Source organism: Cydia amplana, chromosome 18 (assembly GCF_948474715.1).
Source record: "Cydia amplana chromosome 18, ilCydAmpl1.1, whole genome shotgun sequence".
NCBI lineage: Eukaryota > Metazoa > Arthropoda > Insecta > Lepidoptera > Tortricidae > Cydia > Cydia amplana.
Genome location: NC_086086.1, coordinates 13864282 through 14152639, shown reverse-complemented (window position 1 = coordinate 14152639; position 288358 = coordinate 13864282). Strand labels below are relative to the sequence as shown.

The following is a 288358-nucleotide window of genomic DNA, read 5'->3' as shown; positions in this document are numbered from 1 at the left end:
ACATTATGAGTGTTATTGGATAACAACTGACATCCGGCAAGATGCTACATTTTACACTCAAGTCTAGTTGAGTCATACAAACTCATAATGTGCTGGTTGTAAAGTAAGTACCTAGTGTGCAATATAATAGCAGCAAAGAGAATAGATAGTATAGAGGGTCACTGTCATAGTATAAATGTTGTACTCACAGTAAATTTACTGCCATCTATCGACACAGGATTAAAACTAAAAATGAAAATGTATAAAAATATAAAAAAATGTATCTACTTATATAATATACCTATATGGAAAATTTGTATTTATTTATTTATTATTTTTATATGATTTTCTTTCACTGATATGTGTTAAAATTGTTGAATATCAAACGGTGTCGTCAACACCATCTAGCCTCGGAGGAATAATCCAATATGGAGTGGTGACACGCACTAATTTCTATGTGAAAAATTCTGCCGTTTTCGGCGCGGGGGGCGAGGAACGCACACAAATAATGTAAACACTAATGCATTTTTTGCATGCGTCGCTACACACGCACACGACAAAATTATCAAACACTAGCATAAACTATATTCACACAAATACAAGAACAAACACAGACAACCCTGTCCATGAACGAGATGATGTCAGTTCTAAGTAAACGTAGAAGTGCGAGGGACTTGTCGATAATATTGTCGATATTTTATTGACTGAATTTTAACTGTCTGCTTTAGTCAATTATAACCATCAAAAACATTACATGTAAAAAGGTGCAAGTCTCGCAACGCTTCTACTACAAAAAAGTTTTGAGATGTAACGCTAATGTGAAACCAAGTCGGTTATTTTAATCAGTGCCAGGGGGTGTTAAAACCGTATCAATAAGATATCTTTAATTTGTAATACGTATAATGACTTAAATATGTAATACGTAATACGTATAATAACTTAATAATGACATACTCACATCGTACATACATCATAGTGTACCTTTACTTTACCTACTATTTGTAGGAACTGCAACAGTAACTTTGTAATAGCATATATTTATATGGAATTACAAACCAAACTTACTTATGCAGTTCTTAGATCTTTAAAACGTGACTGATATTGCAATATTTTTAGGTTTTCGATGGCTTGATAAGCTGAAAACTACTTATGTTTAAAATTTATTGCATCTTTTAGAAATCTAAAAAAATAAATCAAAATAACAATATATTTATAATGTTCATATAGATTTTATCGATATTGGTTTTTATGGTGTCCCATCGCTAACTATGGTAGAGTGATACCAGAGTAATAAATTAAAAGTGCCTATTTATGGAAAATGACGGCAGTAAATACCTTAAAATAAATAAAATACAATACAAATATTGGACATGTCAAATAAAAAATATACGATAGAAACTAAGAGAAAAATGAATTTTCAAACAGTAGTAGGGTAGGTGCGTTAGTTTTCGTCCACTTGACGAAATTGAATATAACTGAATTGCTGCACAAATTTGGACTTAATGCAATCCTTAATGTCGAGACAATATACGAGTATCTATCTACATAAAAAATGTATTTGGCAAGTACCGTAAAACGGGGAAAATAGGAATCGCGGGGTAAATTGGAATAAAAGTCTGCTTTTCTAAACTGGTCTGTTAGTTCCATTACAACCAGACAGGAGGTCAACTTATTAATTTCTGAACGAACATGGTATTTTTTGCTACTGGCTACACTGAGCATTTAAATCAGCCAATGGCGTTTCAGTAAGAAAAACACATTTAAAGTCAGGGTACCGTAAAACGGGGAAAATAGGAATCGCGGGGTAAATTGGAATAAAAGTCTGCTTTTCTAAACTGGTCTGTTAGTTCCATTACAACCAGACAGGAGGTCAACTTATTAATTTCTGAACGAACATGGTATTTTTTGCTACTGGCTACACTGAGCATTTAAATCAGCCAATGGCGTTTCAGTAAGAAAAACACATTTAAAGTCAGGGTAGTCGTCAACACGTGTGCATGGTGCGTTTTAACTTCAAGTTTTAGGTAAGTAATATTGTGAAAAGTGTTGAAATTTGTGTAATATCGATCATAATAGTGTATTGTGGTTTATATAAATCAAAAAGTAAGTAAATAATTGTAATATTTCATTATAAATCTTAGTTTTTCGATAACCACTCGTTTTTAGGTTATTTTTGAGATAATAGGAACGGTGAAGGGGGAAATTGGCACGTCAACAGGTCTAATTGGAACAACGTGGGGGTTATTTGGTTTGTTAATGGGGAAAATTGGCATTGCCTAATAGGGTTGTCAAAAATTAAAATCTTAGTAAATTTAAGGAAATTTTATTTAGGTACCTACTAGGTAGGTACCTACCTACTACTGTGCCCCTACCTAGAGACCTAGGTATTATATGTCTAATGCAATGTTAATTTAGTGCCTATTGTAAAGATTTTCCGAGACTAGTTTTGAAGGTATCTGATGATGATGATGATGATGGTAGGTACCTATCTAGCTTTGAATAGATTGAGTGACAACCCTAGTGAAAATTCCAATTAACCTCACTTTCGAACCTATTTACCCCGTCAGGGGTAAATTGGAATCCGATAGGGTTTTTGTAAAATATATCAAAATATGGCAATAAGTCGGGAATTTAAGGCTACTCAGCATCTAAAAGAGCTTACCATACATGTTTATGTAGTACTATAAAATACTCTATGACTTACGGAAGATGGTTAAAATTCCAGTTGAATGTGAATATTGGACCTATTTACCCCGTTTTACGGTAGTCGTCAACACGTGTGCATGGTGCGTTTTAACTTCAAGTTTTAGGTAAGTAATATTGTGAAAAGTGTTGAAATTTGTGTAATATCGATCATAATAGTGTATTGTGGTTTATATAAATCAAAAAGTAAGTAAATAATTGTAATATTTCATTATAAATCTTAGTTTTTCGATAACCACTCGTTTTTAGGTTATTTTTGAGATAATAGGAACGGTGAAGGGGGAAATTGGCACGTCAACAGGTCTAATTGGAACAACGTGGGGGTTATTTGGTTTGTTAATGGGGAAAATTGGCATTGCCTAATAGGGTTGTCAAAAATTAAAATCTTAGTAAATTTAAGGAAATTTTATTTAGGTACCTACTAGGTAGGTACCTACCTACTACTGTGCCCCTACCTAGAGACCTAGGTATTATATGTCTAATGCAATGTTAATTTAGTGCCTATTGTAAAGATTTTCCGAGACTAGTTTTGAAGGTATCTGATGATGATGATGATGATGGTAGGTACCTATCTAGCTTTGAATAGATTGAGTGACAACCCTAGTGAAAATTCCAATTAACCTCACTTTCGAACCTATTTACCCCGTCAGGGGTAAATTGGAATCCGATAGGGTTTTTGTAAAATATATCAAAATATGGCAATAAGTCGGGAATTTAAGGCTACTCAGCATCTAAAAGAGCTTACCATACATGTTTATGTAGTACTATAAAATACTCTATGACTTACGGAAGATGGTTAAAATTCCAGTTGAATGTGAATATTGGACCTATTTACCCCGTTTTACGGTAGCAAATTAAATATCAAATAAGTTATTTGCTAATCTGTCATGTTGACGAAAACTAGAGACTAGAGCATGGACGGAAACTAGCACAATGACCCTATATCGGTAATAATATCACGATATTTATGATTTATACTATTTATTTCATTGAATGGATTATGTTGATATAAAAATAAGGTGTTATAGAAAAATAATGTGTAATATAAATTATATAATAATAAGCAACGCAAATTAGAAGTTAGGTATACCTAATGAATATTTAGAAAGTCTTCTTTAAATATTACCCTAAATTAGATCTAGTACCATGAAGTGGTATCACTTTCAGATTGACAATGTTTTTTAGTTTTTTGCTAAATTAGTGTACTATTTGATAATATTTACATGTAATAGTACTTACATATGAAAAGAAACATGTTCTTTAAGTACGCTAGATGTGTCCGATCGGTTTTTACAGGAGAAAACGCTACAATTCGGCATTTTCTGCTCCTAAGATTCCGCTTAGACTGACGTTTGCTGAATGGCTTATGACGTATGGCAACTAGTTTTATATAACCTCCTTGACCGGCGGCCGCCGACTTTTGGCAGAGGGGAACGCCTGTTAATGGCGGTTCCTGTTGGTTTATTATTCCGAGCATCTAGCCGAGCATAGGCCAAAGGTATTAATGAGAATGACTTTTTCTTGATTTCCGAGGCACGTTTCTTCCTTAGACTTCATTCATTTTATACGGAGTTAAATAATATATGTTTTTGATAAGTATATTACTTACTTTAGGTTTGAAATTCGACGTAGGTTTTTTGGAACCAAATACCCGATTTTTCCTAAGTCCTAACCCGCCAATTCCATATGTCCCTTGCAAAAATGCTAATGTGTCCCCACGCCACTTTGTCACGGGGATTTGTCCCGGACAGCGTAATCCGGGTCCGGCGATAAATCAGAGGTGAACTCCGACCCGCCCGCTTTATGTTTATTTAATTTTGTGGGATTATTGGTAAACTGTATCAATTTAGAAGTGGTCATCTAGCTGTAAGCGCACGTATTTATTTTTGCATTTTTACGAGGTGTTTTAATTAAATTATTAACCATAAAAACAGACAGTAAGTATTACCTGTGTGAACTTTATAATGTTAACTACTTTCCTATCATTATAATAATATCAGGGTTCATGTACGTAACATATACCTGTCAGGCAATAAAGATCTTAATATCTCTATCTCAGATATCTTGAAGTATGATTTTGTGATAATGTATGATAGTTTTAGGATCCATCTTCGATATTTCGTTAAACTAGAATAGGTATTTAAAGATATTACTTACTATAAATACTTAGGTATAACCTTTCTTGCTGAAACCATTAACATCTTCAATTTCTAATACTACCTATGGGCTAACTTTTAGGTAATAATAGGCGTGCGTTTATTTCACTCAATAAAAATAAATAGTTAGCTTACTACCCCAGAATTATATGATTATCGTAACTGAATCGAGCAACACATTCCACCATCACGATCATTTACCACAAATCGCACAGACAATATAACACGACAGTTAAGCACTGCCTCTTACTACCAATTACTTATGGGGCATCACTAATAGCGCAGGCCGCCATAAATACTGTCCAGGAATATCGTTCCCATTGCAACGCGAGCTATAGTCCGTCTAAGGGCCACTTGCAACACTCACTGACCGGTTAAACCTGGAGTTTGGTACCATGGTTACAGTACAATTTGACACTGGGTTAACGGTTTAACATGTTAACCCCAGATAAGTGGGATCGGATGGTGCAGTGGCGCTAAGCTAACCTTGCAGTCTTTGCACCGACTTGAACAAAACAAAGTGAGGATGTATCATTATAAACGTCATATTTTAATAGAAATTTAACGTTTTCATTTAGTGAGCTGATTTTTATATTATTTGATATTGGTTCATTATCGAAATTATAATTTTCTTACTTGTGTCATAGATGTACCTATTAAATAAAAACCGTCCAAGTGCGAGTCGGAGTTGCGTTCCAAGGGTTGCATTCATTAAGCCCGACTCACGCTTGACTGCACATTTCTAATAGGTTTTCCTGTCATCTATTGGTAAAAAACTATTTTGTGATTTGTTTTTCAAAATTTTAGACCCAGTTTCCAGTTTCGTTTCGGAGATTAGGGAATGGTCGGACAGACAGACAGACAGACTCACGAGTGATCCTATAAGGGTTCCGTGTTTTCCTTTTGATATCTGCCTGTAGAGATACAGGCAGATATCAAAAGGAAAACACGAACTGAACTGAGGAAGTGAGAACTGAGTTTTTGTTAGGGATGTAACGATACCGATACCGATACGATATATCGGCCGATATAATCGGCAGGCCGATATATCGGCATCGCCGATTTAAATACACCCGATATCATAACAAAATGTAAACAACCCCCAGTAAGATATATTATTGGGCAAGAAATTTTTTACCTCCATTTTAACTTGATGTGTCAAACTTACGTAAGGTTTACTACGATATATTACTTACTCAACGTGACAGTGAAGCTACTATAATCGTGCTATTTTGCTAATTAGAATTGTATATTTATCCTTATTTTTATTTTTCAGTTTTACACACTTCTTAAAATCGAGTGTCTATTAACCATAAGTATGTTTCAAGCATAAAAAGGATATAATTATTTATTTATTTGATTTATTAACTAACTACCGGGCTATCGATATCGGTATCGGTATCGGTATCGCCGATTATTTACTTTAAATATCGGTAACGGTATCGTATCGGCAAAATCATGTATCGTTACATCCCTAAATTAGAGATCTCTGAGAGTTAAACTTAAACTGGCAAACTCCAACCAAATGCTTTGCAAACGTTGTAATGGTGGGTTAGAATGGGCCAATGTTGTGGGATTACGCGCGATTGTGGCGCTAATGCCCGATCGACACGGGATTATCGGACAAATCGGGACGGTCCTTAATTTACGGACGCCATGGACACCCTACTCGTAATTGTTCGCGTCTGGCCGAATTGGGTGCAGATTAATTGTTAAGTACCCATTGCATTGAATAAAGTGAATTCGATATTATACCTACTTGTGTAGCTATTTCAGATTTTACGGAGATTCAGATAAGATAATTCTCGTTAAGTGAAATGTAAAATTTCTTACGAGAATAATAAAAAATCTTTAACCCGATAAGCTTCCAACTGCATCATTAGCAAATCAGCTCCATTTTTACATACTACAGTAAGTATACAGGGTGCTTCCTGTAACAGGAGCAATAAATTAAACTGTAGGAGTACAGACTCCTCAAACTGACCAACATTTGCTCAGCAACTTTTGAAAATAACTCATGTTTTGATTTTTATTACACTTTAAAGTTTATTCTAAGACGCAATGTATTGCATATTTTGTTATGTTTAAAGTTTAAAGCGTGACAAGCAACGTCAAACACACTGATGTCAGCGTCATATTTATTTTGTATGAAAAAGAGGAAGTCTAGGATTCATAATTTTTAATAGTTGCTGAACAAATGTTTGTCAGTTTGAGGAGTACAGTAGAGGAGTACCTGTCACACTTGGTCACATTTGGCAAACCCCTCCCCCCTAGTGTGACGTCACATTTTTTCTACGAAATCGCCAAATCGAATTAAGTAAGTACCTAAGTATTATTTATATTTTATCAAAATATTTTTGACGATATAAATATTAGTAATTTTATAACCCAAAACTGCCTGGGAAAGAAAATTAAACGAATAAAAACGATTATCGTTTTAAAAACTTGTTATTTAAATGTACAGCGAATAAAATAATTTAAATAAATTTTCGGTTACTGATGAAGTTAAAGTGACGTCACAAAGTTTGTGTCTCCCCCCTCCCCCATGTCACAATATGTCACATTTTCTTGACCCCCTCCCTCCCCCTAAACGTGTGATGTAATTAATCGATGACCCCCTTACCAAGATTTTAAGTAAGTACAACAGTACGACGAACGCCGCAAAAACATTGCGACACGCTCTTATGGCTCAAATAAGCTCGTGTTAGATATTTTTGCGGCCTTCGTTGTGTAACATATTATTGCAGGTGACTACACATTATATATGCATAAATATTAGGAAGCGAAACCGTAGAAAAGTGTGGAAAAACCGGAAAAAATTAACACCATTTAAAAATTCGCGCGCCCATAATGACTACCCCACGATATTTATCACTGTACGTACCTCTTATCCAGTTATTATTTATTCATGTCCGGGTCCAATCTGCTAAGTGGTATAATGACAGATTACGCCGTCAGGCACCTGCCCCGGAATATGCTATAACCAGGCCTCGGAGTTTTTTTAGCACGGTAAGACTAAGGAGAGCTATGGAGTCTTTGTTAACATTAAAATTAAGTTCATACTCATACTCATCCTCATTAATTAAGTACAAGTAAATTATGTACAGCTCTAGACCTAATAAATATCAGCGATCATCACAATAACGAAATACGTAACTATATATTCATGACATAATGTGACATCTGATTTACTCATACACATATTTAGAACTTTCACACACAGTGCAGTATATAACTGCTTGATCGGTATTATACTCTAACTCTTCATAGGGTTCTATCCAGCGCTGTATAAACGAAGAACGTTGGCGAGATTTTGTATTGTGTAGAATGCTGTTGACATGCTTTAATATAAAAGTGTGTCTTAATTGCGTGAGATGTACGTCACAAGACACACAAATTACTACACATTTTTCGTGATCGTATATAAGATCTTTGTACGGTTCAATCCAGTGCAAAATTTCAGATATTTGTGGATCCGTCATAATGAAATCAGCAATTTATTCCGAAATTTGCCTTAAATGAATATATTGAAGTAACAAATCATACGTCTTAATATGTTGATACATGACATATGATGTCATTAAGTGCATTATCTAAAGCGGCCAGTGACAACGTATAGTTCCTTATCTTAACAGTAATTATAGTATGTAGGTACGTTAAGTACTTAAATAAAATATTGGAGCGATGACACTGCAATATGGGTAATATAATAATATTAACATACACATATACATATTATTACTTTTTTATAATATAACATTTAATTAAATATATGTAAACAGAATTAATTACATATAAGTAGTCTAAGTATTTATAAAACGATTCGGACGAACTTAATTAATGAGGATGAGTATGAGTATGAATTTAATTTTAATGTTAACAAAGACTCCATAGCTCTCCTTAGTCTTACCGTGCTAAAAATACTCCGAGGCCTGGCTATAACTCACTGCCCGTGCCCGGTGGGTTCACCAATAAATTCATTAGTGATTAGGACCAGGGATTTTGTGGCCAGTTTATCAACACGGAAATACGAGTATTGAATCGGCAGAACAAAGTTTTGGAACTTACGTCAATGTGGCTATTTCCGTCATAGGGACTATTCCGTCCGATTAGCGTTTTTCTCTAACAACGAACAAAATTGATAAATTCATCGACAAATTAAATTAAATTAAAATCACAAAACAGCGATTGCTTTTAGTTTCAGCAATCAAAAGCAAATAGGTTTTTTTCCTACGATTGAAAATCAAAGAAATATACGCTCGTATATGGACGGAATAGCCTCTATGAAGGAATTACCCACATTGAAATTAGTTTAAAGAGGAAAGGGGACGGCCGTTTCTCCATACAAACGTAGTCCCCATTTTCCTCTCTGGATATTGACACTATGGAAATTATTTTTACATAATTTGATGTATATTATCAACCATAGTTATACCCCTACATTGACTTTTTATAATTTATTTATTATTGTAAAAATTGGGAGATTTCATAAAAAAAATTAATGGTCCTAACTCTTATTACTTAATATTTAAAAAACATCAAACGTAGAGGCATAGCGGTGGTTGATATACAACAATTTGTGTCAAAATCTTTTCAATAATGTTAATATCCAAAGGAAAATGAGGACTAAGTTTGTATGAAAAGGCGATATCGGGTCCTCCACTTTCGTCTTAAAACACTAATAACTTTACGTGAACGAGGGACAGCCGGCCTAGCCAAGGTGATATTCGCTATCGCTACGACAACGAAACGCTTTGTGTCTCTCTATCACTCTTCCATATTAGTGCGACAGTGACAGTTGCATTTCGATCGCTACGAAGCCACAGAATAAGTAATAGATTATCATACAGAACGGACACGCACCGCCCTCCCGACTCGGATTACCTCGCCCCGTGACTGGCCGCGACATGAATCTGACGGACTTCTGGCATGCTCTCAGTAGTCTCAGTAGAGCGACTTACGCACACATACACTATTACGCGTGTACAGACGTGCCGCGCACACATATAAACGTAAATCATTTTTAGGGTTCCGTAGCCAAATGGCAAAAAACGGAACCCTTATAGATTCGTCATGTCTGTCTGTCCGTCTGTCTGTCCGTCTGTCTGTCCGTCTGTCTGTCCGTCTGTCTGTCCGTCCGTATGTCACAGCCACTTTTCTCCGAAACTATAAGAACTATACTGTTGAAACTTGGTAAGTAGATGTACTCTGTGAACCGCATTAAGATTTTCACACAAAAATAGAAAAAAAAACAATAAATTTTTGGGGTTCCCCATACTTCGAACTGAAACTCAAAATTTTTTTTTTCATCAAACCCATACGTGTGGGGTATCTATGGATAGGTCTTAAATGATATTGAGGTTTCTAATATCATTTTTTTCTAAACTGAATAGTTTGCGCGAGAGACACTTCCAAAGTGGTAAAATGTGTGTCCCCCCCCCCTAACTTCTAAAATAAGAGAATGATAAAACTAAAAAAAATATATAATGTACATTACCATGTAAACTTCCACCGAAAATTGGTTTGAACGAGATCTAGCAAGTAGTTTTTTTTAATATGTCATAAATCGCCTAAATACGGAACCCTTCATGGGCGAGTCCGACTCGCACTTGGCCGCTTTTGATGTATGGCGTGTCCGGCGTGTTCGCCCTGTGATGAAGCGTAAGCGATTAGCACGTTGGCTACGCGGCCAGGTTCTCAAAAACATTCTCAAAAACATTCTAAAAAGCAGTAAGCAAGTATATCTATCATAAGAATACAGTAAATTACAGAGTAACATTCAACTTCTCTTCTCTGGGGCTGCTGCTGGCGAGCGCACTGTCGTCTAGCGTGCGCTTTGCGATGCTCTGGCGCGCTTTCGGGATCATACTCCTACGACCACTCACCGGTTCTTGTTTTATAACCCTGAAACAAGTGAGTAATCATTGACGTATAATATCCCAGGACTGGCCTTACGTTACGGGCAATAAGAATGGGGCATGAATGGGGCCAGTACAGCGGTGTGACACCGCTACAACGCGATTGGTTGATGAGTTCGCATCACGCGCGCGATTGGTCGCAACTATATAGTTGCGTTAGACTGCACGATTGGCTCGAATTCGTGAGTGACACCGCTGAACTACGAGTAGTACCATTTTTAGTGCCTGTAAGGCCCGTCCTGAGATATACTATACGTCAATATGAGCAATTCATTCATAATATATATGACAGTTTTTCGCAAGACAAAGGTCCATTCACAGTATTCACACCGAAGTTGACTTTTGGAGAGCTACTGTGGAAAAACACTGTGCAACAGTAAGTACTTTTAAAGAATTGTAAGTTACCTAATGTCATAATGTTACCGTGTTGCACCTATCCAAAGCAATTGCAACTCAATGGCTTTCAAAATTCAACAACCCTTTACCAGGCTGAGGTACCTGAGAGATATATCTCACACTTACGGCACTTTCAAAACTTGTGTTCTACATATATTCAATAAGTATAACTGACCCAATTGTCATTTTTAGGGTTCCGCACCCAAAGGGTAAAAACGGGACCCTATTACTAAGACTCCGCTGTCCGTCCGTCCGTCCGTCCGTCTGTCACCAGGCTGTATCTCACGAACCGTGATAGCTAGACAGTTGAAATTTTCACAGATGATGTATTTCTGTTGCCGCTATAACAACAAATACTAAAAACAGAATAAAATAAAGATTTAAGTGGGGCTCCCATACGTGATTTTTGACCGAAGTTAAGCAACGTCGGGCGGGGTCAGTACTTGGATGGGTGACCGTTTTTTTGCTTGTTTTGCTCTATTTTTTGTTGATGGTGCGGAACCCTCCGTGCGCGAGTCCGACTCGCACTTGGCCGGTTTTATTGAACTGTCAGCCTGGTAAATGGTTTAACTCACCTTGGTGCAGATACTAAATTCCTCGGGGAAATAATTATCTTCGGAATCTTGCTTGCCTTTGTTTTATCCAACTTTAATATTCCTTTTCTCTGTGACATCACTTCAGTATTCTTAAGTGTTTTTTGTCTCGATTTCTCACCCCGCAATCGACTAGCTCTATTCTCTCTTTCTTGGCTCTTTTCTTTCATTGATCGATTGATATTAATTTCGCTATTTTTAGTGTGAGTTCTGCTAGCGTGAGATGACACGAAATCCACAGTTTTATCACTGTTATATGCCATCAGAGGTAAAACATCCATTCTATCATCGAATAATTCTAATTTGAGCTCATTAACAGTGGAAATATCGTTTTCCTGATTTGCCTCGATGTTTTCTGGGGAATAATGGCGACTGTGAGTATGAGGGCTGAGTGATGATACAACGTGTCTTGGTTTGAAGCGCTTTGATTTTCTTAATACCTTGGAAGTGCTCTTATCCTGTGGAAGCACCGCTGATAAAGTAATCGTTACACCGGTATCATCGGTATGTTTTACAGTACTGGTTGAACTTCTAGGTAGCGAAGCTTTAGACACCTGAGTTTGGCCTTGAGCAACGTCAATCTCATCAGTTTCAGTAATCTTGTATCGGAGAGATTGTTTGCTTGATGATATAATCTTTGGATGGGAAGATTTTTGTATAGGAAGGGCTTCGTCTGCCGTGGATGCGTCAGGTATTGAGGAATATGAGCGCCGAGAACCAGAAAAATTAGAGGAGCTAACCTTGTTCTTCATAAACTTCTCGTTATTACTAGAATGTATCCTCGAGCTAGTCTTAGTTTCACTATGGAATGATGAACTAGGTGAACTGAGCTCATAAAACACAGTTTTGTTATTATGACTTTTCCTATTATGTATATGAACAGATGACGCCTTAGGCGTCGAGGTCGACTTCGTTACTGCATTAATTTTATTTTTCTTTTTCTTTACGCAATACCGGAGAGTCAGGATAAAACATATTAATTCTAAAATCAATATGGCTGTTATTATCATCGTCTTCTGTGATATGTTATGGAAAAAAGAGCTGTGCTGTTTATTATATTCACTGCAGGGCTTTGTTATTACGTTAGTGTCATCTATTAATGATAAAATGCCTTTGAAACCCGTATACAAGTCATCATCGCTGAGATGCGGTACTACGGCCTGGCTCACCCATTCTTCGAACGAGTCTTGAAAGTACTTTTGGTCGGGGGTGATGGAACGCTCGCAGGCTGTCGCCACCTGATGGAACTGCTCCAAGACTGAGCTGATGAGCGGAGATTTTAAATCAACTATCTGCTGGTTCATTAACGGCACAAACATCATGCGCGTCCTCCAGTCTATTGATGGCATCGGCATAGTCACATTTTGTTGATTGTTGTTCAAGTACAACAGCCGTTCGCAAGGATTCTTAATTTTCGGCGTCGGCGTGTTTGATCGGACGCCACGAACGTATTGAGGCTTAGGAATATTTTTAAGCGGCTCCGACCAGCCTTTGCCGTTCGTATGCAGCTGGTCTTTTATATCATTGTAGTATTGAAACAGCTTCATCGCTTCTTTTGTGGGTATATCGCCGTTGTAGTAAGCTAGCTTCGTCACTGGTAAAGCGACCATTTTTAGATAACCTCCGAATGCATCGGACACTGCAACTGTCAGGATTGTCCCCGATTCCGCATCGCGAGCAGCTTCATTCACGGCAGAGTAGCAGTTCTCTATATAACGGATTAAATAACTTATATAATCAGGGCTTTGCGAGATCTCTATTGGAGGTAAAATACCCTGAAAGTACATGCGTGCCCGAAGAAGAGCTACGTCTCTTTTATTCCACCCTTTCTTAGCTAGGTCTGCTGGCGTGAATAACGTGGTTCGAACATTGACAGCCAAAGACCCCGTCACAATCAAAGTGTGAACTAGAAGCGTCGTTATAAAAATGTAGAACATTACAAATCTAGTATAAAATATTATAAAACACAGGGTGCATTATGACATTAAGACATTATTCTTGAGACGTCATAACGTCAGTCAATTTCGTAGCTAAGTCATAGACAAGAAATAGAGTAAAAAGAGATTGAATATGCCAAAATGTAGAAATAAAAGTGAAGAAGATCTTGCAGTAGCTTGCAGTAGGGTAGACTTATCTTTTTAGGGTTCCGTATCCAAAGGGTAAAAAACGGGACCCTATTAATAATAAAAATTAATTACTAAGACTTAATTCGCTGTCCGTCCGTCACCAGGCTGTATCTCATGAACCGCGATAGCTAGACAGTTGAAATTTTCACAAATGATGTATCTCTGTTGCCGCTATAACAACAAATACTAAAAACAAAATAAAATAAATATATAAGGGGGCTCCCATACAACAAACACGATTTTTTTGCTCTATTTTTTGTTGATGGTGCGGAACCCTCCGTGCGCGAGTCCGACTCGCACTTGGCCGGTTTTTTTTATATAAATAAAATATGCGTGAATCTCGCGACCTAAACGCGTACCGCGTACGAAAGCGCAATGAATTTCACGGATGTTTACGATGTTTTGGTCGCGTGACTCGCGTGGTAGACCAGCGGGCTCAGCACGGATCCATTTTTATCCACTATCACTATGCCCGTCACTTTCGCACTTACCTACTTGTTAGAACGTGACAGGCATGGTGATAAATGATAAAAATGCGACCGTGCTACTAGGGCTGGTAGGTGTACAGTCGCCGTCAAATATATCGGAGCGGTTAAGGCGCTCACAAATATCTCAACACGCCTCTATTCTCTATTGTCAGGGCGTTAGAGTGCGTGTTTAGATATTGTGAACACCTTGGCCGCTCCGATATATCTGATGGCGATTGTAGTTACAGGTTGCGATTGCAACAATTTCAGTGTTAGGTATGACTTCTCTAGGTAGGTAGGTGATATGCAGTAATAATAAGTATAATAACTCAATGCTATCTTCTTGTCTTTCTTATATAAAGTGACCTCTTTAACCCTGTCGTGCAACTCAGAAACTGGGCTTCCAATTAAGCCGTACAAGCATATTGCGTTTCACACGTCATTATTCTCATTATACTAATGAAACTAATGAAAGGCAAGGATCTCGATCGCTTATTGATCATTACTGTTTGTGATATCGATAGTAATTCATTAACACACACGTCATAATAATAGTAGTAGACCAAACTGGATAGCTTTAAAGCGATTTATGCGATACTATATTTGGTAGGTAAGGTAAAAAGTATAGATACCACGAATATTCGGCAATTATTTGGTATTCGGCCTATTCCGGATACCTGTTGCATTATCATCATCATTATCATAGCAAAGGCCACCAAGCCAAGTGGCTAGTACGCCACTTGTCCCGGTCGTGAGCTAATCTCATCCAGAACTTCCAGAAGTGATCCACAATTTTCCGAATACCGTCCACCCAACGAGCCAACAGACGCCAAGCGCTTCTTTCATCTGAAAGCGGCCACCATTCTGTTAAGATTTTAGTCCACCTGCCATCACTCTGCCTAGCAACATGTCCCGCCCAATTTCATTTTTGTTTGGTAATACCTGTTGCACCTACCTAAAAAGAAAAAATACACAATAAAAACAACCAAAAACTAGGTGATCCTATAGGTACGTTCTGTTTTTTCCTTTTGAGGTACGGAACCTAATTATCCAAATTAGCTGAACGCACGTACCATTGCATCCTTATTCTAGTTCTCTTTCCTATTTAGGCCTATTATGTAGTAAATAATAGCCAGAATTAAGGTAAGTGTGCGAGTAATAACTAATAAGGAAGTATATTACACTAATTGCCGGGGGTTTGAGTTAGTGCTGCGGAGATTTATCGCCTTTTACCCAATCTGCCTTATGATTGGAACGCAAGGAGCTATGGGTGACTGGAAGAGATTCCTAGAAGATAACAGCACACTCCAGGAGGAACTGGTAGGTATACTAAAAATACATTATTATTATATTCCAATTAAAAGACACGTCAAGATCGCGTAGTATTTTTCTAATACTAAAAAAATATAAGTAGTGAAAAGTATAGAGTCATTCGTATTCCTTAGAAATATTAGACAGTATTTTGTTTAATAGAATATAATAGAAAATATTTATTCAGCGTAAAAAGCATACATTAGGTACAACAGAAAATTGAATAAAAAAGGTACACTAAATAGGATGCCGCTCAGCATAAGTATAGTGTCTCTAAAGGGCCCCACTGATTAACAGTCCGCCGGACGATATCGGCCTGTCAGTTAGAACTAAAAGGTGACAGTTCCGAACAACTGACAGGCCGATACCGTCCGGCGGACTGGTAATCAGTGGGCCCCTAGACACTGCGGTGGTTTTCGGGGCATCCAAAATTAAAAGCTACAACTTAAAACTAATGGATGGCTTAAGACTAATGGAATGTTTCACTGAATGCTACTTCCAGTATTCTAATTCTACCTCTAGTCCGTGTAAAAAGCTTTCGACTAATGGGGATGCACATTAATATTCAACGTGAGATAACAGACGCCATATTTACAAGCGTTTTATCTTCAGAACTCACCGATTTAATACCTTGTCGCTGTAACTAAGTACACCATAACGGTCATAACTGCTTCACATTGGTAATACGACAAAGTACTAAATCGGACTGCATACATCAATAATATTTGATCACTTTCTTAACATTGGCTCGTGCTGCATTTGAATAAATATAATATGTACCTAACTTATTTTAAAGTTAACGTAATAGTCTAATGACTATGTGTGTTTTGGTTTGTTAAATTTTTTCTAACGAGTTGTTTCGACATTATCGGATTAACGTGAGTTATAAGATAAATTGTTAAACAACCGTTTATTAGGGTTCCGTAGGTAGTCAATTAGGAACCCTCGTAGTTCCATCTGTCTGTCTGTCTGTCCGTCTGCCGCCTAGCTCAGTGGACTATAAATGTGCCCCCTCTCATACTTTTGGACCATGGATCCAAAAAATATTAAAATAACTTGAATATAAACGTTCAGTCTTTCAATGAAAACTATTTCGAACTTAATCTCGATCTAGTTTTCACAAAACTCAATTTTCTGAAGTACTTACACACACATATTCAAAACTATTCCGCCCAAATTAAGTAACCATTTCACGCCAAATTAACTTGCATCGGCAACCAACCGAGTATTTACAGCGCTTCGGATTAAAATCGTAATAAATTAACAATATTTTCACTAGTTAATTAAAAGGGGAAACTGACAAAACATTACAGAGTTAAAATCATATCAAATCCGGGGTCTACAGTTTCATAAGCCATTGTAAAATCAACTTTATTTCTATAGCTTTACAATACATATTGGACATTTAAGATTGGTTAAGATACGAGGTTCAGAAAATAACTGGAAGGAATGAGTTTGGTTATCGCAAAGCGCGTTGTTACAAAGGGCAATCACAGTATTATGTTTAACGCCATCTAGCGAGCGTCAGTTGCAACTTTTGAGTTATAGCTCGCTATAAGAAACAAGGGCGAGTGTTTAACGAAGTTAGACTTTATTCATGTATAAATAAGAGACAGTGTTCGTTTATTTGAAAACAATTATTTTTTGTTTAATTATTATTTATTCCTGTAGTTAAGTGAGGAAATAAAAGTAATAACAATAATTACTTACATACTTTTGGCAAAAGATTTCCAAACGTCGGTTAAAATAGATTCAAGTTTACCGAGGTACGGCGGTGACGTCATAACTCGTGCCAAATGACCGTAAATTCTGTCACATACTTCAAGCGGGGATGTAACTCAGTGGTAGAGTGTCTGCTTCGCATGCTGAAAGTCCTGGGTTCAAATCCCAGCATCTCCAACGATGTCTTTTTGGTTTTTTTTTTACTTTACCGTCTACGACTTTAACATTTTTTTGAAAACTAAATCTATAGAAGAAATACCTACGCGAATAGGTATCCTAAGTTTACATGAACCACGTACGTTGCAAAGTTATTTTTAACAGGAATATAAAACAACAAATCAGCTTGATTGATTAAAAACCGCTACAAATAATTATTTCTATAAGGATGATTATCAGTGAGTGAATGAATGATTTTTCGAGTCAATAGAGCGCGGACACGTGGCGATGTGAACGAATGAGCAAATTGCGGACGACATTAAAATTTAATGAATGATTGACACACAGCTGCCGTGATTGTTATTGTAGGATTTTTGCTATTACTTTTTTAGTAGGCAACTTTATATTTATATGGACAGTATGGCACAATGCATATTTTTTTTAGAATTATAATTTATTTATAATAAGAACCTTATGAAAAATATAGTGATAAATATTACAATATCATTACTAAAATTGTAAACCTACAATATTCTAAGAAATAAAAAAAACATCTGAACTACAACTAAGTTTTTGTTTGAAGAAATTTCACTTTTGACACCGATCCATATCGTATCTAGATTCTAGAGCTAATTTTTGACACATTAACCACATTAAAGTTCGAATCAGGCTGTTTAGATATATGCGAATATTGCGATACCATTTATTATAAGTTGAAAACGTTAAAAAAAGGGAACCGCCTTCAAAAAACCAACCCACTGAAAAGCACAAAATAATTTTTATATGGCACCCCTATACGTCTCTAGTCCCTATCCCGTCGTAAAGCAAATTTCTGCGAAAAAGTAATTAATACCTAATAATAAGAAAATTAATAATCATCCGGGTAATTACTTAGTTTTTGCAGTCGGTGCCAAACCAAAATTTTTGAGAACCGATATTTTAGACAACGAAGAACTGCACTTACTTGCATTATAAAGACATACTTAGTTTACTCATTAATTTAGTTCTTGTAGGTACTACTTACTCGTATTCGTTTGCTGATTGGTAGTAAAGAATATTTTTGTTGGTTTGGCACCGCCTTCAAAAACTAAGTAATTACCCGGATGATTATTAATTTTCTTATTATTAGGTATTAATTACTTTTTCGCAGAAATTTGCTTTACGACGGGATAGGGACTAGAGACGTATAGGGGTGCCATATAAAAATTATTTTGTGCTTTTCAGTGGGTTGGTTTTTTGAAGGCGGTTCCCTTTTAAAAAAAAAAAGATAGTATATTAAGTTATTTTATTTTGGTTTTATTTTTGTTTATTTTTAATTTTTTAATTCTTTTTTTATTTTATTTTATTTTTTACTTTTTAGTGATAGGTAGGTACTTCATTTATTTTAGGTTTTAGGCTAAAATATACTAGTTTGTTAGGCTCTCCATTTAGTTTTAGTGTAATTTAGTATTAAGTTAATTTGTTTTGGTTTTCTAGATGTGACGGATGACCTAAATAGCGTGGGCCTATGTTGTACCAACCCTGAGTTCCATTAGGTGAGCCAGGGTTCAACATCAGCTCTGTCTTGGGTACTGCTCTCCCAAGTGCTCATTAAGATGTGACGGATGACCATAATAGCGTGGGCCTATGTTGCACCAAACCTGAGTTCCACTAGGTACAGCCAGGGTTCAGCATCAGCTCTATCTTGGGTACTGCTCTCCCAAGTGCTCATCAAGATGTGACGGATAACCAAAATAGCGTGGGCCTATGTTGCACCAAACCTGAGTTCCACTAGGCACATCCTGAGTTCCACTAGGTACATCCAGGGTTCAGCATCAGCTCTATCTTGGGTACTGCTCTCCCAAGTGCTGATCAAGATGTGACGGATGACCAAAATAGCGTGGGTCTATGTTGCACCAAACCTGAGTTCCACTAGGTACAGCCAGGGTTCAGCATCAGCTCTATCTTGGGTACTGCTCTCCCAAGTGCTCATCAAGATGTGACGGATGACCAAAATAGCGTGGGCCTATGTTGCACCAAACCTGAGTTCCACTAGGTACAGCCAGGGTTCAGCATCAGCTCTATCTTGGGTACTGCTCTCCCAAGTGCTGATCAAGATGTGACGGATAACCAAAATAGCGTGGGCCTATGTTGCACCAAACCTGAGTTCCACTAGGTACAGCCAGGGTTCAGCATCAGCTCTATCTTGGGTACTGCTCTCCTAAGTGCTCATTAAGATGTGACGGATAACCAAAATAGCGTGGGCCTATGTTGCACCAAACCTGAGTTCCACTAGGTACATCCAGGGTTCAGCATCAGCTCTATCTTGGGCACTGCTCTCCCAAGTGCTCATCAAGATGTGACGGATGACCAAAATAGCGTGGGCCTATGTTGCACCAAACCTGAGTTCCACTAGGCACATCCTGAGTTCCACTAGGTACATCCAGGGTTCAGCATCAGCTCTATCTTGGGTACTGCTCTCCCAAGTGCTCATCAAGGCGTGTCGGATGACCAAAACAGCGTCTACCTATGTTGCACCAAACCTGAGTTCCACTAGGTACAGCCAGGGTTCAGCATCAGCTCAGATCTATGTATACTAAAACCTTCTCCAGAATGTAACAAACACTTTTCTGAAAACCGCATCAAAATCGGTTCAGCCAAACGCGAGATAATCGCGAACAAATATACATACATACATACATACATACATACATACATACGGGTCAAACTGAGAACCTCCTTTTTTTTGAAGGCGGTTAAAAAAGAAATTTTCTTTTAATCTGCATTGGTTTTTAAAAGCTCCAGGTACCCCGGCAGCCAGGAAATTGAGTCGCGGCTCGATTTCCACCGATCCGCCGGAAATCTAACTCCTATCTACCCCCTTTGCCTTTTTGTTGAACATGGCGGCTGCTCATGTATATTATCAAGTACTTATATGAGTATCTCTCACGGTGAGTCTCAGTCTCACCATATGTATTTGTTTTAAGATATACTTTTATAATAACGTAGGTATGCTAGTTTTAAGATAGTTCTATGGGGCACTAATAGTTGCCTGAAATACAGATTTCCATTCATTTCATTCATTCAAACAAAGAATGAGTTCGTGGAAAGAATGAGTGAAAGAAGGTTGACAAAGATAGTGTATATGACACCGTAAGATTGTGAACCCCTTTATAATCTAACGTAGGTTAGGTTAGGTTAGATTATAATATGGCGCTCTACGGAGCGCCAATATGGGCGGGCACCCTGGGAACTCGAAGTGCGGCCCTATTGCGTCGGCCGCAGCGGGCCATAGCTCTCAGGGTGGCTAGAGCGTATCGCGATAACTCGCACGCAGCAGCTGGCCTGCTAGCCGGCAGCCCGCCTTGGGACCTTGAAGCCAAGGTTCAGTCCGCGGTCTATTGGCGGGTGCTAGCAGCAAGGAGGGAGGAAAACTGGCCCGCCCCTCAAGAAGTTCGCAAGTGGCGGGAAGAAGCACGAGAAGTGCTCTATGAAAAATGGTCGGAGCGTCTGGAGATCCCGGGAGCTAGCCGGGACCTGGTGGCCGCTGTTCGGCCTGTTCTGAAAGAATGGGTCGAACGCAAGCACGGTGCACCCTCCTTCCACCTCACACAGCTCCTGACGGGGCACGGCTGCTTCGGCTGGTACCTGTGTGAGAGGGTGGGAAGAGAGCCGACGACAGCGTGCCACCATTGTGATGGAAGAGCCGTGGACACGGCACAACACACACGCGAGATATGCCCTGCGTGGGCGGAGCCTCGCGCTGCCCTATCCGCGGCTGTAGGAGGAGACCTCTCACTGCCGGCGCTAATACGCCGAATGATTAGCAGTGAAGAGGCATGGGCGGCAGTGGCTTCCTTTAGCGTCACCGTTCTGACACAAAAGGAAGCCGCAGAACGATCGCGCGAGGACGACGCGAACTCGCTCCCTCAGCGCCGAAGGAGGCCAGGTAGGCGGAGAAGAGCCTTCGCAGCAAGGCTAATGCCGCCTTAACGGGAACCTGCGGGTGATGGGTCGGGAGTTCCATCACTCGCCTGAAGAGGTTTCGAGCTGGAAGACCCTCAAGTGTTCCGAGGTGTCTTCAGCGGAGTAAGCTGCTAGAGCAGCCCCATATGGTGAGCTCGCAAGAGCATCGCCGACGGGGTATCGGAGGTCTACAATAGAGTTCCCGAAACCCCGCCTACAAAGCGCGCGGCGGAACACCCCAGGGGGTTTAGTCCGTGGAAGTCGGACATACCCACAGGGCTTCTCCCGGGCCAGTGGGATCCATAAGGGATTCCCCCTGGGTCATCAAAAAAAAAAAAAAAAAAAAAAAAAAAAAAAAAAAAGGTTAGATTATAATCTCCCTACCGTCAGTTTATAATGTAACTAGCGAGATTATAATATGACGAGTGTTTACAATTTTACGGTGACATATATAAGGGAGAAGTAGAAGAGGGAGTTGGAAGGGGCAGACCTTGGCGGACTTTCTCTGGTCTGATCGGGGAAATCCTGAAGAAAGGGCAGGTCAAGAGTACCCTAAACCGGCGAGCGTGTATGAGGAATGTTATGAAAGTTACGGAAGCGAAAGAGGTATGTCAGGATCGTAGCAGATGGGAATCCGTGGTCTCTGCCTACCCCTCCGGGAAATAGGCGTGATTATATGTATGTATGTGTATGTTCATTCATTCATTTATTCATATATAATACAGTCGCCATCAGGATATGGGAGCGGCCAAGGTCCAGAAAAGAGCGGCAGAGATCTTAAATGCCGGAAACGCACTTGCAATCTCTCTGATTTTGCAGGTGTCCATTGACGACAGTAATTGCCTATCATCGGGCGATTCATCTGCCCGTTTGCCTCCAAATTATAAAAGACTAGCGACCCGCCCCGGCTTCGCACGGGTTACACAAAACCTCAGCATGTTATACACCTAAACCTTCCTCAAGAATCACTCTATTGATAAGTGCATGAAAACCGTGTGAAAATCTGTAATAGTTTTGTGTTTTGAGTTTATCGCAAACATAGATACAGACATGCGGCGGGGGCCTTTGTTTTATTTTATACTAGCGACCCGCCCCGGCTTCGCACGGGTTAACTAATTTTACACCTAAACCTTCCTCAAGAATTACTCTATTCATAGGTGAAAACCGCGTGAAAATCCGTTTTGTAGTTTTTGAGTTTATTGCGAACATCAACAAACACACCCACAGACAGACGCGGCGCGGCGGGGGACTATGTTTTATATAAGGTGTAGTGGTATAGACTTTTCATACTAAATACATAATGCGTCACACCACCAAAATAACCTGAAATCTATAAAAACGAACGCTCCAAAAAACATGAAGTATGCACGACACGGCCAAATGCCACCGTCTGAAGGCGGAGCCCATTAGTACTGCTGATAATACCTGATGGCAGCATTCACATTGCTTTACTTACCAACCAGCAACAGCCAACAACCAACCGGCAACCAGCAACCAGTATTTTTTGACCTTATCTGCATTTGCTTTATCCGTGACATGTGGTTACAGATGTAGTGCATAATCTTTTAGGTAAGTACCATCGTATTTTCACGGAAACTCACGAGTCAGTCTCAGTACAAAAAGTACAGGTTGACTGAAGTAGCATGACAAATACGATCGTTTCCGATAAAGTACGATGGAAAACGATTATGCACTACCTATGCCCGAAGGTTTATCTTAATTAGTCGTAGTAGGGTGACCATTATTGAAGAAAAGTAAACATTTACATAACAAAAATATTATAAACAGAAAAAAAGTTTGGTTGATTACTTAATTAAGATAACGTACGACTCATAAACATATTGAGTGTGTAGGGTTGACATTAGGGTTTGCTCCCGGGAAATACCGGTACCGAAAGTACCGGGAATTCCCGGGATTTAGAGCATAGCAAAGAACCGGGATTTCAAAATTAAAATCCCGGTACTCCCGGGATTTTCGGGACTAAAATTTCCGGTACAATATTTGACTGCTTTCTGTTACTTAGCATGAAATATAATGTTTTATAAAGAAAATAAATATATTTTAACAATCTAAGGCTGATGGTAATACTTTTACGGCTGACCACTAGATTAATATAAATTAAAAAAAAAGTCAATGGGTTTGACAATGCCGACAATATAAAATTGCGTAATTTGATATTTTAAGGGCATAAATGTTTGTACGATAAATAATTTTATATATATTTTTTTTAATTTTTTTTTGTAGTTATTTCATATTTGTATACTAACTAGAAGCAAAAATAGAGACAATTTTGTAATTAATAAAATTCTACTTTTAATTCAAATTCAAACACGGTATAAGAAACTCACATATGATAATGATATTTTAAATGAATTAATAATTCTGGCTGAATAATTTCTTGATTTGTCGTAGGTATTGATAGTTCTGTTATTATATGTTCGAAGGTCCACAGCCCATTTTGAACGCATGCGAAAATTATCATTTAAGTATCCTTTTTCACAAAACGTCTTACATATTTAAAAAAAATGATGATATTACTGAGCCACAATTAAGTTTTTGCCAAATGCCAATCAACAAAGATAGTAAAAATATCATGTATTTTAGGAAAAAAAGAACAAATTATATTAATGATTGTGTGACTTAAGACACATATTATGGTACAAAAGAAGTGTGTACCTTCACTGTGCTACTTTTTTATTGTTTTAAGAAAGATTCGTGGTCGTTTTACGTTTTTTTTTACTGAAAATTGATGTGAAAACTGATTTTTGAAGGCAGTCCCGAAAGTACCGAAAATACCGGGAAATCCCGGTTCTATTTTTGCCCGGTACCGAAAATCCCGGTTCTTTTAAACAGTACCGGTTCTGCAATCCCTAGTTGACATTCACGTCTCATAATATTGACGACTCGAAAGATTCTAATTGTACTAAGGACCACCTCACACTATAGCGTCTTTTGAGCGTCGGCGTCTAGTCAACGCTATGGAAAATGGCGTCGCTGCGCAGTTGCGCGACGGTTGCGTTGAGCAGCATCCATAGAATTGATTAGATGCTGACGCTCAGGAGACGCTAGTGTGGGTTGGCTCTAACACTTAAATTCTCGAGAACATTTTACACTGGTCTACTCAAATCCCTTTCGACCTCGCGCCGCGCTGTCATCGCGAATAGTTGATCAGGGCTTGATGAATACTTGATCGGCCCAAATGTCAGGCCAAATGGAATATCTGATGAGTATAGCTTCATCAGACCAACTGGCCGAAAATACGCTTAATATTGTATGGGAGCTCGTTTTGTCTTTCTTGCACGCAGTGATAAATACGTATGACATACCGACTAACTAATATACCCAACTGTAGTCCAGCAGCTCACTGTGGTCCAAAATTAACACTATTCGAGTTAATTTGTGTATATTAGATTAGGTAATTAAATTCCGTAGTTCTTGGGCAAAATAAGATTATCAATCGAAGAAAAAACTCAGAAAAATCCAAAAAACATTGATATACCTACTTGTATACCTATGTACAAACTTAACGTGTTGATCTTGTGGACCATGTTTGTAGTACTGGACTGTACTTCGGTGGTTTTACGGTACTAACGCCGAATGCACCGACTTTGGAACAACAAATGTGGCATTGCCACTATAATGATGATATTTTCATTCGAATTTGACTTCTTTATATGGAACGCTGTCTATTTTTTTTAAAAGGTAGCTTATTATCGACGTTTTTTACCTTTTTCCTTTCATGGACATGGACTAGCTACCTATATGTATATTTATAGCGTAAGAAATTAAACGTAGGCATAGGTTGGTAGGTACTATAGGTAGGCTAGGTACGTTTCTTAAGTATATATCCACACGTTCCAAATATACTCCACGATAGTTATTACTAGCGCCTCAAAAAATCACAGCTCAATAGGGTGTGTATGATTGACAGCTAATAACCGCAGATTTCCCCCGGGACTCCGCAATTTGTCCCGCCGACAACCCCAGCGGAGGCACCCTAGTGAACACGGGTGACTATTGAACATGATTTGCTGTGACTTTTCTAATGCCGTCAAACTCGCGAACTTTGCAGCTTTTTTGAACCCTATGTGGCTACCACCTGTTTAGCACTGACATAAACGCTATCCAGAACGTAACTTTTACTTTCTATGCATCTGCACTGCATGCAAGTGTTAATTAATTTCATAGAAATTTGACGTTTAAATCACATTTGCACGACGTGTGCTATCAAAATCGTTGCAGCCTTATTTTGGTCTAATTCTATTATGATTTTTTCTTGTCTGTGTAGGTAAGTATAACCCATAAAACAACCCTCATTTAAACGTCCCTCTAAACGCATCGTAGCGTGTAAAATCACTGCGTATCCGAATCGGAACCTTTTGTTGACCCTACACTGTTTTACTGACTTTCAAATCGGAACTCTTTTGTTGACCCTACTGTCACTCAAAAGTGTGTCACTAAAAAGTGACGTCTAGTTGATGTGTGATTATTATTCGGATGTGTGGTCACTGTGTGGGCATTGTTTTTGATTTAGGTATGCATATTTTAAACATGTAACCGTCAAAAATATTTTTTGATACCTACACTACACACTTTTATTGCCGACTGTACTTTGCATGTCTATCAAGTACATCTCAAGACCTTTCAAATGAGCCTAAACTCAATGTGTTATTTCTTCATCATCAGATATTATTGCATTGTCATCGCAAATTATACGGTAGTAAGTATGCGAAATTTCAGTTCAATAAGACACCTGGCGGTCCAGCATGACTCGTGCTAGACGGTCTGGAAGTGGTTCAAATTTAAGTTAGGTACAAGCACCATATACAAAGGGAATATATACGCAGTGTAGCTAAATAAAAGTGTGTAAAATACAAATTCCAATAGTGTTGTCAAATGTTACAATTTGAGCCTTCAATAAGGGCTACAGAAAAATATTGAAACTAACTGGGGCCCCCACACTAGCGTCTTTTGAGCGTCGGTGTCTAGTCAGCGCTATGAACAATGGCGTCGCTGCGCAGTTGCGCCAACGTTGCGTCAAGCAGCAGCCATATAGTTAACTAGACGCCGACGCTCGGGAGACGCTAGTGGGGGGTGGTACTAATGGCCATTATGCGGCTTTTTTTTTAAATCTATACCTCTCTACAGTCGGATAAAAATATCACACAGTTAGGTAATTATAATTATTTCAAGTTTTACAAATGTAAGGAAAGTGGTAGGTAACTATCAAAATCGTTGCAGACTTATCTTGGTCTAACTCTAGACGTTTACTAACACCTCGTAATCTCTGTTGTTAATGTGCTAGTGCTAGATAGAATGCGGTGAGATATCGTGTGCACATACATACCTAAGATATGTGTATACATATAGTATAACTTTGGCGCATGGTATAGTGCAGGTAGTGCATCTTCCTACAGCGCCACGCGGTACACGAAATGCGGCTACCTTTCGATTATTATTCCAGGTATGAAACAAATGAATGGCTGTGCCGAACGGCAAAGGCACCTGCCGCGTTAGCAGAGTACGCTGGTTCGATTCCAGCCAGGCCTTGGTCACTTTTTCTTAGTATATAATATGACATTTATTTCAGTTTATCACTATACATAGTATAAAACTAAGTCGCTTGCCGCTGTCTGTCTGTCCCTATGTATGCTTAGATTTTTAAAACTACGTTACGGATTTTGATGCGGCTTTTAATAGATAGAGTAATCCAAGAGGAAGGTTTGTGTATAATTTGTTAACCCGTGCGAAGCCGGGGCGGGTCGCTAGTAATTAATATAGTAGTGTTTCTACTTGAAATAAAAACAAATTAAAATAATTTCTCAAAATAATTTAATTTGTTCTAATAAGAATTCTAAGGATTAGGAGGAAGGACTAGGATTTTCAAGTACATGCAAAAAATAAATACGTATAAAATAGAAACAACCTTTTCCACTTCACTTAAAAAAATATGGTTCCCCAATTTTTGTACCCACTTCCGAGATTCCCTGCAATTCAGAGGACGCGCGGATCCAAACGGGCCTCGATCGAACCTCAGCGGTCGACGACAGAGACAGCCTTATGCCACCAGCCCCTCGTGCGAGCGAGACGGCCGTCGTCGAGATGACCGGGGTCAGAGGTGAACGCTCTCAGGTGAGATGCACCAACAGCTTGTGACTGAGTAAAGGTAGACCTTAAAGCCTTGTGATAAGGTATATATTATGTCAGTGAATAGTTTGTGATGGTACTGGTTTCCGGGTGTGGTTGACTTTGCCCGGGGCTTGGTTTCAACCAGTCCTAACGGTTGCATAGTTCGGTTTTTGATTTTAAGGATGTTCCGCTATCTAGTGGGCAAGATTTTGGGATGGTGGAATCAGGGCGCCGATTTTTGAAATTCGACCGCTCGATTTCGTGTATTTCGTTCAGTAACATCTCCTGTACTGGACATTTAAATTCTACTAATAGAATTGAAAACTATTAGATACCCAATCTCTATCGCTCGTATTTTAAAAATTAGCATTTCGCCGTTTTCCACCGATTTTCGAGTGACGAAAACGGAGCGATCGGAATTCAAAAATCGCCCCCCTGGTGGAAATAAATGAAAATATAGTTAGAAGTCTGCAGCGATTTTGATAGGACACGCAGTGCAAGTGTTATTTTAAACGTCATACTTCTATGAAATTATGACATAATAAAGTATAAATAACACTTGCACTGCGCGTATGCTATCGTTGCAGACTTTTCTTGGTCTAACTCTACATAGTTACGACATTAGTCATGACCTCATGACTACCGTATAGTTGGCAGCGATTTTGATAGCCTTTTTTTTTGATATTGAACTTTTAAGGCGAACCGCGCAATACGGTTACCATCAGTTTGTCACTGACATATAAACGCCGTCGAGAACGTAATTTACTTTCTATACATCCCGTTTGCACTAATATGCGAGTGCGAGCGAGATGTATAGAAAGTAAATTACGTTCTCGACGGCGTTTATGTCAGTGACAAACTGATGGTAACCGTACAGGGCTCTTATGCTTAAGATCGGAATAGTATCTGCAAAATTATATTAAGCTTAGTCATAAAACTAGGTCTTAAAAGCTAAGCAGTGGCGAAACTAAGGGTTCCTAGTGTTGACACGGAACCCTAAAAATCATTAGATTTACAGGGTGGTCCAAAAATTGCAATGCGCGTGTGGTGCGACACTTCTAGAATTTTAATCGCCTAAAGCAGCCGCTCTATTTCCTTTAGATCGGTATTTCAACAACGAAGGTGCAAAATCTAATGTGAATTTGACATGGGATCTTATTGGAATTCAAATCTGACAACTTAAAGTTTAACCATTTCCCGGTGAAATACCTAACATGTTACTAATATACAATGATAAGTTTATTTTCACCACACCAACTGGTAAAGGCTCTCTTGATTGTTCAAAAACTGATAGCAAAGTTGCATTTTATTCACATGTGAGGCAAAGTAATCAAATGCAAATTTTGAGTTGTTTGTTTGATTTCTTACAGTTAATATTTTCGATATTAAACTCGTGAGACATATTTTAAACTGTACGGTTACCATCAGTTTTTCACTGACATAAACGCCGTCGAGAACGTAATTTACTTTCTATACATCCCGTTTGCACTAATATGCGAGTGCGAGCGAGATGTATAGAAAGTAAATTACGTTCTCGACGGCGTTTACGTCAGTGACAAACTGATGGTAACCGTACTGTTTAGATGAGAACGGTTTCACTCACTTGAATTTTTTTTCTTGAAACATGTCGCCAATAGCGACTAAAAATTCAAGTGAGTGAAACCGTGGTCGTCTAAACAGTTAATATTTTCTTCGAGTTTATGTGCTGAAAAGTTTTGTGTTTCACTCGGGGGCAAATGTTTAAGCCTCGTGCTTTGAAACCCTCGCAGAGCTCTTGATTCCATTTTTTGAACAACTCGCTATGCTTGTGGTTCTATTTTGGAATCTTTCGCTTGCTTTGTGAAATTGAGAAACTCTAACTTGTTCTCATAAAATGTCATTCGAGTTGAAGACTGATATCCATCTTCCATTCCCGAATGGTATTTCGATGCCAAACCCGAAACCTTGTAAAACCGATCCGCGAACGCAATTTCGGATGCATTAAGAATGGCGGCCGAGCGTGAAATTTGTTGCAACTTACAAGATTAGAGTAGTGATTTATGACCGGGTTCGATTCCTGGCCCCGTTTATGGGCCCGTAAACGGTAGGTGTTGGTTTCGAAAATCATGCGCGGTAAGAATTTCGGCGTATGTTGTATTTTAGACAATATAATACCTATTTATTACACTGGTATGACTGGTAAATATATTTAATTTAGGTTAAAGCAATACTCCGTAAAATAATACAATAATAGAACTAACAACTATAGCTCGTTTTTTAGCATTAGAAAAAGTCTACGCGATCTTGACTTGTCTTTTAATTGAAAAACGCTTTTAAAAAATCAATTACTATTATTTATGAGAGCAGAAGAATGTAAATAATCGTATATAATTCATAATTGTTACATATTTGCCGTGACTTATTTTTGAAAAGTGTTTTTCAATAAAAATACACCTCAAGATTGTTTACCTTTATTCTAATGCAAAAAAAACTAACTATAACAAGATACATACGACAGGGACCATGTAGCTTACCTACTACTAGTAAGAAAGTGTTGTCGATTATTATGATTTAAAATTTCCAGTTAGAATGAACTTAACTATATTCTAACAATATCTAACTACACCTTAGCATATAAAGTTAATCAACGTATTATACTCTTGCAAGACAGCTTCGTAAGAAGAAAACGGTGTCCATTTTGAAAAATGTAGGAGTGGAAGATCGACCTCCCACAACTTGATTTTCACGCCTTTTTCTACTTTACTAGTATAAAGAATAGAATAGAATAGTTTTTTATTCGTAAACACACAGACGATACACATAATTTTACACAAAAAAAACATAATGAAAATAAAGTGTCACGAAATGGCCCCATATCAGCATGTTGCTGGCGACTTGCATCGCTGATCTTCCGATGAGATCATCAAGTGAGAAATAATATCAATGATTAAGGCATCATCCAAATCAAGTATTTTTTAAACCAATTAAAGAACTAGACCATCGAAAATGCTTATGAAATTTACGATCAAATTAGGATTCGAACCCCCTACCCTAACACTTCGACACCCACTGGGCCAAGGGCGCACGACCTATGCAAATGGCATCATCCGGGATTGAATCGATAGCCCTCCACATCTGTCAAGTGACTGCGTTTAGGCTTGGGGACAATGGAAGATGAGCTGTAAAATAGTTTTTTAAACAGCAGATCCCAAAGGTTTTCTTTAATCTTCAAAAACTGAGAATATTGCATTTTATCCATAAGAGTGGCAAAGTCACACAGATGCAAATTATGAGTTCTTTCTACGCTTTGGCTGATAAAATGACGTGGCCTGTGACGTGGTAGAAATTACTTTAAAATTATCATTTAGAAACTCTAGAATGTTAAATATTTACCTAATAGAGGTAATTTGGTGACAATTTTTGTTTGTCAGTTGGTAGGTGAATTTAACCATCTTGTTTTGAAACCGTCGTAATGCTCTAAAGTTTTCTGGGTATTTTAACGATTCACATGCGTATGATTGTCTTAATAATAGGTTAAGAATTAGATCTAACCTGTTATAAAAATCAGAATACGCCTGTTATGTGAGTGGGGCAGAAGTGAGTAAATATTATTTAATATTTTATAATATTGTCTTTCACTGGATGACCAGCCTAAATCATCATGCAAACAACATAATGAGTCAATAGCGGCAGTGGATTGATTCCTGTTGCCCCTTTTTAATTTGTGGTGTACAGACAACGTGTACACTTTGAACTTTATACCGTCGTAATAAGGTGCATATTGTATAGGTACATAATGTTGGCGTTAATAGCATCGTTCGCAGACGTTTCTGCTTGTTAAAAATTAAAATTAGTATGGCTAGCACATCGTAACTGGTGAATTTTCAATATGACTTGGAACTCCGGTAGCCGTTTAAGAAGTGTAACACTCTTACGGTAGATGTCGCTACGGTCCCCTTGACCCATAATATGGTGGAAAGATTTGCTGGATATGGATGAGGTCTTGGTGGCTCAGATGGCAGAGCGCTGGAGTATCTATCCAGAGGCCGTGAGTTCAAGACTCTCCCAAGACAGTAATTTTTCCACTTTAAAATTTATTCTAAGCTTAACTTACACCACGTTTTGGTCTCGATCTCGATCGGGTAAAAAGTAAAAATACAATAACTTACAATTCGCGGATTCTCCTTCAAAAGCAAGACCGAATATATCATTTATTCCACAACTCCTCCCCAATGATATTCGCATGCCACTAGAAAACTAAAACTATGCGAGGGGACGATAAAAAAATTGATATTTTATTGCATCCGGGGTCCACTTTTCCGCCATATTTTATATTCGTTGTCTGTGGTTTGTCTCTGCAAACTTACATTTACCATTACTAAACACAACCTCCACCAAAACCCACCCTTATTACGCGCTTAATAAGACTTGCAACGGAAAATGAAAGAGTTATTCAAATGTAAATATAAGTTTGTCTTTTCATGCGTTCCGTCGCACGCACGAATGAGTAGTATATCATTTCTTTGAACAAATGTGTTCGTCTATCTCTCTCAACAGCCTAATCTAGTAAGAAAATAAACAATGGCTGCAAAGTTGACTATTGTGCGGTTGAAAAGGGGATATTTGCATTGGAGATAAAATTGCGGGGTTTTCGTATTGCGGGTGTAGGTGGAGTGGAATATAAGAATAATACTGTTGGTATATAAATGATGAGTGATTTGCGTATTCTTCTTAACACGTTTTTAGTTCATTGTACTGATATAGTTTGTCAAAGGACTGTCTCATTTCAAACATAGACAGAGTGAATCATAATAAATTAATACCATCGATCATAATAATTCACAGTTAACTTTAGTCCATGACTAGGGTCACCGAAAACTGTCAACTGTCATAATTTAACTTAGCCTTAAGTAGGTCTTTTGTAAAATCTTCACATTTCCAGTTTCTCACGATATTTAAAGTTAAACGATCTGTAAATAAGTAGCAATACAAAAGCAATACAATCCCAATACAACCCACACGCTGATGCATTGCTGTGACAATAATATTTGACCCTAAACATTTAAAATAATGCAGAAACATCAAATCTCGACCGCGGACTTACAAACTTACTTTTACATTTGCGAAACCAAAATTTGAATTGAATTTGAACTCTTCGCAATCGTATTAAAGGCCACCCACGCTTTTTTGAATGGCATTGTGAAATTGGTGCACAAATATAAAGTTTGCATTTGATAAAATAGAACGCAAGCAGATTTGATCCCTGTCACCTGACAATAAAAGCTATAGATTTTTTTTTGGACTTTGGAATATTGTCGCGTTTTTGCGACATTTTGGATTGTTTTGAACACAATGTCGTGGGAATGTGTTGTCTTGGCCGTTTTGAAAAGAATATTGACCGCTGGCCATTGTCGGTCAGTTCATAACATGGTATTTAACTATTTAGTACTTACATCTTGGTTGTAGTGCGATGGAAAGTTCTTGATCTTTTTACATTGCTGGTATTTTTATTCTTTCCTAGTTTAGTATGTCGCAATGCCCTTTTAGGGATTTAGAAGTCTTGGTTACGAAATAATTAATTTTTATACGGGATTGTATTTGGTCCTTGTCTCTACATTAATGTTACACAGTATGTACAAAAACAGAAAAACCGAGTTCAAAAAGGATAAAATAAAATCCGCGTGAAATATGCGTCGTTGAAGAGTTCTGTTCGGATCTTCACCAGCTGTTCTACTTCAGCAAATGGCACTCTTTGAATTCTTGTTTTTGTTGATAAAAATACAAAAATCGCTATACATATATGCCTGTAAGATTTGAGGAGTTCCCTCAATTCCTCATGAACCCCATCATCAGAACTGAATACGACAAAAATGAGACAAACTTGGAACTAGGTAGGTACTTCTATACTTTTAGTAAAAATAACCCACATGGCTAAGTTAACAAATATACATGATTTACGGTTAGTTTCACTAGACTTATATCGACCGGGAGATGAAACGTGATTATCTTTTGTATTGTTTTCGAGCTCCCGCTATTTCGACGAAGTAACATGCATCTGGTTCATATCCCGGTCATATAAACTGGTATAAGTCTAGCAAAAAAGGAAACGGTCGTCATTGACAACCTCCTTTTTTTAAGTCGGTTAAAAACAGGTATCAAAAATATCAAAACCTCTGCGTAGACGCAGATGTTTCATTGTCGCGGTGATGTATCGCCACCAACGCCGCTTTGTGCGTGTGCGCATCTATTCTATTGTTTACTTGTAAGCAAACTCAAGATCAGAGGGGCTACCGCGAAAACCGAAATTCGCAAATTGTGGGGATCTTTCTCTTTTACTCCAATGAAGGAGTAATTAGAGTGACAGAGAAAAATGCCCGCAATTTGTGAAATTCGATTTTCGCGGTTATAGCCCAGAATACAAGCCGAATGAGAAATGAGACAGTTGTTTTGATGTTAGTCCTTCAATTTGATAACCGGTCTGGCCTAGTTTGTAGTGACCCTGCCTATGACGCCGATGGTCATGGGTTCGAATCCCGTTAAGGCCATTTATTGGTGTGATGTGAAAACTAAATCCGAATATAGTAGTAGTAGTAGTAGCTACTCCGGGTTTTTCCTGACGCAAAGGCTGTCCATCGCAATCCAACGCGGCAACGCAGCGAGCGTGATGGGCACCTTTGCGTCGGGGGCAACCAGGGACGGGTTTTAGTAGGTAGTTATTTTTTACATATTTAGTTTGTATTTATATTAAGTTTCTACAATATTTTTTTTTAAATATAGCTACTTGCTAAAGTTGCTTACTATAAATAAGGCTAAACACTATTGTATAGTTTTAATTTGAAATATTTTAACTCGTCATATTTCATCATAAACATCACTTCAACACTTCCAATCGATTTCCATTTTCCAATTTACCCCTCAAATTAAAACGAGCGAACAAAAAGTCAATCTACTGAACACAAAACACTCCAAACAAAAAGTCAAATCGCAGGTCTACGATATATCATAACCAAAAACCAACCAAATTACAAAGGGACAGAGTTCAGAATCGGAGGAACGAATTTAGGTATTTTAAGGTAGGAAATTGTGCGGTTATTATATAGAATGGCAGGAGAACGCACGATATTAAAGAACCCATCACGCCACAATGCCTCAATGACAAAACTCTTACTTTGAACTCGTTCTAATCGTAGGGAAAACTTTATTTTCTGGCAGCGCTGGAATCTCGTTGCGGTTGGAAGAATAGGCACAATGGGCACAAATCTTAATAATATTAGGCGATAAACAACAACAACAATACACAACACAATATTATTGTTAAATTCTAATGCCGCCTCTGGTTTTAGGTCCAACACTGTTTTTTAATCTGGTTATGGATATAACTGGGATGTAGAGCATTCAGAGCTAAAGTGCGTTTATGCTCTACAATTCTCATTGGAGTTGACCTTGATATTCGCGAAAAACCGATTTCTGTGACCTAGCTTTTACGTACACGAGATTTTCTGTGACTTTTAGGGCAACTTTTAGAACGCCTTAATTAGGGGTGTAAAGGAATTTCCAGCTTATTAAGTTATTATCTCTCATTACGAGGTGAAACCCTTAAAATTTACTCACGCTAGAACGGTCCGGGTCCGGGCCGTGGCTTCCCACCATTCTGACATTTCGATGTTGATCACGTTATGCTTTCCATAGAAACTAAAGTATAGGACGCATCGGCACGGACCCAGGCCGTTCTAGCGTGAGTCATCATTTAATTTGACTGGGTCAATATATTTTAAATTCTGAGCGGGTACCAATCTTTACCATGCAACAAAGATACAGGAAAATACCCAGTTTCTAATCGAGAGCCATCAACGCGAGTGCCCCGGCGTGGTTAAAGACAAAGGGCGCGGCCCTTGTGCAGTCTGTGCACACGTTAATGAAAATGCCCTCGCCTCATCAGTTCCTGACTTCTGTTGTGCTTTAAAAGGTGTTCAAGTGTTGCGTAATTAATGTCTGTCTCTTTGCAGTATAAAGGATGACTCACGCTAGACCGGGTCGGGGCGGGCCGGAGCTTCCGGCGCTTCGTTTTCTATGGAAAGCACCACGTAATCACCGATCAGCAGCCATAGAAAATGACACGTCGGATGCCTCGGCCCCGTCTAGCGTGAGTCATCCTTTACTTACTCGTCTCATGCAAAAAAGATATACAAGAAAATACCCAGTTTCTAAACGAGAGCCATCAACGCGAGTGCCCCGGCGTGGTTAAAGACAAAGGGCGCGGCCCTTGTGCAGTCTGTGCACACGTTAATGAAAATGCCCTCGCCTCATCAGTTCCTGACTTCTGTTGTGCTTTAAAAGGTGTTCAAGTGTTGCGTAATGTCTGTCTCTTTGGAGTACGCTGCAGTCAGGGTTGGGCAAAATACTGGCTACATTGTATTTCAAATACAAACTACTAAATACATATTAAAATGTATTTGAAATATAAAATACAAATTACTTTGGTGACAGGTATTTGAAATACAAAATACCTACTGTGTTTCCAAATATGTAATGTATTTTAAATACCAAATACTAAGTACATTTTACGAAATCCATTTAAACTGCCAATATAAAATATTGCAATAGGTTCTTCATAAAACTTAATTCCTATAAGTACATATTAGCTAGATATGTACGGTATGTCCGAGATCTGTGTAGCAGATATCTGCACTGCAGCCTGCAGTAAACGTTAGCCCATTTAAAACGCGGTTTCGCAAAACATTAATTACTAATAGGTATGTATTAGTTTATTTTTAAATTAGTGTTAGTTGGGTGGTTTTACAGTAAGTATTGTGAGTGGTCCGACATGCACCTGTACGGCTACCATCAGTTTGGCACTGACATAAACGCCGTCGAGAACGTAATTTACTTTCTATACATCTCGCTCGTACTCGCATATTAGTGCAAACTCATGGTACGGGCTCTGACCGGTTTATACGTACAGATGTACCTAAGTGCCTAATTGTTTTCCATCGTATTTTCTCGGAAACGTTGGTATTTGTCATGCTACTTCAGTCAACCTCAGTACTTTTTGTACCGAGACTGACTGAAACAGCAAGACACGTTCGTATGTTTCCGTGAAAATACGATGGACAACAATTAGGTAGGTATTAGGTATGCATTATGTATATCTGTAAGAACCTAAATATAATGAAAACTGACATCACAAACTACAAAACGAAACCGTATTCAAAAGGTACAAGTTAACAGAAGTATTCATGTCCACAAATACAAAGAATTATATACCTAATAACGTAGCTCAAAAGGTTGAAAGTTACACTCCCCATCTTCACAAAGGACCTAAACTGAAAGAGAAAGAAGCCCATATTAAAATTTTCCTTCAGAATAATCCGAACACAACACAATATCAAAATTTAATATCATTTTAATCTTAATTCTACTTATTAATGTCGCCTAAGGAACCCTCTTGTGGTAAATCTGAAGGCCTACCGCGTAGACAGAAGATCGCAAATTGCGGGCATATTACTCTGTTACTCTAATTACATCTTCATTGGAGTAAAAGAGAAAGATGCCCGCAATTTGTGAGCTACGGTGTTTGCGGTAGATCCTCTGCTCCTTATCTGAATGTCAAACTAAATTAAACTCTATGTCAAATGTGTTAAAGTCCAATTTTGATTAGTATAAAGCGTAGGTAGAAAAGGTTTGGAAAATCTTCGTCGTGCGGTTAAAAGAAAAGGAACTTTGCGCAGTTGTATTAAGGTATAAATTAGTAAGTATGTTTTGGTTTGTTATGGAAAATGTAAGGACAGAAGAAAATCCGGGCAGGTGAGTTCAAAGACAACTTTGTCCTCATTGAAGTTTGAGGTAAGGTTATTAGCATTTCGGTTGAAATTGAGGGAGATTTGTTAAATGGAGTCCTATTTGTAATCATATTCGGGGATTCATTAAAATTGTGGATAAACCAAGAAATATTTCAATTAGCTTGGGCAATGCAGTGAAGTATAATTTTACGTATGTCTGCCTATGTTTGTTGTATATTACTTAATAAAAAACAGTTTGTTTATTTTTTAACGTTAGCATCACAATATGTATATTGTAAATTGAAAATAAGTAGGTTAATTAAAACAAAAAATATTTATTTGGAATTCCCTAAGTAATTATTTAGGTTTTATAAACATATAACGTGTTTATAACCATTACTACCAGATAATTACATTCGATTCGACATTACATTATTACCCATATACATACTTTCTGATCGCAGGTTTCCATAAGTTACAATCGATATATGTACTTAAATCTGAAAAAGAGAAGTCAAGTATTAGTAGGTACATATGAACGAAATGTAGGTCACAAAAAAATTGGAAACGCGTTGACGTAGTTAACACGACGTTTGTAGAACAAGTTGCTATAAAATGCTCTATGAAGTCTATGACATCAAATCCTATCATATAAGTAGATGGTCAATACAATTTGTCAGTAAATAGGAACAAGAAAAACTATACTCAGCTTTTTCTTTTGGGTTCTAGTACTAGTGTAAGACAAAGATAGTATGACTCTCTCTATCTATGTTTGAAATAAGATAGTCCTTTGACACACTATATTTTCCTTTTTTTTTTAAAGTTCATTTCTAGAGTCTTACGGTACTAGACCAGTCTAGACGGATAATAAAGTGCTTACCTGAAACTTCTAGAATCTAGACGAAACACGCAATAAACTGTATAATAGAACCAGTTACACATTTAACAAAGTCCCCCCTCAGTTTCGAATCTCCAGAATATTCCATTTCATTCACCGTCAGGAGACATTTTATTTCATCTACAAATACTTTCAGCACACATTTCCCTTTTGGGTCTATTTTGACGCTGTTTAGATTTGACTCGCGTTCCATTATTGGGTCTACTTCGGTTTCCACCATTGGGTCTACCTTGCGTTCCATTTTTGGGTCTTTGTCCATCATTGGGACTACTTTGCTGTCCATAATTGGGTCTAGCTTCCTGCCTATCACCATCGCGATGGACAGGAAGATGACGACGATACACGTATTCATTTTCGTTTTTTAAATACTGAATTATTACTTATGAAGAATTTATAGTGTACATAGCTATATATACCTGTCGTCTTAGGGTTACGTACACAGGTCTAAAATTACACTTACGCTTAAATATAATTGAAGCTTGCTAAAGGGAAGCCATCAGGATTTGAACATTTCAGTGCAAAAGAGGCAGACTGTAAATAAAATAAAGTAACATACATTAAAAAAACGTAGGTACCACCGAATTGAGAACCTCTTCCTTTTGAAATCTTGAAGTCGGGGAAAAAACGAGGTCACTTTTACGAGGTGATGGTACGGAACTCCTCATTTTATTTGGCCCGACGCACTGAATTGTTTTTTTATGGTTAATTTTAAGAATTTAGTTTTTATAGCGAAATAATCGGCGCTGGTCATTTGTACAAATAGCTGATTTATCGTTATTGACGCATGTGTTGGCATTATCTAGATTTATGAGTCTAAATACTTTAATGCACATGTTTTGACATTAATACATATTTGCCATAATTAACCATCACTAGGCCAATCTATATTTAGGCTGAAATTACATAATTATTACCTACTAATGAACAAACTAGCAAAAAGTCCATATAATTATGTATAATTATCGAATAGCATTATATAGCATTTTTATTATTATGCTGAAACGTAGAGATGCTCTTTGGATTGTATGGGGGCGGCTTTTTGGTGGCGGGTGACGTATGTTGGGTTCCGCGGCAGGTACGCCGCGCGTCCATTGACATGCGTTAATTAAGCGAGTAAAAAGCCGCGTGATGGATCGCGGCCCTAATTGATGGGCTGCAACCGTCCATTCATTAACACGTACTTTTTGTCCTATGACATGATATTGAGTGTGGTATTCGTTTTATTAAAAATGTCGGGGAGAAAACGTATAAAAACTCAAAAATGCGCATTTTCCCAGAGGTAGGACCTAGCTAGATCGATTTTTCGCCCCCGAAAACCCTCATATAGCAAATTTCGACGAAATCGTTAGACCCGTTTCCGAGATCCCCGAAGTTTGTATATAAATAAATAAACAAGAATTGCTCGTTTAAAGGTATTTGATACATCTCGCTCGCACTAATATGCGAGTACGAGCAAGATGCATAGAAACATAGAAAATAAGTTACGCTGCCGATAACGTTTATGTCAGTGCCAAACTGGTGGTAGCCACACAGGCAAATTATTTTATTTCTAAAAACTATTACTTACTTACTTATTAATAGTGGAACTATAAACCTAATTAATATTATCAACCAAGATATATACAGTGTATTACTAAAAGAAATTAAAAACTAGCTTAAATCTAAAATAGGCCCTTGAGGCATTGTACCAAGGATGCTGGCGACATTTCCTCGCTGTATCGCAATGCTGATACGTTGTGCGAGGTAGCCGCCAGCTCTTGTCTTCGGTCACCAGTTACGTCAACCAGACGCTTCGCGATTTCTGCGAACAACTTATGCGCGCTGGGACCCCATGGACCTAGAGTTTCAACTCCAAATAATAATAAAATATTATTAAAATATGACCTCTCATCGCCCCATCAATCCCTAAAATATTAAAACCAGCACCACAGGCGGTCTATATTCAAAATATTCATCTCTAAGGGCCACTTCCACCATTCACTAACCCGGGGTTATACAGTTAAACCTGCAGTTACCATGGTTACCAGTACAATTTGACACTGGGTGAGTTTAACCGGTTAACCCCGGGTTAGTGGGATGGTGCATCTGGCGCTTAGTAAACCACAAACAATGACCCATAACTAGCGTCTTGAAAACTCCAAGTTTTCCGAGTCCGGCGACATACTTTGAATAATTAATTGTGGAAGGGTCACTCTCCCCTCCGTTCAATCATCGCTAATCAAGCCCTATTGAGTGGCCTTTTTAAAAGGCCTCGGTTTGGTGCACTCTAAACTCTTGATAAAATATTTAGGCTGACAAAGAGAGTGTAAAAGGGAGAAGTAGAAGAGGGAGTTAGAAGGGGCAGACCTCGGCGGACTTTCTCCGATCAGATCGGGGAAATCCTGAAGAAAGGGCAGTGGCCTATTTTATAAAGCTACAAGTTACAATTTACAAGCGGAAGTCTCTTTCTAAACCTATGTGCTAGAACGAGACTTCCGCTTGTAAATTGTAACTTGTAGCTTTATAAAATAGGCCACAGGTCAAGAGCACCCTAAAATGGCGAGCGTGTATGAGGAATGTTATGAAAGTAACGGAAGCGAAAGAGGTATGTCAGGATCGTAGAAAGTGGAAATCCGTGGTCTCTGCCTAGTGCCTACCCCTCCGGGAAATAGGCGTGATTATATGTATATTTAGGGATCAAGTTTGATTCCTTGTTAATTCTTACTAATCCTACTTATACAGGGTGCTTCCTGTAACAGGAGCAATAAATTAAACTAAAGGCTGTACTCCTCAAACTGACCAACATTTGTTCAGCAACTTTTGAAAATTATGAATCCTTTAGACTTCCTCTTTTTCATATAAAATAAATATTGCCTTCAATGTACGCTGACATCAGTGTGTTTGACGTTGCTTGTCACGCTTTAAACATAACAAAATTTGCAATACATATCTTAGAATAAACTTTAAAGTGTAATAAAAATCAAAACATTAGTTATTTTTAATAGTTGCTGAACAAATGTTGGTCAGTTTGAGGAGTACAGCCTACAGTTTAATTTATTGCTCCTGTTACAGGAAGCACCCTGTATTCATTACTCATATTATAAAAACTGCAATGCAATACATGCATGCAAGCTGTAAGATCAAGAAATAATATTTAAAAATTCAGAGTAAAATCACCACCAAAAAAAAACACGAAAACATGTCTAATTTGAATTTGTAAATAAATTATTTCCATTTTACCATAGCAACTGTTATTTGCATTTATTTTCAATTGTATACTTTAGCCGTATAAATCTATCTATCTAATCTATCGAATACCCTTAAACGAGCAGTTCTTGTACATATTATATTATATTTATTTATATCTATATTTCGGGGATCTCGGAAACGGCTCTAACGATTTCATCGAAATTTGCTATATGAGGATTTTCGGGGATCGATCTAGCTAGGTCTTATCTCTGAGAAAACGCGCATTTTTGAGTGTTTATATGTTTTTCGAGCAAAGCTCGTTCTCCCAGATATTTACTAGCTGTTCACTAGTAAGATAGCTAGTGAACAGCTGAGGGATCGGATTATTTTTAGAGTTATTGAGAAACTTTTGCTAAATACTAACGGCTTTAAACAGTAAACATGTGATCGCGTGTCGCGAGTTACTTTATCAGTGCGACACTTATACAAATACTACGATACTAATACTTGATCACCCCTTATCAGTCCATCTGTCAAACTATACGCGACCACACTCAACGATACCCTGCACCCTGTATAACTCACACCTCTCATATATCCAATAATGGTTCTATCGCACTGTTCTATAACCATTGCTGGGTTTGGTTATAAATGTTTGGTAGCTTGATATTTTAAAGCAGCAGTGGATGTGGAATTAAGTGAAAATGAATGATAGTAAGGTAAAGTGACGTGTTGACTACACTATTAATCTGTTACACTTAGATTTATTTCGTCCTAAACAGAGACCGGTAGATAGTAAGGACTGCTAGTCGCGTTTCGCGGTGGATGGCGTGACATTAGGGAATTCTGCTTAGAAAATGTTTTGTAAGGCGTTTTGATATATGGCATATAAGTTGCAGTATTTCACTCCACCAGCCAAGAAGTTCACCTGATAATTAGCTCTACTATAACACCATTCGGTTCAATGCATTTTAATAGTCTCAGATAGATCACAAGACATTCTGATTCAAGCGGAGCGTATAGCATCGCTTCGTTACCGCTCTTGTATTAAATTTCAAGATGTACTTGATTTTTGAAAACCTAATGCCCTGAAAATTATACATAAGGTTTGACATATCTCATAGTAGATTTTACAAGCAATATTTTGTTGACGGCGCGCAACGTGTCTAAAATGTGTTTTATTTGTGGGCCAAATTTTCATATTATTTGCAAAATGGAAATAACCACAACAAAACGTATTTATTTTATAGTGTCTTTTTCATTATGTAAAGTGTTAAATAATGTAGATGCCACCGGGAAGATTGACAATCTGTACTATATAGTGGTCTCTCTTTACACTCAGATTTATTTGGTCCTTATAGTATAGGCACTTTGCATATTAGGTACCGGTTTCCTTTTTGTTTTATGCCAGTATTAATGTTGCATTTTGTAATTATAATTCCTGTTTCTAGTAACAACTCGGTTTATCGGAGATATTAATAATATTGTACCTACCGGTAGTGTTAGGTATTTGATTCCTTGTAACGTATTAGCATTTGTAAATAAGTAAGGATAGGTAGTCGTTGATAGCCTACGGGTGAGGCGTGTGACTTTTCAACCAAGGGTTGCAGGTTCGAATCAGGATCATACAGTCGACGTAAAAGATATGTAAGCTTTTACACTTTACTCCTTATGTGCATAACATCAATTGATATTTGTGAGTGGCAGGTTAAGGAAATCATCATGAAGAAATCGGAATAACTAGAGCCTTAGATTAGTGCCTGCGCCAATTCTTGAGATTAGGCTGCCGAGTGAACCACAAGCTAGGCCCTAGTGAGTCGTGGAAAAATAAGATGGATGCATGTTGCTGAATTTGCGTAAAAATATCCAATTTTTCCACGTAGTGACAACAATATTCTATTTTTTTAAAGAAATTGGACACCCTGCTACATGAAATTTGTATTCAATAAACAACTCTACCTATTCACCAATTTTTATCCAAATATAAATAGTAAAAGTCAAATTAGAATCTTAATTTTTTTTGCGCACCTGCCTCCTTTTCGAAATAATTTTCTACGAAATATTTCAATAAAGAAACCAATTTCACCGCTGCCCGTATCTGCAAGCCCCACGCCATATATGACGAAGGTCGGAAAACAATAGCAAACAACCACCAGGGCCAGAAGATGAAAAACTCGAATTTGTCGCAGCATCCATCTCAATCAATCCCTACGTCCCTGAGGGCCGACTAGTGATGGGACATTAATCATTTTAGAGAATATTAAAGACTACGACGATGAGTGTCGCGGATTATAATACTTCGTTCCTTGAGAAACATAGTCTGCCGTATTCGAACTTCAAGATATTCACAAGAGACGACACGTACTAGATCCATTCTAGATACGTTATAGTTTAGATTTCAACTAGTTCTCTTTTGCAGCGCAATTCGGGCAACCAATGTCACTTTTACGTTAGATAGAGTTAGATATCTATTAGATGTGAATTGGATCTCTAAGTCATATCTTGTGGAAATCGTTCAAGAGTATCTCCAGAATCGCGCAAATGTCAAATTTGACGGGTTAGATCTTAAACAAATAGTTATCGTATCTTGGTGATGTCTAAATGATATCTAATAGATGTCTATTTTAAAATCAGAATCGGGCCCAGTGTCACTATACAAAATGATTAGTCCTTGAAAATTAAACTTTTGAAAAATGGAACAACGTCACTATTCGAATGGTTCCTAATTTTGTATAGTGACACTATGTTTCTCAAGGTACGATTATTGTATCTAATCGGGTTTTATTTATTTATTCAAGCAACACGAATAAATACTATAAGTAAATACGGATTGTCAAACAAAGGGATCCGTATTTACTTAATAAATGATGACGTATGTATTTAATTATTAAAAGTCATAATGTAATGTAGGTAATGATTGTCAGATTATCATTACTTATAATTCTGAAACCGTTAACTTTTCAGGTTTTTCGTAAGGTTATCCTATAGATAGGTTAGGTTAGGTTTGTTTTATGGCATTCCTGAAAAGTTGCGCGTTTCTGAGAAAAATCAAATTATGACGAAAATGCGGACAAACAATACATTACGACTTTATTAAACTTTATGGGAAACAATAGAGACCCAAGGAAGATTAAAATTGTTTCAAATCGACACGAAGTCGTTTCGAATTACCTGTTCACACCTACAGCCGATAAAAAAAAAAACAATAAATGATCGTATCGTATCGTATCGATAAAAGGAGTGTATATGCACTCTATACAGTCCCATCCCTAGCAGCAACCCTTTGCTCTCCGCCCAATTAAACCGGGGGTAGTGTTACCAGCCGCAAAAAGTGTAAATTGAAAATGTTAAATTGGAAAGATCAATGACCTGATGACAGTTGGTAATTGAATTACGTAATTTTGGAGTGATGAATGATGATTGGATTAAGTAGTGGTGTTGCCTGCATACGGTCAAAGTAAAAAATATTATCTTTGGTTACTGTGATTAAAAAATAAAACTATGTAGTCTGTTCGCGATGGGCGGGGCACGTGATACGAATGGACGAGGCCAGAGTACCCAAATGCCTTCTAGAAGGCCGACCAGAGGGCCGCAGAGGTAAAGGCAAGCCTAAGCTCAGATGGTTGGACGGCGCGGCGTATACCAGGACATCAGGACCTTAGGAGTGAAAAGTTGGAGAAGGAGGGACACAAATAGATCGGACTGGAGAGACTTGCTTGACCAGGCTTAGTCCCACCCGCGGCTGTAATGCCTCAGATGATGATGATGATAGTGTGTTCAGAAAGAGATGAGTCGTGGAATGTATTCGACCCCATACATTTCACGACTCTTCTCTTTCCGCACAGACTATATTGATTATATCGCGTATAATCAATTTAAAACACATCATTACAGCGTTCGTGGTCAACAGGTCATCATCTTCTTCATAAATATCAATGTTCATACAAATATTTATGACGATAAAATTTACAAAATAAAGTCTGCCTTTTTTGGTTACGGGTGAGGTCTTTTTTGTAATTTAAAAAGGGTGATCTTGATAAGTTAACTAAGGGAGTTAATTGTTTGCAACTTGTTGAAAGCTTTTTAATGACTAATTATTACTTGTCTTTGTTTTGAGTTCTTTTATTCACGTTCCCGGTAGGCAGTATTAGAGGGATGAGCGGGAATGAAAAGTTGTAATATGAAAACATTGAAACTTTTACTAAAACATTTTAAGGTGCTCGTGCACACACGAAAAAAAGTGTTAATAACACACACACACACTTGGCAAAAACATTTAAAGAGTTTAAATTTTTGCTTACCTACAATATAATCTTGTATATATCTTATACCTTTAAATGAGCAATTCTTGTATACCTATTTATTTATATATAATTATATTTCGAGGATCTCGAAAACGCAGCTCAGCTGAGTATCAATAGAAAACATTAAGCTTAATAGTGGTGATAATTATTATTGACCTCTGTACTCTATGAAAATGAAAAAAATAAGATAAAAAATTGTGTTTCGATCCGCGTCTGAAGATCCACTCCGAATTTCATTGATAGTTGATAGTTAATGATACGTTGCCGATATGCATCTCATGCATCTCATACAATACGCATGACGCATAAACGCGTCATTAGGCTAGACGACGGTGACAGGTGACGCCTGTCATTTGTCACGTCACGTGACGTCGCGATCGCCATGATCAAATGTGTGGTCGTGGAAGCTATTTCTTTAAAATACTAGCTTATTATATGATAAGCTTTTTAGTAAAATAGAATCCAAAATTTGAGCCACATCGACAAATTTCTCTCAAGGTTCAATTTGCTCACTGTGTAGGTGTATAAAATAATGGCAGATTTAAAGTAATTACTGATGTAGGTAACCAACCGTTATCCTCATTTTAAATCTCATTTAAATATGCACCTATTTACTTTCTACTCACCTCCCCAAGGCTTGTATTTTACATACTCCATAAACTCTATAGTTTACCGATTTTGCATCTGTCCAGTCAGATCGGAGATAAAATTGTTAAATGCAATCTTATGATCTTTTCTGGACACCTGGGTGCATCTCAAGTATCAAGTTATCCAACTTTTTTCGGTTTTTGTGAACATCATCTGTCTTTACGTTAGGTACAGTCACCAGCAATAGTATGTACACAACGAGGGATGCAAAAATATCTGACACGTTCTTATTTATAGCGTAATAAGAGCGCGTCATATACAGTGTGGAAAGATAAGTCGGGCCCTGGAGGGAATCTACCTTAAATCCTTAAGCTGGCTCATTTTACTTAATGGAGACATTTCTTTATTTTTAAAAAGAAACAAAACTGCATTCAAAGTATTTTTCTTTTTTTCTTCAATTTGGCTTGTCTAAAAAAATCTTGAGTACTAAATATTACATTTTATGGATATTTTGTACGACAGACGAGTTTAAGACCTAATGCTTCTCGGAGAAATGTTATCATTAACATTAACTGTATCGACTAGTAGAATAAAATCGCGAGTTTTTATTTTTTTGAATTTTTAGTCGGTTCGATTCCCGGGCGAGGCAAGCGAATTTTAGAAAATCTTTGAATGCAGTTTTGTTTCTTTTTAAAAACAAAGCAATGTCTCCTTTATGTAAAATGAGCCAGCTTAAGGATTTAAGGTAGTTTCCCTCCACGGCCCGACTTATCTTTCCACACTCTACTGTACCTTACTGTTACTTACTGTTACTGTATATTTGCGGGCGTCGTTGTGTAACATACTATTGCTGGGGACTGTACTAGATTTTGCCCGTAACTGTATCTTATTTACGGTGCAAAAAGTATTTTTAAACTTACACAAACGCTCAGTATAGGGATAAAATAGTCAAAGTTCTAATTTCTTTTGAATCTACTTTACCTTATATAGGAGGCAACTTGTTTTATTAGAATATTTTACAAACATAACAGTGAACATAAAATAAATTGCTTGATACCAATTCAGTTTGTACTTCTCATGAAGTATACTTTAGGTCCCATAGTTAAAGTTGCTCAGTATGACCTGTACAACGTGTACCCTACCCACTTTGTGGCTGGTGTAACACCTTAAATGTATAAACCTTCTGACTATTAATTAGCATAGGCCCTAACATATTTTGATGTGTCGCATGATTCTACCTCTTATATAATAAGGCTATAAACATGATTTTTGATCAGAAAAATAGCCGAGCACATAGTTTTTCATACCCAGATTCGGCCTGCGTTAATTTTTTTATCGATTTTGTCGCTTAGTTCGTTATTTCATAACGCCGTCCATTTTACGTATACTCGACGTTATGTGTTATGTGTATACTTTAAATGTTCTGTTCTGTTCCCATTTCTTCTAGAAGTTCTCTATCAGTCGTGTGAGAAAAGATCTCGATGAAACTGTACCGGTTTGAAAACGGGACAGTTATAGAATTGATCTTCGTCAGTCTTAAAATTTGTAAATAGTAAAATTACTCGATTAGGTATTATAAAAAGTTTTAAGGAAATAGTCTAACCCTAATTATAAAAATTCTTTAACTATCCCAATCCTTATAAAACAAAGTCCCCGCCGCGTCTGTTTGTGTGTTGTTCGCGATAAACTCAAAAACTACTGAACGGTTTTTTATGCGGTTTTCACCTATCAATAGAGGAATTCTTGATGAAGGTTTAGGTGTATAACTTCTTAAGGTTTTGTGTAACCCGTGCGAAGCCGAGGCGGGTCGCTAGGCTTAAAAAATATTAATAATCGATATATTATCGATATTTTTTATCTTTACAAAGCGACATCTCTAAAAGAGCTACCATTATCAAGAGGTCCATTCCATATTTATATCATTTTAATATTTAACCTTACCGAACCTTACGATCATAATTTCCGTATTTGGATACATTCTTAATCTCACAATGATTAAAATTGAATATTTATAACAAATTCCATTCTTAACACTTAACGGTAATCCGAGACAACAAATAACAAATGGAAGACCGTTGGTCGTCGGACCATTAATATCCTGGTCTAGGGGACTTTTCACTGACCTTTTTTGAACCCTAAGTCTTTTGTAATAAGGATTACTAAATGTCAGTAGCAGTGTGGACGGTACATGTGAACTAGGAGGTTAAATTGGAATGATTAATGAAAAGCTGTGCTTTAATATAACATTGTTGAGGGACATTACAGAACTTGCTGACATTATTGTAAGTGTTGGTGTCTACGATTAGTATATTACATTGCGACGTATTCGTTCATGTTGAAATACCGTAATACCACCATTACCATTCAACTATAGTCCAAAACTCCCAACTATGGTCTAAATTTAACTCGAATATCTTTGTTCAGGCGTTACAATTATTTGAATATCGTATGAAAGAATAGCTTTATTAATAGATGAACGGATCACCTATCAATAAAGCTATTCTTGAGGAAGGTTTAGGTGTATAATTTGCTAACCCGTGCGAAGCCGCGGGTCGCTAGTATTTTTATAAATGGAAGAAAAGCTCAAACAAGAACAAAAAATACTTTGGTATTAATACTTAGTTATGTATTGAACTTGGTAACAACATAGCACCAAATAGCACTACCTTATTTGGTTTACACCAGTGGTATCCTCACCTAATGCTACAAAAAAAGTATACCTACCCTAAATACACAGAAGTACTATTGGATCAGTATTTATTTAAGTATATGAAGCGTTCACTCATTTAAATGTGTTAAAAATCCTGTCAATAAGCGATATGTACTTAATATTCACACCTCCAATGACTACTAAAGTAATAAACCATGAATCATACCTAACACGTGCAGCATTTAATCTCAAACACCCTTTTAAAAGTTATAAAACCACCTGACACACGTTATCCACGTGGCCATTCAAAATCTCCCTACATCGAAATCTCAAAAAACTACTTTATTAAAAATCATCCCCAAATTTTCTCTTTTTATGGAGTATAAAGAAAGCGTGTTAGACTCGTGGCGATGCTGTGTGGTCATCTCATTGTGATTGAGAATTGAGATGAAGTTGATGTGGTCAACAGGTTTGGTTATGGGTTCACGCGTGGATATTATTATGGAAAACAGTTACCTATTAAACTGATGATTTATTTATTTAATAATATGTATAGATCATCAAATTTACCCTGTTTAATAATAAGTACTATTATTTAAAGAGTTTATAAGCAATTTGTTGAAATTTAATATCTTACACTATTGTGCCACTCAGCTGTTGTTCGAGTTGAAAAGAGTTTACTAAGGTCCTACTTGTATTCTGTTTAGTTCTACGAGAGAATGATGTTGATCATAATTTTTGTCACTTATTAACTCTATTTCGTCACTTATTAAGTCTCTATTTCGTGACTTATTAACTCGCTATTTCGTATAATTAAATTTAAACATATAAATGAACGGATGAGCATAACAAAGCTTAACCATACGTAACGGGTAAAAGTAAAAACGAGCACCGGAAGTTTCAAAGATGTCTGTCTAGGTAATATTTACATTCGCATAATAAATTACTGGTTCAAAATAAACGGTAGGCCAAACTATTATCTACAGAACTGGAAACCAACCCCACACATGGGAACGAGTGTCCGAATCGGACAATCGGTCGTATTTCATAAAATTCGGACATCGGACAAAATCAAACCCGTTGGGTCATTACTGGCCACCGACAAAGGGGCCCAGGGGCCACGTCTTTACATGGCTAAGAATAGTTCTTGTTTAAGAATGATAAATTACCTAAATAGAGTCGGTATGTCCATTCCCACAGATATTAAAGTGGGTAACAAAGGGACCCTCGCGGACCCATGCTGCGGTATTGAAAATATTGCGGAATACGAGTCTTTTGTTGACATGCAAATCCTTTTGAGGGTTTTGGCAGAAATTGGAAAAGTTCTGCTTTGATGTAGGTACTTACATTGAGATCCTAGATCCCAGAGGTCTTTGGTTTTAATCAGGGGTGTAACGTGGATTGATTGAAGTACTGCTGATGAATTGAGCTTGGATAATACGGAATTAGGTACACAGATACCTATACGCAAAAGCCGACTTATAACTTGAAGTATTTTATCATTTTTTGTACAAAATCATTTGTTGATTTGGTAAAAATAATCGGCCAAGACTGTTATGTAATACAGTAGGTATATTCAATGAGATATAATTGGTAGAATAAAATACTTACATTATGCAGACACTTTATTAGTTAATAGTATGCTTCCTTGAACGATTTTTGTCAAAATCTTATAATTTCAATGGCTTTGAGTTTTCGCAATTATTTGTATAATTTTGTTATTAAATAAAATACCTACCGTTAATTCGTACTTTTTCTGTCCGAATCCGAACTGAAGTCGTTAAATATACGTCAGTCATGCTCATGTTGTGATGTTTTATTAAGATTTGTATTTAGATAATAGGATTTCTTCGTTATGCAAACTTATATCTAGTTATTAGTTTTATATTTTAGGTATAGTTTTCCTTACTTTATATTTTTACATAAAGTCATGTTTTTTTTAATGACTGCTAGTTTATTAGCTTAACGTAACCTAAGCCCGAATGCCACTTAAGATACCTATTGTGTTTTCAAAATTTTCAGCTGTCAAATTTCAAATGAAGAAATTGTGTAGTGAAATAACATTCGGTTAAAATAGTAATTATCCCGGTATTGTATAATGGACAACCACCATGCGAATATAAAAGAGTTGGACATTTTTAATAGCAGCTCATAAAATTTGCTTGATTGGACACGTAAAAAACCCATTGTAATTAAAAAAGCTACCCTCTTCCAAACTATAGAGGTTTAGTTCATTATAGCAACCGTATAATATAACACCTGAGCGACTACGATTACGCATAATGACTACAAAGACTATTGTTGCTATTCAGCCACTGATATTAATAAAAAAGGGATGACTGGTCCTTTGTAAGGACTTGTTTACTTGACGGACTGACGTGAATGTTTAGATGTAAAAAAAGGCTAGTAAGGGAGACGTAGCAGAGAAAAAACCAACTTAGTGATACCGCTTGGTCATGTTAAATTTTAAAATAACGTTAGAACGTAAGGGCTAGTTTTGCCTGATTGTGAATTTGGCTAGGAGTTTAGGAATGTGGTTTTTCTCATGGTAGATGATCGGTGACCTTTGGCTCGAGTTGTGTGGCTCGCTTGATTGACGTTTGTTTGACACGCGCAGCGAGAGAAATTTTAGGAATTTTGGAGACGGAAGGATTCGTAGCTAGTTAACCCTCCATTCAGGAGTTGTTTTGTTATTTTCTTATTTTGCCTTGGAAACGGTTATCTCAAAATCGGAAAGTATTTTATGATATACCTAGTACTACAGTTATTGATAGGTAATACTACTTCCTCAATGTATGCTCCTCTTGTATCTTGTAAAGCTCGTATAATTTTCCCGACTACGAACACTCCAAATTTATACCAAAAAATTGTTGGTACAGTCGAAGTTAAAGATATGTTTACATTTTTCGCCTTATTACAAAGGAGTAAGGTGCCAAAGTGTAAAAATATCATTGACGTCGACGGTACAATCATTTAAGAACAATTATTATAACACTAATGCACAATAGTACCAATAGAAAGTAAACGTTAACCTCCGATCGAACTGATAAATCGTGACAGGTGCCTGTCAAACGCAACGCATGTTGTTCTAATAGCAACACATTTAGCTGACTCAAACTAAACCTTATATGGTCGTAATAAGGTATAGGAGTGGTTAGTCGTGTGTGTTGGCGGTTGTTCGTGAGCGATCGTCGCAATTTGCTAACTGTTCATTTGTAGATAGTCCGATAGTGTTGATGAACTTACAATGTCAGGAATGGCAGTTCATGTTTAGCTATTAATATCAATATCATGTCCATGAACGTTAAATTAGTAGGTAAATCTAACTGGATAGCTTGCATAATCTTAATCAAAAATTTCCTGCCCAAGTAAAACTTCAATATCTTTACCTAAATCCGTGTAGGTCTTGCTTGAAGTAACCTAACCGTTAAATTTGATACCCATTTCTTTTTCAATACTGTTATTTATTAAACAGACGTACTTTTTGAGCTTTCAGTGGCAATACAACTTTGATAACTAGATCTAATTAAACAATAGAATGTACGTTTATATTGTGTAGTCGTATCACAAATATTCACAACAAAAACCCCAGTGGCTTAAATCAAAAGAAAGTAAAATCTTCTGAAGAAAACTATAATAAAGAGCAACCATTGAAAAGTAGGACAGCATATCGAAATGTTTCTAACCAAGAAGAATATCCTGACGATTTAATAAGCCATAAATTAGTATTAAAACCGCACATTCATTCATACCTAAAAAACGCTAGACCAACTGTTGCCTAATACCATTGTGAAGACGCAAAAAACCTCATTCACGTCTTCAAAGGTGACAATAATGACAAAAGAAGACTAAACACAATGGGGTCCTTTATTCAAATATTGTTTGTTTAATACAGAGGTGACGGCAAAACAAATAGCTTCTCTTACCGTGCAACTGGCAACCCCATCGTCCAAAAAACCAAGCTAAAATGATCCTTCCCGCTCCAAGTAAAAACTCTGTAACATTATTTGGAAGCATTGGAGTAAAGAGGGGTGAAGGTCTTTATATCTGGTCATAGGTACCAGGTTAATAAGACCTGTAATCCTTTAAAAAGTTTCTCAAAGTTCTTGGAAAGAGTAAAGGCATTGATAGGTCTTTATAAAGTGGCTCTGCTGTTGTATTTCACAGTTCTAATTGCCTATTATAACGATACTCGATACGTCTGCTGTCTGCGTGTACTGTGGCTGGGTTTCGTAGGTATTATTTTAACCGAAAATAACGGCTTACAGTAAACGAATACTGGTGGAAACTGGAGTAAATATTAAAATATATTATGCGCGAATATGGAAATGTTTAATGCAACTGTTGAAACAGTAGCGACGTTAAATGTGCATTATATGTTAAATACTTACCCATTGAGAGTGTTCTAAAACGTGTCACATGTGTTTTACGGAAGATTTTTGAAATGCAATCGCATCTTAATACACAAACGTACTTTAGAATATCTTTTGCGACATTAAAAACAAGTTTATAAAGAATTTCGATTATTTTTAGGAAAATCGAGAGTCTAAAATAATGTTATTGCTAACCAGTCACGTTTTACCTGATACATTTTTTTGAATTGCAGAGCTCTGCTTGTATTTACATTCGAAATTATCGTATTAAGATTCTTAGTATGCATTATTTTCTGTACAGTTTGTAAAATATACAATTAAGTGACATTCTCGTTTTTGTAGGTAAAAGTAAGTAGGAAAGTCAAGGTAAAAAAGTAAGTCAAAGACAAGAAAAAAGAAGTAAGTCCTGTACGTTATTGCTGATCTCGGCAATGAGGTACAGGACTTACATGTAGGTACAGGAGGAATGAGGAAACGAGAAATTTTAAAATATTTCAAACGAACGCAAAGAAGCAGACGCCAAATCGTGGAATAATACCCGCAGAGCAAAACGACATGCGTCCCTTATTGTGAAAGCCGCAAAACGACGAAAGTTGTCATCAAATACGCATCCTTGGGGCGGGAATCAGTTTTAAAAGCCATTAGAGAGGGGTGGGGGGTTGTAATTAGACTGCTTTAATATTTAACAAGTGCTGCCGCCGATTAGCGCCCATCTGGGACACCTTCCGCCTTAAAAAAACCATTATATGCCCTCAATCCATACTAATATTATAAATACGAAAGTGTGTCTGTCTGTCTGTTTGTTTGTTACCTCTTCACGCTTAAACCACTAAACCGATATAGTTGAAATTTGGTATAGAGATAGTTTGAGTCCCGGGGAAGGAAATAGGGTAGTTTTTATCCCAGAAATCATCCTTTAAGGGGGTGAAAAGGGGGGTGGAAGTTTGTACGGGGAATCGATAAAAAGCAGATTGGATCAAAAATAAGCTACCCAAATTCTAACTCCACGCAGACGAAGTCGCGGGAAAAAGGTAGTTGTATTTTATATTTTGCCCTACAAAAGCGTCCGCTCGGTGTTACTTAATCTTGCTGTTTTTCTTCCATTACCTTGTTAATTTTTAAGTGTACAGTAGGTAAGTTAATCCTGTACGGGGAAGATGGACGTCTGCGGGTTAACTAATGGCGTTGCATTATTAAAGCCCGGCGGTGAAAGGGTTGGGGACAGATTATGTTATTATAGGTTTTGGTTTTGCTAATGCATATATTAGACGTATGATGTTTCTGTGTTGCTTTGATGCGTTGTGGCCTTGTATACCTACATAATTTGAAGCGTGCTTATTTTTTCCGCTAGCTGAGGCTTACTTAGTTACTACATATCAACATAAAACCTATTAAAGTAAAGCTATATGTGAAAGTTGCAGAAAGTAAAAAAAGTTTGGAATAATTTCATTTGATCCCCATAAAGAAATATTAAAAATTTCCGTGATGTTTCAACGTGGAAATTCCGCAAAATTTCCGACGGCGCATCAGTAGGTACTACACTATCAAACTACAATTTTTCTAGTTACTTTAGCTTCAAGCTTAATGTAATTTAAAAAGGGACCCACTGATTAACAGTCCGCCGGTCGGTATCGGCCTGTCAGTTAGAACAAAAATTTGACAGTTCCGAACAACTGACAGGCCGATATCGTCCGGCGGACTGTTAATCAGTGGGCCACTTAAGAGTTCCAATTGATTTGTTTAAAAAAACTGTGGTTCTGTTTATACCTAGTTTGCATAGGGCATTGCTATACGACCTATAACTTGGACTTGCCTACTTAAGTGCTAAACTTTGAATAGGTAGTTTACAGAACTGTGTGAATTCTAACTGAAGTGACCAAATGCATAATAGAATGGACTCAAGACCATAATTACGCCTTTTATTTGTGTTTAAGAGGTTTTCTAAGTTATTTGGTGAGTAATATAAATTCTTCACAAGTGTCCATACAACACAGCTGCCAAAAAGTTAAATTTACCCACTTATACGAAGTACTTATAGCAACGCCACTTCTGTCTCCGTCCGTTACATCCTTAACATTAACCCTACGTGGGAATGACTAAAGCTAATCAATCTCCAAAAAACTTCGCACAAAATTTGCCTACGTAACTTCCCATCATTAGATGACCCTACCCAATCAGTCACACCCCACAATGGACTCAAGAAGTTAATGGACATGCATAATATAAGGAACAAAGGGATAAACAAAGGTAAAAAGGATTATTAATACGGCCGTTAGACCGGTCTGCGAGATTTATTCTGTCACGTTTATTAGGATTTGAGAGTGTGACAAAAGAATGTCGCTTTTTAATTTTACTGCGAAATTTAATTGCTGGATTGATGGTAGTTGTGCCATTGAGCAGGAACTTATACTGTGTCTTTTAAGTTTCATTCGTGATGAGGAAGTATATAAAATTACATATTGGATTGCTTTTTAAGCAAATCTGAAGAATTTTAGGTTGGCGTTATACGGTTTGACAAAAAACGATGAAACGATGAATATCAGCAGTAATCGGCTATCTCTACAGCTACCTATAGTGTCATAGGAGAACGTTGGATTAGCTTGAAACTCCAGTTGTCACATGCGGGCATGCATGGTGCCTTTAAAAACCTGCACCTTCTCACTTTGTTTGAAGAAGTCCTAACCACACCGAACATGGTGGCTTGAAAAACTTTTGCAAGGTACACGTCTGTTTTCCAAATCTAAAGTTTACTTACGCTTGCTTATGGCTTAGGATAAAGGAGATCCAAGTCTTTTTGCAAATGCAAAGTCGGAGGCAAGAATCGAAAGTATCCCAAACCAGAAGCTATCCATAAATGTGCTGTGATTTTTTAACCCTTAGAGTATGTTAGGACAAAAGGTGTCCAAGTCGGCAATTCGGAAGGTCCCAAGCTTGGACAATCAGGACATCCGTGCGAAAACCATAACAATTACGTAATTAATGATGTCTCGACAGTTCCCGTGTCGGTCATCTGCGCAAACAGGTCACAATAGGACGTTTAGCGGTAGTGTTGTAATGTTTAGGAGTTAGGGTTCGCTGGTCAATGGGATTGGGAGATTTCGAATGATGCGCAGATGTTTAAGACAGTGAATCTAATAATTTAATGTCTCTTAGGTGTAGGTCATCATCATCATATTATTTAAGAGTAATACTCTTGTCGGTGGAGCAATTTCCATGTTTGGCGGTCCTCTGCGTTCTCTTTGACAGCCTGATACAACACGACGTTGAGTTTTTCCTTTATTAGGTGTAGATATTTCTGAATTAATGTAGAGTTTACATACAACTTCCACTGTATTTCAAGGGTTTTACCTAATTAATCATGCTAGAGATGCTGGTATGGAAAGTGGAAATAAAGAAATACTAGTATTTTTGACAAAAAATTACTTCATATTCCATATGAGGCTAATGATGATCTATTATGGTGCATAAATTATAATTTATGTTCAGAATAAAGGTAATAGGTAGGTACTTTTCAAAGACTACGTTAGAAACCAGATTAGGTAGTCCTAATCTGGTTTCTAACGTAGTCTTTGAAAAGTTTGAAAGTACCTACTTAGAATATATTTAAAAAGTATATCAAAGTGACCAATTCCAAATGTTTTCCGCCATAAATATCGAAATCATTCACTGAAATCCACAATTATCTTGGCGAAATATCAAAAATTTTATGAAAATTTGTACGGAACCTCAGTCCACATATAGTTATGCAATGTGCAGTTTTTTGTGTATTATTTACAAACAGCAAACGGTTGCAGGACAATTATTCGGCACCATTAAACGTATCATTAGTGCTGTCATTTGTTTTCTTCGTAAGGTTATCATTAATCACGTCAAATTCATCGTTCCTTCCCAACTCTCTTATATCTCCATTGCTTTATATTTAAATAAGAACGTTATATTTGAGCAATAAGATTCATTTTCCAATTACGATAGTGTATGAAATAGGAGGTTCAGGAATTATGGACTAGGAATGTAGGATCTTGACAAAAGTCTTTCATAAACGGTAAGCAAATATGGGAAAGGGACAGTGTCCCTTTTGAAATTAACGTTTGTCACCGTGGTAAGCTGAAATCACAGGATTTGATCTTGTACATTTCTAATGGTTTTGACTTCATTCGCTTGATCACGAAAACCTATCTTAAATATATCAGCAACAAGCGTCTGTGGAACAGGTATAGGTACGGGATATATACGCTCGTTGCTGCACCAGGGTTGATTAGGCCAGATACAAGTATTGGCTGCTATTTATGCTGACTGTACAGAGATTTCAGAGACAGAAGTTGTAATTATACGAGTATGACACCAGAGTGCCAATTACTATCATAATAGTAGTAAAAATAATCAAGATTTTCAGAATATACAAAGTTTTTCCATATATACCCATAAAGCAGCAACTGTGCGTCATGGTTACCGATTCCGAGTTTCAATAGCTTCCCTGTTGCCCACACCTTCTAGCTTTTATTATCCACGTAGCTTGATATTACATCTCACACTCAAGTAACGTATCCTAGAGTCTGTTCGGAAAGAGAAGAGTCGTGGAATGTATTGGGCCCCATACATTTCACGACTCTTCTCTTTCCGCACATACTCTATAAATGAAGCTACAGCGTCCCCTATAATCCACAACTGTTGCCTAACAAGGTAACCTGAGTGGTGTTCGAAATATGAAGATCTTATTTTGATTTGACATTTCTCGCTGTCAGTAAATCTCTCGGAGCAATCTGTAGTATCCACAGTTACGGACTTTAATTGTTAAGCCTTAGGGTTTACTTTACATTGGACATTTCATACCATTAACATCAACAATTTTTGTGACCGTACCTAGATCTGAAATTATTTTCGTGATATTGGTCAGCAGATTTGATAATTATAATTATCGGTTTTTTTTTATCGATTCAGATTTAGAAAATGTTTCTAAGTGACAGAGCCATGGGGGTTCGCGAGGTCTTGTCTTTATTTTAATTTCGAATATCGCGCCTTATCTGAATCCGTCTCACACTTGACGGTTTCTCGACGTCAATGTCACTTCATACTTTGGTACTCCGTGACACGTGTTTAAAAATTACGAGTGTATCAGTACACAGTATAAAACAAAGTCGCTTCCCTGTCTGTCTGTATGATACGCTTAGATCTTTAAAACTCCGCAACGGATTTTGATGCGCGGTTTTTTTAAATAGAGTGATTCAAGGGGAAGGTTTATGTATAATTTGTTATCCCGCACGAAGCCGGGGCGGGTCGCTAATTTTATATAAAATTAAAGCAATCTTTGCTAGATTCCTGTTAATTTTCGTTTCATTTATCAGGTCTACAGCTCTGCTCACAGAACTATAGCAATTCCAGATCTGTAAGAAACAGGACCCCAAAATTTTTAAAACGAGTGTCAGACAAAAATCAAAATATCAAATCAAGATTTTCAAAGTCCGAATGTCGCTCAAGGTGCTTCTATTGCGGATATTTCGGACCCCGATTTGAAATTCGCCGTGGATTTAGACAATTTACATAGTCATAAATACATTTGATTCCCGCCGACACAATCTTGAGGTGTTTGCGCGCAGACGGTTTAAGAACAGTTGGTGCAAATGGTATAAAATAGGCTAGATAATATTATTATATTTTTAATAACTACTTCGCTGGTTCGGTCACCTTAAAATAATGGAAGAGGATCGAGCTGTGAGAAGACCTAAAGGATTACTCACGTTAGACCGGGCCGGGCCCGTGCCGAGGCGTCCGACATGTCATCTTCTATATGTATGTATGTATGTATTTTTTTTTGAAAAGATGTGTCCCGCCGAGTTTGTTGCCGGTCCCATATTGGGATACCCTCCTCCAATTGAGGGGGGACTTAAATCTTCTCGGGGCAGAGGTGTAGGGTTGGAGCCGGTCTACCTAGCTTTATTTGACGTTCATAAGCGCATTGTAATTATGCCTACTTGAATAAACTATCTTTTATCTTATCTTTATCTTTATCTATGATCGCGCAGTGATTTCCATAGAGTACGAAACGCCGGAAGCTCCGGCTCGGCGCCGGTCTAGCGTGAGTCATCCTTTGTCCGGCACTGGGGGTTGAAAACGTCCGTCTGTACGGCCCAGATGACCACTGGAGTGACGAAGACCTAAACCTCGAAGACCTGTTCGCTTTCGAAGTACCCGTCGGGCGTGATGTGGCGCAGAATAAGGCAAAGTGGTATCTTAATTGTGTTGGTGACCAAAATTTTCTTTGGGTCACTGAGCCAGTGAAGTAATAATTTAATCATAACCTGACATTTTCGTATTAAAAATTAGCAAGCAATACTTATCTTCGTAGATACTCTTTTTGTAGGACTTATTCTACTTCATTAAATTACATATCAATTTAAAAGATGAGCCTATAAGTTTAATTTCAAGTTGTCACTGTCACGTTTTTCCGGCTCACAGTCAGATTTTTCTCACTCAACTGTACTGTTACTTTTTAGCCACAGCCGTGAGGGTAGAAACTACCCCTGGGGGTTCCTTTTTTTCCCGCCAGATAAGACCCGTCACGGCTGACAGTTGTCGTGTTTACAATTCGTCGACTGATAGAACGATTTGACACCCGCATTTTTTGAACATTTTAGTAACTTGCAATTTTATTTTTTGTTGACTTGCGCCTTACTTTCCCATTTGTTGTTTAAATGTAGCATTCACTTGTATACTGTCTTGTTCTTTTACAGATTAGCCATTAAAATTATTTATTTTAATCATGATTTTGGCAATGTCACAAGTAAGCTCGCAGAGTATGACGTTGTTCGCTATATCTACTAATTTGCTTTTAGTAAAGTGATAAAAACTTTACAAATAGCCACGATCGATTGCCAGGTGTTGACTAAAGAATAGTTAAACGCTTTTCGAAATTCATTCTTCATAAGCTGCATGCTTCCGCGTTAGTTCAGTTATCAAAAAAATATTCTCAAGACGACTTTGACATTTTGTTAAGTTCAATCGGAAATCTGCCGTATATATAGTGCTGTAAGTAGAGTCAAGAATTCTGGTTTCTGTGACTTTTAACATCATTTTAATGTTATTCGATATTAAAGTAGGTACTTAAGTGTGTATTGTAGTGTCGTGTTACTGATGGCGAGTAAGGATGTAGCTGAGAGGGGCCTGCGTTTGACCCATGATACTTAATACGTTTTACATGGCTATGGGGCGAAAAGGAACATATACTCACATACTTCGGACACCTCTCAAGGCGCTCCCTAAATAACTTGGAGAGAAGTCAGAGAAGGCACGAACCTCAGAGCCCTCCTCCTGCTAGATGGTGCGCCCAAATTACTGCACCTATCATCGTCATCTTAACAAGGAACAAAATCTTATGGAGGACCCTGGTCTTCAATAATATCTGATACTCGGCGTGAAGGAAGAACTGGAAGAAAAAAGGTCGGAGAGTGCAAATAAACTAGAGAAAAGCATTCAAATACACATATTCTTCAAATATATGAGTTCTCTTGTTGGTGGAGTATCTTCCAGCATTCTCTATCTTGCGCCAGGTCTTTGATTTTTTGATACGACACAACCCCTACTTTTTAGGGTTCCGTACCCAAAGGGTAAAAACGGGACCCTATTACTAAGACTCCGCTGTCCGTCCGTCCGTCCGTCCGTCCGTCCGTCTGTCACCAGGCTGTATCTCACGAACCGTGATAGCTAGACAGTTGAAATTTTCACAGATGATGTATTTTTGTTGCCGCTATAACAACAAATACTAAAAACAGAATAAAATAAAGATTTAAGTAGGGCTCCCATACAACAAACGTGATTTTTAACCGAAGTTAAGCAACGTACTTGGATGGGTGACCGTTTTTTGCTTGTTTTGCTCTATTTTTTGTTGATGGTGCGGAACCCTCCGTGCGCGAGTCCGACTCGCACTTGGCCGGTTTTTCTAAAAAGCTGCGTCTGGGTCCTCTACCCCGCTTGCGTCCTATCCGCCCCTCCAGGATAGTTTTAAAGAAGTGGTCGAATCTTGTCGTATTAAGTGTCCAATCATTTACACATGTACAACTTGTACACATGCACAACTCAAAAGACATCATCATCCCTTCATCAATCAGGTAATGCACTTTTCTCTAAAAAGTCAACACGTCTCCAACGTTACGTCCAATCTCCCTGATTAGCCCCACGCACTATAACTTAAGTGACAAGTTATCCGCGGAACAAGTGCCGGCACTTCCGTGAGTGCCCAAATGAAATGAGGGCCGAATATCAGTGGGGTGGCTTCCGACGATACGTCTTCAGATATCTGGCGGCCTAGCCAAGGTGACAATCGCTTGCGCTTCGCTATCGAATCGCTTTGTATCTCTCTATCGCTCTTCCATATTAGTGTGATAGTGACAGTTGCGTTTCGTTCGCTAGCTACGTAGCGTTAGCGATTGGCATTTTGTCTACGGGGCCTGGGATCCTGACTTATCGTCGTTGATCGATCCAATTTAATTTAAAAGATTGACTCACGCTAGTTCACCCGGCCCGTTCTAGTGTGAGTCGTCCTTAAACCGACAACAACAAAGCAAACGGGTAGGGTTATATTTTAGTGAGATCTACATATTATGCATGTAAAAAGGTGTGCACGTGTGGCAAATTTCCAATATGGAAGACTTAAGATAACAACCTTAGAAATCTTCCTATGTGTAAAATTTTGCAATTTTAGAAACTTTTTGAGTCCGTTCTGAGACTATTTAGATAAATGATGCGTCGTTCTATTCGTTCTAGAAGTAGGAAGTTTTATAGATAGTCCTTGGTCTGGTTGAAGTTATCTTTTGTCAAGGATGAATATCTAAGCCAAGTTTCTAAGATGTTTCTTCTCTATTATTGTCATTATATTTTAAAATCCCAGCGTAAATATTTTACTTTAGCATCTCATGTGTACCCCGAGTTTGATGGAATAGCGGTGGCGTAAAAAATCACCCTCGCCAAGGCTATTCGAGGGATAGAGTGACGTCATAAACGTGGCGATTCGATGTGTCTTGACGTCACTGTGTCCTTTTACCGCATTCAGGAAGCTAGTGCAAAGTTCTGTTTTAGTAATTTGTTAGGGTTTCGTACCCAAAGGATAAAAACGGGGCAGGGCTCAGTACCCAAAGGGTAAAAACGGGACCCTATTAGTAATAGGGAGTCTTAGTAATAGGTTATTACTAAGACTCCGCTGTCCGTCCGTCTGTCCGTCTGTCTGTCTGTCCGTCCGTCTGTCCGTCTGTCTGTCCGTCCGTCTGTCTGTCTGTCACCAGGCTGTTGAAATTTTCACAGATGATGTATTTCTGTTGCCACTATAACAAAAAGTACTAAACACAAAATAAAATAAATATTTAACTGGGGCTCCCATACAACAAACAAAAAAAAATCCGTCCCATAGAAAATGGACCAGCCAAAATGTATTATTTCGCGATTACGGGGTCTGTCCCATAGTAAAAGTTGCTCAGTATAATCACAGAATAAATAATATGTAGTATTAATAGGGATTGCAATCCGGTCTGGTTTTGAATCCGGCCGGATCCGGCCAGATTTTGGCCTCAATCCGGGGAACATAATATTCTATTTACTTTAAATTCGACAAAACATTTAACTTGACTGCTGAATGAAGTCTTATAAATATATCTTCATTATATTTTAAATGCAGTTAACACTTATTATAACTGGGCTATAATGGTTTGTACTAAAACGAAACAACATGTACTTGTACATTAAATTATAATGTAACAACACAATTAATATAATATAAAATAATTTAGGACTTACGGTGCACGGGAATCTCAACCAAAGCTCTAGAACGATATCTACATATTTCGTCGGTAGAAGACTGGCGTCAAGCGTCAACTAACAAACGAGGTTGTTGTGTTGCTATTTGCGAGCGGAAACGCGGGGAAGGGAGCATTAAAATAGAATTACGTTCGAATATTGGCGAGAACTTTGAAAATTTAGCAGTGTTTTAAGCTGTTATTTTATATTTTAGCGCTTTGATTCCTTTTACCGGATCCGAGACCGGATCCGGTGGATTTTGCCGGATCCGGTAGCTTGTAAAATGTACCGGATCCGGCCGGATTACCGGATCCGCCGGACCGGATTGCAATCCCTAAGTACTAAGTACAGAAGACTCACTCTCTAACAAAACGCGTCTGTTACGATCAGCACAGATATGGCCGCTAGGTGGCGACAGTGCTACGCGCGGCTTATGGCTTTCCCCAAAATTGGGGCCGAACGGATGTACTTTTAGCTACCTGTAGGAAAGCGACGAAATCGCGGAGTGAGACACGCCTGGTATAATCCCAAAACTTCCCTGGCAACGGGAATGCAGTTATTTTTTAGCCACCTTGTATAAAAAAAAACTTTATATCGTTGCTATCAGATAATCACCATATTGTTATTGATATAATTGATAACACTAACAATTCTCACATCACTTTAACCAAACGTGACGAGAAACAAAAGTTAGAAATAACTGTTCGTAGTGAGTTATGTGTGAGATGGAGATAAGACGGACGGACGGACGGACGGATATCTGGTAAACGGCGCTGCTTGTACACCTAGGCGATTGTTGAAATTGGACAGCGGTGCTGTGGAGACGGTGCACTAAAATAATAATTAGACAAACGACAAACCCATTAAGTAGTTCAAATAATAACTGAACTTAAGTAATAAATAAATTATTATGAAGAATAGATAGGGACACAATATTTTTTTTCAATGGGTATAAAAAGCTAAATAATATTAAGTTAAATTACTTACATTTAGACCGGCTGTTCAGAAACTATGGAAAGAACCGTCGCGTCGCCTGCAGTATTTCCGGACCGATACGACCTTCAAGAAAAGACCGTACTCCTGTCTTAAAAGCCGGCAACGCACTTACCCCTCTGGTGTTGCAGGTGTCCATGGGTGACGGTAATCGCTTACCATCAGGCAATTCTTCTGCTCGTTTGCCTCCATATCACAAAAAGCAAAATTATGTTTCTATAAAAATATTTGTATCTAAACCCACTCCACCCATCTCCGAAGTCTTAACCCGTGCCTAATCGCGCGGGTGGTCGGGCCTGATTGTGATTGACAATCCCACGTCACATCACACCATTCAACACAACCACACACCACCACACCCATTCACACCCCATCCATTACCCGTCTAACACCCATGTTCAACTATACTAGCGTTTTCAAGCGCGCAATGGATATGTGGTTCGGAGAAAGTGTTGATGGAATTTGTAGGCGTAGTACCGGGAAACTAACAAGTGTACGAAGGCTTTCATGGCATTGAGTTGCGTTCAAAGTGTTGCCTTTGATACGGTAATGTATGGATGGATCGAACGCGTGAATAATGATTTTTTACTCACGATTACTAAGTTGAGTTAGTGAAGTTAATTTTTGTAGTTGATGCGACAGACGTGAGACGGCGTGACGTAGCGACAGCGACAATATCAAGTGCTATTGTCATTTGTCAATTTATCATAATTCCCTGTATTTGGGCCATTTTATTTAAAGTTGTCCCCTACACTTTTACTAAAAATTGGAATTTTTTGTGTTATTTCTACTCAGAATCATGAGCTCTTGTGATCCTAATAGGAGAAAAAAAGTGTCCCAAAATTTCCATACATTTTTCGATCTTTCCATTCCGTGACCGCCATACAAAGTCTATGAAAAATGGTAACGGAACGGGAAAAAACCTTGAGACATTTTTTTTCTCCTATTAGGATAGAAAGAGCTCGTGATTCTGAGTAGAAATAACATAGAAATTCACAAATTAAAAAAAAAAGCTTAGGGGACAACTTTAAATAAAATGGCCCATTCGTCACTGCTGGGAACAAACCTTCTCAACTTATGATAGCTTGAATGTAGTCCGGTAAGAGTCCAGTCCAGTATATAGTACCTACCTTACATTACATTGCGTCGTTTGATCGGTCGGCTGAATTGATGTAACCTCAATGGTCCGCAATGTAACTAAAATCGTATACGAGTTCGCGAATCTTCGCCACAGCGCACCTCCGCACATAAGCAGAAATCATCCGCCGTCCATCGTTTTATTAAATCTTTATTCCCTAAACTCTGGCAGTCAACCGACAAAACATATCTTATTTACCCTAATATCCTTCTTAAACTTTGATACTAAACCGACGTTGTCTATTGCTCGCTATATTATAACTAGAAAACATATTAAAGCCTTCCCAGCCTATCCAACGCAGGGACGTCAAGCCTTCGGCACATCAAAAAATCTCCCCCGTCAATTTTAATTTTACTTCACCTTTACTTCATTCATAAACTTAGGCAGTCAACCAACAATATATCTCTATGTATGTAGCACAGTAGCATCTAGTAAGCCTTCCTCTCAGCCTATCCAACCCAGGGGCGTCAAACCTTCGGCACAGCGCACATAAGTCCAAATCAATCGCACAGCGCGGGGTCGAGGGTCGCGACCTGTGACCTCATTGGACGACCTTTGCCCCGCCCCCGCTGAAACTGAAAAAGATGGCATGAGGATGTATACCAATGGTGGTTTAGATAAGTGTGTAGGTAATTATGATAAGGCGTTGGTATGTACAGCGAGTATTTCATGTGTGTGGAAACAAGTAAATGATAATACAAGTTATTTGTACCTAAACATTGCATACCATTTTCTTGTTTTGTATCCAAAAATTTAATATTTACTCATTTGCTGTAGGAATTGCTGCTCGTTCGAGAAAATACTATTTCATGGTCTCTTTAATTTCATTTTTAGGTAGTTATAGGTAGGTAGGTACTTAAAAAATGTCTTGCCATATGAAAAATCAACTACCTATAACAACGCAAATGTACAATACGTGAAACAAAACAATACATACTTTAAAAGTGACATTAAAAAGATCAGTGTGTAAAAACTAGCTAAATACGAGTACTTCAATTAGTTACGTACACTTCGAGATAAGAGGCCATGTCGATGTAAGTTAAATTAGTAACGGCAGTTAAATCTTACGCATATAACCTTCCTTACCCATCGAAAGGGCTAACGTAACATACTTTAAAATTGAATAGTGAGGTAATAATTAAGTACCTAGTAGCTACCAAGACTCACTCCACCGTATCCTTCTGAGAACCCGCGTACAATTCTTCACCTACCTATATCTTTTACAATTTATTTTGACTTTTAATTAGTAACAAAAACCTATGAGGCGCAATCGCTTATTTCAGTTGCGTCTAAGTAGTCTACCTATTTGAATTACTTAAAAAAAATGCCCCGAATTCGAGACCAAACATGGGTTTTGGTAGAGATTTCCAAACTACAGCTCACGTTGGCGATACTGTGGCCTTGCCAAGCCCGACCCATGCAAAAAAACCTAATTTTAAGCAAATCAAACGGAACCCGTGACCTACGTGGCACAGGTTTCAAAATATGGCTGACGCCTAGTACACAACAAAAACACCTTTGTTTAAAAAGATAATAAAGATAAAAGATAAAGATAAAAGATAAGTAGTTTATTCATGTAGGCATAATTACAATGCGCTTATGAACGTCAAATAAAGCTACACCGGCTCCAAACCTACATCTCTGCCCCGAGAAGATTTAAATCCCCCCTCAATCGGAGGAGGGTATCCCAATATGGCTGTAAGTATCTAATGGTGTAGGTATACCTACTCTCTACTCTATTCAAAATCACAAAATATTGTCCATAAATGTCTCTCTTCCTAATGAGACAAATCTCACGTCAAAAGCACGTTGAGCAGGACTTCATACCAAAAAAATGACATATACATACATACTCAAAAACATTAGGTACCCAGCCTTCTTAATCGGGTAAAAACGGTTAAAAATGCGTGGCGCCGAACTCAATCACGTCAAAAATAACGTTCCATTTTTAAAATAAATCAGTGCGACCGTTAAACCACTGGCTAATTGTGCGCACAAAAGACGCAGTAGCGTGACGGACGGTTGGCGACTCCTGACCTAACGCTTGACCTGCCCACACTGCTGGTTACTGGAGTGTGGTGGAAATGCAAGATGTGGTATTACATAGGTACCTTTTTTATTTGTCAAATAGATGCCTACTGCGAAGTAAAGACGAAGTAGTATGGAAAAGCGGTCGTCCACTGTCCTCTTTTACCTAATCATATTCTTTACTTCAATAATATAATTTATCTTTTTCTGGTATTATATCAAGCGAAAGAACCTTTCTGAACCTTTATTATGTGAACCGATTTCAACAATCTGTGTTTTATTTGAAAGAAGGTGTTTTAGTGTAATTTCGTAGATATTTCAAGTATAAATAAACACCCGTAAAGGGCCTTAAATTGCAAATTTAATAGAACATGATATTTTGTATAATTAAAATAAAAATTCAAGATAGAGATGTGATTATATTTTTCCTGTAATATTTATGTTATTATTATGTAAAAAAATTATAATTTTTCGTTGGTAAACTTCGGAGATAACGGGGGGAATGGATTTTTTTCACATTTTCCTTCATAAGTCTTTTTTTTTACTATGAAAAAAAAATATTTTATAATGTTCAATTTGAGCTCCTTCAAATGATATCTCACTTGACCTAGCAACTAGACAAAATTTTGCCCCCTCTTTATGTTGGGCATTTTTATAATTATTACAAATAATTTCCATTTTTTTTAAGTAACTTATTATTATAACTCTTAACCTATGTACGTGCTTTAACTATTATTAGCATGTAGGCTACTCCAGTACTTCCAAAAAGCGCCATTTATCCTGTCTGTGACTGTGGCTAGGAGACAATACTTACTGCATATGACTTGCATTTCACCCTTTCGACAGGGTTGCCCGTCACGCTAATCTGGCGTGGGAAGCAATCACTGCGACATTCCTGCACTCGAGACCCCAAGCTTGCGATCGGAAGCACCTGCGGGCGTTATCAAACTGTCATTAGGTGAAGTGAAACGTCTGTGGCAATTAATTAGTTTCGTAGTATGCTTTTAGGTATAATTATATGGTTTAGATATTTAATAAGTGATGATATGAATTGGTTTAGTACCGTCTAGTAAAAAAAAGTTGAGCGTTGAAACGTTGAATATCTTTGATTTAGGTTAAGTTTTGAAATTATGTAGTAATGCATTAGATTAGGTGATATTTACGTGATATTTTTAGCTGTCTATAATTTTGTTGTTTTCAAGGTTTAAAAAAAGTTTTTCTTCTGGAGACAAATATGCTGGCTCAGGTCAGTTTAACAGGTTAAAAAATGATGAATTGAAAACCTCCTATCATATTCACTGGTCTGTGTATTCAAGTTTTTTTGTTAGCCTGGTTTAGTGTCCGACTGCTGGGATATCAAGATTTATTAAATAAAAAAAATACAATATGTTGAAGGCGATTAAAAAAGGAAAAGCTTAGGACTAGTGAAGGAGAAGCATTAAGCATGACTCACGCTACAATGGTCCGGGCCCGGGCCGGGGCGCACGACACTTCAGTTTTCTAGAGATAGAAAGCATCACGTGATCACCGATCACCTGTCATAGAAAAAGAAGCGTCTGAAACCTCGTCCCGGGCCCGGACCGTTCTAACGTGAGTCATCGTTTAGGCGTGCACATATTTTAGACCACTTGCATATATACGTTTGACCTTGACTTTACTCGCTAACATGTCAGGGGTGTTGCGGTGAGCCGTGGGAAACAATCACAGTCACGGCATCCCCGTGACAACCCTAACAGGTGTTTCCTATGTCATTAGTGTCATTACCGCCAAATTACTGCAGTGCTTTTACTTTTCCTGTTGGACAGAAGATGGTGACGGTAGTGACATTTGAATATTTTATTTTTAATATTATATATGGGCTTACTCATGGCCACAGACTAGCCGACGCGAAGACGTGGCCTACGATGGAGCGAGCCTGCCCAGAAGGTGCCTGTTCACCCTTGATTTGAAGGTTGCCGGGTTATATGAGCTCGGAAATATAGACGCCGGCAAGGAATTCAATTCCTTGGCAGTGCGCATAAGAAACGAGGAAGCACGGGCGTAGCCAGGGGGAGGGTTTTAGGGGTTCAAACCCCCCCCGAAAAGTTCAGAATATTAACATTAATAGAATTAAAATATTTAAAATAAGAACAGGCGTGCCGCATATTTCATTGATTACTAACTATTAGCCCGTTTCTTTCTACACTTGTAAGTTTTACATACGTAAGTAGGGACAAAGCTATTTGTTAGAATGAGATAACGATATTCATCTCTCATTCTCTAGTATAGCTGTGTCCCTACTTACGTAAGTAAAACTTACAAGTGTAGAAACTGGCTTACCTAGTATACGGTGGTTTGGATTTTGGATTTCTCCGCCATCGTCGATTATCGCCGTAGACCGCGGACTTTTGTCGCAATGACGTCACAATAGGGTAGTTTGGGGAGTAAATGGAACGGTGTTAATTAATACGGCTGTGTTCATTAAAATTTAATAATCAGGCATTCACGATATAAATTACATATAAGTCAATACAAATAAATCCAAGCAACCTTTATAAATCCTGCTTTGATAACATACTTTTCAAATATGCACCAATAACATCCCATCGAGGTGGATAGAAGCTTTCCTTTTTGAAGTGGATATGTTCTGATAGAAGACGTAGCCTAACCGCGAGTCATTTAAAAAAACTCTTGATCTGTTACGGAGAGTCAGTTAACGAAAGAACAACGTCGATATCGATGTATCAACAATCAATTGACAATTAACTTATAGGTAATTTATACCGTGGATGCCTGATTTTTTAATTTAATTAACAAAGGCGTATTAATTAACACCGCTCCATTAACTCCCCAGACTACCCTATTGTGACGTCATTGCGACAAAAGTCCGCGGTCTAAATTTTATCGGATCGAAATTGATGCGAATGAAGTAGTGGATATATTTAAAAAGAAAAACAGAAGATTAATTTTGTAATATTCTGTGTTTCTGCGATATATAACAGAACGTTATTTTTTTATTTAGCTTATAGTTTATACTGTCCCACTACTCGAAAAAGGACTCCCCAATTCCTCTGAGGAATTTTTTTCTGTATGTATTTTTCACATCTCTAATATTTTTCTTGTATAAGGGTTATTTTATGTACTTTTAGTCGATTTTAGGGTTCTGTAGCCAAATGGCAAAAAACGGAACCCTTATGGATTCGTCATGTCTGTCTGTCTGTCCGTCTGTCCGTCCGTATGTCACAGCCACTTTTTTCCGAAACTATAAGAACTATACTGTTGAAACTTGGTAAGTAGATGTATTCTGTGAACCGCATTAAGATTTTCACACAAAAATAGAAAAAAGACAGACAGACATGACGAATCCATAAGGGTTCCGTTTTTTGCCATTTGGCTACGGAACCCTAAAAACAATAAATTTTGGGGGTTCCCCATACTTAGAACAGAAACTCAAATTTTTTTTTTCATCAAACCCATACGTGTGGGGTATCTATGGTAGGTATGGGATAGGTCTTCAAAAATGATATTGAGGTTTCTAATATTATTTTTTTCTACACTGATTCAGTGTCACTGAATAGTTTGCGCGAGAGACACTTCCAAAGTGGTAAAATGTGTGTCCCCCCCCCCTGTAACTTCTAAAATAAGAGAATGATAAAACGAAAAAAAATATATGATGTACATTACCATGCAAACTTCCACCGAAAATGGGTTTGAACGAGATCTAGTAAGTAGTTTTTTTTAATACGTCATAAATCCCCTAAATACGGAACCCTTCATGGGTGACTCCGACTCGCACTTGGCCGCTTTTATTTTCTTGAACCCCCCCGATACTAAAACCTGGCTACGCCCGTGCGAGGAAGCAAAGCGCTTCGTGCGAATTGGTGGAATATCTACCAAGTAAGGATGGAATATTGTTGGAACTTACCATCTTCAGTGAAATTATACACGGTGGCTAAAAAATAACTGCATTCCCGTTGCCAGGGAGGTTTTGGGATACTAAGCAACTTTTACTATGGGACCAACCCTGAAATCGGCCCGTGAAGCCGATGGTCCTGGTTTCAAAACCCGGTAAGGGTATTTATTTGTGTGATGAGCAAAGATATTTGTTCCTGAGTCATGAATGTTTTCTATGTACTCGTATTTAAGTATTTGTATATTACATATATGTACAGTGAAACCTGGTTAAGTGGGACCTGGATAAGTGAGAAACCTCTATAGCTGGGACTCATGGTGCGGTCCCGACACTTTAGCACTGAATTACCTCTGTCAGTGAGAAAAAACGAACCTCTATAACTGGGATTAGTTGTTGTGATTTTAAAGTCACATTTACCTCTATAATTGAGACAGAGAGTGTATTTTACCTCTTTTACTGAGACTATATTTATAAGATCACATTTTCCTAATTGTTTTTATAGAATTTAATAGGAATTGACCTTTGTATCTGAGATAACGTCAATCTATGACCTCTCTAACTTGGACTTTATTGATCAATTTCCGTATTCTTACTAAATCTTAGTCTATCCACAAATTCCGCATTTGCTTAATTGGGTCTAAACGACTTCAAGTTTCATTTAGGTACTTTATGTACTTAGTTAAAACTATCGAAACAAAAGCTGATATCTTGATAGTAACACGAATAAACAAATTTTCATTTAATAGATTTCTAAGACGCAATGAAGTCCGTATCAAAAATTGAAAAAATATAACCTATGGAGAATCATTCAAAATAAATTCAAAGATATATTTAAACAGATTTAAAAAATATTTAGGGACAAGGATTATTTTATCTTATTTATTTTTAAAGATAATTACAAAATACCTTATTAACCACCTCTATAACTGTAATATATCCTCTATTCTCACCTCTATTAGTGGGACCCTCTGTAAATGAGACAGAAATGTATTTGTACCTGGCTAACTGAGAGCCTGGGTAAGTGGAATACCTCTTTAAGTGAGACAAATCTGCTCGTCCCTTGAGATCTCACTTATCCAGGTTTCACTGTATATCGTTGTGTGGGTACCCACAACACAAGCCTTCTTGACTTTACCGTGGCCGTGGGACTTAATCAATTTATGTAAGAATGTCCCTATAATATTTATTTATTTATTTCGTAAGCGAATCGCATGCAAAATACGCCAATACTTTGTGTTACACGTAGACGTTGCATAAATAAAAGAATGTTGTTAAAAAAAGATGAAAAACCTGCCGTTTTCATGGAATGCTGCTAAAACGGTTTAGGATTCTACCCCACAAAGTGTAAAATAAGTATAATTGGTACTACCCCACCTTACAAAGTATCCGTCAACAGATAATTACGACAACAGTAATTAGTCTTCCCACGTGTCCGCGGGCTCGCGTGCGGCGGCCGCTCACGCCACGGCTCTGTGCATGGGAATTTCCTATGTGGCAATCAAGTGTTCTGATTGGGGAGATATGAGGGGCTTATGAGATGTCATGCCATTAGGAAAATTCGTGTGTTTATTTATTTATAACGTTAACTGCTTAATTAAGAGTATACCTATCATCGATTATTCATTTCGCATTAATTTTAGTTTAAGATGCAGGAGGGGTTTTCGACAAGCGACGTTTGATGTATCGTGTTGAACTCCCATTGAATCGGAACAGTCAAAATTTGACATTTAGCAATCCACAGTCAGGTGACAACCAAACCAAACCATTATAAACCTTAAAGTAGTAATAAAACAAATTTGATTTTTGTTGTATTATTGGTTGCACCAAATGATATTATCCGCAGTTGATGAACATGCGATTCAATCAACTGTTGAATTGAAGTGGACGCGAAATCTGTACTGTCTGTACTTGTACATCTCGAATAGGGGTCTAGGACTTTTAATTCTTGCAAAATACTTACCCTCCTTACTTCCGTATGTTTCTTGTTAATCAGTAGTATACAGGGCGTCCCACGGCGATGCCACATGGAGGGAAAGTACCTTCAATATCATAGATAGCATATTTTGCTGAAAGAAGACTTCATTTTATTTTTAAAACCTAGTTAAATTGCATTCATACTTTTTTAATTTTTTTTGAAAAACAAATGTATGGAAAAAAATTTATCGCGTCATTGGAGGAAAAGTACCTTAATTATTGTAAATGAACATCTTACTGAAAGAAGACATTATTTCGATTTAAAAAAACAAGTTGAATTGCATTTTAAATAATTTCATGGTTAAACCGGGAATCGAACCCGCTACACGAGAAAAAAAAATAATTTGGCAAAAAAATAATTCTCACATTGAAGCCTTTCGATCGGTATGACAAAGCTACAAGGTATTTTTTTTTCTCGTGTAGCGGGTTCGATTCCCGGTTTAACCATGAAATTATTTAAAATGCAATTCAACTTGTTTTTTTAAATCGAAATAATGTCTTCTTTCAGTAAGATGTTCATTTACAATAATTAAGGTACTTTTCCTCCAATGACGCGATAAATTTTTTTCCATACATTTTTTTTTCAAAAAAAATTAAAAAAGTATGAATGCAACTTTACTAAGTTTTAAAAATAAAATGAAGTCTTCTTTCAGCAAAATATGCTATCTATGATATTTAAGGTACTTTCCCTCCCATGTGGCATCGCCGTGGGACGCCCTGTATACCTACATAATAGGTGCCTACTTTCCTGAAAGGACTCAACTTAGACAATTTAAGTGGACCAGTTCTACCTCATACTTAATTGCGCCTATCATGGTAGGATTAAAATTCTAGTATAACGATGCAGGTTTAATTGAAACAAACGTATCGAAATCCAGAGAGACATTTTTTTATTCCTCAACATTACTCCAGACATCAACATCATACAATTCATCCAGTCTCATACACACCGACCTATGTTACACCTTCACTGTACATTATTGCGAATAAATACCTACATTGCTTTTTTACATTTAGAGATAAGCTAGTTTTAAAATACGCACTAAAGTAGTCTTACTGACGCAACGCACACAAACCTAATAAAAGTGTAAGACAAAGGATAAGCCGTTCGGGCCAGCTTCAAATCTACGGACTATTTGCCATGATTGCGTGCGTTACGTTGGTAAGAGTCTTTAGATTTAGGGCTGCGCACTTTAAAACTGCTTTATCTATATTACAGATTTGGCAGGAGACATGTCATTACGACATTAGTTGTAGTTTTATTTAGAAGGATTGTTTTAATCTCATATAAAATAAATATTTTCATAAAAATTAAGCCGCTTTAAGCGATATACACATGAAGGCCAGTAGAACACTGCAAGTTCCTCACCCAAGTAATAAGGAACACCAATGGCTGACACTGAATTTTTTTAAGGAATTAAATGCTTTACAAACAAATGCAATTAAAACAAAGTATGTTGATAAAACAATCATTCTAAATAAAACCTATTAGATTGAGAAAGTACGAAGCAATATTTTGTATAAATAACAGTAAGTATCAAAACAATTTCAATAATGTTTCGTTAAACGGTAGTTGAAAATGAAAATTTAAATCAAGAATTGTGCATATTATAAAATCTTGTAACAGAGCTGACTGATTGAATCATAAGGGTAGTTACATTTACGATACAAGTGCGAAAAAAATGGGAAATTCGCAACGAGTGGCTATAAATTCCACTCCCTTCGAACGCGTTTTAAATCGACACGAGTTGCGAAATAAATACCTATTCGCACTTGTATTGTACAACGTTTTACAGTACATATTACCCTTAAAATTTTCGACATAGTTACGTAATGTGCTAATTATGTCTCTAGTGCGGTAAACTAGCACCATAATTATGTACTGTAAAGTACTGAATAGCACTAAGTTTATCATTCAGAAACGCATTAAATGTATGCCAACTACATTTGTGTAATTAAATCTGTTATTAGATATAAATAAAATTAATTCTGTACTAGTCACCCTTATGATTTTGTTAGGTAAAAATCCTTTTACACAAATATAGTTATTTTCTCACTAAGAAATCTTTTAAGAAATAGAAAATAAACTGCAGTGTTTATTATAATAAAAAATCTTTCTATGAAAGCTATTTTTTCAATAATATAAAACGTAAAACTCTAAAAAAGTTAAGGAACGATACAATAAATGCTTTCACGGAATTATGTAAGTAGACATGTACCAAGTATAAATATTTACAGTTTACAAAATAACGCCAAAACTTATTGAACCAAATTATTGCTTAACAGCCGTATTTGAACAATAAGATACGTCAAATATTAGATATTGAAACAATATGATCGGATATGTGAGTGTTTGAAGAACCGTCACTTTTGACACTTCTTTGACACTGACATATCCGATCCATGTCGTTTCAATATCTAATATTTGACGTATCTTATTGTTCGAATACGGCTGTTAGGCTCTACCAAAATACTTTTAATATAAATTTCCCGTGCTGTTTTACTTTTACTTAAAATCAATCTCTTTTTTGTATTATTCTTACATTGATGCAACTTTTAAATCATTTAACCAATAATTTCTGTGAGAAGAGGTTCAAGTTATTTTGGTAGTGCCATACAAATCTCATATTTATTCTGAATAAATAATTACCAGAGAGCACCACTGTGAAATAAAAAATATCCAAGAACTATGTCGTTGACTAAGTATCTACACTATTACTACATACACACCAACATTGCACGACCGATGTAATCTTATTGCCTTTTATCATATAAATCGATTTGATATAAAAACCTCATTGGCTTTAGAGAAGAAAATATAAATAATTCCCTATCCATTGACTCTTAAAAGACGAAATTGGAGGACCCGCGCGAAATTGCCTTTTCATACAAACATAGTCCTCATTTTCCTATCTGGATATTAACATTATTGAAAATATGTTGACACAATTTGTTGTACATATTTTATGAGTTAGGAGCATTTAAAAATTTGTACGAAATCTGTTTCCTCTCCTAATTTTTACTACTTATAATCAAAAAATCGAAAACAGTCAAAGGTAGGGGCATAAACTATGGTTAATATACATCCAATTATGTTAAAACGTTTTCCATAATGTTAATATCCAGAGAGGAAAATGGGGACTACGTTTGTATGGAGAAACGGCCGTCCCCTTTCCTCTTAAGGCGCTCGCATATTATACAAGGACCATTCAACGCAATGGATAATAAAAAGGATTCCTCCGACCTATCACAAACATCGTAGAAAACTTCTATGCCTTTCGCACCTTATCATAACTATATTACAATAAAACATTTTATGTACAGTTAAAAACCTAAGTATTTTTACAGAGGAACAAAAAAACTTGAACTATTAGACCACTAAACGTTCATTTCATGTCGCACGGTTCGGGCCGTAGATTTAGCAGGTTGTCTATCATCATGGAAGTCTTAGCGTTCTTCTGAGTGTCACTTTGCGTCTCAAAATCCTGCAGGCTCTCAGTCGTTTTCGGGGGGTAGAAAGCTGATATGGGATCGAAGGTTGGGCATTCAGTTCGCTCGCTGTCCCTGCTCCTGGATCCGAAGTATTCTTCTGACTCTTGGAGCTCGCTGGAGCTGGTGACGGCGTCTTCGGGGACTTCTCGCTGGAATCGTTGGAACGGATCGAACCGCTGGCTGGGCAAGTACGGCGGGAAGCCGTACGGCGAGGATCAGGCGGCCGCCAGCTGTCTCCACATCGTGTGTCACATACTCGCCATGTAAGGCCAGGAGAACGAGCTCCCTGACAGCAGCATATCCCTGATCAAGGTTTCTATGGGCGTCTTCCCTACGAGCCTCACGAAGAACAGTTGCTCAATGACTTGGGAGCTGACGGTTCGGAGCGAGGGCAGTCGGAGTAAGAGTTTCCCGAACCTTGTGGGCTGGTTCGGGTATTGACTTCTGCAGTACTCTTCGAGGGCGCACTGAGACTTTTCTTGTAAACTCTCTATGTGGGACACGTCCGACAGGCCGCAGGCATCTGTAAAAGAAACGTCAACTTTAGGAAGAGAAAAGGTACAACAATATTCTTAAACTAATTTTAAAGTCGTAACATACTACAGTGCAGTGTGCACTGCGACCATGGTGCGCCGCACCCATAAGTGAGAGCGAGTAACAGAGGGCCTACCGCGAACCACGTTCGACGTGTTACCTCCCTATTACACTTACGTACGAATTTACAAGTGCGACAGAGAGGCAACATGTCGAACGTGGTTCGCGGTAGGCCCTCTGATATCTTTTTCTCGCGCACCGTGACCTTGAACGGTGCGGTGTATATGTTACGGCTATTACCTATGGTTAACATATCAACGGATTAAACCTAATTCCAACAATAGACACCATATTTACGTTTATTTGCTAATGTAACGTTGAAAATATACAAGCACCTCGTAAATATATCCAGAATATCGCATCAGGACAAAAAATACGGTTGTTTTGATGTAAATTGAGCATTACTCTATTTTATTTCAGTTTAAATGTTTTTATAATGTACTTCCGTTAACAAATGCACGAATTAAATGGCATAGAAACAGTTATGATGCTCGTTCAGTAAATTGTTTGAAGGGTGGATAAAATATACCTACATACAATACAAGGCAGACGAATCTCCGTATCTAACATAGGATTTTACATAATAATAATAAATAAACTAGTTACTTTTAGGGTTATTTACATTAATAAACTTATCGCTTATCTAAAAATACATATAAAAAAAACATTTACATGATACCTATTACACAAAGTCGTATTAAAACCATTATTTTACCGATTTACAAAACAGCTACTGGTCACATACTAACAAATATCTACTAGTGATTTAGTACTAATGACAAATACTAATTTCGTGTAAACGTAGCATAAAGGGCAATTGCAAAACTAAAGTCAAAATTATATTTTATGCCAAGTCACGATTGATCGACACTTAAATTCATGTTGTCAAGCTTTATAATATAAATGGGATTGCTCAATGAAACACCAACAAACGACAATTTCCACTTGGATGCATCCGAATGAATTGCATCACTCAAAATTTCGATAAAGGGAAAAGTTTCAGAAACAAATCTACAAGACACAAATGTAATCCTTCCCCCAGTATAAAAACTGGTTAAGCGCGAACTGAACTCTCCGGGACGGGTTCATTTTGTTTAATTTTATTTACTGTGGTATTTAAAAAATCTGTCACTGTCAGTAGAGATTGAATTAAGTATGGTGATGTAAATTGGACATGTCAACCCTAATCATCTTCGATCAACACGAAAGGGATGCGGCATTCGCACTATTTCCCCTCTGCCTAGGTACAAGATCAACTGATCTAGCGCGGGTAATAAAACTAGTTGCGCTCGGATTTTTAACTAGACCGAGCCCAGACGCGCGAGTGATCACAGCAGCAGAAAAAATGCCTAATTGCTCGGTTTTTTGTTGTAAAAAGAGGTCGGGGACATCAAAGTTACAAAAAGAAGGTGTTACATTTCACACGTAATATTTTTTTTACATGTCATACGTTTAATTATATTTAAACACAATTATTATATTTTAGTCTCATGTAATTGCTGGATTTATCGATTTTTCTCGCCCAGTACAAATCGCGGATCGATCGAGCAACAAATCCGACTTCTCATCTCTTGACGAAAATGTGTTAGTGTGCGTGTTGTGACACTTGTGACTCGTCCGTACACAAAAACAGATCGAGGTGTGCACGATTTGTCTGTGTAGGGTGTCATTTTCTATGTATTTGTGTCGTCTTTACAGATTGGATTTTGTATGCAAGTGTGTGAGAAGTGCGACTGTGTGCACGTTCCCCCCCGCGAAAAATGGCAGAATGATTTGAATGTCAAGATATCGCTTGGGCCTATCCCTTCCGACCTGTCGGAAGCCCGTGTTGATCGAAGCTAATCATAATCATTTATTTCTTGAATGTGGTACAATAAAGATGTAAAAAAAGAAACAATTTTTGAACAGCACATCCTGCCTGAATAGGCATAGAAATATTGAATACCTACTACCTATAACTATGACTAGATTCTTATGACCTACCATGCAGCATGCAAAAGTAATACACGATATTTAAATACTACATTATACTATAAAACCTGCGGCATATAGTCTAAAAATTCTTTCAATGAGTAAAAAGCATTTTGTACCAAAAAGTCCAACAAATATTTCTTAAATAAAGATTTCAGATTCTCTTATTAATTTGGGCAGCTTATTATACAATTTGGGTGCCATGCCATAAACACTTTTTGCACGCAAGGCTGTTTTTGATTGCTGATATGAAATTTTGTGTCCCTGCCGCGCACTATTATAACCCTACAAAAATTCTTCGAACAAACTCTGCTACTGTTGACTCCTGGTTGACGGGTGATGGGACAGTGAAACAAAAAAAGTCTTTTATTTATAAGATTACTTCATGTTTTTTAATACATAGAGTTTAGTTTATTTAATTTTACTGTAAATCTTATCGTCTTTTTATGTCCTAATAAAGTTCTGTCCCCCCAAAAAACAGTATTTGATCCTACACATAACTTATTTTTTTTTTCAATGTATTGAATAACTTTGAAACGATATAATAACATGTACACTAAATTGGTCCTAACTGCAGGCAGACTCAAGAGTTTCTAACTTTCGTTTAAACATTTTTCGGACCTACGGAACCCCAAAAACCGCAGATAATAACCCGTGAACACCCCTAATCGGATTAGGGGCTGGCTACATTTGCGGGCGACATTAATATATTTTTATTGTGGCTGAAATGATGCGAACAACAGTGTACAGACGTCTGGCAAGACATAATTAGTGTTATGGAATAATTAGATTGGTCTACGTCTTATGTTTTGTAATTTGTATTTGGGAGATACAGTTTGGCCAGGGACTGTCTCATTTCAAACATAAACTGTCTACAGTTTAACACTGATAAAACTTTCACGATTTTTACACATTATTAAATTGTACAACGCGCGATTAAGTCCCGTCGTACAATTTAATAATGTCTACAGTTTGGCGAAACTTTTGTATACCTAGACATATAAGTATTTTTTTTAGATAAAAATAATAAAAAAAATAAGACAGAATCATACTGTGTTTGTTTTACGCTAGCACCCAAAGGCATGAGTAAAGTTTTTACGGTTTCGTACCCAAATGGTAAAAACGGGACCCTATTACTAAGACTCGATGTCCGTCTGTGCTATGTGTCTGCCTGTCTGTCCGTCTGTTTGTCACCAGGCTCTAACTTATGAACCGTGATAGCTAGACAGTTTAAATTTTGATGATGTATGTTGCCGTTTTTTGCGTAATAGTATGAAACCCTTTGTGCGCGAGTTTGACTCGCACTTGGCCGGTTTTTTAAATTCAACAATCAACAGCTATAAAGATAACGCCAAGTTCATTTACCAAGCAGCAAAATTATTTATTGTTAGTACAATTTTATTTATTTTACTCCCAATATTTCCATACGCCTTACTCGGGTGGCCATCAATTACAAGCAGCTGTGACCATTTAACGGACAATTAGTACAAGTGATCGCAATTGTCTCGTTGCGTCATGTCCCGAGACGGTGGAAGGCGTGGACACATGAATTACAATTAATAGATTCATGGGGAACTAGGTTAGATTCATTGTAAGCATCTGTCGAAATCTTGGGCGTTTGTGGACTTGGCTGTGCACTACCGTGCGCAGTGACGTCGGGGGTAAGATTTCATATTTGTGCGGGTAATAGAATTTGAATTTTGAATCTGTACTTATAATATACTAGCGACCCGCCCCGGCTTCGCACGGGTTACCCTAAACCTTCCTCAAGAATCACTCTATTGATAGATGAAAACCGCATGAAATTCCATTCAGTAGTTTTTGAGTTTATCGCAAACATAAGCTACATATAAAGAGACAGATGCGGCTGGGTACTTTGTTCTATCATCGCACTATATATATTGGAAAAAAAAATAAAAAAATTCTTTGAATTTCATGCCTACACTTTGTATTGTATCTACTGATATACATCAAAGAGACTAATCCCCTTGATATGTATAAGTTAAACATTACTTATTCATATAATTATTTACATCACTTGAACATCAACTTATTTTCCCACAAACTTCAATCTCACCGATCCCAGATTTATTTAAAAGTTTTAAAACCCTACTATTCAATAACCAATATCTACACCATACCGAAATTTAAACAGTACCTATATATTTGATTTTATCTTTCAAAACACCAACGGTTAAAGAAGTTAATTTTTAAACTCCGAATAGCCTCAAGTAATTAAAACGACCAGTTGGTCTTTATAAATCCTTAATGAGAAAATTACGTGCTTCATTCCCTCGCTTACGTTTTCATTGGTATAGATTAGGTATCTAATATTTAACGATGACAGATATGTAGGTATATTAGGAAGTTCGTTTCGTAAATGTAAAAGTAAACAAAAGTTTAACGTTTTAACTCCCGCGTTTTGTACACATATTTAATTACTATAGTTTCATTGTTTTTACCTTAAATTCCGACGCTTCAGTTGAGTTGCAATTAAACTGTATCGCGGTAGCTTGACCAACATGTACTTTGACATATGATTCATGGAAAAAGCTAATAAACGTGTTTGTTTTGAGATACCTTAACGTACATTTTCCTTTAATTCCAAGCACGAGTGGTACAGTCACCTGCATTAGTATATTACTCTCCGAAGGCCGTAAAAATATATGACACGCTCGTATGTTCCTACAAATAAGATCGTGTCAGATATTTTTGTGGCCTTCGTTGTGTAACATATTATTGCAGGTGACTGTACCATTCAAGATCATTTATCGAAACCATACCTAGACTAGAACTCTGTCTGCAGTTAATCATGCTGGATGGGCCAAACTCGTGGTCTTGGGAACAATTGTTCATTAAAATCCATAACGATTTGATCAACAATTGTCTACAAAACATCAATTAAACAAGCACTAATTCCATTGACCAAGCCCCCTCACCTCTCTGATCCCCCGATTCAAAAGGTATACGCTTTGCTACAGAACAGGGATCAGTATCGCCTGTTAACCCTGCGCCTAACAATGTAATAACTTGGTGCCCTGGTGAACGAACGAGTGAATGAATTGAATGAATGAAACGATGATGACGGAGGTTTGCAAGAATGTGTCAGACAGATAAATGAGGAGTTATTTGTATTGGAAAAACAAAGAGGGAAAAACGTCTAAATTCGGATTTAATCCATTCTGGACTAAAAGGAATTTGAAACTTCGAAGTACCTAAACTATGTTGAAAACAAAAAGACTGTGGAATGTTTGACTTGTAATGGCGCAAAAAGCATAATATACAGAAAGAAGTGGAACTCCTTAAGTTAGTGGAAACACTAATGAAATGATAAATTTTAATATGAATATATTCTACACGATTGTAATGAAAGGAAACGGATTGTACCTATATGCGTAAATATATTATTTTAATAAGGAAAATGAACTAAAACATAGTAAACATAAGGTTCATATATATGTGTACAGCAGGTACTGTTAACAATGTATATTCATAATACAGTGTACCCCGAAATGAATCAGTTTCGTCGAAGCAAGCAGTTAGTGGCTTAAATAGTATTGATGGCGGGGTTAAACGATGCGACCTGCTGAATCAATGTCCCATCAGCATTAATGAACTCCAACGAATGAGCTTGGCGCCGAATTGGCGATCATTTTCGTCATCAAACCCAAGAGATTTTATTTAGCATACTTTTTTTGAGGCAAATCGTTATGGTTTCAATTCTAAAGCATTTTTAAAATACAAGTTTTTATGATGCAAACTCTTTCAATGAAAACGAGATGAGCTCATGAGCTTGAGCTCGATCTGTTTTTATTTTTATTAGGAGTACTTTGGGAACGCAAGCTTAAGGCGCATATAATCAACGGTTTCAATATTTTGTCCCCGATTTTGTCACACTATGTTTGGTTTCCAAATACAAACGCAACTCGTGTTTTGCTATCAAGCAAGATATCTTTGTAAATCAAGGCTGAAAAGTAGCAGGCCTTTGTCCAGCAGTGAGACATTAAGAAATTAAAAAAATAAACTTTAGTTTTCATGGGTGTACAATATAATACCTACACTTTCATTACTATCGGTCATGTCATGGCATCTAACGAGTTTTAAATCCTTTATCTTCTTGCATTATGAAATCTGATTCGGATTAAGACAAAAGTGTTGGCAGAGGTTATAGGTCTTTGTTATTCAAACAAAGTATAAAATATATACCTACATATGTATGTATATCTACATCTACAATTGTAATAAATTGTATGATTTCAAGTGTCATCAATCGCTTGCTTTCGATACATAATGTTCAATTTATCGTTCATTAGAGTAAAGGGTGATAATCGAGCGAGTTAAATCGAGCCCGCATTCGTTTCATTCACTCATTCATTCATCGTTCACGCTCTATCTTTTATAAAATATATAATTATCCCTTATTAAACTATATGCGGGTTACAGTTTTTATGCTTTTTTGGGGTTATGATTTTTTAAGACAGTCTAACCAACTTGAATATAGTTTTGTGACAATCTTCTAAACTACAAATAAATAAATAAAAACAAAATGTTTTTTTTTATATATTTGATACTAAGACCTGTTTGACCTCTGATAATCTGTGAATATTAATGTGATTTTTTGACTGCATTGCAACTTATGCATGAATTTGTAGAATGTAGTTAAAAGTAGGTACTTATCTAAGAGCTAATCTAAGCGCCTGCGATGTTTTTTATTTAGAATTTTCTATAAATAACATTCTGCCACATTCTACTATCAATAGTTTAAATTCTACAGTAATTCGATCAACTGAATACAAAATCCGTCAATGCCTCAAAGAGGCGGTTACTCAAACACAACATAGGCGGTACACCGGGCAACAACCAATATCTAAATCTCAACCTTACTTCACATATCTTTAAGGATGAAATTAAACTGGTCTCATAGATAGACTGTACGACAGATGTTTACTTTGCAAACATTAGGATGATCTTGTAGAATGGAATAGCGGGTATTAGTGTAACAAAGGTGTTCGTACAACGTTATGAATGCCGCCGCAGCAGCGTCTTTTGAGAACATTTGTTTCCGATATCGGTTTTTCTAACGGTAAAAGTAAGTTTGTTTTTGAATGTCTGTTAGATCGTATCTTATTATAAGTGACGCGGACATGAGTATCTCTGAATGTTTTTTTTTAATACACGGCCTATGCTTTGTGGCATTTGATACTAAGGCTTGTTCATGTCCATGAAAAAAAGGGCCACTGATGGTTAATTAAGGTTTTTAACAGGAATGTAAATTATTTTCGTGTTAGAATTTAAGATGTCCGAAAGTTAAATGAATATGAACGATTCTTAAGTTCCATGTGAAAGAAAGAAAGAAAATACATTTATTTACGCCAAAGTTGTGTGTTTATTTATTGGGCTTATTTACTATCTAATCTGTCTTACTATCTAATTTGTATATATTATGGAAAATTAAATCTATCGAGACAAACCCTATTGATTTAACGATAATTTTATAATTTAGATTAAATATGGATGTTTTAATTACCTGAATAAAAAAATTAACTATAAAAAGTAGTTTTATGGATTTTACAATGCCATCCACTTGGATGAAATTAGCCTCAAAACACTCAAAACCAACTTTCTACCTCTATATTTCTTCTATAACAATGTGAAGACGATAACATAACCTATAATTTAAATCACAATACAGTTAACAATGGCTTCCTTACAATATAATCTCTAAGGAGATCGAAATAGCGAAACAAATTTAGCACCCACAATGGGACCCGGCGTTTGTCACCGAGATGCCATCTTGGTAATGTTTGTGTTCGAATCGAGACTCGATTTGACTGGGAACCAATGTAAATGTGAACTTAAAAAGGTCGCTTACACAGCTAAAGTTGCTAGACTTAATAGGGCTCATTTAGACTCGCATGCGGCGGGTTTCATTCATCATCATCATCTTAGCGTTTACCCCATATCCTAGGGTTTGGGGTCGGCTCTCCGTATCATTTTGCGCCATTCTTCTCTATTTTGCGTCATGTCAGGGCTTGCGCCTATCGTTCTCAAATCTTTCGACACTGCGCTCATCCATGTCGTAGGGGGCGGCCTCTGCCCCTTCTACTTTCGGGATTGCGGGTTTCATTACGTTGCGTTATTTGATCGGTCGGCTGAATTGTTGTAACCTCAATGGTCCGCAAAGTAACTAGAATCGCATGCAAGTTCGCGCGCCGTCAATTGCCCTTATTTTGACCGAGTAAAGCGATGGACTCCATTTCAGCTTGGGCATAAATGCTTTCGCATGTTCGGATGTTGTCTTGTTATCCTTTAGGTAGCATTTCTCAGCCGATTCTCGAGAAATTTTGTGAGGAGGTTCAATAATTAAGTAAATGGAATTTTTATGCCGATTCAGTTGTAAGATTCTTTTGAAAATGGTGGAGGCCGGATTCACGAGGTTTACAGCTAAGTAAGTAGCAGGGTAGATTGCTTGGTAGAAAAGGTGCTGGGGTACAAAAGTTCTTAAAGGCGGTCACGAAATAGGCCCACTTTATATCAGATCAAAGTTCAGTATTCGATGTTTGGGTTCGATATTCGAATGTTGACATTTTCATGGAAATCAGCCACCTGGCGGAGAAGAAAGGTAAGCGTGTACTGATGGTTTTTATATGGCTAACATTGTTGTAAAGAATTGACTTGATGAGTTCATAAAGAAAAATACAAAATTAACTTCCAACCCGAAGCCAAAGCGCCTGTATGATACTATGATATGACAACTTAACCACAAGAATTGTAACATAAGCTTAAAAAAAACACGGAATAGGTCCCCAGACCCCAGCGCACAGTAGCAAATAATCATACCTTTTAGCCTCACAACCGACAGCATGTAATTTTCATCTCGGAGCCGTCATGTTGCACGCGCCTAACAATCATTGCGACGTTTCTGTTGTGGTTCTATATTACAAATATAAAAGTCACCCTTTTTGCAATTTCTATCATTGTAATTATATTTTTGCGCAATCTATGATTATTTTTGTGCCTATTTTGTATGAAAGTAATTCTTTCATAGAAGTGTGCTATTATTTTATAATGCTAGTGTTTTGTAAATGTTCTTGATTGGTGGTCATATACGTGTATGTGGTGGTTATACATTACATTCAGTCGTTAGTTTTTTTCCTTAAATATTATTGTTAAGAGCTGTGTCACTGTCAAGCCTAATTTAATACAATTATTTGCGTGGTGAAAAAATTATGAATTGTTTAGAAAATGAAAGTTGCTATAGTAAAAGCTAAATAAAATTAATGTTGCTGTATCTATAAAAAAATATTATAGTTTCGGCAAACAAATGCCATTATATTTTTTCTAATTGGACGTAGTTTAGCGGAAAGGAAGGATAAATGAATGAAGTGACTTTTCTTTTTGACAGAAAGTTTAAATTTTATTTACAGATTTTTGTGGATTCCATCTTTTTCCATAAATTACGTACGTTTAATTATTGTACGTATTTTCACGAACTAAGGTAAATGTATAGGTCGACGCGGTCCCAGTGCATGTCATCTTGAAACTTATGTCATTGTCAATAGTTGTGGCAGCAGGGTGTCATCTATTGGGCATTAGCACGTCGAGCACTAGTACGTTTACCTTATTTGTTTTAAGTGGAAGTTCGCCGTATTCAAAACGGTATCAACTCGTATAATGATAGAGTTAGGGTCCTCATTGATTAGCGGTCAGGGGTGTCGCAAGTGACGTGTGCTGATACGATTATCCTTCCCCGGGGGATGAATGTTAAAAAAGTACAAATGAAATGTCGGCATGGGGACGAATTCGAGCATTTCAATATTTATTTGAATAGAATAGAATAAGAATAATTATTCAGGACGCTTATATAACAAAATGTTACAAGAACATGTCACAAAAATGGTTTAAAACGTCACTGAAAAGGTTTCCACTTAGCTTGGTGTCAAGGTATATGAATACCTTGAAGCTGGTCTTATATTTGAGTTTTATACCTTACATTACATTTTTAATTTGAAGTTTAGAGACACACAGGTCTGTTTATTATTTGGGTAAAAAAAAAACGAATACTTTATCTTCTTTATCTGCATTAGATGAAAGTAACTCAATATTTAGTTGGTCATGGCATGACTCACAATTCTCGTTTGTCCAAGACCTTTGACTCCCTTTTTGCATTTTTTTTTCCTAAACAAAATCATGACTCTCGCAAATAAAATACTTTGAACTTTGAATTGAAACTTTTGAGCGTTAAAGAGGCATACACTCAGTACCTTTATTTTTCTTGCCAAAGTAAGGTTTAAAATATATATATAAAAAAACTTAAATTCTAATCCGGAATGGTTGACGGGTAGAGAATGCCTTAAGTTGTAGGTACTACGTGTTACTACTCTTTTTTTTTAAATTTGTGCAATAAAGTTTAAATAAATAAATGAATGAACTATCCCCGCACTTGTCCCCGGATCTATCCGCGTCCCGCGTAGTGGGTCGAGCCAAAAGTCGCTCGTTAGATTGCGGTCTGGAGGGTCCGGACCGCGGACCGCAGTGCAGGGGTGCTCCCCTCATTTGCGGTTTGTCGCGTGTTTAGATGTTTCTGGCTTTTTTATTTTATTGGGTCTTTGATTTTTAGTGTTTATTGAACTTTATGGATTCTATTTTTGTACCTAATTCATTATACGCGTATTTAGCTATTAGAATAAAAAAATAGGTATTAAAGTTTAAAACTAAGGAATAAGTTCCTTACGCTACTTAGTTTGAAAAAAAAAATATTATCACTAGGTTTAAGAAATTGTAAATATTGTAATGTTGATAAAATGATGTAAATATTTTTTTAAATATATTTACATATTTTTATCCCGATGCTGTGATCTATTGACGCTGTGTGAATGTGAATAAATGTCTAATAATGTCATAAAAAATCTGAGAAAAAATAATACAAACTTTGCTTTATATATTACTAGCGATCCGCCCCGGCTTCGCACGGGTTAACAAATTATACATAGACCTTCCTCTTGAATCACTCTATCTATTAAAAAAACCGCATCAAAATCCGTTGCGTAGTTTTAAAGATCTTAGCATACTGTAGTGATTATGATTTTTCATTACATGATTTGGAGTCAGTCGGTCAAGCCACTTTTTTCAAGTTTCTACCATTTAAACATTGTTACAAATTAGGACGACCGTTAAATTAAAACCCTTCACACAAAAAAACTTCCCAAATTCCATAATTAAAAGTTAAATTTTCGAACGAAACGGCTCATTAAAACGCGTTTAAAAGTTTGCGTCGTGATTCCCCGCAAACTTTGTACCTGGTTAATTGTGGATATCTCGTATCTCCGGATTAAGAAGGGCGTATGTGTGCGGGCCTTTAGGGGATGTTAGGGCAATGCGGGTGTTCAGGCAGATCAGGCGAATTAACCAAATGAGGCGACACACCGGCATGGCTTGTTCCGTACGCTCGGATGCGAAAATGCTTCATTATCCTTTGATATATGGCTGTATTCTATTGGATGAGGGGAAATTATAGGATTAATGGATATTATGACATTTATCAGAGTGTTATTGAATTACAGAACTCGTCTGGTCAATGTAACATGCAGTCTTGTATTAAGTAGGTCACGTTAGTATTACACACGGACGGGTAGGTATATATAATATATGAGTCATTTTATTTCAAGCAGCGATTGATAAATTAAGTTGTACACAGGAAGGTACTACACTTTTTTTTGGGATTTTTTATGTTATTTCATTTCAGAATCACGGGCTCTTTCGATCCTGATTGGAGAAAAAAGTGTCCCAAAAATTCTAGACATTTTTCGTTCACCATTCCGATACTGTCATACAAAGTCTATGAAAAATGGTAACGGAATGGAAATGAAGATCTTGGGACATTTTTTCCATTAGGATCGTAAGAACTTCTGATTCTGAATAGAAATAACATAAAAAATCAAATTAAACCCATCAACAAAACTGTAAAATCCATTACGATATGACAAAATCTTTGGTACGGCAAATATGACTATGTTACTAGCAATTTGAAATTGCTGTTATATTGTTTTCTCTTATAATGTCGCTGTCACAGGAGATCTATCACTATAACTCACGATTCATCATAAAAAATCATCATAATGTAAAATTCTGTGATCAGACGAACATGTCACAAAACTGTCAATATCTGTTTATAATACATATATATAGTTGTTGAACAGTCTGTCTGGTCGGTCTGGCTTTTCGTCGTGAACTGATCTTATTTTGTCGTGTCATTGTCATGTCTAATTTTGAATTTAAATGTCCGTAGTTCCAAATATGTATGTCAGTCAGCCAGTCAGCCAGTCAGTCAGTTGGTCTATGTCAGGTCGCCACGGAGGTTGGAAGCTACAACAGTTGTTACTATTCATTAGTGGAAACTGCGTGGCTTGAATGTGTTACTTAATATCTGATTTACTAAGTGTGTTGCTTTTGCCTGTTTGTTTCCCAAAGGTTTAAATAAATATCACCAGCAAACCTAACTCAACACAGAATTGTCCAAGTTCAGTTTCCAGATCCCAATCCAAAGTCCAGCATCACTGTACAATTAAATAAAATTCGTGATCTGCTCACTGGCCATTAGCGAGCCGTGGGCGTAATTAAAAGACAAATACACACGGGAATTAAAAACAATTAAGTGGAGTACAATGGGCGACGGCGCACGACTTGGGTCTATATGGGAGCTGGCTGCTGTTAGCGGTAAAAGGGCAGTGTTTCTAAATAACGGGAACTTCAAAGGGATGTGCAGTGTGCACTAGTTAGGTGAATGTCTAATAATGTACTTAAGAATCACACTAATCTAGCTGCTGGTATATATTTCGAAGCTACGCTCTCATCATGAAATAACTTGAGATATTCAAGTAACATACTTGTCTTTCACCATGGCACTTTAAATGTATAGTTTGTCAAAGGACTTTCTCATTTCAAACATAGACAGAGATAAACATACTTTCTTTCACTAGTGCTAGCACCCGAAAGAAAAGGATGAGTATAGTTTTTTGGTTCTTATTTACTGACAAATTGGTTTGACCAACTAGAAATGCTTGGGTCGACTCTACTCGCTAAAATGAGCTATTTTTATTATGGGATCAACCCATATCGTAAAAAGCGGCCAAGTGCGAGTCGGACTCGCCCATGAAGGGTTCCGTATTTAGGCGATTTATGACGTATTAAAAAAAACTACTTGCTAGATCTCGTTCAAACCAATTTTCGGTGGAAGTTTACATGGTAATGTACATCATATATTTTTTTTAGTTTTATCATTCTCTTATTTTAGAAGTTAGGGGGGGGGGGACACATTTTACCACTTTGGAAGTGTCTCTCGCGCAAACTATTCAGTTTAGAAAAAAATGATATTAGGAACCTCAATATCATTTTTGAAGACCTATCCATAGATACCCCACACGTATGGGTTTGATGAAAAAAAAATTTTTGAGTTTCAGTTTGAAGTATGGGGAACCCCAAAAATTAATTGTTTTTTTTTCTATTTTTGTGTGAAAATCTTAATGCGGTTCACAGAATACATCTACTTACCAAGTTTCAACAGTATAGTTCTTATAGTTTCGGAGAAAAGTGGCTGTGACATACGGACGGACAGACAGACGGACAGACAGACGGACAGACAGACGGACAGACAGACGGACAGACAGACAGACATGACGAATCTATAAGGGTTCCGTTTTTTGCCATTTGGCTACGGAACCCTAAAAAGCGGAAATCGCGAAAAAGTTTTGACTGTTTCATACATTTTGGCTGATCAAATGTCGATATTATCTATGGAAGAGCCAATTTTTATTTATTTCGGGGTTGGTTTCATAGTAAATGTAGATCAGTTTTGCGAGTTTTGCCTATAATCGAACCTTTCATTTAAAGCCCCATGGTGAAAGACACGCTGTTATAAATCTGGTATCAAATAGATATGTAAATGTGAAAATACTAGTAAGGGAAAAGGACAAACGATTATCAAGGGCTTGTTAGATTCGACAAGCGTTTATGTATAACGCCATTAAAGTTTATCTAGTTGCTAATTGTGAATTTGTAAGATGGATTCGATTGAAGCTTCTGTACCTATTTACTAACCCAATATTGCCCTATACCCTTACAGGGTGCTTGTTGAACTACCCTGATCTTGTAATCACTACATATTAGTATAAAATAAAGTCGCTTCCCGCTGTCTGTCTGTATGTATGCTTAGATATTTAAAACTACGCAACGGATTTTGATGCGGTTTTTTTAAATAGATAGAGTGATTCAAGAGGAAGGTTTATCTATAATTTGTTAACCCGTGCGAAGCCGGGCGGGTCGCTAGTATCTATAATAACCATGGTTGCAATAAATAAATATGAATATAAACCCTTAGAAAATGACCTTAAAACTAAAAATCAATCGCAAATGGGGGTTAATCGAGGCGTCAAATTGGGTTTTCGCGGCTTATTCCGCAAAGTGCTGAGTCGCGCCGACACCCCTCGACGCCATTTTCTTTTTTTTTCACGGTGTCGCAATCCTATTACAGGCTTTTGTTTTTGATGTTCAAGTGTCAGGCTTTGTATCTTATCTGTGCATGTTATGTAGGGTGTTTCATTTTTCCGAATTTTCGATTTTCATCTGACTTTGCTCGAATTCTGGTTCTTCCTGATTAAAAAATATTATATACCAAAAAAAATCAAAATCTGTGAATATTTAGAGGTTGCACAACATCAACAAAGTTTTCTCAAATAACCAACGACTCTACATCGGAGGGTAGAAAATGGTTTAAGCGGCTACCATCAAAGCGGTGAGTAGTGTGATACTGAACCTTCTACATATAAATCAATTTTAAAATTAGTAGTTAACATGGATATTGGTTACTCGATAAATGTTCTAATTAAGATTTTTCAGTTTTTCCACCTGTTTCCAAAGGAAAAGTGGTTTTATCGTGTTTTAGACGCAAAATTGTTTTTTCATTAGATTTTAGTATCAGTTCGTCATTCTATTTTGTTATTAAAAAAAATAGTTATTTTTTGCGCAATGTACGGGGTTCTCCCTCCACATTTTCAATTTGTGCAACCTTTAAACGTTAATCGATTATTATGAAAATTTAAATAGATAGTTTTTAGAGTGGAGAGACCCGATTGGTGAGCAAAGTCAGGAAAAATATCACAACTTTTTTTTCTCCATACAAAAGTGAAACACCCTAATGTTATGGTATAATACTTATTGTATGTAAAAAAGTAAGGTCTAAGTATTTAAATTATTGGCGGTATAAATTGTATCCCAACTGAAGTAAGGTATTTATACTAAGGTAATTAATAAAGGTTTCTTGACGTCTCAAACTTTACTTTTGAACATCTACTTTAAAAAATCTACAATAAATTATAAAAAGACATATTTACCGTCGGTAATTATGAAGTAACACTGAATAAATTCATTATTTTGCATTTTAGGACTAAATAAAATGTGAAATAAAAGTGAAAGTCAACCAACGGGAAATTTGCATATACCTACCAATAATCTTACTCGTGCACTGTAATAATAATCATATACGTACTTATTATATGCATTAAGAATTACGAAAAAACAGATAGGAATACGTCTTCATCAAAGCAAATGACTGTATCTAAAAACGCCTAAGGCACCCGCATGCCCACTACGGTTAGCCACACGGTCCTTTCAAAAACCGAACGCTGATTTCATTAAAAAATAAACGGCGCGTTGACGTTTTTCTTTTTTTTATTATTTAATTAAGTAGGCAACGGTAATGAGGGTTCAGCCAGTATCGTGTTTCGACACGCGTCAAAAGCTCAAAAGCTGTCGGTCGGGTCCCCCGGGCTTCAGAGCACCCTCTGATGGCTACCTATTGATAAATATCAGTGTTATATCGTTTTACAACCAGAACAAAAGGCGATTACCGTATTATTAAATTAATACTGTATGATTTTGTGCGGTTTTTAAAATTTTGGGTGATGTGTGGGGAGGATCGAGATGGATTAACAAAAGGACGTGTATTATTATGTATTTGCATTGTTAGAAATAGATTTAAATCCTCGGTAACCGATACCTATACGTAGATAACATCTAATATAATACGTTGATTCAAAATGATCTTTCGAAAAACCAAAAAGTTAACCAAACCTTTTTAAATTACCACCAAATTTTTTTTTTCCTATTTTTAATTATGAATGTGCGTTTAATATATAGTTTGTCAAAGAACTGTCTCATTTCAAACATAGACAGAGAGAATCATACTATCTTTGTTTTACATTAGTACTAGCAAAATCAGTCTCGGGAATTCCCGAGAGCATACCCTAACTAGCACCCAAAAGAAAAGGATGACTATAGTTTTTTTTGTTCCTATTTACTGACAAATTGGTTTGACCATCTATAGTCTCAAAAACAATGTATTTTGATTTAAAATTCTACATGAAATGTACCCATTTTCTTTGCTTCTGACTGAACATAATAGACAACCTAGACCGTTTGAAAGACAAAACACTGGCCACATACATAACCACTGACAATGCTTTTTTGTCGGTCGTGTACCGTGTAGCGTGGCTTTTTGAACTGGAATTTTTTCACTCCATTCGCCGTGTAGGCAGGCTTTATTTCACCCCATCAGCCAGTAGGGTTGACAGGCGCTTTTTTATTTTTTTATTTCGTGCATTGAGTACATGTGTTATCGGAAAATGGGTGTGTCAATAGTATTTTTAGGTTGTTACTTGTTATTAATTACACTCTTTGAAAGATAAAATGAACAATTACATACTTACGAACAGAACAAGTAACCAAATGAATGATTAGGTATAGATTATGATGTTCAACTACTAAAGAACATTATAATACAGATATTTAGTATATTTAGATTTGTTTAATGAATACCAAAATGTAAAATGACAGTTAAAGACGATCGACTCAAAATGAAATCAAATATATTTACTACTGTTTTATGCCTTTTATTCAGTTCTAATAGGTATTGTTGCGATGTCTAGTTAAACATGCGATAGACACTCGTAAATATAATCGTACAGAGAAACTACTCCCAGTTAATACCAGTTTAACATTATCCAGATGAAACTTTACAGACTAATACGCAACTGTCAGAACTGAACAACGACGTTTTTTTAATTTCCCCGCGTCGACAGCCCTGCGTTAGTTTCCAACTCGGACAGTGGCCATCCCGTTCGGTGTAGTCGGATAATGCCACGTATGTACGGTTGGCAATATTGTGCCACGTATGTATAAATTGTACAGTTGGCAATATGTTTGTGAATGTCGTAGAGTTTGGGTTGGTTTCGATTTGACGGTTTTGGTTTGGTATCTGTAACTACTTTTAAATTATTTCGCTTTAACTGAACTGTGATGCAGTGGGCAAAGTTTTATACTTTTACGGTAGTAAACTGTGAGGAATATATGTTTCTCCTATAAATTTTGTATGTATTTATATCCTTTGTCTTTCTGGTACCTTGTTGTACATTTTGCTACATTTGTTTTGTCACCCTCTTTTCACTGGAAGAGATCCCTCAAAGGGATAAGTTCGCCTTTGTACTTCTTGCTAATTGTATGTTATTTTTAATATTATGTCTTTTTATACAACAAAGAGTTTACTACTACTAATACTGTGCAAGCCAGGACTCCAAACTATCCAAAAACTGAAGAAAAATAGAACAATGGCGTCGTAATCATGTGAACAATGCCCCGCCGCCGGCGAGCGGTTATGGGTGATGGATGAACTATGGCCATGGAATCGATGCCGACTACTGACGGCGATGTGGCATGTGGCTTCACTAAAATTACTGCCTAAGATACACTTGTAAGTTTTACTTACATAAGTAGGGACAAAGCTATTTGCTAGAATGAGATAATGAACCATTTACGTAAGTAAAACTTACAAGTGTATCTCAGGCCCTAGGCCTAAAATAAGGTCTTTCGTTCCATTCAATTTTGAAACTTTATTTTGACATATTGCATTAAATTTGAGTTGGCAAGTTTTGAGGTCTGAGCGCTAGAGGGTAGTATCACAAAGGTACATACATTGTTGATCCCCAAATAGGTATAGGTACATACCTATTTATATAAGATTCTGTTCGTTTAATTTTAATTATTTTTTCATCCTGAAGTCCTGAACTACCCGTTTCTATTTAACAGTTCTTATACGTGTACTTACTTACATAGAAAAAAAAATCCGGGCATTTTGCACAGTTTTGATCAAACTTCTCATACGCCCATTTACCTCAGGCGGTCTAGCATGAGTTGCGTTCTCGCGCGCGACTCCATACATCTTGCGCGACTTCAAGTATGGACTCGCGCGCGAGAACGCAACTCATGCTAGACCGCCAGTACCCAACCGACTATCGAACTCAGTTTCAAACAAATCTGGAGTATAATCCCCATTGTCCTATTGCTTTAAAAGGGCCGATCTCTGCACTTTGACATTCGCGGTTTAATCACGTCCTCATAGAGGGCGCTGGGAGATCAGCGCGCTCTTGACACTCACTTTAAAAACCACGATAAACGATAAAAAAATCAATCAAAAGGCAACCTTATCACGGTGGCATAGAAGCTAATAAGAATACAAAGATTTCTGGTTTTGTTGACTAGCTCTTTGGGCGGATATCGGCTCTTGAACGGCACGGCATTGTCTGTCGCGTGACATTTCGACGTTATCGTAGATTTTGAGGGCGATCAAGTACATATGATGGTCGTTCAGTGGTTTATGATCTTCAATGCTTCCGTATATCGATTAAATAACTTGATAACATTATTCCAGGTAATAATAGATCGTAACATAGTGAAAAGTGTAAAAATAATGACAGTTATTGTGCTTTTTCCATTGCCATTTAATTTTTTCGAAAGTTTATAACAAAAATTTATTAAAATCAATCTGTTTTAGTAAGTATTTATACATAGTCAATGATATATTATTTTTCTCAATGTTCAAAAACTTTTTGTAGTACCTAGGTAATTCGTTTTTTCAATTTTTTTAAAACTTTGAATGCTTTCAGTTACAAAATAGGTACATAATATATATTGCTTTAAGTAATTGATCACCCATGTATGCCATTACACTATTTGTTCAAATTAAAAGGTCGCACCGTCGCGACAACACAAAAAAATCGAAAATCCTTTTTTAAATCGTAATAAATTCCTCCAAATCTAATCAACTCTTCAAACACTTGCGGATCCCATTTAAATTCAAACCATTCACTCCAAAAGGGTTCAAATGTTGATTTAATTATGGTCACATATGACATTATGCTTTTTAACGTATGAGCTCATCCATTCCAAATTAAATCAAAATGTCGTATGTGTATTCTAGTATAGTCATACTTACAACATTTTAAAAAATAGCATGGTCGTATGAGCTGCCACATATTAAAAAGTACAAGCGAGCATTTGTACAGGCCACAGATAAACCAGTATAAAAGTGAAACCTTATTACGTATATTGCTCTCACTTTTCGGGTTCAAGCTTACACTGGTTTGAAAGAGATGGAAGATTTCGATAGGAATGTGTCGCAGCGCCCTCTCGGTGTCAATCTTTCGTTTTTCCGACGCGGCGAGCGGTCAGTTCTTTGTTATTCAAATCTAACACGCCATCTGTTGTACGGGGGAATAATTAACTGATGCGTTTTTAAAATATGAATTTTAGAAGGAAATGTGAACGAACGCTGTAGGAAATGTGAACGAACATAGACAATAGAAATAGCTTTGCAAATGTATAGCTGGTCAACCAAATCTTGCAGTAAAAAAAGGCGCGAAATTCAAATTTTCTATGGGACGATATCCCTTCGCGCCTACATTTTTCAAATTTGCCGCCTTTTTCTACTGTTAAGATCTGGTTGACCAAGTAAGTATACATTATATCATATCATAACAGAAATAAATTATTGGCAAGAAAGACGCGGTCAGAGGGTTAAGCAAAATAATAATAATAACGATTTTTGTTTTTCGCTGTAGGCCTTATGATTTTGAGTTGAATTACTTAATTTGAATTTGCTGTATGATTTTCTTTTTAATATACTTAAATATGTATCATTGAAAATGGTACCATAAATAAAACAGTTAAATATTTAAAGCATCCCTGCAAAGTCTAATCTTGTTTTGGTTTAAGTTTAAATTTTAACGACATAATATCTTAATATCTTTTAGCAAACCATGAACCAAAACTAACCATGTACAACTCCGTAAATAAATACGAGTTTCTAAAATTTTGTATGTAGGTATAAAGAGTAATTTTATATAAGCACTTTAACTATACTTAGTACCGTAGAGTTTCGTATCTTTGTCTGGGCTCCCTATTTTCGCCTACTTTGACAAAAGTTGCCATTAACAAAATGTTTCTAATGTAAGCCTTACATAAAACTACTAAATACAAAGTATTTTTTACGGGTGTCAACATTCTTCGAACAATCTGCGGCTAACTTCACACAGTTTACGTTCAGTGAGGTTTTTTCGCGACGCCGACCACACGTTTTTTTAAGCCAGTGTTTGAACTTCGGTTTTTAACAGTGATACAGACCAGGTAATGTTAAACTCTTTACAGGATTATATACTATAACTATTTCTTTTTCATATGAAACTATTATTTAATGGCTAGCTTACGTTTAGAAGTCACAATTGGATAAAACATTGGTGAAGGTACTTTGCGTCCATCTTGTTGCCAAATTTCGCCTACCCCTAGGGTTGTCAAATTTGTTTTACCACATTAATAGGGTATTTGACTGTAAGTATTTCAAATAAATTATTTTACACCATGCATGAAATAAAGCATCATAAGGTTAATAGAGAAACGTAGACAGCAGTTATTTTTTAGACACAATTTATATTTTAAAACCGGTATAAAACTATAAACAATAGGTAACTTGATTGTGACGTCACATGCTAATGTTACATAATAAACCCCATAGTAGCAAAATCGTTTTGACAGTTCGAAAAAAGAAACTGATTTGACTAGTAGTCAAATACCCTATTGGTGGTGGATGGCATTACTTGTTTCCAAATTTAAATATTTTTGTACAGTCAGCAACAGAAGTTGCTCAGCGAGCCAGGTTTAAATATTAAATATTTTTGTTAAAAATTATAATTTTTATACTTATAAACCATTACTCCCCTTTATTTGGCATGTTGGTTAATTTTTGGCAGCCCTAGCTTCGTTATAGAAAATGTATGAAACCAACTTCAGACTGTTACCAAACTTCGCCTACTACACCGTTTTTTTAAAATATGGCTAGTCTGGTGTAATTAAGGTTCATAGTATAGTAGCACATTCCAAATAGATACGACTTAACATGTGTTAGTCACAGAAAAGTGTATTATTAGCGGTAAAGCATGCCGTAGGCGAAGATTGGGAAAAATACCCAAACATCGCCTATTGCCTTTGAGGCCATTTTTTACCAACTTAACCAATGAAATTCAAAGTTTCAATTGTGAATACTGATAGTTAGGAACACTAAAAAACGTTTTTTCGCCTTAACGGATTAAAATGCTTTCAAATTTGAGAGATTTTTTAGGAAAAGTGTCAAAACCCAGGTGAAGATAAGAAACTCTACGGTACTTCCGGGAATCAACCTAACCCTTAACAAAACAGTACCGCACAAAATAAAACAGGACCTAAAGACAAGCGATAAGTCCTAAGTTAGGTCCTAGGTCCTAAGCTGCGCGGCGTGATAACGTTAATGACGTCGTAAACTTGCGCGGATGCGCCAGCGCAGACTTTGGGTGAGTTTGGTTATCACACTGTGTGCGACAGGGACCCCCTATGGACTTATATAGCGATGTCCTGCTCGCACAGCCTGACTTTGAAAGATCGAAGATTTTCACAAGCGAACCGTGACTGTTGAATGAGCGCGTTTTCGTTTGTTTTTCATCACTACATAATATAAAACAAAGTCGCTTCCCGCTGTCTGTCTGTCTGTATGTATACTTAGATCTTTAAAACTACGCAACGGAATTTGATGCGTTTTTTTTAATAGTTCGAGTGATTCAAGAGGAAGGTTTATTTATAACTTGTTAACCCGTGCGAAGCCGGGGCGGGTCGCTAGTGAAGCAATAAAATGCAATCTACATATATACAATAAAAATGTCTACCCATATACCGACTCATCTTTGCTTTGCGCTTGTAGAATGACTTAGGTACCCATGATAGGAGGGCTCCTCGTAATAACCATTTTTACCGTGGTCTCTGTTTAGAAATACTTGTCACGTATGTTGGGGTCACGTGTACTGGTTGAAGGCATATAGGAACAACCTAAGAAGGCACACACAGTTAACTGACTCGTTATAAGCCATATTGCAAAGATATAAGGTGTGTTTTTAGTCGGTCATATGTTGTTCAGAAGTATGCGGAAGAATTAGCTGTCTTACGATGGAGTATCGGTACTGTGCAAGATTAAGTTTAAAGTATGCTTAAATCACACGGTTTATATGGCCGCATTTATCATAGGATCTTTACTTAAGTATGAAATTGTTTGAGAAGAATTTAAGGTAACATATCAGGCAGTCTGTAACGTTGTTTGCCATACAAAAGTTGCAGAAATATAAGTTTTTGGCAAAAAATAATTATTGGTACAAGCTTTTATCGCTGACTGGACTTTTCTTTCCACGGACAACTAATACTCATCGAGACATTTCTAAAATCCCCAAACACAATTAGGTTGCGTTGTTAATACAGAGTTCCTATGATAGGTAGAATGACACTTTAGTAGCAAACTTGTTAAAAATATGAATGTTAATATGTTAACCTTTGTATTTAACTACCTACATTTTGTTTACGATTAAAGTCTTCATAGATATATTTATTTCATGCCAGCTCACGGATTTTGATCATTTCGTGAAATGCCATTTTGGAATTGATCACTTCATGATGGTATGGTTAGTAGTTTAGGTTTGATTTTTTGATGATGTGGCCAAACGATCGCCATATCATGAAATGGTCAAATCTATGATCTGGCCAAGACATTAACATACACGTACCTATTACACGTAAATAAACAATGAAACCTAAATAATCTGAGTCTAATTAAATCCTCTATCCCTCAACAAAACAGAAAAAACTGAGGTGACTTTGACCTGAAAGGTGAAAGTTCAACACAGGCACAAAGTTCGAAACATCTGAATACCGAACACAATCACACCCCGCCATTATGGCTGGACCTATCTCGACACTGACGCTGACACTTGACACTTGTCGACACTTCGGGACACTTTGTGACACCGACGCGAGTGACCTAGTTGCTTTGTGCGAGGAAATGGAGATCGATGTAAGTAGCTTCTTATTTGTACGCGTGTTTGTTTTGTCTTTATTAGGTCAGATAACCTAACCAAAATTAATAAATTTAAAAAACCCCCCGACTATAAGATAAGAGCTGGTGATCTTCAAACGGCTGAACAGATTTTCATAAAACATGGCTAAGAACACTCGGGATAAAATTATCTATGATACAAAAAAAAAAACTAAACGAAAATCGGTTCATCCGTTTGGGAGCTACGATACCACGACACGTTAAACTTATAACACCCCGCTCTTTTGCATCGGGGGTTAAAAAGTACCTACAATCTTTAATTGCACCATTCTACTAACGCCCCGGGTTAAACCTGGAGTTACCATGGTTACCAGTACAATTAGCACTTAACGGTTTAACCGCTTAACCCCGGGTTAGTGGTCTTATAGACTTGATAACAGCTTGAATGCCTGTATTTCTCTGATGAATCTGTGATTTCTGTGATAGATTTGTGTTGTGATGTTTTGACAAGCAGTATGTATAGCCTAGTTGGTAATGAATCTATGGACCTGGATTCGAATCACGATAAGGGCATTTATTAAAATTGGTACAATAGGATGACGATTGGGTATTTAGTTTGGAACAGTAGGATTGACATTTTAGTATGTATTTGGTATACGAAAATAATAATTTTTTTTCGGTTTCTAGAGACACCAAAACGAAGGCAACATTACATTTATACAGTTCTTTCCTCTGTTAGGTAACAAGTAAACTTTTTTTTATCCCATAAAACAGCCTAAGGTACAGTCAGCAGCAGAAGTTGCTAAGCGGGCGAGGTGTTCAAAATTACCTTGCCGCGCTTTTATTCTCTTAACAATAAAGTTGCATCAAGATCATTTTGAACACCTCGCCCGCTTAGCTACTATTGCTTCTGACTGTACTACTCTGTAGTATCTGCTATATTTTAAAGGTAGATGAAAACTGTCATGTTTATGGCATTGTGTCATCAATAGACGCATTAGACCATACAGTTTATTTCCAATAATGAACATTATAGTAAGCGTATAAATCCCTTTCCTTACAAAAGCCTCAATAGGCACAAATTTAACACTATACACAGTATACACATGTCCGAAAAAAAAACACAATCTATGGAATAGACGCTAAAAATGCTCTTAAAATGAACCTTATCTCGAAGACATAAAGGCAACATTTTGTAGACTTTATGAATGTAGCAGAGGTGAAATCGGACGATTTTGACAGTTGCAAAACTCGCGCGTCATCCTAATGGTCCCGAATAACTTTAAATGGCGCGAAAAGAAAAAGGCGACAATCGTATTGTGCCCCGAAAATTTTAAATAAACACCTTCTGAGTGGGCGGGAGCGAAGTATTTGTAAATAGGTTTTGTGAGGCGCCACAATAGGGTTTTTTTTTCGTGTTTTTTGCGATGTCCTGCGGGGTATTTGACAGTATTGTCGCGTGCCCTAATGCGCGCGTTGTCAAGAAAAAATTACAAAGCCAGTGTCAATTTGTAGTCTTTACAAAATTATGTTTTTTTGGTGACAGGCTGCTGTTCCTGTAAGATGCGATAATGCAGTCCATATTGTATAGGAATATTACAAATAAACAATAAGTAAGCGTAGAAATTCTCGCAGAGTGTCATCATTTTTATGAAAGCCTTCATTAAGATGAATTCTAAAGTTTATTGTGGCAACACTATAACAACAATTATGAGGTAAACTATAAATAAAATATGCGTAAATTTTACAGTAAAAACTAGCTTTATATAGTCGAAACCGATATACGACATCGAAGAGACCGATGGATTATGGTCATTATAACCGGTAGTCGCTATAACATTAAATACTCCTCATTACATCAAATCGCTTTTTAGCGATAAGACCGCCTGTTGTTTAACCTCTTCTGTATTATTTGTATTGTTTTCTGTAATGAGGTGTGCAACAAAGAGTATTGTATTGTACTCCTACAGACTCATATTGTACTAAGACACGACCTACAATTTTCATCGTTGTACCCAGTTCATCGTAATAAGAGAAGTCGTTTTCAAATTACGAGGTCAAATACCTACATACCTAGTTGTAAAATTCCCTATTAAAGATAGATACTGATTTGACCTTTAGCGAAAATTATGAGCTCTATCTGTCCCGAAAAGTTCAGAAGGGTCATAAAAATGGAAGAAAGGTCACCCAAAGGGCACAGGAACGTGTTGTGACGCTTCGCGGTGAAATCGTTAAGGCGCAGTAAGTTCAGTCCACAGAGTTTTTGAAATATACTTGGTCAACTAGATCTTGACAGTAGAAACAGGCGGCAAATTTGAAAAATGTAGGCGCGAAGGGATATCGTCCCATAGAAAATTTTAATTTCGCGCCTTTTTAGGGTTCCGTAGCCAAATGGCAAAAAACGGAACCCTTATAGATTCGTCATGTCTGTCTGTCTGTCCGTCTGTCCGTCTGTCCGTCCGTATGTCACAGCCACTTTTCTCCGAAACTATAAGAAACTTACTTATTACTGTTGAAACTTGGTAAGTAGATGTATTCTGTGAACCGCATTAAGATTTTCACACAAAAATAGAAAAAAAACAATAAATTTTTGGGGTTCCCCATACTTCGAACTGAAACTCAAAAATTTTTTTTTCATCAAACCCATACGTGTGGGGTATCTATGGATAGGTCTTCAAAAATGATATTGAGGTTTCTAATATCATTTTTTTCTAAACTGAATAGTTTGCGCGAGAGACACTTCCAAAGTGGTAAAATGTGTGTCCCCCCCCCTGTAACTTCTAAAATAAGAGAATGATAAAACTAAAAAAAATATATGATGTACATTACCATGTAAACTTCCACCGAAAATTGGTTTGAACGAGATCTAGTAAGTAGTTTTTTTTTTATACGTCATAAATCGCCTAAATACGGAACCCTTCATGGGCGAGTCCGACTCGCACTTGGCCGCTTTTTTAAGATTTGGTTGACCAGCTATATCCAAGCGCTTTTTAGATCACATTGCTAAATATTTTATAAGCAATCTTGAGGTATTTCTCTAGAAACTTCATCGATTTGAAACCTGTACTGCTACCACCAGTTTGACAGTTTTGAGCGTGAGCGTAACTTACTTTCTACCTATGCATTTCACTCATACTGGCATATTAGTGCGAGCGAAATGTAGGTACCTATAGAAAGTATGTTACGCAGACGTTAGCAAACATACACAACATATTTGTACACAGTTATACAATAAATTTTATCTTATCTTATCTATATATGTCAGCTTAACACTGATGATATTTACAACCAAGAAATTCTCATATAGGTACATATAATTTTTTTTTTTAATTCGAAGAAACAATTGGTTTGCTCAGTAGGTAGGTACATTTAATTAATTAAAAAAACTACACCACAACTTAAATCGCAAAACAATCTCAACCACATACTAAACAAATTTCTCCGCCGTATAAGGCAGGCCGCACACTAAAAAGGCGCGAAACCCTATACCTAAGGTGCGTGCACACAATGGTGTTATCGCGGCATCGGTACATAAATAAAGCGGCGGGTGGCGCTACCGGGCGCTGCGGTTTACGATGTTACGAAACCACTAGCTCAGTAGCAATTATGCGACCAAATTTAAAGCTGATGTACACGAGAAGTGTTTGTGTGAAATACATGATATTGCTTTTGTTACAATCTTTTGGAGTCTTGTTGGGTTTGAGGTTTACGATTGAACGAAATAACTATGCGACCAAAATTAAGGTTGCACATAGAAATTCTCTGCCTAAGACAGTTTGGTCCTTAAACGAATAACGCATAGACAGATAGTCCCCATACGGCTGACCTGTCAAAAGTGAAGCCGAAACTCGATCGATGTGTGCGTGCGAGGCTCGTGTTTTACGCTCAGCAACACACACATAAATACAAAAACGTGTTGCCAGTATATAGATATTTCTCTCAAAGTGGGGTATTTTAAGTATTTTAACCACATCCTTAACACTTGGTTATTAATTATTTGTATGTGTGTACATTTGATTTTGTAGCAAAAGCTTTTTATGTTCCTTTTCAGGATTTTTTGCATTTCTGTACTTTGTGAAATAAGTTTTCAATAAAAAAACGGATACATTTCGCTATTTTTATTTAAAATGTGCACAAAATAAATAAAAATAATACATGAAACGAAATAAAATAATGAAATACTTAAAAATAAATATTTTGTATGCAATTATACAAGGAACTTCAATTAAGCGTATTTATTTTAGAATGTAAACGTCATGTCTCATTTTGAGGAAAAAAATCACTACACTGGCAACATTTATAAGAAATGGCGGCTGAAGAAACTTAGGATTTTTGTATTTACGATCACGTAAAAATATCACATTAAACTCGATACTTACGCGTGAAATGTAATGTCAGTCTGTTTGTTTTTTATAATAATATGATGCGTTGTGACACCCATTCACTGCACAAACAACCATCTTTCCTGTGTTTTTGATTTTTAAACGGGGGTGTACACAAATCAATTTGACCTTGAGAACTGCCAGGGCGGTTCGAATACGGTGACACGAGTGCGACGTGACGTCGCACTTGAAATGGCTTCACATCGTATGTACGAACACTCCATCTGTGCCTTATAAATCTATGGTTTGGTCTATTATAATTTTGCTAGTACAATAATTGCTCTAAGCTCCAACTAAAGCACCAAGCATTTTAAACGTCATAATTTCATACCAGAAGGTTAAAGAGTTGGCAGAGGACCGGACGAGTTGGAGATTGCTTCACCGACAAGAGCACAGCTCTTAAATATAAAAAAGAAGAATTTCATAGAAGTTTGACGTTTAAAATAGGTAACACTTGCACAGTTTGTGCTAACAAAATCGCTGCCAATTTAGCTTAGTCTAACTCTCCTAGAATGCTTATGAATATTTATACAAATTCGGAGTAATAAGCTTGTTTTTGTATGTTTTTTCTCTAATTCTTGTCCATAATGTGTTTAAAGCCTAGTGTTCTAAATAATATTTTAGGTATAGTGTATTCTCAGCTTTACTGTACGTCAAAATTTAGTGTTACCAGCGCTACTTCTTTTCTTTTTAGGGTTCCGTACCCAAAGGGTAAAAACGGGACCCTATTACTAAGACTCCGCTGTCCGTCCGTCCGTCCGTCCGTCCGTCCGTCTGTCACCAGGCTGTATCTCACGAACCGTGATAGCTAGACAGTTGAAATTTTCACAGATGATGTATTTCTGTTGCCGCTATAACAACAAATACTAAAAACAGAATAAAATAAAGATTTAAGTGGGGCTCCCATACAACAAACGTGATTTTTGACCGAAGTTAAGCAACGTCGGGCGCGGTCAGTACTTGGATGGGTGACCGTTTTTTTGCTTGTTTTTTTTCTTGTTTTGCTCTATTTTTTGTTGATTGTGCGGAACCCTCCGTGCGCGAGTCCGACTCGCACTTGGCCGGTTTTTTTTAAATTGAGAAAGTGATTTGACGTTTATTAGAGTGATGAATAAAATAAAAAGTAATTTGTGACGGTATTTATATAGAATATATTAAATAAACATTCTGTGGATGGTAATATATATTGAAAAATATTTAGTAAGATCGTAAATGATTACAGCGATAATCTTTTGATAATCAAATATTAAATACTTGTTGGAATAATATTTGATTTGTAAAGGTAATCCGTAATACTCGTATAATTTTTAAATAATTCAATCTCGTATCGCATCTTCTATTCAAAAGTATTTTGATGGAAGTTTTAAGACGACAAATGTGTAAAATCAATTTACCATCAGTTGCAATCGTCAAAAGTGTTCATAGAAAAGAAAACAAATGGAATGAGTGACACATGTATACTACTTAGTTATTGTCATAGTCATCTTTTGAAATTAATTAGTATGTCGCAATTGCAGCGAATTCGGTAAAGATTAATCGGTTTTATTTTAGTTATCTAGGGCGATAGCTAGCGAAAACTGTATATACATTATGACACATTATTTTCTCATCTAAGAATGAATAAAGCTTGCGGTTTCCAGCAGAAATTACATGTCGTTTTTACAAGTGAAAAATTAATGTTAAAATGAAACCTAATTATGTATAAGAATAAAAATAAAATCCAGGCTTCCTCTAGAATGAAACTGCAGACAAACCGACATGGGAGGTGTGTGTTAATTGAGACTGCATATTCATGACACTCGTTAGGTCAGCTAACAAGGGGTGGACATTGACATGTGTATCATATGGGATCATCACTTTAGTGAGAAATAGAGGTGTTCATACACGAACTGAACCCGTACCATGAATCACTGACAGTGTCAAAACTGACATATACGCTATCGAGAACGTAATTTACTTTCTATACATTTCGTTCGCACTAATATGTGAGTACGAGCGAGATGTATAGAAAGTAAATTACGTCCTCGATGGCGTTTATGTCAGTGCCAAACTGATGGTAGCCGTACTGGTTACTTAGCCGACAAAACAATAAGTACTCAATACTATCGAGGCTGCATATTCATGATCATGACACTCCTTAGCTAACAAGGGGTGAACATAGGTGAACATTGACATGTGTATCATAATATGGGATCATCACTTTAGTTGGAAATAGAGGTGTACAGTACATACACGAACTGGTTACTTAGCCGACAAAACGATACTCAATACTATCGAGGCTGCATATTCATGACAGTCGTTAGGTCAGCTAATAATTATGGGTGTATGTCTATGTGATGATAATGATCCTTCCTCCTCCTTCCGGCCGATTTCGGCCATGGCGACCACTTCGACTTCTAGTCCATGTCTATGTATCATTACCTAAATCATGAAGAAGAATGTAATAAATGGAAATCAGAGTGCCTACCGCGAAAAACAGAAATCAACATTTCTGAATCGATCTTGCCAATTCGAGCGATGATTTCCCTCTACATAAATCATGATTCACATTAGTTCTAAAAAGACATAAGTATTAAGTATTTATGTTCTACCAGAACGGGAAATAGGTATAAAACAGCAGGCAATCTAACAATATTAAACCTTTTATACACACCATCATTCTAAAACCTCATTACTATAACCAGAAACGAACTATAAGAACCATAAAATTAGGGATAAATCACAACTGACACCTCAAACGCAGATAGATGCAAATGCCTTTTATATTAACGCAGAATGTTAGCCTATTAGATTTAATAATAACGATAAAATAGCCAATGTCAACTGTACCTCTAATGAGCAAACAGACCCACAGACGATGTGTATTTATTTTATACAGCGTGGTTTGGTTCGTAGTTGAGATATTTCCGCGTACAGTCAGCAGCTGTGCTAAGCGGACCAGGTGTCCAAAATGATCTTGACGCGACTTAATTGTTAAGAGGATAAGAGCGTGTTAAGGTCATTTTGAACACTCCGCCCGCTTAGCAACTTCTGCTGCTGATTGTACTTTCAAAGACACGTACCTACGAGTAGTAAGTTTTTTGAAGGAGTAGTCTTTTAATAGAAAATTATAGTGCCCTGCGTGGTAGCTATTTAAAAAAGAATTACTAATGGGGCAGAATGTAAATTAAAGGATAAGGAAGGCATGTATAATAAATGATTAGTAAGGAGAAAGGTTTTATAAATTGAGGAAGCTTTTATCTAATTGTTAAATTAAATAACGAATATCTGGGAGACCGAGCTTTGCTCGGAAAACATATAAAAACTCAAATATGCGCGTTTTCCCAGAGATAAAACCTAGCTAGATCGATTTTTCGCCCCCGATAACCCACATATAGCAAATTTCATCGAAATCGTTAGAGCCGTTTCCGAGATCCCCGAAATATATATACATATAAATAAATAAATAAGTATACAAGATTTTAATTTTATTTTTAGTCTAAAAATAGACGGATGAAGTACTAAGCATAGGAAAGGTAGGTATGTCAATTAATAGATTTAGAAACGATATGGATTAGATCGATGTGTCAGTGTCAAAAGTGACATGTTTGTTTGAAGAAACGTCACATTTGACACTGACATATCTAATCCATATCGTTTCTAGATCTATTAATTTTGACGTATCTTAAAGTTTGAATCGGGCCGTAGGAGGAAAGGTTAACTTTTAAGAATGTTCCTGAAACGTACCTATTAGAAACAAATACAAGGGGGTTTTCACCCTGTATAAGGCGGGGTCTCTCACGGTCTGCTGGCCTCTTTGATTTTACGTCTATCTTGGTTTGCTTGTTTTCACTTAGTTTATTTTTAATTGATTGGTATGTTTCATACTTATTTTTACCGATGATTTCCGTCAATATAGCCAATACAATAAGTACATAGCGAAAAATTGGCTTTTGACATGTTCTTATATATTTTATTCTCTTTTCTTTTTTATGTAAACTTGTCTAGTAAAACTATTTTGATTATATTTTGATTTTGACGGGTACCGCCGTAGCCGAGTGGTCTAGTGGTCAGGACGTTAGCTGCGTAAGCTAAAGACGCGGGTTCGATTCCCGCCTCGGCCACCGGTGTCCGGTGGGTTTAGACACATTTTCTTTGGTGTAAGTATGGTATCTATTTCAGTTTGTTGTTTCATAAAGTTACATACACATACTCGAGAATTTATGTAGTCACCTGCAATAATATGTTACTCTTCCAAGGCCGCAAAAATATATGACACGCTCTTATGGCTCTACAAATAAGATCTTGTCTTGTGTAACATGTTATTGCAGGTGACTATACGTAGATACTATACCTATATCAGGTCAAAGTTATTATAAGTGAAGCTTATAATTAAATTACAATATTTGCATTAAAAACCGCCATAAAACAACCCCATTGTGAGAAACATTCCTTATTCTCTTAATTCGGTTCGCGCCGGTGCAAGTAATTAGTAATTCCCTTATTTGGGGAGACAAACGAACCAAGGGGACTAGCCAAGATGACAATCGTCGACAGAAAACTGAAATAGAAACTCTGACAGTTATTTTCTGTCAAGAATGTCTCAACTCAATAGCAGTAGTACATTACATAGGTACCTAGGGAGGTGAATTCGTGAATGCTCCAGATTGCTTCGGTTCGGGCCATAAATATGGGATCTGGGGCTTTACGATTTACCGCCCGTGGTTTGTCTAAAGTTTTACGTCTTTCCTTGGCCAGGAAGTGAGATTTTCTCCTCGCGTAGCGGTGACGTAAAAGTTTTTTTACTCATTGTAGCAATTTGTTATCAATCCATTTACCTAAAATAATTGTTAACTAAGCCAGTGAGTCTCATTTGTTTTGCAATAATATTTCGAAGTAAAGTGTCATTCAATAGAACTTGCTAACTATGTAAACAAAAGTTACTAGTAAATTGACATTCAGTGTCAATTTTAGTATGGCGGTTTGTTTACATAGTTAGCAAGTTCTATTGAATGACACTTTAACACGAATATCAAGTTGATGATTGATAAAATAACGTCGCTGTGGTCATAAATAAATCTGTATTAATACAAAATAATTAGAACACCCGACGGTACCCTGTCTTTTTACCGAGGGTGCATTCATTTGCATATCTGTCATACCGTTTTAGAAAGGGTCTTTTAGCAATCGGCACTTATGCCCTTATAAACCATAAATTGTGCCCTGCACGGATCTTTCCCGTAAAGTGTCATTCTATGGAACTTGCTAACTATGTAAACAAACCGCCATATTAAGATTTTCTCTGAATGTCAATTTACTAAGTGACTTTTGTTTACATAGTTAGCAAGTTCCATAGAATGACACTTTAGAAACATATAGGTGAACCAGGATCTATTGAGGGTGCGCCATGTTGCGGAATTTCACTCGAACTAATTTTTTCATACTACACTGAATTGTCACCCTATACATGAGAATAACAGCGCCCTCTTGACAATTATCATATATTACTGGTCAGGCTATACTTATTTAGTTATATAATCGCCTTTTTCCACATAAATCGACTGTTAGTTTTCAACTACTTTTTGCTCTTTTTTAACACACAAAGGGATACCCCTAAGAAACACTAATAATATTCGGAAAATTCACGTTTGCACGAAACATGGTACAACATTTCATACAATGCTACAAATGCTGCAGTTTAGGACGTAAGTGCCAATCGTCCTACAGTCTCTTTTGTATACTCGGCATATCTCTTGGCTCATAAATCTCGGTTTCACTTATTAGCTGGGGTTGTTTGGTTTGTGTTGATGGCTTTTGGTAAGGGTTAAAGTGGGAGTCTAAGGAATGTTAGGCGTCCAGTTAATGGTTTTTGGGGAATGATTGCATGCGTTGCGAAAATAAAATGGAAATGAAAGATGAATTAAACAGTGATTAGTAGAAGAGTTTTAGTGCTAACTACTTTTTAGCTATGATAACGAAGTAAAGTCAACTAAAATATAGTGCTGTGTAAATTATTAGAAATTCTTGCAGGAATGAAAATCTTAATTCAAATGGTAAATGAATTCCTATTTACAGAACATATATTAAAGTACAGTATTTTATGTTGACTTTACTAGTCTAATATAATTATAATGTGCTAGACTAAACTAAAAAATAAAGTATCTAAAATAAAAATTCATTTACGAAAAATTTGTACTTTCTGTCTATTTTATATTTAGGTATATCAAGATATTCTAATAGTTTTTTGTGAATCGATTTCAACTAAAAAGTCAGAATATGATTATAATAAAATGAAGTTGGAATAAAATAAACAGAAAACACTAACAAAAAATAAAAAAGTGATAATACTTACGTTTCAAATGTTCGATGTACTCGAAGATGTTAGTGACAATGACAGTGGTTTAGTGACCTGGTGACTAGGTGCTCAGAACAGAGAAACGGTTAGTGAATGTTACATTAGAGACAGGACCAACACCAAGAAACCGTCACCAGACCCCATGAACAGGAGGCCTACCGCGAACCTCGAACGAAGTTTTGCTTCTCTGTCGCACTTGTAAATTGGTTCATAAGTTTAACAAAGAAGCAAATCTTCGTTCGTGGTTCGCGGTCAGCCCTCTGGAACGGCATTCGAGCTTTAAAAATCTAATCTTGATTTGATATTGATTTGACATTACTTGCATTGCATCTCAGTTATATTTATGTGTCCAAGCAAAATGCAATGAGAAAAAAATTGATTATATTTTCAAAGTTCACATAGATACCGCTCCGTGATGTGATTGTTTAAAGAAAGAGTTGTAGAATCCGTCTAAGCTAACTACACACAGATTTGGTATCGACAAAGTGTGACAATGCTTCTATAAACGTTATATTTTCATGGAATTTGACGTTTATGGTGGCGCGTCCACATTCTGCCGTTTGCCAAGTCAGCGCAGAGTTATCTTAGACAGACTCTAGTACATAATGAAAAGTACTGTAACGCTTTTGGGATAACTTGATATATCTGCCGCATTTTCGGCGTTTGTGATGTTAAAGTTTACGTATACGAAACAGAACGACAAAAACATATTTTGCTCATGATAAATGCTTCCTCAAAAGTGTTAAAACAAGTGTCAGTTGAATGGCAATTTCTGAAAACGCAGAGTTTCAATAAGGTTTTACACAAGTCTTCAAAAGTTGCTGTACAACTATAAGGCAAACTGAACTAATGGAAAAACATGCACAATAGTTGGTAATGATTATTCTAAATCCATCTAAATAATGTCCATGCACATTAAAACACCACCACCAACCCGTAATATAAACCTCAATAAATAGTTCACGGAAAAGAGAACAAAAGTTAAGTAGCAAAATGTGTGAAACGTAACTTATAACGCGCGACAACCACCATATACAGGGCCATTTTTGGACCGTTAGCCATATTGTGCGAGGTGATTAGATAGGATAGGTCATACTGAACAACTTTTTCTAAGGGACCAACCCTGAAATCCCAAAAAAAATTTGGCCTTCCCATAGAAAACGTCGACATCCACTCGATCAAAATGTATGAATCGGTCAAAAAAATTTTTGTGATTTCGGAGTTGGTCCCATTGAAAAAGTTGTTCAGTACGAGTATCAGCCTACCTAATCACCTCGCACAACATGGCTAACGGTCCAAAAATGACCCTGTATTTTGCCAACGCTGTCATCTATGGTAAATTTTCAGTCCGAGTGTCGAGTGTTCAGGACCCCTAGTGTACATTTTATTCGATAGCTTGATGGACGTACGCATTTGCGTTAAGTCTCATATTGTATGGGATTTTGACCAGCGCGCCAAGCGGGACGTTTTGAAAACTCAAAATCCCAAACAAAATGAGACCGCAAACGCGTATATCACGTCACGCAATCGAATAAAATTTACACTAGCGGTAGGTACTTACGTAGTGTATACGCACTAGCGTCCCCTGAAAACTTTAGATGCGACTCGAACGACTTCTCGTTACGTATAAATTACGTCAAGTTCCGGTGCCATCGGCTTATAATTTAACGTATCAAATTATCGCAAAACGACAGCATTTTCTTCAAAATACCTATCGTCAGGCGTGAACCCGTGACCACAGATTAGACACGACACAACTAACAACCAATTGCGACGGTATCTGAAACACTGATTCGATTTGAATCGATCCACTTCGTTTTCCATGAACATCGATTCGGGTTAGCGCAATAATTTTGAAAACGGTCTTATTGCGACTGCGAACGAACGATTTTTTACCAATTGGTAAAGATATAAAAACTTGTCTATCTAATTGTATTAAAACTGTGTTCAATTTCAAAAAAGTTAATCTATAGGTAACTCCTAAATTAAATATACCTCCTTACCGAAAATTCATATTCACATCTCGATACTTACTTGGTTAACTATGAGAGCGTTATGTTGGACATACCTTCAGGCATACCTAGTGTAGATATAATGTCGCGGTGATAGATGATGTGACAATGATAAGATAAAGTCATCCAGCAGTGTCAAGAGACGTTTAAACTGACATGTGAAAGTTACAATTCCTTATAGTAAATTATTTTCGCATAGACAAAACTTAATACGACTTACATCGTTGCAAATTGAAAACAGCCTCAGATCTCTGATTAATTAAATCGATGGGATCTGTATCGCATCGGCATCGTATCGTTGTCGTATATCCAAGGACCGGAAAACCCCTCTTTACGCTTAATCCTATCCATTCGGTAACCCAATCAATTCGGTTACCTTATCATTCGGTAACCCTATCATACTGTTACCTGATTGTAACGGTAAGCTTATTGAAACGGTAACCTTAACCGTTAACCGAGTTAATCTCAAAACCCCATCGCGTTAGGGTTTTTGTTAGGGGTTTTTAACCGGTTTTTATTCAGTTATGGTAACCTTTATTATCGGTTGCTTATTGGTTTGCTACATTCGTATTTAGTGATGTGCCGTCAGTCAAATACTAAGAAAAATTGTTAATAATAAATTAACTACATATTTTATAATAGTTTATTTTGTTATTTTTGTCAATTTTCTTAATTTTGCTTATTTTAATGTTTTTGTTTATTTTACTTATTTTGTTTATTTTTTTATTTTTTTTATTTTACTTATTTCATTTATTTTATTTGTTATTAATTTTGTTAATTTTATTAATTTTATTTATTGTATTTATTGTATATATTGTATTTATTGTATTAATTTTAGTTTATTTACTTTATTTATTTTATTTATTTTATTTATTTTATTTATTTTATTTATTTTATTTATTTTATTTATTTTATTTATTTTATTTATTGTATTTATTGTATATATTGTATTTATTGTATTAATTTTAGTTTATTTACTTTATTTACTTTATTTATTTTATTTACTTTATTTACTTTATTTACTTTATTTACTTTATTTACTTTATTTACTTTATTTACTTTATTTACTTTATTTACTTTATTTACTTTATTTACTTTATTTACTTTATTTACTTTATTTACTTTATTTACTTTATTTACTTTATTTACTTTATTTACTTTATTTACTTTATTTACTTTATTTACTTTATTTACTTTATTTACTTTATTTACTTTATTTACTTTATTTACTTTATTTACTTTATTTACTTTATTTACTTTATTTACTTTATTTACTTTATTTACTTTATTTACTTTATTTACTTTATTTACTTTATTTACTTTATTTACTTTATTTACTTTATTTACTTTATTTACTTTATTTACTTTATTTACTTTATTTACTTTATTTACTTTATTTACTTTATTTACTTTATTTACTTTATTTACTTTATTTACTTTATTTACTTTATTTACTTTATTTACTTTATTTACTTTATTTACTTTATTTACTTTATTTACTTTATTTACTTTATTTACTTTATTTACTTTATTTACTTTATTTATTTTATTTATTTTATTTATTTTATTTATTTTATTTATTTTATTTATTTTATTTATTTTATTTATTTTATTTATTTTATTTATTTTATTTATTTTATTTATTTTATTTATTTTATTTATTTTATTTATTTTATTTATTTTATTTATTTTATTTATTTTATTTATTTTATTTATTTTATTTATTTTATTTATTTTATTTATTTTATTTATTTTATTTATTTTATTTATTTTATTTATTTTATTTATTTTATTTATTTTATTTATTTTATTTATTTTATTTATTTTATTTATTTTATTTATTTTATTTATTTTATTTATTTTATTTATTTTATTTATTTTATTTATTTTATTTATTTTATTTCTTTTATTTTTTATTTTTTTTATTTTTTTTGTTTATTTTATTTATTTTATTTATTTTTTTTATTTTATTAATTTTGTTTATTAAACATAACCTAACCATTGTTCATTAATTTTTGTCATAAGCATTTATTTATTTAATTTTATTGTTAAACATTTTTTTTTACTCTATTAAACATTTAGAAGACCTGACGTATTTTCCTTTAGGTATATAGTTAAATGTTCCCAAGTTTTAATTCAGGCGTTCTGGGTTTCTGGCTTATATTGATATAGCTTGCATTTTTATACTACATACATTACTACTTAATTCCTTTTACTCTTTCGGGTTTAAAAAAATCCCGTGAATTGGAGAAGAAAGTTTTGTTGGAATGTAAAAAGCATACTAAGTCTCAAGTCTCAGAGTTGGACTAAAAATAACTTGAATAAGAAGAAGAATAAGAACATACATTTTATTCTTATTCCAATCGATTTGAATAAGAATAATTCTTACACTCGTTATTTTAGAATAAAATAAAAGTTAATAAATCATGTCACTTTTATTTTATTAAATGAAAAATAAAAAACGGAATATTTATTCCAGGTGTAGGATTATTCTAAATAACGTTTTATTCAATTAGAATGTTAACTATAGATAGATAGTAAAATGAATGTTCGGTATTAAAACCTTCTCCGTTTAGTTATATTGATTTTATACATTTAAAACATTGACATATTAAAAGAGTGTGACTTTTCTATTTAGATTTGCACCAAAAACATGTATTCTTTATTAATAAATAAGAAACAACGATGATACGTGTTTAAATATACAATACATAATCCACTTCAATTTCACCCCTCTTTTCAATGGTCGGATTGATTTGAATTTTTTTTAGCGTAAAAGATTTTATTGTGATAGATAGGTACATTTTTTGAAGTCTTCGAAACGGTGATGATGATAATTATGAAGCTACATATAAAGTAAACTGCGAAATTATAATTATGATGGTTCAATGTATATTTCTTTGCGTATTAAGTATGTATGTATTTTGTTTATGATTCCTATCAGCCTTGAGGTCATACGTGTGCTATCTCTTTCACACCTACGGAAAGTGAATGAGATAGTAAATTACTGCAGGTAAGAAAAGAGTCCTACGCTTATCACTAGATTTGCAGAAAGTTGCAGGCGTGTTTCCACTTGAGACCGTCATTTATTACTCATTGGTAATAACAATAGGATTAAGTCGTGGCGTGGTGAATTCTTTGTCAGCATTTGCTAAACACGTGCGGCAAGCGTTGTGTCAAACGATATTAATATCTGTTAATTTCCGTCTAAATAATAAATGCAAATTTTAAATATCAGAAGAACTTTTAAAAACACCATAAGTCTTGGTAGTAACTCGGACACTGAAACCACATACTAAACATAATTCGAAAACAGAAAATAAACATGAGTATTTTCCCCATTTGTTCCTGCCCAACGTGACCGCCGCGATACATGAGGCGGGGACATATGGGAATGATTTAAATGAAGCGCCTATTCCCATCTGTGCCCGGCGGGGAGAAATAGGAATACACCATATCGAGCCATTCCTTATCCTACCTTTAAAAACATCTTTCTTAGGGTTCCGTACCCAAAGGGTATAAACGGGACCCTATTACTAAGACTCCGCTGTCCATCTGTCTGTCACCAGGCTGTATCTCATGAACCATGATAGCTAGGCAGTTGAAATTTTCACAAATAATGAATTTCTATTGTTGCTATTACAACAAATACTAAAAACAGCATATAATAAATATCTAAGTGGGGCTCCCATACAACAAACGTTATTTTTTTGTTGGTTTTTGCGTAATGGTGCGGAACCCTTCCTGCGCTAGTCAGACTCGCACATGGCCGGTTTTTTTTATTCATAGCAGCTGAATTGTACCTGATGATTTAGATCACATTAAAAGAAATACGGGTATCGTCCAATACCAAGACTATGCGGCAGTAAATTAAATTTGTAAGATTTTATTGCATAAAATCAGGTATAAATTAGACAAGAAACATAGTAGTTTCTTGTCTAATTTACTTCTATCTATACGTAACGCCTATACGGCACCCAGACTGCATGTTTAATCTAGGAATATTATTTAGAATATAAAATCATGATCTTGGGGCACGGCAGTGCCCCCGCCAAGTCGAGCGCGAAGCAAACACTGCCGTACCATCCTTTACTGGAACCATTTCGCCGCATTTTCAGGCCCCTATTTGAGAACCTCTGGATAAGACCAGAACGCAGAAATTTTCGTCATCCAGTAAGTTATAATCACATACTTAAAATCCAATTTCAAGTCTGTAGGTCATTTAGTTCCGAAGTTAAGCGAAAGCAAAGTTTCGCATTTATGACACTCATTCACTCATGATCATCAGAATAGAACTAGTACTTCCCATAAACTCAGAGAGCTGAAATTTGGTACAGAGTTAGGGTTTAATGGCCACATAAAGGGTACACCTAAAAATATTGCAATATCACTCACGTTTTAAAGATCTAAGAACTGCATAAGTAAGTTTGTAATCCCATATAAATATATGATATTACAAATTTACTGTTGCAGTTCATAAATGAAGATATATTTAGTTATGATATGTGTATACATAGTATGGGTATGAGTACCCGAAAAGAAGGACTGCCTACAAAAAGAGATGAGATCCCTTAAAAAAACATTACATGTAAAAAGGTGCAAGTCTCGCAACGCTTTTACTACAAAAAAGTTTTGAGATGTAATGTGAAACCAAGTCGGTTATTTCAATCAGTGCCAGGGGGTATTAAAACCGTATCAATAAGATATCTTTAATTTGTAATACATATAATAACTTGGCAATCGCACATAATGCTTTACTCGTACCGTACTCGTAAATATGTGTAATGCTCAAACTGCAATTAGCGCTAGCGTTATGTTCAATTAGAATTATTTTAATAGGTGACGATGATCCTTTTGCCATTATGCAGCCGTGCGATGGCCAAGTCATTATACGTATTACAAATTAAAGATATCTTATTGATACGGTTTTAACACCCCCTGGCACTGATTAAAATAACCGACTTGGTTTCACATTACATCTCAAAACTTTTTTGTAGTAAAAGCGTTGCGAGACTTGCACCTTTTTACATGTAATGTTTTTGATGGGATTACATTTATTTGATTAAGAATTATTCTTATTCAATTTTTTCACATACTAATTATTTCCGATCAAATTTATTTAAATAATTTTGACGGGAATAAAATCAACATGATTTTATTCTTAGGAATTCTTATTTAAATAATGATTTTATTCTTGAATGACCAACACTGCTTACTAAGTATGTATGTATCTATTTAATTTAAACAAAACTATTTCACCTAGCAATGTTATAGATACCCAATAAATATAATGAATTCTGGTATTAATGAAAGATTTGAAGTATTAAAATAAGTTTATTTATCACTGCTATAGATATATATTTTCTGATCGCTGCATTAAGCGGTACAAGGTAAATTACGGCTTTTAGCTCATAAAAACTCACCGCATATGAAAACATTTTAAACTAAAGTCTATTTTTTTATTCGGTAGACTAAAATGACATTTCATAGTATGAATGAACATCATGTGTCATTTCATTTCATACTGTGAAATGTCATTTTAGTCTACCGGATAAAGAATAGACTTTAATTGCTTATTATAAAATAAGCTCGTAATAACTAGTACATATGTCATTTGTTAACAATGGTAAAATATCTACCACAATCCACTAGCGCATGTATCTTTATCACAAAGTGATTTTTTTTAATCACTCTATCTCTATTCTCTGGAATCTAAAGATAAATTATACCTAACTATGTACCAGTAAAATTACTAGTTAGGTAAAATTTTTTCTTTAAATCAGTCTTTAATCTGTAGGTACATACCAAGTGTGAACCCGAAAATAAAAATAATAATCTAAGTACCATAAAATATAACTATGTAAATAATAGCAGATATTACTAGGATAGGATGTTGTTTACTTGCAACCCCTTTTCTAAACATTTCTAAACTAGAATTGCTCCGAAACACAACAATAGGAACACACAGGTATAAAGATAAACAAAGGAATAACCACGCTGCCTGCGGCTGTCGCTCCAAAATAATACTGTAATCGCTCACTTATGTTTTCAACTTTAGCTTAAGGACTCAAAGTGCAATATTGTTTGAATTGACAATAAGCGAAGTTACCGGCAAAAAAACTTGTTTGTGCTGGAGGCTTCATAGACCGCCCATGCCAACCACGGTTATTCAATAATGAGTTGAATTTAAGTCTGCGTAAAGATTACAATCGTTTGAACTGGTTCAAAACCTTATTATGAGGTAACAGAATCGACTGGGTTTTTATTTCGGTTACCGGTAACAGGGGTTAACTCGATCTGATACGGTTACCGAATCAAAGTGTTACCTTATCAGACGGTTACCGTTATGGTAGGGGTTTTTATAACCACTTCTAAAATAACCCTATGAAAAACCCCGGTTAAGGTAACCGGTTCCGGTCCCTGCGTATATCACACGGAACGCCCCGGTAACGCCTACACCGTGTTGCGGTATCTGCGATCTAGTGGTACAACTTTACGTTTGGCTAGTGTTCAAATCATATTGTTCGTATGTTGCTTTGGAAATCGTTTCAATTTTGTTTGTTAGGTAGGTTATTTGTATTTAAATACAAATGATTCGTATTATTTGAAAAAGATTTTATGCAAATGATATTATGTCCGAAAATATACACTTAAAGTATTCAATAAAGATGTGCATGCCCTAAAATATGAAGTATTTTGCCTACCTACTCGTAAAATATTGTCAAAAGTTTACGAGTTGATCGGCCATATTCGAACTTTAAGATACGTCAAATACTAGAGATTGAAACGATATGGAATGGATATGTCAGTGTCAAACAAGTGACAAAAGTGACGTTTCTTTACACACTTTTGACACTTGTTTGACACTGACATATCTAATCCATATCGTTTCAATCTCTAGTATTTGACGTATCTTAAAGTTCGAATATGGCCGGATATCAGAAGAAGTCAACGGCAATATTTTTGTACATACCTATAGGCAAGATGGTTTATTTTGGGGGTCCCGTGGTTTCCCATAAAGTTTTAAGTCATAATGTATTGTTTGTCATATTATCATTAGTCATAAAACTGAAACCGTTAAAATTTCAGGATTGTCGTTAGGTTATCCTATAGATAGGTTAGGTTAATAGGTTTGTTTTATGGCAATCTTGAAAAGTGACGCGTTTCTGAACCAAATGAATTAATACTAACAAAAATGCGCGCAAACAATACATTATGGCTTAAAACGATTTGGGAAACAATAGAGATCCTTTATTTTGTTATATGTTTCAAATAAAAAGATATATTTTCTTGCTCCGAGCTGGTAAGCAAAACATATTCTTGTGTTTCCTTCTGCAACATACCTATACGTATAAAAAATGGCGCCACATCTTTACCGAGTCACATCGACTGGTCACTTGTAACCTAATACTAATAATATTTCCCAGCAATTGATAGCAGGCGCCCAAGAGCCACTGAAAGTGCGGTCAGTAGGCAAAAAACCGCCAATCTAACTAGACATACCTCACCCCGCGCGACCTTAAGACCTATGCCCGTAAAAAGGGAATCTTTGCGTCTCACAAGAGGTCACGGTGTATTGGTCTTTTTATCATGCGACAATTTTACTAATGCGCTCCGGTCAGAGAGTTTTAGACCTTGTTTAGTTAAGGTTAAGGATTTATAGGGTGTATAGGAATGGTAAGTAATATATATCAATTTCAGCAATGGGCACGGCGACACGCGGGGGCGCGCGTGACGGGAATGTCCATTGGTCGGCTTTTTATTGTTATTGAGTGGCGTACTTGTTAGATTTATAGGTTATGTTTGGGATAAAATACGTATTTCCCCATATGTGGTAAGTACGAAGTGCAAACTTAGCCTCCTGAGACCCAGAAGCATTAGTTAGGTTACTCAATAAAAATTCAAAATTGATTGTGAAATATGTACAAAAATTAGTACCTACGCTGGTCTTAGGAGGTTATTTTAATATTAATATAGGTACTTATGACGACTTTTTCAATTAAGTATGTTTGTTTTTAAAGGTTTGGGTTTAGGCACCTATCTGCCTAATAAGTCTAATAAGTAATGCAAAATTTGTACAAAAACAATATTAACTTGATGACATTGACGGATGGTAATTTTTTAGCAAACAAAAACAGGAAAATGTAGAAAAAAAGGACAAGGTAAAAAAAATGATGAACAGATTATTGTTTATTTGACACAGAAGACCTTTTGACGCTTTTTTTCTGTAGGTTAATGTACTTTTTTTAAAAACAAAACTCGTTTTGAAAACGCTATCCGATGATACAATCAAATCATTATAAAACAGCATAACTTATATTAGCATGAAACCAACATTTTCGCCGTACCATTAAACGTAAGTGAAAATATCTATAACTTCCCCCGACAGAGGAAACTATTTTCGTCGAACAAAAAATCGTATCCGGCAAAAGATTTATTGCCAGCCTCGGAGCCCTTGGTACGAGTAAAGCGTGAAATGAGGTGTTGCCATCCTCCCCGCTTTTTCAGCGCTTTTTTCCGCTGCACTGACAGATTTTTTTTATTGCTCAATTAATCCGATTTCGCGGAGATTTGCCTGATGCTGTAAGTGGGATGATTTTTAAGAAATTTTGTTAGACAGTTCAGTTATCTCTAATTTGCGATTGCGAAAAAGATCTCACAACTAAATTGGCGAAATGGCGTAAGTAACCCAAAGTAGTTTTCCCAACCTACCGCATGAAAATAATAAAATTGGAATTTATTTCTATGAAATTATCACGTGTTAGTTTAACACTTGCATACTCTGCGCTATCAAACACGGTGCAAAGTTAGCTTAGCTTGACTCTATATGTGCTGGTGTTACCTAAGTGTGCAATTTTTATTTAGGTAATATTAATTTTGTGTGTTTTCATGAGGTATTTTTATTTTACTTTAGATTGGAATTTGTTCAAAAAAGTTTATAACTGAGACTAAAATGTATTAATGTTATTGGTTTTGTCATGCAAATATCGTTTTACATTTTGATGACTTAGGTTTTGTATATTTTTCTTTGGCCTTAGGCAACCATCAACCATGATATATGCTTTGCCGTATAAATCAGTATACATTTTTTAAGCTAAAATGCTCCCTAAATCTCCCATTTACTATACAGGATAGAGACAAATGGCGTATCGAGGTTCTTTATTCATTCCAGGGGTTGGGCTAATAAATCAGCCGTGCCGATACGATGGTCACCTTGGTCAATGTTGGCTACACATTGGTGTAAGGTACAAATGTTTGGACCAATGTTCGTAAATAACTATCCTATTCTTCTAGGACCTACAGTACTTAATCAGTTCGATGAAATTTAAACCATATTCAATTGGAATGGAGTTGCATATGTTTTGTTTCGTTACATTTTCAAACATAACAAAATCAACTCTAGTCCCTGCATTATAGGTTCAAATTTCAGTGGCAAATTTTGGATTTCTTATTTGTATGGCTGGGCCTTAGGAGGCTACAGAAGTCTAGAACTCAAAAATTAACTTTTAGTGATAGATATGTGTCAGATAAGCGCAAATCATAAAGTTGTAAGTATTAGGTATTCGATTTTGCCGGGTGGTAGAAGTAAGAAGGACATTCAATCAACCAGAAATACCATCAGAATCAACACTCAATTCATTAAAGTGTGAAATAAAAGTAATGTTACTTACAACGCTTAAATAATGGTATTAATGATCCAACTACTTACACCAACGCGCAATGTCACTTACGCCTAAAAGCTTATTACACATGCACCCTGTTTTTTGCGATATATCGAGTATTTTATCCGAGGAAGTGTTTGCGTTATTTACAACGAGGGGTCACCGCGAGATTTGGCGAGATCTGACGTAACTAATGAATTGAATGAAAGAATGTGTTTTGGGGCGTTTTTACGAAAATGTTTTTGTTTATGAAGCTTGAAAGGTGACGTTTGAATGAATAGAAAATTCATAAATTATCTGTTTCTCAAGTTACTTATGTTGTTGTGTAGGTACATTAAAACTAGCAAGGGACTTAGGTACAGTGCGACATAAAATAGAAGAAATTAAATAAAATGGAACTAAAAACAATCCACACTAAATTGTTGCCATATTTAAGCAATTTACGTCAAAAATGTGACAGATACCTACGTAACAGGTAGTGGCGCCCTCAATACTTCTCTGCAATTTCTTTTCGGACTATCTATACCTATGTCAACATCTTAAAATAGAACTTTGACTTGTGTGTACCTACCGCGTGCAATACAGACAAATATTCTATAAATATAAACATGTTTCAGTATAGGTAGTTACCTATTGGAAGGAATAAAGTCTATCACAACATTGATAATATTTATAGCCGAAATAAGATAATACGTTTGGTTTTTCGATAAACTAAATGTTTTCGTTAAGTGATATGCTCGCTGCATCATTTCTAATTCACAAAATTAACATACAAACCTGTAATAAATAATGCAAATTAATAGATTTCCCGTTTATATTTTTTACACACAATCAAATTATAGATTAAGATGTCGTTAAAGAAATTTACAGCTTTAGAAAACCTATGAAATACATCTAAATTCGTCCAAAATAATAACAAACTTGTTCTCCTACACTGTATATGAGTATACAGCTCTATGTTAAATGGTTATGTTATGGGATACCCACTTGAAATTGTGTGAAAGATGACACCTCATCGGATGATTTTTATGTTATTTAAACATTCGGCTCCTATATTAAACGATTGGTTTTGACGTCGACACTAAATTCTTCAAACTAATGAAAAGCACATGCTTATTGACATTTTTTCAATAAACTCCGTGATTTATAACAAAGTTGCAACTTTGCTACTATACTAACTAACCAACTACTAACTTTTAACTAGTTGGTTAAAAATTTGACGTACTTAACTACTTTTGAAGATTTTTAGGATAACGATCGTCAGTTAATTAAAGGTTGTCTGGAAGAGATCGCTCTTTAGCGATAAAGCCGCCTGTTGTTTACCTCTGTCTTCATGTATTATTTGTGTTTCCATGTACATTTATTCTGAGGTTGTCCAATAAAGAGGATTCGTATTGTATTGTATTGTATTGTATTAATTTTGATTTTAGTTAATAAAAATTCTATAATGTGAAACCTGCGCGGCGTTGCAATGTTTGACGTTGTCAACACGCGATGCGCGCTGCAGGTATATCTATGTACTTGTATTTACTAAGGGCTTACCGTGAAACACGAAAATCGAAACTTCGTTATCTGCCTCTCTATCGCTCGAATATGCAAGAGTGACAGAGAGCCAGATAACGAAATTTCGACTTTCGTGTTTCGCGGTACTTGCGGTAGGCTCTCTATGTTGAGTCCATGTTGAGTCACTCGCGGCACAATTTTAATGGAGTTTTATAGGTCCCTTTGACCCCATATGGTGGAAAGATTTGCTGGCTATGGATGAGATCTTGGTGGCTCAGATGGCAGAGCGCTGGAGTATCGATCCAGAGGCCGTGAGTTTAATTCTCACCCAACGCAGTAATTTTTTCCACTTTTAAATCAATTCTAAACTTAATAGCATCGTTCGCAGACCTTTCTGCCTGTTAAAAAAAATTAAGTTATTTTTAAGTTGAAAAAACAAACTTCTAGTTATAATAGGTACCTATTATAATTCGTTAATCGTTGGTATTGCGACTTTATTACTGCCCTGTCTCTGTTGGAACTGAAATCCGGATTAGAAGTATTTATAAGTGAAAAGTATTAGGTTCTCAGTCGTGTACCGAGATCGCAATAATGACGCTCGGTTTAATTGACTCGTCGTGAATTGCAAGCACTGCTGGCTTAGACCGCCTTAATGTATGAGCGGCAGCGAAAATACTAATAAATATAAAAGAAAAAAAGCGGCCAAGTGCGAGTCGGACTCGCCCATGAAGGGTTCCGTATTTAGGGGATTTATGACGTATTAAAAAAAAACTACTTACTAGATCTCGTTCAAACCAATTTTCGGTGGAAGTTTGCATGGTAATGTACCTACATCATATATTTTTTTTAGTTTTATCAGTCTCTTATTTTAGAAGTTACAGGGGGGGGGGAACATTTTTACCACTTTGGAAGTGTCTCTCGCGCAAACTATTCAGTTTAGAAAAAAATGATATTAGAAACCTCAATATCATTTTTGAAGACCTATCCATAGATACCCCACACGTATGGGTTTGATGAAAAAAAATTTTTTCAGTTTCAGTTCTAAGTATGGGGAACCCCCAAAATTTATTGTTTTATTTTTCTATTTTTGTGTGAAAATCTTAATGCGGTTCATCATACATCTACTTACCAAGTTTCAATAGTATAGTTCTTATAGTTTCGGAATAAAGTGGCTGTGACATACGGACGGACAGACACAGACACACAGACATGACGAATCTATAAGGGTTCCGTTTTTTGCCATTTGGCTACGGAACCCTAATAATGTTAGTGGTGGTAATTGCTATAACTGTTCCAAATTTTAGCTATCTACGTCAAACGGTCTCTGAGAAAAACACATTTAACTGATTTGCAAGACCGATGTGATCCCAAAATCATTAAATGTGAAAAAAAAGAAAATTGACACATTAATTAGGCATTCCTCATTTCAAAAAATGAGGAATGCCGAATTAATGTGTCAATTTTATTAGCTATAATATAGCAAAACGAGTTATCAAAATAACTCGTTTTGCTATATTATCGCTAACACGTCGCTAATGTCCCCCCTTTTCTATAAAACTTAGCGACTTCTTAAGTTCTTACAGACCTCTGACATTTTTTTCTCATTTGTTAGAAACAAATAAAACAAGTGCGAGTCGGACTCGCCCATGAAGGGTTCCGTATTTAGGCGATTTATGACGTATAAAAAAAACTACTTACTAGATCTCGTTCAAACCAATTTTCGGTGGAAGTTTACATGGTAATGTACATCATATATTTTTTTAGTTTTATCATTCTCTTATTTTAGAAGTTACAGGGGGGGGGGACACACATTTTACCACTTTGGAAGTGTCTCTCGCGCAAACTATTCAGTTTAGAAAAAAATGATATTAGAAACCTCAATATCATTTTTGAAGACCTATCCATAGATACCCCACACGTATGGGTTTGATGAAAAAAAATTTTTTGAGTTTCAGTTCGAAGTATGGGGAACCCCAAAAATTTATTGTTTTTTTTCTATTTTTGTGTGAAAATCTTAATGCGGTTCACAGAATACATCTACTTACCAAGTTTCAACAGTATAGTTCTTATAGTTTCGGAGAAAAGTGGCTGTGACATACGGACGGACAGACAGACGGACAGACGGACAGACAGACAGACAGACATGACGAATCTATAAGGGTTCCGTTTTTTGCCATTTGGCTACGGAACCCTAAAAATGACAAAATGATGGACAAATGATTATCAACGGTTTGTTAGATATGATAAACGTTTATGAATAACGTTTTTGCCATTATTCACAAGAAAACTGTTTATTCTCGCATGTGAATCATCGCATAGTATCAAAAATAGTCATAGATTATTTAAATTATGCATTTATAGATACGCCACGTAAATCTTACCTAGACGTCCACGATCTAATGTCATAAATTTCGCATCTTTTACTACCACAAAGTAATGTTTTTACTTGTGTACCTAATTAAAAATAATGTTCAGGTACATTTAAGTAAGGTTTTCTCTTTTCTCAATTTTTATCAATATTTTCGATCAAGTAAGGGGATTCAACAGCACTGATTAATTGTGGCGAATGTAAATTTCAGTTGTGTCAAATGGAGTTGGCAACTGTCAAAGGTTTGCATAGATGGCGCCATTATAGCTTGCCCCTTTTTCTATGAGATTTGGCTTAAAGGGCTGGCATCCAGGGCATTAAAAAAACAAAAATATGACACAATTCTAGGGATTGACAGGGCAAGCTATGATGGCGCCATCTGCTAAATACTTCGACCGGCCAACCCCATTATAAAAAACTTTGAATGTAATTCGAACTTTAATGGTTTCTATTTAAGGCACAGGCCATAGAAGATCTCCTAGACATACCCGCATGCCGGCCGACACAAATTTATAGGTAAAAGTTCGCGACCGCACCAACCGGTCCACCATCACCACTCCAACCCGAAACCGACTCTAACCAACAACGAATAAAGTCCTTAATCCTTTAACGTAACATCCTTATCGGATACTTTCTTAATTGTGCTTTTATATGTGGCTGTTGGGATATTGACCTTATTATAAAGGTTTTAAGTTCAGTTTAGAATTGATAGTTGTGACCGGCCTTGCCGCTGGATCGCTCTCACCTTTAGCGTGTGAACTTGCATTAACCTGCCATGTTGGGGAGTCACGTCAGGTGCGCGTGCGCTTTCTTCGGTGATGACTTTTTTAATTATCGGGTAAAGATGTTAAGATAGTAAGATTAGTAAGGCACGCGGTGTTTTTTTTTTATTGACTCGTGTGTTTTGTTTGATGTTGATCTATTAAAACAGCTTGGAATATTATACAGCTATTAGTTGTATGAGCATGATGTTATTCGGTTATATCTCGAATATACTATCTATTGTTTAGAAACAATGAAGCTTTTATGAGATGAGAACATGGATATATTGTGTTTACTTTCATATTATATATGTTTTTAGATTGGAGTTAACGTGTAGTATTTTATGAACTATAACATGTTGCTTGTCATCAGCGCTAAAGATGTCTCATAGAGAATTACTTTTGAATGCGTATTCAATTTGCAATTTGCAATCTGCAGTTTGTTTAATTCATATTTTTGTGCCACTTATGCCTTAATGTTTCCATTTAAAGCAGCGACAAGAACATAGTTATAATTAAGTTGATAACTATTATAATATTAGTTAAACAAACAGTTAGGTAACTTAATAAGTACTACGCCACCGATAGTAATTTGTTCAACTATTTAAACAGAAATAAATGGCAGAATGAAAAGTAACAATTTTCTCACTTCATTAAGTGTAATTTAGCCGTCTCTGCGTAATTATCCACGGGAGACAGAGAGGGAAGACAGTTCAATTATTAACGTTCCCTTATTACCGGGGCACAGATTATTATATTTCATTTGGATCACCTTTTTAAGAAAATAACTGAAGGTAAGTAAAGCTTTTTTATATAACATGTTACTTATAGTCTCGCGTTTTGTACACATATTTAATGTTTTAAATGGTTCTTACGCGATATTATTTCGTTAAGTATTTTTACTTTATCCGACGTTTCAGCTGTGGTCACAGTTGTCAAAAGAAGGATAATCAGATAAGGTAAAATGATAAAATAATTATGCTTTACCCTTTTTATATTTGTTGATAAACACTCGCTAGTACTCACTAGCGATTGTTTTTTAAATACGAAGTACACGTCACCTAAGTGTCATAAGCAAGCAATTAATCTTAAATTTTTTGAATTGAAACACTTGTGAAGTGAAGTGTCTCTAGGTTATGGATGACAAAAGGATTTTCATAGAGTGGTGTATCTTCTATCATTACTTAATCTGTGGCGTATATGAGTGTATAAAACGTGGTGCCTTTCTAGCTCAAAGCAGTATTTTACACTAAGACAATATAATTGTACTGGAAATCTTTGCCATTAACAACCAGACTTACCTACTGGTGAGTTCTTCCCACTTTCCATTACATTACAAAACCAGACTCGCCCACCGAGGGTTCCGTACTTTTTAGTATTTCTTGTTATAGCGGCAACAGAAATCATCTGTGAAAATGTCAACTGTCTAGCTATCACGGTCTATGAGATACAGCCTGGTGACAGACAGACAGACGGACAGAGGAGTCTTAGTAATAGGGTCCCGTTTTTACCTTTTGGGTACCGAACCCTAAAATAATTTTATATTATACACAGTACAAAGTAAACATGTATCAAATAGGTATGAACGGTTTAAGGTATCAGTCATACTTAGGCAGGTCAGTCATATATTTCGAAGTCAAAAATGTACTAAGAGCTACGTATATCGCTGGTGTCTGGTAGCTATGTCACAACACCCATAAAACAAGTCGAATTATGCCGCATATGGTATGTGCACATGATCATCTATTCACAAAACGCGATTCTAAATCAATGTCTTCCGAATGGGACATCCTGTATGTAATGGGTAACGGTTGCTTGAGAAGAAGTAGGTATTAGTTGTGCAAAGCACTGTGTTTTGCATGAAATCTTAGAGTAAAATAACAGTTAAGAGTAACAGGAACTGCCGCCGCCTAAAGGCCGCTTCCATACAAACGCTCTCATTTTAAAACGACAGCCAACGCCAACGAAGAGTTTTTTTTACGTAAAACCTCTACTCGCTCTAATTTTTATGTATTTATTATAAATTTCTAGCGGCGAAAACTAATAGAAGACATAGGTATATAGTATTAGGTATAACTTCGACTCTATTTTTTAGGGTAAAACGGGACTCATTACTATTAAGACTCCACTGTCCGTCTGTCCGTCCGTCTGTCTTTCACCAGGCTGTATCTCATGAACCGTGATAGCTAGACAGTTGAAATCTTCACAGATGATGTCTGTTGCCGCTATAACAACAAATAGGTACTATAAAGTACGGAACCCTCGGTGGGCGAGCCCGACTCACACTTGTCCGGTTTTTTCTGTTAAACATTTTCTAATGTTCTTTACTTATGTTACCTGATACGAGTATGATAAGTGTATTTATGCAATTATATCGGAAAAAACTCAATTTAAAATCACGACTGTTCACCGATTATTCAATGTCCATTTTAAAATAGTAATTATGGTGTGTATTACACAACTTTGAGTATTCCAATTGTTTGTTTAATATTGATGAGTCGAGAATTCAGATAAATAATAAACATAAATAGGGACAGGCCAGGGACGCTCAATTTTAATTATAAATAGGGTATTTGACTACTAGTCAAATCAGTGTTATGGTTAAACATGAAACCTACCACCTATCGCATGAACACCGATGTACCTGGTAATGTTTATCGCAAATAAAAGATTCTTATTCTTATTCTTATTCTTTCTTTTTTCGTACAGTCAAAACTATGGAATTTTATATGAAACACTAGAACAGCGGTCGGCAACCTTTTAGCAGCCAAGGGTAAGCAGGTAACGAAGTTGACGCGGGCCGCACTTTATTAATATTTATGACTAGACTAGACATTGTCGTTTGTCAATATTACATACAAAATAGCCAGGGAGGGTCGCGGGCCGCAAGTGACAGGTTCACGGGCCGCGGGTTGCCGACCGCTGCACTAGAATGTGACGTCACAATCAAATAATCTACTCTTTATAGTTTTATACGGGTTTCAAAATAGAAATTGTGTCTCAAACTAACTGCTGTCTACTTTTCTCTATTAATCTTCTGGGGGCCGATTTTTGAATTTCGATCGCTCGATTTCGTCACTCGAAAATCTGTGGAAAACGGCGAAATGCAGACTTTTGAAATACGAGTAATAGAAATTGGGAATCTATTGGTATTGACCACTAGGTTTCAATTCTATTAGTAGAATTTACAGGCCTAGTAGTGGAGATATTACTGACCGAAATACACGAAATCGAGCGGTCGAATTTCAAAAATCGGTCCCCTGGTGTTTTATTTCATGCATGGTGTAAAATAATTTATTTTAAATATAGTCAAATACCCTATTTTGATATAGATGCTGTCATATTATCGTTTCGCAGAGTCATTTATTTGTAAATGTAACTTTTGGTCGACTAACGTTACGCAAACTCTTGGTTCACATACAGTTCAGTTCGCTTCTGTGTAAATTAGCTGAACTATTATGGGACGATTTCCATTTGGCAGAGTAACTGTTTCGTTTAAGCAATGTTTAGTCGAATAACGTTTCACATTATATATACATATAATTTTATTTTCGCAACAAAAGGATGATATAAAATATTATCATTTTTTAATTAAATGCGTTAAGTAGGTATACATATGTATATAAAGTAAGTTACGAAGAAATTAGCGAATATGTAGTGGGGCTACAATTGCACTACATCAAATTAGTGGATTTCGGGAGGATATGCTTGAGTTACTTTAGAAAATATCCAAATCATAATACACATGCCTTTAAAAATTTAGAAGTTTCGTCAATTCCTCAGAAGAAAGATTAAAGAAGAAAATTATTATGGGAATATCTCGAAGGTAACTTACTCAAATCGGACCATGGGTGCCGGAGTAATCGCTGAACATATTACTTAAAGTAAATCATTATCATTATCATCAAAACAATCATCATCATCAGGTACACTTCATCAAAATATTTGAACTCTCACCTTAGTTTATAATTATTTCGATTAAAATTTAGTTCTCTCTTCGCAAGTGTGATGAAAAACATTGTGTGTAACTCCGGGGGTAAGAATATTCTAAGTTCTGCTAGTCAATAATATGCCAAATGAACATTCGACCTATTGTGTTTCGACCAATAGTTTCTCGGGTAATTATGACAGTTACTAAATGATTATTCTACGAATAGTAAATATGCGTATCAATGTTCTGCTTATTGACTACTCTCGCAAACGACTATTATGCGTAATGAGATTCGGCCAATCGTTACTCTGCTAAACAACCCGTCGGCGAATCGTTGTCGGCGAAACAAAAATCGGCGTAATTTTTCTCGGAATATCAATAGGGCACCTGTTTTATTACGGTTCTCCAAGCTGTATATTTATAATTTATAAGTAGGTAGTAGGTATATCAGATACTAAAACGACACTTCGATTTTCCAATTTACTATCCAATCATTCTGTTTTTATACTAATTTTGTCCTAAAATGTAAAATATAAATTAGTACCTGATTAGTAACACTACTAAGTAAAATAACACTATTTTAGAATATAAATACAAAAGTTAGGTTACTTTTATTTTCGTATTAATTTTAATTACCTACTTAGTTAGGTTACTTCTATTTTAGTACTACATTTAATTAATTTGGAGTTTTAGTTTATTTAAATAAATTAGTATCTTATATTTAACATGTTATTCCATAAATAAAACGTTGAACATTCTAAGCGCTCGACAATAAAAACAAAGGTTTAGTTAGGTCACTTTATATTGGTCAACTCGACTCGACTAAGCGCACGCGCAATGAACCGTGACTCAGCTGATCACGCGCACACGAACGACTTAACACCTGTCAACGGTGCACTGACAGCAAACTGTGTATGAAAATGTGGGTTGGATGCATTTTATATAAGATAATCGGAATATTTTGCGTACCTATCTATTGTTAGCCTCTGCGATGCTTAGTGCTTAGAATAGAAGTCAAAATGGTATGCAAATATCCTCTCATATTGGGCCCGAATTGGGTCTCATATCACAATGTTTTTTTTTGCAAATGACAACTTATAAAAGTTCAACGCAAAAAGGACATTAGTAATGTAATTTGTTATGAGACATTTCATTTCAATATAAATAAATATGTAAGTAATAAAATAACAAGTTTCAAAATACATTTTTACTTGTAATATATCTATATTATGTTAGAAAGAATAATATATAGGTACTTGGCAGAGTATAGTACCTACCTTCCATTTAAGTAAATCATTTGAGTTGTATTTGTGATTAAATTTTGTTGTTTCGTTCGATTGTGTTATTGTTGAATAATTTTAAAGTTTTCTGTAAATTTCTTTATAATTTTACCTATATTTCAAAATATATGTGTATGTATAAAAAATATTATTGCGTCTTGTATTTATAATTTTCGTGACGTTTTCAATAAAATATAACGGAATAAAACGAACGGAACGGATAAGAATAAAAGATAATTCGCTGTCGTATCACAATTAATTTAAACCGCCAAATAAATAAAATAAATACACTTTTACTAAAACCCGATATCGACAAATTAGTAAAAAAACGTTATCACCGTGAAATTGATGTGAAAACTACCAAAACGCGACGCTATCGATGTACAATCGATATAAAATATCACTCGTTATTAATCGCATATCTGAGTACATAAATCGAATGATCCAAACAATGGGATGACGATGGCTCGGACGTAATCGATAATCGATGATCGGTATGCTTGAGATTCTCTTGTTGGTACGCAAGCAAAATTACTATTGTGTAAGATTTATGGCGAATGTGTGTTTTGATAATTGCTTTGCTAATTTAGTTCAGTGGGGTACCAATTGCCACTTTAGTAATATATTTTGAATTTATTAAGTAACTTTTGTTTATTGTGTGTGTATCTATTTGTTTTGCAATGGGAATGGAGCTAATAATTCAACAATAGATTTGTTTTCATATTTTAGAGGTTCTAATAAATAACAATACAAACATATGCTGTACTGAGTAAATTATTAAGTACTACCTATGTATTTATTACACAGAAAATTAAAAGTTACTTTTAAATTAAAAAAAATATTGCATTTAATTAAGGAGGCCTGAACAGACTAAAATGAAATAATTAATAAAACAAAAGAAACACGCCATTATTATTAAAAATTAAAAGATTAAAAAGACTTAAATTGTACAAATAGATAAGTAAATCTGTTACTATAAATCAAAATGCAGTTAAGTAAATTCCTAATAGTAACGAGGTTGTAGTACCTCTAACCACCACTACGCTGGGCCTTAATACGATTTGTCTTACGGTACCAAAATCGTGACAAATACTATAGCGATAACCGAGTATCGATACAAGTACTGCTCGATAAACGTGCATCGATAGATTAGATCGATATCTCGGGATGTAACTTATGGGCGCAGATACCGGCCACTTACTGCCATGAAATTTGAATTCAGAATCTATGAGAAATGAACGTTAAAAACATACGAGAACGGTTATCGATTATCGAATATTGTGACTGGCAACAACAAAAACAAATGAAATTTCATTTTACGAAAAAGGAGTTACCTAGGCTATTACCTATGACTACAAAATACGTTGTTGTTGAATAAAATACAAGAGTCATAATTATTTTAGTTGAGGTTATTCTACTTTCCTGTAGACACCATAAAAAGCCTAATTTCCATACTTTATACTCCTGGCATATTAAAATGTTTACTTATTCAAATTTGTACGACGAAAATTTTAGAAAAATGTGTCCAAATCGTTAACGTTTGTAACTTTGTAATCTCCACAGAAAAGGCATCGATTTTACCGAACGTTTTTGACCCAAGCCAGAGACAAGGGAAAAGCACTATCTACTTAATTCTCTTTGCCCAAGCTGTTTGTTTAATTATAAGTAGGTAGTACTTATACACATAAGAAGTGAATAGTAGAACAAAATAGTAGCTTAGTTTCCTTTCAATACAACTTTCATCTATCTCATGCGAGCCACTATACACCACCATAAACCACGGCCGCCATATTGCAATAAATAACGAAATGTAACCCATAAATAATAACTTTCGTAATAATAAATTCTAAGAAGCTGTATTCATCTTCAAAGCAGGTCTGTAGTAATTATTCAAATTACCGTCTTATCAGTCTATGGCAGTTTTCAAGCCCTCCTTCGAGAACAAATATAACTTGCATGCGCCTTGTGCTTTATTATTATGACGTCAAAGTTCAAATTGCCGTAACTCGGCTTGATGGAGAACATTACTTTGTTATCATTCGTTCTTGATATATCTAATTATATACTTGCGTTGTTTTGCAATTTAAATAACCACAATTTTGAATGAAATATAGTTTGAGTAGGTATTTATATTTCAGATACAATAAACAATAAGTTGTAATGTACCTAACAAACAATACATTAATATTATTTACAGTAGGTACATATAGTGCTACTTTACCGCACTAGTGCGATATAGCACATTACGTGTGCGATAATTAGCACATTACATAACTATGTCTAAAATTTAAAGTGTCATAATTACTGTAAACGTGGTAAGATATAGGTACCTACTCTCTTCGGTCGTGTTTTAATTTATCGCCACTCGTTGCGAATTTCCTATTTTACTCACTTGTGTCGTAATGCACTATTTTGTAAATGCTTTAAAAGAGATGTTGTAAATTCAGTACCTACGTCGTTGAATAGATTATTCAATGTTGTAACTACTTAATTATAAATATTCGTGTATTTGTGATACAACATGTGTAATATAAACTATCCTCCCTACAAGTTTACCTAATTATTGCCACTATATAACAAATTCATTAGTATTTACAGCACACTTATGCCTGTTATGGCAACATTACATTCATCCCCACGGCAGTCTGATACGGTCTTGTTAATCACTAAACCTTCATCTAAACTATCATTATTGAAAACTATGGTGTTTTCTACAGAATCATTCGAAGGAGGACTCGGGGAAAAGTAACATAAAAAACACATTCTGAAAGCTACGGCAGCATTTACCTTAATAAAAAAAAATAGGTACCAAGACATAATCCGATTTTTGTATTTAAAACGTAAAAGCTAGTAATGAACCATAACTTTTAAATTTAAATTAGGTATTTCTTGAAAATGTATGTTTTTACTTAGAGACGGGAACTGTAAATAATTACCATAAAAACAACCTAATCGATTTTCTACTGGATTATTCAATTGTAAAAACCTTTGCTGTGAGGTTAGAAGAAAATGGGTACTATTTAGCATCTGTTTCTACGTAGCACCATTCTCTCTTAATCCACGTTACAATTTCGTCAACATTTAAGCAACACTTACACGCGCGACATTAAAATTCATCCCAGACTACCCAGCAGCCGTTGATACGGTCTCGATAACCATTATCCCTTAATTTGTTCGCAGCCCTTCACCTATCCTTTCCGTATCCCTTTACGGATCGTTAGGGCGATCTAGGGCAGCTGGATATGGTGCAAGTTTGGAATTAAATAGTTTTGTAATATCGCTTTGGCATGATATTAGTGCTGGGTCAAAAAGACCCCGAAAGCTATAACTGATAAGCAAAAATGTTGATTTTGAGTCATGATAATATGACGACGATATACAATTTACGACGTAGTTTAGATTGGTACCAAAATTATTTCGTTGTAATGTCGATCTTTAATTTAATGTTTTAATTATTTTTATCACATCGGTGATAATGATAAGTGTCTAAGAAACGAACGAACATCATACTTAGACACTTATTAAGAGTAAAATGTCCATCGAGAACACGTTAAACATTTTAACCTAGGGGGAATATGGTGATATTATTATTTTATCGTTGATATTATTGTTTTGTTGGCTTGAGGAACATTTCGAAGCAACTATCATTAACATAATAAGGCCTTGTGTAATATAGCAATCTAGCTTACAACACGAAATAAATATTGTATACAAATCATATTAGTAGGTATCTAAACTGTCTCTGAAATGAAGTTTCTACGCAAGGTACTGATATGATTTGTATCTCTAGATGCTCTAAATTCCGACGCCATTTAAATTATTCACAAAGCAAACTAATGTCACATCCAGCTAAGCTAACCTAGCCCTTGTCCCGTACTATCACTAATCCCTTTAGTTCGCATCCGATGCGATATTCTAATGTTATTGTGCCGAGATTGAATATCGCCTGATTTGTGTTCTTGCGCAAGTTTACCTAAGGACCCCGCTAATGGCCATTGTCTGGCAAATGTGCTGATAGGGACGGTATAAACAATTGCAGTTGAAGATTTCTAGGGACATTGTGTACTGAGGGTGAGGGGCTACCGCGAAAACCGAAATTCGCAAGTTGCGGGCATTTTTCTCTGTCACTCTAATTACGCCTTCATTGGAGTAAAAGAGAAAGATTCCCGCAATTTGCGATTTTTGGTTTTTGCGGTAGCCCCACTGATTCGTACTCGAATATAGACAGTGAAATGGAAATTTAAGAGTCATACGACCTCGCCGTCATAAAACTGCTCCCATACGACATACAATGGAAGTTACGCTCTCGTTTTTAAAACAACATGCTTAAATTACATACATGAAACTAAGCAAACTAAACTTTTACTTAAGCTTAATAAAGGTAATATTCATTAAAAACAAAAAATAAAATTACAATAATACTCAACTTTGTGAACAAATCAAATTATTTTATTAAATATGTATTTTGATTTGTGTTTTTAATGTAGGTAGTCACACTACTACTATACTATTTAAATTATAAGCTGAAATAGATTTAATATATTACATCTATTTCAGTTTATAATACAATAAGTATCAAGTTCAACTATAATAATAATAAATAGATACAGTTATCTGTAGTACGTTCCTAAGTGAATAAAATACAAGTCTAACTTAATTTATCTATCTCTAGGTCCCACATCAATGAAATAGGAAATGCTATAAACAAAATGGTTTACTGTGCTTAAAGAACACGTTTTAATATGATAAAACAAACCAAACTACTGTTATAAAACAATCGCACCTGTTACATATCATAACCATTACATTATCATAACATAACAGTTCCGTACACAAATCAATTGCGGGGTCAGACGAACCCTAAACAGTCTAAACACTGCTGACTCTTAACCCTCTAATACCCGGCCTTTTTGACCCCTCAGCGCTCCTTTATCTCGTAGTCATTACGGTCTATTAGAGCCACTATAATTGCCATGAAAGGTCTAGGTAATTTTGTTGTTATAGTGCGACCTAAGCAAATAGATTGAGGTGTCGGTGGTTTTAAACGGTTATGGTAAACCAGATTACTGGCGGTTTTTAACCTTTTAACCGCCAGCAATTTTTGATCGAGCGTGCTCGTGTCGCCACCGGCAGTAATTGTACCACGCAGAGTAAGGTTGCCATAGTTACGGGAGTTATAAATGTGCTGTAAAAACCAAATCAGATCTTTGTCTTATTTATCAGACTGTGGCGAAATGAGCTGGATATGTAATGTGTTCGCACCTGGCTGTTCTAAATCCGCACTTAAACACTGCACTTTAAGGTTCACTTTCCTATCACTAAGCACTGTTACTTTTACTACTACTATACTTCACTTCACTGTATCACTGTCACTTTATTTTTGGTTACTGACTTGACCATGGAAACTGTTTGACTCCATTGTTTTTAGAAAACATACCGTTAGCTAGTTTGCATTTCGAAAAGAGACATCTAGCGATCAATTCAGTAATTAATTTACAGTATGTACACTTATGCGGCAATTTTAAATCTCAACATCCTCCGCCGCCAAGGAAGTATTCCTTGATCACTAGTTAGGAAGTCGACACAGCTTGGTAATCGGCCGTTGTGTGATCCCGAAAGCTGTGCGAATGTCATACATACGAGTCAATCCATCAGTGCCAGGGTATTTCTTAAGTACTCTGCCTACTCTCCAGTTCGCTGGTGGAAATCTTCCATCTTTGATCAATACCAGTTCTCCAACTTCTAAATCCTTCTTAGGTGTATTCCATTTTGGACGCAATTGCAAACGAGAAAGGTATTCACTTTGCCATTTAATCCAAAAATCTCGTAGCATGCGTTGGGTCAACTGCCATCTCGATAAACTGGATATGTTACTCTGCTCATTACTGCGATCTGGTAAGCAAATCAAGGGTTCGCCGACCAGAAAATGTCCGGGTGTCAAATAATCTAAATCATCACCTAATGGAGCCAATGGACGTGAGTTAAGGCACGCTTCAACTTGCGAAAGGACCGTATAAAATTCTTCGAACGTCAGGGTTGCGTCTTGCATTATTCTTTTCAGATGATACTTCGTCGATTTTACACCGGCCTCCCATAGTCCTCCAAAGTTTGGTGCTCCAGGGGGAATATATCTCCAACGAGTGCCTCTGTCGTCTAAACTTTTGAGCAAGTCTTCTGGAATTTCGTTGCGACTCTGTTGCCACATCTTTAATAGTTCTTTTTCAGCTGCAACGAATGTAGTACCATGATCACTCCATAGTTCCTTGCAATGACCACGTCTAGACACAAATCTTTTGAAGGCAGCGATAAACGCTTCTGTGGTCATATCGCTGACTAGTTCCAAATGTATTGCTTTGGTGGACATACAAACGAATAAAGCAATATATGCCTTGTATGTCTTAGCTCCTCGACCTTTACTCATTCTGCATGTGATGGGACCGGCAAAGTCAACACCGCTTATAAGAAAAGGGCGTGAAGGTTTCACTCGAACTTCCGGTAAGTTTCCCATCAACTGAGTATTAGTTTTCGCATTGTATCTTGCACACGTTATACACTTCTTGTAAAACTGCCTTATTGAAGAACCTCCTTTAATAATCCAGTATTTGCTTCTCAAATATGGTGTCATGAGATGAGGCCCTCCATGAAGAGTGTTTTTGTGAGCATAATCTAACAAAACAGGTAACAATACGTTGTTTTTAGTTATTATAATAGGATGCTTTTGATCCATACTCAACTCTGCGTGTTTCAGTCTTCCACCTAATCTCAAAAGACCTTTATCATCCAGATAAGGTGTGAATTGCAGTAGGCGACTGCTTTTCTTAATTGCTTTTTTACTTTTCAGGTGATAAATTTCTTCAGGAAATTCTATCTCTTGGGACATCTTTAAACACAAGGTAAGTGCTTCATCTTTTTCTTCACAGGTTATATGTTTACTAACATTCTTTTCTTTTTTCAGGATCTTCAGCCATCTTCTACAATATGAAATCACGTCCAGAAGTTTTTGCAGTGACGAGTATTTCTTCAGTAAGGTAAGCTTTTCAGAGTCTGTTTCTATGGTTGTGATCTTACACTTTACTAACAAGCGTTTCTCTAACTCTGTTTCAGGTATGGAGTCGACGGGTATGGTGAAATCAGGTTCACGTAAGAACTCCGGACCATTGAACCATAACTGATTTTGTTTCAGCTTGCTGGGTGACAGACCTCTGGAAGCTGGATCTGCTGGGTTATCCTTTGTATTGACATATAACCAGTGTGTGTCTAAGTTGCTCCTTATGTCAATCACTCGATTTTTGACATAGGGTGTCCATCTGTTTGGATCTCCTTTTATCCAGGCTAAAACCACTTTGGAGTCTACCCACGCGTAGGTTTGTTGCAACTCGATATTTAGAACTTTCATCACGTGTTTCATGAGTTTGCTAAGTAAAGATGCTCCACATAGTTCAAGGCGTGGCAAAGACAGCGGTTTAACAACTGGTGCTACTTTTGTTTTTGCTGTAATTAAAGACACTTGACATTGTGATCCATCTTTGGGTACAACTCGGAGGTACACGACTGCTGCATATCCTGTCTGGCATGCGTCGGAAAATCCATGTAACTCGATCGCTGAATTTTTACTAGAACCAGTCCAACGATCAATCTGTATCGCTGATAACGCAGGTAAGTCTTCTTGGTACTGGATCCATTCGTCTTTTAGATCTGTGGGTAGTTCTTCATACCAATCTAGCTTTTCCAGCCATAGCTTTTGCATGAACATTTTTGCCTTCATGATTGCTGGTGCTAACCAACCCAACGGATCGAAAAGTGAAGCGATCTGTCCGAGTACATTTCTCTTTGTGACAGGTTTCTCAGTATTGATTTCTTTTTGTGTAACTTTGAGTTTGTCTTCATCAATATTCCAAATTATTCCGAGTGTCTTTATTTGGCTCTTTCTACTCATGTCTACTGTGTTTGAACTCTCTCTCTTTTCAGGTTGTATGGCCGACATAAATTCTCTGCTGTTAGAAGCCCACTTTTGTAACTCAAATCCACATTTGCTCATTACTTTGTTCAGCTCTTCGTGTGCTTCTAATGCTGACTTCACATCATCAAATCCTGTAAGTACATCATCCATGTAAAAGTCTCTGTCTATAATTTCAGATGCTATGGGGAATGCGTCTTTTTCTTCTTTGGCCAGCTGTTTTAACGTCCTTATTGCCAAAAATGGCGCTGAGGCTGTGCCAAATGTGACAGTTAGCATTCTGAAATCTTGAATCTCGTCTTTTGGATCGAATCTATACAAAATTCTCTGATAGTCAGTGTCTGCTTCTCGAACTTTGATCTGTCGATACATCTTTACGATGTCTGCTACAAAACATATCTTGTTTTGTCTCCATCTCATGATGACGTCTCTTAGCTCTTCTAGTAGAGTCGGTCCAACCAGTAGTTCATCATTGAGAGATACTCCATTAGATCCTTTACAGGATGCGTCAAAAACTACTCTCACTTTCGTGGTCTCTCGATCCTCGCGAACCACAGCATGGTGTGGAAGGTAGACTGTTTTCTCATCTTTCTCAGGCTTGCCTACCGATTCCATGTGTTTTAAGGTAAGGTACTCTTTAATCACGTTATCGTACTCAGTTTTCAATTTGCTGTTGTGTGTTAACTTCCTCTCTAGACATTCAAGTCTTTTGACAGCAATTGAACGGGAATTTTCAGGAACAATCGGTGTATCTCGTACGAATGGTAGTCCAACAATGAATCTCCCATCCTCATCTCTCGCTAGTGTTTTCTCATAAATCTCTTCAGCTCTTTTCTCTAGAGGCGTCAGAGTGTTTTTACTCTCAGTATCTAGCGTCTCCGATTCCCAAAATCTTTGCAGCATGTTGTCTAGGCTCACACTCAAATGCATGCTAACAATTTTTCCATTTTTCCCGTGCTCTTCGGCGGGTGCTCCACCTGATATTATCCATCCGAATAACGTCTGTTGCGCTATCGGTGATCCTGGTTTGCCCTTGATGACTCCACTCATTAAAATGTCTGTATAGACATGCACACCAAGTAACAAATCTATCTCTCCAGGATTGTAGTATGTGGGATCAGCTAACTCCAAGCCATGTAGTTGAGTCCATTGTTCTTTATTGATCTTCGTAACAGGCATTATGTCAGTAACTTCCTTCGTCACGTAGGCGGTGCAGTTTAGCTTGTAGCTCTCGTTTATTCTCGATACGATTTGTATCTCCGCCGCGTGCTTGATCGGAGTCGACATCTTCGCAACACCTGTCACTTGACCCTCCACCCTTGTTCGTTTGAGTTGTAGTTTGTTGACTGTCTCCTCTGATATAAATGACTCTTCCGAACATGGATCTATGAGTGCTCGAACTACTTGTGCTCCTCTGTTTGTCATAATATTCACTAGTGCTGTAGCTAAAAGAGTAACCCGTCTCTGAGAGGCACAGTGAGATACTATGTTGATTGTTGGTGTAGCTTGCTCTTTGTTTTCTTGCTCTGGTTTCTCTTCGAGTGATACAGTGTTAGTTTTAATAACATGCAAAAGTGTGTGATGCTTTCTCTTACAACGCAGGCATGAAGTATTACGCTTGCAAAATCTCACGCTATGTCCAGGCCGTAGACAGTTGAAGCAAAGACTCCTTGTTTGAACCTCCTTGGATCGTTGCTCAGGATCCAATTTAGCAAACTCCTTGCAGTTGTAGATGAAATGATCCTCGTTACAGAAACCACATTGTTGATTGGAGTCTGTGGTACTGCTAGGCGTAGCAGTTGCATGGAATGTCTTGGCTCTAACTTGAGGCTTCTCTTTTGGGTGCGCAGTTTGAACCATCTCCAAAACTCTAAATCTTCCCTCCAAAAATTTGCTGAATTGTTCCAATGTCGGCAAGTCTTCCACAGATAATGTCTTCAGATCCTCTTCCCAATGCTTGTGTGACTCAGTATCTAACTTGCTCACCAATAGATGTATTATGATTGGATCCCAGTTTTCGATATTAATGTCATTGTTCTTCAAGCTGTTTAGACATTCTGTAGAAATATCCAGCAATTCTTTGACACCTTTGGCAGATTCAACACTCAGTTTCTTTTGACCCAAAAATCTGTTCAAGATTGAGTTAACCATAATCCTCTTGTTATTGTATCTGTTGTGTAAGGTATTCCATGCTATTTCATAATTTTTCTCAGTAATTTGAATGTGCTTTAGCAGTTGTTCAGCTTCACCACTAAGACTACTCTTCAAATAGTGCAATTTCTGCACTGGGCTCAATGAACTCTGATTATGAATGAGAGATGTGTAAAGATCCTTGAAAGTCCCCCAATCATTGTAATTTCCATTGAACTGTGGTATATTAATCTTAGGTAGCTTCACTTCCTGGCTCTGTGGTCTGATGGATTGCTTCTCCGTTCCTGATGTATGACTCGTTTGCTCGTCTTCTAATTTCGCAAGTATCTCTGCTTTGGTGTCTATATACAACTCTTCTCCATTGTCGTATATCTCTTGTGTAAAATATTCGTGTCTATTTCGTTGTTCTGCTGTCGCTATCTTCACTATCTCTCGGTGTGTGTTTTGAAAAACTTCCCAAAGTTTGTCTAAATTCTGTAGTCTGACTTGCAAGTATGACTTGTTAAGTCTCGCCTTGGGACACTTCTTGAAGTTTGCAGCTGCTTTCTGAAGAAGATGTAAGTTATCCGCTTGAACTACGAATAAGGCTTCCATTTTCACTGAGTTCAAATTCCAAGAATTTTCAAAGTTCCAAACTTTTAAGACACAAGTTAGTGAAAAATATTCTAAGTCTTTGTTAATCACAGAATTTTTCTATGTCTCGGATACTCGAAAACTAGACTATGTTTCAGAACACTACGAAATATTCTAAGTCCCAAATATCACCGAAAATTTTACAAGTCCAAAGCACACTCCGCGAAATTCTACAAGTTTAAATAAACGGAACGATCTTACTCAATTATAGTCCTTAGTGCAATCCGATAGAGTCCACTTTGCACTGCACTATCACTCGCGTCACAGCCTGATCCGACTCGAATAGGACCAAATGTTCGCACCTGGCTGTTCTAAATCCGCACTTAAACACTGCACTTTAAGGTTCACTTTCCTATCACTAAGCACTGTTACTTTTACTACTACTATACTTCACTTCACTGTATCACTGTCACTTTATTTTTGGTTACTGACTTGACCATGGAAACTGTTTGACTCCATTGTTTTTAGAAAACATACCGTTAGCTAGTTTGCATTTCGAAAAGAGACATCTAGCGATCAATTCAGTAATTAATTTACAGTATGTACACTTATGCGGCAATTTTAAATCTCAACATATAATCTAATATATATAATAATCCTTCTAATCTCTTATATATCAGACTCTGGCGGTTAAAGGGTTAATAAATATTTTAATATTTTTGAGTTGCAAAATTTCTTATTTTAGTGTAACGTTGATCGGATACATTTTTACGTCGACGATCAAACAACGCTATGTCATGGTTTAGTTTCTGTCTGATTTCATTTAGATGCTAACTTATTAAAGATGGTAAAATCAAATGGAATAAATAAAGGTACGTTTACAATTCTAGACAAGAAAATATTTTAAGTAGGTAATTAACTTCACAGAATCAACGTTACCTACATATTGCCACGATAAAAAAAACACAATACAGTTACATTACTGGCTCGTTATAAACCGATATCAGGAATGTCATAAACAAAAACTTAAAATTAACGTTCAATTCCAAATTTAAAATATCGTCATTCTGTTCGGAAGTTATATGACAGATTCGATTATAGCGGTACAAATTTACAGATGCAATTACCTGTGGCACTACTGTTATCCTATTGAGTAGGTTTATGTAAGGAAAAGATAGTGGTAGATTTTCCCACCCGCATGAATAAGTTTGTATTTATTTCTTCAAGTTTTGGGTGTGATCTCGTAAATTAGTTAAATTAGATGACATTAGATATTTGGATTAAGTGTGGGTGTAACCCGTTAGCGTTGATTAACAATTACACGTAGTAGCAGTTATTAAAACGATTGGGTTTTTTCATATAAACCAAAAGAACGTTATTTTTATATAGTAGACATTTTTTATATTTAGTGACTTAACAAAACATGAAAGGGCAATTGCTATTAATGTAAGTATACCTATTAAAATAACGAAATAAAAACCTTATTAAAAGTTTTTCTTCAACCTGTTTGACGCTGAAAAGTCTATTTTCAGTACCTACATTTTGTGTCAATTTGTGACACAAAAGTTATTAAACTGACGGGTTAAAATTGTCATTTTTGTGGAGGCACAATTATTTCTGTATGTTTTTCTTGTACTAATGTTCATCATCATATCCTAAAATCACAAGAAAGAACAAGTCAAAACATCTAAAGCCTTGACACTACAGTTTCTATCGCACTTCCCCAAGAACCCCTTATAGGCTCTGTCAGCTGTCCAACTTAGGACCTATCCATTGTGGCCGCGGCCTTATCGCGAACTCGTTAGACAATGCGAGTGACGCCTGTCTGACTTTACCACCTTAAGGAGACGTTATAATGTGACAAATTTTTCATTAAATTAATTCAAATTTTGAAGGCTAGAAAATGAAGATTTATTGCCTGGCGGCCTAGCCAATGTGACAATCGCTTGCGCTTCGCCATCGAATCGCTTTGTGTCTCTCTAACACTCTTCCATATTAGTGTGACAGTGACAGTTGCGCTTCGTTCGCTACTAGTTTTGTGGCCATTGCAGACTGAAAATACGCTACAGAGGCTATCTATTTAAACGAAAATCTACAATATTTGTCCTGTATTTGACGAGTCTTGACAAAGTGAACTTGAAGGAGATATTGATAGAAGCTTATGTTTAAAAAGGCTATAAAATGCTGCGATTGGTAAAGATAGCAAAAGTATATTATATCACTAGGGAAAATTAATACAATGTCTTTTGCGCGTGGTTGAAGTGTGTTACGAACGTTCGAAAGCCTTCTTTGGTTATAATTATAACAAAACGATTTTTTTTTATACTGACTTTAAATATTGAGTAATCTTTTAAATAATGAGTGAACTTAGAAAATCGAGAGAGCTTCCCCTTAAGCGGCACAACACCCTTGCCAAAACAATGTAGTAGGTATTTTGCTAAAGCAGTCTAGTGTGGTCCTACCAAGTTGGGCTATCACTTTAGGACCTAAACAAGACTGGAAGTCTGGGACCTAGACGAGATCCTGATGTCAGACTGAGCATGTAGTTAACATAACGGGACTTAACTGCGTATGGATATAACCTCCTGATGACTGGGTGTGACAATTTAGTTTAAATTCAACTCTGTGAAGATAACAAAAAGTCAAAAATAATTATGTAGGTATGGTGGAAATTTCAAATGTTGTAAGGAACATTTTGTCGTATCTCCCTTACGACATTTGAGATCTACGAGTATATGCTACGTGTCGGATGCCGGTCGTCAAGAGAACAATATTCTTTAAAATAACCTAGATATAAATATTTCCACTTTATTTTTGAACAGTCTGTAAAATCGTAACTGTTTTATCGTGACCAAAATGCCGCTTTACATTTCTAAGACTTAAAAAATATAAATATAATATTTTAGACGAACGCTCATTAGAATTGATACCTACAATTGACCAATTTTACTTATCCAATGTTATGTCTCACAACAGTTTAAATTTGATACCTACAACTACTTACCAATAATACTTGAAATACACACAAAATATGTGAAACTATATACCTACTTGTATTGTATTCCATTTTGTATTGTTACTTAACAACCGAAACTTAATTGATAGACACCAAACTTGTACGCAGTTTCGATTCACAATTAAAATATGAATTTATAATTGTTGAAATATTAATTTAATTAGTGAGTTTTGGATATCAATACTTTTGACATCGACAGTCCTTTTACGACCCGTCTACGAAGTTTTATTTATTAGTTAATAACGAAAGTTTTTCATTCTGTTATTTAGTAAAACGAACATTATAATAATACCTAACACACTCTTAGTTTACCATGTTGGTTCATCACTTTGTAAGTGGCTATAGTAAGGGGTGATTTCGACCCCGCTGTGCAAACGTGAGGTCACCAGCGTTGGCAGTGTTAACGAAATTACGTGTCCATTCGAATTAGACGCCTGTGCGTTTGTTTGTTTGTACTAATTATTTGTATAGTTAGTTCATATTGAGTACTATTTGCCAGTTTTTGGTAGTTTAAACAATAAACTGATTGCTAAAAGGCCAGATGTGTCAATAAGGATAGTTTTCTGCCGGCAAAAATTACTTAAATTTGCTTATGTTCATAAGTTGCCCTTTAAATAAAATTTGTAAGCAATATTAAGTTTGATTTCTTTGAGAATCTTATACTATGTAGGTATTTAAAACATTAGTGAGTAAAATGTATGTTCATGAGTTTTAGTGGCCTAAAATAAAAAAATCTTCGATTTGGTTAGATCATAGGTTACCTAAAGAATCAGATGTGCAGTTCGCTTGTATAATAAATACAATAATACTCTTGGCAATTTTTATACTAGCGTGAGCTGTTTTTTGGAACTAATTCTTCTACTACTCTCAACTATAGCCCAAAAGCTTACAACTATGGTTCAAAACTAATTAGAATATTTTCTTTCTTTCATTTCTTTGTCTTACACTAGTACTAGCACCCAAAAGAAAATGATGAGTATACATATATAGTTTTCCTGGTTCTTACTGACTGACAAATTGGTTAGACCAACTATAGATGGTTTTACGGTATTTATATTGTGGTTCAGGGACAGATGAGTGTCGGGATGGCCGAGCGACCCTCTCAAACATCTGTGACCGGCCAGCTTGATCGATCATGGCGCCCATTATGCGGCCGCCATAATTAAAACTTTTAAATCATAATTGTAGCTTGTCAAAAGATAAACAGGGAAAAGGGAGGTTTGTAGTATGAAGAGTAGTTAGTAATACGTACAATAAGAAATACATTTTATTGTTACAAATATTTCAATAACTATTTTTGGAAATATTTAGTGTTTAGTGTTTACTTCACAAAATGATTCGAAATCATATAAAGTTGAAATGGACATTGAAGATTGAAAGTTTTTTTAGGGTTCCGTACCCAAAGGGTAAAAACGGGACCCTATTACTAAGACTCCGCTGTCCGTCCGTCCGTCCGTCCGTCTGTCTGTCACCAGGCTGTATCTCACAAACCGTGATAGCTAGACAGTTGAAATCTTCACAGATGATGTATTTCTGTTGCCGCTATAACAACAAATACTAAAAACAGAATAAAATAATAAAGATTTAAGTGGGGCTCCCATACAACAAACGTGATTTTTGACCGAAGTTAAGCAACGTCGGGCGGGGTCAGTACTTGGATGGGTGACCGTTTTTTTGCTTGTTTTTTTGCTTGTTTTGCTCTATTTTTTGTTGATGGTGCGGAACCCTCCGTCCGCGAGTCCGACTCGCACTTGGCCGGTTTTTTGTTATTGCGGTAATGCCTACTTTGAGTTTCGCCCATTTCAAAAGCCAACTTATTCAGTTGGGATTTTTATGTTATGGTATTGTTTATATTATTATTTTAATAAAAATAGCTCAGAAACCCATATTCCGAAAACCATAATCGGAACATTTCTATAAAAACAATATTGATATAAATAAATTGTGCTTAATGTTTAAACTGACTCACAATGGGTCATAAAATTTTCAATATGTTTTATTTTACGGTTGTACATATCGAATAAGATTAAATTTATTTATAGGCCTTTTTGAAACGTACACTTTTGTGTAACGCAAAATGCGAAAATACAAGTTATCGGTGCTGTCGCCACCTGATTAAATTTGTTTTTTATCGATCGAAAAGCAATATAAATGATCTCCGAATAAGTTTCTACGGGTTTGGAGATCATATTTATAAAGATTAACCTCAAGCAAATAACAATACAAAATACTATATTTGTTATATGTAGCTATTTACTATCCTTTGCCGTAAGGTCGCAAGTCCAGTACGGTTACCATCAGTTTGTCACTGACATACATAAACGCCGTCGAGAACGTAATTTTCTTTCTATACATCTCGCTCGCACTCGCATATTAGTGCAAACGGGATGTATAGAAAGTAAAATACGTTCTCGACGGCATTTATGTCAGTGACAAACTGATGGTAACCGTACAGTTCCTTATAAAGTTTTGTTTCTTTTCGGTATGAAATTACAAGGACTGTAGATACACGACTATCTCATTCTAGTACATATACAATCTGTGTACCCACTTTGAAAGCTATCTTTCTACGTGTGAAAAAAAATCGTGAACACGTTAATTTTTGCTTTGCAGGGTCATTTTGATACACAGTAAATTTTATCCTACAAATAAAAACTAAACTATGTTACATATATTCTCATAGTACAAAACGTAGTGTCATTTAAATTATACAGTCTTGTAAAATCCACCTATAAAGATTAAACTCAGTACAAATAGCTCAGCCTCCATATTCAAATGTCCCCCACAAAACACTTGAAGTGCGGATTTAAAATTCAAATGCATCTCAGTGGCCGATATCGAAGCACGTGTTATCCTAACCCCAAACCCTTGGCTTCCCGAATCTGATAAGCTGGCACAGTGGATAGTTAACGAACAGTATGATCATAGAGCTAATAGCTGCTATACCGGAACAGCGTGCAGCGTTAGCTATACCAGGCTGTCTAGCATGAGTTTGCGCGCAAGTCCATAGGTACTTGAAGTCGCGCTAGATCTATGGAAACGCGCGCGAGAACGCAACTCATGCTAGACCGCCAGGTGGGCACTGTAAAAGGACTAATAAATTAAACTGTAGGCTGCACTGCTCAAACTCACCAACATTTGTTCAGCTATTTTTAAAAATAACCTGTATTTGATTGACGCAATGTATGTTATGTAATATAGTTTAACAAATATTTTATCGTTTGAGGAGTACAAAAATGCATTTATCTTACGAACACGTTACTCCCATTGAAAAAAAATCATACTACTGTTTCTAAAACCTACACTGTAAAAAAGGACAGTCGCACCCTTACACTTATCGGGCTGATTAATATTTCCATACATTAACCATTTAGGGTTATATCTCCAACCTAAACTTGACCTTATGCTAAACGCTCAGGGTTCTTTTTACCCTGCTTCCTGTCCAGATGGAGAGCTAAAAAGATCTATCAGACGGTTGATATACAATTGTATATGTTCACGACTAATCTCGGGATTGCCCGCGGCCTTTTTGGTGACTGTTTAACAGTTTTATATTGTACGTGTTGGGTGCAGAGGGTCGGAAAATATATTTTTGGGAGATTTGTGATAAATTCAAGACGAAAAAGCAAACTTTGCAACTTCATTGGTTAAAAACATATGTAAATTCATTAAAAAGGTTATGGATGGACTAATTTATAAAAATTAAATTAAATTCAGGTCAGTTTATGATTTCAACGATCATACAGTTGACATCTACAAATACGAAAGTTATAATAAAACAACAGTTGTGTAGGTACATGTTTTTGGACTAATTTACGTACAATTTACGTAAAAAAATTTAACAACGATAAAGTTACAGTCATACCACCAAATTGTATTATGTAAGTACGTTTTCGTCTTTCGATGAGGGTTAAACATGCAACAAAATTACATTCAGAATTTTGGCAAAATATTGTTTTTCATATTCGTTTTTCGGTTTGTGTTGTGTTTGTGACATGTCGTGTTTTATTAATATTATGCGCCCGCATGATTCGGCACACATCTGTGCCCTCGCCGACATCCGACGCCCTTTTAGGGCCCCATTACACGAATGTCAAACCGATATTTGACAGTTTAGTCGGAACATCGGAAAGTTAAATCGGAATAACTGACTTGTACTACAAGTTAATCGAAATAAATTGATAGTGAAATTAACAAACATACTAGATTTATATTTTTGGTGATTATTTTACTTAGGATTGGAAACTAGTACATACTATTTCACAAAAAAAAAATTGGAAATGGTCTCTTATTACTTTTACTAGAATAAGTAGTTAGTAGGCTCTGAAAAAAATAAATCTTACACGTTTTAAGGAAATAATGACTTTTTTCTTCAAATGTGCATAAAAATTTCTTACCTTACTACAATTCTTTAAAAACTTTGCATGTCATTCAATGACATAAGATTGCATTAGAATGTCTTCTTCATCACAAAAATTAATTCAAAATGGCACCGTGAAAAATTAATTCCAAAGAGGACTCAATTTACGTCATTGTCTGTTTCAAAAGAGACCACACGATTGACGTATTTCTACTTGAACCTTAAATCAAATGATTAAGTATTATATTCCAATGGCATGATAAAGTTTGAAGATTGTAAGCAATCATCTGTCCATTGTAGTACATTACTTGCAGAATTGGGAAACTTGTGAGGTATTGACGTGAATTTTAATGATGTGTCCAATGATGCGTGGGAGTGAAAAGTTTGAGGCTTGTTAAGGCAGCCAGCGATGTATGTAGCGTCGAAAATGAAGCAAAGTAATACAGTAGGACGTTATCAGATACGGTATAAGAGTTATGAGATTTAATACGTATAAAAAGAGAGAGAATAACCCCCTTATTCATAAACGGGCTACAAATCTCAATTAGCTAATAATCGTTTGTCCTTGTCTTGTCATTTTGACTTAGGTATGTATTTGTAAGAAAGGGATAAAACATAATTTAACTAAATCAGGCGCGTAAAGTTTTATGAATAAGGGGCGGGTAAGTGTTTTGAGATATAATATGAATGTAATTAAAAAAAATACATCAAAAAAAACATAAACAGATTATACTAGTAAAAATTGTTTGATCCTTAAATCCTATTTAGGTAAGTTATGTAATTAAGGCTATGTGTTATAAAACAAACATTTGATGAGGCACCTTACAGACTATGTGATTTATCAACACTATAAATAATTTTATAAAAGAAAATGCGTTTTCACAAAGTCCCTTTAACAGCACAGCACAAGACAATTGATTACGATTATATTGCAATTGGCCTCAAGGCCAAGTAACACACCGCTCAAAAAAGAGTCCTAAATCGTGTATCTATTTATACAAACAGCAACACTCTGAACTGTCTATGGGTGGATCTTATGCCTTCTGTAATAAGGTTTATGAACTGTCAATTAACAATGTGGGTATGGGAATCCAGGCAACGGTACCGAATTTACTGTTCACAATCTCCCACTGTATTTTCTCCGCTACTATAAAAGGACCTGTGCTGTGGTTTGCGGTCCGGTCCGGCCTGCGTGTATGACTATGGGTTTTGCAAGATTGAAATGTCGGATGCATGCTCAGGCTAATAGAATTCCGTTGAAATTGGTTTATTTATAGTGAATTTCGCTACTAACAATATGTTGATGATACCGCAAAATACTGAATAGGCCAAAATTGGCAAATAGGTTTGGTAGTTTAGAAATTGAAACGTATTGCTTTTTATTGTGCGTTTGATTTCATATTTGTTAAGCGATTTTCACAAAAAGATCTTGTAGATTCAAATATAAGTACATTTATTTAAACGTTTGTCTATCATAATTCTGTCATTTCATAATCAAATCTTTTTTTTTATCGTCCAAACTAATATCGTTCTTGGATTACGGAATACACAAGGTGTTAATAAAATTTGTATACCGAAAGGACCAAAAAGTCTAACATTCTATGTATAGTTGGTCAAACAAATCTTGTCAGTAGAAAAAGGCGGCAAATTTAAAAAATCGCGGGTTAGCAACTCTACGTTTGGATTGTTCGAAAATCGCGTGTCATTTATACTGAACTATTTTGTTTACATTTCATCGTTGTTCCATGTACATTGCTGCTTTTTGTTCGTTTCCTAGGGATAGCTTTAGTTTGATTTACATTGCTACTGACATGCCCAGCTTGACAGACTATAGATGTCTTTCTGTAGATTTATATTTACCTATATAACTTAACAATTGTCGTTATCAGTTTTTGGTGTACAATAAAGTGCTATCATATGTCCTCAACTATCAAAATTATCCTTTAACGGTAGAGCTTCTCAAGCACTTGTTCGGCAAGCTACTCGTAGTACATCATAAAGCTATAGCTATACTAGCACAAGTTGCCGCTGTCCTGTATGTTCGTACATAGCTCTTGCCAGATATCGGGGACATGCGATACAGGCTGGGAAGCAGCGAAGAGACCAGCGTCTAAGCCACAAGAGATCAAAGGTACGTTTATAGATTCTTAAAATTCTCTAGACCTTTCGAATTGAGTTGCCCGTTGCAGAACTGGCGGCCTGATTCAAACTTCAATATGTCACGTGAGTAGGTCTAGATACGTTTCTGACCTGATTAGAACTTTAATATAGGTACGTCAATCAATAAGTATGGTTTCTTCAAACAAAAACGTCATTTTTGACACTGGCATATCCGATCCATATCGTATACAGTGTGTAAGTCCAATACGGGCAATAAATTAAACCAGATATAAGAATTTACCCGTCTAATCATTAATTATGAAGTTTTTTAAAGTTACACTTAATATGACTCCGTAATGAATTTTTTTCGCATTGTACCAAGCAGCAATGTACTGCAAACATTAAGAAACAGAAGATGACATGACATTACGAGATACGAGCTTTTTATTGTAACTGCTAACAAACGTTGACAGTTACTTTAAAAAGCTCGTATCCCGTAACGTGTGGTGTATTACATTGCGGGCCGAATTATTTTGTATGGTTAAAATTTTCATTGCATTTCTAAGTAAAATCTATCTCAATATACTTTTTAGGTCCTATGCTAACCACCGTTTAAATATTCGCCCGTATTGGATTTACACACTGTATAGAACTATAGACCTAATATTTGACGTTTGTTAAAATTCGGATCAGGCCGTGAATTAGAATTAAAAAAAAACATGTGAAAACTACGGAACCCTAAAAATGGGCTACTTAATATTTAACTCATTGACTAAAGAGATTTAGATAAATATTTAGGGTCAATTTGACCCAGTGTAAGTGCTACATAAATTATCTACCGCAGAAAAATGTGTAAATTTGCGACTGCCAAGTTAAGATTCGCTCTTGTCGTCTGTATTCCCTGATAAACTATCTAAGTACCTATTTTTGTAAAGCAAGAATTAATAGGCTATTACTGAACATCTGCGCGCCATCTTAATGACGTCATTTCTAGTAACAGATTTTTTAAACAACAACAAGTTTACACTAGAAACACCGACTAAACCGCATAGCATAGTCTTATCGCGCGCGCCTTCATACTTGAAGTCGCGCTAGATAATGGAGTCTCGCAAAATCCTAAGTCATGATAGTCGGTCAAGTATGTGTCAATCGCATCTGCTGAAATGATAATTGCTGTTTTTCTATAAAATAGAGTTCTTGGGTCAATTATCCGTCTATACTAATTTTGCACGGACTTGAACACAAAGTTAGGGTGTGTCATTATTTTCATAGAAATTTCACAATAATGAAGACATTGCCACACTTTGTACTTGCGAATGCCATGAAGAGTTAGCTTAGTCTAAGCAAGTATTTCTTAACAAATAATACACTAGTAAGATAATTTACACTTGAAATAACGGATATTCCATAGCTTACGCCAAGCACCGGACCCTTGGGACGCGGCCGGCCGTCCGACACTTTTTCAAAATCGTGACTCGCCCGCGCTGGCGGTCACGACCGAATCCCGTTACTAGCACCCTGCTCTCTCTAACGGGGACACGGGCAAGTCAGACAGAGACAGATGTGTTTTTGTCGGTTTGGGGAGCCTGAAGGATCGCCTCGGGCGTTTTTTGATTGTTTTTGATGTGTGAAGGTGAAGTTCCTCAGTTGCATCGCCGAGGTTAGCGATGGATCATCATAGGAACAAGGAAGGCCTATCATGATATATCCTAAATCTTAACTAAATTATGAATTTGTAAAATATTATGATTAATCCCGAGAAATTTTATCCTATCATTTTTTATCGATCGATAAATAAATTTGTATAACCATTTAAAGTATTCAAACAATAATAACCGAATTAAAGTATTGTAGGGACTTACGAACTCATAAAAATACTAAGTTGATTTACTAGTTACAAAGGTTATAGGTTAAAATTAACTCGATCGCTGGTCGATATTAACAAGTCACCAACCTTATTCTGATACAGGTCTTTCTCGTATACATTTTATATTGATATTGAAACTGTATTGCGTTTAAACGCTGCTTAACTGACGCTCGCGTGCAAATGTATTTTAGCTAATTACCTAACCCTTCTAAGATTTTTATAGCGAACAAAATGTGGGATTGTCATCACAAACGTTAAAAATTCCTACGAAAATACGACTTATATAGTGTCACTTCCACGCTTTGTCAAGTGGGTGCATATCAACTTAGATGCTATTTTTTATTACAAACTGGCCAGCGATTAGCTTTAGTCTTATTTTTAGTTGAAATAAAAAATAAATTATCCGCCGTTCTATCAACTGAGCTACCGAGACTTAGCTGCGAATATTTCCATCATATCATTCGTTGACACAATCACACAAGGCCTTTAAGAGGCGCCTAGCTACATCTATCGTCACAGACTCGGCGCTGACCATACAAATCTTATAACAAAAACAAAAACCTCTCGTTTATTTTATTATTATAGGTCAATAATGGCTGGATCAGTAATAGTTCACTCTTGAATTAAATACAAATCTTCACTAGGGCATATAGACGACATCCATGTTAACTAACACCTATTTATATCCCATTGAATTGGCACAAGTATCATATTCCTATTTCTGAATCCGCCCCAGCTACCGTTCAAACTAAGTTCTCACAGAGAAAGTTAGCTATCTATAAAACTACATTATTACTATTGCATATTCAACACGCCCTAAGGCCTAGCCATTCTACCTAGACCTCTGAGGTCCCTCACTCATTGAACAAATCTAAGTGAGGGAAAGATCAAGAAATACTGGTTTTTGGGTGCGTCGACGGTAACTACTTTTGAAGTCTGTTTAGCCGTGGTTTAAGGTTTTTACGGTGAAATATGTGGGAAAAGTGGACTTTCTTTTTTTATGTAAAATATTAAGTCGGTAAACAGGAAAATAGTACCTAAAAGGACTAAATGTTAAAAAAATAATACCTAATTTGAAGAAATAGGTAAGTATGCCCATAGTCGGTAAAGGTAAGTATAGGCACTAATTTTTTTTGGCAACCTATGTTATACACCTAATATTTAATATTTTTGTGACAAGTTAGATATCCTAGCTCCTTTTTTTAAACCTTACTACCATATACCATAGTCAAAACCAATTAAATACCTACCTACCTATTCATACAAAACCACTGTCTTTCCATTAATAAATAATTAACTAATTTCATTTATCAAATGCCTGTGAATAATCCCTGTCAAAAGTGTCGACGCGACACGATATGTCACTGATAATCCGTACATGCTAGGCCTCACATATCAACCAGTATAAGCGTGACCTCCAACTACTTATAGTTGTCTTGTATCTGGAGGTCTAGTTATAGTGGATGTGGTTACTGTTGTTTTGGTTATAGATACTGTTGTTTCGTGAATTGAGCTAGTCTCAATCAATGTCTAAGTTGCGAACTTGCGAGACGATGTGGTGGGATTTATTGATTTTTATGTCGATATGTGGTTTTAGTTGAGCTTTTTGGAGACAGAGTTTTACATTAACGGTGAAATTTACCATTGGCATGTCACATTAGGTTTGTTAGTTGATTAATGTCAAATGCTGCATTTTTTTTTGTAAGTACAACAGAGGGGTTAAAGAAACCCAATATGCGTAGGTATTATTTTTTCAGATGAGGCGAGATATTGTATTTCTATAATATTTTTAAGATTTTTGTCCATGGAAATCTATTTTTATCTACAAACATTACTAGGTTTCAAATTCGAAATATACGCCTCGCGCGCCTATATCTGCGGAGAATTATCCGCAGATATAGGCGCGCGAGGCGTTCCGTAGGTTAACCGGTAGGCACCGGTAGGTCAATATTATACGCCAAAAACGCTATAAGATCCTAAACCTAGATAAGTCGTGTCGCGCGTGATTTGACATTGTCATGACGTCATGAGTGGTAAAATAATCGCGCTATGTCAATAAACATTTCGTTATGTCGTTAGAAATTCTAACCTAAATTATAATAACATTTACGAATTCTCCAATCGGAGCTCATAATCTTACCATATACATGCTTTATCGTAGACCTTTCGATGAAAGACGGTATTGCTACCTAAATGCCGACATGGTTTAACATGCGGTTTACATGCAACCTTCTTATTTACATGCACCTAGAATATTTATCTAAGTTTAATATCCCATAAATTATAAAATGAGTGTGTATGAGCCTACTTTTAAATACTTACGCTTACTTTAATGTCCAATAGACTGCACGCTTTACGATCAGTATGAGGATATTTAGACTTTAATGCAAAATAAGAATGCCTTTAAAACTATAATGACTCTTCTAACGTTTACTATTTATAAAAGGAAGGCTTTAGAATAATAAGAAATGAAACAAAAAGAGATTACGATTAAATTACGCGAGTGTATTAATAAATTAGAAATAAATTAATATTTACATTCAATAAATACTTAAATTAAACGGTACGCGCGTGTACCGGCACATAATTCGAACAATTATATTACAATATATTTTGATAAATATCACAAAAGAAAAGGCGCAATTCGAGAACAATAAGTCGCGAGCTCCCCGTTTAGTCCTACCTAATTTAGATCTAGCCTACCTACTTTAGGACGTGACTACCTAGTTTCGGTTGACTACCTACTTTAGGTTTGAAGAGCGAGAGTTATTATTCCCAAGTACATTACGAAGGTAACGTTAACACCCTACGTTCAACTTTTCAAGGGACGTTTTCCGACACCAGCCATGCTATTCTTCAAAACACGATCCGCATTCCTACGAAAACCTCGCAAAATTCTGAAAGATATCAGGCTTTGTGCACTACAGACTCGAAATCTAAAACACTTCCGAGGTAGAGCACAAAAATGGGTTGGTTTCCGGTGTAATCCCACTCAGATCCCACGAGGTTTCAAAATACCAGGACGTGTCAAAAAATAGCACCCCAGATCCAAATTATCCAAAGCCCGCTCTGGACAACCCTCAGCGTCAACCTCCGAGATCCTTCTGACTCTTCCCTAAGCCATCCCACGGTTTGAATGGGGATGAAGTACTAGCCTCAGCCATTCTAGGGCTGCTTGTGTAATTTGGTGGTAATCTAGAAGGAGTTGATAGGAAGCTGCCATAGGATAACGAAGAGTTGACGCCGAGAGTCGAGTCTAGAGTTGAATAGTAGCCAGAGGAAGCGGCAGATGGTGGTGGAGGCGCCGGTGGCACTCTGCTAGCCTCCGCATAAGCATCTAAATGTGTCCTTACTAACACAAGGAGTTCTCCATAGTTGGTAACAGTGGCACCAGCGCCAGCCACCCTGTAAAGCAACAGCCGCGCTTCCCCAAAAAGACTATCCAAAATTTTACCTGTCGTGAAGAGGACGATGGCCTTCAGACAGGAGTACTCCGCCGAGTCGACGTGGAGCGCTTTCAGCTTCTCCACTTGCTCTTGGAAGATGCGGATGTGGTCCATGAAGGCGACCACTCGGTCCGCCGCCATGGGTGACGCGTGGAGACCCGCGGCCGCCAGTAACGGAGCCACGTGTAGGGGCATGGAACACTGGGACGCGTTCAGAACGAAGAGTTCCGACCACACGAGCCGGAGTAACGCCACTTGATCAGTGACTTGAAGGTCGGGGAAGAAGGGTATATTCCGCGCCCATTCGACAGCGGAGAAGAGTAATCTTGCAGCTAGTTCGCAGATATTGTCTATTCCCATGACGTTGGTGGGTTGGACGCATTGGCCGTATCTTGACGTTGGGTAGGGTTCCGCTCGCAGCAGCAGGGAGATGTAGGAGGAGAGATAGGGGTGGCTGTTGAGGCCGCCGGCGGGGTCGCCGTTGGCGAGGGCGAACTGGCCGGGCAGCGCGAGGCCGGAGGGCTGCGTCGGCGGCACTCGGCCTCTCTGAACAGCTGGAACAAGGAAATAGGCAAATAAACATAAAATAGCAATGACGTCGCGTAGTTCATGGAACAAACATTTTATTTAGGAATTATAAAACATCACAGGATCACCAAATAAAATTGGTAAATTCAGTTACATTAAAATATATACAGTTAAATAAAAAAAAAGAAGATTTATATATTTTTATTGATTTCTCATCTTGCGTGTCTGCGATCGATGCTAACTACTATTTATGAAGGCAGACAAACCACAGTCTAATGAATTTAGAGTCCCTTAAAACTTAACGGCAGCAATTCGCAATCCTAGGCCCCATTAGCATATGAGCATCTTGATTGCCCGCGTCACTGTAATAACTCACTTTATGACCCCCGACAATAGAAACCACAAAACCTTCCACAACCTCCTATCTCATGAACTCACGAGATACAATTCACAACTTTGTTCAATTAAAATAAAGATGAGAATCGGAAAACAAGGAGAAGTTTTGGAAGAGTTTCTGTGAGATACAATGAAGAAGGGGAGTGCAGTTAAATTAGTAACTCTAGAGGTTTTAGATTGAATTTACATGGATTCACGCGTTATGGAAAATTGAGTTGACGATAAAATTCAATTTTATAAGTGACGAATACATTTGTTACTGTATCGTATAATTTTAATTACTTCATATAATTGTCTTACTTTTAGATCCATCTGCTAATTCGTTTCTATAATTTGACTGTTATTATTAATTAGAGAAATGGCAGCCTCTAGGGCTTTTGCCAGAGTTAGAGGCAGATCATATTATCAACAAAATTAATTATCCTGCATTATTTGGTAGGTGAGAAGAGATCTCTGCTGAGAACAATTACGAATACTTACGTAAAGTCTATAATTGAAGGAAGCATAGAAAAAAAGAGAGGCAGAGGAAGGCCGAGACGTGCGTTTTTGGACCAGGCCACAAAGAGAAAATCAACGTAGTGACTTATTAGGAGCTCAAAACAGTGGCAGAGAGAAGAATAGAATGGCGGTTACTCCACCGACAAGAGAATTATGGCTCTTAAGAATTATGATGATTATATTATTTAGTTAGAAAAAACGATGTACTAAAGTACATTCTCCCACCAAGTTTCCGCCAGGAGTTTAATTGTTATAATGTTTACAGTTTCTTTTAATATAGGTCTCATCATCTGTGCCGGTGACTTCTTGTTCGTGACATGACGTCAGATATAAAAACTTGGACGTGCAGGTTGGTATCGGCGCGGCTATTCAAAAAATGTCTGGTCGAAAAAATACCACAGATAGTTTGGTTGGAGCGTAATGTTTTTGTGGTATATATATATTTTTTAATGTTCGGCAAGAATCGCTTGCCAGAGAGAATCATACTTTATTTTCTTATGCTAGCATTAAAACCTCAAAGAGAGTGATGAGTAAAGTTTTTTATTTTATGTTGACATAGAAATCAGAGGTAATAATGGCAAAAGCGGTCAGCGGGCTATGATTTAAATCACATTAATGGAAACTGAGACAAATTGATGAAATACCATACAATGAAAGTTAGTTTCTTATTTAAAAATGAATTGCTTAAATTACATGAAACTTGGCTAACATTACTTGAAACATATATTATATAAATTATATTCTACGTCTGGTTATTACCAAGTTTTGTGTGTAAATCTTCTACTAGCTCAAATTTCAGGAAACAAGCAGACGAGCCGCCTGATGGGAAGCGATCATCGTTGCCCATAGACATAAGCATCACAGGAGCCGCTTAAGCGTTGCCGACCCTTGAGAACCCTAAATCCCGCTTCTTTCTATTTAACGTTATTTCAGAATGTCATTTTAAAATGATAGCGTAATTTAGATTGTATGGTGGCGGCGGTTGTGATTTTTAGTCACAAACTACTGCGTAAAGTATAAAAAATGATTTAAAAGCTTAAATTTACTATCTTCAATACATTGTTACATAAGAGACGATCGCGTCATCCCAGAGACAATAAAGCAGTATAGTGTTTATTACCAAACTTTTATGAGCTCAATGAGTTCTCACAGTGATTGACGGACGGACAGACAGACTAATGCAGCGATGACGTTTACTTTTCATTGGGTTAATTCATATTAATTCTAGTTTTAATAAAGCACTTTGGTTTCGTGGGGAAGTTTTTAAACAAAAGATAAAGAGTTTTTAGATCTATAATTTGTCTATACTCTGGGCAAGCTAACTTTTTTAGTGGAAAAAGACGGCAAATAAAAAAAAATGAGGCGCGATGGATCGATTCCTATACAAATTTTGAATATCGCGCCTTTTTCTACTGACAAAGTTGGCTTGTAGGTATAAAAAAGATTTTTGCTATTAGGTACTTGTGGCCGACTGTCAATATTTTTTATATTTACCGTACAATATTTTTTATTGGTGTAACTTGTCAAACAAAATTATTCAAAATAGTTTATTAAACACCTGTACAATACGGAACGAATCCGCTCTAAAATGCCGAACGAATTCAAATCGAACGGTCCAAATTGTGCTCCGACAAAAATGCGCAGCGCGCTAAGCATTCGAAGTATTTTCTTGTGAATTCGTTTTTTGGCGGGAACCGTACGCTCCCACCAACTTACATTGACAGATAAGGACCATCTTATCGCTTAGTATTAAAGATGATTTTTGCTTGATGTGATAAAGTTTAAAAGTTGGTCGGCCTGTCACCGACTCGAATGCTCGCGCACGCGCTGTTCGGCTTTTGTTTTTTTCTCAGGGAAAATCGTAAGCAGGTTGTATTTATGAAGATTTAAAAGAGGTCGTTGTCGTTGAGTAAGCTTATGTTAGAGAGATTTTATCATTATCAATAGTCACGTAAATAAAAGATATTGTAAGTTTTGTATTTATACTCCAATTGCCATTAAATTAACGCCTAAATTACCGTCTGACTACCCTAAGTTTTCATGCCAAGAGTTACGTCAAGTGTGGAGCTTATAGAGATATTAATGCGTTCTTAACACAGATTTGGCAGTTGTGCAAAGTTAACGTGGTCAGAGCCTACCCAAGTTTCTGAAATTACGGTCAATGAAACTTTGTGTAATACCTACTCCGCTGAATAACTAAACAGTAGGTAGTAGGTACTAAATTATGAGTAACTGACTAAATAAACTATAAAGTAAAAGTCCTCACGCATTTTGGAAACAATACTGAATTATGGTGTTTTATCCGTCCGAATCGCAAATAATGACGCTCAACTCGTGACGTACCATCGTCCATTACTAACTGACATTCGTAAACCTTAATCCAAAGACATAAGACTCAAATATGATCAGTTAAAGTGTTGTCCGTATGTGGGTCGCTCCCACGCGTCGACACCTCACTTAATAGCGTCATTACGCTATCCGTCGATACATCTCGGACCGAGGTACGTCACTAATCGATCATAGTGCACATAATACAGTACGCTATCTTGATCTTATAATTCTTACAAGTGTCGAGTCAAGAAGGTTACTATCGTGTAATGTTGTCATTGCAGTCAAACTGGTCTCACTGCAGGCAAACTGTAAATACAGTTTTGCTGGCATCTGATTTAGATTGAAGTGCTGTTCTGTTCTGTCGGCCTGATTCGAACTTTAAGATACGTCAAAAATTTGCTAAAGATACGATATGGATCGGATCCGAAAATGCCGCCAATTGCGACAAAAAATTCAAGTGGATGAAGTGAAACCGGTTGTCGTCCAAACAGTTTAATAATTAGAACATTCATCATAATCATAGCCATAATCATAATCATTTATTGTATAATATTAATATTACATAATATTATTAATAATATTCATTAATATTTATATTATCAATTCAATAATAAATACGTTACACTTTTTTTACCCAATAAATAACACCCAATGACACGAACAACAAAAGCAACTTTGCAGACAAATTTATAAAAGTAGTATTAGTAGCCACCTTTAGTAACATTCCTTGCATAATGCCTCTGTGAGGGCGATTCTGATTTCACAATTTGTTACGGTTTTTATCTTGTTTTGATACGACTTGGACGATAGCTCATGCTGATTGGTACGAGCGAAAAGCACTGGAAGTTGTATCTGTTGTTGTGTGTGTGTGTGTGATGTGTTGTTGTTGTGTGTTGTTGTGTGTGTTGTGTAGAGCGTCTTCACATGGTCCTTTCTCTTTTACTCCAATGAAGGCGTAATTAGAGTGACAGGGAAAAATGCCCGCAATTTGCGAACTTCGATTTTCGCGGTTATAACCATGATTAGACAATGTGAACGCTCTTAAACATCGTACTCGCGTTGATTAGTGCGCGCGGCATACCTGTACGGCTACCATCAGTTTGGCACTGACATAAACGCCATTGAGAACGTAATTTACTTTCTGTGCATCTCGCTCGTACTCGCATATTAGTGCAAACGAGATGTATAGAAAGCAGGGATGTTGCGAACATCCGCATCCGCATCCGCAAACGCGGAACATCCGCATTATTTTCAACATCCGCATCTGCATCCGCATCCGCATAAAATCGATGCGGAGCTTATGCGGATGCGGATGTCGAACAAGTTGGTACAGGAACGTCTTAGCGGCGGCGTAAGTGCTAGGTAATTTCGTCATTATAACGAAATCGTCTAGATCCAGAAAAGTCGGCGTAGTTACTGTTTATTAAATATAACGCACCTATATTCTTGCTCAAATACTAAATGTTTCGTTTTTTTTAAATAAAAGAATACTAAAAATGTAATATTTGACGTTTTCTAAGTACCTAATCTTGACATCCGCATCCGCATCCGCATCCGCGGATGTGAGCCTTTAAATATCCGCATCCGCATCCGCGGATGTCAAAAAATCTGCATCCGCAACATCCCTGATAGAAAGTAAAATACTATACATAAGTAATAAAATAGCGTATATGTCCGTTTTGACACTGTCAGTGACTCATGGTACGGGCTCTACACTGTGATTAGTGTCCACATAAGATCAAAACTATAACAAATTTGTAAATTCTGATTTAGCTTCCCATTCATTCTCAAGGAAAACATTTACATTTATTTGTATAGATTATTTAAATCAAACAAATTGCCTCGGAATCCGAATTCATACAATAAACAACTCGTTAAAGACGCTGTACACTTTTCCATTAAATCGAATCGATTTTTGAGGTAGTGGACGAGCGTTTTTAACGCAGTCTGTTTAGAAAACAGTTTTTTAACTCCATGCAACTCTACACTTTCCACGTCTGTTATTTATTTACGACACAAAATGATAATTTGAATCCTAGCACATTTTTCACATTTGATTTGGCTTTTGGTTAAATTTTACCTGATACATACTACTGCCGGCCTAGCCAAGGTTACAATCGCTATCGCTTCGACAACGAAACGTTTTGTGTCTCTCTATCACTCTTTCATATTAGTGCGACAGTAACAGTTGCGTTTCGATCGCGCGCTACGGAGCGTAAGCGATTGGCATGTTGGCTACGCGGCCTGAACCACCAGAAGATATTCTTTCACTGAGCACACTTAGAAACTTTGTACACCAGCAAAAGCGTCCATGAAATGTTGCAGCTCGCTGTACAGTAATGACATCATTACTAATGTATCTATGATATTATCTTTTTAATTAGTGATGCTGATGATGGCCTATTTTAAGCGGATATGTTTTGTATCAATCGACGATTTGCATCGGTATTCGGCGGTAGCACGGTCGCATTTTTATCGCTTGTCACCATGCCTGTCACGTTCTAACAAGTATGTAAGTGCGAAATGGACGGGCATAGTGACGGGGAGGCGATAAAAAAGGAATGGCGCTGCATGCCCGCAGGTGATTCAAAGACTTTCCTAAGAAGTCAAAATACTGTCAGTTCTACGTTAACCATATCTTTATAGATGATAATTAATGTAAATTAGCATTAACAGGGGCTTCCATTCCGTAGAAGTTGTCCATTAGTGGACATTTGCATACGAGTACGTCTCATTTCGGATTTCACTCGTAAGTCGATCTTTATTACGAATGAAGGGGGCCCACAGATTACCGTTTACCGGACGATATCAGCCTGTCAGTTGTTCGGAACTGTCACAGGCTGATATCGTCCGGCGAACGTGTAATCTGTGGGCCCCTTAAGGCTGTGCTAGCAAGGGCGATTGAACAACAGTTGACAAAAACTGCGATGAGATTGGCAGTCCAGAAGTCTGTGTTGTACGGGCAGGGTTTTAAAAATGACGGGCGTTTTTCCGAGCCTTGTTTATATGGGGTAAGTAATTATAAAAGTGACAATGTATGATTAATACAAATTAAATGATTATGAATATATATATGAATATGAATAATAGAACGTATACAAACCTATAATATATTGCTCAGAATATATATGTACATTCAATTTGTATAATTTTGTATGGCATCATGTGCAATAAGTATAACGTGCGAACGTGCGATACGTATAACAATGAATTCTATAATTTTATAATGTATAATGATCTTTACATATAATATCGTTTATGATAAGTATAAAAAGGTATAAAGTTGAAATAATATAAGTAATATACGAAACAAATACCACGCAATAAACCTAACCTTTTCTTTTTCTTGGGGGTAACAGTTCTAACCTAACCTAACCTACTTTTCTGATAGCAGTTTCTTTCTCTGAGGGGTCACAGTTCTTCCCCCCACTTTCTAACCCACTCTCCTTTCTTTTATCTAACCCACTTTCCTGGTAGCAGTTTCTAACCTAACCTAACCTACTTTTCTGACAGTAATCAGTTTCGATGATCTTTGAAATTCTGAGCTATCCAAATAATTTTACTGATGTTTTGTTCAGATACTTATATGAGATGTTATTAATTATTTTAATTTATATGCGTAATGAATGTTCTATTAAATGTAATTAGTATATTTGTATGTTATATCAAACAGCGATATGTATATTGTATGTTACATTATTTTTATGTTATACTAATTGAAAATAATATATTTAGTGCATTCAGAGTTCATTATACATATGATTAGTATACTTTTTGAACGTTTGTAAACTGAAATTATACCAAAAGTGCGCTATTCATTATGATACGCACCCGTTTATATATATGCGACTGAAAATCTAGTCGCCCATTTGCGCACGAACTTATAAGCGCATACCAAAGCGGATAAGTGAAATTAACGATATTCCTATTATAAATAAAATTAATATGATAAATAAAATTGAAATTTGGTAAACGCCGTGACTAATATACGTAGATGAGTCATTGTAAATAAAGATTATAATATATGTATATTCATTATTTATGAGAATATTTCTAACAAGGCGTTAGTTGACGATTAACATACATATGTTACGGTATAATATATAGCTGGCGTTTTGGTTTTGACTTTAATGCCTATTACCTAACATCCGGGTTTCGTAATTAATTTTTACCAATAAATTATTATGTAGGTTTTATTGCGACTACGAGAGGGTTACGAATTTATAGTTGGTCAAACCAAATTTGTCAGTAAATAAGAACAAAAAAAACTATACTCATTATTTTCTGTTGGGTGCTAGTACTAGTGTAAGACAAAGATAATATATGATACTCTCTGTCTGTTTGAAATGAGACAGTCCTTTGACAAACCATAGTAGCTTTGTAACAAATAAAAACAAGCTTGTTATTCTTATACAAAGTTTGTAAACACTCACCATCAGATATATCTGAGCGGACGAGGTGCTAAAAATTTTCTGAACGCACTCTAACGCCTTGACAATAGAGTCGTGTTCAGATATTTGTGAGCACCTTGGCCGCTCCGATATACGTGCTGACAACTGTAAGTAGGTACCTACAACTAAACGGAGCTACATATTTAAAAATCTCCTCTTGTACGGTTTACTTATGCCTAAATTGCCTAATGCATCAAAATACATAATTTGTGCCATTTTCAACCAAAAGGGTACTTATTGCCGGTTGTGAATAAGACGCTATTTCCATGAGGCTTCAATTTGAAATCAACCTTATCGACAACCGACAATGTGGTACCTTTTAGTAGAAAACGTCACATTTATAATTTTTCTGAGCGTTTATATTCCCTGCACGTACAAATCTTTAAGAAAACTCGTTCAGCGGAGAACTTTTAATCTTAAATGTTAGGTAATAAGGATCATATTGCACGATTTAAAGAAGAAAAATTAGTTTAGTAGCTGTACCCCGAGTTGACACATGATGTTTACGTTAGCGACTGTGTAAAATCAATCCAGTCCATCTCGCTCGCACTGATATATTCGTGCAATAGAGAGGGAATGGGGAGTTTACGCAGACGTTTTCTATACCTTAGGTATCAAAATAAGGGTTATGTGAAGCTAAACATAAGATTGTCAGAGTTATACTTGACACAGATTGTATGAAGGAAACGATCTTAGCCGTGAGAGGGCGCAATTCGACTTTCCTTTTAACAGCTCGTGACATCAGGGATCGGATACCGGTATTTTTTGTATGGGAACGGAAACGGTATTTTTTCGTTCTTTGCTAATTACTTCATTTCTAATTGGGCAATCTAATAATACGAAGTCGTAACCTACAAACACAACTGAGTGCTACATTTCGAGTATAAAATAATTCGAAAAATATGGTTATTTCTATGTTTTTGCAAAAAACCGGTTCCGATCCCTGCGTGACATTGCTAATTTTGTTATATGGACAATCTTTTTAACCGCTTCTGACATGGCTTTAAAATAAGCAATAGTTCAATTAAAAAGACAACTCACATAATACATGTACGGGTCATTTATAATCAGCCATCAACAAAAGTGGTAATATTAATTAGTTCGAAAGCTATAAATTACAATTAGCCACTAAAAACGCCGCAAGCATAACAAATATTTTACAATTAAATAAAGTATCACTTTACTCTCTTATTTAGAAAAAAAATCTAGAGAGTTTGCTTTCACTCATTTATAATTTCTAATTACATAAAACAACCCTTATAAATTTTTAGATTAATTACTGACAGCTCATGACATCGGGATATTCAGGAATCGCAAGAATTGACAAAAACGTGCCAAATATTTACATACCTAATAATTTTAAATCCACTTTGCGCAATTTCTAAGTTCTTCTGAGAATATTAATAAACGTTCTAATTTATTAGAAGTTATAAGACAAATAGATCCCCAGCAGGCGTATTATGGATCAGTTTATTCACGTGATAAAATAACATAACCATCACTTTTTAACACTACGGGATTGAGAGTGACGGACACCGTTTTATCGCGCTGTCACATAGACAACAATGATCATGACATGATATACGTACTGTACGGATATGATGGTCGTTCTTGTCTACGTGACAGCGTGATAAAACGGTGTCCGTCACTTTCTTTCCCACGGTGTTAAACAGTGACAGTTATTTTATCACGTGGATAAAGATGGATAAAGCTATCCATAATAGGCTGGCTGAATGTTAAGCCATTTCACGACCGGTCATTAAGACAAGTCGTATTGAGCCGCTGGTCTGTGGTACCTAAGTATAAACCTAAGATACAGGCGTATGTCCTTGATCTTAATCGTAGTCCAAGTCTAGATTCCAGATCGATTAGCACTAGATTGTTTCTAGTGAACTGGTAAATGTCACAAATTAAAACAGTTCCAGATAAAAATAGTATTATTCATCACAAATGCTCGAAAAGGCTAATTCTTCAAAAACTAATGAAAAAGTAGCATTTTATGTATGTACGAGAATTTTAAAAAGTCTTTGTAATTTTTGTACCGTCCATTTAAAAAAGTTTAGATAAAAATGCCTCAATAGCATTTTGGAAACACGTCGCTTTCTACATTAAGTGAGTTATCTGTTCCCAGTATTCGAGGCGTAAAAATAAAATCTTAATGATATCAAACACACCCGTTAGAGGAACAAAGGCTGTCGACCATTTGTCGCGTGCGCGGGCGCTGTTAAGGCGCGTTTACACTCTGCGACAGCAAGTCGCGTCGTCGTGTCGCACGGCTTCAAAATCTGATATATCAATCACATGAGAAAATATGTCCTGAGGGTCCACAGACAATCCAACCTCTAGACATAGCATAGTCGCGCTACCCCCTCTGCCACACATACATACGGTAGCGTTACTCCATCTTCGAGTCAATCCCGTGCCGTGATTGGTCCGTGTCTTTGAACGGACCAATCACGGCACGGGATTCGCTCACCTCGTCCCCCCGCACCCTCGTATTTTTGGCAGCATCGGTTTCATGAAAGAATTGGCCTAAGCTCAGTCTAGAGGTTGGATTGTCAGTGTGAGGGTTATATCTCACGCGTGTTTGCAATTATGGCAAGCTTATACTTTGTGGCATAAATAGGTTCGAGTGTTCATCAGTTAGCCACTAGTATTATATTATACACAAATAGCCAAGCGAATATCTGGCGAACGCGACGTTGCCACTTGGTGCAACCAAGGGCATTAGATACCTTAGCACTTGCCTACTCCCCTATTATGGCAAGGTTATACTTTGTGGCATACATGCCTGTGACAGTGTCAATTTTAATAAAAGTGTGTATATCCGCCGTAGATCTTTTCCTAGCTAGAAATCTGTACACCCAAATTGAGAAGAAATACTGCACACAATACCGATTTGACGCTGACCAGTTAAAGATCTTTATTTGAACCTCATGGGCTAAATTATTTAATTTCAAATAGCATAGTTAGCATACTGTGGGACTTAGTCAATCTGTATAAGAATCTCCTATAGTATTTATTTATTTATTTATAGTTGCAATGCTTTTTAACTCTGTTCAACAACATTTAATTATATACGAGAGACACTCAAATCAAATGCGCATTATTTCGTGGTTTCGTGCAAGTCAAATAATTTGAACCATGATTGCGTCAATGCGACATCGCGCCAGTGTAAACGCGCCTTAAGACCCACATAAAGAATAGTGGACATAAATAAAATTGTACACATAAATAACAGATTATCAACTGGTATCCGGACGTAACGAGATATAACTATACAAGTAAAATAAATAGGCGAACGGTAAATGAAGTTGTATCATCTTTACAAACCATTTGTGAACCCTATTTCAAAGGCATAAAGTCTAAGTTATATCAGTGAATGGTAAATGAAGTTACAGCTTTGACGCAGAACTTTAGTGAACCTTATGTTTAAGGAATAAGGTTCAAGATATATCAGTTGTTATGGCCCAGGTTTTGAAGTAATTGTGATGTATGTGAGACCCATGTGTCTTGGTAATGGGGGATGGAGGTAAGGCTGTCGCTATTGGTATGTTGGGCATACTTAAGATAATTATCAATTACGGTTCAATTTATTTATATTTTAAGTGTTAACTTTGTTTAAAATGTTCATGCCATAAAAGTAAGATCATTTTTAGGGTTCCGTAGCCAAATGGCAAAAAACGGAACCCTTATAGATTCGTCATGTCTGTCTGTCTGTCTGTCTGTCCGTCTGTCCGTCTGTCCGTCTGTCCGTCTGTCCGTCTGTCTGTCCGTCCGTATGTCACAGCCACTTTTCTCCGAAACTATAAGAACTATACTGTTGAAACTTGGTAAGTAGATGTATTCTGTGAACCGCATTAAGATTTTCACACAAAAATAGAAAAAAAACAATAAATTTTTGGGGTTCCCCATACTTCGAACTGAAACTCAAAAATTTTTTTTTCATCAAACCCATACGTGTGGGATATCTATGGATAGGTCTTCAAAAATGATATTGAGGTTTCTAATATCATTTTTTTCTAAACTGAATAGTTTGCGCGAGAGACACTTCCAAAGTGGTAAAATGTGTGTCCCCCCCCCCTGTAACTTCTAAAATAAGAGAATGATAAAACTAAAAAAAATATATGATGTAGATTACCATGTAAACTTCCACCGAAAATTGGTTTGAGCGAGATCTAGTAAGTAGTTTTTTTTTATACGTTATAAATCGCCTAAATACGGAACCCTTTATGGGCGAGTCCGACTCGCACTTGGCCGCTTTTATAATGTTGTTGAGGTAATTAAAAAGTAAGGAATATTTAAGAAGTAATTAAAAAAAACGAAATTTGAGATAGATATTTCTATTGTAAAACTAAATAAGCAAGAAGTTGTAAAAATTTATAATATCAGTTCATATTGAGATATAATAACTGTTCTGTTATAATGTATGAAGTATGAACTGGTATAATGTATGAACTGTTCAAATGCATTGTCAACAAATTGAATAAAGTGCGTTGGGGTAAGATTGAAAAGCCTGGTAGGCTTCCGTAGCTCAATTGGTTAAGAGCAACACACGGATTGTGGAGGATGCGGGTTCAAGTCCTGCCGGAAGCGTAACTTTTTCCATTTTTCCTTTAATATAAAATTTAAGATTGAAAGGGTTTTTCATGAGGGGTAAGACAAAACATCGTCCGTATGTCGAAGCATTACAGGCGACTTTTCGTCTTACCCCTCATGAAAAACTTTTTCAATCTTACCCCAACGCACCTTACGTATTTATAAGTACCCTATAAAAGTATGTTATCCTATATTCAGTCATCGCAGACGATGCAATCAACCTCCCCGCAACGCCTGATTTTACCTGACGCTGCTACAATCATCTGCTATAGATGTCGTGGCCAATGATGATGATGATGATAAAAGGATAATATTTTCTGCCGAGGACCAACCCTAGCGCCATCGCTGTTATGAATAAGTTTGGTTAAGGTAAGTATAAGGTGGATAAGGTTTTAAGAAATGCGTTGATAATTATTTTTATAGCGGCAAACTGTTGATAAGATAAGCGTAGTAAGTAGAGGTAAAGGAGAATATTTTGAAGATAATACGTTTTGTTTTAAATGTTAATAGAAATGATAACGATTCCATTACTTAAACCGTTATTGTTTGTTTTAATTATAGGTAATTTTGTTCTATCAATATTTAGGACCTTTTTAGTTTTTGATCACAAATGTTAACATGGATTTTCTGTGTTGTTAGGTATATTTATAAGTAATAAAGGCTATATATATATATATATATATATAGCCATCAAGTAATAAATTGTCATCAGTACGGATATGATGGTCGTTCTTGTCTACGTGACAGCGTGATAAAACGGTGTCCGTCACTTTCTTTCCCACGGTGTTAAACAGTGACAGTTATTTTATCACGTGGATAAAGATGGATAAAGCTATCCATAATAGGCTGGCTGAACTCAGCAACCGCAACTCGCAGTAGGTAGTACGTGACTAAATGTTGTACATTCAAAAGCAAAACTATTGATTGAAAAAAAAAATGCTTTATGGATACCGACATAAATCATATATGTATGACGCATTTTACGCAACTTGAATTTACGTTCTCATGTCAGTTTATCAATATTTAAAATCCAACAACCTGCCGATAATATATTATACCTACATTTTGAACTTAATATTAAACCGCTGTTACTGTAGTGTAGGTTTTTTATCCACTATATAGATATTCTAGATACCGTAGTTTAGAATATATGTATTGTAATTTATTTTCACGTCTCTATGTTATTGATCTAACTAAAAGGTTGCTAAATGCAATCCATTAAATCAATAGCAATAACCCCACATATTTTTTAGAATGAAATCTAAGTACCAACGACACTGTTATGTAACCAACTGTACGTGTTTTATAGGAAGTAATCCGTACTATCAATTATCGTAATAAATGCTTAGCACGTGTCGTTTAATTCAAACATTTTTCTCGAAATAGTTACGCGTTCGAAGAAAACCGTAATTATTGTTTACATCAAGAATAATTTATTGTTGAGGAGATGTTTCGTTTAAGCAAAGATTTAGTTGGACACCAATGGGGTCCAAGGGGATGATAATCGTTGCTAAGTATCACTAATTGAAACTTGAATAATGTATGGAAATAGTCACGAGACTTTCCGTAGCATCTACTGTCATCCAAAAAGAATCGCACTTTACAGAACATAATCCACTTTACAAATAAATTAACCAAGAATGACGCAAAACACATTTGGAAAGCTTAGCCCACCTTGAACTTATCTAAATTACCCGACACGGATATCAAAATAGTAAGTATTTAAATGTAGATTTTTATTAATATTGTGACACTTAATTATTTATTTATTTCTATTCTTGGCTCTATTTTCATTGTAAATACTTCATAAATTATTGTAATGGATTACCTATATGTAAATATGTAATTTAATATAAATAGGTTTCAAATATTTTGCATGCCTACTAATATAAGGTATTGACATTATTTGGACATAATAATATTGACTCTATCATCTTATCTGTACATAATATTAAGCAAATAAACGCATTTCATTTCATTTCATTCCATTTCATTAAGGAACCTAATTAAATTTATAGATGAGATAATAATCTTTGTATAATAAAGGGATTCGACGCGTGCCCGACGCATGACAAGACCGGATTGGTAATTATCGACTTATTAAATGCCCAAATTTATGGACGGTGTGTCGAAGAGCAACATGCACGTGGCTGGATGAAAGATATATGGCGGTGGATGACTAGAAAATTGTTGATTAAGATGATAGATCCTAAAGACGTTATTTATAAATGCGAAGTTTAAGAAGCCCTTGATAATCCTTTCGTTCGTTAGAAAGAGACACAATTTAACGGGAGAATTGCGAAGTTTTATGAATAAGAGGGTTCGTTTTTAAAAGATACCTACGCCTTTTCCCAAACCTCAAAATTCCAGAACGACAATCTATACATACTTCAATTTTGTATTTTTTGCACTGATTTAACATTACTTTTGATTGCTTTACCTGTCCTACCTTTGACTGATATCTAAACTATTATGACTATTTTCATTTCTTTCATTTATTTTCATTTGTTATGAGGTCACCCATATTTTATTTTATTTCTTTTTTATGTAGGTATTAGTTTTAGTTTTGTAGGTAGTTTTAATGTTAGGTTATTTTTTATTGTAAGTTTGTTATTAATTATGGTTTTGGTTTTCATAAATTGTTTTTATAAAAAATATATAGATGTTTTTAATTCCTTAACTAATTGCCCACAGAAAGAAAGCTTACTTAGCATGACTTTTATTCTGATGAAAATTAAAATAAGTAAGTACCTACCTAAACTCTCAAAACTTTTAAATCAAAAAAATAAAACCAGATTAGAGAATACGATGCACATTTATTAGTATACACAGATATAAGTAAGTACTGAGCGATGATAGCAATTAGAAGCGTTATAACAGATTAGACAAGCAATTAATAATGTTTAGAATGACAAGGTAATTTAAGATGGAATGTAAAAAAAAACTAAATAATGTAATGTAACTGTAAGAACTGTAACAATGTAGAAGAGTTAAGAACATGGAACATGTTAAGAAAAACTTTGTACAAAAAAAAAACAATGTACGTACTTATCTAAACTTTGCGATCCAAACAAGTACGCATCAAGTGGTAAGTGCGTAGAGGTAGGTAAATGATGTAGAATGTTAGAAAGATCATGAAAATAAACAAGATTAACTTACGTAAAGGCGACGTTTGATTACCGAAAATGAATACTCAAATCTAAGGGAAAAAATATCAAAAGAATTCCTATAAAAACATTCTTGTTTAATTGCCTCAAAATCAGAGATTGCACCCCAAAGTATGCAGACATAAGAGACATTCCAACAGTAACGCATTATTCGATTGGACCTCTTATAAAAATCGTGATTTAAAACTATATTCATCGTAAAGAGCCGAGTCACTGACCACACGAGAAACTAAACCTTGCGATAATCATACTACTGCAGATATGTGATTAGCTTTACACCTGCCTGACCTAAAACAGCTGACAAATCTGTACTTCCTAAGGAACTTACGACCTTTTACTTTATCTACACTTCGGGGTCACGAAACGGTCGGCGTTAGACGGAGAGAATATCTCCCTCCCTGTTTTAACCTATCAAGCTTTGTATTAGACCGTCCTTATCTAGCAAACGACCGTAGGCTCGACCGCTATAGTAAACTGTGACCTCACGAAATATGCGCACGATATGATGTTGATGATTCACTAATAATGAAGAAACGTACAGACAGATTTTTAATACAATCTTACGTATGTACTCGATCGTTTTCTAAACTCTGACCATCCGCAATAGTTTTATAGGGTCTAATGTAAGCAAATGACACATTCTACTGAGTTTGAGCACTTAAATTTTGATTTTATGATAAACCTACCGAACTAACCAACAAATTCTGCAATCGGAAAATATTTTTGATTTTCCGTTGAAGTAAGGGATAAAACAAGATATCTTTCATGTCTTATAAATTTGAATACTGTATAGTGTAAAACTATTGTCACAATACAATTTCGTCAGTCTATTGACGAAAATTCTTTACTATTCAAATTGAATTCACTATTGTTTCACTATTACTCATTATTCGAATTCGTATCTGACCACACAGGGCCACAAACCTTTCAAGATTAAACTTTCGATCAGCTTTTATTAAGCCATCATTCACATTAGCATACTAAATTAGTATTTGTTTACGATTCGTACTGGATTCTACGCATTTTAAAATCTGACTAACGGCGCATCTCCATATCAGGCTTTCAAAACAAATAAAAGGCATTATCTCTCCAAATTTATATGCCTTATCATAATATAATGCAAAGAAAGCTGAATTGTTAAGTTTTATTGCGGTCTAATACAAATTCTGCCGCTTTTACCAATTTGGAGATGAGAAATTGTGTAATCCTTTAAATTGTATGTATTTTTTTCATCAAATATCTCAATGGCTTCAAAAAGGTCCTTCAAGATAAGAATGGCAAATCTAAAGTACCGTAACTACAATAAAGTCAATAAGTATAGCAAATTTCAAAAAACAAAATGAGGAAGCCTCAAAGATTCTGCAGGTGAAATCCTCCCAGGTTATAAACTTGAACGCCGAGAGTAATGCACGGCATGTATATTGGTTACTAGTACGACCAAACCCGTTCCGAGACCGTGCCCTCTGTACCGGAGTATCCATAGTTTCACTTTATATTAAAGCGATGCTCGTTTTGCTCAGAAACATGTTTGTGTAGAAGGAAAACTCTTTAAATCTAAATATATAAAACGACTTTTATATATAGATACTGATAGACAACGTACAGGTGAAAGCATTGAAGGACAGCTTAATTGAGATTAGTAAAGTATTTTTAAGTGTATATAAGTAATGATTTATTTTTTTAACAAGATTTTTGGAAATGGAACTCTTAATCACTTGGTTTGGATGTGAGAACGGGGTTGAAGTTTATAGTGATTTCGAGGTTAGTAGAAAATATTTTGAGACACCAGAAATGCAGGTATCATAAAATTATTCCAATAGGTATTTTAAAGTTAAAATGACTCGTAATGTAGGTACATACGAGGCAGAGAAAATCTTCAGGTCAAAATTATATAACTGAGAGAATACCTTAATCTATTTGATATTTTTTGGTGAACTTTGAGTTAAGTTTTATGCAATGATAAGACTCTAAAAGTAGTCTACTTTAAAGATAGCTTCCACTCTTCCAGGGTAATCTTGGTTTCAGTTCACGTTAATGAATTCGCAGGGCTAAATATAGATTCCGATAAAAATACCGACAAAACACGCATTAACTCCAACAAAACATAAAAGATACCCAATATTTCATTAACATCACACGTTGTAAAGGAATTAGCATCGGCCCGGCCAGATAAATCACCTGCATAGTTCGTTACCGCCCGCGCTCCGCGGGGGTCCGGCTTCGGTCCGGCCCGTATGGAGGTGATTATTTTGACGTGCCCACAGTGTCGTGTTGCGGCTGATAAATTGTGGTTCTGTATGATTTCTAATTTTGTATGTTGGTCAATAATTTCTTATAAGAAGCCGCCCTTATAAATATTTCAAAGTGTAAAGTAACTTTCAGTTGCGTTTTAGACGTCTGAATGCATTAGATACTAAAGTTAAATACTGAATGCCCAAACAAGGTTCTTCCGAAGTAGGTAATTCAAAATCAAAGAGCAGCCCACAAACCGTGAAAACAATTTGTTCCTGAGACAAAACGAGAACTTTACATGATCGTTTGATACCAAATTTATATCGCGGGGTATTAGAACAATTGTTTATTGATTCAGTACTTTAGACTGTTATGAGTTCCCAGCCATTGGGTGCCTGACGTAACCAAATCCATTGAGGGAAATGGCCAAGAAAATCACGTCATTCGCAGTAAAATATGCAAGAATTTAAATAATGGTACAGAATGTTTTGTGGTATTAGAAAAGTTGTAGAAGACATTCCGCGGCTCAACTGGTTTCTAGAGTGTGTGCATCGAAGACTAATCTTAATTTCGCTACGTATTAGTGATGAGAATGGCTTGATGGTGATGTTTTCGATTCCGCACCCAGAAGATGAAGGCGTCAGTCAAATTTTAAAAAGTTAATTATCGAATATTTTCACAGTGGTGCAGTCCTGGACGATACATCATGTGGGAGAATATAAATCATAGCATGATTGATAGTGGTGTATATCTCATGCTCGTACTCGTGTGCTAGCTCCTTTTTTAATCCGACACAAATGATTTTACACTTTGATTCCTTTTTGTAACGCCATTTTGCTTTGGCTGTATGAGTCGTATTGGATTCTGATTATGAGTCCTTCGTATACAATGTTTTCTTTATAAGGATGTGAGCATTCTTTGAGAAAGCTATGAATAGTTTTCGGAATATATTCAAATCAATCTTTTTCTAAATATTCCTAAATTGTACATTGTTGTCATTTAACACATTACAGAATTAGGTCAAAGCAACGGCAATAATATTCGGTTATCTGCTATCATTAAGCTTTCAGCACATATATTGCGTAATAAGTAACGCAGAAGTCACAAATATATTTACAAGAAATTAGTAACCAAGATTTGTCCCAGTATTTCTAGTATTTGCAAATAATGCGTTTAAACCTATAATAGATCTAACTTAAACAGTTCAAAGGTTTCTGTGCCAGTTATTCGCATAAATCCACAATAGATGGCCTCGTTGAAATTTCCATACAACATTAAGTGAAATTGAATATTTATTCCATTCTACCGTTCAATGTTTACAGAGAAAACTTATCAAGTTTCTAACGGGCATTCAAGCAGCCCTATTCCCATATTTGGCCCTTTTTCAAAAGGTCTAACCGGCTGAATTATTTATATATAAAAAGCAACCTTAAATCGACGGTTAAAGGTTTCAATTTACATGGATTAATATCCATTTTTGGACTGGCTTTGTCTCTTTTGAGTTTTACCTGAACCATTCTATAACAGATTAGCGCTATTCCTATTATAGTTGAACCCCGATTCATATGCAAATTTGGACAAAACGTGCAGAAATATAATTAGCTTACGACGCCTGCGTATCGGCTTAGACCTTAGGGTCTTGACCATGCAAACCGGTCTGTTTGTTGCTGTAATTAATGTTTGCACCGGATAGTAACATTTGACCATAGGTCACTTGAAAAAAGTGTGAGACTGGTCGGGAATTTACGTGACATTGGGGAACAGGGAATACCCGTTTTTAAGGAAGCTTTGTGTGACGTGACTTGCAATAATATTTAAAACCAACCAGTTTAAAACCAATAAGGTAAACAAAAAAGTATTTTGTTTACCTTATACGACTGAATAAGGTTTAATAAATTCTCTGAATTAACAAATTTTGAGTCGTATGTTTAGGATAATATTGATAAGTCGATAACGTTTATATTTATCAATTCAGCAATAAATCTGAAAAGCCCGTTTAGAATTAAAACACAACATAAATATGTCTCTCGAAGTCATCTACTTTCGCTGGATGAGATAAAAGCGACAAGAGACAGAATTTTGTGTCATTTATTCATCATTAGTCATTTCGTCAAGATGTTTGGACTTCTGTAATTATGATGGCCTGTCTTGTACTCTTGAAGTAAAACTTTTTCTTCCTAATCAACTAACAATCCGATCTTTAGTCCTCTTGAACATTGTGATAAGATGATAAAAGATAGTTTATTTATATTTAGTAGGCATATTACAATGCGCTTATGAACGTCAAATCTTATACCTTTAAACGAGCAATTCTTGTTTATTTATTTATTTATTTATCTAAATATATATTTCGGGGATCTCGAAAACGGCTCTAACGATTTCGATGAAATTTGCTATACGGGGGTTTTTGGGGGCGAAAAATCGATCTAGCTAGGTCTTATCTCTGGGAAAACGCGCATTTTCGAGTATTTATATGTTTTCCGAGCGAAGCTCGGTCACCCAGATATTAAGCTTTATATGACCGCCTCCAACCCTACACCTCTGCCTCGAGAAGATTTAAATCCCCTCAATTGGAGGAAATCCCAATATGGGACCTGCAACAAATGTGAGATATCCTTTTCATCTTGAGTATTATGACCCGGGGAATTTTGCCTCTTTCTTTACCTGCTCGGTTTTTTTGCATCCTTGTGTTGAAGTTTTCTTTCATGACCAGTTCTAATTTCCAATTTTCTTGACCGCGGGTCAGTGCAGTATTGGGGCATTTCGCGGCGTGGGAACGCTCCATTCCGCCTCACGCGCGATGTTATCTTTATGTCAGCCGCGGCTAGTAAGACTCAGTTTTCTCAGAATAAGACCATAAAATCCGGCCCTGGAGCGTCATACGAAACATGTCACAGTTATTATGCTTAAAAAAGATAATATCATACGGCTGTGACGCGGCAAACAAAGTATGGGGTAAAAGTACTGATTCTGGTTCATTTCTATCGTAAAGCCATGGTACCACTTCGCTAGAAATACACAATATTTTTGTTGGGTTGAGCAAAATTAATTGGATAATCCCGTTCATAACAAACTTTTTCACAAATTTCGATAAGCCTCTTATCGGTGATATTTGGGTCTTAAGTTACATAATTACACTACACTTTACAAATGAACGCTTCTCTTTAATTACTTAGACACAAATTGAAATATTTGCATAAAGCTGGTAATTTATTCCTAAATTTGTTTTTCATCCCGCCGCTACTAGTTTAGATTTTCCAGTACAAATGGCATCGATCAATCCCAGTCTATTGCAGACTGTTTAATCAGTGTCATGTAATATCAACATTTTAACTGGCCTTAAATAGACCCTATACTGTTGCAATAAGGTATACAAATTTTCAGTTAATAATATGGACGGTACGCAAAGCCTTTTATGTCTATGCTTGCTAATATGGCAACTTGCAATGAACATTTTAATTGACACAAACTTTCTTTATAGAGAAAGAACTAACAAAATTATTCCTATGTCTGTTGATTGAGAAATTGTAGTTAGAGATTGTCTTTGTAATGAGGACTTTACCCTAAAATGAGATGTAAGTTGATTTTGACTCGATTAACTTATTAGATTAATACCTATGTCAAGAATGTATTCTTTAATTTATCTCTTGTAATGTCTACCGTAGCAATTTTAAGAATTTTCCGGATTTCAATTATCTCTTTATTCCTAAGTCATCAAGCTTTGTTCTATCTCAAATAACACACAACAACGCGACTCATATCGCGTCATGGCGGTAGCGATAATATCAAAGACAGTTGTCACAGTCACACTCCACTTGTCCTATATCGCGTAAATCTATTTGCAAAAATGGATCGCGTCAGGACTGCGGGTCAGTTTTGTTGACCATAACCCTATTATCGAAGCATTACTTTGAATTTCTCACGGTCACGCAATCAATGTTTAGCAAACGGGTCTAATGGGACGGTCAGTTGGTCAACAAAGGTCAAACAATGATCACACCTGGCCCTTCGAAACACCCTCAGGACGGTCGAACGCTTCCTTTCTCGACCTTTGTCAAATATAGGCGTATTTAAATAAAAGACGCAAACATTGCCAAAATTCTACGTATAAAAGAGCGTATGTTTAAAGGATTTTTAAAAATATTCGTGGTTTTTGTGCCGGGGTACCCCTGGGAAGCATACTCGGATGACGATTTTGACATGTCTTGTGGGCTTGAACTTGCATTGTGTGTTCCGTTGTGTTTACGCTTGGATTAAGGAAATATGCGGGAAGACAGCATATTAGGGCTTTAGTTTCGGTCAAGCTGTTAATAAAGTAACGGTTATAACGGGGCTGGGAGTTTAAGGGAAGTTGCGTTCTTTGTATTAATTATTTAAAAATAGCTATAATTTTTTTGGCACATGGAGCTGTATGTATAAGAATTCATCTTTATATTTAATTTTTAATGCAAATTATGGTAAAGGAATCATTGTAATAATTTAAAGTAACAAAAACTGCTTTTGCGTCAGTATGCACAAATTCTGCAAAAGAATGATTCTTTTGCGATTTAGAGTTTTCAAAACAAATATAATTAAAATTTGCAAAAGTTGAAAGACCGCGGAAATCAAAACAAAGATCCGACCGATACCTTTTCAATTTCGCCATAAATCACCTCCCCATTAAAATTCATCTCGAACTCGGGGGAAAAAATCGGAAGCGATACGAGGAATCTTTCTAAATGACCGGACGAACACAAAAACTTATTAAGATATTACAAACAATGTGGCCGTGATGGATGCGCCTCAGACAAAAGGTACCAACCATTGTTCAACGCGCAAAGGGCTTTGTAGATAACGTTTTATGCACTCTAATATTAAACCAGTTTAATGCTGTTAATTAATCAATCGTTGTGTGCCAAAGCATTGTCTGAGTTTGCATATTTAACATGGGAAATTCAATCGTCTAATTTAAACCAGTAACTACAATGCTTGAACACGCAATTTTTCTGCAATTTTCAACATTATCTCTGATTTCATCTTCTTTTATAATTTCTTAATTAAGTTCGTCATTATGTTCCTCAAGTTTAAGCGCTTTATTTTTAAGCTCAACAAAAGTTTCATTTACTAACTACAATTTAAAAGCTTAGTCATTTTTGTAACCATTATCCGATACAGCTCAACAAAGACTGACCATATCTACAGATCGACTACAATTAAAAGTATTAGTAGCACATTTCAATAGGGTCTTTCAAGCTCTTAAAACGCTGAACTATACAGAAAACAATACTGACAAAAAACATAAAGGAAGCGTCAATGCATCTCCGTTCCAGTTTGATATCTAAGACGATTACAATCAGTACAAACAGGCACACTTTTATCCGCCACAAATCTGCTGTTCTAAAATAGTGCTTATTGCTTGGTGTGAAAGATGAGTGATCTTTTAAAAAAGGAGCCTGCATCTTTGTTGACAGCAAACAAATCGTTTCGGCAAAATACAGGGTACTTTGTTAGGGTCGAAAGGGTGCTTAAGGGTGGAATGGAGAGCAGCGGGTTACCGTGTCCTTTCCGGGTGAGGTAGGAAGTGTGAATGTGGGTCCTTATGATGGTAATAAAAGGTGTCCAGTTACTTGTGGTACTTGGTTAGGAAACTGTCGAGCGTGTCAAAGATGTAGCTATTGTGGAGGAGCAGATAGTACTCTTGTCTATGTCGTATTGTGAGTCTAGTAAATTATGAATAAAATATGAATATGAATATTGGATAGGTTAATAGAGGTAATTGTCTGCGAATACTATCAACAGCGTCAGATGTTTACTCTGTAAAAACTTTACTAATTTGCTTAATTTGATAAATGCCAATATTGCCAATATACCTATTGTTTATGAATCTGTAAAACATTATTTCCACTTTCATGAAAATAAACTACGCATTGACTATGTACCTACATACTAAAGACTAATCCAGCGTAATATATTTCAAAATTCTTCGAGATACTTCTTATAACCCTGGAAGTCCCCACGTACTCTGTACAAGTAGGTATAACCTGAATTCAAGTTATAGAAATAAAACAAAGTTCCAAATTCAAAAACACAAAAATTCTCCTTACGTAAGGTACTTTTCAAAATTTATCCAAGGCAATCTACATCCATGCTCCATTTTCAAATCACGTCCGCTCAGGAATCCAGACAGGTGTACGCATCAAGTGTAATGCGCGCCGCGGGTGGCTATGACCTGCCTCTGCCCTCCGGCCCTTCCTTTACCAACTGTTATCTTTTAAATTTTGAGCATTATCGTCTCCTGCGCACTTAATTCCGTTAACAAGGTCTTGTTTACATGGCATTTGTTTATTTATTTGGAAGGTTGTCTTTAGGTTCAAAGGGTACGTAACTACGTATAGCAAATGTTCTCTTTAATGACTTAAAAACATTGGTTTTTGTTTTAATACCTATCTACCTATTATAGTACATTACATACCTAGGGGGGTGAATTCGTGAATGCTCCAGATCGCAGGTGTTTGTGGCCCGAACCGAAGGTGAGGGCCATAAATATATATGCGATCTCGGGCTTTACGAATTACCGCCCGTGGTTTTTCTAAAGTTTTACGTCTTGCCTTGGCCAGGAAGTGAGATTTTCTCCTCGCGTAGCGGGGAGAAAATACTACTTACGGGCCTAAGGTGACGAAAAGTATATACCTAATTACCTACCTATTTCAAATATCGAGAGTAGTTTAAAATGTATCAACATTTTGATCTAACATAACTTATTTTATATCCTCAAACATACATTTAGTCATACTATTTTTACTGTTATTAGTTTTTCTTTACTTCTTCATCAGCTTGAATGCGCATGTGCCGACAATAGTTCGGACAAAGTTGATCAATGGGCCGTTAAAGTCTTATGCTATGTCATAAGCTGTCATGGCTTATTCTTGTTTAACCTTGACACGTCAACTATTCACGCAGTCTGTACATTCAGACACAAAATAGTCGCTTTTCAGTTTGTTAAGTTTTGCTTAAAATCAATTCTTCATCAGGAGTTTGTTAAATTTTTCTAGTTATCTTACCTATAGGTAATAAACGCATGATTATGCATGATCTACTTAATTGGTATAATACTGTTACATCGATACCTATCAAAGATTTGACCATTATTTAAGACTCCAACTTTTTAATGATACTGTTCTTATTTCACTTGATTAAAATCAGTTCCTGCATTAATATTCTCAGATTCTTTGCCATCTCCATCAATCACATCGCTGTCTTTAAAACAATAACCCTTTATATTAATTTCATCGTAATAATAAGCTATTACGGCTTATAACTTTATATTAACATTGATCGTCAACAGTTAGTTAGAGTTGCCCTTGGGCAGATCGCCTAATGACTCGACAAGATTGATGATTTCACTAATTACACTAGCGACAATGAATGCATCGTAAAACCAGCTATTTGCTTATTTTTCAATCTATTCATATCACGGATAAGTTACAATACGAGATCGCTTAAGTTTTGTTCACAATAAGATGAGTTTTCAATGTCACATGCTAAATCTACGTAAGAATAGACAAGTCTTCCGAAGGGCAATACGACACACTTCAGAAAATATTTCGTAAAACTGTACACATGTCAATTCGAGTACCTAATTAAAAAAAAACAGTAGGTATATTTAAAGATAGTAAACGATTTACCGAATAATTTTAGGATGTATTTTTATTTTACTTTTGTCAAAAGGATTCAATGGGTAGTTGAAAAAATACCAAATATTTTGTATTTCCTTTCAATGGCAATATTTTTCCTACCTCATACACCTATATATTAGACATCTAGTCCCCGATTTATTACTATGTATAAAAAATATTGTATCATAAAATAAATTATAAATACAGGTACTTCTAGAAGCAATTAAATTTACGATGACGGAGCTCATACGTTACCTACATAGAGCAATAAATGACAACTTAAATATTACATAGTGCCTACAGAGTAAGGATAAACTACCGGTGAACAAATAAAAAGAATACGTAAAAATACGTGAGTCTAAACCGTAAAAATATTTTTAGTAAAAAGAAGCTTCAGTATCCGAGTTTTTAACTGGCCAGATGTCTACAAGTTACGGGTGAATAAATGAAAACCTCCTATAATCTTCGAGTGACAAAGATATTAGTAGTAGGAGTTTGATAGTAAATACTTTCGTATGAATTAACTTTTGAGGGTATAAGAAAATCTTATATAAATCTTAGATACCTAATAGAAGCCCAAAACAATAGACACTTGAACTCATTTGACCAAGCCTGTGTACTTTTGTCGTACTAATAATACAAATAAATCTGTATATTAAGTATCTGTATCAATTTTAATAAACAAAAATGTCATTTTTATTAAGTTCTTACTTCAAGTTGACCAATAAATCCAACGTGCATACACAAATGGTGCTTGTAATAGCTGTGTTGGACATTTAACATCTCTGACCATCATTGCTTATAAAAACGTTTAAGTCTATCCTCCTGAGACCCAGAAGCATTTGTTTTGTTTTTGAATTTGGAACCCTTAGTTACTCAATGAAGGGTCTTAGGAGGCTATCATAAAATGTTGACTCACCTTCTCGTCTCATGCCCATCTTGAGGCATTTTCTGAGCCTGCAGTACTGGCACTGGTTCCTGTGGTGCTGGTCGATGGGACAGTTCCTGTTTCCTCGACAGGAGTACGTCAGGTTCCTTCTCACTGACCGCTTGAAGAAGGATTTGCATCCTGTGGAACAAAAGATGAAGGTGAAAAGGTTGACAATGTTATTTTCACCTCAGCAGCTCGAACAAGGGTACTTTGATTCTTAAAAACAGTGAGCAAAATGCGATTTTGCTCACTGAGTGCGACAAAATGACATTTAAGTGACCTTTATAGTCAAATGTCATTTCAACATGCGGGGTCTAATAAAAGTTCGAAATACTTGGGTTCTATTATCTCTGTCCCTTTCACACTGTTAGCAAAAAGAAACAGCCAAAAAAAAGTTAAAACGACATTCAACAGTATATTCACGGTTTATAATAGACCCCCGAAAAACTTCAGACCGCATCGTTCCAAACCACGTACGAGTATGAATTCTTAATAATTAATAAATAAAAATAAAGTTTAAGATTTGATAAAAACTGATAAAATATTATATTTTAGGTATTTTATTGTACAATAATTAAAATAACGAACTCAAAAAATACACAGATCATCACGCAAAATTAATTATTTTACTTTTAAGAATTTCTACCATAGTTGACAATTAGTACGTATCCGCAATTCGGACCGTATCATACAAAGATTTTTTTTACAAAAAAAGTTGTCGATTGAAGTGTCAGTTAATGTTTGTTATTTCTATATTATTTTACTGGAATTTATTATTACGTTTTGTTTTGGTGTTCCATTGCGGTAATTAAACTTAATTGTTTGTATATCTTAAGAAAACATGAGTGCAGGTATTAAGTGATGAAGAAGGATTACATTTTTCAAGTTGTCTAATAGGTATGTTCTCACTGCGCTGAGGTGAAAAATGTTGTGTACTACACGAGATCAAAGTTATTTACATCTCGTGCGCTTTTGAGTCCCTTACTACGCTCAAGATTCTAAATTAGATTAAATAAATCTATTATAGAATCTTTCGCTTGCATGGGACTCAAAATAAGCACTCGAAGAAATATCAAACTTTGATCACTTGTTGTACAAATAACTATTGTTGGTGTAGTGCGCAAATCGTTCAAGTTAATAAACAAGACCTAGTGCGGGTAGTTCGAAAAACTCGCGTGCCTGTCAACTTTAGCCAGTCTTCTCCGAGACCACGGGGACAACGCCGTCCTCTAAACGTCGGAGGTAAATATAAAACGTCGGAGGTAAATTTTACGCGACTAAGTTCCGTCGTTGTGAATAATAATGTTATTTGTTTAAATTGTGCAAGTAGTCATGCTTGTTATGAAAAAAAAGCTGCACTTTTGGAGGAAAGCAAGCCGCTTTGCACGATGATAGTGTAGGCCCATTAAAACATTTTTTTTCGAGGAACCCGTAATTTCGTCCCTTAGAGGCCGAGGTGAAGCGAGGTCTGTTAAAAACAGAAAAAAAATCCTACAAGTTTCACGGATCATCCAATTTCGTTAAATTTGGTGCCAATTGAAAGAAAATTACATTCTTAATTATACAAAAAATAATAACAAAATATTATTAAAGAAAAATAGTGTGAAAAGATTGAAAACCTATTTTTTACTTTTACGGTTTATTTGTGCAAACAGTGTCTTCCACATTGAATAATGTTTAGAAAAAAGTACTGTACCATAAAATTAAACACATTTTTCATCATATACTGAAAACCGCATCAAAATCGGTTAAGCAGTTTATGAGATCCATGTTTCAGAAATTGGCTTAGTTTTATTTATTTATTTTATAGACCAAAAAGCATGTAAATCATAGTAAATTTTAAGTATTTTGTGGGTATTTACTTTATCTATTTTAAAAATATGTGTATATATTCACAAAAAACTGGACAAGTGCGAGTCGGACTCGCGCACGATAGGTTCCGTACCATTACGCAAAAAACGGCAAAAAATGTACGTTTGTTGTATGGGAGCCCCACTTAAATATTTATTTTATTCTATTTTTAGTAGTTGTTGTTATAGCGGCAACAGAAATACATCATCTCTGAAAATTTCAACTGCCTAGCTATCACGGTTCATGAGATACAGTCGGATGTTTACCAGTTATGTTCCGTTTGGACAGACGGACAGCGGAGTCTTAGTAATAGGGTCCCGTTTTTACCCTTTGAGTACGGAACCCTGAAAAGGTCTATTCGCCTTCATTCGTACTTAGCTCACATGGTACGCTGCACGCAACGTATGTTTGTGAAGTGCAGCTTGAGTTGAGGGAAGGTTAGTTACAAGTTTGTTCTTTAAGTACTGTAAAAAACCGTTCTGTGCTCTGCATGTGCATAATACAATTTAATAAAATGGTTTCTAGGGAACCAAATAAGCTTACTTAGGTATAAAGGCAGGAGGTACTTCAGAATGCTACTGGACGCTGGACGTGTTGGAGTCTCAGGGCCTAAATAGGGCTGACGGAAAAAGGCCAGATTGTTTGACACTGCTGAAAACGCAGCCCCGTTTGGGATGCGACGTGTGTAAGCACACTTGCCCCTTCACACCTACCACAGGGCGCGTCGGAGCAGCCGCCGAAAATACAGCAAAACTTAAATAATTCTAATTTGGAGCCTGCCTACGAATTTGTACATAGGTACCAGTAGCCGTAGAGACAAGCGGCTCTTAGTGTGCTGAGGAAAAAAAACTATCAATAAGTTAGGACAATGATGCCTACGTGAAAAAGGGGCGACCCCAGGTCCGGCGCATATTTAGTGTAAGACACGTCGTTAGCCACACAGCGAAGCAACGCGAGCAGCGTTATAGGCACAAGCTCATCGGAACCATCTACCGCAAAAATACTGCAAGTTCCCGGCCCTAATTCTGCATCCAAAAAGGAGTCGAACAGGATGATCGACCCGCTATCTCCAAAGCTGTTTACCTCTTGCCTACAGGAAATCGTCCAGAAGCTGGTGGCTAAATGGGAAACAATGGGCATTGACGTCGGCGAAATAAGGTTGAAAAACCTGCGTTCTTCCGACGGCATAGTTTTGTTTTCCCACACTGCACCTCATTTAGAGAAAATGTTAGACCTTAGACCAGCAAGTCTTGAAGTCGGATTCGAAATGAACAGGACAAAAACCCAGTTAATGGTCAATGGAGTGAAACGTAGGGTCACGGTAGATGGGCAGGATATACAATTTTGTTGACGAATACACCTGCATGGGCCAGATAGAATCATTCGATAATATGCAGTCCAAGGAAATCGATCGACGCATCGAAAACGCCTGGAAGACCTTCTGGTCCACGAAGGGCCATCTTCCACTGGCATCAAAACACCAACACTTCAACATGTGTATCCTTGCTTATCCTAACAACCTACAGCGCATAAACTTGGTCATTAACAGAAGCCCAATAATAGTCCCAACTCAAGAATATGACAGTACTAAAAATCGCCATGTAAATAAAACTTAGCCAAATTTTAAAACTTGAATCTCATAAACGGCTTAACCGATTTTGATGCGGTTTTCAATATACGATAAGAAATATGTTTGATTTTATCATTTAGTGCTTTTTGTAGACTTTTTTCTATACGAAACACACTATTTGCAAAAATAAAGTGTAAAAGGAAAAAATAAGTTTTCAATTTTTTATACATTATTTTTGTATTGACATATTCTGTTAAAATTTTTTTTACGATAAAGAAAGTCATTTTCTTACAATTGATACCAAATTTAACGAAATCGGATGATCTGTAAAATTTGTAGGATTTTTTTCTGTTTATAACAGACCTCGCTTCACCTCGGCTCCTAATGGACGAAATTACCGGTTCTTCGAAAAAAATCGTTTTATTGAGCCTCCACTATCATCGTGCAAAGCGGCTTGCTTTCCTCTCAAAATGCAGCTTTCGGGCAAAAAAGCTTCATAACCAGTAAGACTAAAGTAGGCGATGGATATGAGCACACTCCTCATCGGATCGGAAAATGCTGTCTGACCAAGAACACAAAGACGCAGCGTGACGGCCTTCTCACATTATCTGATTCGATATCTTAGGATCGGATTGGATCACAAAATAAGTAAAGATCTAAAAATGCTGCCTTATGTTTATTTGTTCATTGATGAAATGTTTAATGTTCAAAAAACTTTAAATTAAGAGAGAAGGACTAGTCACTAGATCAACGGCATTTTCTAACAGTTGCTTTTCTCCAAGGATCATGCGACTATTCTGACTTCCGATATCGGATCGGACAATGTGAATACGCTCTGAGGAGGTCTCAATAACTCAAGAATAAATCAAGATCGTAAGAAACCGTTGAATAAGAGCAAAGTATGAATGGCCGTTAAGGGCATTTTAGGAGCCCTTTAATTGTCCAGTATTGGACGTCTTACAACTTAACTACTTATATGATAATAATGATTATATTCGAAACTCAATGTAAATTATTCTTGCATTTTAAGACCGGTAAAAATGGTAAAATGAAACCAGGGTCATCAACATTTAAATCCGGTAATTGAAAATTCAGTATCAATAACAATATTTACCTATTAAACAAGTTTTGTGACCAATCAGTACATTTACATTATCAACCAATTAAAATCATCTTCAGTAATCATCACTTGTTAGCTGTAGATATAATGTTATTAGAAAAATCATCATAAACCTATAAATCAACGGCTACTCGGCATATAATTCGACTATTCGTATGTAAGAATGGAATCGAAACGAATCGATAAAATTGTTAAAATACTATCTTAACGAGCTTAAGACAGTTAAGAACGCTCTCATGAATATTATTATGCGTAAAAATTATAATAAGGCACATTATCTGTTAGACAACAAGTCCAAATACAACAAATTTAAATATTGCCTATACATTCTTGCAGATGAAAATTGGAGAAAGAAATCTCTAATCTAAGCGGAAATAATTTAATTTTCATGTCAAAAATTATGCTGATACGCTGTAAATTAGAAAAAGAGCATCACAAATGTCATAATGTGACATTTCGTTATTAAATCTGACATGGTTATGGCCTATCTGCTTTTGCTGACATCGTGTCACTAAGTAGCTATAGAGCCTCTTTTTAATTTAACTGGATTCCTAATATTATAAACAACGTGTTTTATATTCCGGTAGTCGTGCTCATTTGTGTAACAATCTAAATCAACTTTCTACATAACAACATCAGTTTCGGTATTAACCAACCGTTTTAAATAACTTTGTAACTCTTTAACAAAAACTCTATCCAGTTTCTTGCGTGCTTCTCTATCATTAGAATTGATATTAATTTTATTGTAATTGGGTTTGTTAGTAATATCGGATTCCAAATAGGATGAGATCGTTTTATAAATTAAGTTGTTAAGTTATTACATTGTTTGTTTAAATGCAGACACGGTTTTTCTCATTAAGATCGTATCTTACGTTTTTAATATTGACACTTGATTAATGATTAATCGTAGTGCAACTATCATAAAAAAATATTAAGTCTTTTTATAACATTTAATTTAAGACGCTGTTGATATAAGTAAATAGCCGTCACGTTTACGATTAAAATTATGTTTTTCAAATTTTTCTTATCGAAATTCAGCTTTAGTTGTAGTAAGATCTACCTATGTCGAACGGTATGTGGGGCCTTATTCAGAATCGGGAGCTCAATGTATATATTATACGAATTTAATATAGCATCTTGATCACGCTCGCACATGCGTAACACTAAAGCAAGTACGCATTCACAGCCAATACCTTTTCAATAATATTTCGATACATCCAATGTTCATTCGAGAACAAAGCCTGGTTTATTCTTATCAGTTGCAGACTGAAAGGTGGCATATAATATATAAAGTAAAGCATTTCTGCGGCTTGATACTGAGACTGAGTTTATATCTAACGCTTACGGTACAGGCTCCTCAAATCAACCAGCATAAGTGAAACCGCGAGTACTGTAACAACTATTAATAATAGAAGCTCTTATACTGGTTATAGCAAGTTCTGTGGAAATATAACAGCTCTGAAGCGAAACCTAAAGAAATATGTTTTGAAATACGTTTATTTTATACTGAGATGCATTCTGCGACAATAGGCGTGGAGGCAACTGCGATACGCATACCACACGATAAACCGTGATGCTACTTTGAAATGCATTTCTGCATTACACTGTAGCCTAGGAGTATAGTTTTATATCTAGTAGAAAATATTTATGTTGTAGCCAAACAACACAATCCAAGATATTTTCATTGGTACTTGCAAAAATGCTTTTTGAGTTCTCATTGTGTTCATATCCTTCGTTCAACATGGACCATTTAATAGTTAGGTAATCTGCTAAAGATGTTAGGTAGCTTTTTCTGTTCCAATGTCAACTTATCATGTCCCCTGCATACAAATAGCAAGTAAAAAATAACGCTCGTAGGTCGATAAAAACACAGCTACAATTTGTTAAAAACCACGTCCAAAACGTTAGAAGGTAAATTTACTTACGTTAGAAGGTAATTTACGACTAAGTCGCATTTACGCAATTTACTTTAAAATTGTATTTTAAACGTCAAACTTCTATGAATGACGTATTTAAATAACACTTGCACTGCGGTATGCTATCAAAATCGTTGCAGACTTTTCTTGGTCTCTACCTGACTAACTTTAAAACATGGATGCAACCCCGTTTATCTCAAAAATAACCACCGTAACCATGATCTAGCATTGTTGCGAGGTTCATTGAACCTTTATCTTGGCGGAATACAATTTGTTGCAGATATTCCCAACGATAGTAGTAATTGGGTACCGCGACGTGGGTTTACGACAATATTAAACGGTAGAAGAAAACGAGTCGCTATCAGATACAATATAGCTGAGCAGATGAGGTGTGTGTAAATGTCTGAACATGAGCTCTAAAGGATTGAAAATAGAGGCGTGTTTACATATTTGTGAAGATCTTAGGATATATATCGAGGTGTTTAAATTCAACCACCGTTTTGTGCACACATGTTTGAGGCATCAGCTGTAGATTATTATGAATGGATTTTAGCGGATAGCCAGGGACACCTTCCAAATCTATAAAGGTGAGTCGGAGCTATTTATCAGATAATGACCTACAAGAATGTTTTTTTATTAAAATTTAATTTACGTAATTAGTAACGTTTTGGCCGGTAGACTACACTGGAAGACTACGTCGGAAATAGATGCCTCAATCTCACTGTCCAAGGCTCTAGATCACGCGGCCGCGGTAGGCCTAAGAAGCGCTGGCTGGACGTCGTGACAGCGGACATGGGAGAGAACAATCTCACACCTGAGGATGCCGAAGACCGGGCGAAGTGGAGAAGACTGAGCAGGAAAGCGGACCCTGGCGCTAGGCCGGGAAAACGCTAGGTTGAAGAAGAGGAGTAACGTTTTGGCAAAAACAGAAGAGCAGGACGTTATAAATAAAGCACATTATGATTTGAATGTCCGCTCTGGGGCCTATTGCATAACAAATTATAACTTGTATAGTTGTCGAATTTAAACTGTATAGTATTATTAAGATTATTAAGAACTCTTAGACAACGGAAGTCCATGCATAAAGGAAGGGATGGAAAGATTTGCGATGTCCTGGTAGGCTTCCGTAGCTCAATTGGTTAAAAGCAACGCACGGATTGCAGAGGATGCGGGTTCAAGTCCTGCCGGAAGCGTAACTTTTTCCATTTTTTCCTTTAATATAAAATTTGGAAGTCCAGTACTTAGATGCCTAGGCAGGCAAAGAAGGTTTAGGCAAACAAGCTCTTGATTGGGTAAAATTCAAAGCGGTTATTGGTCACAAGAACCCAACACGCTGAAATGAATACCCTTATTTTAGGTACAAGAAGAATAGAAGGAAGACTGAAGGAAGAGTAAAAGTAAAAAGTAAAGTAAAGTTTTGAAATCAGGCAATTACATGTATATATCAATTTTGTGGATCACACTAGGCTAAGCCTGTCCCGTGACTCCTCAAGCACCTCAAAAACCTCAGCACACTTAAGGATGTCTCACGTTAGACCGGGCCGTGTCCGGGCCGGAGCTTCCGGCGCTTCGTGTTCTATGTAAAGCATCACTTGATCACCTGTCATCTATCATAGAAAAGTAAGCGCTGGAAGCTCCGGCCCGGACACGGCCCGGTCTAACGTGAGTCATCCTTTACCTAGTCATAAACTAGGATTTTAAACACTTTCTTTTAATCCACCGTACTAAGATGTAACACAGTTTTCCGTTATTACAGCATTTCACTCCCAGTAGCGAGCGGCGATGTAAGGCAATTATGTCATCATCCGATGTATGTCATTAGGCGATTACACCTATCGCTATAAGTACAGGCGGCCTAGCCAAGGTGACAATTTGCTGTCGCTTCGCCATCGAATCGCTTTGTGTCTCTCTATCACTCTTCCATATTAGTGCGACAGTGACAGTTGCGTATCGTTCGCTACGGAGCGTTAGCGACTGGCATGTTGTCTACGGGGCCAGATAACGTACCACGTACCACGTAACGTAACGTACAACGATACATATATTTAAAAGAAGTGTTTTCCTTTCCAGTATTTTGGAAGTTATTTGTTTTTTACGATTTTCGATTTAGATTTTTTTCTAGGGTTAGATTTTCCGACAGAATTTTTTTATTTTACTTTTCTTGACAATAATTGTGTCTGAATTGGGAATTGATTGAGAATGATGACCATTCTGCCAAGACGCTGCATGCGAACGCTACTCTTTTGTAGCATTCTAAGACCATAGTTAGAATGCTAGAAAATAGACAGTTTCGACACTGTTAATATTTACATTAGAACAAGAATCAAATTTTTAGCTTTTTTCAAACGTACTTCTTAAGCGAAAGGCTGGAGCAATCCCTCTAGAAATGCATACGGTTGTAGCAAATGTGCAGCGCGTGCGAACGGATGTTACATTGCGCGATTTATGCAAGCCTCGCAAGACTTACATTAATTAAGCGCGCAAGCTTTAGGAAACTTGCGTATTTGCGTACCTACGCACTCACACATTCTCTCTCTGGACACACATATATCTCACACATATCTGGACGCACCTCGATGTGTAAATTCATTCCAAATACCTCCGTTTTTATTGATCTAGTATTTCAAGATGGCTCGACAAGTGAACGGAGTCCGTCCAATTTTCTTTTTACTGCAGAGCCATTAAACACCTGGCTATAATGACGGCCGATTACCGCAAACTATGAATTATCGTAGCCATAAAGCCCAGTTATGAGTAAAGTTGCGTATAGCAAGGACAACGAGGCAACAGTGCATCTTTTTGTGTGAGATATGAGGTCATTTAGTGTTACACAAAAGATAACTATGCGTCGAAGTACACCATAACCACCAGAGAAAAAAAAATATTTAACCCCTCCTGCTAATAGATAGGTACCCGAGCAAGCGAAAGATCCCAAAATTGAACCACGTATACGTGAACACGTACTTTTTAAGGTTCAGGCGGAGTATGTCACTTTCTTAGGACGTCACATTCTGAGTTCGTCACTTTCTGACTTTGTCACTTTCTGAGATCGTCACATTCTGAGTTCGTCACTTTCTGATTTTGTCACTTTCTGAGATCGTCACATTCTGAGTACGACACTTTCTGAGGACGTCACTTTCTGAGCACGTCACATTCTGAGAACGCCACTTTCTGAGGACGTCACTTTCTGAGTTCGTCACTTTCTGAGTTCGTCACTTTTTTAGCATAGGTACGATTTAACAGTATAATATACCTGCACGAAAGATGTATACTGCCAGCAACCAGATTAATAGCTGTTTGACATACGGTCGCTTTTATATCCTACATACCAATACCAATCTCTGTTTGCCTTACGCCTGACTCGTAGAGAATTCCATTTGGCAAAACGTCCTATGTGTCGTGCAATAAAGTGAAAATAGAGAAATAAATAATAATAAAAAACAATCTAATTATGTTTCAATCAGAGTATTTAATTCAGAATAAGTACTTAGAAACTACAAGCACCAAAACATTTAGCCACAAATTGGAGTTAGGCCGGCAACAGCTTCGATTCAATACACATAAATGTATCGCACAGTAGGAACCATGATTTTATCATTCTCCGCTGTGATTAGCTCGTGAAGGTATCACGGCAAGCTCGCTGACACCAGTAGAAGGTCATAATTCCAACATATTTACATTTAAACGGACTGCCGCTCCTTTCGTGACAACATATTCTTCAGCATACCGCGTCTTCTGTCATGTCTCCATAAACTCAAACGTCTTTTTTTCTGATGATAGTGTAAATTTTGGATACCTATCTGCGTATAAAATCAGCATTGCAGTTTTGTTTCAGACAATATTTCTTCTCGTGTCATCTGTGGAGAATAGGCGTCAATGGATTTTTTCTTCAAAGCGTTGCCGAATTTCAGAATATATGTTCAGCCATCAATCACTTCTGCGTATGGAGTGATCCATACTCTCATAGTTCTCATGTTCTTTATTTGTTTGTTTTCTTCCTATATGTATAGGTTACACGATGAATTTTTAAATTATTATTACATTATACTTTTAGCCTGACAATAGAAATCTAGCATGTCGCCGATTTGACAACGCTGATTTTTTTTCTATTTAAAATGCGTAACTACAAAAAGGTTATATATAGTTTGAGGACTGTCTCATTTCAAACATAGACAGAGATAATCATACTATCTTTGTCTTACTCTAGTACTAGCACCCAAAAGAAAAGGATGAGTATAGTTTGTATTGTTCTTATTTAATGACAAATTGGTTTAACCAACTATAATTCGATAATATGGTGCGCTAGCTTTGACCCGTGACTTCATCTGCGTGGAAATATGGTGATAATAATTATAGCTGGTCAACCAAATCTTGTCAGTAAAAAAGGCGCGAAATTCAAATTTTCTATGGGACGATATCCCTTCGCGCCTACATTTTTCAAATTTGCCGCCTTTTTCTACTGTCAAGATCTGGTTGACCAAGTATATGTCCTTCCCCGGGCCTCAAATCTTGGGGAACGAAAATTTGATTATTTTTGCGCTACGACGTACGGTTTAGTAGATACAGCAATATAAAGTTTTTTTTGTTTTTTTTATTTCTTTTTTTTTTTTTTTTTACATTAATTAGGGGTTTCTTACAGAGGAATGAACATTTTATTATTTTTGCACTACGACGCACGGTTTAGGAGATACAACCCATAAACCTTTTTCTTTCTTTTTTATTTTTTTCTTGTTTTTCGTGTTTTTTAAACATCACTTAGAGGTTTCAAAGGGGAACGTAAATTTGATTATTTTTGCGCTACGACGCACGGTTTAGGAGATACAGCATTATAAAGTTTTTATTTTGTTTATTTTTTTATTTTTTTTGTGTTTTATTTTTAAATATTAATTAGGGGTTTCTTACAGAGGAACTTGGAGGATACAACTAAACGGAGTAGCCATTAATGGGCTTTCCCCTCTGTCGAAAATAGGCGGCCAACGGTCATACACAATGTATGGACTGACGTTTATCTGACATGGCTATTTTTACGTTACGCATACATTTGACGTTCCCCTCCCCCGCAGAAATCGGCAGACTGTTTTGTACAGAAAATTACAGACATGGCGTCTCCGTTTCATTATATCCTCCAAGCAGAGGAATGAACATTTTAATATTTTGGCGCTCGGTTTAGAAGATACAACCCTATAAACATTTTTCTTTCTTTTTTTTCGTGTTTTTTAAATATTACAAGGGGTTTCAAAGGGGAACGAAAATTTGATTGTTTTTGCCTTGGAGGATACAACTAAACGGAGTAGCGATTAACAGGCTTTCCCCTCTGTCGAAAATAGGCGGCCAACGGTCATACACAATGTATGGACTGACGTTTATCTGACATGGCTATTTTTACGTTACGCATACATTTGACGTTCCCCTCCCCCGCAAAAATCGGCAGACTGTTTTGTACAGAAAATTACAGACATGGCGTCTCCGTTTGATTATATCCTCCAAGCAGAGGAATGAACATTTTAATATTTGGCGCATTCTAATATTATATCCTCCAAGGTTTTTGCGCTACGACGCGAAGGACCTAATTATTGTTTATAAATCATCATCATCATCATTATATTTCTACGCAGTTGAAGTCGCGGGTCGAAGCTAGCGCAACATATTATCTATACAGTCCGTTAACTCTAACGACCTTCGGATTTTAGAAAGATACTTACATCGGGTATCGGCGGTAACACGCGAAGGTGATACTGCTATTCTGCTTTCTTACTCACTCACAAAAAGTTTTAAACTTACCGCAAAAAGTCAGGGATACCTATTGTCTCAATGTAAAATAAGCCCTAATTTAATGACGTTATGCTTAATATTTGGTTGATGACTATATTGCTATTTGACTTTTTTGTCATATTCTATATAAAATAGAATCAGAATTTGAAAGCAGAACATCACACCGTCATTTACTACTTCTGGCTGAAATTATATAGAGTGGTAATAACAGTCACATTTTTTTTTTGTAGATAAGTAAGTATATTTTATAGTTTGTGTTTTTTATTTTATCTCTAGTTTTAATTCAAATTTACTTTAAAATAAAAGAATAAATTAAAACAATAATTTTAAATTTAATTAGTAAATATACAGTAAGTACTTAAAAGTCACATATTTTAATGAATTTAAATATTTACTTACCTACTAGTTATGGTGGTATTAACTACTCTATACAAGGTGGTACAAACCTCGATGTCCAAAAATTTTTTTTAGATTCTTCACTACGTGGGCTATCAGATTACTAATTTGGGAACTTTCCACCTCGGTTCCTTTGACCGGCGACTCTGTCAAATTATGATGTTATTATGGTGTTAAGGTCCCTTTTTAGAGTTTTTCGTAAATAACTCTTGAACGGTGGCCCGTAGCAAAAAATGTTCTACTACATAAGTAATCCATATAAAATTTCCTACAAAAAAGATTCAGTACACTTTTTCGCTAGGATCAATGTTTTAAAATATATTAAAGTGGGAAAGTCACGTATAATTTATTCTAAGGTTGTTATTTTTTAGTTTTTCGTAAATAACTCGTAAACGGTAGCCCATAGCAAAAAATTATCTTTTACGTAAATAATCTATTTGAGATTTCTTATAAAATAAATGCTACTTTTTTTCGCTAGGATCAACATTAAAAAATATATTTTCTATTACGCGATTACGTCCGATTTTACCCGAAAAACGAATTTCATTCTGAGAGTTAACGGACTGTAAGTATAGTTGGTCAAACCAATTTGTCATTAAATAAGAACAATACAAACTGTACTTATCCTTTTCTTTTAGGTGCTAGTACTAGAGTAAGACAAAGATAGTATGATTATCTCTGTCTATGTTTGAAATGAGAGAGTCCTTTGACAAACTACTTATATATAACCTTTTTGTAGTTTCGCATTTTAAATAGAAAAAAAATCAGCGATGTCAAATCGGCGACATGCTAGATTTTTATTGTCAGGTTAAAAGTATAATGTAATAATAATTTAAAAATTCATCGTGTAACCTATACATATAGGAAGAAAACAAACAAATAAAGAACATGAGAACTATGAGAGTATGGATCACTCCATACGCAGAAGTGATTGATGGCTGAACATATATTCTGAAATTCGGCAACGCTTTGAAGAAAAAATCCATTGACGCCTATTCTCCACAGATGACACGAGAAGAAATATTGTCTGAAACAAAACTGCAATGCTGATTTTATACGCAGATAGGTATCCAAAATTTACACTATCATCAGAAAAAAAGACGTTTGAGTTTATGGAGACATGACAGAAGACGCGGTATGCTGAAGAATATGTTGTCACGAAAGGAGCGGCAGTCCGTTTAAATGTAAATATGTTGGAATTATGACCTTCTACTGGTGTCAGCGAGCTTGCCGTGATACCTTCACGAGCTAATCACAGCGGAGAATGATAAAATCATGGTTCCTACTGTGCGATACATTTATGTGTATTGAATCGAAGCTGTTGCCGGCCTAACTCCAATTTGTGGCTAAATGTTTTGGTGCTTGTAGTTTCTAAGTACTTATTCTGAATTAAATACTCTGATTGAAACATAATTAGATTGTTTTTTATTATTATTTATTTCTCTATTTTCACTTTATTGCACGAAACATAGGACGTTTTGCCAAATGGAATTCTCTACCAGTCAGGTGTAAGGCAAACAGAGATTGGTATTGGTATGTAGGATATAAAAGCGACCGTATGTCGAACAGCTAATCTGGTTGCTGGCAGTATACATCTTTCGTGCAGGTATATTATACTGTTAAATCGTACCTATGCTAAAAAAGTGACGAACTCAGAAAGTGACGAACTCAGAAAGTGACGTCCTCAGAAAGTGGCGTTCTCAGAATGTGACGTACTCAGAAAGTGACGTCCTCAGAAAGTGTCGTACTCAGAATGTGACGATCTCAGAAAGTGACAAAGTCAGAAAGTGACGAACTCAGAATGTGACGATCTCAGAAAGTGACAAAGTCAGAAAGTGACGAACTCAGAATGTGACGTCCTAAGAAAGTGACATACTCCGCCTGAACCCTTTTTAACTACGACGAACTACGATGAATGACACAACTATCAGTAAGTAGTTCTTATTAATACCACGTTTTCCACTTTTGTGAAAATTAACACATAGGTAGCACAAAATGAGCTAACTAATTTGGTATCTATTCAAAAAGCGCCAATTTCTGTATAACTTATAAGTACGGCTACCATGGTATTTGACATTTAACGCTAGCGAGTGCGTGAACTCGATCGCACCATTCCATCAGTGCGAGCGAGTTGGACTGCGATCAAGTTGATGCAGTCGTTAGCGTAAGAGAGACCTCACACTAGCGTCGTTTGAGCGTCGGCGTCTAGTCAGCGCTATGGAAAATAGCGTCGCTGCGCAGTTGCGTAGAACAGCATCAGCAGCCAGCCATAGAGTTGACTAGACGCCGACGCTCGGGAGACGCTCTGGCCCTAAACGTCAAGTGTCATATAATGATAGCCGTAAAGTATAGCCGTAGTAGCCAGATAGCCGTAGTAACTATGTATATTGCCCATTACATAAAAGTAGGTTTTGCACACAAAAACGAAAGCTAAATAAATGGCATCGCGATTTAATACTTTAAAAGAGGTTAGTTTGTAATCAATTATGCACTTCGTAATAATAACGCTTAATACAAAGTAAAGCGCTATTTAATATAAATCTTATAATTAAGAAATATTGTGTTGGTATAATAAAATGGTAAAATATAAATTACATAATAGTAGGTACCAGTAGAGTGGGCAATTATACAACTATTTTTTATTACACTAACGGCCTTCTGTAGAGATTCTAGTTTTATGATTCTAGGAATTTCAACTTTATAGGAAAGACTTTAAGGTCTATAGGTGTGTAATAATTACTTTCATTTAATGCAATGTTCCCGTGAAGTATAATGAACTTATTGTATTGAAGCTGTACGCTAACCTTCAGTACTAGATTTTCCATGTTTCATTGAAACAATTTAATTGGTTTTCATTAACCTAACTATTAATTAAGAAATTAAATAAGATTTATATTCCACATTGTATTTATATTTATCGTATGGCATTAAAGTTACTGGATTTAATTTAAATATTATCCTAGAGATTGATGTTTGCACTCTTCAGATACTCGATTCCACATTGTCATTATTAACTATACAACCTGGAATTTAAAAATGAATATAAAAAAATAAATACCTAAAGGTGTTGGTTTCAAATTTCAAAATGAACATCCCTCAAATATTCCTATACCGTATGACCAGATTATTACGTCGATTCAACAATTCTTACCACTTTCACAGCATTTTATGAAAATAATATAGAAAATATTTATGTAAAAAATAAATCTGTTTAACTTTAGACTCTTCAGAAATAATCAATTTCACATTTACTATTCTTTAGAACTATAAATAAGATAAGAATAAATCAATTAATTTTAATTTGCTTACCATCAATCAATTGGAGGCGTTAGGGTAAATCATTAGTGGATGATTGGAGCACTAATTATGGGTGTTAGTGGCGCTTGTACCCTAATAGGGTCAAAATGACGAGTAAATTGCTTTTATAAGAGTCACACGTAGCCGCCGCCATACAATAAAAGATACGCTCTCATTTTAACACGAAATTCTGAAATAACATGAAATTTGACATGAACATTCAAGTAACATAACTATAGTCAGCAGCAGAAGATGCTAACCGGGCGAGGTGTTCAAAATTACCTTGACGCTCTTATTCCCGTAAATATCTGTAATATCTTACTGGGTTGAAAGGTCAGATAGTCGCTTTCGTAAAAACTAGTGCCTATGCCAATTGGGCTTAGTTGCCAAGCGGACCCCAGGCTCCTATGAGCCACAAAATGCCGGGACAACGCGAGGAAGAGAGATCAGTATCAAAAATAAATGCCCACGACAAACACAGGACCTAGATCGTTAAGACGTGCGCAGGAGTCATTAGTGCTGTAATTTTTCATTGATTTGCTCCATTGTACCGGAGGCAAGAGCAGGATGTCTAATCGGCTCGTCTTTAATTATAATTAGTTTAGCTTTTGCGATGGCTGGTACAGTTAAATTGAAGAAAAGCAATGTGTTAAAGACTGGTCTTTTGTAAAAATAAAATCCAAATATTTAACAGCAGTAACAATATTTATTTTGGTTTGGGCTGAGTTTTTCCCGTCCATTATATAAAAATACTAGCGACCCGCTCCGGCTTCGCACGTACATAAACCTTCCTCTTGAATCACTCTATCTATTAAAATCAAAAAACCGCATCAAAATTCGTTGCGTAGTTTTAAAGATCTAAGCATACATATGGACAGACAGTGGGAAACGACTTTGTTTTATACATACTATGTAGTGATGGAGCGTCTTTTGAGCGCCGGCGTCTAGTCAGCGCTACTGTGGCGCTGACTAGGCGCCGACGCTCAAAAGAGACTAGTGTAGTGACCATAGAACTAAAAAAATCTAATAATATTTTCATCTGAAAGATGATATTATGTAAATGTTGAACCATAGTTGGCAGCTTTTGGACTATAGTTAGGTTAGACGGTACGATACTAATTTAAATATCGTCTTCATTTGCATATGATAAAATACATTTACCTACTTAATACCTACAACATTAAAACACAAAAGATATAAACACACAAATTAGCATTTTAAAATGTAGAGTAGCGGAAGCGAGATATAAAATACACAGTTATACTTTTTATTGTGCAAGAAGGAATCAATTAGTATTATAGAATGAATATTAATTAAGAATGGACAACGAACTGTGTATTGTTATCGAAGAATTATTCAGATTTATACTACCTTACTATCTTAGTGTGCGTGCTACTTTACTGTAGTTTTAAACAAGTTTTAAGTAATATTTTATACTTGCATGTTAAGCGGTGGTGGCCGAGTGGATATGACGTCCGACTTTCAATCTGGAGACCTCAAAATCCTGCGGGTTCAAATCCTGGCTCGTACCAATGAGTTTTTCGGAACTTATGTACGAAATATCATTTGATATTTACCACTAGCTTTTCGGTGAAGGAAAACATCGTGAGGAAACCTGCATACATCTGCGAAGAAATTCAAAGGTGTATGTGAAGTCCCCAATCCGCATTGGGCTAGCGTGGGGACTATAGCCCAAGCCCTCTCGCGCATGAGAGGAGGCCTGTGCCCAGCAGTGGGACGCATATAGGCTCACATTATTATTATGTACTTGCATACCTATTTATAGTTTTGCTAAGATAAACTGATAATTACAAACAAACCTATGAAAAGTAGCGGATTACAAAACTTTTCAAAAGTATCTACCATTATCTTACAGTATGTCACTATATGTATAACAATTAGACTGTACTGTAACATTGTAACAATTTGCCGACTGGTCTGGCCTAGTGGGTAGTGACCCTGCCTGTTAAGCCGCGGTCTTGGGTTCGAATCCTGGTAAGGGCATTTATTTGTGTCATTAACACAGATATTTGTTCCTGAGTCTTGGGTGTTTTCTATGTGTTTATGTATTTGTATATTATATATATCGTTGTCTGAGTACCCACAACACAAGCCTTCTTGAGCTTACTGTGGGACTTAGTCAATCTGTGTAAGAATGTCCAATAATATTTATTTTATTTATTTAATATTTATTTATTTATATGTGGTGTATAAGTATGTAGTTAACAAACACAATAATTATGTAAATACGATTTAAGTTTTTTTGTGAAAAAATAGTTAAATTAAAATGAATATATAAATTAGTATATTTTGGAACGAGAACTGTAGATCCCTATTTGAAAAATGATACTATTGGGGCGCTGTAAGCTGTTTCAACCGTTGCTATTGATGCTGGCTAGATATCAGAATAACACCATCATTAAATATACAAAAAGTAATACAACTCCATACGTCAATAGATAAAACTACGTTGTAAGCGTAACGTAAATTCTACATCGTTAAAAAAGCGACAAGAAGCGTTTAAAGTTTTTAAACAATAACGCATAAATTACGATTTACAGCGTGACAAGCGAACTAACAAATATGGCCTTAAATTAGAGACCTCGTAAATGTCAGAATCCCGTGCTGCCTTATTGGGCACTTTAATTCATATAAATTCTAGTTTGATTCATGAATTTATGGCCACTAGTTTGTCGTCATACATAAAGGCAGATTTTTTAGTTTTTTTTTTGGTCGAAATATCCCTCTAAACTCGAAAGTTTTAAGCGCCCTTATATGTCAGTATGCATTTACTTGCATCATAAGACGCTATCAACTTAAAGAGACCCTACACTAGTGTGTGTTAGCGTCTTTTGAGCGTTGGCGTCTAGTCAGCGCTATGGAAAATGGCGTCGCTGCGCAGTAGCGCCAACGTTGCGTCGAGCAGCATCCCCGACTAGACACTGACGCTCGGGAGACGCTGGTGTGGAGTTTCTGTACTTACTTTCCCGTTTGCATTATACCGCATTCTAATGATTGTGGCAAACGGTAAAATAATGCCCTTATATGGTAGGTTGGGCTGGATATTTGTGACTCAGGGTAGTTTTACAAAGGGTTTAACCGCACCGAAAAATGACCATAATACAAGTAGGTTAAGCCTGACAAGATTCTATTTGGCCCTGAGATGGTGTCGCTATAAACAGCTTACATGTGGCAATAATGTGCGAACTTCATTTATAGTCATGACGTGCTTAATAGTCAAATAAAATATCAGTACCGGTTATGTCAACGACTGTATAAATGTAAATGTTTAATTGTAGTCAAAATATTTTTTCTTGGTAAAGCCTCTTAAAATTGCGAAATCTTTTCTGCTTGTTTAAAGAGTCTCCTTGTCAGTAATATAAAATTAGTACCACTAAAAATTCACAACAGCGAAGACCAACAGAGTGCATGTGATACGATAACCATAAGTTACAATTAGATAATATGTAAGTACCTTCTTAATTATGACCATCAATACATCAAAGACAGTCAAGAAGTACAGCATCATTTTAACATAAACACAAATCCGTTAAAAGCGTAAAATTTTCATTAAAATACGTTCCGTTTTATGGTAGCCACACGCGCCGATTTTGGATTCAATTTAAGAAATGGATTGAGATAAAAATAAATAAGTCGGGGCAGACACTTATGTTTAGAGTTGGCCATAAAGATAGGGTTAACTGCCACGGCGTCGCGGACAAAACATACCATAAAACGACCGGTATAGTGGATAGGGTTGCGCTTTATCGATAATTGACCACTGGAATCTGCTAGGAAACTGGCGATACGTTTCGTTGGCATACCGGGCTTTATGTCTATGTTTTATAGTAGAATCCCGATAAGAGCAAGCCTTATTGAACTTTATTACTGTGGGACTAGATCGATTCCGTCGATTAATGTAAGATGGTCCCATATAATTTAAAAATGATATACCATCGTCGGCACAGTTTACACTTTTACAGGCCTTTGATATTGTATCAATATTATAAGGTCTTCTAATTAGCACCTCTACGTCCCTCAAGATTATGAGCATTTATAGGGTCAGAGACCATATCTTAACGTCCATTATTGACATGAATGGACACGTATCAATGTTAGTTGAGAAATTTTTCGTACTTGGTGACTTCAAACGATAATCAATTCAAGAATGCCTTTCAAAGAATAAACTATCTCTTGAAAATATGAACTATGTTTCCCATAGGTATAGCTTTTTTATTCAGTAACATACCTACTAAGGAGTCCAATGATTGACAAGTTGTGAATGTATACATGATAATTCTACTCAAGCCTAGTTATCATTCAAAACTGTGATGAGTGCTCAGCCACTAAATCTATAAATCGATAGAGCGCATTCGATCGATACCTTCCAAATGGATATCACCCAATCACTACGCACAGGTGCCAACTGCGATAAGTATTGTCGCTCACGGACGCGAGCATTTAAGTCAAAAAGGGCCCCGCACCGAAGAACCCTGTCATACCAAGCCCCAATAACGCCAACACACGGCTCACAGTCAGGCCTCACTGCGACAGAGTCCCACCTCGGTCAGCGGGAGGTCCAAGTGTTAATAAACTTAATAAAGTGGATTTGTCGACATCAAAATAACAGTTTATGGTACATCACTAACGCCGTACAGATAGGGATGGGTAAGTGTAATGTTTTTAGCCGTTTATGGATTATTGCACTTAGTGATGTGACGTGGGACCTGTAATCTTTAGTTATACATGTATCTATTATGAGATTAGACCCGCTTAAACGTGTGAAGCTTATGACCGGTAAGATAGCAAGCCCTCTTTTCATTTGGTAGGTATTAAGTAGTTATGCAATCGAAAGATTTTCAAATTATATGATAAAAACTTATAGTAACCGCGTAGGAAATCTGTGCTACGCGGTAGTTAAAATACTTAACTTAAATTTCTACAGAACCCTCGATGGGCGAGTCCGACTCGCACTTTTTTTTTTGTTTAGTTTGGTTTGCTAATATTTCAAAAGCAAATTTTGACAGGAAACCTTTTTTATGCTACCTACTTATTTTTAATATTGAAATAAATAGATTCCTTGTTCCTTCCATTTTTATACAGAAGACAATTAAGTTGTAAATTTATCCAAGGATCATTACCTATCTTTAGTTTAGGCAATAAAGCTTATTAGATTACATTATTTTATGACGTTTACCTAACATCCTCTAGATTTTCATTGCGAATTTTAAGATATTATAAGTGTACTTACACTCTACAGGATGTTATGTTATTACTAAAATTAAAAACTACTTATTACTCAATTTTTATAGTTTTTTAATAGTTATTTATATACCTAACCCATTATGTAAATGAAGTACGTTAACCTAGACACGTTGTAACACCTGATTAGATTCTAAAAATTCCCCAAATACTTACCTATTATTTTTCTACACTAATTTTCTTCTAAGTATACTGATATCCATATTCATGTTATCTTTATAATAGGATGTGGGACGGCGCCAAAAAGGTCACGAACTCTGTTATCAGCACACTTACAATAATATCTGACCATCTAAAGAGCGTAAACTCCATTGGCATATACGACATTTAAGCCTTTTGGATCTTAATGTGTCACTATAGTAAACTTAAAGCTGTAAGGGTGTAAGTGCAAAAACGACGTATCGGAGATACAACTATCTTAAGACGCTTATCTCAAACTTAAGGTCTTAATCATAAAGGCGTATATGTAATAGCATTTATTGTAGATACGCCCATCTTAAGGCGTATCTTAAAACATACTGATAACACCTATCACATTCGTGTTGTGTCTACATGTTATTTCATTCATTTAATTATAAGTGAATCATATTGCGTTTTAAGTTTTTCGAGATATCATCCGTCATTTCCCTAATGCGTGGTTCCACATTTATCAAGCCGTGACATCGCAAATTTTGTTGCAATGCTTAATAACACAAATATGTACATTTTTAGGGTTCCGTACCCAAAGGGTAAAAACGGGACCCTATTACTAAGACTCCGCTGTCCGTCCGTCCGTCCGTCCGTCCGTCTGTCACCAGGCTGTATCTCACGAACCGTGATAGCTAGCCAGTATTTCTGTTGCCGCTATAACAACAAATACTAAAAACAGAATAAAATAAAGATTAAGTGGGGTGGGGCTCGCATACAACAAACGTGATTTTTGACCGAAGTTAAGCAACGTCGGGCGGGGTCAGTACTTGGATGGGTGACCGTTTTTTTGCTTGTTTTGCTCTATTTTTTGTTTATGGTGCGGAACCCTCTGTGTGCGAGTCCGACTCGCACTTGGCCGGTTTTTTAATGATATATGAGGCAAACGAGCACACCAATCGCCTCATGGTAAGCAATTACAGTCACCCTTGGACACCTGCAACTGTTTACACAAATTTTTCATAATTTTGCACGAAAACCAATCTATTGTTGTGTTAATGACGCACAAATTTTAATTATTAATACAAAATTTTATTATTTTCCTCCCGAATGTATAGATAAGACATTTTTATTTACATATTTGTAGGGCTGCATCCTATAGCATGAAGGGGTGTAAGGAGACATGCTATTGGCTAGTACAGTAGTACGCAATACACATCAATAATTGCTCAACATTGTATTACCCTTTTTCCTCAACCTACATAGTACGAGTATAGTTATCTAATTAGATGTTTGTATAATGTTTAATTGTGAGCTAATTAGTTTGGAAACGCTGAATGGTATCGTTACGGAGTTGTGCAAATGTGCAGTTAACAAAGGCTGTATTTTAATTTAACTACTTCTTTAACTAAAAAAAATAACTAAAAAAATATCTAGGAATCTTTTCCTAAATTCCTTTTATTGCTTTATAATAAAAACCCGAAATATAAGCTTAAGCTTCCAATTTATTTATTTTAAACATGTCTATTGTCTAGGTAAGTAGATGTTTACAGTCTAGTCTCAACAATAACAACACATAACGAAAACTAGCAAGTTTTTTTTTTATTATAACGAATTACGAATAAAAACATGAATCACTCGTTAGTAAAGGTAACTAACGCATTTAACTCTGCATTAATTTCTTTTACAAAAACAAATGACTACCAAAATTGGCTTCTCCGTGTCAATAAAAAGTAATAAAAACAATAAAACCAACGTGCACACTCTAGCGCCACTGCTAAATAATCGTGATTATATAAATTTAACGAAAAATATTGAACAAAGGGGGCCGCTACGTACTGTATCTAGTATGAAAGTACATTTTAAATACATCAAACTAGGTTTTATATTGCTGCATTTGTCGATCTATGAACTCAAAACAAAAACCATTTTAACTTTGGACGCATTCCTTCAATAAGCTTACTCACTTCAATAAGCTGAATAAAAGCTTTAAAGTCGTTGTATAAGCGCACTGTTAGCGCTTTAACCCGCCAGAGGTCAAGGTGAGATAATAACAGGTATGGCAACATGCGATACTAAATAGCGTGGATACGGTGAGGATCTGAGGATATACGGACGGACAATGTTACAAATCCTCTACATAGAAGAAGAGATGGCATTACATTTTGTATTAAATCGATAAAAAGTAAACGTAAGTTTTTATTAACGTAAAAAAATTGGGACAGGCATTGCCTAGTGCGGAGGTCAGTAAAACTGTATCCAAGTCAATTTTTTTGGAAATAAACGTTTTTTTTAAATGGATATTGTAAAAAGTTCTCGGTTATTGTTAACGATACAGCAATGCATGTGTTCAACAAAATACACAAAAAACAAACAAGTACATGAAACAACACATGAAATAATTTTTTTTTTAACGCGGAGACAACGCAACGCGGAATGGAATTTCGTAGGACTAATCTAGCTTTCGTAACTAATAAATAGCCAAAACACTAAGCCCCTTGCACCATTCACTAACCCGGAGTTAACCGGTTACATTTGGAGTTACCATGGTTACCAGTACAATTTAATACTGGGTTAACGGTTTAACCGCTTAACCCCGGGTTAGTGGGTTGGTGCAAGTGGCCCTAAGCAAATTAAATATTGTTTAAAAGTAATTTGTTCGAGCTAACGAAAAATAATTTTGTGATTTAGGTAAAAAGATATTGTCAATTATAAATCAAAAATAGCCTTTAGGCAAATTGCCTTTAGGCATTAAGTCCGCCATTTGTACATTTTCCTGTGTTTGTGCAATAAAGTTTAAATAAATAAATAAATAAATGAAATAAAAAATACTCATAACGTGTTTATGTCAAGCAATGTAACCAGCATGGAAAAAACTTGTTACATAAATAATTGAATATTAATAATTACATGTCACTTGCAACCGAGACAAATGTAACGACACCTCACACGTCAAAATACGACAAACGAAGTGTTTGATTTCCGGTTTAACTTCAAAATGGCGAAGTTGTCTCGAGAATATTTTTTGTTTTTTGTTTATTAATGTTGTTTACTGTAACATTGATAGCCCATTATTCAGTGAACTAAGGTAGAAGTGTGCATCTACTGAAAAATTTGTCTTGGAATACGTTTAACTATTTTTTAATCAGCACCTGGCAGTCCATTGTGGCTATTTGTAATGTCCAACTATATTACTTTACTAATAGTAAATACCGAACAACGTCATACTCTACGAGCACACAGTTAACATTGGCGATATCATTACAAATTTGATGTAAGCCATTTTTTTAAAGAATCCTTTTCATTAGCCGGATATAAAAATACGGAAAATACGTTTTAGTTTGGTACGGTTTGTAAAAAGTACCCGTTATTAGGTACACTTAAGTAAGACACTGATTTTAACTTTCACGATTTTTACACATTACTTACCACCTTGATTATTGATTTCTCCGAGACCACGGGGCCAACGCCGTCCTCGAAAAGTCGGAGGTAAATCTTAAAACTTAGATACGTGATTAGGTCCCATTGTACAATTTAATAACACTTAAGTACAACTTAGTGTTCAACCACTTTTAAAACGGCCGCGCAGCAAAGCGTCGTAAGTCCACAATTTCATTTAATTAACCCAAGAATTTTCTTACAACACTCACCCTTTGTCTTGGAGAGGTTCCCAACCCATTCAACGCTATCGTGAGGCTATCGACATCATTTAGGTAATTATTTGGTGACGTGACAGCTAATTACAGCTTTTGACGTCTTCGGTACTTCGGTAGGTAAGTTGTTAAATTTAATGTTGCATTATTTTGTATTTTTTTAATTTAAAAGTAAAACGAGTGAAGAAAAATAAAGAACAATTGTCCCCTATGTTTAGGTAGGGTAGGTATTTCTGAATTTACCTACTTATGAATAAAGATTTTCTATGAAAGTATAGGATCTTAAACATAAACTCCTAGTAACGAATACGCAATTTTTTTGTTTTTTCGCCATTTATATTGGAATTTTTGTATATATTATTTTACCTAATTTAATACTTAGGCAACTGAGTATCAAATCAAGTTTATAACTATTAGAAAACGACGTCAAACTAACAGTTTCAAATGACTCACTGTTAGTTTCATTAGACTTATACAATTATATCCACCGGGATATGAACCGTGATTACCTTTTGTATTGTCAAATTAATATATCCTAGACACATTTTTCTTTTTTTTCATATTTCTGAACCTAATAATTCCGTCACGCGCCACTAAAAGACAAAAGGTTGTAACTCAAAACTGACTCGATTGCCTCATTTGCATAAAAGTGGAGCACCCCTTATCTCCAGGAGCAGGCAGTTTGTGAAAACTTTGTCTTATTGCATTCTGATTAGACTAATTGAGATTTTTGAGGTTACGGGGGAGATTAATTGGATTGTTATTGTTTTTCTTAATATAATTATAAAAGATTAGGTAGCTTTTTGATTGAACTTATTGTCTGAAAACTTGGTTGATGCTTGTCATATAAAATGCAATGTTAGGTTTATATTTTAAAAAATAAGTACATAGTTCTTTATATTATAGGTATCAGTTATTTTTGTCTTATTCAAGATACGAAATATTATTTGATTAGTTTTATTATTATTTTATATAAACACTTTTTTTTTTCACATAATGATATAAAATAAAATTGAACATTATTCAAATATCTAAGTATATTTTGTTGCGGTATTTTGGTTCAGGTACCTATTAAGTATTAAATTACTCAATGTTGTTTTAAGGGTGAAGTAATTTTTGTCACCGAAAAGCGCTATCTCAATATTTTCAAAATTAATACCTACAGCAAAAACTAAAAAAACACTTTTTCAATTTATTTCGAAATTTTTAAACAATATACCTATTCATAGTGTTATTTAAATTAAATTAAAGGTTTTTTTAACACATGTGTTGCGAATACCTATTTATATAGAACTAATAAGATCATAAATGCAATCGGGAATTTCGGGAAGTTACTTCCGTAAGGAGAAGTGTCTTTCCGGCGGACTTGAAAAGTCAAAGTTCATTTAGCACCTAGTCACTTAATTAGTCAGTATATTATAATTTGACACAAATAACGATAATTGGCACTTTGACGATGTCCAAATTTATTAAGTTTTTAAAAGTTTTTTATTTTATTTTGAACGTAGGACTGATTTTTAGACATGTTTTTTGGTGGATAAGATCATTTTTAAAGATCTGAATCTGAATTTTAAATTTGTTAAGTCTCTGTAACTATTTTGTAGAAAACAGGAGATTTTTTTGCGTCTTTAGCACTTTCTTTACAGTTTCCCAACGAAGCCCTACAACACTAATTACCTAATCTTCCAACATCGCTATACCTACACATAAAACACGAATGACCTACTTTTCCTAATTGATAAAACTGCCTAAGTCCAATTTTGCAAAAAAAACTAACAAAAACACCGACGTATACACTTCCCTAACGCACAAACACCATGCACTTAAACTAGCACATCACTATCACTCCCTTACCCTCACAAGTGAACTGGCCGTAGTGCTTCCCAGAAGACTTGTCTCCACAAACGACGCATTCCACATTCTGTCCTTTATCCGTCGCGGAGCTACCGCTCTGGGTCGAGGCGGCCTGGCTCGCGGGAGTAGAGGGCAGGAGTTCGTCATCCCTCCAGCTTCCGCGGAAGCCGAGCTCCAGTGGCGGGAGGTCAGGGCCCCTCGGCGGGCAGAGCCCGGGGCCGCCGACCCCGCCGTATACTAGCGCGCCGTGCGTGATGGTGCCGGTTGTGCCGCGGGGCGAACGCGCGCGGCGCGTCGTGTGTCAAGGGTCGCTGAGCCGCGACTGAGCTCAGGTCGGGCCAGGGCGCCGCTCCGCCATTGGCCCGGTGGCCCGGGGGCAGGGAGCGAAGGCCCCGCCACCTCGACCGGGCCCCCCCGCGCGGGGGGCGAGCTACGGTCGGGAAATTCGCTGGGCGGTTTTCTTTTTGTTTACGCCGGGTTTTATGATTTTTCTTTACGATTCTGTCCGATATAAGACGGAATGAACTGTATCTTTGTTTTTAAAAGCTTTATAAGTATTACATACCTATATGTAACGTATTTCTAATCTTTAAAATTACAATATTAATTTTAAATATTGAATTTTCTTCACTTATAATTATGAAATGCTAAAAAAAGCTCCCAAATGCTAAAATTCGTTATTTTCTTACTTGATTCCGTACTTACATTTCATATTATGTCGTAACATTTTATTTTTCAGCGGCCTCAGCTTTCGTTTCAGACGGTACCTGAAAGCCGGGAGCGCTCGCCTCCATATTTCTCACTGATAGGCGGTACCTCACTTCAGCAGATGGGATTTTATTTACGCTGAGTATATTAGAGATCGCGAATAATGTAGGTTATCATTACGAATTATAGCACAAGTCGAAACCACCAAAATGTTTATGTTTACCTACCTACGTACATGAATAATCATTTTTATAATGTTCAAGAAAACACAACTTTTTTACTGAAATGAAAAAGGTATGAAATAAAACCTTCTCTTTATTATTTAAGTTTTATTTTGACTAAATTGCTGTCCAAAAATAAAACCATTTAACGCTGCATTACGTTTCAAGGAATAAAACTTTAATTGAGTGAAACGAAGTGTGTAAACAGTCGACTGTTCATAAATCATCATTATCAACGCCGATATCTGTCATGTTTAATAAAAAATGTTACTCTTTTAACCTATAAATGTCGAAGTAGTTTGATTACTATGTCAACAAACTAACACACAACTTGTGTGTTTGTAGACTACAAAGTCATCAAATCTGAAAATTATATTTTTGGGTAAGTATACCTATAAATATGATTAACGACACAGTTAATCATAGTTTTATAAACATCTCTTCGCACCAAATATTTGTCATCATCCAAGGAAAAGGTTTCTTAACTAAAGTGATATCAAGAAATATAAATAATAAACTGATAGCTGTTATTGTTAATGTGTCAATGTGTTCCGTGTTATTGTGTCAATCTTACACCTACTTAGGTAAGTACTTACTGGTTATGACTTTAAGTTACGGTTGTTTACGTAACTCTGTTCCTTTGTAATCATAATTTTACCTTAATAAATACGCCATAGGTAAAATAAATGATATTTGATTTGATATCTCAGAAAGTTCAATTGACGATCCAATCTTCCCTCTTTTCTACTTTTGTACTTAAATAATGGAACGGTCCAATAAATTGGGGCAACCTATCTTGGAAAAATATAAAATGATGGGACATTCTTACACAAATCGATTTAGTCACACACGGCTCGGCCACGATCATATCTGGAATAAGTACAAAAATAAGTATTAATTCGGAATATCGCACTACGTGCGTAACGGCGCTCACGCCAATGATCTAGATCGATCTAGATCAGCGTGGGCGGGGGGCGGGGCCTGCGCGCGCGCCGCCTGCGCGTGACGCCGCGTGACGTCGCGTGAAAACGATAATTGGGATTACGCGCTTTTGCCACCCGGCCGCGCCACGGGTTTTTAAATACCGTTTTAGGAATATATTTCATGAAACAAAATTACGTGAATTTGATGAGATTTTTTTATCACTTGAGTCTTTGGCCATAAAAAGATGTACGTAAACAAATTTTAGTAAAGGACTTAATACTTTCATAATGTTATCTTCATAAGGTTTCACCATACCTATTATAAAGAAATAAATGCTAAATTAAATATTCTTTATTGCACATTGCACGACAAATGAAAAAGTTTCTTATACGGCAATTTAATTTCTTATTAGAATTCTATATTCTTTTATATTTCTTATAAGATTTTCATACCTATTCCTGATGTAGGTAAACAAATATTATGCAATCTTGTATACTTTATAAACTTAATAAAAACTTTGTAGACATTTAGACATCTTAAAAACTAGCAAATTCCGGCCTTTACAATAGTAGGTATAAAATCACCTCCCTCGATGGAAACTAGACGAAAAAACCCTTTATCAGACCAAACAAAGATTCCGACGCCATTTTGCCAACAAATCTCAAGCTACCGAACTCAAGAACCCGACATAAACCCGACCGAATCCTAGCAAGGATGTCGGAGCTAATAATGGAGGGTAGGGGTTGAGGGTTGAGGGGAGGTAGGGCGGGTCAGAGGTCGCGCCTCCTGGCCCGCCCAGCTGTCTTAGTCAAATTATGGTGCTATGTTTATTAGTAGGTGGGTTTTGTGACAGATGAAAATTTTTGGGCGAAATGTGTCTCTTGAGTTTCTGAAATGGAATATTTTGGGAGTTTGTGAAGTACCGTCGTCCTAAAAACGATCATCACACTAATTATACCAGGCGAAAGATACTTGAATCTTAGTAAAATTATAGAAGTCTATGTTTATTAGTACCTAGTCTTTGTGACAACCAATTTTTTGAAAAAATGTGTAGGTACGAGATTCTGAAATAAGTATAAACTTGTGTGTGTCAAGTTAACACTGTTAACATCATATCAGCCAAAAATAATATGTAACTTGTGTTTATTCGCAACAGGGAAAATGTGTCTCCAAGAGAAAAATGATCATAATTTATTTAGTGCTTTACCAAACATTTGTAACATAACATTAAAGAAAGGAGTTAGATAAATAAGGCAATTTTAACTGACAAATATTTATTTTTCAAGTTTCAACGAAATTTGTAAGCCGTTAGTAAACTACGTATTTATTTGTGCACAGTAAGTAATACTTGTGTCTTTAATTAATAAAGCTTTTCTTTCACAAGCATTGATGAAATGATGAATGGATGGAGACATACATACATAGGTATTACATTATTCCGAAAGAGAAAACTACTTATAGGTATACCTACCAAGAAATTTTACAAAACCATCAAGTATTGACTTCAATAAAGTTACTGCCACAAAAGATCAAATTGGGACAGTCTGGAAAAGTTTATTTCTTTGTGAGTATAAACCAGCAAGCCTAAACCTTTTCACATTGTAATAAAGTCCATAATTCCTTAACAAATACTGAAAAGTAAGAAGGGGCGAAGTCAAAAGTACTTCGACAGCCGGTTTCTTAATGCTTGGACGGTCTTAGAAATCAGCCGTGATACATTGTTTGATCTATGTAGGTAGGTATTGGGTACGACGTACGACCAAGGTAGGGGTTTGAAGAGTACATTAAGCCTGCGAGTAATACAAAATATAAAAACCTTTATAAGTACCTACTAATTTTAACTAGGTACCTAAACTACCGTTGTATAGCAATGAATTGAAACCAAATATAACTTAACAGCTTTCTAAAAATATAACACAAATGCTGAGTGATATAATGATATTTCCACCGCCAATTCTTGCTCTGGAACAGTAAATTACATGTCCTTAATAGTTGTACCGAATTACAAAAAAAGAATGTGTAATTTAGTCAATATATAAAAGAATATGAGATGAATGAATTAATAAATGTTGCTATATCTTTCTGAGTAGAAGTTATTATTAAACAGTATATATTTTTTTTCTATAAGTATGTACCATTCTTTATCCCTTACACATCGCTCTTTCTATTGGTCATGTTACATGATACTGAAAATATCGGAAACAAAATGCTTTATGCTATATCTTAAGAATACAGTCGTGTTATCTGAACTTTAAATATCTACTTATAAGGACCTTATCGTGCTTCGATTTATCTGACGTTCTGAGGGCCTACCGCGAACCACGTTTGACGTGTTGCCTCCCTGTCACACTTACGTACGAATTCACAAGTGCGACAGAGAGGCAACACGTCGAACGTGGTTCGCGGTAGGCCCTCTGTCTTAGTTGTTTTTTAACTTGAGATTAAATTCTTCCAATAATTTTGATAGGTACCTAACTAATTCTCCATCGTAGCTTTTTTATCTGCCTGTCTTAATGAGCATGTAGTCAGTGTGTCACAGCCTTTACTTATATACTTTCATCGATCCGTCTGTCCCCACCCTCCCTAATTGGGAGCAGGTACGAGACGCTTTCGCCCTTATTTGCTCTTTCGCAAGTTTGTTAGGACGTAGAAAGGTGGATGGATGTAGGTATACGAGTTATACTTATACATCTCTGTAAAATATCGTCTCTTTCTAACAGACAGAAATGTCAAAATGACGGATGTGTAGACAAACAGTCTTAGAGTATGTGCGGAAAGAGAAGAGTCGTGGAATGTATGGGGCCCAATACATTCAAACGACTCTTCTCTTTCCGAACAGACTCTAGAATAAACTTAAAAGTTTGTTAAAATTCAAAATACATGTTTTTTTTGAAGTCGCTGAACAAGAAATGTTGGTCAAATTGAGGAGTACAGTCTACAGTTTAATTTTTTGCTCGTGTTACAGGCCACAGCCGTATATTCTGTATGGTAGTACTAGTTTTCGTTGCGAAATCAAAGTTAGTAAGTAGTTGGGTGAATCAACTTTTAGAACACTGATTTCGTGTCCCCAGACTTCCTAGTAAACAAAATCGATTTTTCAAAAACCATGTTGATATTTTTACTTTTTTGTTTACGCGGGCATTATTAGATACGTAAATATTTAATTAATACAATAAATTAACAACTTGATGAGATAAACGTTACATTTTGTACGGTAACGCAGTAGAAAAAGGCAAAAATGGTGTGTCCCTGATTTTTGTATGGGAGATTACTTTTCTTCTCCTGCGTTACCGTACAAAATGTAACTTTTATCTGATCAAGTTGTTAATTTTAATGTGTTCTTAAATACTTATGGATCTAATAACGCCCGTGTAAACAAAAAAGTAAAAATATTGACATATGGTTTTTGAAAAATCAATTTTTCTTTGGTAGGGAGTCCTAGGGACACGAAATTAAGTGTTCTAAAAGTTGATTCACCCGTTGCGTTGTTAGTAAATTGTATTTCAAGAAACATATAACGGGTAGAAGTTTTATATGTAAAACTTCTTCTAGAAACGAAAACTAGTACCAGAAAAAGATATAATATGTTAGGTAAATTAAATGTTCATGCCCAATATCCTATATAGTTTAAGAATGCCATTTTATAAGGTTTTTTTTTATGTTAAATGATATTAGACATCGGCGACTTTTATTATCTGCTGCAGTATTCTACATTATCTGCTGCAGTATTCTACATTATCTGCTGCATTATTCTACGAATAATCAATCAGTTAAAGTATCGGGTAAGGCACAAAAGGAACACCGTTAGTCAATCGTCGGCATCTGACTCGGATGTCTTCATTCACTCAAATACAGAGTGACACAAATTTACGCAGAATTTAAATGGTTCTGCCAATTAATACCTATTGCTAAAGTTTCCTTTTCGTTTGTTCTACAAAACTTTTGACATTCCGTTTCAGTTAATAGAGAGGTATACATATCTAAGGGTAACATTCCATTTCTAACCGCAGCTGCACTACTGGTACTGAACGCGTCGCTGTTACTGTCAATTTCCATAGTAAAATGAACAGTAGTTCAGCTACGGTTGGAAATGGACTGTCACCTTACTCACCTTTAGTATTTCATTTCAATTTTCCGGTTTCCGATTGAGCTGAAATTTTGCATGCATAAATCGGATGACAATGCAATATTAAGTATTATGACATAGAGCTGATCTGATAATGGAGACAGGAGGTGGCCATAGGAACTCTGTAATAAAACGACGCCATTTTATCCAAATCTGATTGAAAAAATCAGATTGATTGATTGGTTTGATTGATTCAAACCAGGCGGTTTGAAGAACTCCTGATTCTGAGTAGAATAAAATACTTACGTAGATATACTATGGCATACTTGATCTTAGAAAAGCGGGTAGTCTATACCATTGAATTAAGAAAATACCATGGGTACATAACCCAGTGGAAGATGTTAAATATAGGACGTACGGTGAAATTGCGCTTATTATGTACTGAATAGAAATCTAGCTAGCCACCAAAATTTATCAAAAACGGACGAAAATACAATCGTCAACAAAATAATAACCAGCCATTTTAGTAAGTCTGTGTCGTGCCAAATATGCCAAAATAGAACTCTAAGTGATATTGGAGTGCTCATTAAATAAATATTAAGTATACGAGTATACATAAACGCTGTGCATAAATGTCTGTAAGATATTGTAGTACAAAAACAGACAAGTAGATGTCAAATAAAATCTTGCAGTATTTTCTTTGCGTAACAATTTTTGCGCATATTAATAGTAATTGTTCTGATGGCAGCTAAAGATTTTCAGAAGTAATCTTGCTTTTAAGATTTTAATCATGATTAAAACATCGCACCATCCTTTGAACCAAACCATTTGCATCCATAAAAGTGATCACAACCGACAAGTTTAAATTTAGCTGCTAACTGCAAGTAAATCAATCAGGACACTTTGCATCCAGCATTACTTTCCAAAACTCTCATCTTTATCAACAATGCCATTGTAAAATCTACCTTATCTCATTCCAAATAAAGTTTAGTTCTGAAAGGGGAGTACAAGCTGTCAAAGATGTAGGTAGACTAATTAGTGAAGATCGATTGGCAAAAAGACCAAATGGGTCCAGACGGGTCTGTCAACCTTAAATCACTGTTTTGTTCTGCACGTCTTGTTTGCCTTTTTTTTTGTGTGGTGAGCTATATGGGTGAGATATGTTTAGAATGGAATTCAAGACTTAATTTTCAGCAAATTAAAAAAAAAAACAGAAATCTTCAAATTATTTTCGTTGACTTGTTTTTTGTCTCCAATAAAATGTGACAAATATAATCTACAGCTAGAAAGACATGCGATAATACCAATGGATAATAGGTACTCGACTTTTTGTAACGAAAATAATTTTGACCATTACATAAAATTTTACAAATGACGGACTTAAGGCCTTAAGACATTCTCTACCAGTCTACCATCGAGTCAAAAATAATCTTTCAGTTAGTGCAGGATTTTTTGTTACATTGAACAATTTTAAAATAATTGAATTTAATATATTATAATCATGCATGTTCTGTTGCTTAAAATATGTATGATGACAGACCCATATTTCTTGATAACGGAGGGAAAGAGACGGAAGAGGTCAGAGGTTATCTCTCTCTCGCCCGGTCATATAAATACTTATATTATCTTAACGAACTATCGTCACATGTGTTACCATTCTGATAAGGCTAAGAGATTATTTGTAACTTATTATTTATAATTCCAAGATCTAATTATTATTTATGACAGTTTGACACTCTAAATGATGTTAAAAGTAAAAAAAATATTAAGAAGGGCTCTACAGATATGAACACATTAGATAATAAAAACAATGACAGTAAATAAATACCTAGAGTTAGACCAAGATAAGTCTACAACGATTTTGATAACACACGCAGTGAAAGTGTTTTAATATGTCATAATTTCCTAGAAGTTTGACGTTTAAAATAACACTTGCACTGCGTGTGCTATCAAAACCGTTGCAGACTTACCTTAGTCTAACTCTAGCTGCGTACGTGTGAATAACTATATCACATCATCAGATCAGCTCGATTACCATCAGACCATTACCATAATTATTATTTCAGTCGGCCTGATTCGAACTATAATATACGTAAAAAATTTGATAAAATACGACATGGATCGGATATGTCGTCTAATCAAAAACGACACATTTCACACATTTGTGACGTATCTTAAAGTTAGAATCAGAGGAACTACCGCGAAAACCGAATTTCGCAAATTGGGGGGATCTTTCTCTTTTACTCCAATGAAGGCGTAATTATTTAGAGTGATATAGAAAAATGCCCGCAATTTGCGAAATTCGGTTTTCGCGGTAGCCCCTCAGGCCGATTGTTTCACCACTTGCATAAGTTTGTGAAGTTTCAGCTCAATCGAATAATGGGAATCGTACAGTCGACATCAGATATATCGGAGCGGCTAAGGCACTCACAAATATCTGAACACGCCTCTATTGTCAGGGCGTTAGAGTGCGTGTTCAAATATTGTGAACACCTTGGCCGCTCCGATATATCTGATGGCGACTGTACCAAGGTTTTACTTGACACCGGTGACTGTTCTCTGTATATTAATTGCAATTAAGTAGACTTAATTACTAATTAGTAGTGATCTCTGCATGCAAAGTTAACGTGACTGTCAGATATGTAGTAGGCATATATTAAAGTTGATTGTGATTAGGGTTTGCAATCCGGATCCGAAATACATGAAATTATCCGGATCTGGATCCGGATCCGCGGATCTTCGCATATATTTCAGATCCGTCGTGCAAACCCTAATTGTGATGATGTAAATGTCGTAGTCAGATCGTATAATCCGCCGTATTACATTACGGCTAGCCGTTTTACAAAACAGGGGCGTTTTGAAATGCGGCGGTTCGACGATTAGCCGGATTGTCATTGCGATACGTTCTTCAATAAGGCGGCCTACGTTTAGCCGCATCGTATCTACTATTTAGATTGTAGAGTGACCAGTTCTTTCGGTCGTCTACGTAACCGGAGTTTGACAATGTTTGCAATTTAATTTATTTTTACCATGGTCCCACCGCAGTGACATGTGTTTCTTTTCCAAAACATTTCCTTCACAACTTAAATAGACGGAGCCCCGCAAGCGCGGCTCCTATTTCTGGGCGGTTTGCCCTTCGGGCATCTGAAGCTACCTAACGAACCTAACCTACTTACCCACCTACGCTTTTTTCCCCAAAGTGTAATGTTTTCACGGACGTCTCACTAAATCAATAGGTAGGTAGGTTAGGTTCGTTAGGTAGCTTCAGATGCCCAAAGGGCAAACCGCTCAGAAATAGGAGCCCCGCGAAGCGGGGCTCCGTCTAGTTAAGTTGCGAAGGAAATGTTTTTTAAAAAGAAACAGTCCGACGAACTCCAGATTTGATGGACACCCCAGAGTTTGTTATTGTTATGTCAGGCAGCGCCACGAGTGTTAAAAATGGGAACTAAAAACTGTCAAAGCGGCGGCTAATGACTCGCTGTATTACATTACGGCTAGCCGTGTTGAAGAACGTATGGCGCCGAATACATTCCGGCGGATTTTCATTCAGCCGCATTCAATCCGGCTAATCGTCGAACCGCCGCATTTCAAAACGCCCCTGTTTTGTAAAACGGCTAGCCGTAATGTAATACGGCGGATTATACAATCCGACTGCGACATAAACACACAGACAGTATTAATTAAATGATTATTTCAAATTATTTATCGTTTAATCATAGTTTATACTTAAGTACTTGCATAATATTAACGGAAATTGTTCCACTTGGACATAAAAGTGTAGCATTTTATTTTATATTCAATGTCATTCACGAAGGTTTCCGTCATTACACAAAAAGCGGAAAATAATAATTTGTTTATAGTTTTTTTTTGTTATAGCGGCAACAGAAATATCATCTGTGAAAATTTCAACAGTTCATGAGTTACAGCGTGGTGACAGACAGACGGACAGTTTTTACCCTATGGGTACGGAACCCTAAAAAACTGTCAAGACCTAAAAATGAGGAGCCGAAACATTCGTTTACTAACGTTCTTAAAAATAGTAGGTACTTACTTATTTTCTTAAAAAACGTAACTACATATATTCATATTATCTTCGAGTGTAAAGGTTGAGGCATGAAGCGTCCGTAATCCAGAGATAGCCAACCCCACAACCGCACCCGGATATTCAAAAGCGGATTCATAAAAAAATGGACCCGAGTAATCCGCGGGCGGTCAGGAGTGCGTAGGGTTGGCAGTGTTTGGAACTTGGGAAAAAGTTATAAATAAATAGGTAATAAATAAATATTATAGCACATTCTTACACAAATTGACTAAATCCATCAGTAAGCTCAAGAAAGCTTGTTTTGTACTACTACTACTGTATTGTAGAGATAGTAGAGAGACAAGAGGCATTAAGTCCCCCTGGTGTACTTTTTTATTTACAATAAAATTTTAAATAAATAGTAAATGTAAACACATACATCTGTGAAGAAATTCAAAGGTGTATGTGAACTGTGAAGTCCCCAATCCGCATTGGGCTAGCGTGGGGACTATAGCCCAAGCCCTCTCGCGCATGAGAGGAGGCCTGTGCCCAGCAGTGGGACGTATAAAGGCTGAATTATTATTATTATTATTAGTAAATGTAAGATCATTGCAGTGACAACCCTAGTTTGACCGTAGTCCGATGGCTCATGCGATTTTCCACCCGGTTGCTTTTGACGAGCATTTTTGATGCTTCGACATTTTACTACTAAAGGAACTAGATATAGCTATATCTTAGCCATAGTTCAGCAGAAACGTCTGCGAACGATGCTATTAATTAAGTAGAAAAAAAATTTAAAGTGGAAAAATGACTGTCTTGGGTCAGACTTGAACTCACGGCCTCTGGATCGATACTCCAGCGCTCTGCCATCTGAGCCACCAAGACCTCATACATAGGCAGCAAATTTTTCCACCTGGGTCAAGCGGACCCGAGCGACATCTACCGTAAGAAGTATAAAACGCAAGAAGCGCCAATTAAAACGCAAGAAGGTTTGGTTTGAGAAACTCTTCTTTAATATTATTTTACATTTGTTACCTAAATAGGTATATGTTGTACCCATTGATATAGTATAAAGAACTGGATACCCAATCAGCCGCCAAAAATGGCCCCACAAAAGTAATGTCAAAACTCAAAACAGATCATGCATTACTTTTTCGTTTAGTCTTGTTTGAAATGCTCAAATGTGAAGTTGTCAACAATTACGAAATGTGCCGTTAAAATATGTAAAAATAACAATGATAAAACAAGGAAAAAGGATGGAATGTATTTCTTTCGCTTAGTTCTTTGGATAGCATTAGATAATTTATGTAATCTGGTGGTAATTTTATGGTTTTGAATAAATTAATTTGTTAGTACCAAAGAAGGGATGTCAAGGAACAAAAATCTAATGAGTCGATGTGAGGTCAATATTTTTTTTATATTTTTATATGGAATTCATAAGGAATAATATTATGTTTAAATTCAAGATTTCCAAGAAAACCTATGCGACGTGCAATGTGGACTGCTATTTAATTATAGCAAGAGATAGGGGTGATGAAGTTTTAAACAAGGCAAAACGGCACTTGTGTGTTCGGCCCATTTCCCTGTTTCCGACATATACACCACCAATAAGGGCTTATATCGGCTAACTGTAAATGCTAAACCTGTCTGAACACAGTGACAACCACAGAATTTTTAAAAAAAAGTATAGGTAGACTTTATAAAAAAAATCCAATCAGTACCTAAATGTCCCCGTGCACCCGTGCTAAATGTAGATCTTAAATACACAGTTATTTAATAAGTAGAATTTATTTCAAGGAAATTAGTATTTAAAGACGTATACTTACGAATTAAAAATTTAATTTGTTTGAATTTGAACCATGAATTAATTTTATTTGAGCTCCCGATTAAATTAAATTTGTTTTATTTATTACTTCAATTGGTTTTCCTGTACAGTAATACATATTAAAGTGTACCAAAGTGACTCCATTCGTTCATTATTCTCGTTTGACGTTGTTTGACGTAAATACGTTACGTTTAGTGCCATCGGACTAAATTTTTTAACAGTGTTGGTACTTATGTTTGCAAATTTGACACTTAATGCTTACGACATTAAGCTCTTTTCTGTACGAAACATTTATCTTGACTCAAAATTTACGTAAGCGTTTTTATCATCAATGCAAATAGTGCGAAACGTCATTGGGATCCACATTTCTTGACGTTTTTGTTCTGCTTTGTGTATCTATTTCTTTTATATTAAGTCAGTGGTTGTACCTAATCCCCAGATAAATAAATGACCACACGAAATATAATTTAAGTAACATCTAACTGCTAATGTTACATAAAACGAGTAACGTTGTTCATTTGACTTAGTACGTAATAAAACTAATAAAATTAAAATCTAAATAATTATATTAACTCTAGCTTACGTAGGTTACATAAAATTTAAAAAATATATAATATATGCAAAGATACCATACTACCTAACAGCTTATAAGAAATTAAAGCGTTATAAAATTAAATGATTAAACATAGGTATTATTAATTCCACCCTCTCTCCTCATGCATAGATATTTAATAAAATGTAACTACATAATAAAATACATCACAATAAGAAAAGTACCTGAGCAACTTTGCAAAATACCTTAATCCCAATAAGCGCAGTGGTTCAGAACGCTTTGTGCGGAGGCGGCCAATTGTGCGGCGCCCCTGGATGATCGCTTAATTGACGAGTGAGCGAGGTTTTTGGAGTGCCGATGGGAAATGGACGGATGGTATTGGCTGATATACATTGATGACCTAAAATCGTGGAAATATTTGTGTATGTACCATACTATCTGAATGTGTACCAAAAAACTAGCTGTTTCTCATTTCGCCTTCAACATGTGTATTACGCTCGCCTATCGCGCGTGACAAATGACATGATAAAGCATACGTAACTTTATGATACCACGTGTTAGTCAGAGAAGTACGCTACTCCATATCATGTGATATGCGCGACACATCACTGGCCGCATAGCCAACGTGCCAATGGCTCAGGTTCCGTAGCGATCGAAACGCAACTGTCACTGGCGCACATATATGGAAGATTGATAGAGAGACTCAAAGCGATTCGATGGCGAAGCGATAGCGATTGTAATCTTGGCTAGGCCGGCTGTTTACACCCGTAGTAAGTTTTTCCCGTAGTAATGTTACAAAATACCTTAATCCCAATAAGCGCAGTGGTTCAGAACGCTTTGTGCGGAGGCGGCCAATTGTGCGGCGCCCCTGGATGATCGCTTAATTGACGAGTGAGCGAGGTTTTTGGAGTGCCGATGGGAAATGGACGGATGCCATTGGCTGATATACATTGATGACAAAAAATCGTGCAAATCCTTGTTTATGTACCACTAGCGACCCGCCCCGGTTTTGCACGGGTTAACCTTTTGGACGCCAATAACCGATATATCCGCACCGTAGGTTCAACGCCAAAGACCGATTAATCGGTCACATCACAGAGCAACATAGACCTACGTGCATATGCATAAAGTTCAATTTCAGTTTTAACACTTCGGTGACGTGGCGTCAGCGTGACAGCTTTTGTGTTTGACGCGGCGTCGAAAAGGTTAACAAATTAAACACAAACCTTCCTCTTGAATCACTCTATTTATTTAAAAAAATCCGCATCAATATCCGTTGCGTAGTTTTAAAGATCTAAGCATACTTAGGGACAGACAGACAGCGGGAAGCGACTTTGTTTTATACTGGTATAATGCTTACCATCAGACGGGCCGTATGCTTGTTTGCCTCCGACGTGGTATAAAACAAGCAACAACGGTTGCACTCCGGGAGTGCCGATAAAAGTGAAAACTCACCTCACTATGTTACCGACGCCCGGTAACACGATACATAAGTTTAGCGGAGGTATTCTATTTATTTATTATATATTATTATCATTCTCAAATAAGATCACACTTTTTCATTGACATGTTTATTTACATACTGCCATGACAACGTCAAATTATTTGAACATAGGTAAAGAGTCTTGAAAAGGAGTCCGCAACATAAATGTCAAATAACATTGAGTTTTTCTTTATTGATTTAAATTTTAAATGCCATTTAAATTATGAGTGGCCACCTTACGGGGCTTACGGTCACGTGATCGCCTTACGCCCCTTACGGTCACGTGATCGCCTTACGCTGTCTCGAGTTTATCATTTTTTCCCCACCTCAAAAAGTGCCCAGCGCCGCTAAAGAAGTTTTCACTTCAAAAATAAAAAAAAACGGTAATGTACATCGCGTCCCTCAAACCGCCGCTAGTCCTGAGTAACGGCAATCCGTTGATATCGGATTAAAGTGCACTTTGAATGGGATTAGCGATGCGATTGGCTCAGCCGAGCCCGGGAGGTACCTATTACAGTTTAAAATTCGTTGTGTCTGTTAGAACGTCCTAATATGCTAGATGACAATTATTTATTTAAAGTAAATTAATAACCATTTAGTAACCAGGCAACAAGGTCCTTACAGACTTACCATACATACTGCAATTTTTACATCTCTAGATGATTCTCTTCTTAGGGTTCCGTAGATCAAAAGGAAAGACGCAACCTATATAGGATCACTTTGTTGTCCGTTCGTCGGTGGTCTCGGGAACGTGTGGTATCCAGTTGATAAATTTAAGCCATATACTAAGATCTATAGTCCCTTGAAGCTTTGAAAAAGTCAAACTTCTAAGTTACGTAAAAAAAAGATAAGTACGGCCGTTTATGCCGAAAAAAAAACGTATCTACCTACCTATAGGTATTTCGACACTCTCAAGGGAATCAAAATTTATAGGGTACTTCCCGTTGACCTAGATTACCTAGAACTATGAAATTCGTCAAGTAATATCGTCTTACACCACGTCTACAGGGAAAAATCTGAAAACTATAAATTTGTAAAAAAAAGGTAAGTTTGTACGGAACCCTCGGCGGACGAGTCTCGCACTTGTCCGGTTTTATATAAACCCAGATTTCCACCGCATAATCCAACAATCATTCACATTGTTCTATCTACAAAGATAATATAGGTATCTCAAGACCCTAAAGTTTGCATTTGACCGTCAATCGATAAGTCTTCGGGGTCCATATTTCCCTGGGGTCCTGATTAATCTGGGGTCATCTAAAAGCCCTTCTGCCCATTCTATTAGATTTACTTATGATAACATATATTTTTGTTCGCTTGAGATAATTTCAAGTAACTTTAAGAGGATAGTCTCCGAATATCGGGCCGCTGCCGATCTGAAAGGAAAGCTAATATATCCTGAACACTATGACAAATAGACGCGGAAAAATGATTGGACATTTAATACGACACGACCACTTTTTTAAAACTATTCCGGAGGGGCGGATAGGACGCAAGCGGGGTAGAGGAAAACCTAGACGCAGATAATTAGAACAAGTGAAAGAAAAAGTAGGGGTCGTGTCGTATCAAAAAGTCAAAGAGCTGGCGCAAGATAGGGAATACTGGAAGATACTCCGACAAGAGAATAACTCTTAAGTTAATGATGATGCCGCTTGGACAATTTTTTTAAACAGCTCAATACAGCGTCTCGTCTCGTAGTCCCCAATTTCCTCTTTCGAAAATTCGGCCTCTCAGTTGGTCGGAACTGTCAAATTTTTGTTCTAACTGACAGGCCTATACCGTCCGGCGGACGTTAATCAGTGGGCCCCTTTAGTGACTAGTAACTGCTGATCGATTCTTCTACAAACAAACACATACAAGTACAAAACACAAATAAACATTTTATTTTCGGTTCAACTTACCGTTGGAAAATAAACAAAAACATAACTAACCCTAAACGCTCAGTTAACACTTATCTTTTTTATCTCCTTAACCCTCGTTTTACCGCACGTGTTATCTTTGGGGTTGAGACGTTATTAACCCTAAACTGCTCAAGGATGCTGCGAGGTATTAGTGGGTTAGCAACCCCTTTTTGTAAAAAGTTCAAAAAAGGGTGTTGAACGGTAAGCTTAATTTAATAAGTACTGAGGGAGATTTTTTTGTGTCAGCTGACATTTTTGACGAGTTTTAAAATGTTTATTAGTCGGATTTGATGGGGTTATATTCGTGTTACTTTTTTGTTGGGGTACCAATTGTAATCTAATCTTCTTTTTAACACAAATAACCTCAAAAAACGTATAAATTAAAACGCGCATGTAGCAAGTGTCCATATACTACTTTGGCTCCTTACCACTTGAAGGGATGTATAGTGTATACCGTAATCATACCTACACTTAAGCCACCATCTTGGTAAATACATCTAAAAAAATATTTTCTAAAAAAAAACAGGTACTTACACTAGATTAAAACAATGTTACTGATTTTTAATTTAAATACACGGGGCTGAAAACTTAGAACTTGATTTCTTCAATATAAGCTATCTAATTCCGATTTTTTAAACAATACGCTAATTGCAAGATAATCAGAACCGTGTCACGAATAATAAACATTAGAATATCAAAACCGTTTGTTTCCTAAATCAAACCGCTCTTATTCCGCCAAAAAACTTCTCACAAAGGAGCCAATCAGGCGCCAAGAATTGTATTAATTTTGAATGAGATTATTTACAAATCCTCGAGACGCCAAATCTCCTCCCGGATCTGTCAATATTGTTACAAAACATAAAAAAACGACAATAACATAAAAAAAACTTGAATGTAGGCTAATTTTTACTCTCAATACCCACTTTGTGTGTAAGCATTAGGGCGTAACACAAATTAATTCATACGTCGTACGTTTTTTTCGAAAAAAGAAGACCGTTAGCTTTTAACTTTCTTTTACATATTATTTATGGCGCAAAAATTGGGTTACTTATCCGGAGCGCGGTCCTATTGTGTGAAATCTTATGGGACACAAAAGATGCAGTAAAAACAACTTTTTTTATTTTTTAATGCTTGCGTGTTCAGCTACCGGCCAAAATGGCACGAGTAAATAATTATTAGATTGATAGATTATTATAAGAGTAAATTATTAATGATGAAGTCATCTGGTCCAAGTTATCGTTAAAGAGGACTTGTTAAGAAATAATGAATGGATATTATCGTTGATAAGTTTGACTACTTATACCTAAGGGAATTTAAATGGGTTCATTCATTAATTGGAGTTATTTTCCTTACAAGAGTTAGATAAAGAACTTACGGATATATTTTTATGAATGAAATAGGGTCATTAATTTTATGTACACTATTAAATTCTGTACGATATCTTATTAGGTAATTTAAGATATCTAATTCTTGGAAAACATTAGTTTTGTTAAAACAGCGTATTAATTTAAGTTACCCGTTAAGTACAAGGCTAAGTAATCATGTTATACAACCGAAAGAATAAAATTATTGTTTGTAGGTAAATAAATGCATACCTATAGCACAATGCATGCATACCGTGATACCTATATGTGGTCCAAAAGCTACTTTATTTTTTATTTAGGTATAAAATAATATACCTAAGTAGGTAACTAAGATAACTAAAACTAAAATAATAAAAATACCTATCAAAATTTTGCGCCCTTGGTTGAAAATACAATATGCTCCATCACGCAGGCAGTGTTCTCGCGCAGGATTGCATGCTATGGCCAATCTGTAACTGTTATGTCCTGTTATTATATCATATTTTACAGCTTACAGGGTCTCTTATACAAAATATGATTAAAATGAAATAAATGACGTAATAATGCTAATAATCGTAAAAATAACGAATATAGCAAAAGAAGCAAAATTCTACAGCCTTCTCGAAGCGGTTTACTCGTAAAAAAATAACGAACTTTTTCAAAAACGGAACGCAACTGCCCCAACCACAGCGGACGTCCATTCACATAGAACTGGCTGACACGCTTTTTTCAAACGAGTTGTCTATGGGTCACAGGTCACCATAGTCTAAAGAAAAACGTTACCCTTAGAAATACATAGAAAAAAGGGGCTTCAGCTAATATTGTGAATATTGATGAAGAAAGAAATCTGGTTTGCTTACAACGTGTGGTCTCACGGTTTCACGTGTTCGGAACTTGATTTTGATAGGTACTGGTTTTTGACTGTGTGAAAAAAAAAGAATAAAAAAACATTAATACAAAGAAACAAAGAAAATACAATATATTATGTACCTACGACGCTAGGTTCCTTAAACAAAAGGTAGATAGGGAGGTAGGTAAGAACAGTAGGTACACCTGTACCTACAAATAAGAACAAAAACACAAAAAAAACAAGTATGATGATGATACATGTACATACATATAATCGTTTTACAAAACGATTATATGTATGTACTCAATAAGAATACCTACATATACACTGACAATAATACATAATGTATAAATACGTTAAACACAAACATACAAAAAGATAAGCACGTGTGCAGACTCCTGCGCCCTTACTGAAAGGGTTGTGATCTACAATGGATCTATAGATCTCGATCCCATTGATCCGGCACGCGGCGGGTTAAGATCGAGGATGCTGCGCGTACGCGTGCCAACGGGTTTTCTTTTCTTTTCTTTATATGTTGACTTATATAAATGGAATCCCGTTGCTACAAAATATGTTTACTACTGTGTAGTTATTATGTACTTCATACATCATAATCCTATGTAAATAGTGTAGGGGCCTACTGATTACCAGTTCGCCGGACGATATCAGCCTGTCAATGTCAGTTAGACGCAAAAGGTGACAGTTCCGGCTGATATATTCCGGCGGACTGGTAATCAGTGGGCACCTAAGGACTCCGGGGCAATTTTACTATATGTCATGGCGGTTAGGAAAAGGAAGATATACTTGGTCAAGCAGATCTTTTCAGTAGAAAAAGGCGGCAAATTTCAAAAATGTAGGCGCGAAGGGATATCGTCCCATAGAAAATTTGAATTTCGCGCCTTTTTCTACTGACAAGATTTGGTTGACCATCTACAGGCTGGTCCAAACCTTGACGTCCAAGATTTTTTTTTAGATTCCTCACGTCTTGGGCTATCAGAATATATCCCATGTATGTTAGCCGATTTTTCGTAGTTTCCGAGTTATGATTTTTTTAAACTTTTAACTTTTGTTATGAAATTCCGGAGTTCCCATTCACGGGGACCAACCCCAAAATCACGAAAAAAAAAATTTGGCTTTCATACATTTTGGCTGTGGTCCATTTTCTATGGAAGGGTAAATTTTTTTTTCGCGATTTCGGGGTTGGTCTCATAGTAAAATTTGCTCAGTATAATCCCTAAACCTCCCTGGCAACGGGAATGCAGTTATTTTTTAGCCACCCTGTACGGGAACCCCGGAAAGTTTAAAAAATCATAACTCGAAAACTACGAAACATCGGCTAACATACATGGGGTATATTCTGATAGCCCACAACGTGAGGAATCTAAAAAAAAATTTTGGACGTCAAGGTTTGGACCACCCTGTATAGTAGAACGGTAAACTTTAACTTCACTACTTATTATACCTGATGGAGTAACTTGTTTTTTTTTGGTCATTCGCTATTAGGGAATTACAGACTAATTAATTTTACTTTCTTTCCAACTGTCCGTATTTATTGGTACCTATTATGTAATTTTGAATAAAAAGATAAAATGATCACATAATGTCATAATAAAATAACTCACCATTAACCTTTGTAAATTCTGAAATTCTGTACCATAAAATAGAAGCGTAGTTAGAAACTTGGCAAGGCGGTGCATGATAGGTTTAGAAATTTTACAATAATAAATTAACTACTGAAAGAAAACTACCTTACAGGTAAAGTGAATCACAGAAAACAGAACTCAGAAGTAATAAAGATAATAAATGGAAGGTGACAGTCCATTTTCAACCGCAGCTGCACTACTGTTCATTTTACTATGGAAATTGACAGTAACAGCGACGCGTTCAGTACCAGTAGTGCAGCTGCGGTCAGAAATGGAATGTTACCCTAATACCTCAATATCACCGCATGACGTGTGAAATATGCTTTTTCAGAAGCCTTAAAAGAGGAGCGTTCATAATCTAGTAAGTTACTGTTTTCATAGCATAGTGAAGGTTTATTTTAATAATAGGATTCTACAATCGGTTTATAACGTCAAACAGTTAAGTAGCGTTTACTTAACAATTAGATAACATTATTTACATTATCTACGGTACACTATACACATACTTATTAACTCCAAGGGTTGAGATCCATAATGGATCTCGATCTCTTTGATCCGGCACGCGACGGGTTAACTTTAGTTCGGAAAGGGATGCTGCGTGTGCTTAACGGGTTTTTTAAGAATTATTAGTCAGGGTTTTGTCAAATGTCGTGTGTCGTGTTTTTCTAACTATCACCATTTTAGTTCATATAGCGAATCTTGTCATCATAATCTTCCTCGCGTTTGTCCGCCATTTTGCCACGGCTTATGAGAGCCAGCCAGCCTATTATGGATAGCTTTATCCATCTTTATCCACGTGATAAAATAACTCACTGTTTAACACCGTGGGAAAGAAAGTGACGGACACCGTTTTATCACGCTGTCACGTAGACAAGAACGACCATCATATCCGTACTGGGGTCCGCTTGGCAACTACCTATATAGCGAATCTTGTAAACTATGTAAATGTTACATGTTACGTAAGTAAGTGTTCATGCCAAGTTTCATGTAATTCAAGCATATCATTTGAAAATGAGAGCATAATTTAATTAGATAAGTAATTTAATGTTTATTTCTATAATACTAAAATAAATTACAAAATAATTTAATTAGTAAATGAATGACGACTGCAATGACGACGATGGACGATGGACGATGTTGCTGCAATTGCAATGCACACAGTGTAACCACTGCAAGTGTTTTCACTATTCCTGTCGTTGTTATATGTATATTTCTCTAATATTTGTAAGATTTTGTATCTTGTCTTAATCGATTGTGTATTTTGTTAATTGTGTAATCTTCTGTCTGCCTATATATTTTCTTAATTGTGTGTTTTTGCAGCAATCAAATAAACGCTTTATCTATCTATCTATCTATCTACCTATGTAATTGTAATATTTTTTGGTATGTAAAGTGTGTTAAACAGAAAATGTTAAATGACGTATAACGCTTATGAATAAACGATTGATTGATGGATACCTTCGATTGTAAATCGCCAGAGACTAAATCAATGTACGTAAATAATAATGAAAGGACATTCTTTCCACTCAAATATACCAACTATTTCCTTGTCCCCGTAAAACAGGTAACAGCATATAAATAGCTAATTAATATTCGTTCATTAACACACAATGCCATACCTGAGTACGGTTTCGCTTACCCATCCAAAACTAAAATAAACTTAACTATAACTCATGTTCATTACATTTTAAGTCTTACTGCTTAGCGAATTAGGTTAATTATTAAAGTTACGCAAATGGTGATAAGTCATTTTTGGAAGAATTTGTGATGATATTTTGAAAATTGTAGACAGAAGGTGTGAGGCAACTTCAACTGTGAATACAAATAAATAGCATGTTTGTATTGCGACTGACATCTTTAAGTAAACCTAAGTAGGTACAAAACATCTTGTTAAATTATTGGGAAATTGTTTAACAGAATATTTTGGATTATTTTTAAGCCACTAGGTACTATAGGTACGAGGGGTATTCAAAATATTCTCAGTATGAGAATGAAAACAAACAAGTACGAAAAGTTTGATATTTTTATTTTTCAATATACTCCCCCCCTATGTTCATACACTTAAAAGATCGATCAATTATTTTTTTTAATCCCTCGTAAAAATATTTTTTATCTTTCGTGTAAAAATGCTCCTCCACTGCCGCCTTCAATGCTTCATCGTCAGAAAATTTATTTCCACGCAGATCCTTTTTAAGATTGGGGAGCAAAAAGAAGTCGCTGGGGGCTAAGTCCGGACTATACGGTGGGTGAGTAACAGTTTTAAACCCACGTTCAACAATAGCTGCCTTGGCAATATGAGCAGTATGGACGGGGGCGTTGTCATGCAGAAGCAGAATACCTTTGGTTAACTTTCCTCGCCTCTTTTCTTTAATTACATCCTTTAATTGACGTAGAATGTTAGCGTAGTACTGTCCTGTGATATTTACACCTTTTTCTTTATAATCGATTAGTAATACTCCTTCACAATCCCAAAATATCGTGGCCATGACCTTGCCAGCTGAAGGGATGACCTTCAACTTCTTGGGATGAGCTGAACCCTTAATGTGCCACTGCATGGACTCTTGTTTACTCTCTGGGTCATAATGATGAACCCAGGTTTCATCTCCAGTAACTATTCTTTGCAGCACCTCATCAGGATTTTCACCGCACAGGTCAATAAAATCGGAACAACAAGCTACACGCATGTCTTTTTGAAGCCGAGTCAGCATTCGCGGAACCCATCTTGCACTTACTTTTGACATATTAAGATGGTCATGTATAATATCATGTACGGTACCAATAGAGAGATTGGTTACTTGTGCTATAGATTTTACCTTCACTCGACCATCTTCCAATATAAGTTTTTCCACTTTATCAATATTTTCTTGTGAAGTAGCTACTACAGGCCGGCCAGGTCTAGGGTCATCTTCAATACTCTCCCTTCCGCGTTTAAACTAGCTTGACCACTTTTGAATGGTAGATAAAGAAGGAGCAGACTCACGGTAAACACAATCCATTTCCTCTTTTATGGTTTTTTGATTTTTACCCTGTTTTGTCAAGAATTTTATCACGCATCGATGTTCTAATTCAGTTAACATTGTCAATTCGCACAGGATGTTCATGTTTGTTCAGCAATTGCAGAAAAACAAAAGACTATCTCGGTTCGAATTATACTTTTTTTTAATGTCAATGAATAAACCTTAGCGGCCAGTAACGAAAGAAATTTTAGAAGAGGTCGTAAGATATCAATACCGAGAATATTTTGAACGCCCCTCGTACCTCTCGTGTTTAACGATGTCCCTATGACAGTTCTTAAAGTCTCTTTTCTTTGGACTTGATAAAAAAATAGATTTTACTGTATTTTTATTGCTTAAATGTTACATTTCTAAATAAATTGCCGAGCTAAAAAATTCACTTCAAATTAAATTAACTGTAAATATGTATGGTGATAACTTTCCCGCACTAGTGCGGAAATGAGGACTTTCTGTGCCAATGTCGAAAGTTTACAGGTGTGTACTGTAAAACGTAGTACGCTACACGTGCGAATAGGTTATTCTCACTTGTATCGTAAATAACTATTTTTGCATTAGTAAACTGAAAAGTTATAAAGGTAATTAATCAGTATAACTACAGTTAGGTCACCAGCACCAAGCAAGCGGCGGGCTTATCGCTAAGAAGCGAAGTAAAATAAAAGTGGCCACGGAACCTTACACTGAGCCACCACTGAGCATAGCCCATAGTCCATTTTGGCCATTTAAAAGAAAAAAGAGCAAATCCTAAATTAAGTGTGTAAATATTTAAATATTTCTAATGAAGCAGAGCTAAAGATCAATTAGTGCGTTTAGGAAACAATATTCATACTTTATGTGACTTTTATGGCATACACATTTCCTGATGAGATGCATTGGAGGTTGAAGGGCATGGCAGGTAGAAGTTTTTTGACGTGAAGTTTATTTAAATTTACACCGGTGCATACAAGGTATGTGACTAAAAAGGGGACTGTAACGATGTAGGTATAGTATAAATACGTATACAGAAGTTGCTAAGCGGGCGAGGTGGTCAAAATTACCTTGACGCGCTCTTATTAACAATAAAGTCGCGTCAAGATCATTTTGAACACCTCGCCCGCTTAGCAACTATTGCTGCTGACGTATTTCCTAATTGTTCAGTTATTCATTTTATTGTTCTTAAAACATAAGCGGGAGTAAAAAAAGTTTTACATACAGAATTTCTATATACTCGCTTTGTTTCATTTGTATAACAATTTTTCAGCAACGAAAACTAGTGACAGACAGACATACATGGTATTACGTTAATGTTAAACTTAAATGAAGAGCTCTTGAACAAATTAGATCGTTTACTAAATAATTGCATTCGGTTTATCTTCTGTCTCCGGAAATACGACCATGTTTCCTCTTTCCGCTCTAAACTTGGATGGTTTCCTATACGAGTTCGTCGCAACATTCGCATGCTTTGTAGCCTTTTTTCTGTCATTAATGATCCCCAATCCCCCGAATATTTGAAAGCTTTCTTCAACTACTATGGTGTTTCTCGCGTCCGTCAACTTCGTTCTACTGGCAACCTTTCCCTGTGTATACCATCTCACCGATCAGGTTACATGTCCTATTCTTTTTCCATTCAGGTAGCTCGCCTTTGGAACAGTCTCCCTGTTAAAATTAGACAGTCTCCGAATAGATTTGCTTTTAAAAAAGCCTTAAGTGAGTACTTTGCTGGCAAAATGGCAAGTTCTTAGCGTCTCTATTTTGTTAGTTTCATCAGATTTCTTATGTATATGTATGTATATGTATTCTAATATGTTATATGTATTATGTATGTATTATATCTATTTATTATTTATATTCATTGTATTTGTTTAGTTGTGTAAAAGTAGGTACCTACTTTGTTTTGTAATTACAACATGATATTGCACCGCCTACAAGTTATCTGCTTTGCCTGAAGGTTGACTGGTAGAGAATGCATTTTAGTATTAAGTCCGCCTTTTGTACGTTAGTATTTTCATTTGTGCAATAAAGATTAAATAAATAAATGTTAATGTTCACGCCAAGAGTCATGTACCTATATTTTTAAGTATACCTATAGTTTTAAAATGAGAGTGTAACTTCAATTGTATGAAAGCGGCATTTCGGAAGCGAGTTCATGTGGCCTAGAGGAGAAAAATGGCACCTTCTTTAAGATTATGCAAAACTAAAAACTCTTTATCCAAAATTCCTAACAAATTTTGTAAGAGAAACACAACAGGTCAAAATATCTGTTAGATATCGGCTTCCCGAAAGAGATATGGATTAAACATAACTGGATTTAACACCTAAGGGTCGCGTTACAGCAAAAAAAACCGCAAACATGTTTCAAGAATCACGAAGCCAACTTACAAAAACTAACCTAAAAATTATAATTTAACCAACTTAAACTTACCGCTAAAAGCCACCTGTGTCAGTCGCAACTGCCTTGATTCAAAATGTTTTTAGATGAACAAATAAGTTGGTAGTTCAAAAGCAAAAACCGTCGTAAATTTGTCAAAGGATCAGTAACACTTTTTGTGGTAAAAATATTGAGTTATGGATAGATAGGTGGTACTAGGAAGTCCGTTGTCTGTTTTTCATTAAAAGAATAAAGTGCCTACTTACATCAAAAAGTAGTTCAGTACAGTCATAGTTCTAACAATAAAAATGGCCATTAAAATATAAAATTGTATTTGAACTATTTTGTACCTAATCCAATAAAAATAAAATGTTTAATATGGATGGAAAAGAAATCAGTGTTATTCAATAAGTGTTATTTGTGATTTATTTTGAGATTGGACATGTAGTAGATAAATAATAATATTAATAATTATTAACTCTAAAAACCTAACGGAAAATCAAAAGAAGTCCCGCATAATGATTGTAATTACATGGGCCACATTTTATTTTGCTCATAAGTAGTTGTGATTTTGTATTCATCATGTCCAGAATGAGGATTCAATCTTAATGTTATCCATATCCAACGAAAAAAAAATCGACAACAATATCTAACGAAAATAAAAATAGGCCCAAAAATAATGCATTTCGCTACTTCTACTAGATAACCATGTCACGATCCAAACATAAAATACGCACCATTGCATAAAAAATAAACATTAATATTTTCCCATTCATCTCAAAAGAATGAGAAACCTAATCAATCTCGCCCAAGGGCACAACCCTAATCAACCGCATCATTACATCAAAATCCGCACAAAACAATATATCCATTGTGTTTTCACACAAAAGAAAATATCAATTACACTCAGAAATACCACAAAAAATCACACAATAATAAACCATATATCGTAGAAAATAGAGACACATATCCAACTTGTTATGAATGAATGTGACATCGAACTTTGACATGAATGATTTTGAAAATAGAATTGGAATTCAAATGAGTTCGGCTGGTTTTTGATAGTTTGGCCAATTAATGTCGTATCTAAGATCTGTTCGTTGGTTATTATATCGCGGTTTTCGGTCACCTTTTGCTAGGGTTGCTAATGATATATATTTTTTTTACGAAAATGGGACTTTGCGTATAATACAGTTTTAAAACTACCCCCAACGTTTTGAGAACGGCAGTGTCCCCGTGGTCTCGAAGACTTAGTAAAGTTGACATTAACATCTTCTAGCTGCGCGTTGCCGGCCTTTAAGATAGGAGCACCTAATACGCTCTTTTCTTGAATGTTTAAAGATCGTATCGGTCCAGACCGCGGGTGACAGTTCATTCTACAGTTTAGCTATGCCATGCAGGAAGTTTCCAGAGAAACGCACTGCGGGCTAGATGATGAAATATAAATATTAAAAAAAATATGTCGTCAACCCTAAAGCAACCCCTGTACAGTCAGTCGGGTTATCTCGCCATCTAGCCCGCAATCAGACGATCTGCATTATTGACCAGACTGTACTGGGGTTTGCTATTGTAATTTTTTGCGTACCGCTGGGTCGCGGGTGGAAATTGATATTTACATGTTGTTGGGCAAATTCGACTTGGTTTAATGAGCGCTCAGCACATGACAATCACAAGCCCATTTTTATAGAGAATCGATGTCAAATAAAATAATATAAAACCCTCAATGTACATTAGTAAAATCAATCCTGATCTATGTTAAAGTATGATTTCAATGTAATGTGTATATACTTATATTTGTGAACTAGTTTTATACTGGCTTATGATGATGTAAGTATCTCTATGATAATTTTATTTGAATTTTGTATTTCGCATATGTTCTAATTTGTGTCTGCTTGACATCATCATGTCACTCGGTTTTGGTTGTTTACATTGAGATATACGTTCGTTAATATATACTATAAAATGCTTAAATAGTATTGTTATTTAACCACTGCGTGCTCAGGGAGCTCCGCTACAGTGGTTATGGGCCCAGGGAGCCCGAGGTATATTTAAAATTACAGTCGAGTCTGTTTTAGGTACACTTGATTTTAGGTACGTGCGTTTGATGAAGAAGTAGAGTTGGCGTAGAGAGGCTAACAAAATGAATACTACTATCAAAATAGAACCGCTTACACAAGAAAATTATGAGACGTGGAAGATTCAAGCTGAAGCGGTTCTTGTAAAAAACGATGCTTGGAGCTACGTGGATGGGAGTAGTTTGGAACCGGCCGAGCCGGAAGAAGCGCGCAAGTGGAGGGTCGGAGATGCAAAGGCTAAGTCGGACCTCATACTTGCTATAAGTCCTAGCGAATTGCGGCATTTACGTGACTGCAAGACATCGCGAGATGTGTGGCTGAAACTGGAAAGCGTGCATGCGTCCAAAGGACCCGCTAAAAAGGCGACATTATTGAAACAGTTGTTGCTTCATAAGATGAAAGAAGACGGTGACATCCGGGAGCAGGTCATGCATTTCTTTGACGTAAGGAACAAACTGGCCGACATGAAGATTGAGATGAATAACGATTTAATATCCATTATGCTCCTCTATAGTCTCCCACCGAGTTTCGAAAATTTTAGGTGCGCCATCGAGTCCAGGGATGAGTTACCAGATCCAGAGGCCCTAAAGGTAAAAATCATCGAAGAGTTTTGTTCGAGGAAGCAGAAAGGCGTAGATGATGGAGCTTTTATTGCAAGAATGAAAAATTTTAAGTCCAGTAAAACTTACTTCAGAGGTAAATGCTGGAAATGTCAAGATTATGGACATAAAGCTTTCGAATGTAAAATGAATGACAACAAGGAACGGTACAAAGAGAGTGGTGATAAGTGCGTATCAAAGTCTGACCGCGATACACAACGTCATAATTTTGGTCTTGTAACGTTCAATTGTATTTCAGAGAATAAGGCTGCTGCGTGCAACGGGAATGAGGGCTGGATCATGGATAGCGGGTGCACTTCGCATCTTTGCAATGAGGCTCCTAAATTTGGCAATTCTCTGATACCTGTATCCGGTAAGCTAAGCTTGGCTACAAATACGTCTGCAAATGTAGAAGGTAAGGGCACGGTAAGGTTACTTTCATGCAACGACAAATTAAAAACATTAGTGGAATTACAAGATACTTTATTTGTTCCGGATCTAAGATGCAATTTGATTTCAGTTGCAAGAATTACAGATAGGGGCTATAGTGTTATATTCGATAAATACTCAGCTCATGTTGTGGATGACAGTGGCAATATTGTTATGGTCGCAAATCGTTCGGGTAACCTTTATCAAATGGAAGAACGACTTGGGACTGCTTCAGTAATTGTTGGAAAGAATGATGATGTAAGGTCGTGGCATGAGCGCTTTGGGCATTTAAATGGAAGAGATTTAGCAAAGTTATTGAACAAAGCTGGCGTGAAATTTACAATGACGGATTTAAATCAATTGTATGATTGTAGTATTTGTGCAAGTGGGAAGATGATTGCGTCTCCTTTCCCGAGAGGTAGTGGACCGTGTGAGGAAAAATTGAGGATTGTGTATTCGGATATTGTCGGTCCTATGCGTCATGAGGCCCTCGGTGGAGGAAAATACTTTATCACGTTTATTGATGATTCGTCTAGATGGTGTGAAGTGTATTTGCTTAATAAGAAAAGTGAAGCCTTACATTTTTTTAAGATCTATAAGAACCATGTTGAGAATTTTACCGGTAAAAAAATTATATACTTGCACACAGATAATGCTGGAGAATATTGCAGTAGAGAGTTTGATGAATATTTGCAGAACGAAGGTATAAGAAGAAGGTTGACTATCCCTGGTACACCTCAGCAAAATCCAGTTGCAGAGAGGATGAACAGGACATTAACGGAAATGGCTAGATGTATGTTACTTTCATCAGGCCTCTCGCCAGGATTTTGGGGTGATGCTGTATTGACTTCATGTCATATCCGAAATCGATGTCCAACAAGTAGCTTAGCAGGTGAAACGCCGTATGAGAAATGGTATGGTCGACCTGCTACGATAAATTACCTGCAATCCTTCGGATCTAGGGTTCACATCTTGAATAAAGAAGAGAACAGGGACAAATTTGCCCCACGCGGCATGGATGGTATTTTTGTAGGCTATCCCAGTGACAGAAAGGGTTACAAGATTTGGCTGCCGCAAGAACGAAAATTTGTCGTATCTCGAGATGTCAAATTTCAAAAACTTATTGAGCGGAGAAACGAGTGTGAGTATCCTAGATCAGATCCACTGGAAGTCAAAAATGATGAGGTACAGATCGATGTCAATAAGAGTCCAGAACCCAACTTAGTTGAGATAAATTTTCCCGCTAAAGGTAATGTCACGGAACCGGTCATGTGCATTCCTCAAAGTAAACAAACTGAAACACAAACAGAGAGCGTTCAGGAAGTTAGAAGTCATTTAGAGCTACTAGAACCGCACGCAGAAAACATTCAGGTATCCACAGTTGATTTCGTACCGATTGCAGGTTCATCTCATAGTCCTGACCAAGATGTTGGCTCTTATAGTGAAGAAAACAGGAATATGAAGAGAGGACCTGGTAGGCCACGCTTAGAAAGAGGACATATTGGAAGACCAAGAAAAATTTATCAAATGGTTGAAGTGAGACAAGAAATTGAAGCAGAACGTGATGTAAAGGAATCATCTGACTGCCAAGATTTCGCAGACACAGCTAAAAAGGTGGAACCAGAGATTGAAGTAGAAAGTAGCACAGAGGAATATTCTGACTGCCAAGAATTCGCTGGTGCTGCAGGAATAACTTTAAAACAAGCATTATCAAGTGAAGAAAAACAGAAATGGAATGAAGCTATTTTATCGGAAATAAATAGCCTAGTAAAGAATGACACCTGGGAAATAACTAGAAGACCGGTCGGCCGTGCTATTATAGGTTGCCGCTATGTTTTAACAACGAAACTGAACATCGACAAGACAGAAAAGAAAAAGGCGAGACTTGTAGCGAAAGGATACAGCCAAAAACATGGTGTTGATTATCATGACACTTTTGCTCCGGTAGTTAGGTTAGATACCATACGATTGCTAACATCACTTGCAGTTGAACTTGATATGGAAATTCACCAAGTGGATATTAATACAGCCTATCTAAATGGTACATTGGATGAAGAGATATATATGGAAATACCAGAATTACTTAAGGAGAGTCTACAGAAACTCTTGGAGTTAGAAGAAGAAGGATCGGTCATACATGAACGGGCTAAGAAAATGTTAACCGATATTAGCGCGGGAGGTAATGCATGCAAACTTAAGAGGTCATTATATGGGTTGAAACAGGCTGGACGCCAATGGAATGCCAGGCTGGATGAGCAGCTTCAAAGCATGGGACTAAGGCCATCGTTAAATGAGCCATGCCTATACTTTGAAAATATAGACGAAAATACCAAACTTTTTGTTGCGGTGTACGTTGACGATATTTTGATAGCCTCACAAAATAAGGTTTGCATAGAAAACTTTAAAAAGTCACTGGCCAGCGAGTTCGAACTCAAAGATTATGGGATTGCGAAATATATTTTGGGTATTGACATTGAAAGAAATGTCAATGGCAAAATTAAGTTGTCACAACAAAAATATATTGAAAATCTTTTACAGACATTTGGTTTTGAGAATTGTAAGGGATCCGTATCTACTCCAATGGAAGTGAACTTGAAATTTGAACCGCTACAGAGTGATGTTAAATCAAAAGAGCGATATCCATACCGGGAATTGATTGGAAGTTTGATGTATTTATCCGTGGGTACACGGCCCGACATTTCAAATACCGTCTCAAAGTTAGCACAATTTGTAGAATCTCCGCGTAAAGAAGCTTGGATCGCTGCAAAACGCGTATTGCGTTATTTAAAAGGTACGAAGGAGTATGGTCTCATGTTTACAAAGACGGGTAAGTCGTTAGAGGGATATTCCGATTCAGATTGGGGAGGTTGTGCGTTGGACAGGCGTTCATACTCTGGTTATGCTTTTGTGTTAGGTGGTGCGTGTGTGTCATGGAAGTCACAAAAACAGAAGTGTGTCGCGACGAGCACCTGTGAATCAGAATACGTTAGTTTAGCGTCATCGATGAAGGAAGCGATGTATCTGATCTGAACAGCTTGCTAACTGAAATCGGATTGGGTAAGTTTGCACAAGTAACCTTAAATGCGGACAATCAGGGAGCAATCTGCCTAGCCAACGATCCAGTGTTTCATTCCCGAAGCAAGCACATTGATATAAGACACCATTTTATTAGAAATGCTTTAAAGGAGAATAGGGATATTAAGTTGGTGTATTTGCCAACGGATTTCATGTTGGCAGATATATTAACAAAGGCTTTACCGAAGGTAAAGCACCACGCTTGTATGACTGGATTAGGCATTATTTAGTTCTTTGTCTTAAATATTATTGTGTTTTAGTTATTATTTCGTTCTTAAGCCTGAGGTTATCCAGAATATACACATTAAGAGGGCGTGTTAAAGTATGATTTCAATGTAATGTGTATATACTTATATTTGTGAACTAGTTTTATACTGGCTTATGATGATGTAAGTATCTCTATGATAATTTTATTTGAATTTTGTATTTCGCATATGTTCTAATTTGTGTCTGCTTGACATCATCATGTCACTCGGTTTTGGTTGTTTACATTGAGATATACGTTCGTTAATATATACTATAAAATGCTTAAATAGTATTGTTATTTAACCACTGCGTGCTCAGGGAGCTCCGCTACAATCTAACCTAATGATTTGTGAATAAGTGTAAATGTCTAAAAATGAGTTTTATAAAATTGGGATTGGTTAAAGACCCATTAATAAGGTACCTACAGACCATCTACGCTGGCAAAGTGTGGCAGTACCACAATAAGCGTCATATTTTTTAATATAAATGTTGACGTTTATGGTGTTTTTAGGGTTCCGTAGCCAAATGGCAAAAAACGGAACCCTTATAGATTCGTCATGTCTGTCTGTCTGTCTGTCCGTCTGTCTGTCCGTCCGCATGTCACAGCCACTTTTCTCCGAAACTATAAGAACTATACTGTTGAAACTTGGTAAGTAGATGTATTCTGTGAACCGCATTAAGATTTTCACACAAAAATAGAAAAAAAAAACAATAATTTTTTGGGGTTCCCCATACTTCGAAGTGAAACTCAAAAAAAAAATTTTCATCAAACCCATACGTGTGGGGTATCTATGGATAGGTCTTCAAAAATGATATTGAGGTTTCTAATATTTTTTTCTAAACTGAATAGTTTGCTCGAGAGACACTTCCAAAGTGGTAAAATGTGTGTCCCCCCCCCTGTAACTTCTAAAATAAGAGAATGATAAAACTAAAAAAAATATATGATGTACATTACCATGTAAACTTCCACCGAAAATTGGTTTGAACGAGATCTAGTAAGTAGTTTTTTTTAATACGTCATAAATCGCCTAAATACGGAACCCTTCATGGGCGAGTCCGACTCGCACTTGGCCGCTTTTTTCCATATTCTGTCAATGCAAGTTCTGTGTTCTGTTCAGAACAGTGTTCTGTGTTCAGTGTTCTGTTTGGTCTGACTTTAACAGTATTTATCATTTTATACAGATTGTCAACATTCCCGCACTTCTACCCTTGACGAATTGCAAAATTTCATAATTTATTCCAATGGACATATAAATCAAAACGCTCAAAATGGACAAATGGAGAATATTTATTCAATAAACGCAACGACGCAGCTAATCCGTTTCACTTCCGAATTCCTAATAAAACCGACAATGAGATATCGTAAAATTCAAAATTCTGTCGTCATGGGAAATGTCACCAAATTCACGCTCTAGCTAATAGGGTCATTCTCTCATTTCGTGCAAATCGGTGAGATTCTCTCGATTTGTAATTTTTCTTTTAAATGGTAAACTTTTGGGTTTCGTCAATTTGTGGATTCATTTATTAACATTTTTCTGCTAAAGGCACCTTTGTAACCTTATTACTTTTCATTTAATAAGGCTACTGGTAATGAACTACGCGCTGGTAATGAAATCGGCCGAGATGGTAATTTTATCTGTGGACGGTAATGAAACAAACTTATGAAATCGAACATAAAAAAACTGTATTTCAAGAAAATTAACACCAATTAAAATCGACAATATTAAAAACATGTGTCTTAAGCACTGTGGAGATGATCAAACCGACTTAACATACACTTGGGGTTGACAATCTCAACTTATAATGTTCAAGCTAGATGGTACATTTACCATTTACTTATCATCATTATAAGTCGAGATTGTCAACCCCAAGTGTTTGTTAAGTCGGTTTGAACATCTGCGCACCATATCACATAAAACGTAGTTTTCAAATTTTCAAAAATTAGCATAGACAAAATATATTTAAATCATTCGCGTTTTGTACCTATGTAATTTATTTTTATCGTTTTAACCCTATAGTGTGGGGTGTCGTTGGATAGGTCTTTAAAAATAAATAGGAGTTTGCAAACAACATTTTTTGATAAAGTGAATCATTTCGGAAATAATAATTTAGAAAGAACAAAAAACGGTTATTCCTTCTAACTTTTGAAAAATCGATCCAAAAATATGAAAAAAAAAATCATAAAAATAGTGCTTAATAAACTCATTCAAACAAAATTAAAGCAAACTTGATAAGTTAAGCCGTTTATGAGTTATCGCTAAAAGTCTTCCCTTCTTATTTTATTTAAAAGCCTGGCAACCCTTATTTGTGATCGGATTTTCGCAAGCAACCCTATAACCACATAATAGTGACCGGGAAAAGATAGGCAACCTAGTTGATTTATATTGTACAAGTTGTATACTTTCCATTGGAACTTATTTTGTTTGTCAGACAGATCGGTGAAATTTGAAAAAAAAAATTTTTTTTCAAGAAATAATTAAAAATAGTCTTGACCATATTTCTTTAAGCAACCCTATTTATTTATGTTCAGGAACATATTTTCTTTCATAATATGTAAGTTTTATCCGTCAGACATATCGGTGAAGGTCGACCATCTTAGACTACAAAGGCTCCCCTATTATCATATACAGTTTTAAATGTTTATAACAGCGTAGTATTTATAATTACTAAGCCTCTTTTCATTAAATGCACTGCCTCGAATATATTATCATTACCTTCTTAAGTCATTCATTACCTTCCCCAGTAAAATTGGAAGGAAAAGAAGTGAATGAAACCGATATGAATGAAGTTTTGGAAGTTTTTGTCGCCTACATCCGTTGGCATCAGACCTTAATTTTGCAGAATAAACCATCTGAAAGGCGACACTAAAACACTTCATTACGTATAATTATAATAATGTACACTTGCTACTTACTGTATAAATCACGCGATGGCGATGAAGACTATCGAGAACCACACTCCTTCCCGACCCGAGAGATCGTATATATTTTCGCTAACAGTGGCACACGGGCATCCGCTACGAGATCATGCGGCCAACTGACTGACGAACAATGTGTTGCATCGGCGGTAGGCGCTATATACCCTCGCTATGTAGCAAAATATAGCTAATCTATTTCTCGCGTCGGTAATGAAGAAATTACTTGAACCATACACTTATAAGGCTGTATAGTTTTTATTATTTATTTCTAGCTTCTAATATTATACGATTTAAAACATAACTAAATAAGTAATTTATTGCACAAACAACGAATTTTCTATTTGTAGTATCTTAAGGTTAAAATGTAGGTCAAAGTTATATCTTCACGCGTTACATATAGAGATGAATGAAAAAATTGGGTGTTAATTGTACATATAAAGAAAATACTAACTTTTTTAGAATTGTTCATTGGAGATACATATACTTTAGGCCCTATGTTACAACCTTGCATTAACAGATATTCGAAAACGCCACCACATTTTTGGTAAATTTCCGAAAACACCGATTTGCACGAAATGCGAGAACGACCCAATAAGAGATTTCGTCCACTAACCTAGTTATTCCAACCAACTCAATCAAATACAACTGTCAAAAGAATTCAAACTGTATACGTAATTAAATAAAGTCTAAAATCGAATGTATTGTTAATGCATTTACGTCATTTTACGTCAAAGAATTCGAGGGGACAGTTCGATTCGTCGCGCGATAAATCGACGCGAAAAGTGACATGTGTTTTGAATACCGAACGTCATTTTTTCTGCCCTATTTTTTCTTAAGAATGGACGAAGGGGCCCGAGCAATTATATTTTCGGCCAGTACAATGAATAGCGGATTCTATTTTTTTTCTAAAGCTACGATGCATAGGGTGCATGCACCTTGGACGTGTCTTTATTAATGCCGACATGTTTTGCTAAGATTGCGAACGTCCGATTATCTTTTTGAAAATGTTTTGGAATATTTTCTCAGATGGGGGTCAGATAATGAATCTGTTTAATCAGATTCAGGGTATTTGGCGCGTTGACAGCTGTGTGCTGTGTGTCACAAAAATAAGTTAATATAATAAAAAACGCAATATCAATGAAAACTTTAACTAAAAACCCCGTGGAATTACGTAAATAAAAATAAAATAACTAAAACGACACGAATGAGAAATAAAGGAAAAAATATTACTATTCTTTTGGGTCAGCACTTCTATACAGAAAAAAAGTGTATTTTAAAGTAAAATATTTATGTATGTTTATTTCGTGTATGTAAGTAGCTACACCTAAGGACACATAATTTTTATAAGTAATAGGTACCTATAGATAAATATGAGTATGAGTATATTGTTTGTTAAAATCATAAAGTTAGGTACTTATTGGTATTTCCAAGAACCGAACAGATTTTGCTGTTTATTTAATTACATATATCTAAAAGAAAAGCAATGTACTAATATAACTATTGTACATTTTCTATACATACACGCACCTCCCTACCTACTGATTTGTATGTACATATATTTTAAATTAAAAAAAAAACCGGCCGTGGTTATTGTCACAAAAAAAATATTTATGCCGCTCCAATTTGCTTACATTATTTGTAGGGCGTGAGACACTTTTTTTATAAAAAAAATGTATACAGCTAGTTAGTGGTCAGCCATTTTTTTTCTTTTACAAAAGATGTGTAAATTTGTATAACACTCTCCTTGAGTGCGTAAGAAAACATCTTTTGTTACTTTTTATGCGTATTGGACGATTTTTTATATTTTAGATATTAGTACAGAGTTCCTTGGCTTGCCGCCGTTTAATAATTCCTAATCTGATTTATTTATTTCGCATGGCTAGCGTATGCCGCTGGTTGTCCGGCTTAAAAAAAATATTTTTACACTTTTGGCCCAGAGATTCGCAATAGGGTATTTTCCTACTAGTTAAATCAGCTTCATTTTTAGAACTGTCAAAACGACTTGCTATAATGGAATTTATATGAAACATTACATCGTGACGTCACAATCAACTCACCTATTTTTATATTTCTATCCGATTTATTAAATAGAACTTGCGTTTAAAAATAACTGCTATCTATGTTTTCCTAATAATTATCTGGTACTATATTTTATGCATGGTGTGAAATAATTTATTTTAAATGCAGTATAATACCCTATTGCTTCTAAATTCTTGCGTATTATCATATACAACAATTGTAGACTAAAGAGACACTATGCTTATACCAAGTAAATACAGCTAAGAGGGTAGCTCTGCAAATATTAATCTCGTAAATTTTCTGTCAATAGTCCCTCCCTCTTGATGGATAGGGGTAGTGACGTCATATTGCTAAAACCTCTTATTTTATTCATAAGTTTTTATGATGCATTCCTTGGGAATATTCATATGTTATTATGTTCCTTCCTGTATATATTTAGCTGTTACAGAATCCATCTATAGTATGTCAAAGGACTGTCTCATTTCAAACATAGACAGAGAGAATCATATTATCTTTACGTCACCCTAGGCCCATAAGTGCGATTTTCTTCCCGCTACGCCAGAAGAAAATCTCACTTCCTGGCCAAGGCAAGACGTAAAACTTTAGACAAACCACGGATGGTAATTCGTAAAGCCCCAGATCGCATATTTATGGCCCGAACCGAAGGTGAGGGCCACAAACACCTGCGATCGGGAGCATTTACGAATTCACCTCCCTAGACATGTAATGTACTATTGTCTTACACAGAGATGTGAAAAATACTTTATAAAAAGTGTTTAAATACAAAATACAAATACTTCCTTGATATACTATTTCAAATGCAAAATACAAAATAGTTTTTGAATTTGTATTTAAAATACAAAATACGAAATAGGTATTTTCAAAATACTTTTTAAAAATACAATTACTTTGCGATAAAAGGTACTCTGAATAGTGAATACCTAGTCTGAATTAAAAAGTATTACTCAGAATATCCGAATTGAAAAGACTCTTTATTCTTTGAAAACAGTGTGTCAATCAGTCCTCTATCTAAAGTGCAAATTTCTAGTTGTTTGCTCATATTAACCGGAAGGATGATGGTTTATAACGGACAAATTTTAAAAGCATTAATTTAGATTTGTAATGTTTTACAGCTAGTATTATGCCTCTCGTTAGTGTGATAAAAACGTCGTCGTGATAAAAGTATTTTGTATTTTGAAAATAGAAAATAGGTCCCAAAAACTATTTCAAATAAAATACAAAATAGTTTTTTTCAAAAGGTATTTAAATACAAAATCCAAAATAGGTATTTTGCATTTTGTATTTGCATTTTAAATACAAGTATTTCAAATAAGTCACATCTCTGGTCTTACACTAGTACTAGCACCCAAAAGAAAAGGATTAGTATAGTTTTCCTGGTTCTTACTGACTGACAAATTAGTTTGACCATCTACATATATTAGGTTTAATATAATTTTGCAACAACATGAACATAACAAAGTGTGCCTATCATTTTAAACGTCACACTTTCATAGAAAATTGACATATCATTGCCATGCACCTTGGTCCGACTTTACCAAATTCTATAAAAAAGCGTTTATTCCAAATTCGAAATCAGACATTCCATTTTCGAAATCGCCACTCCCGATAACAGTAGGTAATCCGCATTCCCCCAGCCATGCTTTCTTACTTTTAAAAGGGCTTAAGATCCTTAATAGTGTCACGAACTTGGAACTTTTTCACTTTAACTCGGAAGTAGGGGACAGGAGTCTCACGGAGTCCGTATAATTTGGCTATAAATAAAATCGTAGTGTAAAATTTCTTGGACGTTGGCTTTGTGTGTGGCTTAAGAACAATAAAGGAGTCTTACTTTTGGAAGATACGGTATTTACTGATATCTGCTATTATTTATTTGGGATAGTTCGGGAAATTTCCGAAATATTTTAAAATATATACCTAGATCAAGATGTCGATTTATTGAACAAATACATCATCGGTAGCCTAATTTTTGGTCTGCTAACTGTTATAGAAAAATAATTCTTCTTAAGAGTCACACGAAACCTCAACCAAAAAAACGGCCAAGTGAGTGTCGGGCCACGCATAATTTAGGGTTCCATACATACCTACCTTCATATGATATAAAAAGCCATACCAGGAATTGGTTTATCTTGCAAAGGATTCTTAATCTTAAGGGATTTATTTCAGAAAAAACTAATTAATGGGTCATTCGATTATGTTTAAAATATTTTTTCTGTGAAGTATTTATTAAACTATATTTACAGATTTTTTTTCATATTGCGGACGGACATGACGAAACGACGGTTCTGTTTTTGCCATTTTTACTACCAAACCCAAAACGCCGTTAAAACATATTATAGTTATGATGATCCAGCCACTACTTATAGAGGTCCATCTCCATAAGCGTGTCATAAGAATAAACGAGCATATGGTAAACCTGGGTAGGCTACGCGCGGCATACATTACGGCTGTGGGTTATGGGGATGAACAACCCTTTAACTGAGATTTGTGGGTAGGTTTCCATTGTAGCAGAGGATAGAATCAAATGATCAACAACCTTTATCCTGGCTTTTTGACAAAACTCACTACGGTGGCCTCTTAGATAATAGTCCTTTTTTTACGTTGGGGAAATGCGTGTACGCATGCCATCTGGTCTGGAGGAACCAGGGGGGATGACGGACTAACCACTGGAGGACTACCTACTGTCTAAAACCACCAACGAGTGTCGACTCCGCCTGAGATGGGGTGCCGCGCAGGGTCGCTGTCAGCATTAGACCGCGTGGCTAATACGAGGGTTGTTTGAGAAGTAACTTGGTTTCATATCAAAAAATAATAATATTGCAAATGTATTTATTTTATTTCTCTACGTAATCCCCCCGAAGTTCTACGCACTTGTCCCAACGAGTCTGCAACATCTCTATGCCTTCACGGAAGTGCGTCTCTTCAAGGGCCTCGAAATACGCATTGACCTCCCGTATAACCTCCTCATCGGACTTAAAATTTCGCCCTAAGAGAAATGTTTTCAGTTTCGGGAAGAGGTGATAGTCCGACGAAGCCAAATCTGGTGAATAAGCAGGGTGTGGAAGAAGTTCCAATCGTAACTACGACAATTTTTGTGCAGCGACACGACTTGAATGCACCGGAGCGTTGTCATGGTGAAAAATCACATTATTTTTTGCCAAACCTGGACGTTTTTCGGCTATTGCCGCCTGTAACTGATCCAAAAGTGATGCGTAGTATGCTCCAATTATAGATTTTCCCTTGGCCAGGTAGTCAATTAAAAGTATCCCTTTGCGTCCCAAAACACAGACGCCATCACCTTTCCAGCAGACGGAATGCATATGGCTTTCTTTGGAGTTGGCTCACCATGACCAACCCATTGTTTCGACTGATGTTTCGTCTCCGGGATGTAGTGATGGATCCAGGTTTCATCCATAGTGACAAAACGGCGAATAAAATCTGTTGGATTTTTTTTAAACACCTGCATATCTTCATCAGATGTTCACATGCGAACACGCATTTGTTCAGAGTCAGTAATCGCGGCACTTACCTTACACAAAGCTTTTTCTTGTGCAAATCGTCGTGTAAAATAAAATGCACCCGCTCAGAAGAGATGTTTGTGACTTCAGCTAATTCGCGTATTTTCAATCTTCGGTCGGCTAAAACTAAATCATGGATTTTATCGATGATTTCGGGTAAAAGTGCTGTTTTCGGGGCTCCAGGGCGAGGTGCATCTTTAATGCGTATCCTGCCTCGCTTAAACTCATTTACCCAAAGTCAAACCGTTCCCTAGGAAGGACACGATCTACCCAACGTAGGTAAAATCCTTTCATGGATTTGTTTCACAGTTTTGCCTTCCAAAAAAGGAACTGAAGAACTCCACGAGTTCCAATTTTCTCCATTTTCCCGCGTAACTCAGACCAGTTTTGTTTGAACTACTGTCAAATGACAAATTCCTGCCAAAAATGACATGACGCCACATATTAAATATGTTTAATTACTCAACTAAATCAATACATACAGAGTTGAAGCCAGCGCCATCTATACATAGGCGAAACAAGTTACTTCTCAAATTACCCTCGTAGTCCTAGACTCGGCAATCTAATTCAAAAAATTATACCGGGTGCTTAGCCAACGTGCCAATCGTTAACGCTCCGTGGCGGAGCGTAGTCATCTCTCTCTATCACTCTTCTATATTAGTGCGACAGTTGCGTTTCGTTCGCTACGGAGCGTTAACCATTGGCATGCTGGCTAGGCAGCCCGCGGGCTCAGCACTGTTCCATTTTTATCGACTATCACTATGCCCGTCACTTTCGCACTTACATACTTGTTAGAACGTGACAGGCATGGTGATAAACGATAAAAATGCGACCGTGCTACTAGGGCAGGCCCTAGTTTTTTACGAAAACGACGGCCATCTAAACTAAACAACCAACACAGAGGGGAAACTAGGTCTTAGAATTAGTCCGAAACCCTCTTTATTTTCCACCACCGAAATACGATTAGTAGGTATAGATGGTCAAGCAGATCTTGTCAGTAGAAAATAAATCAAATGATATTTCGTAAATATGTACATAAATAAATCAATTTTTTTATTTAATTCAGGGTTCACCTATCTACATACGTACACTCTAAATTATTACTTTCTCGTAGTCAGATAATGTTTTATAAAGTGTAAACCTACGAACGGACTAAATTTCCACATCTTCACTCTTAATCTAACAAATTTCCAAAGCCCCAAAATTTCCAAAACTCTTTAGACAATGGGCACATGCCCAAATGACGGATACCCCCACTCTTCTCGGCTCGTAAAACTTTATCGGCGTCGTTCCGGATCCGTAATACGCCTCCGATTTATTCACCACACTTTTCACCCTGGACACTGCGGAGATCGTACGTTAGAAATCGGTATAAAGGGGCATACTGATGTTCAGTCCGCCGGACGATATCGGCCTGTCAGTTAGATCAAAAAGTTGACAGTTCCGAACAACTGACAGGCCGATATCGTCCGGCGGACTAGTAATCAGTGGGTTTAAGAACGCTTAGGGTTAAGCTGGGTTTCCCACATTGTCCACGAGTGCCCAAAAAGAAAGTACCTAGGAGATCCTCTGGACTTACTTAAGTTAAGCGAAAACGCAGCCCATTGGGTGAAGAACCTAGATATTAATTTGTAAAAGCGACTATGAATTTTATTAATGCCATACGACTAAATAAATAAATAACTGTGACTACTGTGAGGAAAGAGGAAAGGGGACGGCCGTTTCTCCATACAAACGTAGTCCCCATTTTCCTCTCTGGATATTATGAGAAATATTTTTACACATTTGGATGTACTGTATTAACCATAAGTATGCCCCTACGTTTGACTTTTTTCGATTTTTGATTATAATTATGGTAAAAATTTGGAGCGCAAAACAGATTTCGTATAATTTTTTAATTGCTCCTAAAGGATGACTCACGTTAGACCGGGCCGACCGGGACGTGTCCGGGTCGGAGCTTCCAGCGCTTACTTTTCTATGACAGATGGTGAGTAGGTGATCACGTTGCTTGCACGATGCTTTCCATAGAAAAAGAAGGGCCGGAAACTCCGGCCCGGACACGGCCCGGTCTAACGTGAGTCATTTAACTCTTTATTTATTTAAAAATACGAAAAAAATTAAACGCTGGGCTGGTGTACAGCAATTTGTGTCAAAATATTTTCAATAATGTTAATAATCAAAATTAAATCAAAATACATTTATTTCAGATAACTATGATCCATACATGATAAATTTAAATAAAATTACAAAAACAATAATAATCATACATCACAATAATACAAATAAATGTTAAAATACAATTAAAATAAAATCACACAGTTAAAATTTATAAATTAAGCACATAAAACGAGTTAAAATTTTAAAAACATAAAACAAAGATTAAAATCACAGTAGGAGTAGGTAATATCTTAAAAACTATTTGTCATATGACACACACCCCTTGAGACTGTCTACCCACTGTTTCTGTATTTGACAGCTACACATCCTTTCAGCAATGACTTAGAATATCCAGAGAGGAAAATGAGGACTACGTTTGTATGAAAAAGCGAAGTTGGCCTTTCTTCAGGATTTCCCCGATCTGATTAGAGAAAGTCCGCCGAGGTCTGCCCCTTCCAACTCCCTCTTCTACTTCTCCCTTATACACTCTCTTTGTCAGCCTTCTTTCACTCATTCTTTCTACGTGTCCAAACCATCTTAACATACCTTTCTCAATTTTTGTCACTAAGTACTTATATAAACTGACGTACTTATATAAACTTGCACTGCGTGTGCTATCGAAATCGTTGCAGACTTATCTTGGTCACTCATGTGTAGATCAATTTTTCATTCCAGATTTTTTTTGCACCCTTGCAACAAATTCTTATGACATTCAAAATGTCGCGATCATTATAATATATTCCCAAGTACAAATGTCGCGAATTTAAATATGTACATCGTTAGGTCAAGAAGGGAAGGTCAGTAACAAAATACATTAACAAGTGTCCATCTAGTTCTCATGCATTCATCAATATTCAAACCACTTTCCACAACTAGTTCTCAAAATTCAAAAGAATCTTTACAATTTTAAGAACCCGCGAATACTCACAAAGCAAAACATTAATTATAAATTCTGAACGCAACTTTGATCTATCGACTATTGTCCGAAAGGTCATCGCTTGACCCGTGAGAACTGGCCAGTGGCGAAAAAAATCGATATTCAAAATTCGCGACCCTAAAATTTGAATATCCCCTTGGTTCTAAACAGTCCTGGCCGTTAAGAAAACAGTGCTATTGTGTGAGCGGGCCAGCCTATTGTGCGATAATATATTCTGTCGCATGTGCGTGCAGTGTCATCTTATTATTATTTAAATTTCGAAGCAGGTGGTAAGACTGACCTTCGGTTTGAACAATCTGTTCAATTGTTTTTGTTTCAATCAAGTCGTAAACGATTTTATTTAATGTTTATGCGAATATGTGTGTTGTGTTGATTAGGTTTGACCTTAATGTTAATTTTGACATATTTTAAAGTTCTTCTATACTATTTACGCTTAAAGGAATATCCAGTTTATTTCCGTTGTAATCATTTGAAAAATATCTTGGATAAAAAATCTTGTTACGAGGTACAGTCACCTGCAATAAAATGTTACTCTTCGAAGGCCGCAAAAATATGTGACACTCTCTTAATTATGGCTACAAATAAGATTGTGTCAGATATTTTTGCGGCTTTCGTTGTGTAGATATACCCGTTACCATAGCCCGTTACACATTGTCTAGTCTAATAGGGTAATTGCGCTAGTTTTCGTCCACTTGACGAAATTTGAATATAAACCTACATTGCTGCACAAATTATGACTTTTTGCAGTCCCTCATGTCTAAACAATATATCTATCTACATAAAAATGATATTTCGGAAGTCAATTAAAAATGAAATATATCATTTGCTAATCCATCAAAACTAGAGCATGGACTAAAACTAGCGCATTGACCCTACCTATGTGTTAAAATCGCGATTATTACACTCAAAATATTTCTTAGGCTTTTCCGAAATAGGCTTAATTCGATCGCAGATGACCGCAGGGTGAAGTCCCCTAAAACGGCTAAAACCTACATAACGGCAGAGATTGCAAAAAAGGGAAAATTCCACTTATCCCCAAAAGCGGTCATCCATCAACCGTCGATATTATATCGATGTATGTAATATCGGCATATAGATATGGGCTATATCGACTTCGACTATGCCCAAGAGGGAATTTTATAAGCATGTGATGATCCGCTTTTCTGATTGATACTATTTAGGGTGTTTTACATTTTGATCTTCTGACCAGTGAAATAGTTTTGGAAATATTAAACTGAGTTCGTATTTAAATAAAATTTTACTTGTCAATGATAACTTATGATTACTGGATACAGGCAATATCAGTTATCACAAACTGCCTACCTGCTTATAGAATTATAAATAAAAGACAAAGAGAGATTTTTTTTATTTAACATCACGAACATCACATTATTGGTATGTGTATATTGGAGCGGCCAAGGTGTTCACAATATCTGAACTGAACACGCACTGTCGCCTTGACATCAAAAGAGGCGTGCTCAGATATTTGTGAGCACCTTGGCCGCTCCGATGTATCTGATGGCGACTGCACATAATGTTTTAAGATTTGTTGCTTAGTTGTTAGAATGGAGAGTAGATAAACGTTTTATCGTCTCTAAATATATCACGTGCTACGAGTATTTAGTTACTTCCATGTTATTTATTAGTTACCAACCTTAGCCTAGCCTAGTTTACTCTCTGGGTTGGAAGGTCAGATTACAGTCGCTTTCATAAAAACTACAAGCGGACCCCAGGCTCCCATGAGCCGTGGCAAAATGCCGGGACAACGCGAGGAAAGATGAGATTTATAAGTTACTAGCGGCCCGCCCTGGCTTCGCACGGGTTAACAAATTATACATAAACCTTCCTCTTGAATCACTCTATCTATTTAAAAAACCGCATCAAAATCTGTTGCGTAGTTTTAAAGATCTAAGCATACATACAGACAGACAGACAGCGGGAAGCGACTTTGTTCTATACAGTGACTAAAAACAACATAAAAGGAAAACCCATCGTTACTATTATTTCAAGCGTTAACTTCACCATATAAAGCCGAAGGAAAACAATAAATAACTCCCCAAAACTATTTTTATTTAAATCATTACAGACAGTTGGACAAAATGTTATTAGTAGATGTAGAGGGACGGTTTTGACAATTTATGCTGTCAAACTGTGAAACAATGACTGTTTAAAGATAGGGGCTTAACCGGGCGAAACTGGATATTCGCTTTCGAATCATTATTATCATGGAGGCCGATTTTTTATTATCGACCGCTCGATTTCGTGTACTTCGTTCAGTAAATCTCCACTACTAGCCATATAAATTCTACTAATAGAATTGAAAACGAGTGGTCAATAGGTACTATTAGGTACCTACCACTCGATTCCAAACTATCATTCGGATTTCAAAAATTAGCATTTCGCCGTTTTCCACCGATTTTAGAGTGACGAAATCGAGCGATCGAAATTCAAAAATCCCTGCTGGCGTGCTCTGTTCCTAACTTCATTTGGGATCGGGCCTTCTTGTGCGTCTGCGTGAGAAGTCAGAACAATCTGTCCCGTGTTGTCAATGGGTGTTTTGCGTCTACACAGCGTTGGCAGCATGGTTCCATTTTTATCGCATGTCTCTATGCCCGTCACTTTCGCACTTACATACTTGTTAGAACGTGACAGCCATGGTAACAGTCGATAAAAATGCGACCTTTTAACCGAAACTTTTTATCGAAACTTCGTTTTCGACAACGAACCGCCTTCGTTTCGACAGCCCCGTTAAGCCCCAAAAAACCAGGAAGATATATCTCAAGCGCAGTATTTATGGAAATCCAAATAACTCCCGTCTTTTTTTAATTGCGGGCCGTTTTTTCTTTTCGGGAATTTATTTATTTCCGTACTTCGACAAACTTATCTACGCAACGATTTACACGATAATAAACTTTATTGGTACGACTTAGGGGTTATATTGTGTCATTGATACGTTGGTTTTTAAACTTTTTAAAGGTGATTTGTTCGTTAAATATTATGTTGGTAGAACTGGTAAATGAACTGTCACTGTAAGTAAATGAAGTGACATTTGGTGTGACGAGGCGCTTGGGAGCGATTTTTGGTGAATTGTTTCGTTTTTAATTTTTATGTCCTTTTAGCTGTAGTTTATATTTAGTGTAGCAATAGAAAAATAGTATGTACACAATGTCTTTTTTTATATAATAAATGGCAGAGCCTAAGGACATAATCTTTCAGTTTTGATGGCTCAAAGGTACTTATTGTTTTAATCGAAAACTTCTGGTAGCAAAACTATATATTTCACTTATGAAAAATAAACTATTGCATTATTGGCAAAATTTATTTATCTTATCACAAAGATCTGGATGAAATTGCACTTGATCTATAAGAGTTAGTGATTTATCAAAAAGTTTCTATGCCCGGCGTTTAGTCTGTGCGGAAAGAGAAGAGTCGTGGAATGTATGGGGTCCAATACATTCCACGACTCTTCTCTTTCCGAACAGATTATGTACAAATTGTACATTCACTCATTTGTTCATTCACGACCTATTTTTTTATTCAAGGTCTACTACATTATTGTAATCTTACTCAAAATATGATATTTTTTAGGGAAACTATGAACTTAAAGTAGGAAGAGATAAGATATGCCCATATTCAACATTTATTTCCAACTTCAGCCATTACAAAGAACATAATGAAGCCATCTTAAAACCACTTCCATCCCACCTGTACCAAACTTCCAGGCGTACCAAGAATAAACCTAACCTATCTCACTCCAACACCTGACAATCACATTAAACAGACAAAGACAAAAGCTGCACCACCATTGGTCGATCTTAACCTTTAACCCCACCCATGAAAAAATATCGCCCATTAAACCGAAAGATCCGTTTCAGGGATAACATTGCAAAAGCCTACATATCATAGACAAATCTGACTCAATGAAAACCAGTATAATTGCCCCATAATATTATTAAGCTTCGCGAGGTCATAGTTAAGCTAGTCAGTTAAGCGTTGGATTCGCCTTTACTCTGTAGGCAGTGACAATACATGGGCAATGTAAAGTTATCTCACTGGCAGTTGAGTGTTCCGAATGGCTTTCGAAAAAGAAATTTGAATTTTAAAATTGGAACTTCGTGAGGTTTGGCGTTTTACTGCGATTTGAGTGTTCTTTATTGTTATTGTTTTTTCATTGTTTTTAACAAGCTTTTATTAGGTCGACCTGTATGTAACTAACATGTAATGGAATCTAAGGTAACTAATTTAACCATCTTCCAAGGATCGTAGCGTCATGAAAATTGGCAGCTGTATGTAGTTCTGATGACAATACAATAATATGGTACTGTCGAACTGATCTGATGATGGAGACAGGAGGTGGCCATAGGAACTCTGTGATGAAACAACGCAACCTTAGTTGTCTGTTGTAAGAAAAGTACAGTCAGCGATAAAAGCTTGTATACCAAAAATTAAATTTTTGCCAAAACCTTATTTAGACTAAAGTGTTAGGTAAGTTAAAAGGAAGTAAAATGTATAATATGCCCATTTTCTATTGTAAACGAAAATGGAGTCGTGTGATTTTTAATTTCAGGCGTGGCTCACTCCGCGATTTCGTCGCGTCGCTACAAGGCCTACAAGTACCTACAAGTACATGCGGCCCATACCAATTTTGGTCTCTAGCCATAGTAGTTGCCGCGCACCGCTGCGGAACTATACGCCTGCTCGCGCTTGCGCCACCTAGCGGTCATATCTGTCGTAGTAGAAGCGTTTTGTTAGAGAGTGAATCTTCTGTACCTAGTAACTACTACTTATTGTTTATTCTGTGACCTAACACAAAATATTTTTCTGAGAGCACAAGTGTTAAAATCATTATACATATGTACAAAAAGAAATATCTATAAGTAATATAATTATTTTTGGCCTGACGAGTGTTAAAAAGGTAAATAATAGGTGCGTTATACTGGTGGTTTAATTAAATGTGCCAAATAATATATAAAACTTAATAATCTCGGTCCTAATACTAGGTATATATACAATACAGGAAATAATTCATAATACATCTTACTTAATTATATTTTTCAAATATTAAACTGTATCAACATCATAACGGCCCAACCTTAATGTCCATTTTTTTCACAATTATTTTTATTTAGAACAATAAATCAAATCGCCCTAGTCCAAGCTCAGCTATTGTCAATACAGCCGTACCAACTTACAAATACAAAGAAACAAGCAAAAATAAACTTTATTACAACGTTACAAGGCCTGTGGCGAGTGACAGTTAAGTTTGTATGTTGGTAACATTAAGTTTATTGCGCATTTTTAATACAAAATTCGGGAATAGAGAACGCATTGGTCACGGTTGGGGTTAAAAATAAAATTGCACGCAAAATCGCGTTTCTGGCATAATAACATTAAATAACGGTAATATTTTACTGGATAGCTAATACCTATTCCAACCATTCGCGTTTTTCTCGAACAACGAACGAACAAAATTGATAAATTCATCGACAAAGCAGCGATTGCTTTTAATTTCAGCAATCAAATTAAAATGGGTTTTTTTTCCTACGATTGATAATCAAAGAAATATACGCTCGTGGACGGAGTAGTCCCTATGACGGAATTAGCCACATTTACCTTATACATATGTTCATTAAAGTACATACTTTATTTTACTAAGTTAAAAACTTCAACTTCTTCATATCCGAACCCTCAGATCATATGATCCGAACCCCTAGTGTTTTCTTTCGATAGCGTGACGTGCTTTCCCGTTTACAGCGCGCCAAGCGGGACGTTTTGGAAACTCAAAATCTCATAAAAATGACACAAATGCGTACGTCACGTCACGCTATCAAATGAAATTTACACTAGAGGTCACCTGTGGCCTATTTTATAAAGCTACAAGTTACAATTTACAAGCGGAAGTCTCGTTCTAACACATAGGGTTAGAAAGAGATTTCCGCTTGTAAATTGTAACTTGTAGCTTTATAAAATAGGCCACTGGTCACAGTCACCTGGAATAGTATGTTACTTTTCGAAGGCCGCAAAAATTTGTGACACGCTCTTATAGCTCTACAAATAACATCGTGTCAGATATTTTTGCGGCCTTTGTTGTGTAACATATTATTGCAGGTGACTGTACTGTATAATGAAAGTTTTGGAAAAAAACAACGGGTTGCACTCCGGGAGTGCCGACAGAAGTGAAAACTCAATGACATCTTACGTCTTACGGTCACGTGATCGTCTTACGTTGTCTCGAGTTTAACATTTTTTCCCCACCTCAAAAAGTGCACAGCGTCGCTAAAGAAGTTTTCACTTCAAAAATATCTGAATCGTTAACTTTTGTAATGTCCACAGTTGATCCACCCAGTCATATTAGCAATCCAAATAATAAATATAACGCCATCAATAAATCGCCATAGTTTCATAGAGCGCTCCATTACACATTGAATGCGTTCCGAAACATTGCGCCGCCATATTAGGGGCTTGATGTTTTAAACCACAGAACCTAGACAAGGTGCCAATCTTTGCGCCGTAGCGAAAAAAAATCTCTCTCCATTCACTCTTATTTTCGGCAATCTGATGAGATTGTCTGATCGAATCAGGCCGTGCGGACGCAAACGCCATTTTAATTCCCCGATCAAACCAGCAGGTGCGGACACAAAAATGCCAATTTTCGAAGTTAGTATCTATGCAATGCAAATTGGTGATTAAATTGTGTACGTGTGGACGCTATGTAGTTAAGATTGGCGCCAATTGATTTCCTGATCAAATCGGTCGATTTGCCCTGCTCGTCTGGATACGGCTTTAAGTTTAAACCACAGAGCACCTCGCCAAGATGTCAATCTTTGCGCCGTAGCGAAAAAAACAATCTCTCTCTCTATCACTCTTATCTTATATCCTCCTAACTCCCAGGGTGATTTTTGCAGTTTTGAATTTGGAACCTTCTTCTATTACAGTTTCCAAATTCGAGTTGATTTAGTCCTTTAGGACTTTGGGACTTAGGATATTAGTGCGAGTAGTGCGACAGGGAGACATTAGCGTATCGTTCGCTACGGCGCAAACGATTGGTATCTTGGCTAGGCACCCAGATCTACAATGTACAAGTTTTCCTGTCAAAAAATGCTACCAATTTTTCATTTGTAGGTAATCTGTCTCTTTCACACTCATGGACAGTAATAACACACTTCAATTAGCTTTATGTGAAGCTGACTTTATTTAAAGATTAGAACCCGTACCATGAGTCACGACAGTGTCAAAACTGACATACATATACGCTATCGAGAACGTAATTTACTTTCTATACATCTCGTTCGCAGTAATATGCGAGTACGAGCGAGATGTATAGAAAGTAAATTACGTTCTCGATAGCGTTTATGTCAGTGCCAAACTGATGGTAGCTGTATAGGTACTGTCAAAATATCTGTGGGCTAGTTTCAGGCTGAAGACAAGAGCAATATTATTACATACAAGTTCTTACTAAAATAAGTATGTACTTAGTACTTAAATTTAGGTAATAATGACTGTCAGATAGAATGCATAATGTTTTAAAAAGTTTCAGGACGAAAAAAACATTTTTGTAAGGACTCCTCTAAGTGCAATGAAGACTTTGTTCTAAGTGTTTAATAACTTTCAACTCTTTGTAAGAAGCAGTGCCTAGGTACTTTACTTCGGTATTAAAGTGTAGATAAGTAAAAAAAAAATCGTTAGAATATTTTGTAAGTACTTTGTTGTAATTTAGAGTTGAAATTGCCAAGCTATTATTTTCTAAAAAGGGTAAGTAAGTACTTATGTTATATGTATGCCACAAAATGATGTAAATACCTATAACTCTAATCCATGAATAAAAACAAACTGTTCGATTTAAAACCATCGGTTTTAAACCCCCATAACGGAGACATCCTTACTTCCCCTACTTCGCGTCCATACTGCACACCTTTGCAAATTGTCATTTTGCTGTTACGTTACTACAACAATACCCTTATGCACTGAGAATATGAACTAATTTTGAATAATTTAAAATTTTACGGCGCTTTATGTTACTTTGGTGGACAAACTTAACTAGTCAACTCAAAAAACAGAAATACGCTCTTATTATTACTGCGATACGGAACATTTTTATACAATTAGAATTTCGGCGATTGCAGATTTAACTTGGTAAATCCAAGGGTATGGAAATATTATGGCGGGAAGTTGCTTACGAATTGTCTTTATAAAAATACATATAAAAGGCAATGGAAATATGTTTAGAGCCGATGAATTTTAAATACTTAGTTAGCCATAAGTTTTTTCTTTTTAAATCACGGATTCTTTTATTTTTATGCAATGAAATGACATTAAAATAAATTGTTTTAGGTTAATAATTAATGCAGGTATGTAGGTAAGTAGATGTAAATTTGAGAAGGGATACGGTCTTACAATTATAGGGTCGCAACGTCAGAATCTCGGGGAGCTCTAACAATTTCGATAAAATTTGCTATATGGGGGTTTTGGGGGCGAAAAATCGATCTAGCTAGGTCTTATCGCAGAGAAAACGCGCATTTTCGAGTTTTTTTATATGTTTACCGAGCATTGACGTATATCTCAAGACGGGCCGTACGAGCACTAAAAATGGTACTAGTTCAGCGGTGTCACTCACGAATTCGAGCCAAACGTGCAGTCTAACGCAACTAGTTTCGACCAATTGCACGCGTGATGCGAACATTGCATTGCGAACTCATCAACCAATCGCGGTGTAGTGGTGTCACACCGCTGTACTGGCCCCATTCATGTCCCATTCCTGAGATATATATATGTCAATGTTACCGAGTAAAGCTCGGTCTCCTAGATATTAGGTACGTAATGTTAAGAGTAGTAGAGTATTTACTTACCGTAGACCCATAAGGACCGTACAAACCGCAAGTTCCTCGTGTAACGGACACCGAGCACGTGCGACTTCCTCGAACGGAAACCCCCGCAAGACAAACCTTATCCGATTCCTGGGGGACAATCTTACTCAAGAGCCATCTAGCTATGTCTACACAATTGTACTTGTTGCGAACTCCTTATATGTTTAATGACAGATATTTAAATTTGTATTTTTTTATGATTTTAATATGTCACTCTCTAACCATGGTGGGAGCGCCTCATACGCTCTATGAAGGAACTTATGAAAAGAAAGTCGCCTTACCAGTTCAATCGTGATTATTAATAGGCGCCTCAGGGACTCACAGTTAAGGATAGGCAACGTAGTCTTAATAGAAACAGACAATAAGCGTATTAAGTGGCCTTTAGGAAGGATTATAGAAACTTTCCCCGGTGCAGATAAAGTAGCTAAGGTGCGCACAGCAGATGGACAATTCACACGAGCCGTTCAACGCTTGTACCCGCTTGAAATACAGTCTAGCGACATCTAGAGAAAGGGTTTGGGCCCCTTGCCCAAAGGTGGGAGGATGTTGCGTACTCCTTATATGTTTATTAATGACAGATATTTAAATTTGTATTTTTTTATGATTTTAATATGTCACTCTCTAAAATTTAATAAATGGCGATAGCTACATTCAGTCGTTGTTTTCATTTCTCGGGCCATATTAAATGTAATTTCCTTCAGTACTCAACATATACAAGAACAACGTTGAAAACTGTTGAAATGTATTAACTCACATTTATCTAGACGGGTCTATCGCGAAGTTTATTTTAATACCTTTATTTACCGACGTTTCGACACAGGTTTCACTGTACGGCTACCACAGTTTGGCACTGACAGAAACGCCATCGAGAACGTAATTTACTTTCGGTACATCTCGCTCGTACTCGCATATTAGTGCGAACGAGATGTATAGAAAGTAAATACGTTCTCGATAGCGTATAATGTCAGTTTTGACACTGTCAGTGACTCATGGTACGGGCTCTGGTTGTGGTGATCTGGTGATGGGGTTAAATGTGAGCTAATATGTGTTCAAAAGCGAAAGTTTTAAATCAGAGATAAGACACAAAACAAAGAAGTAATAGAAGCGAAACGTAGGTGTATAGCGTGTGGCAGCATTATGATTAGCTGATCTCACTTTCACCACAAGCTACTGTCAGTCGTTGTCAGTTCAGTATGGCGCTTATGAAATGTCAGATGTGAAAACGATTCCAGTTAAAATTACAAATAATTACTAATATGCCGTGCTGCTCCATTTTGGAGTGTAAAAACACTAGCCGGACAAAAAATATTAGACATGGAGGCATTTCATATCATCGGTAAGTAGGTATTATTTCATGTAATATTTCAATATTTTTTACATTTTCGGTTTCCGCAAGGATTTTTGGATTGTTTAGTACAAAAATCAAATTTATATAAATGAGATAAGGTTGATATCTACTTAGCGCAAAAGTCACGTACGGGTGCGCTATTCGGCCATAGTGCGAGGACCATATCATAAAAGTTATCGATGTCGATGTTTGTATAAATACACAGTTCGTTTTGTTTAGGTTCATATACATGTTCTTAATAATTTATTTTTGTTTTTCCTCTAGCTAGATGATCATATCGAAAAAGTCGTCGCTTATGCACATTTTATATTATGTACAAAATATGTTCTTACTTATTTATTGTTATTCAATGGATTATTTGGTTTAAAGTCTTTCTTATAGTATTGTACCCAACTACCCATACATTTTGGCCCACGGGCCGGGGTTTGGAGAGCCCTGATATAGCTGGTCAAGCAAATCTTGTCAGTAAAAAAAGGCGCGAAATTCAAATTTCTTTGGGACGATATCCCTTCGCGCGTACATTTTTCAAATTTGCCGCCTTTTTCTATTGACAAGATCTGCTTGACCAGCTAAATTTCCATTGTTTTTAATTAGCGTTTTTAGGGTTCCGTAGCCAAATGGCAAAAAACGGAACCCTTATGGATTCGTCATGTCTGTCTATCTGTCCGTCTGTCCGCCCGTATGTCACAGCCTCACAGCCACTTTTTTCCGAAACTATAAGAACTATACTGTTGAAACTTGGTAATTAAGTAGATGATTCTGTGAACCGCATTAAGATTTTCACACAAAAATAGAAAAAAAAACAAGAAAATTTTGGGGGTTCCCCATACTTAGAACTGAAACTAAAACGAAATACATAAATAAACAATAATAGCTCGTTTAAAGGTATAAAATAAGATAAGATAAGATTCTAAGACGCAATGTATTGCGAATTTTGTTATGTTTAAGGCGTGACAAGCAACGTCAATCACAATGATAATGGCGTACTACATTGAAGATTATATTTATTTATTAAGAGGAAGTCTACAAACTTCATACTTTTTAAATTTATTGATCAAAAGTGTCACCGTTTGAGGAGTATATTCTATGTTTTAATTATTTGTTTTAATTACAGGCCTCACCCGGTATATGTTAAAAAAAAATCAAAAGTCTTAACCCTTCACACAATGTGGCTAGTGACCAAACACCTGACGAAAGGGTAGGAAAGGGTTAAAACTGGTTAGGGTTGTTCTGTTACGAAACATTGGAACAGGTTCTGTAGAAAGCTTTTATTACATAATACCTCTTATTAAAGTTTCGTTATTTCTATAAACCTTTTTTCACTGGTATTATGTTACCTGTTGCATTTAACTTATTTAAATTCTGAATTAAAATAAATGTGAACATAAAGACATTTAATTTAATTAGTAAAAACAAACTTTTACATGTTTATTATTTCCTTTATTCATTTAATTTCTCAGATTAGGTTATTTATAATATGGATATAAAAATAAAATACAAAAACACTTACAAAAACAATACAAAATACTTATAAACATATTATAAAAAACCTAACCTAGGGTGCCGCCAGCAGCGGGGCAAGGCCCAAGCTGCCGGTGGTCAGGGCCGCAGAGAGAGGAACCGGCGGACTATTAAAATTATTATTAATATTATTTGGAGCCTATCGTGTCCCACTGCTGGGCAAAGGCCTCCCCCCAATTTCTCCACAAATCTGTCTAGTGCTATGGCCACTCCTTTAAAAAGGAGTCTAGTTCATCCCGCCATCGCCGGCAGGGTCTGCCAGATCCCCGGTTTGAGTTTTCGGGCTCCCACTCTGACGTGATTTTGCCCCACGCCTCACTCGGCATTCGGCAGACGTTACCAGCCCAGTCCCATTCTAGCTTGGCCGCCTTCCGAGCTACATCGACGATTTGGGTCTTGGAGCGCAGCGTGGTGTTTAATAAAATAATATGCATACACATTCGGGTAAAAACTTACACAAATCTACCTCAACGCATCTTAATGTTTTAATTCCATTTGTTTAACAAAACGCCCCTCTAAACTATTTTCGGCCTAAAGACTCTAAATCTACTCCCACACAATTCTAGCTCTTATACCCAAGCCTCTAATAAGCTGATTCCCCCGAGTGTGATTCCTAATGATTTATGTAAAACTGATTTATTAATAAATCGTAAATTACGAGGGTGGGAAGCGGAAGGTGGGGGTCATGTCCGCCATTTGTGGTGTTTACTTATTTCTACCAAAATTGTAGTTTTTTGTTGGCTAAAGGTTGCACATGTGATTTATTTTGACTCATTATGGAATAGTTGGCCATAATAATGTCGGATGTTGTGAACATTAATGAAGTTACAGTGAATATGATATATGAGCTAATTTAATATTTAATCTAATTATCACTCTCTCACTCGTAGGAAGGTAATTACACTAATTACTTCATTCTAGTAAAAAAAATAATGTTTATTTCTTTTGTATTGATAACGATATTGAGCGCGAGTGCAGCCCAATAATCGGTATTGGAAATGGTCACATCACCTATCTATAGCGCGGCAAGGACTGATTTGAAGGCGTGTCCAGACGAAGACAATTTTTCGCCAATCTGATTAAACTTTCCGATCAAATTAGGACGTGCAGACGCAAACACCAATTTGGCCACTTTCACCAATTTTAAATTTATGGTGATATTTGACCGCTGTAAATTAAAAAAATGTCCCTAACCTCGAATACTAACTTCACAAATTGGTATTCTTGCGTCCGCACCACATTTTATCGGTAGTATCGGTCATAATCGGCGGTCGAATTCGGCGAGCCAAATTGGCGTTTGCGTCCGTCCACACGTCCTGATAGGATCGGATAATTTAATTAGGTAGATTGGCGAAAAATTGTCTTCGTCTGGACACGCCTTGACAGATGAGCATCGCCGCAATGGCGGTGTCGTAAGTAGTAGAGTTTCCCAAGTTATGTCTGTTTTATTGTATTAAATCCTTTATTTGATGATGATTAGTGTTTTAGTTTAACAGTATGATAGTATCATTTTCAGCAAATTCAAGTCAAAGTATCTCCTACTTAAAGGTTGAAATGGTTGAATATCGCTTGTGAAGTTAATTTTTCTGCGTATGGGTAAATTAGGCCTCACCGCAAGTTTCATGGAAGCCATACAGTAAGACGCGGTAAGAGGATTGTTCGACATCTAATACTTGCGCCAACTGTACCACGCTGATTGTAGGGTGGCCATCATTATTCACTAATTGAAAAAAAAAATAGTTTTAAGTTAAGGCGAACTTTGCACAGAATTGAAGAGAACAACTACTATTGGAAGGAAAAATTGACAGCAAAAGGGGAAGGGGAAGAAGGAGGGTCACCTGGTTTTGACAACATTAAAAAATGGACAAACGTGGATAACGCAGTGCTGGCAAGAATCTAAGAGCAGGAGAGAGATGGCAAAGGTGGTCGCCGACGTCCGTTAGGGCATGGCAAATAAAGAAGAGGAGAACATAGTGAGGGAGTGTCATATCTTCATTCAAATTTGACATAAATATGACACCCACCCTTTGCCATGCAGAGTTAGTTTTGTCCGACTCTAACGATACTTAATTGCATTAGATCCCCTAAATAGTCTAATTTAGTTATCAACAAAATACAAAATAAATAAGATATGATTTTGGGAATTGCATTAATTCATAACATACCTAAAGGTTGATGTAGACAAGACAAAACCACTCAAAATAACAGTATGTTTTATTCAAAACGCCATTTATAGTTTACCGTGTGCCCTCGTGCGATAAACTTTATGTTTTATCGTTTACATATAGGCAACTGGATTTGTGTTTCATATTTCATCTCGATATTTACAATCCTGCACTAACTACAGGTTTCTGTTTAACCCAATAGTTGACTGGTAGAGAATGCCTTATCGTTAATTCTGGTTTAATTTTCAGCTACTGGTTCTGAAACCAAAACCATGGACATCTAGCGTTTTATACTCGTAAAATTTCAGGAAAAAAGTCCCAAATCGCATGTCCTAAACCATGGTTACCCTACCCCAGCCTTCTATAGCGGAAGGAACGAATCACAAACGAAATGGTAACTTTTCTATGAGCACTAGGGTGGCTTCCTATTGCGGATTAGCGTAAATTAGGTCTTAATGCTATTGGAAACCTTTCTTATAAGACATTTGATAGATTGCGTTAGGGTAGCAATAGATAAATAGGGTTAATTATGAATATAAAGTTTAGAAAAGTCATTTTGATCTCATACTTTATATTAGGTCAATTAAATTAGCAATCGCTATCGAATCGCTTTGTGTCTTTCTATCACTCTTCCATAATTAATGTGACAGTGACAATTGCGTTTCGTTCGCTACGTAGCTTTAGCGATTGGCATGTTGTCTACGCGGCCCTTGGAGGATACAACTAAACGGAGTAGCCATTAACAGGCTTTCCCCTCTGTCGAAAATAGGCGGCCAACGGTCATACACAATGTATGGACTGACGTTTATCTGACATGGCTATTTTTACGTTACGCATACATTTGACGTTCCCCTCCCCCGCAAAAATCGGCAGACTGTTTTGTACAGAAAATTACAGACATGGCGTCTCCGTTTGATTATATCCTCCAAGACGCGGCCTGTTACTCATAAGCAAAACTAAATCTACCACCTAAATCTAGAGTTCTTTTCGGTGTGACTGTTGGGTAACATAGGTAGTCATAATTATTTAGCCTTATTCTCACCTCAACTCAAACGATGCTAGAATCATTGTAAAAAAAAACATTTCTATGACATTGTTAACTTTATTTCACACAAATAGGCCACGTGTTACTGACACTATAAATTACTTAAGAAAAGTCCAAAGGCGGCAATTTGTCCATTCTCGTTTCTCGCCCACATATGTCTTTACCACGACAATTACGTAAATGTCCATAAAATTAATTGTAACACAACCGTTTACACGCCTATAATGACCGGAGAATCTACTTGTAATGACCATTGGCTTTCTATACAAATATCACCACCAAAATTACAAAACTACGTGAAAAACTTAATTATAAACGAAACTAAACTTTACTCTCATATTTATAAAGATTACAATTAATTTTCTGGATAGAAAATGACAAAACGTGTTAACACTGTTAACAATGATATCTTCATTCACGAATTGACAGCTGCGGTCGCCATTTTGATTTCTTTTCATTGATTTACGTACGCCCACGGCGAGACAAATTTTATTGAAGTTGCGCGCATCTGACTTTTCTGCAAATACAAATACAGTTATTGTAATCAAATATGAACTGTAATGCTGTGGAATAGGGGGCACAGTTTTGTTTTTGAGCTGCATGTGTAAGTTGGTATAACCTTGGTAAGTGTAGGTAATTATTGGAAAATTGTATGGAAATTTGTGCATTGGTGAAATGTTGAATGAATCGGCGTATTGATGATAAAGTTTGTAGATAATTATCGAAGCAACGTTCTGAAATACAGAATGGTAATTAGTTATGAAAACGAACAAAACATACATATAAACAAACAGAAAAAAAAACTTTTAAATGGTCAATAATTTCCATTATCCTCAATTTCGAAATTCAATACCGGTATTAAGAATTGTCCGATATTGAATGCCCTAACAGCTATTTATTCGAATTAAGCTAGGTAGTTATTCGATCTGTTTCCGATATGATACTGATCTGTCAGTATCAAAATAGACATTTTTGATAGACAGGTCAGTATCATATCGGTAACAGATCGAATAACTCAAACTCGAATTGGCCTGTTAGGATCGCAAATCTGAATTTAATATTATTATTAAATTAAAGTAAAGTAGTAGTAGTAGTAGTAGTAGTTAGTAGTAGTTGAGTAAAGTTAAATCTGAATATATCACAGACAATAGACAGGTTCTAAACAGATGTGTCTGTTGAGGCCCTTACACTGTCTAAGGTTCAGCAAGTGATAGAATGACAGCCAAGGATTCAACTCGCATACGTCACGACTCTGCAGCCATTTATTATGAATTCCAACATTATTTAGAACATTTTGTGACAATTATCATTTCAATCCAATCTCAACCTTAAGGAAAAAAAAATAGAGTTCAAATTGGAATTCACTATAACGGCCAATTTAGGTTTCATTTGCAATTAAATTTAAACCTTAAGTGTCATAAGTTAAGGTTGGTTTCGCGTTGCGTTAAAAATCCAGGGGTGCACAACCGCTAACGACAGAGCCGATTCAAATTAGTATGGTAAAGTTTTAAGTCGGTGAGGAATGAAATTAATCTGCACCGTGTTCCGTCAGCGGCCTGATTTATTACACCTGGACTTCCGGAAACGTGGGAGGGTTCACTTTGGTTTTAGGGTTCCGTATCCAAAGGGTAAAAACGGGACCGTATTACTATGACTCCGCTATCCGTCTTCCCGTCCGACTGTCTGAAACCAAGCTGTATCTCATGCTAGGCAGTTGAAAATTTTTAAACGAGCAATTCTTAAGTTTATTTATTAATATGTATATTTATTTATATATATATTTCGGGGATCTCGGAAACGGCTCTATTTCGATGAAATTTGCTATATGGGGGTTTTAGGGGGCGTTAAATCGATCTAGCTAGGTCTTATCTCTAGGAAAATGCGCATTTTTGAGTTTTTATATGTTTTCCTAGCAAAGCTCGGTCTCCCAGATACCTATTAAAAAAAGTTATTTTTTGCCGTTTTTTGCGTAATGGTACGGAACCCTTCGGTCGCGAGTCCGACTCGCACTAGCCGGTTTTTTTTCGAAATGCACGTTTCTTCAATAAATCTTGGCGGTTCGATTTGGTTTTGTATTGGACATCCCATATCCAACTTAGACTGAATTTGTATTACGAGTCTATTAAATTTTATATTCTCTTCTAATGAAAGAAAGTTCATGTTTAAACTGGTTTTAAAATTCACATATAGTGGATATATAAGTTTAGCCGGTTGTCGGCCAGTTATGCAAAAATTCGTATTCAACTGGATTTTATGAACAATATATTCGACAAATCTTGGATATTTTATGATTTTCAGACTAAAAATAGAATACACTTGCCATATTTGTATCAAAATCCATTGTTAATTGGAAAGTTTTATTTATGTAATTAAAAATATGAAAAAGTAGCAATTTAACTGGTTTTCGGCCACTTTTTTTGGTTCTCGGCCGCTTGTTTAGTTAGTTGTCGGCCACGGTTATTAACGTTTTTAAATGACTCACACACAATCAATAGGATTTATTTTTGAACAAAACAACAAATACTATTCAAATCAAATAGTATGTTACAATGTATCACAAGTACCTAATAAGGAACGTTAATGGGAACTTTTGTGTTGGTACCTACTGAATTATCTCGTAAATAGTTTCCAAAACATACTCAAAATATTCAAATAAGACATTTTGTAACCTAATTATTAGCGGCGTGCGACTTTTAATACGGAGGTTTTTGAGGTTCGATAACGCCCTTGTAACACCCCTGGAGATGCAGGCACCCAACGTCCATAGGCAATGAGTTTTTTGGAACTTATGTACGAAATATTATTTAATATTTACAAGTCTCCTTTCGGTTAAGGAAAATTTTATAAATAAATCGAACTAATTTTAAAATAAGCAATACTTTGAATCTGGAGCCAAATAAAAATGATTTTTTGTCAAGGCCGAAAACTAAACAAATTTTACTTGTTTTTCGACCGTCATAAGTTAGCTAGGCCGAAAACTAACTTTTTATAATACTGTTCTCGGCCGCCAAATACAAAAGATTTTAAAGCATATTTTAACCAAGTATTTGTTAATTAGCATGCGGCCGACAACTAACTACATGAATTGCTTTGATACAAATAATTATTTTTTGAAATTTTTATTGTTTTAGCTTTAATTTTATAGGGAAGATAATCAATTAAAAATGACGTGCCCCAAGCCCGTTCTCGGCCGGGCGGCCGAGAACTAAATTTGTTGTGAAATTGCATTTAGTTACCCGACCATCAAATTTAATTGAATTATATCAAATATTTTGGACATTTAAATCAAAATAACATCAATTCAACTTATCCACAATGCACATTAACATCAATAATGGTCTCAAACCCACGAAAACAATATTTTTACTGACCTCGAAAAAATCTTCAATCACAATTTTTTTAACAAAATTGACCAACATCCACACTGTCTAAATTGCTTTGGTGCACTGACGAGCCAGTCAAAACGTCATCAAGCAGACAAATTTAGAATATGTCAATGTCAACTGAATTTATCCGATTACCCTCATTTTTTCATTAAATACGGTAATGTTGTCATGTTATTACAGTTTTACTACGTAGTGGCCGAGAACCGGAGGTGGCCGGTAAACCGGCTAAACTACCCTACTAGTTTCTTATAGAAATATTGATACGTATAGCTATTGATTGTTAAACTTGCGATTTTTAAATTAGCAAATAAACCGAATACACAAAAAAAATCTGACGTGAATACTTATATTTTCTTGACTGAATCATACAGTTTCCTACACGTTAGTTTTTTTTCCATGTCACCTTTTTAAAACTTTCCTTCGAACTAAGTTCATTTCAGTATATTCGTCTTAAAAATTCTCCTAAAGCCTGTTGCCATGGAGCTTGGTTGCTTTGGAGTATTTTCTGAATTAAATCATAATTCTAAAGATTTCGAGTTTGCTATAGTACACGCTATCCTGTAAAAGTTATCTTTTTAATATGTTGATTGTATTATACAAACGTTTATCTAAAAAACTATGTCATTTAGGCTGCAGGACAACATAAAACAAATTTAATCGACCCTAAAACAAAATAGACATTTTTAACATCTCCCCTAATGAAGTAAGAAAGACAATGCATCGTACGACGGTAATAAATTATCAGCTATCTTCCGTGCCAGGGGTTGTTTACCTCTGATCGCTTAATTAATTTTATGCGATGCTCTGGAACTGTGTGTGCGTTTTTTGATAATTGCAGAGTCGCTCAACATTTTTTTAATTTTAAAATTTATAAATTATTTAACGAGTAATGAGCCAAGCGTATTTGGAAAATACCATAGATATTTGGAAGAGGTACTTGTTTTTAAAACTTTTGTAGCTCAAAATGGGAAGTAGCTCTTTGTACAAAAAATGCTGCTGATGAAATGCATTCGGCCTTCTGGGGTTGTCAAGTTAGCCCTTGAACTGTCAATAGAGATTTGAAGGATTCATGAACTAAGGTGTTAACTTATTGTCACGGTTACACTGTCCAATCAAAGGTGTTTTAAAGTGTTTTTTATTTCATCCCCCATTAATTACACCACTATCGAGGCAATTTGCTACACACAGTTAATGATAATCATGAAATAAGTAATTATTACCTATAATAACATAATTATCCAATAATACACCCTATCACAGCTATCACAACAAATCCCTAGTCAATTTCATTTCGCCTTACATTACTTAATAAACCAATTTCCACTCTAAACACTCCACACTAAGGTTGAAAGTGGAACGCACGCTAATTGACTTTAGTTTTAAACATTGTTTTGGCATGGGAATGCACTTCCTGATTTGTTCCGAATGCACCTGTGCGGGTTCCCACGCTACGTGAGACGGAACGCACGTGTAGATTTGCTCCAATTTTGAAATGATTTGAATTTTGCATATGGCGACCCGGACATCTGGGTCTGTGGGCCTAGCCAAGACGACAATTAAATAGTAAATCGACAAAGGCCAAACGAAAAGAAAAAATGTATCGTGATGACAATACTACTTACCTACAAGAAGTTATGTGACTACATATTTCCAAAATAATAATATTGGGCATTTTCCATAATTTAGGAAAACAAAATATTATTTAAGACACACAAATACACATGGAACATTATATAAAATAATAATATAAACTATCTATATATAAACTTTTAATTTTCCATAATTAATAAAAAGAAAAAAAAAGACAAATTCCAATGTGTTTGGGTTAGCGTATTGTTCATCATAACTATTCCAAATTTCAAATCTATAGCTTCAGTGTTCTCGAGATATTTAGCAATGTGACAGACGGACCGACGGACAGAGTCGCAACATTAGGGTTCCTTTTGTACTTTTTTACAAATACAAATGTTTATTTCTTAGAATATGGTAGGTACAATGATGGTCAAATTACAATAAGTGCGTGTTTTGGTACGGAACCCTAAAAAAGGAAAAAGGTTGCGCAAACCTTTAGGTTAACCTTTACTAAAAAAGACGACAAAATCAAAATCTACCCCCATTTTTTTCATGACCATGACCAATAAAAATACTTACTCAAGCTAATAAAATTACGGTTTACATTTCTAGTTAGAGTTAATTTCAAGACTCATTGATTCCAATTAGATCGTGAAAGACTTCAAAAATGGTAAAGACAAAAACCGCGGAATTCTGAAGGGCGGGACCATCTGCGTTCCGCATACCTTGTAGCTACAGGGTGAATTAGCTTTTTCTTATCACTTGTTACCATTTCATTTATCAACGTTTTTTCACAGCTTCAAGGGACTGTAGTAGACCAGCCGGGCTAGCAAATGATTGGCGCGACAGTATCTCGCGGCGAGATAGACCCGAGCTACCCGTCCCTCTTTTATTAACACAGTTAGAAAAAGATGGGTAGTCTATCTCGCCGCGAAATACTGTCGCGCCAATCATGTGCTAGGGGTGCTGAGTATATATTTTTAATTTCAAGTCGATACCTCCACGCGCTCCCGTGATAAAGGGTCTTCACAGACAGGCAGACGAACGGACGGATAACAAAGTGATCATATAAGGGTTCCGTTTTTTCCTTTTGAGAGACGGAACCCTAATAAAGAGTCTTAAAAGCTCATTTGAGCAGTAGGTAATAGCTCTTTCTGAATCTGCTCAAACTGAAATAAAAACATCCTGTACATGCAATAGGATCCCGTGGGAATGAAACGGTTCATCTCAAACAGTCAATAGTTTAAGGAAGCCGCTGTTTTTGTTAGTCTTATTGGAATTTCGGACTTTTGGTGACGGAAGTCAGGGGACACAAACACAATAAGTTTTTGGCAAAAAAATCATTTTTGGTACAAGTTTTTATCGCTGACTGCACTTTTCTTTCCACAGACAACTAATTACTCATCGAGACAATTCTAAAAACCCCAAACACAATTAGGTTTCGTTGTTTTATCACAGAGTTCCTAAGGCTACCTCCTGTATTCATCATCAGATCAGCTCGATGGTATCATAATATTGCATTGTCAGATTGTCACCCGACTTACATACCTAAAGTGTCATTCAATAGAACTTGCTAACTATGTACACAAACCGCCATACTAAAATTGACACTGAATGTCAATTTACTAGTAACTTTTGTTTACATAGTTAGCAAGTTCTATTGAATGACACTTTATGCATGCAAATTTTCAGCTTCATTGGAAGTCCGGAAGTATGTCAAATTTAACTTGCAAGATTGCAATAGATACATTGCAAGTTAATAAAAAGCTTGTAATTAACATGTTTTTGGGGCTTTACTCTGTAGGTACCTATTATAAAAACAATTTTATTTTTAGAACATATTGAATAATTAAGATTACTAATAACGGCTAAAAGCTATTATCATTGTAAAATGAAACAATTAACAAAAACAACACAAAACAATGCATTTTATGGACTGCATATACCTAACACTTGTCATCAACAGTCGAAATACTCACACAATAAAAACCAAATTTCTCTTTTAACACTGTCATAAATAATTTCTACCATAAAAAAACTACCGCGTGTTATCTCCGAGAGATAATATTCCCAAATTGGTAGTTTCTGGAACCACAAACTGGCCACTTTGCGAGTAGATAGCTTCCCACTAAAATAGCAACACTGTCGTAAAAATAAAGAAGCATTCAAGTCATAAGAGGCAGCGTTTTAAAAAGATAAAAGGCATTTATTCGTGACAATCCCAAAACATGTACATGTTTAGTACGTATATGCGTTTTCGTTTTTATAAGCTCTTATTTTTAAAATATAACCTAGTCCGGGTTAGGGTATAGTCTGTGCGGAAAAAGAAGAGTCGTGGAATGTATGCATGGGCCCAATACATTCCACGACTCTTCTCTTTCCGAATAGACTCTAATGGAGGAATACGATAGAAACGTCCTCATTGCATAAGGATCCTTCTCTGATGGAAAACCGCATTTATAGTTTGTCAAAGGACTGCCTCATTTCAAACATAGCACCCAAAAGAAAAGGATGAGTATCGTTTTTTTGTTCTTATTATTTTACTGACAAATTGGTTATCACTCGTTTCTGACTCTACAATAAAATGTAGCCACGTCTCCAACGTCTTAATAATGATAAACGTCGAACTTCACACTTTATATTTTAGTAAATAGAAATAACTTTCACTTTTGCAAAGGTATTGAATTAAAATACATACTTAGGTATCATCAAGTAAATTATACTTACGATTTCCGAGGGTATTCAACTAGCGTATCATCAAAACAATCTTCATATATCCATCAATACGATCGTTTACGTAAAAATACCCTAAAAAAGGGATCGGAACTCCCAAGGGGCCGTCCACACGAGCGGAGATAGCTTGAGCGGAGAAAAAACGCTTATCGCGCTTTTTATAGACGAGTGTTATGACGGTAATAGATTAAGTAGCACTTGAGATATCTTGGAAGGAAGCGAAATTTGGAGCTATTTATGGATATTATTTTTGGTTTTGACGACCGGTATGGCTTAGTGGGTCGTGACCCTGCCAAATAAATCCTGCCGATGGTCCTGGGTTCGAATCTCGCTAAGGGCATTTATTTGTGTGATGAACACAGATATTTGTTTTTGAGTCATGGGTGTTTTCTATGGTATATAAATAAGTATGTATTTATTTATCTATATAAGTACATATGTATGCATATCGTCGCCTAGCACATAGTACAAGGGTTGCTTATTTTGGGGCTAGGTTGATATCTGTGTAAGATTTTATTTGAATGTGTGTTTTTAGACTAGGACTAAAATGTCTTATGTGGCATTAGGTAGGTGTACCAAAATAAAATAACTTAAATTTATTCTTTAAATAATAATAATTGAATAAAAAATCCCCCTTTAACTTAAATTTCTTATTTTTCTATTCTCACGAAAATTTAATACCTACTTGTAATTGTGCTACTTGGTGACTAAGTAGGTACCTACAGTAACTAGTAACTTTCTTACCAACTTTAAAACTTTGTTTGCATACTTCTGCTAGCTGTACAAGTCTTCCTAAAGCCATTAAAGTACTCTACGTAACCGTATTAAGAACGCAGTGGGTGTCAGATTCAGCCAATAGTAACGCCGGGGTCACGACCCCGACATGCCACGCCCTTTCGTAAATAACTGGCTGAAAACATGAGTTTAAGTCACAACTATACTTGGTCAAGCAGAGACACTTTTTTTCTCCTATTAGGATAGAAAGAGCTCGTGATTCTGAGTAGAAATAACATAAAAAATCCCAAATTTGAAAAAAAAGTGTAGGGGACAACAAAAAAAAACGCCCTAATAATCAGTGCTTCATCCGAAAGAGTGAAGCGTATTATTGAGCCAGAATCCTTTTGTTTGGCTGCATCGCACACAGCAAACCTATTACCTTTTACTGATGCTTCTTGTTCTTTATTTTTATATTTAGTTTCATATTGTTATTGTTATTGATAGCTCTGGCGGCCTAGCGGTAAGAGCATGCGACTTGCAATCCGGAGGTCGCGGGTTCAAACCCCGGCTCGTACCAATGAGTTTTTCGGAACTTATGTACGAAATATCATTAGATATTTAGCAGTCCCTTTTCGGTGAAGGAAAACATCGTGAAGAAACCAGACTAATCCCAATAAGGCCTAGTTTACCCTCTGGGTTGGAAGGTCAGATGGCAGTCGCTTTCGTAAAAACTAGTGCCTACGCCAATTCCTGGGATTAGTTGCCAAGCGGACCCCAGGCTCCCATGAGCCGTGGCAAAATGCCGGGACAATGCAAGGAAGATGATGATTGTTATTGTTTCTATTTTTTTGTCAATATGTGTGTATTGTGGCAAGCGAATAAATGGTTTATCTATCTATGACTTAAAACTTTTGTGGAAATAATAGAGACCCGTGTAAAGTTTTAGCAAGGCCAGGGCGGGGCGGGAGCGGTATTGATCTCCGCCGCGCAAGACGCCAGCCTTTGTTTGGCGAGCATACGTATAAACAAGATGGGAGTTAGGATGCTGGACTTTCGATTAAGTACGAACACATACTGCCGTATTCGAACTTCAAGATATTCACAAGAGACGACACGTACTAGATCCATTCTAGATACGTTATAGTTTAGATATCAACTAGTTCTCTTTTGCAGCGCAATTCGGGCAACAAATGTCACTTTTACGTTAGATAGAGTTAGATATCTATTAGATGTGAATTGGATCTCTAAGTCATATCCTGTGGAAATCGTTAAAGAGTATCTCCAGAATCACGCAAATGTCAAATTTGACAGGTTAGATCTTAAACATATCGTTATCGTATCTTGGTGATGTCTAAAAGATATCCAATAGATGTCTATTTCAAAATCCGAATCGGGCCCCTACTTACATACCGCAAATTATTTGGTGAAGAATCATTTTAAATATGTAACAATCTCCAGTAGAGATGCCACGAATATTCGGCAACTATTCGGTATTCGCCCTATTCGGCCACTTTGTTAAATATTCGGTATTCGGCCGAATGTTGCCTACCTACTATTCGGCCGAATACCGAATATCTCGTGCCTACTAAAAAGAAAAATACACAAAAATAACCAAAAATAGTAGGTACCTATATTTAATCATTTATTTACAAACAAGATATATACAGTTGTATTACTAAAATAAATTAAAAACTAGCTTAAATCTAAAATAGGCCCTTGAGGCATTGTACCAAGGATGCTGGCGACATTTCCTCGTACCTACATTTAATATTTAGATTGTATTCTTGGAAAGTTATTAAATAATAGTAGACCCTTTTTTGAGAATTTGTTGATTACAAAATATTTTATTTTGATCATGGGGTCTGATTTGATTGACCTAACTACATTCATTAATTCTGGTCAACAAAAAATATAATCTTAGCAAACGTGCTTTGTTGGCGAACAGTTTCCATAAAAATTGTGACTCAAAATGTTCGCATGTCCTGCCGAATATTCGGCGCTTCGACCAAGAGAAGGGCCGAATATTCGGTATTCGGTCAAAACCACTATTCGGGGCATCTCTATATAATGTCCAGTGTGGCTACCACCAGTTTGGCCTGACATAAACGCTATCGAGAACGTAACGTGACGTAACATACTTTCTATACATCTCGCTCGTACTCGCATATATTATTAGTGCGAGCAAGATGTGCAAGAAAGTTTTGACACTGTCAGTGACTCATGGTACGGGTACTGACTGGGCCTGCAAAAAGCCATACTTTGTTGCGAACATAACATAATATAGAAGCTAGCATCTGACTGTTTATATGTATTAGGATTCTGTTGGTCTTGGCTTTCAGTTAACTACGAGTATTTTTTTTATTTACCTAAACTGAAATAAAATAAATGTCATATACTAAGTAAAAGTGACCAAGGCAAAAAAAAAAACAAATACTTAAAAATATTGGGTTATTAATAAAGGTTTTTAAAGGGTCGGCAACGCGCATGTAACACCGTTGTAGTTGCAGGCGTCCCTTGGCTACGGTAACTGCTTACCATCAGGCGGGCCGTATGCTCGTTTGCCACCGACGTGGTATTAAAAAAATAAAAAACTTAATGCGTTTCTTCACGTAGTACAGTCGCAATCAAGCGGCCAAGGTGCTCGCAAATATCTTAACACGCCTCTATTCACGTATTCTCAAGTCGTTAAGAGCGTTAGAATAAAAATTTATTATAAACTAATATTTTGTTTAAAAAAATCTTATCTTTAAAAAAATTCTGCCTCGCACAGCTAAACTGTCGCCTGCGGTATTTCCGGACCGATACGACCTTTAAAATTTCAAGAAAAAGAGCGTACTTCCATCTTAAAGGCCGGCAACGCACTTACAACCCCTCTGGTGTTGCATGTGTGGGTGTCCATGAGCGGCGGTAGTCGCTTACCGTCAGTTGATCCGTATGCTCGTTTGCCTCCTATATCATACAAAAAAAATTATTCCGTAATAATAAACTATGTCAGTACCTATACTTTTTTAACGCGCATATATTTCTCGCATAATGAGCGCGTGAAATAATAGTCAACCCTTTAATGTTTGTGTGCCATCCTTTAGAGTCACACGAGCACAGTGGCGCCCTCATTACGGACGCTTTCCTTTGATCTCACGTCTGCACCGCCTTTATGTCTCCTACATCATGTAAACTGTGTGTGCAGTGTTACATATTACATATAATATTACTAGCGACCCACCCCGGCTTCGCACGGGTTAACAAATTATACATAAACCTTCCTCTTGAATCACTCTATCTATTAAAAACCACATCAAAATCCGTTGCGTAGTTTTTAAAGATCTAAGCATACATAGGGACAGACAGACAGCGGGAAGCGACTTGTTTTATACTATGTAGTGATTATGAAGATACTTTTACTGATAGTTTCAGACTTGAAAATTCTCGCGTTTTGTAGTAGGTACATAATTAGGTACTTATCATTATTTTAACTTTAATCCGTCGTTTCAGTCACTACAATAAATATGTATTATGAAACTTATACTTTGGTTAAATGTCTTGTTAAATCAGTTCAGTAAATTTAATAAAATTTGTATAGGTACTTACCCGAATTATAATACTATGTGTACAGTTTTTTTATGTGCGCTAGGTACAGTCGCCATCAGATATATCGGAGCGGCCAAGGTGTTCACAATATCTGAACACGCACTCTGACGCCTTGACAATAGAGGCGTGTTCAGATATTTGTGAGCGCCTTTACCGCTCCGATATACCTATCTGAGGCGACTGTACATACTCGTACAAGCCAGGATCACAAATTCGCAAACGCTATCTCGCAAATGTTAAAATCTTTAGCAAAATTTACGAAGCCATTGAAGGGTTAAGATAACCCTCCACTGCCAAGGGCGTAAACTGGGATTACAGGCATGCTGTCAGGGATCAGAGTGTGATCTGATTAACATATGGGAAAACACTGACAACCGTATTTAGCATAGAGATGGTTTATCACTTACTTACTTGGGGGTTCTTAGAAAAAAGTGTCGCCAGTTTTTCATACAAAATTTGGAAGTCAGTTTTGTGACGGTTCATATGAAATGTATGGGTCTCTCTCTATTGTTTCCCAAAAAGTTTTAAGTCATAATGTCCCCATGTCATGTCGTGTCATGTGTCGCGTGTGTGTTTTGTCCGCATTTTCGTTAGTCATCAACAGGGGTCGGACAAAAAGTGCGGATGACGTAAAAATGACGTAATCTTGCACACAGAATGATGTTTGAGTTTGTATTTAAACTTCCGTGTGACATGTAGTAACAAAGTAGTATTAATGAAGTAACAAAATAATCGTAAATAAATCCATGGAATTAATAATACAGGTGGTAGGGTGATGTAGTGAATAAAATAAATTTCACGAAACTTGTTACCATAAGGTATAATTATTTGAAATTAGTTAGAACACTTAGAACAAGTCTGTGGGATCCTCAGATAAATAGGTTTAATAGTCAAAAGTGGGAACAGTAGGTGAGATTAGTAAAAATAAAAAAAGATAATTTGATGTTATTATACTTTTATAGCTAAATTTTAGCTAAATATAATCATGAAGATACAATAGCTAAACAATAACGAAGTCAATTTATTGTTCATCTGATTGACAATGTCTGACACATTGTCAAAAACGTACTTACTCATTTCAAGTGGCGATATCGTTTAATAAAGAGGTTGACAAATGATAAGTGATAATTGTTTATGAAAATCAAAAATACTATTTGAAATCACCCCTGGCTCATAAATTTGTTTGGTTTAGAAATGCGTAACTTTTCAGGATTGCCATAAAACAAACCTATCCTAACCTACCTACATATAGGATAACTTTACGAAAATCCTGAAAAGTTAACGGTTTCAGTTTTAGGACTTATGATAATATGACAAACAATACATTATGACTTAAAACTTTATGTGAAACAATAAAGGGACCCCAAAATGTATGTGAAAAGAAAAGTAAAAACAAAATGTTACATATTTTTCCTTCTTTATATCGTTTGTCGTCTTGATTCTGAATAGAGACAACCCAAAAGTTGATAGATAAGTAGTTATTCGAAAAAAAGGTAAGATTTCAAGGTAAAATTTTACTACTTTTTAATTATTACGACTCGAGATGAGAATGAAATACCTATTCCATGAGAATAATAGCTACGTCATCATCCTACGCAGACAAAGTCGCGGGCAGCAGCTAGTTTAGTTAGATTGCAAAGTTTGACAACCCTAAACTAAACCTACCTAAAGTTTCACAACACAAAATCAGCCCGACATAAAACCCGATACCCTAATCAATCCACCCCTAAAGCGACTGTTTGTACACCGTCCGTACATGTACAACTGTGTACAGTAGTGTACAAATTATGCGCGTGTCCCGTTCAATTAGTACTCAATGTTCGGAGGAGACCACTGAAACTATGGCTGTGGGCAAATACGAGTGGCGTCGGGCCGTCGGGTCAGAGGGCCTACCGCGAACCACGTTCGACGTGTTGCCTCTCTGTCGCACTTGTAAATTCGTACGTAAGTGTGACAGGGAGGCAACACGTCGAACGTGGTTCGCGGTAGGCCCTCTGGTGCCAAATATCAGTCAGTAGAGTACCATTTTATTTTCGGTGAAGGAAAAATCATGAGGTTACTTGTATACAGCTGTATAGGTCTGCGGAGAATACAACTATTTTGCATATAGCGGAGTTGCCAGTTTGCTTTATCCCATACACTTAACGCAAACGCATACGTCACGTCACGCTATCGAATGAAATTTACACTAGGGGTACTGGCCGCGTAGCCAACGTGCCAATCGCTTACGCTCCGTAGCGATCGAAACGCAACGGTCTCTGTCGCACTAATATGGAAGAGTGATAGAGAGACACAAAGCAATTCGATGGCGAAGCGCAAGCGATTGTCACCTTGGCTAGGCCGCCTGATGCGTTAAGACTCAATTAAAATATTGATAACTAGATAGTCAAAACATATTTAATATAAATAATAGATTTTATCATGTTTTCTCACACGCTGAATGTGACTTCGTATACATTTCGGTAGACTAGACTGAAGTCCGTAGTATCAGTGCACAGCAGTTTGTTGACAGTGCGGGTTCACTCCTGTTAATTAACTGCGCTTTTGTGCCTGTTTAGAGCCACTCGCTAACGAGCGGGTATCGAGAGGTGATTGATTGGTGCAAACCTGGCCCGATTCTGATTTAGCGAATTGTTACGGTTTTGAACTGGTTTCGGGCCAAATGCCACGAAAAAACTCACACTGAATCTAGACTACATTTGCATGGGCAGATTCCAACCAAAACCTTAAGGGGCCCACTGATAATCAGTCCGCCGGACGATATCGGCCTGTCAGTTAAACGCAAAAGTTGACAGTTCCGAACAACTAGCTAGCATACACACCCAGAGTCACTGACAGTGTCAAAACTGACATTTACGCTATCAAGAACGTAATTTACTTTCACTTGTCGCTTGCAGGAGAGAGGCCTCGACCCCCGCTCCGGGTCGTTCCTGGCGCAGAGGTTGTCCATCGCGGTTCAACGCGGAAACGCAGCAAGCGTGATGGGCACCTTTGCATCGGGGGTGATGCGGGGTGGGTTGTTTGATTAGTTTTTATGAGTAGGTTTAGTTGTATTTATAGTTAAGGTTATTTCTAGTATATTTCTTAGTTTTAAGTATTTTTGGTGATTGTGTCTATTTATTGTGTGTACCTACTTTAATGTTTTTTGATTGTAACGTTGATAATTAAATGTATATTTACTTTCTATACATCTCGTTTGCACTAATATGCGAGTACGAGCGATATGTATAGAAAGTAAATTACGTTCTCGACGGCGTTTATGTCAGTGCCAAACTGATGGTAGCCGTACAGATCATGATTACGTGATGGCATTTTGAAAATAACGAGATTTATCCAAAATTTTGTAAATAACCTAGGTACTTATATATCGCTAACCAATCCTATTACTTCTACCAACTCCTTTATTCACAGTGGCAATCGAATTATTTAACACGTTCCTCACTTCAGCTCTAGCCGTTCGCAAACACAAACATAATGCAATCAACACTTCGATACACTTATCTTTTAAACGTTTAAAACACGCTTATCATGGGGGTGTTACAAGTACGGTGAAAATAGGGTGACCATGTGACATTAGTTATTCGTGACGTCCCAATTTTCATCATCTCAAATACTTATCAAATCATTCAGATAAATACATTTATTTATCAAATCATTATTTGATAAGATATTGAAATTCGGTCATGTAGAGTCTGTGCGGAAAGAGAAGAGTCGTGGAATGTGTAGGGCCCAATACATTCCACGACTCTTCTTTTTCCGAACAGACTCTAATGAAATTTGAATTCATGGACTGAACATAATATCATAATAATATTATCTCATATTTTATAAGGAAATATAAAAGTCGTACATTTATTTTATAAAACCTTTGAAAGTAGGTACATATGTTTATTACGGCCCAAACTAGTTAACTACCCTTAAATTATGCGGTCGTATCATAAATACACGCTGTATAAATAATTGTCCTGTAAAATGCATGCCATCTGGTAACCCCACGTACAATACCAGAATAACCTGACCTCCTATACCTATCCGTATTACGCCTTTGTCGATATATTTACCTTAACAGAGGGTACAGAGGGAGGTCTTGGTACACTGGTGGTTGCATTACGAATCGTCGCCTCTTCAAGTGGTAGATAATCGTATCGGATTGATCGCAAGGGTTCCAATAGGGTTTAAAGGATTTACCGCTATGCAACTTTGTCGTAAACGGATGGCTTAACGAATGTGTGGATTGTGGAGCGATGGGGTAAAAATGTGTTTAGAGATTTGGATCTGTGATTGCGAGAAAGGTTTAAGTGGGACGGTGAAAGATAATGTCTGGAGGTTTTTTGTGGGGTTGTTTTGTGGGTAGCGATTATAGTTTGAATTATACCAGTTAAAAGTTATTTAGAAGTATCACTGTACCCTTTATCTTTCGTATCTTTTAATCAAAGTTTGAGAAAACGATTGGTAACGATACCTAATTAATACCTATTAATGTCTGTATTCTGTAATAATTAGCACATTCAGTGCCGAAAACCCAACTATTATTTTAATAAGATAAGTTCGTTCCCTGGCCGGACTACCCGATAGTCGGGATCGTGGTACTACAGCTTTATATGACGATTTTTTTGTGGCCTGGCGCGGATGACATGTTTGGCTGCGTGGCCATGAATGTGTTAAGTCTCACAACTAAAACGACCAAATCCAAATCGGCTTCATATAGGTAGACTGTTGACTTTAACTTTGACTAGCCCTCTTTTCAGCTAGGGGAAAGTTATAAGTATATTATTATTATGTAGGTAAGTAGGTACCTACCTAAACTTAAGAAGTGTATTTTATGCATAGTTAGTTAACTTTTCTACATTCACTATGTCATTGATAAGACAAGACGTAAACAAGTTTTCATAATAACAGCGTTATCTATGTCTCATTTATCGACCACGACATTTATTACAATAACATAATTTATTTCATGCGATATGCGCGTGATACGAAGAATTATTTTTATTGCGTAATAAGTAGGTACCTACCTACTCGTATATATACAATATACTTACCTAACCGTTCGTAGGTATGGTGTAGGCGTTACCGACCCAATGTAGGTGGGTCAAACTTGGTCAAGCACAAAACTGTGTTCGTGTCTTTCCCGTAGACATACCCAAAAGTTAGAGTAACCCTTACCAGGGCCGGATTAACCCTAAGTCAGAGTAGGCAACTGCCTATGGGCCCCGCCTCGGCTAGGGGGCCCCGGCGGTCCCGCGCGCGCCAAAAACAATATTTGTTTCATATGGCCAAAATTCATAAATATTGTTTTTATTGTACCTAAATATTTATACCTAATACCTACTTAATGTCCAATATCAGTTTCTCAGATACACAATCATTAGATGATTATGTAAATTATGTTATTTTATAGATTTAAAGTCTGTAATATCGAGCTCGATTTTCAGGCTCCCGAGGGCCTAATACCTCATCTCCGAGTAACTCTTGCACATATTATTGTCGAGTAACATTTGACGATTGGTTCGTGTCAGAGCGCTGCTTTCTTACAGTTCGACCTTCGGCGTCGTTTTTTAACAAATATAAACATTGATTTAAGAAGCTTGGCCTTTTGCTCACCTCGCTGGTTATAAGTACGCTTCGGGCTTGTTAAGTAATGTGGAGATTGCTGAGCTCGACCTTCAGCCTCACTTTTTACCTCCATTTTTGGTTTGTCTTCCAAATCTCCTCTTCTTCAGCTTAGCCTTTGGCCTCGCTGCGCCAAGCTCGGCCTGCGGCCTCGCTTTTTAATACAATGGACATTGGTTGGCGTCGGTGCTCTAGCTGAGCTTATCCTGAAGCACGGCTTTGACCTCGCATGAAAGCTCTGCTCACTGTGGAACTTCGGATTTTTAGGCCCGGCCCGGCCTTTTTAACACGCTTTCACAATTTTTTAACAAAAAATTTCGCGCTCGCTGCGCTCGCGTTTTTTTGCTGCTTTTCTGGTTGACCCTGTACCTACATGCTAACTTGACTGGTGAATGAATAGTAATTTAAACCTATGGAATATCTTTATTAGTACGTTAATTTTAATCATGTGGCTCGGCGTATGGTATTATGGTCGGACAATCGCTGTTCAGCCTCGCACAATATTTAACTACCTATTGAGAAAAAAAGGGCTCTCCCCACACTTGACGCAAAAAGGAATCGGCAAAAACTGATAGAAAAAAGCTTTATGTCCACGCAATAAGAGCGAAAAAATATCGCTTGGCATGTTCGGATCGGCTCAACCGACACCTGAAGGTTGAAATTAAAACCACAAACTTACTTCCCTGAACTGAAAAATAAACATTATGTATGCAGAATTGACTGTAAGGGCCTAAGGGGGCCCCGAGCATTGCACTGCCTAGGGGCCCCGACATGCTTAATCCGGCCCTGCCCTTATCCACATGAAAAGGTACTCTCCTTCAATTTGGATAAATAGGTATGATAAAAAAGCGCTGGTGGCCTAGCGGTAAGAGCGTGCGACTTGCAATCCGGAGGTCGCGGGTTCGAACCCCGGCTCGTACCAATGAGTTATTCGGAACTTATGTACGAAATATCATTTGATATTTACCAGTCGCTTTTCGGTGAAGGAAAACATCGTGAGGAAACCGGACTAATCCCAATACGGGCCTAGTTTACCCTCTGGGTTGGAAGGTCAGATGGCAGTCGCTTTCGTAAAAACTAGTGCCCACGCCAATTACTGGGATTAGTTGCCAAGCGGACCCCAGGCTCCCATGAGCCGTGGCAAAATGCCGGGACAACGCGAGGAAGATGAGGTATGA

The 288358-nt window shown here is 36.3% G+C and overlaps 2 protein-coding genes and 2 non-coding genes across 4 annotated transcripts; 3 read left to right on the top strand and 1 right to left on the bottom strand.

Moving 5' to 3' along the window:
- Positions 1-17476: 17476 nt before the first annotated feature.
- Trnaa-cgc (transfer RNA alanine (anticodon CGC)) lies at positions 17477-17548 on the top strand. The gene has a single exon. It is a non-coding gene; the product is annotated as a tRNA-Ala (tRNA).
- Positions 17549-20716: 3168 nt separating this feature from the next.
- On the top strand, positions 20717-21499 carry LOC134656623 (uncharacterized). Its single transcript, XM_063512180.1, has one exon. It carries the CDS (start codon positions 20717-20719, stop codon positions 21497-21499), a length of 783 nt encoding a protein of 260 aa, XP_063368250.1.
- Positions 21500-76326: 54827 nt separating this feature from the next.
- LOC134656340 (steroid receptor seven-up, isoforms B/C) lies at positions 76327-212043 on the bottom strand (the record flags this gene model as incomplete). The annotated part of the gene is made up of 4 exons (XM_063511855.1): positions 76327-77160; positions 158146-158691; positions 184914-185063; positions 211743-212043. Coding segments are annotated over 4 exons (1272 nt in total), but the record flags the coding sequence as incomplete, so codon positions are not given.
- On the top strand, positions 108848-108919 carry Trnat-cgu (transfer RNA threonine (anticodon CGU)). The gene has a single exon. It is a non-coding gene; the product is annotated as a tRNA-Thr (tRNA).
- Positions 212044-288358: the final 76315 nt, after the last annotated feature.

Bases quoted from the DNA above. Each gene is read 5' to 3' on its own strand.
- LOC134656623 (XM_063512180.1), top strand. From the start codon at position 20,717: ATGGCGCTCTACGGAGCGCCAATATGGGCGGGCACCCTGGGAACTCGA.